At 39.7% G+C, this 288,358-nt stretch overlaps 3 protein-coding genes across 4 annotated transcripts; 2 read left to right on the top strand and 1 right to left on the bottom strand.

Moving 5' to 3' along the window:
* The first annotated feature begins 59,291 nt into the window (after window positions 1-59,291).
* Window positions 59,292-202,195, top strand: clybl (citrate lyase beta like). Of its 2 annotated transcripts, XM_057852769.1 has the most exons (8): window positions 59,292-59,341; window positions 116,876-117,056; window positions 141,219-141,407; window positions 165,735-165,836; window positions 177,020-177,113; window positions 178,993-179,160; window positions 195,019-195,143; window positions 201,378-202,194. In XM_057852769.1, exons 1-8 carry the CDS (start codon window positions 59,298-59,300, stop codon window positions 201,471-201,473), a joined length of 999 nt encoding a protein of 332 aa, XP_057708752.1. In that variant the 5' UTR covers window positions 59,292-59,297; the 3' UTR covers window positions 201,474-202,194. The 2 variants fall into 2 exon arrangements, with proteins under 2 accessions (XP_057708752.1, XP_057708753.1); XM_057852770.1 differs by lacking the exon at window positions 165,735-165,836 and having other exon boundaries at window positions 201,378-202,195.
* Window positions 202,196-247,657: 45,462 nt separating this feature from the next.
* zic5 (zic family member 5 (odd-paired homolog, Drosophila)) lies at window positions 247,658-250,409 on the bottom strand. Its single transcript, XM_057852697.1, has 2 exons — window positions 249,224-250,409; window positions 247,658-248,561 (listed from the first exon to the last, which is right to left on the bottom strand). Exons 1-2 carry the CDS (start codon window positions 250,296-250,298, stop codon window positions 248,110-248,112), a joined length of 1,527 nt encoding a protein of 508 aa, XP_057708680.1. The 5' UTR covers window positions 250,299-250,409; the 3' UTR covers window positions 247,658-248,109.
* Window positions 250,410-260,827: 10,418 nt separating this feature from the next.
* On the top strand, window positions 260,828-267,513 carry zic2a (zic family member 2 (odd-paired homolog, Drosophila), a). Its single transcript, XM_057852475.1, has 3 exons — window positions 260,828-262,863; window positions 263,882-264,045; window positions 266,286-267,513. The coding sequence occupies exons 1-3, from the start codon at window positions 261,876-261,878 to the stop codon at window positions 266,478-266,480; spliced, it is 1,347 nt and encodes a 448-aa protein (XP_057708458.1). The 5' UTR covers window positions 260,828-261,875; the 3' UTR covers window positions 266,481-267,513.
* The last annotated feature ends 20,845 nt before the right edge of the window (window positions 267,514-288,358 follow it).

Here is a 288,358-nt window from a genome sequence, read left to right as displayed (position 1 = left end):
TGCTTGCGAGAGGAAAACGTTAGATCTCCCACGTTTACAGTCAGAGATGGAGAATGGAACAGAGGTTTTTTTGTTTCTTCAAAGAACTTCTATACTTCTATCTGGAGCAGTCACCCTGTGGTTTACCGCATTATAGTAGCGACACATGAATATAGCGCTCAACCTCAAATTTCGGCGAAAGATTCAAATGATGCTGATGTAAACTGTGATATCGTTGAGGAATCCTAGTTTGCTGCAGCGAACCAAACTGCACTCCAGCAAAATTTCATGAGCGGCATTTGTTGAGTTTACTGCTTATCCTTGAGAAAAGAACAGAACATCATTTAGTCTTATTTTCATCAGATTTCTTACTCTAACTTCCCAACCGACTAACCTGACCATATTTACACTAGCTAACTAACTTAACTTACCCAAACAAAAGACATTACCAACAAATTTGAACCAACTAGCCAACAACTTTGAACAATAAATCCCATAAATAATGAAGAAGGAAAATCTAACTTTGAACTAAATCTAACAACCAATTTAAGCAACATACTGATAATTTTGACGATTGTTGATGATGATGAATGTTAATGCTAACAATTGGCAATTAGTTAAGATAAACTTCAATAAGTTAACATAGACATACCGTGGTATGAAAAAGTATCTGAACCTTTTGGAATTTCTCACATTTCTGTATAAAATCACCATCAAATGTGATATGATCTTTTTAAAAATCACACAGATGAAAAAACAGTGTCTGCTTTATCTAAAACCACTCAAACTCTTATAGGTTTCCATATTTTAATGGGAATAGCATGAATAACGGGTACACGCAGATCCGCGTGTGTGAGCGGTGCGTGGCAAACCTTCCCTCCGATGCTTTCATGTGGGAGCGCTGGTGGCTAGGCCGTTAGCTCAAGCTTATGGCCTAGCGGTTAATGTCTCTGCCTGCCGAGTGGATGCGTCGTGCGGCGCGGGTTCGAGTCGGTGCAGACACACCGGTTACACATGCAAACAATGGCAGAAGGGGGAACAATAAGTAAGTGAACCCTCTGCCTAAGGAGAGTTAAAGAACATTTTTTTACCAAAGAACAAATAAATACCAAAGAATTTGAGTCAGGCGTGTGCCCAATCACTGATGAGTTGTTTAAAGCTGCCCTGCCCACTATAAAACACACACCTGGCAAAAAAAAAAAAAAAAAGTCCTGATGAGCATTGTCTGATGTGCATCATGCCTCGGTCAAAAGAGCTGTCTGAAGACCAGATTGTTGATTTGTCTAAAGCTGGGAAAGGATACAAAAAACGTCTCTAAAAGTCTGGATGTTAATCAGTCGACTGTCAGAGAAGTTGTTTGCAAATGGAGAGAGTTTGGCACTGTTGCTTCACTCCCAAGGAGTGGCCATCCACCAAAGATGACGCCAAGAGTTCAGCACAGAATACTCAGAGAGGTAAAAAAAGAACCCTAGAGTGTCTGCTAAAGACTTAGAGAAATCTCGGGCACGGTCCAATATCTCTGTGCACGCATCAACTATATTTAGAACTATAGCCAAGAATTGTGTTCATGGGAGGACTCCACGGAGGAAGCCACTGCTGCCTTAAAAAAAAACATTGCTGCTCGTTTAATGTTCGCAAAAAGGCACTTAGACATTCCACAGGAGTTTTGGCAAAATATTTTGTTGAGTGACAAAACCTAAGTTGAATTTTTGGGGAGTAACACACAACTTCATGTGTGGAGGAAAAATGGAACAGCTCACCAACATCAACACCTCATCCCCACCGTGAAGCATGGTGGAGGGAGCATCATGATTTGGGGCTGTTTTGCTTCCTTAGGGCCTGGACCATTTGCAATCATGAATGGAAGAATGAATTCAAAAGTTTATCAGGATGTTTTGCAGAAAAACCTTTTGGTGGCTACCACTACCACCACAATTTAGTGTTTCAAGATTTAGTTAATTATTTATGTGATATTTTTTTGGACATGTATTTTCTATTGGGTGCACACTTTAGTTAATATTTGTCTCAATGCCTATTAGATTTTATTTGCCAATTTGAGTTAATGACCACAGCTGTGTAAGATCTGGCACCTACCATACTGAAGGGGGGTTATTTAAGTTGATTTAATGTTGATTGTTTGGAGTAAAGTTTTCACTGTTTGTTTAAATGCACATTAGTTAATTATTGTTTGAATATATGTATATTTTCCATCTGTTGTTGTTCAGTAAGTTGAAAATGTTTGTCATACCTCCTTCAGGTGGTCATTAGTAGAGTCCGCCCTGATTTAAACAGCCACAGAGATGTGTCTGGAGGTCAGGTCAGTTTGGTTGAAGCCTTTTGTTATGTTGGCCTCTTTTATGTTGGGCCCAAGTTTTGTGTTAAACTGTTTATTTTGTGACTTTATCAAATGGAATTTTTACCTAAGTTGAAACACCAGTGTCCGCGTGTATGTCAGTCCACTACAAACCTAAAGGCCGTCTGTCAGACAGTTGAAGCTAAAAAGAGGGTGGCTGCTGCAACAAGACAATGATACAAAACACAGAAGTCAATCATCTTCAGAATGGTTTCAGAAGAACAAAATACACGTTCTGGAGTGGCCAAGTCAAAGTCCAGACCTGAACCCCATTGAGATGCTGTGGCATGACCTAAAGACAACGATTCATGCTAGATATCCCAGTAATCTGACTGAACTACAGTAGTTTTGTTGAGAAGAATGGGCCAAGTTTAGTCCTGATCGATGTGCCAGACTGATCTGCAGCTACAGGAAGTGTCTGGTTGAAGTTATTGCTGCCAGGCGGGGCCAATAAAATATTCAATATGCTGGTTCACTTACAGTGGGGCAAATAAGTATTTAGTCAACCACTAATTGTGCAAGTTCTCCCAATTGAAAATATTAGAGAGACCTGTAATTGTCAACATGGGTAAACCTCAACCATGAGAGACAGAATGCGGGGGAAAAAAACATAAAATCACATTGTTTGATTTTTAAAGAATTTATTTCACAATTATGGTTTGTTATGTACCCTTTGTTGGCAATAACGGAGGCCAAACATTTTCTGTAACACAATCACAATCTTTTCACACACTGTTGCTGGTATTTTGGCCCATTCCTCCATGCAGATCTCCTCTAGAGTAGTGATGTTTAGGGGCTGTCGTTGGGCAACACGGACTTTCAACTCCCTCCACAGATTTTCTATGGGGTTGAGATCTGGAGACTGGCTAAGCCACTGCAGGACCCTGAAATGCTTCTTATGAAGCCACTCCTTTGTTGCCCTGGCTGTGTGTTTGGGATCATTGTCATGCTAAAAGACCCAGCCACGTCTCATCTTCAATACCTGTGCTGATGGAAGGAGATTTTCACTCAAAATCTCTCCATACATGGCTCCATTCATTCTTTTCTTTGCACAGATCAGCCGTCCTGGTCCCTTTGCAGAAAAACAGCCCCAAAGCATGATGTTTTCACCCCCATGCGTCACAGTGGGTATGGTGTTCTTCGAATGCAATTCAGTATTCTTTCTCCTCCAAACACGAGAACCTGTGTTTCTACCAAAAAGTTCTATTTTGGTTTCATTTGACCATAACATTCTCCCAGTCCTCTTCTGGATCATCCAAATGCTCTCTAGCGAAACGCAGACTTTCTTCAGCAGGTGGACACGTCTGGCAGTGCAGGATTTGAGTCCCTGGCGGCGCATTGTGTTACTAATAGTAGCCTTTGTTACTGTGGTCCCAGCTCTCTGTAGGTCATTCACTAGGTCTCCCTGTGTGGTTCTGAGATTTTTGCTCACTGTTCTTGTTATCATTTTGGCGCCACGGGGAGAGATCTTGCATGGAGCCCCAGATCGAGGGAGATTATCAGTGGTCTTGTAAGTCTTCCATTTTCTAATAATTGCTCCCACAGTTGATTTCTTTATACCAAGCGTTTTACCTATTGCAGATTCAGTCTTCTCAGCCTGGTGCAGGTGTACAATTTTGTCTCTGGTGTCCTTCGACAGCTCTTTGGTCTTGGCCATAGTGGAGTTTGGAGTGTGACTGACTGAAGTTGTGGACAAGTGTCTTTTATAGTGATAATGAGTTAAAACAGGTGCCATTAATACAGGTAACGAGTGGAGCCTCATTAGACCTCTTTGACAGCCAGAAATCTTGCTCGTTTGTAGGTGACCAAATACTTATTTTCCACTCTAATTTGGAAATAAATTCTTTAAAAATCAAACAATGTGATTTTTAAATTTTTTTTTCCACATTCTGTCTCTCATGGTTGAGGTTTACCCATGTTGACATTTACAGGCCTCTCTAATCTTTTCAAGTAGGAGACCTTGCACAATTGGTGGTTGACTAAATTATTTGCCCCACTGTACTCATTTCCCCCCCGTTCTGTCATTGTTTGCATACTATCCTCATTGAAATATGGAAATCAATAAATGTTTGGGGTGTTTTAGTTAAAGCAGACACTGTTTTTTCATCTGTGTGATTTTGACAAAGGTCAGATCACATTTGATGGTCATTTTATGCTGAAATGTGAGAAATTCCGAAAGGTTCAGATACTTTTTCATGCCACTGTATAGGCTACACAAATTAATTTGTACATTTTTTGCTGTGCGCCTTTTTTTTAATGAAAAAAAGTGTTTTGCGGTTCAAAAAAGGTTGAAAAACACTGATATAGAACAACGTAGGTGACGACCTCCACTAAGTTTACTTGAGGTCAATCCAAATGTACGCCCGTGGTTTCTGTACTTTTTATTCGTAGCCCTGCTGACAAGCAAACAAACACGACCATTCTAGCTACCCAATGTGATTACTGTTCTTCAGCTTGAATGAGTAAAGAGACCATAAATAGCAAGTGTGATGTAGTATCACATCTAGTGCTGTTGCGTCTAGTGTAATTGAAATAGATGGCCTCCGGATCGGCAAAAGGTCACACGCATTGTCAACAGTCAAGTGTGGTTACTGCCCAATTTATTTAGGCTAGGTCATAATGATGGCATGATATCATGCGCAAAGTTACTTGAAGCATTTCATGTACGCATTGACATTTTTCATGAACAAAGTTACACTTTCTCTAATATATGATTGAAATCAGGTCATATGAAGTACAAAGTGTGCCGCAATGTGTGTGCGCTCGTCTTTCTAGGCTGATGAGAGCGTGACGTGAAAGGTCTCAGGAAATTGAAAGTGACGACCCAGCGTGGAACTAGAATGGAAGTCACTTCTCAGAAATGTGACCTTTCTCTGCTGGCTAAGTCAGGGGTGGGCTTCCAGAGCGGGGGTGAGGTCAAAAGGGTGATTTGAAGAGAATTATACAATAATAGTCAATGGTGCAACAGTGGCCGTAGAAAGAACATCTCCCCAGAGGGTGTATCGTTTTAAAGACACCCTCATAGTGGAGCTGCAACGGTCTGCTGTGCTCCTGACCCAAACTGGGATTGACTTGTGGTGACTGCAACATGTGTGTAGACGCCAGCATGGTTCCATATAGCCCGCCTCAGCAAATTTGGGATGATTTTTTTTTTTTCATACTACATCGCGTGCGAGCAACTTTCTCTGGTGCCATGTTAAAACAATGTCAGTTTAGTGGCTGTGAAGGTTTAAATGTCTTGACGTTAACGCTGAAGTTAAAGATTGAACTTACAACCCCTAGCAAAAAAGTATGGAATCACCAGTTTCGGCAGAGCACTCGCTCAGACATTTTATCATGTAGAACAAAATGGGATAAAAAGCTTGAAAAATGAATGAATTGGTTCAAAAGTGCAACTCTTTGGCATTCAGAAACACTAAAATAAATGAATAAAAAACATTGTGGTGGTCAGTAAATGTTAATTTTTATAGAACAAGTACAGGGAAATATATATGGAATCACTCCATTCTGAGGAAAAAAAATATGGAATCATTAGAAACAAACAAAGAAATACAACCAAAACACATCTCTAGTGTTTAGTAGCACCACCTCTGGCTTTTATGACAGCTTGCAGTCTTAGAAAAACAGTGTTCTTCATCAATTTGGTGCCAACTCTCTTTGATCGCAGTTGCCAGATCTTCCTTGCAGGTCGGAGCCTTGCTGTGGACCATTTTTTTCAGTTTCCACCACAGGTCTTCAATAGGGTTGAGATCTGGGTTATTTGCAGGCCATGACATTGACTGGATGAGTCTTTCTCCAAGGAATGCTTTAAGAGTTTTAGCTCTGTGGCATGATGCATTGTCATCTTGGAAAATGACAAACATATTTTCAATTGAAGGGATAAGAAAGCGGTCTAAAATTTCAATATAAACTTGTGCATTTATTGAAGATTTAAACACAGCCGTCTCCCCAGTGACATGCAGCCCCATATCATCAAGGACTGAAGGAATTTTGATGTTTTCTTCAGGCAGTCATCTTTGTAAATCTCACTGGAACAGCACCAAACCAAAGTTCCAGCATCATCACCTTGTCCAATGCCGATTCTTGACTCTTGACACCTTGCTGCATGTCAGGCAAAGGCACTGGGGAGATGGCTCTGATTAATGCTAACATTTTTAAGATATTTAAAATTCTGTTATAGGTCTATCTGAGGTCAACCAGCTCCCCATTTTCATTAAAAATAGCTAAAAAAAAAAAAAAAGATTTCAATTGTTTATGCTTATTTATGCATTTGTTGTTTATGCATTTGTGATGCCATCGTTTTTTGGGATAGTGCCTGGCTTACGAACCAGTTCCATTCCTACGCTGGAGACGTAACCCAAATTTCCGCATAAATCGGATTGTCTTGAATTATTGTCTGTTGGACATAAAAATCTTGGCGTTACTTTTTGTTAGGGCAACGAGAGTTAAGGATTTTGCCATCTTCGGCGCCACGTAAGGGCTGAGTGTTCACTTCTCGGTCGCGGATTCCTCCGCATCAGATGTGCCTTGCGGCAAGACAAGATGTCCCGCCATTTGTTCTGGACTGTCTAGAAGAGCTGATCGCGGAATTTGGTGGTGCAGACGTCCGCTTGTAAATGTCTTAGCTATCACCTGCTTGTCAGCATCAATCTTGCTCAGTCAGCTGAATGAAGCGCGCATTGGGCTTCCGTGGTGAGAAGGCGTCCTGTATCTGTTCTGCTCTTATCTGTCCGCTGTCTTAGTGTTGCAAATTCGAATAGTTTCAAGTCCAACTGTTCATAATACCAAATTTATTCTGCTTGTTTTTCTTAAAGTATGATATAAATGCTATTTATTTTATATTGGTTGTGTTAGAGAAGTACAAACAGTCAAACAGTAAATACGAGAAAAGATACTATTCCCTTCAATCACAAACCAAAAGTTGACAGTTTAAAAAAAATAAATAAATAAACAGACTCCGGCATCGTAAAGTCGAAATCATGTAAGTTGAGTACATCGCAACCCGGGGACTGCCCTTTATTGAGATATTTATTTCGAAGGGTGACGTCATGTAGCCCACAAATTATTGCAAAATTGACCCGAAATGGTGGCATTCTTTTGTGCTACGGTTGTGCTGTAATAATGTTCGATTGTGCTGCTATCGTGTTATAGATATTGATCTCCGATCACTGCAAAAGGGAAAACCACATCATGGACTGGGAAGAGGCTAGAGTCATCCGCACCGAAAAAACAAACATCAGCACTGGATCAGGGAAGCCATTGAGATCTGTAAGCGGGGCCCGAGGACCATCAACAGGGACCTGGACCAGCATCCTGGAAGAGTGATTGGTCAGCAGAGGGAGTGACTCGCCTGTCAATCTGACAGTCACACCTTCATTCATCAGCTGATAAAGATGCGTCACACCAAGACCAGTGACCCTCTGACGAAGGCCAAAGTGTTCGCCGAAACATGTCAGGTAATTAAATCACCTCCTATTGTCTGGGATGAAAGAAAAATTTGACTAATTGAAAAAATTACGTCATTATCTATCGAGCCTCTTCTGTCCACAGGTAGTTTTGGCTAAGTAAAGCAAAGACTGTCTCTAAGGTGCTAGTCACATGATCTGTTCGAAAATTTATTTTGACCCATTATAAAAAAAAATTTGGGTTCATCTCATTCATTTTTGTTGTTTGTTTTATTGGTTTTATCTGCAAAGTCTTAATTTTAAATTCAGATACACTGTATAATATCTCACCCCCCCATAATTAACATAATTATAAATTAACGCCTAAGGTTCTGAGCCTTTATCTGTGGTGCGGGCGGTGATTGTGTGTGTGTTTTTGGCCGTTTTTCAAAAAGAACTTTTTAAAACGTGCAAAAAAACTCTGAGGTTGTTGTTGTTGTTGTTTTTTTTCCGTACAGAAAGGCTCAGGACTTTAAGGGTTAAATTATATATACAGTTTTAAATTTAGCGTGACATATGTTAATTTTATTATATTATTTTCTCTATTAAAATACATTGCTGAAGATTATTGTTTTTCGTGTGCTTATATCACTCAAATATTTACATAATTCAGTTTCGAGTAAATTATACTAATTTTACAATTGTAAAAAAAAAAAAAAAAAATCTAATCCCACACACAAAAAAAAAAAAAAAAAAGGTGTGACAGTTATCAGGCCGGCCAGCTCTACCAGTGAGGTGTCCCTTTTTTTTCCCCAGGGAGTTGGCAACCCTAACTAAGGCAGATAGTGTTTTTGAAGAGTTCTGATTGGCTTAGGAGAAAAGCAGTAAGGCAGGATGGTGCAGCAGTGGTAGGAGAGTAACATTAAGCATAAATCTCAATTGGGCAAAATTATGATTTAGGCAATTATGCTGTTACCAGTACTTCTCAAATCGGAGCGATGCTGGGGGTGGCGCATGTGACCTTGGGGAACATACCTTTTTGCCGTATAAGAATAAAGGGTAGTTGCACATCCACTGAGTGGGTGACAGTGGCGCTCTCATTTTCAGCATAAACGCAGTATTTTTCTATCAAACAAGAGAACACAGCAAAGAGCACTGGAGATATGAAAAGTTAAGATGAAGAAATATGATGACGCGTATGTAGCATTTGGCTTTTGGCTTTGACTTTTAGTACAGTGTGAGACGAGGAAAGACCAGTCTGTTTACTTTGTCTGAAAATGTTCCCAGTTCCCCAGTGAAAACGTGCCAGATATTGCAAACAATCGTCCCACTTTGTCATTGTTACATCAATAAACCAGCGAGCACTGTCAGCATCACAAAAGGAGGCATACCAATTTGCTCAATCCAAAATAACCAAACACCACAGCAATGGAGCTGATACTGCGTGCAGCAAAAATAAAAACTGTCTCTCCGTCCAATGACACTGTTGTTTTTGTTCTATTATTTTTTGTTTTTTCAGTCTAATAGTTTGGCATATTCTCCTCTCATGTTAACGTTGCTAATCAATTTGAATTTATGATTATTGATTTGATTTTTTTCAGTGTCAAATGGTCAAAAAATGTATCTTGAGTCTATTTTTACAGTATTTTTTTAATGATTATTTTTTACTTTTTTTCTTCTTTAATATTAAAAAGGACACAATGTTATGCAGATGTGCACTTATAATAGTAAGAATTTTATAGACTGATGATACTATAGTATATTTACAGTGGCAGCAGAGAGTTGGGGGGGGGGGGGGGGGGCGCAGAACGTTTACGTCTTCCTGGAGGGGACATAACACAAAATAATTGAGAAGCACTGTGTTAGGCTGACGATTTTAGACCTACATCCCACATAAAAGATGCGAAATATGCAATTACATTTGATACCACTAGAGGGTAGGCAAACACAATAAATTGACGAGGATAGCATTACAGCTGAAAACATACATTTCATTCAGCGACAAGGAAATTTAATTGCAATATTGACGTACTTACTTAATTCAGAACTAAAATTTAGAATATTACCAAGTAGTTCAGTTGTTCACAGTAGCGATGGGAGGTGGATGTAAAAACGGACCTGGGGGGCCTCATGCGGCTCTTGTCTGGTCTTATCATAACCACACCAGCACTCCCACTTCACAATACCAAACAACCCATTTCGACGTCAGTACCAGCTAATGTCGACGTTGTGTTCACACTTTTCTTGTCATCTTCATTGCTCAGCAGCTTTTTGTTGTTGTTGCTGCGGCTCAGCTAGGATTTTGGACATTTTTGGCTTTTGTATTTTAAAAGTGGACTTCATGAAGTTTTGGCTGAGTTGTCTGCTTTTCTATACCTCTTAACATTGCGATACACAGTTAAATCAATGCTTTTCAACCGTTGTGCCAAAATCATATACTTTCACGTAATTAACATAAGCGGATTTTAGGGGGGGGCAGCCCCCCCCAGGTGGACGAAAAGTGTCATTGCATGTAACTGACTTTCCTATTAGTTGTAAAGCAATAAAACTGCAACAAAGATGAATGAAATGAACAAAAAATATATTTTTATAATGGGTCAAAATTATTTTTTCAAACATATCATGAGTTTAGCAACTTAGACGTATATATCTATTTTTTTTTCCAGATTATTTTTTTTCTTTGATTGAAAATATATACATTTTTTTGATTGAAGCAACTTTTTAGGGGATTAAATGATTTAGACACAAATGTCCTACCTGTAATATGGCCCAAACACAAAAAGGATTGGTTCAATCAAAGAAAACGTTTTCAATGAAAAATTAAGTGTTCAAACGCAAATTGTTCAATCACAAATATTTTTTCGCATTCAAAAAATTTTACCATCATCAAATTTTTTCTTTTTTTGACTGAAGTGATTTTTCTTTTTGAAAATTTTTTGAAGCAACTTATTTTTTGATTGAATAATGACAAAAATGTCCTAGCAAAAATGTGGCCCAAACACAAATCAACATTACTTCAATCAAAAAAAAAAAACAAAAAAAAAACTTGACTTCAATCCAAAAAAATAAAATAAAATAAAATAAAAAAAACAAAACAATGAAAAATAGCTTTCGCATGCATCTTTTTTATTATTTCAAATTTATTTTTGCATTCAAACACTTTTTTTTTTTGATTGAAGTGACTTTTTTTGGGTTGAAAACTTATATTTTGATTGAAGCAACTTTTTTTTGTTTGAATAATAAAGAGACAAATCTACTTTCATATGGCTCCGCCCAGGGGATACAATTTTTGACTGGGGTAACTACATTGGCACGACACCGGCGGGCGTACCATATTCAATGGATGACGATCTTGGCAAAAAGGATTGCCTAAGCAGTCTGATTTAGAATTCCCCTCAAGAATGAAGGGAAGAAAAAAAAACACTCATTGTCAACTAATTATTATAAATATTCTTGTAAGTTAATTTTATTGCTGACACTGCGTTTTGGGGTCATCAACATGTTGTGCCCCCCCCCCACCCCCCGCCCCAAAAGTCATACTCTGTCTATGCTAATTAATGTTGAAAAAAAAAAACAATGAGGGTGGGGAATGAATGCGCAAATGTGCCATTGCTGAGTGTCTGCAGAGTAGTGTTACTTCAAAATAATATTACTCAAGTAAGAGTAAAAGTAGTGATCCAAAAAAATGTACTCAAGTACAAGTAAAAAAAATTTTGGTGAAAAGAATACTCAAGTAATGAGTAACATTGTGAGTAACTGCGTACGATGTATGATTTTTTTTTTTTTTTCAAACGCTGGTATTTTGTTTTTTTCTCAGCAAAAGTTATCTATATGTACTATTATCATTATAATGCACTATAACGTAATACATAACCACATTAAGCCAAAGAAATACAAAATAATAATAAATAAATAAAATATTGAATTCCGGCAAGACAAAAAAAATCTGCAGAACTGAAGCAATCATTCGTCCAAAGAGCTTGAGTGTCCTCTAGTGGAGAAAATAGTTCCCAGTTTGAATAGTTGAATCGTGAATAGTTCCTTCATAGGAATTAAAAGGAACATATCTCCGGTTTTCCGTGGTATGTCGGTGCCAATTAAAAACAGGGAGAGAGGTTTAAATCAGCGCTTTCGAGTCGTGTTGAGGGCAGCGCTCTATGTCACATACTTAAATTTTTAAGGTGCTTTAACGTGCGTGTGACACCAAAAGGCATGTTTATTTCATATTTCACATGCTCCTAAATGGAATGGACAGCTTGGATGTGTGTGGAAGCGATCGTTTTATATATTCAATTTTTGAATACCGCGCCATGAAAATGAGTGACTTTCGGCATTGCTTTATACAGTGGGGCAAATAAGTATTTAGTCAACCACTAATTGTGCAAGTTCTCCCACTTGAAAATATTAGAGAGGCCTGTAATTGTCAACATGGGTAAACCTCAACCATGAGAGACAGAATGTGGAAAAAAAAAAAAAGAAAATCACATTGTTTGAGTTTTAAAGAATTTATTTGCAAATCATGGTGGATAATAAGTATTTGGTCAATACCAAAAGTTCATCGCAATACTTTGTTTTGTACCCTTTGTTGGCAATAATGGAGGCCAAACGTTTTTCTGTAACCCTTCACAAGCTTTTCACACACTGTTGCTGGTATTTTGGCCCATTCCTCCATGCAGATCTCCTCTAGAGCAGTGATGTTTTGTGGCTGTCGTTGGGCAACACAGACTTTCAACTCCCTCCACAGATTTTCTATAGGGTTGAGATCTGGAGACTGGCTAGGCCACTCCAGGACCTGGAAATGGTTTTTACGAAGCCACTCCTTTGTTGCTCTGGCTGTGTGTTTGGGATCATTGCCATGCTGAAAGACCCAGCCAGGTCTCATCTTCAATGCCCTTGCTGACGGAAGGAGATTTTCACTCAAAATCTCTCGATACATGGCCCCATTCATTCTTTCCTTTACACGGATCAGTCGTCCTGGTCCCTTTGCAGAAAAACAGCCCCAAAGCATTATGTTTCCACCCCCATGCTTCACAGTTGGTATGGTGCAATTCAGTATCCGTTTTCCTCCAAATACAAGAACCTGTGTTTCTACCAAAAAGTTCTATTTTGGTTTCATCTGACCATAACACATTCTCCCAGTCCTTTTCTGGATCATCCAAATGCTCTCTAGCGAACGGGCCTGGACGTGTACTTTCTTCAGCAGGGGGACACGTCTGGCAGTGCGGGATTTGAGTCCCTGGCGGCGCATTGTGTTACTGATAGTAGCCTTTGTTACTGTGGTCCCAGCTCTCTGTAGGTCATTCACTAGGTCCCCCCGTGTGGTTCTGGGATTTTTGCTCACCGTTCTTGTTATCATTTTGACGTTACGGGGTGAGGAGGGAGTTGAAAGTCCGCGTTGCCCAACGACAGCCCCAAAATATCCTTGCTGTAGAGGAGATCTGCATGGAGGAATGGGCCAAAATACCAGCAACAGTGTGTGAAAAGCTTGTGAAGAGTTACTGAAAACGTTTGGCCTCTGTTATTGCCAACAAAGGGTACATAACAAAGTATTGAGATGAACTTTTGGTATTGACCAAATACTTATTTTCCAATGATTTGCAAATACATTCTTTAAAAATCAAACAATGTGATTTTCTGTTTTTTTTTCCCACATTCTGTCTCTCATGGTTGAGGTTTAGCAATGTTGACAATTACAGGCCTCTCTAATATTTTCAAGTGTGAGAACTTGCACAATTAGTGGTTGACTAAATACTTATTTGCCCCACTGTAGTATGCAGTAAATGAAAAAATATCTCACTCAGTTACTGGCAGCATCCATTATAACGCTGTGCGTGCGTCCGTTAAAGTTGTCCGGGCGGCAGACGTGTCTTGAATTTCGTTCCGCTACGAGCGGCTGTCATAAAAGTTATGTGGGAAAATCATCGTTTTTTAAACTTTATGAATCGTAAACGAATCGTCACGTGTCGAATCGTGATGCATGTTATAATTGATTTTTTTGGAACTCCTCCACAAATTTGGTGGGTGGCGGCTTATAGTTAGATGCGCTGTATAGTCCGAAAAATACGTACGCAAAATTGAAAGGAGCATAAAATTAGGCAGAATTTGGCCAAAGAATGACTTAGGCACTTATGATATGAGGCTAGCGATATTATTTGTGTATAATTTGAAGAGGAAATAAAAATTTTAATAGAGCTCGATCGATTGTTGACTCCCAAATTTTAAGCTTCACATGCAGGCCCGTCCGTGGCAACTTTTCAGGTCATCTGAAGGCGGCGTGCATATTTTGGACGTCATCTTGACTGTTGTATTATTGTTATATTCACAGGGCATAGACTAATTATTCCAACAGCTTCTTCTCTTTGGTGGGAGGCAGACTGACAGTTGCTGTCATTGGAGTGATCAGCGTGTTTCTCGGACTGGGCTGAGGCCGTTTGATTTGATTAAGAATAATTGGTGCCACCGCCACAATGATGTTTGGTAAACCTTTGTGCTATTTTCCACGAGGATGCCCACGAGGAATTTTTCGAGCCCGTCTAAAACAGATGGGCGGACCCGCCGTCGCCGTGCCGCTCACGTCACATCGCAGACATGATGAGCGGGATCGTTGTTATCACCTTATAGGGCGTACAGTCTCGCTCATTGTCTTGTTGTCGCCTTACATTAGCACGTGACTAGCTTCGAGATGGTAACCTTTCGGTGACCGATTGAGCCATAGGCTCCTCAAGGACGTGGCACTTGTTGTCAGAAGTCAATGGAGGATACTGTATAAAGGTTACTGTAATTTACCTGTCAAGCATATGAGTCAGTTGTGTTCCGTAACAGCTTTATTAATTCTGTACCTGTTGGTTGGTTACGTTATGGTTAGAATGGTCTGTTTCGCCTTTCTACACTTAGCCACAAAGAAAGAAAGAAAGAAATCCTCATAAGAAAAGTTATTTTATGTATACATTAGGGCTGTCAAACGATTAAATTTTTTAATCGAGTTAATTACAGCTTAAAAATTAATTAATCGTAATTAATCGCAATTCAAACCATCTATAAAATATGCCATATTTTTCTGTAAATTATTGTTGGAATGGAAAAATAAGACATAAGACGGATATATACATTCAACATACTGTACATAAGTACTGTATTTGTTTATTATAACAATAAATCAACAAGATGGCATTAACATTAACATTCTGTTAAAGCGATCCTTGGATAGAAAGACTTGTAGTTCTTAAAAGATAAATGTTAGTACAAGTTATAGAAATTTTATATTAAAACCCCTCAAGGTTTTCGTTTTATTAAAATTTGTAAAATTTTCTATCAAAAAATAATCTAGTAGCTCACCACTGTTGATGTCAATAATTACACAATTCTCATGGTGCTTGAACCCATAAAATCAGTCGCACCAAAGCGCCAGCAGAGGGAGACAAAAAACACAAGTAACAAGTGGCCATGACACTGCTGTCATTTTAAGCTGAGCGGGGCATTTGCGTTAATTGCGTCAAATATTTTAACGTGATTAATTTAAAGAATTAATTACCGCCCGTAACACGATAATTTTGACAGCCCGAGTATACATAAATTGATATATGCGGGGTGTCCAGGGAAGTTGTATGCATCCTTTTGCAGCTGAAAATTGAAAACTGTTTGGCAGTGGCTGCCACTGGCCTCCTGTCGGTTGTCGACGGGGCCCGCGGGGCCCGCGGGGCCTTGGGTGGGGTTTGCTGTCCCTTGCTGTTGGGGTGGACGTCCCCTGGTCTCCGGCGCTTGGCGTAGCGCCTGCTCGGTGCGGGGTGGGTTCTCAGGACGGGTGGGCGGTTGTGGGTGCGCCGTGGGTGGTCTGGGGCGGGGGTTGATCGTGGCCCTGGCGCTTCTCCCACTGGTGGTTCCGGTGGACGGGGCCACGCCCGCGGGACCCTGCCTCTTAACTCACGCACTTCTCACTTCAGGACTGTAAATATCTTTACCCTGGGACTTACATCCTCATACATTTCTCCAGGGAGAGTTCGGACGGGGCCATACAGTCCCGGCCCGGCTCCCCCCTGTTTTTATTGCATCACACACCAAGGTTGTGGGATGGTTGGGACCTGCTGGGGGGGGGGGGGGGGGGGGGGGGCCTCATGGTTACTTCCTCACGACAGGTCTCGCCATCCCTGCACTTTTTATAACGCACCACACACATTATACTCCACAGGAGATTTCCGGCAAAGGGCGGTGGGACGAGGGGCTGGGTAAATTCCATGGTGCGGTCCCAATGCCCCAAGCCAAGCTCTCCTATTTTAATGCATACATTGCACTACCTTCCCCTTACAATCCCATCACGGTGCTGGGTAATGGCTGCCAGCCGGGAACCTTGCAGCAACAGTAATAGGGTGGTAGTTGGGTCCCACACTTTTTCCCTATGGCGTGGCTCCCGGGGCATGGCCTCCCCTCTGCCTGGGCTTCCGGCCGCGGGAGTGGGGGGAGGTCGGGTCTCCGATCTTGCGTCGCCCCTTGGCGTCTCCTCGGCGTTCTCCTGCCTCCACCTTCTCCTCTCTTCTCTGACTGGGTATCCGCCTTTGTTGCGGGTCGCCGGCTGGGCGCCGGTGTATCGGCTGGGTGTTGCCTGCTCCGGTGGGGGACCCTGCCCTGCCCTGGGCTTGGTGGGCCACTGGGGGTCCCGTGGCGTGCCGTGCCAGTTGGGGGGCTACGGCTGTGGCTCATGGGCCGGGTGGGCGGGCGGAAGTGGGGGGGGGGGATGGCGTGGGGTTGTTGGTGCGTCTCTTCTTGCCATCCCTGAAGGCCGGTTGATGGGTGCGTGGGTGGCCCGTGGAACCACCCTGGATCCCGGGCCCAATTTCAGATCACGGAATCAGGACATCCCTAATCATAATACTTCTGGAATTTTTGTGGCATGAAACTCTTAACTCATTCACTGCCATTGACAGCGAATTTATTGGAACTGGGAAGGCTGGCATTGAGTGATCATTTTTCACTGTTATTCATGATCGAAACATTGCTGCCTTCCCTCTGAAGGAATTTGGCCCCACAGCCAAGCCGCCGGAACCGCGACAGCCGAACCGGTAGGCGTCCCGCTGGCGCAGCCCCAGCAAGTCCGCGCGTTCATGTTTCTCACCATCAATGGCAGCCAATGAGTTAATACTTCAAATTCAAAATAAATTAATACATTTCAAAAACCCTTTCTTTTTCATCCGATTCCAATCCTCAGCATTGCATCTTTGGTTTTTGCAGAGGATGTGGTGCTGTTGACCTCATCAAGCCGTGCCCTACAACTCTCACCGGAGTGGTTCGCAGCCGAGTGTGAAGATCAGCACCTCCAACTCCGAGACCATGGTCCTCAGGGTGGTGTGCCCTCTCAGGGTCAGGGATGACATATTGCCCTAAGTGGAGGAGGTCAAGTATCTTGGGGTTTTGTTCACGAGTGAGGGTAGGAGTGAGCGGGAGATTGACTGGTGGATCGGTGCAGCGTCTGCAGTGATGCGGATTCTGCACCGGTCCGTAGTGGTGAAGAAGGAGCTGAGCCAAAAGGCGAAGCTCTCGATTTACCAGTCGATCTACGTTCCTACCCTCGCCTATGGTCACGAGCTGTGGGTTGTAACTGATAGAACAAGATTCCTGATACAATTGGCCGAAATGAGTTTCCTCCACAGGGTGTCCAGGCTCTCCCTTAGACATAGGGTGAGGAACTCGGTCATCCTGGAGGAACTCGGTGTAGAGCCGCTACTCCTCTGCGTTAAGAGGAGCCAGTTGAGGAGGCTCGGGCATCTGGTTCGGATGCCTCCTGGACTCCTCCCTGGAGCTCTATTTGGCTTGTTGCTTATATTAATTTGTAAAAGGAAAACATTATTCAGATGTTTGGGATATAAACTAAAGATAAAAATAGCTGTGTTCAAGTCAAAGTTATGTTTGAAATGTATGCTTTCACAAAAAGCTCAATTTTTTCATCAGAAATTGGAAAATTGCTCAAACTAAGCTATTTTCTAATGCTGATTTCTAAAGAATGGAAAAAGATATGAACTTACTTTTTTTTCCTGCTGAAAGAGTCTACTCTTTCTTTTGGTGGGTTCCATGTTTGTATAGCAATAGAACAGAATTTTCTGTGGGCCTTGCAAAATCAGTCAAAATCCAGTAAAACGGCCGGGAGCCAAGGGGGTTGCACCGGGAGTGAATGAGTTAAATATCTGCAGAAATGCGAGGGGTGTACTCACTTTTGTGATACACTGTATTAGCTGAAACAACTTACAGCCTTATGTGACCAGAGCGCAGCTGTCCTCTATCCATGACTGATGAGAATCTGCTCCTCAGTCATAAGGCGACAGTCCAGCCAGATCAAAGGCGACCACCAGAGGGTAGTGTATCCTCTATAATTGAATAAAATACAATACTTTTGGACTGTTTGGAGAGCTTTCTTGAGATTTAAAGGGTTAATTCTGACTCACGCCGAAATTCAGGTTACGTCTCTAGCATGGGAACGGAACTCACTCATAATCCGGGGACTTTAGTTTCAATATTCATGCTAATATACAGTGGGGCAAATAAGTATTTGGTCAATCACCAATTGTTCAAGCTCTCCTACTTGAAAAGATTAGAGAGGCTTGTAATTGTCAACATGGGTAAACCTCAACCATGAGAGACAGAATGTGGGGAAAAAAATCACAGTTTGATTTTTAAAGAATTTATTTACAAATTAGAGTGGAAAATAAATATTTGGTCACCTACAAACAAGCAAGATTTCTGTCTGTCAAAGAAGTCTCTTCTTCTAACGAGGTCTAACAAGGCTCTACTCGTTACCACTATCAATGGCATTTGTTTTAACTCATTATCGGTATAAAAGACACCTGTCTACAACTGCAGTCAGACACACTCCAAACTCCACTATGGCCAAGACCAAAGAGCTGTCAAAGGACACCAGAGACAAAATTGTAGACCTGCACCATGCTGGGAAGACTGAATCTGCAATAGGTAAAACGCTTGGTGTAAAGAAATCAACTGTGGACATACAAGACCACTGATAATCTCCCTCGAGCTGGGGCTCCATGCAAGATCTCACCCCGTGGCGTCAGAATGATAACAAGAACGGCGGGCAAAAGGCAAGGCAAGGCAAATTTATTTATATAGCACAATTCAACACAAGGCAATTCAAAGTGCTTTACATCACCCGAAGATCATAAAAATCACATTTAAATCAATACAACGTAAAAACCAAGACAATCAAAATCGGGAAAAAAATTATACATAAAGATCGCATTTAATCACAAATAGAATAAAAATAAATAAAATAAAACAAAAACTACTACTACTAATAATAATTGAAATCAGCAATGGAGATAAGCACAACAGGAATAGAAAGCAAGTAGATTGAAATATGTAGACAGTTATGGATATGCAGTGCTAAACAAAAGCGTTTTTAGCCCTAGTTTAAAAGAGCTAACAGTTTGAGCATACTTCAGAGGTTCAGGTAACTTGTTCCAGAGGTGAGGAGCATAATAACTAAATGCTGCCTCACCCTGCTTGGTTCTTGTTCTTGGAATATGCAGAAAACCCGTTCCAGACGACCTTAGGGGTCTAGATGTCTTATAGGAATCTAACAAGTCAAGCATGTATTTTGGTCCAAGGCCATTAAGTGTTTTGTAGACGAGCAGTAGTATTTTATAGTCTATCCTTTGACTCACTGGAAGCCAGTGTAGCGATTTCAATACCGGTGTAATGTGGTCCAGCTTCCTTGTATTTGTGAGGACTCTGGCTGCAGCATTCTGTACTAGCTGCAGCTTCCTGACGGATTTTTTTATCAAGACCCGTAAATATACCGTTGCAATAGTCCAATCTGCTGAAAATGAATGCATCCATAAGTTTTTCCATGTCTTGTTGAGTCAGAAGCCCCTTAATTCCGGTTATATTTTTAGGTGGTAATAAGCGGATTTAGTGACGGACTTTAGATGGCTATCCAATTTTAGGTCTGAGTCAATAATTACGCCAAGGTTTCTGACTTGATTTGTAGCTGTAAGTGACATTGTGGTAAGTTGCCTGATTATCTTTGACCTTTTTACTTTTTTTGGCCCAAAAATGATCACCTCTGTCTTCTCCACATTTAACTGGAGAAAATTCTGGCACATCCATTCATTGATTTGATGAATGCATATACTCAGGGAGACTAATGGACTATAATCATGTGGGGACACAGAAATGTACAGTTGTGTGTCATCTGCGTAGGCGTGATAGGAGATGTCATACTGTTCCATTATCTGAGCTAACGGAAGCATATAGATGTTAAATAAGAGTGGTCCAAGAATTGACCCTTGAGGGACTCCACACGTGAATTTGGTTCGTTCTGACTGATGGTTTCCGATTGACACAAAGAAATCCCTATCATGTAGATAGGATGTGAACCACTGAAGAATAGTGTCAGTAAGCCCTACCCACTGTTCCAATCTGCTGAGTAGTATGTTGTGATCGACCGTGTCGAATGCGGCGCTGAGATCCCAGAACCACACGGGGGGACCTAGTGAATGACCTTCAGAGAGCTGTGACAACAGTAACAAAGGTTACTATCAGTAACACAATGCACCGCCAGGGACTCAAATCCTGCATTGCCAGACGTGTCCCCCTGCTGAAGCCAGTACACGTTCAGGCCCGTCTGCGGTTCGCTAGAGAGCATTTGCATGATTCAGAGGAGGACTGGGAGAATGTGATATGGTCAGAGGAAACCAAAATCGAACTTTTTGGTAGAAACGCAGGTCCTCGTGTTTGGTGGAGAAGGAATACTCAATTGCATCCAAAGAACACCATACCCACTGTGAAGCATGGGGGTGGAAACATCATGCTTGGGGCTGTTTTTCTGCAAAAGGACCAGGACTGTCATATCTGTATGCCTTCTCAGTTCTTTTTTCATTCCAGCATCTGATTGAGCTGGATGGGCGGGGCCGTTGCAACACACCTGTGGCGCATTTGGAGCGCTCATTATTTAAGGACTCCGGCCACAGTCTGCGAGTGTCGGACTATTGCTTGTTTGCTTGCTACTTGCCTTGCTTACCGCCTGTGTGTTCATCGTCAGCCTTCGAGTTTCCCGACGTTCTACGGTCGTATTTTGGTTTGGTCATCTTTACACTAGTGCTCTTTTGGGCTTGGTAGTTAGATTCTTGTACTGTTATATTCATGCATTTTTCGCGTGCTCCCTTTGTTGTACTGTATTATTATACTCGCGTTTATTGGCGTGCTCTCTCAGTTTGTTATATCCGCATTTTTCGCGTGCTCCCTTTGTTGTACTTTATTATTACACTCGCGTTTATTGGCGTGCTCTCTCAGTTTGTTAAACCCGCATTTTTGGCGTGCTCCTTTTGTTGTACTTATTAAATTTGGGTCATCGTCTAAAAGAGCGTGAGAGAGAGAGAGCTGCGGAGCATCGGGAACGTCGCGGGTCAACGCCGCATAGCAGCCCGACGGCGGCCGGTCCGGACGGCTTCATCAAACCACCGTTGGTCTCTACGTCGACACGTAGGCCGGTACCGACGGGGAAGGAGCCAATGCAACTCGGCGGCGGACATCTTTCTGCGGCGGAGCGACGAAGACGGATGATGGCAGGCTTGTGTCTGTTTTGTGGCTTGCCGGGGCACCGTGTCGCCGCTTGTGACGCCGCCCCTTCGCATCGACTGGAATCTTCGTTGCCTGGGGCTCCCCTCGCCCGAGGGGGTACTGGTACGAGGTTCGTACAAGACAGCAATCCCTCAAGTGAGTTGCCTTTGGACGAGTTGAAGGAACAAAGAGACTCCCAAGGTGTGGTGAGACTGCAATTGCCGGGAGAAGTGTCGCACGGTGGGGTTCACTTTAGTTTTACTGCTCTAATTGATTCAGGGGCAGATGACTGTTTTATAGACCAGAGTGTTGTTGACGCGCTTAAATGTCCTTTAATAAGACTCGCTAGGCCCAAAAGGGTTTTAGACCTCAATGGGCGCCCTCTGGCGGACGTGAAGTTTATTACGCCCCCGCTCAAATTAAAGTTGTCTGGGAATCATTTTGAGGCCCGTAGCTTCTGGGTTATGCCGTGCAAATCGGCTCCGGTCGTGCTGGGACTCTCCTGGTTGAAAGTGCATAATCCTAATATTGACTGGGCGAAGACTCAAATAGTTGCTTGGAGTACGTTCTGTTATGCGCACTGTTTACGTTCGGCGTGTCTACTTCCCGGTCAAGAAAAAACGGCTACCGAGCCTGCTAATTTGAAAAATGTTCCCGCCGAGTATCATGATCTCCAGCGTGTATTCAGTAAAGAGCAGGCTGGTACCCTGCCCCCGCACCGTCCTTACGACTGTGCCATTGATCTGCTGCCCAATGCACCGTTGCCCAGTTCGCGATTATACAAGGTCTCTAGACCGGAGCAGGAAGCTATGAGGGAATACATCTCCTCTTCCTTGGCTTCGGGCCTTATTCGCCCTTCGTCCTCTCCTTTGGGGGCGGGGTTTTTCTTCATTGGCAAAAAAGATGGGGGACTTAGACCGTGCATCGACTACCGGGGTCTCAACGAGATTACTGTTAAAAATAAATACCCGTTACCGTTGTTGGATTCGGCTTTCGCGCCGCTAAAATCTGCCACCATTTTCACCAAATTAGACTTGCGCAGCGCTTACCACTTGGTCAGGATTCGTGAAGGAGACGAGTGGAAAACCGCATTTAAAACCCCGCTTGGGCATTTTGAATACTTGGTCATGCCTTTCGGTCTGACAAATGCGCCCGCAGTGTTTCAGAGCCTCATTAATGACGTATTGCGGGACATGCTAAATGTGTTCTGTTTTGTTTATTTGGATGACATCTTAATTTTCTCCAGAAGCTTGCAAGAACATCGCCAACATGTCCGGATAGTTCTGCGAAGACTGTTGGAAAACCGGTTGTTTGTTAAGGCCGAGAAGTGTGAGTTTCACCGTGAGTCAATGCAGTTTCTCGGTTTTGTTGTGGAAAAAGGGCAGCTAAGGCCTGATCCAGCAAAAATTCAGGCGGTGGCAGAGTGGCCCACCCCCACCTCACGTAAACAATTACAACGTTTCCTCGGGTTTGCTAACTTTTACAGGCGTTTTATCCGCAATTATAGTATGAGGGCCGAGCCCCTTACCAGGTTGACCTCTAACAAGCGACCATTTGTGTGGTCCTCTGTGGCAGAGGCTGCATTTGTAAGCCTTAAACGAGCGTTCACAAACTCACCTGTCCTTGTTCATGCTGACTCAGATCTCCCTTTTGTGGTCGAGGTTGACGCATCGAGTTCCGGAGTGGGGGCCATCCTTTCCCAGAGGTCTGCAGTCGACCAGAGGCTGCACCCCTGTGCATTCTACTCCCGCCGCCTCAGCCCGGCCGAGGCGAATTATGATGTTGGCAACAGGGAGCTGCTCGCTATAGTCCAGGCATTGCAGGAATGGAGACACTGGTTGGAGGGCACTGAGGTACCGTTCCAGATATACACAGACCATAAGAACTTGGAATACCTTCGTGCAGCCAAGCGCCTCAACTCTCGCCAGGCCCGCTGGGCATTGTTCCTGACCCGTTTCAACTTCCAGATTACCTACCGTCCAGGGTCAAGGAACGGGAAGCCCGATGCGCTGTCAAGGCTCCATGAGGCAGCGGAGGAGGGGTCTTCAGAGGAGTCTATTGTTCCCGAGAATCTGATCGTTGGCGCCCTACGTTGGGAAGTAGAGCGTCTTGTGGAAGAAGCCTTACGAGGGGTTAGGGTACCTGGGGGCTGCCCTGCCGGCAAGTTGTTCGTCCCAGTTGCTCAGCGCGCAGGAGTGCTGAAGTGGGGCCACTCCTCGAAGTTTGCCTGCCACCCGGGTGTGTCCCGCACATTCTTCCTCGTTTCCCAGCGGTTTTGGTGGCCAGGCATGCGCAAGGACGTCACTGACTATGTCTCTGCTTGTTCCGTCTGTGCTCGGGGCAAGCCAGTCCATCGTGCTCCAGCGGGCTTACTCCATCCGTTACCTGTTCCAACTCGCCCCTGGTCACATGTTGCGCTCGATTTCGTCACTGGTCTTCCACGATCCAGGGGTTGTTCGGTCATCTTGACGGTGGTGGACCGGTTTTCCAAGATGGCGCATTTCGTCGCACTTCCCAAGTTGCCTTCAGCCCTGGAGACCGCTGACCTGCTGGTGACACATGTTTTTCGGGCTCATGGCATCCCGTGCGACCTAGTCTCTGATAGAGGGCCCCAGTTTGTCTCACAGGTCTGGGGAGCGTTCTGCAAGGCTTTGGGGGCCACCTCAAGCAAATCTTCGGGTTACCACCCACAATCCAATGGGCAGACGGAACGGGTCAACCAGGAGCTAGAGGCCGCCCTCCGTTGTGTTTGTGAACTGCATCCGGCCTCCTGGTCATCGCACCTCCCATGGGTGGAGTATGCGCGCAACACCCTTGTTTCCTCTGCTACTGGGAGGTCACCTTTCATGACCGCATATGGGTACCAGCCTCCACTGTTTCCTTCCCAAGAAGCCGAAGTCATCGTGCCATCTGTCCAGGTGCACCTGCGGAGGGCCCATAGGGTCTGGAGGGACGCAAGGGCTGCACTAGTCCGCACGGCGGCCCGCAACCGGCAGATAGCTGATCGCCACCGACGGCCCGCTCCAGTCTATCGCCCAGGCCAGATGGTCTGGCTGTCAACGCGGGATTTACACCTGGCTGGGACTTCTAAGAAACTGGGCCCTCGGTTCGTGGGTCCTTTTGCTGTTGATGCTGTGGTGAACCCTGTGACTGTAAGGCTGAAGCTTCCCAGCTCGATGAAGGTTCACCCAGTTTTCCACGTCTCTCTGCTCAAGCCAGTCTCCACCTGTCCCCTGAACCCTCCGCCAGTGCCTCCTCCTGCTCCTCGCGTAATCGACGGTGGGCCGGTGTACACGGTACGTGCCATTCTCGACTCAAGGAGGAGGGGTAGGGGGGTGCAGTACCTGGTCGACTGGGAAGGTTATGGCCCTGAGGAACGCCAATGGGTTCCCCGCTCCTGGATCCTCGATCCGTCGCTGCTGCGGGATTTCCACTCTCGTCATCCCACGAAACCAGGTGGTCCGCCAGGGGGCGTCCGTTGAGGGGGGGGTTCTGTCATATCTGTATGCCTTCTCAGTTCTTTTTTCATTCCAGCATCTGATTGAGCTGGATGGGCGGGGCCGTTGCAACACACCTGTGGCGCATTTGGAGCGCTCATTATTTAAGGACTCCGGCCACAGTCTGCGAGTGTCGGACTATTGCTTGTTTGCTTGCTACTTGCCTTGCTTACCGCCTGTGTGTTCATCGTCAGCCTTCGAGTTTCCCGACGTTCTACGGTCGTATTTTGGTTTGGTCATCTTTACACTAGTGCTCTTTTGGGCTTGGTAGTTAGATTCTTGTACTGTTATATTCATGCATTTTTCGCGTGCTCCCTTTGTTGTACTGTATTATTATACTCGCGTTTATTGGCGTGCTCTCTCAGTTTGTTATATCCGCATTTTTCGCGTGCTCCCTTTGTTGTACTTTATTATTACACTCGCGTTTATTGGCGTGCTCTCTCAGTTTGTTAAACCCGCATTTTTGGCGTGCTCCTTTTGTTGTACTTATTAAATACAAACGTTCTCTATTTCTGTTTCTTGGTCTGTGATTTGGATCCGCCTCAACGGCTTGCCGTTCACAACAAGGACGACTGATCTGTGTAAAGGAAAGAATGAATGGGGCCATGTATGGAGAGATTTTGAGTGAAAATCTCTTTCCATCAGCAAGGGCATTGAAGATGAGACGTGGCTGGGTCTTTCAGCATGACAATGATCCCAAACACACAGCCAGGGCAACAAAGGAGTGGCTTTGTAAGAAGCATTTCAAGGTCCTCGAGTGGCCTAGCCAGTCTTCAGATCTCGACCACATAGAAAATCTGTGGAGGGAGTTGAAAGTCCGTGTTGCCCAACGACAGCCACAAAACATCACTGCTCTAGAGGAGATCTGCATGGTGGAATGGGTCCAAAATACCAGCAACAGTGTGTGAAAAGCTTGTGAAGAGTTACAGAAAACGTTTGGCCTCAGTTATTGCCAACAAAGGGTACATAACAAAGTATTGAGAGGAACTTTTGGTATTGACCAAATACCGTAATTTTCGCACTACAAGGCGCACCTGACTATAAGCCGCCATCCACCAAATGTCACACGATAACGGCATTTGTTCATAGATAAGCCGCACTGGACTATAAGCTGCAGCTGTTCTCACTGTATTATAGGATATTTACACCAAAGATATCAACTGGTACCACTTTATGAACCACCATGAGGCTTTGAATCAATTGGCTGCAAAGCTTCATTGCTTCAATAAGCTTCATTTGGCCATTACTGCTCCCTTGGGGGAGACATTCAACCTCTGCTGCCACCTGCTGTCAACCCGATGCTGTCCAACATGCCTCCTAGCATGTATTGCAGTGCTCCAGATGAAAATAACAATCAAATTTCATGTTATGTGCTAATTATTTACAACTGTTACTGTTCCAGTTGTTTCATTTATTCCTAGTTATGCTATTTGGTGACACACTATTTGACAGCGGTGCCATAAAACTGTCATTACACAATCATAATCATGACATGACACTGTCATGAGCATTAGTGAATGTTTATAACAGATGTCATTCGTGTTATCCAGCAAATTGTCTCACTTTTGAATGGATGCAAAATATCCGAGCTGGATATAAATGGCGTTATTAACATGTCGAATGACACTTAATGACATCTGTTACAGGCATTGATTAATGCCCATGATAGTGTCATGTCAGAATTATGACAGTCTTATGTTGCTGCTGTTAAATGAAGTGTTACCAAATACCATAACTAGCTATTAAAGAGCATACGACAGGACAAAAAAAGTCTTAAATGGCATTATTATGTGAATTACAATCATATTTTGAGACGATTCGACTACATACAACAATTTAGCAAAGCGCAGATGACGAGAAATTAGTCTTTTAATCTGCCGGTTAGCCACGCCTACCATTATGGGGCTTTAGCATCCCCAACAGGTGGATGACGTCAGTGGTAGACTGGGCTCATCGGTTTTACTGTTCAACCCGTTGAGGTGGAATTATTCACAACGAGGAAAACGGGACGAAGAGAGCTGCAAAATGTCATTATTTCTGTCTCTTTACTTCAATATGTTTACAGTATATTCTTTTTATCCAAGTATTTTCCCCAATTGCTAAATAAATGGCATGGTCATGACAAATAACAGTCTTGTGCTAAATGGAATATGAAATAATAAAAATGCATTTATTCAGGACGACATGGCAAAATTACTCCATAATGGTCAAAACTGTCGACTTCACCTTTACTGTCGCACCTCCCGAACGATATTTTATGACACCTAAATCGGACATATGTCATTTCCCATCCCCGGCTTCGGAGAATGTAAACAAACCAAAAGGCGTGACAGCTAGCCGACATGCTAACCCAAACAGAGTGATGTTTCAAAGTCTTCGAAGCGGAAAATCACACATAACTAGCCCGAATTATTTGACATGATGACTGGGTTGTCGATTGTCTTCGCCGATCGGCAAACCGCCCGGCGGAGAGCAATTTACAATTCGTTCCCCGGAGGAGGGCGGCTGCAGTTGTTGTGCAGCTAACGTGCTGCTAATGTGCATGAGGAGAGCTTTTTACATGCCTATCAATGATCAAATGTAAGTAGTCCTTTATTTAAAGAAAGTTTGTAGTGTTTACTTTGTAATAGCTGTATTAATATTTGACATAATACTTATTTACTCACTTCCTCGTAAGTCCAATGGTCCCACAGTAGTCGGGCTTGTTTTGGCCAAAATCCACGGTGAATGGGAACCTTTTGAAACTCCAAAAAGGCGCATACTCCTCTCCCTCATACAGAATGATTTTTCTGCAGCCGTTTGGCTGGCGTGATGTGAAAAATAAACGTATTAATCCGCAAAATCAGCTGAATCTTTCGTCCTCATACACAACAGTACGCTGTATAGTGAAGAGGACGCCTTCTACCGTACACGTCACAGCGCCCTCCTCCTCAATGCAAGACCGAAGCCGGAAGTCACTCATTTTCATGGCGCGGGATTCAAAAAACTAAATAAATATAGCGATCGCTTCCACACACATCCAAGCGGTCCATATCATTCAGGAGGATAAAATACCGCGTGTATTATGAAATAAACATGCTTTTTCGTGTCACATGCACTTTAATGAAACAACTGGAACAGTAACAATAAAAAAATAGCATAGAACATGAATTTTGATTGGTGTTTACATTGTTGGTGCTGCAATGCATGCTAGGAGGCAAATGTTACCTATTAACCCGAATAAATCAACAAATAAGCCGCACTGGACTATAAGCCGCAGGATTCAAAATGAAGGAAAAAAGTATAGGCTTATAGTCTGAAAATTACGGTACTTATTTTCCACCATGATTTGCAAATAAATTCTTTAAAAATCAAACAATGCGATTTTCTGTTTTTTTCCACATTCTGTCTCTCATGGTTGAGGTTTACCCATGTTGACAATTACAGGCCTCTCTAATATGTTCAAGTGGGAGAACTTGCACAATTAGTGGTTGACTAAATATTTATTCGCCCCACTGTATGATGATAACATTTTATAATACAGCTTCTTTTTCATACAAAGAGTTAACATTTCCAGGTCTTTATTCCCTTCATGCTGAGAATAAAGTTGAGAAAACGCCAACAGCTCTTGTCAAGTGTGGGAAAGCTGTCATTGCGTCTCACTGTAGATGGATACCGATGCATGACCAAAGCTTGTTTATGTGTGGCTTCTTTTGAATTTTAGTTGAAGTTGGCTTGTCGGATGTTCCCTGGCAAACTGTGTCGGACTCGCCGAGACGTTGGCCGTTGCGGGTTCCAGCATCTAGCAGCAGGTTTTTTTCGGACTCTGCCAGATTCTACAAGTGAGTGCGAGGCAGATGTGCGGTGACAGCTCAACGCTCATTAGGCTGAATCAGTGTCACACTGTGACAAGCGGCCAACTTGAGGCTTCTCCTGTCATTTGCTGTGCTTATCCATCCGGCCGAGACCAACTTGGACTCTGCCGGAGCCAGTTTGACACCTTCGGGTTCTCTATTTCTTTTTTTTTTGTAGTGACTTGAACAGAGCATTTGGGATTAAATGCTACTAAACTCATTCCCTGTAGTCTTTTGCAGAAACAAACAATGTCATCTTCTATTTTCCTTTAGATCGCCCAACACTATCCCAGCTGTTGAGTCATCGCCAACCCCTCAGGACAATTCGTCCATTGGACTGAAGTTGTGATATCTATTTCAGTCCGCTGGAGAGCATAGACACGCCACCGCGGCTCCAGAGAATTCCCTGCCCTGCGATTACCGACGCTAACACTCGGCTCATATGCTTCAGCATCAGCCGTGTCCAAACGGCTCAGTGTCCGATGGTTCGCTCAGAGCCATTAAGGTCCGGTTCGCAATTAGAGATGTGCAACTGGCCGGATAGCCAAACAGATGTGCTTTGATCTATTTACGGTAGGTTGGATGTCGAGAGGAAGGGGGGGTTTGCGGCCACAGCTTATTTCCACGCGTGGGTCAGATCACACACCTCTGACATCGCTCGTCTTACAGTTCACTTGACATTCACTGGTGTTTTTCAGTAATGAACGGACTTTCAGGATGGCAGCTGCTATAGTATGTACTGTATGGGTATGAATGTCCAACCGCAGAGTCCCATCTGTTCGTGCTTCAGACTTTACCAAAAGGTGAAACACTTGTTTTAACGCCTTGTCACCGCCGAGCAATCCCCATCGCCCTTCGGCTTTAAGTGCACTGGGTGGTGAAAAATGGAAAACAAACGTTCTATTGACAGCTTTCTTATGCCCTGGGTGGGTGAGTATTTATATCAAAAAGGTGTCAACTAGCAGTGTCACCGTTAATGGATTAAGCGTGAACTGATAGGTTGTTAAATTAACTCAAAATAATTTCGATAATCATCATCGATTTGTCCGAATCCTCTAATTTGACCCTTTCAACAGTAAATCCTGTCAGATTTTTGAAGTCATTTGTACAAGTCCTTTCATTATTACAGGCCAAGCCAATAACTGAATCTTACAATATGGAATGGAATTTCCCACATTTCTGCATGAAATCACTAGGGCTGTCAAAATTAACGCGTTAACGGGCGGTAAGTAATTTTTTAAATTAATCACGTTAAAATATTTAACGCATGCGCGGAACGGCCCACTCAAGCATTGCCGCGAACAGACTACAATGGCGCCTTTTGAAGTATACTGAGTAGGGTTGTTCCGATCATGTTTTTTTGCTCCCGATCCGATCGTTTTAGTTTGAGTATCTGCCGATCCCGATATTTCCCAATCCGATTGCTTTTTTTTGCTCCCGATTATATTCCAATAATTCCCGATAATTTTTCCCGATCATATACATTTTGGCAATGCATTAAGAAAAAAATGAATAAAACTCGGACGAATATATACATTCAACATACAGTACATAAGTACTGTATTTGTTTATTATGACAATAAATCCTCAAGATGGCATTTACATTATTAACATTCTTTCTGTGAGAAGGATCCAAGGATAGAAAGACTTGTGAGTTTGTATATTGTGACTAAATATTGCCATCTAGTGTATTTGTTGAGCTTTCAGTAAATGATACTGAAGGGCATGCCCAAATGCATGATGGGAAGTGGAACCATGACAAGTGGAACCATGACTCTGCGTAGTGCTACCAATTCATATATCTTCTCTGCGATGGGCTGTAATATAAGGTGTTAAGAAAAAGATCAATTGCTACCTTCCTTCCCCATATTGCTTCCCATGATATTTCTAATCGTAGGGAGAGGGTTTGTAAGGCTTTAGCCAATTAAAATAATGCTTCAAAGGCTGCTAAAATTCACTCAACTCATTTTACGCTGCCTTTTAGCTCCCTGTGTAGGCAAAACGGAGCCATTACAGATGGAGCGCGACAATGCGTGAGTGGGTCGTGCAGCGCATGCATTAATTGCGTTAAATATTTTAACGTGATACATTTTTTAAAAAATTAATTACCGCTGTTATTGGGATAAATTTGATAACCCTACATTAAGCCTAAACAAAACACTCTGGATAAGTGTAACATTATGTCTGTAACGTTAAATACAATTAGAAAACGGCATGGCCGATATTTTTTTACCGATTCCGATACTTTAAAAAATGATGTGATCCCAGTCGATCGGGACATCTCTACAATTAACGCATGCGCGGAATGACCCACTCAAGCATTGCCACGCACAGACTACAATGGCGCTGTTTGAAGTATATTGAGAGCTAAGGGCAGAGACAAGCAAGTGGAGTGGACGCAGGTGTTACCGGCACCCACCAAGGGGGCCGCTGTTATTTTCAATGTGACCGGCATTGTCAGATTGAGCAGTGAGGAAGAAAGTGGTCGAGCGAGAGAGTAAAGAAAGTGCGCAGTTAGCGCAGGCTCAAGTGCTGCGTCCACCACATGCTTTTGTTTTATTAAAAAAAATGCCCACAAAAAGCCATCCAACGCCTCTTGATGTGTATAAGTACGCCGCCGTCTTCCTCTGGAGGAAATCGGACGAACCGAGCCAACCGACGACAACGAGCCAACATGAATCGCCGGTCCATAGCACCGCCAATTACCAAGAAGGGCGAATTGGTTACGCAGGCATTTATTGGAGCCGCGCTATTTAATGGAATAAGCGGTGGCATCTCTTCCACAACTATTTAACTATTGTGGCAAGTGACATGGGAAAGAATAACTGGAGATTATCTTTTTCTTAACACCATGTATTGGGCTCAACGCAGAGAAGACATACCATTTGCAGCAACCACTGTGACTCATGGTTGCTCAACTTCCCATCATGCATTTGGGCAGTTAAGAACATTTAAGTCACTACAGTATCATTTAGTGAAAGCACAACAAAAATAATATTCCTATCTCTCAAGATAATGTTCACAAAAAGAAAAGCGCTCAATGCAAAGAGATCTGGCATTCCCAATCAAAATAGCTATGCAAAATAATACTCTATTCAAACATTAAGTTTAGCTCAACAAATACAGTAGATGGCAATATTTACTCACGATATACAAACTATCAAAATTACTATAACTTGTACTCACATTTATCTTTTAAGAATTACAAGTCTTTCTATCCGTGGATCCCTTTCACAGAAAGAATGTTAATGTTAATGCCGTCTTGTGGATTTATTGTTATAATAAACAAATACAGTACTTATGTACAGTATGTTGAATGTATATATCCGTCTTATCTTTCCATTCCAACAATAATTTACAGAAAAATATGGCATATTTTAGAGATGCCTTGAATTGTGATTAATTGCGATGAATTACGATTAATTAATTTTTAAGCTGTGACTAACTCGATTAAAAATTTTGATTGTTTGACAGCCCTAGAAATCACCATAAAATGTGATCTGATCTTTGTCAAAAACACAGATGTAAAAATAGTTTCTGCTTTAACTAAGGGGATGTTTACATGGTGACTCTCCGAAATTATGAAAAATTTCAAATTTGCAATTATATGGGCCCGTCTCCATTTGAACAATATCGCAATTCCTCATGAAAACGATGACGTAATCATGCCAGGCCCGAGGGGGCAGTGCAGATTTACAAGGCGACAGCGAAAGATGCACTTTGACCCCACCAAGCTCCTCAGCCCGGGAAAAAAAATATGCCCGCCCACTCGAAACAATGGCATTTTTCTTTTGTTAAAAAAGGCACAAAAATCGAAATATTCAACATATTTAATTAAAAAATATTATTAAAACAGTAAATTAAAGCCGGCATTCCGTCATATTTGCTGTTTTTAATGTTTAGTAGCACCGCTGTGCATGCCCAATGTGACGTGTACGAGTGCTGACGTTATTGGCGCGGTCTCGCGCCGCGGGAGCCTTTGATATGCATGCGGAGCAAGCCCCCCTCAAATCCCCCATATTCGAATTCTTCCACTTTGGAGGCAGGATTCAGAATTTTTCGTCTTCGCCGACACCATATGCACACGAGGCCATTCCGCTACACAGTCATTGCGTCTTTGTGTCACAGAGTCGCCATGTAAACTGCCCCTAAAACCACCCAAACATTTATAGGTTTTTCATATTTTAATGAGGATAGCATGCAAACAATGACAGAAGAGGGGAAAATAAGTAAGTGAGCCCTCTGTCTAAAGGGACTTAAAGAGCCATTGAAACCATTTCCTTCCAACAATTTAAGTCAGGTGTGTGCCCAATCACTGATGGGTGGTTTAAAGCTGCCCTGCCCACTATAAAACACACACCTGGTAAGAATTGTCTTGATGAGAAGCATTGTCTGATTTGCATCATGGCTCAGTCAAAAGAGCTGTCTGTAGACCCGCGATCAAGGATTGTTGATTTGTATAAAGCTGGGAAAGGATACAAAACCATCTCTAAAGGTCTGGATGTACATGAATCGGCAGTCGGAGAAGTTGTCTACCAATGGAGGGAGTTTGCCACTGTTGCTTCTCTTCCAAGGAGTGGCCGTCCACCCAAAATGACGCCGTGTTCAGCGCAGAATACTAATAAAAAAAGAACCCTAGAGTGTCTGCTAAAGACTTACAGAAATCACTGGCACAGTCAAATATCTCTGTGCACACAACAACTATATGTAAAACTCTAACCAAGAATGGTGTTCATGGAAGGACTCCACGGAGGAAGTCACTGCTGTCTTAAAAAAAAAAAAACAACAACAACAATAAAAAACATTGTTGCTCATTTAATGTTCGCAAAAACACACTTGGACACTCCACAGACGTTTTGGCAAAATATTTGGTGGACTCTAAGGGAGTGTCCAGACACCTTGTGGAGGAAACTCATTTCAGCCGCTTGTATCTGGGATCTTGTTTTTTCGATCACGACTCTCAGCTCGTGACCATAGGTGAGGGCAGGAACATAGATCGACTGGTAAATCCAGAGCTTCGCCTTTTGGCTCAGCTCCTTCTTCACTTCAACGGACCGGTGCAGAGTCGACATCACTGTAGACACTGCACACATCTGCCTGTCGATCGACCGTTCCCTCGTGCCCTCACTCGTAAACAAGACCCCAAGATACTTGAACTCCTCCACTTGGGGCAGGATCTCATCCCCGACCCGGAGAGGACACGCCACCCTTTTCCAACTGAAGACCATGCTCTAGGATTAGGGGGGCGGATCTTCATCCCAACCACTTCACACTCGGCTGCGAACCGCTCCAGTGAGAGTTGGACATCGCGGCTTGATGAAGCCAACAGCACCACATCATCTGCAAAAAGCAGATGTGCAATGCTGAGGCCACCAAACCGGCCCCCTCAACGCTTCGGCTGCGCCTAGAAATTCTGTTCATAAAAGTTATGAACCAAAACGGTGACTGTCAGGAAATAAAACACAATCAAAGTATTATATTCTAAAGACAGTCACAAGGAGAAGGAAATCTCACATCCGTATCAGAAGTCACTCGCGTCTCATAGTTTAACGTGCTGCACGGGGAGTGTCCCAAATTTTTTGCCTCTCGTGCACCCTTTTATTTTCCAAAGTCACATGGTTATGCATGTCATAACAGTGGCTATGTGGTTCGCTATAATTGGCTAGTTCAGAGTGAGTCAGCTCTAACTGCTTTTCCTTATTTGGTATTGTTTCTCAAAACTGGATGCTTACTGTGAAACGATACCTATGAAAACGAAAGTGAAACTTAAGTATCAACTGGTGGTTTTCCACAGAAAAACATTGTGACTTACGACGACCTTGAGACCCTGGCCATGGCTGGCACCAAAAGGGAGTTAATATCTGATAAGACGGTCAGCAGAACCTCTTTGTATTTTGTTCAAAGAAATACGACACACAAACCTGGATGAATAGTCTAACAAATGAATATAGTATCACACCAGTTATGTGTTTTATAAGCATGAATAAAATATATTCTTTCACAGTGACAAAGGGCAACCTTGGAAGAGTCACTTGAAGATCCATGTAAGTTAATATTACAACGAGACTGTGTTGTTTGTTAAACAGCGTTTGTTACACTTTCCAGTCCACTTGCAGTGGTATGAAAATTATCTTTTGGAATTTCTCAGATTTCTGCATAAAATCACCATCGAATGTGATCTGATCTTTGTCAAAATCACACAGATGAAAAAACAATGTCTGCTTGAACTAAAACCACCCAAACATTTATAGTTTTTCATATTTTAATGAGGATAGTATGCAAACAATGACAGAAGGGGAAGAATAAGTAAGTGAACCATCACATTTAAGATTTTATGTCCCCAACCCCCCTCCGCCTAGCAATAACTTCAAGATCATTGTTCTCTATAAAACTGCTGTAGTTCAGTCAGATTCCTGGGATTTCTGGCATGAATCACTGTCTTTAGGTCATGCCGCAGAATCTCAATGGGGTTCAAGTCTGGACTTTGACTTGGCCACTCCAGAATGTGTATTTTGTTCTTCTGAAACCATTCTGAAGTTGATTTACTTCTGTGTTTTGGATCATTGTCTTGTTGCAGCATTCATTTTTGGCTTCAACGGTCTGACAGACGGCCTCAGGTTTTCCTGCAAAACATCCTGATAAACTTTTGAATTCATTCTTCGATTAATGATTGCAAGTTGTCCAGGCCCTGAGGCACCAAAACAGCCCCAAATCATGATGCTCCGTCCACCATGCTTCACAGTGAGGATGAGGTGTTGATGTTGGTCAGCTGTTCCATTTTCCTCCACACATGATGTTGTGTTTTACTCCCAAACAATTCAACTTTGGTTTCATCAGTCCACAAAATATTTTGCCATAACTTCTGTGGAGTGTCCATGTGCCTTTTTGCGAATATTAAACGAGCAACAATGTTTTTTTTAGACAGCAGTGGCTTCCTCCATGGAGTCCGCTCATGAACACCATTCTTGACCATAGTTTTACATATAGTTGATGTGTGCTCAGAGATATTGGACTGCGCCAGTGATTTCTGTAAGTCTTTAGCAGACGCTCTAGGGTTCTTTTTTACCTCTCTGAGTATTCTGCGCGGAACTCTTGCTGTCATCTTTGGTGGACGGCCACTTATTGGGAGAGAAGCACAAGTGTCACACTCTCTCCATTTGTAGATAACCTCTCTGACAGTCGATAGGTGAACATCCAGACTTTTGGAGATGGTTCTGTATCCTTTCCCAGCTTTATACAAATCATCTCTTTCGACCGAGCCATTATGCACATCAGACAATGCTTCTCATCAAGACAATCCTTACCGGGTGTGTTTTTTACAGTGGGCAGGGCAGCTTTAAACCACCCATCAGTGATTGGGCACACACCGGACTTATGTTGTTTGATAAAAATTGGTTTCAATTGCTCTTTAAGTCTCCTTAGGCAGAGAGTTCATTTACTTATCCAGCCCCCCCCCCTCCCCCTGTCATTTTTTCCTGGCTAGATCCTGGCGTCCACATATGTGGACATCACATTTTGGTTGTCAAGACTACAATTCGGTTGTCAAGACCACAATGTCAAGACTACAATGTTAAATTTTGTACTACAAGGGCCTGGCGTCCACTAATGAGGATGTTAAACTGCATTCCTAATTAATAAAATTATTAAGTAGTAGTTAGTAATGACTTATTCCTATTTAATAACTACTACTTAATTAATTAATTATCTAATTAATTATTTGTTTTTACACTCATCAGGTCCCAATTAGCCTAAATATCAAAGAGAAAAAGTGCCTTGCGAGAGTTCGGGTCTTAGGAGGAGTCTGTCACTAAATCATACTATCCTCATTAAAATATGAAAACCTATAAATGTTCGGGTGGTTTTAGTTAAAGCAGACACTGTTTTAACATCTGTGTGATTTTGACAAAGATCAGATAATATTAGATGGTGATTTTAAGCAGAAATTTGAGAAATTCCAAAAGGTTCAGATACTTTTTCATACCACTGTATCAAGTGTGAGGAGTGTTAAGTCCCGCAGTAATTTCTTCTCCCTTGTCACTTTTCCAATTCATCTCACTTGCGTCTATTAAAAATTTATGTGTCACTTGAACGGCATTTAACACTCATGTCCCACGTGCCGCGACGCAACCACTAACTAGCCACTGGTGACCACTTTTCACAGCGGCTGCGATGTGTTAAGCAAACTGGGGTTTCATTGCCTTTCTGGTGTTGGTGGTGTGCCTCAAGGGAGAAAGGCCAATAACGCCATTGCCATTATGAATTATGAATGAACGCAGCAGCACACAGCATTTTAAACTCAATTTAACTCGATATGCTTATCTGTTTGTTGGTAGCTTTAAGTATTCATGAGACTACTGAAGGCTGCATCCTCAGTGTAAACTCACAGAGGGGGTCTTGTATTGACACTCCACTTGGAGCACAATTGTCCCGAAGTGAACCTTGCATACAGAGCTTAAAGTGCATGTGACACGAAAAAGCATGTTTATTTCAAAATACACGTGGTATTTTATGCTCCTGAATGATATGGACCGCTTGGATGTGTGTGGAAGCGATTGCTATATTTATTTAGTTTTTTGAAAATGAGTGACTTCCGACTTCGGTCTTGCATTGAGGAGGAGGGAGCTGTGACGTGTGCTAAAGATGCACCGATACCGATACTAGTATCGGCAGGGGGCGCCGATCCGGCCCGAAATGGTGGTATCTGTATCGGCGAGTACCAACAAAGATGCCGCCAATACCATTTACCGGTCCATTATTATAACATTTGACCACAGCCTTTTTCTCCTCCTGGCGTTCACTACACTCTGTCTCTGTGTTGTGTGATGACACGTGAACACCAAGCAGCTATCGCTATTGGCCTGGTCCAGACCAATGAGAGCGGGCCAATAGCCACTCCTGACCAATCAAAAGGGGGCTTTTTAATATGGACGAAAAACAAACCAGGAAATATGGCGGCGCCGCGGCGGTCGGGAAATATTTCCAAATAGAAATCCCATCGATTAAAATCAATGGCTGCATTCAAGATTTACGGCCTGAAAGTTTGGAGATGTGGAGTTAAATCGGCCAGTTTCAATACCTCGAACTTGATAAAACATTTAAAGACGAAACGTGAACGAACACAACGAGTTTGAGCCTGCAAGAGCAGGACTGCTATCCAGAGGAAGAAGGCCGCTGGACCGGAGCAACAATCTCTGGTCAGTTCACTTCGTCTACTTTACTTTTATTGTCTTTTACTGAAAGAAATGCTGCAGTAATTTGGGAAGTGTTTCCAAAGTATTGTTGCCACCTTTCAGAAATAGAAATAAGGGACTCCCATCTCCCGAAAAAAAGGAGAGACGGGATGCTGTGGTCAATTATTATTACTTATAATTGTTAGCGTCCGCAAATGCGGAAATAAGGTTGAACCTCGAAGCAGACAACAAGCGGGGGATACATAAAAGGGTTTAATGATTGCAAAAAAAAAATAACACGCGATCGCGGGATAGTAGAAATAACAAAAGGAGTCCGTGACAGCAGGTCGACGGACAAACTAAGACGATAGGCAGCGGTTACAAACGAGAGCAGCACACTAACAGAAAAACCCAATGCAGGGGCATAACAAGCAAATGTAGCGAGATTATTGTGCCAGATGTCAAATAGCGATCAGCAAGGCAAATATCTCGGCAGCCTTCTCTGAGATCACCCGTGCTTAAATGCTGCGTTGATGAGCCTGCATTAGATTCAAGTGCGATGTCAGGAACGCCCCCACTACCAGCCCAGCAACAAAACACAATCTAACCAGCAGCAGAATGTGACAATAATTTCATGAAAGTTGCACTGTTTGGACTTTGAGAGGTTTAAAAAAGTTTATTCAGTTCATTCAGAGTTTATTATTATGAATTTATTTTTACTTTCTTACTGTTGGGCTAGTATTATACATGTTTTATTAATTTCACAAATTTAGCACTATTTTGGCCATTGAGAGCCAAAGGTTTATTCAACTATTGTCTACTAGGGTTTAGTGTACTTTTTCCTATTTTGCAAAGGTAAGCAACAGCCTGACAAAGCCTTGATAGCAATGATTTCACATCCAATTATGTAGCTCTTTGGAAATTTTTTTTTTCTAAATTAAGGAAAAAAAAAAAATATATATATATATATATATATATATATAGACGGGGTGGTATCGGTATGGTATCGGTATCAGCCGATACTGCACAGCCAGGTATCAGTATCGGGGCCAAAAAATGGTATCGGTGCAACACAAACGTGCACTATACAGCCGTACTGTTGTATGAGAAAAACTAAGGATTCAGCTGATTTTGCGGATTAATACATTTATTTTTCGCATCACGCCAGCCAAACGGCTGCAGAAAAATCTTGCTGAATGAGGGAGAGGCGTGTGCGCCTTTTTGGAGTTTCAAAAGGTTCCCATTCACCGTGGATATTGGCCAAAACAAGCCCTACTACTGTGGGACATTAGGACTTAAGAGGAAGTGAGTAAACATCTTGTTTTGTATTATGTCAAATACTGGTATCATTTTAATACGGAGGTGGCTTGCATTTTGTGGCTGACATGCTCCTTGTCGCAAATCCCCCCGCCGGGCGAGCACTATACCCGGCTTTTGCACTCTTGGTGTGCCCGATGTTCTGTCAAATTTTCCACCCGATCAGAAATTGCAACTTTGTGTTAAAAACAGCCGCAAATACAGCGATTACAAAGTAAACGCTACAAACTTTCTTTAAATAAAGGACTACTTACGTTTGATCATTGATAGGTGTTTTACGAAAAAGTCAAGGTTCGCAGTGAGTCAGCAACAGGCACACTTTTGCTTAATAGACAATGTTTATTGATTAGAAATTGCAAATAAATGAATAAATGAAGTTTTATTGATTACAATCCCACAAAAGCAAGCAAAAAACAAGCATAACTCAGAATAACAAACATAACTCAGAATAACTACAACGCTAGGTCCAGATTGTCCGTCAAAAAACCCCTACGATGCAGTTAAAACACACAAGCACAAGAAACAATGACGCTAGATAAATTAGTTGTCGAAGCTCAATACCCCCACGCCGCAGTTTAAGACACAATGAGTTCCATGATAATGAATCAAACTCCTACCTGTCGACAATGAACGGAGGGCCACATACACGTTCCTGGTCTGAGCAATCAAGGAACTCCGGCCGAGCGACTGACGCGTAAAATCCTACGACCGGCCCGGAAATGTCCGCTCTTTGTAGGCATATGTCACATGAGAACAGTGGTGGCCTGCCCCTGCTCCCAGGAGACACACTGCTTGCCCAAACATGGTATTTTTAACATGTTTTGCTCAACCTCTTAAGGAAATGAGTCTCGTGTCCAAATATGATTGGTTCACTCGTTGCTAAAACTCGTGTCAGAGTGGCGAGCATAACCTGATAAGAAGTTGCATTATCAGAACAAAAGAATGTGTGCATCTAGAGCACACAGTTAGTTACTCTTCTCAAAGGCAGTTATGGCGCAGTTAAAAACAGTTATGACGCAGTTATGTTTATATGTGTGTAGTTATTCATATATGGATCAATTCGGGTCACAAAAAAAGGTCACAAGATCACAAGAAAGGTCATAAAAAGGTTACAGGTGTTTTTCCCCATTCAATAGGCATGTAAAAAGCTCTTCTCATGCACATTAGCTGCACAACAACTGCAGCCGCCCTCCTCTGGGGAACGAACTGTATAATGCTCTCCGCCGGGCAGTTTGCCGATCAGCGAAGACAATCGACAACCCAGTCGTCATGTCAAAAGTTCCGGGCTAGTTATGTGTGATTTTCCACTTTGAAACATCACTCGGTTCGGGTTAGCATGTCGGCTAGCTGTCACGCCTCTTGGTTTATTTACATTCTCCGAAGCCGGGGAAGTAAAACTTGGATAAAAATAATATCCTATAAAAATATTGAAGTAGAGAGACAGAAACAATGACATTTTGCGTCTCTCTTCATCACGTTTTCCTCGTTCTGAATAATTTCTCTCAATGGGCTGAATAGTAAAACCGATGAGCCCATTCTCCCGCTGACGTCATCCACCTGTTGGGTACGCTAGAGCCCTATAATGGTAGGCGTGGCTAACCGGCAGATTAAAAGACAAATTTCTCGTCATCTGCGCTTTGATACATTGGAGTATATAGTCGAATCGTTTCAAAATATGATTCTAATTCACATAATAATGCTATTTAAGACTTTTTTTTCTCATGTCGTATGCTCTTTAAAGGTGCTGAAGTAGGGAATGTACAACTAAAAATGGCTTTTAAAACAGAACTTTCAGATGATATTTTCAACACAGTCCTCGTAATGGCAAAATAGCAGAAACCAATAGTGCATTTATCACGACGTCCAGTCGGACCTGCTCATTATTCCAATGAAATGAAGTGAGAGTGAGATTTTAAAAGCGTTTCCTGTCATTCAGGGGGGAAGGCGGAACGTCAGTCTTCCTGATCATTTCCCTCAAAGTGAATATTCACATATGCGTCTTGTTTTTCTACCCAAATCTGTCACTCTCCTTCTCATCGCTCTGTGTTTTGCTCATGATTGCTGGGTCAGTAGCTTTGTGGTGGGACGGGTCAGGGAGTGCAGACTGGTTCTGTCCACCAGCTTCGGGCCGTGGGGGCTAATGCCTCATGACACTCTCAGCCCCATCAGTCCGGGCTGTATCATTCCAGTAATGTCGAAATTATCAAGGGCTGGGAATTGCACGAAGTCTCTCATCTGGAAAGCTTCAACAGCACTTGGTGAATTCCTGTGGAATCATTTGTAAAATAGGGGTATTGCCTAATATTTTCTTTGGTAATTCTGCATCAAATTAAATGTTTATGATGAATGAAATTTAACTGATTCAAAGCAGGCAAACCTGTTGGTCCAAGGAAAATCATACTGATGGTAATTCTTATAGTATAGCTTGTAAAACTGACGTTTTTCAGCAAATCCAAGGAAGAGTACAGAGATTATTAGATCTGGTAGGTTGACCAAAAGAGTTCTGGAAAGAGACTAGGAGCAGTTTGTCACTCATGATGTATTTGTAAGCAGACAACTAGAAGGTTGTAGAGCAAGATTGTTTTCTAATTACATTACAAGTAAAGATGTCCGATCACATCATTTTCAAAGTATCGGAATCGGCAAAAAAATATCGGACATGCCTTTTTTAAATATATATATTTTTTAATTAAATCGTTTTCTAGTTGTATTAACGTTACAGACAAAATGTCTTCAAATTTATCGCGTTAACGGCGGTAATTGATTTTTTAAAAAATTAATCACGTTAAAGTATTTTACGCAACCAACGCATGCGCTGCACGACCCACTCACGCATTGTCACGTTCAATCTATAATGGCGCCGTTTTACCTATATATTGAGCTAAAAGGCAGCGCATAATGAGTAGAGTGAATTTTGGCAGCTTTTAGAGCCTTTTTTAAATTGGCTAAAGCCTTACTATCCCTCTCAACAATTAGAAATATCATGGGAAGCAATGTGAGGAAGAAAGGTAGGAGTTGATTTTTTTCTTAACACCCTGTACTATTTACCAACGCAGAGAAGATATATCAATTGGTGCCACTTTGCACAGTCATGGTTGCACTTTCCATCATGCATTTGGGCAGGACAGTTACATGGCTACAGTATCATTTACTGAAAGCTCAACAAATACACTAGATGGCAATATTTAGTCACAATATACAAAGTCACATTTATCCTTTAAGAATTACAAGTCTTTCTATCCGTGGATCCCTCTCACAGAAAGAATGTTAATAATGTAAATGCCATCTTGAGGATTTATTGTCATAATAAACAAATACAGTACTTATGTACTGTATGTTGAATTTATATATTCGTCCGAGTTGTATTCATTTTTTTCTTAATGCATTGCCAAAATGTATATGATCGGGGAAAATTATCGGGAATGATTGGAATTGAATCGGGAGCAAAAAAAAAAGCAATTGGATCGGGAAATATCGGGATCGGCAGATACTCAAACTAAAACGATCGGGATCGGATCGGGAGCAAAAAAACATGATCGGAACAACCCTAACTACAAGTAGTAGTGTCAGATAGTGTCAGAGTACAATTGTTTCGGAAGTAGATGTTGAGAAGCCAGGAGTAGAGGTGTGACGATACAGTGGCAAATAAGTATTTAGTCAACCATAATTGTGCAAGTTCTCCCACTTGAAAATATTAGAGAGGCCTGTAATTGTCAACATGGGTAAACCTCAACCATGAGAGACAGAATGTGTGAAAAAAAAAACTGAAAATCACATTGTTTGATTTTTAAAGAATGTATTTGTTGGCAATAACGGCGACCAAACATTTTCTGTAACTGAAACTTTCTGTAACTTTTCACAAGCTTTTCACACACTGTTGCTGGTATTTTGGCCTATTCCTCCATGCAGATCTCCTCTAGAGCAGTGATATTTTGGGGCTGTCGTTGGGCAACATGGAATTTCAACTCCCTCCACAGATTTTTTATGGGGTTGAGATCTGGAGACTGACTAGGCCACTCCAGGACCTTGAAATGCTTCTTACGAAGCCATTCCTTTGTTGCCCTGGCTGTGTGTTTGGGATCATTGTGATGCTGAAAGACCCAGCCACGTCTCATCTTCAATGCCCTTGCTGACAGAAGGAGATTTTCACTCAAAATCTCTCGATACATGGCCGCATTCATTCTTTCCTTTACACAGATCAGTCGTCCTTGTTCCTTTGCAGAAAAACAGCCCCAAAGCATGATGTTTCCACCCCCATGCTTCACAGTGGGTATGGTGTTCTTCGGATGCAATTCAGTATTCTTTCTCCTCCAAATACGAGAACCTGTTTCTACCAAAAAGTTCTATTTTGGTTTCATGTGACCATAACACATTCTCCCAGTTCTCTTCTGGATCATCCAAATGCTCTCTATGTTTATCCACCACAACTAGGTCAGGCTGGTTGGCCATCACCAGTTTGTCTGTCTGGATCTGGAAGTCCCACAGGATCTTGACTCAGTTGTTCTCAACCACCTTTGGAGGTGTCGCCCACCTTGACTACGGGGTCTCCAGTCCATACTCGGCACAGATGTTCCTGTACACTATGCCTGCTACCTGGTTATGTCGTTCCATGTATGCCTTGCCTGCCAGCATCTTACACCCTGCTGTGATGTGCTGGACTGTCTCAGAGGCCTCTTTGCATAACCTGCACCTGAGGTCCTGTCTGGTGTGATAGACCCCGGCCTCTATTGATCTTGTGTTTAGGGCCTGTTCTTGTGCTGCCATGATCAGTGCCTCTGTGCTGTCTTTCAGTCTGGCCTTTTCCAGCCACTGGTATGTTTTTCCCATGTCAGCTACCCCCTCAATTTGTCATTGGTACATAAATGCAGGGGCTTGTCTTTCTATGATATCTCCTCAGGGTCCTCCTCCTTACTGGGCTTCAGTGGCCTGAGGCACTCACCGAGCAGGTCATCACTGGGGGCCGTTTTCATGATGTACTCTTGGAGGGATGTAGTTTCCTCCTGGATAGAGATAGTCGATGTTTTTTTGTTTTTGTTTTTTCAAAATCTTAATACAGTGTTATTAATTTCAAGGGCATCCATATTAGATATCTAGAAATAACTGATGTTCGAGTAACATGTAACACCAAAACAGAAGTAGCAGGAGACAACCTAGATGTAAATAATAATAATAATAATAAAATAAATAAATAAATAAATGAGAAAAAACAAACATAATGTTAAATGTTACGTATAATTTTAGACAAATTCTGTACCCTGCACGTTGCCAATCATTTTGTGATTTTAGTTTTATGCACTTTGCTGTATGTCTTTTTGCTGACTTGTTTGGTTAAATGTGTTTGTTTCGAATGTCGGCAACACCTGGTTTTCATAAAACCGATTTTCCAGGATTAGTCATGTTGGCAGATAACCAATTCTTGTACACATTTTTAACTAGAGATGTCCGATCACGTCATTTTCAAAGTATCAGAATCGACAAAAAAATATCGGACATGCCTTTTTTTAATATATATGTTTTTTTTATTAAAGCATTTTCTAATTGTATTTAACGTTACAGACAAAATGTCCTACACTCATCCAGAGTAGTTTTGGCTTAAAGTAGGGCTATCAAGTTTATTGCGTTAACGGTAGTAATATTCACGCATTGTCGCATTCAATCTATAAAAACGCCGTTTTACCTATAGATAGCGCTAAAAGGCAGTGTATAATGAGTAGAGAGAATTTTGACAGCATTTGGAGCCATTTTTAATGTTTTTAATTTTAAATTTTAATTTTTTCTTAATGCATTTCCAAAATGTATATGATCAGGAAAAATTATCGGGAATGATTGGAATTGAATCGGGAGCAAAAAAAAAAAAAAAAGCAATCCGATCGGGAAATATCGGGATCGGCAGATACTCAAACTAAAACGATCGGAATCGGATCGGGAGCAAAAAAACATGATCGGAACAACCCTATTTTTAACCATATACCATCAATTTTATTTATCTGAACTAAATCACATCTGAGAAAAGCATCACTCGTGTCACTTGAACTGTGTAGTGTCCCAGTAGCTTTGTTTAAGATTGTATCTTGGCAAAACAGTGAATATTACGAAAGCTTCTTACTTCCTGCTTTAATTAATAGACATACGGATGTTGCGCTATGCTAATGTGGTGACCGAAAATTAATCTGCACTGTGTGCTCTCTTGCTGGTGTGTTGATCTTTTCCAAGTGCATTGCACTTTCTTTACACTCAAATGAATCGTTGCTTAACCTGCGCAGTGACCCTGCCACTTGTCATATGCGTCCGTGTACCCCAGATCTTCCACCACGCTACTTACTCCCCCTCCGGCGTACATGGTTTCGCCTGGCATCAGGCACCATCGCCGACTCGCCAAGTGGATCAATAACCCTTATACGGGAAAGCATGAGTCAAAAGTGCTGCTTAGTCATCTGTTAAAAGCGGAGTGATCTCCAAAGTTTGTACGAGAAGCTTTTTGACGGTGCCCTGCTGCTTTGTCAGTGCAGCACATGCTGCAGGCGCTAGCATTCCCTATTGCCTTCCAGGTCATTGGCCAGGCCCAGCGGGAGGCGAGCCTCTCGCCCATGACACGTCACTGATTCACAGCTGGATCCGTAACAAGGTATCATAGCAAATGAGTCGGTAAAACATCACTCGGCCGAAGAGCGTGAAAAATTGTCATGATATCATTTCTATTTTGTGGTTCGGCAAGGAGAATAAGATCAGGTGATGGAGCGCTCACCATAGCAATCCGGGCCATTTCTCGCATACACCGCCTCCCCCCCAGATATGCCAACACCCCAAACTGGCGCCGGAGGCATCGGTCGAGATAAGTCAAACTAATGTAAGGGGGCAATATTTAAACATATCGTGACGCACGGCCAAGTGATTCCTAGGTGTTGCGATAGTTACATGAGGCCGCTTTGACATACTGTCCCATCCTTAAAGATAGACATCCACTATATGCTAGACTAGCGAACGGTCAGGCTGCGTCACATCTAGCTTGTTTCGCTACATTGCGTTAATAGCCCTGATCAGAAAGGATGTACTACAGCTGCTGTGTGTGTGCTGTTTGGAAAATGTCTGCGAATGGGTCACTCAGCTGAAAATAAAGGGAGGATTTAAGTGACCAGTTCTGATATAGTGCTCATACAGTCCCTGACAAAAGTCTTGTCGCTTATCCATTTTGTAGAAACAATTGCTAATAACTAGGGTTGTTTCGATCATGCTTTTCATTTTGCTCCCGATTCAATTCCAATCATTCCCGATAATTTTTCCCGATCATATACATTTTGGCAATGCATTAAGAAAAAAATGAATAAAACTCGGACGAATATATACATTCAACATACAGTACATAAGTACTGTATTTGTTTATTATGACAATAAATCCTCAAGATGGCATTTACATTATCAACATTCTTTCTGTGAGAGGGATCCACGGATAGAAAGACTTGTAATTCTTTAATGATAAATGTGACTTTGTAAATTGTGACTAAATATTGCCATCTAGTGTATTTGTTGAGCTTTCAGTAAATGATACTGTAGCCATTTAACTGTTCTGGCCAAATGCATGATGGGAAGTGCAACCATGACTGTGTGTAGTGGCACCAATTGATATATCTTCTTTGCGTGAGGAAATAACATAAGATGTTAAGAAAAAGATCAATTGCTACCTTGCTTCCCCACATTGCCCCACGATATTTCTAATTGTTTAGAGAGGGATTTGAAGGCTTTAGGCAATTAAAACGCGGCTCCAAAGACTGCCAAAATTCTCTCTACTCATTTTACGCTGCCTGTTAGCTCTATGTATAGGCAAAACGGCGCCATTATAGATTGAGCGCTACAATGCGTGAGTGGGTCGTGCAGCGCATGCGTTAATTGCATTAAACATTTTATCGTGATTAATTTTTTAAAAATTAATTACCGCCGTTTACGTGATAAATTTGATAGCCCTACTTTAAGCCAAAACTAAAGACTCTGGATGAATGTAAGACATTTTGTCTGTAACGTTAAATACAATTAGAAAACGATTTAATTGAAAAATATATATATATTTAAAAAAGGCATGTCCGATATTTTTTTGCCGATTCCGATACTTTGAAAATGACGTGATCGGACCCGATCGATCGGGACATCTTTACTAATAACCCGACTTTTAATTATTCAATTGGTTTCAGAAATGGCTCATATGAAAGCTAAGACCCTCCCAAATGATGTTGAATGTAGAAAAATATATTTGTTTCACTGAAAAAAGATTTATCATTTAATGAAGACATAAAGGTCAAATTTCGGCAAGACGAAAGTTTTGTCGCCTACAGAAAGTAGTGTGAAAATTGAACAAAAACTGTACTTCAAATACAAAAATATGTTACATAACATAAGCAAATTAAGTAGTGGTGCTGTGGGATCCAAATTTAATATTTTGTATGACTTCCATTGGCTTCGGCAAGGATACATACAATTTATTGATGAAGTCATCAGGAACATCAAAGAAAGCAGTCTTGCATGCCTCCCAGATTTTATCAACATTCTTGGGTTTCGTCTTCCATGCTTCCTCTTTCATCCTACCCATGTCTGGTGACTGGGCTGGCCCGCCCTGGAGGATCTTGATCTTCTTTGCCTTTAGGAACTTTGAGGTAGAGATTGAAATATGTGATGGAGCACCATCCTGCTGCAGAATTTGTTCCTCTTTATGGTTAGGAATATAAGAGGCAGCTAAGATTTGTTGATATTTCAGACTATTTATGTTGCCTTCCACCCTCCAGATCTCTCGCACACCCCATACTGGGTGTAACCCCAGACCATGATTTTGCCCCCACCAAACGTCACTGTTTTCTGAGTGAATCTCAGATCCATGCGGGCTCCAGTAGGTCTCCTGCAATTTAAGCGGCGACTGTGGTGTAATTCAATGGAAGATTCATCTGAAAAATCCACCTTTTGCCACTTTTCCAGCGTCCATTCTTTCGACAGGCTGCGGGCCTTGGCAAAAGCAACACAGTTTTTTAATTGTCTGCACCCTGAGGGATAAATAGCCTGAAATATCAACAAATCTTAGCCGCCTATCACATTCCTAACCATAAAAAGGGACAAATTCTGCAGCAGGATGGTACTCCATCGCATACTTCAATCTCCACCTCAAAGTTCCTAAAGGCAAAGAAGATCAAGATCCTCCGGGACTGGCCAACCCAGTCACCAGACATGAACATCATTGAGCATGTCTGGGGTAGGATGAAAGAGGAAGCATGGAAGACGAAAGCCAAGAATGTTGATGAACTCTGGGAGGCATGAAAGACTGCTTTCTTTGATGTTCCTGATGACTTCATCAGTAAATTGTATGAATCCTTGCCGAAGTCCATGAAAGTCATGCAAAATATTAAATTTGGATCTCACAGCACCACTACTTAATTTGCTTATTGTTGGTTTTTTTTGGCCATAATGGGGCATGTTTAGGCACCATGATGAGCAAGGACCCATCTGGCCAATGACCTGACCCATTATGGTTGTTTTTGAGCATGTTTGGATGAAATAATGAACCTACCGGTGTTAGGTTTTGTGTTGGTTTTCTCCTAGTGTGACTTGTCCCTGTGATTGCCCATTGATTTCACCTGTTGCGCCTCCTCCCAGTGTATCCTCCAATTGCATCCTCCTGTGCTTACCTGTTCCTCGTTGTGTCGTTACCCTTTGTCTAGTGATAATTTTCATGTTTTTTTATTTTTTATTTTTCTAAAAAATAATTTTTATTTTTATTTTTTTTTTTAAAAAGAAAAAATGTGAAGTTCAAAGGGTTTTTGGGACAATTGGCCCTAGCCCAATTCTTTACCCTCCACTTAACTAGACACAAGGGTATTGCGATAACTAGATAGTAACCTTTGCTATGTGTGGAAGTCATTTAAAGTTGTGAATCACCCGTTAAAGTTGTTAAAATTGCTCCCGCTATTGCCGATTTAGGACCATTTTAGATTAAAAAAAAAAAAGAAAAATAGGTTCACTAGGAAGGATCTCTACAACAGAGCCTTCCCGAGAGGTCTACTGCTTTAAGATGGCGGCTGTTTACTAACGCATGTAGTCCTTAAAACATGTTGCCAATGCAGCCGTGTCTATCTTTGGCATCTAGTTCTATAATATGTGATATCTACCGTATCATGTGGGCGTAGTTTGTAGGCTACAGTCAGGTATTATTGGAGCCACCTATCATCGCGTTTGCAACGGCGTCTTCCCCACTCCTGCTCTGCTGTCTCGTCTCCGTGAGTCCGTCTCTCTGACATTTTTTTAGTCAACCAACTTAGTAACGCATAGTAACGCACGCCTTTCCCGCCTCAGTAACAGTAACGGCGTTGCCAAGATGAGAAAAGTAATTAATTAGATTACTCACTACTGAAAAAAATTAATCGCAATTCAAACCATCTATAAAATATGCCATATTGTTCTGTAAATTATTGTTGGAATTGAAAGATAAGACACAAGACGGATACATACATTCAACATACGGTACATAAGTACTGTATTTGTTTATTATAACAATTAATCAACAAGATGGCATTAACATTATTAACATTCTCTTAAAGTGATCCATGGACAGAAAGACTTGTAGTTCTTAAAAGATAAATGTTAGTACAAGTTATAGAAATTTTATATTAAAACCCCTCTGATTAATGTTTTCGTTTTATTAAAATTTGTAAAATTTTTAATCAAAAAAATAAACTAGTAGCTCGCCATTGTTGATGTCAATAATTACACCATGCTCACTCATTGTGCTGAAACCCATAAAATCATTTGGACCCAAGCGCCAGCAGAGGGCGCCAAACACCAAAAACAAGTAACAAGCGGGCATTACACTGCTGTCATTTTAATCTGTTTGAGCGGGGCATGTGCGTTAATTGCGTCAAATATTTTAACGTTATTAATTTTAAAAATTAACGCCCGTTAACGCGCTAATTTTGACAGCCCTATTTATTAGCAATTTTTTCTACAAAATGGATAAGTGACAAGACTTTTGTCAGGGACTGTAGTTTTACCAAGTAAAAAAAGGTGAGTACTTCATCCACCACTGGTTAAAATAATGATCTTTCACTGTATTTCTCATCTTAAAAACATTATTACCCACTTTCAACATTTTTATTCCTGAAAAAGAAGCACATAAATAAACTACTCAATGTATTATCCAATAAAATGCACTGCGCTATGGTCTCAAACCTTTACGGTACATCCAGCGCAAGTCATGTGACAGATGCAAACCAGAATGGACAAACACTATTTCGCCTGTTTATAAAGAACCACAATGGAGACCTTGGATCTAAATGTCATGGTTTCATAACGGATACACTGACATTTGTGTGATGGGATTTAGCCATGGGTTAATACAGCCATCATTGATGTCCATCTTACACTCTTGGCCTGTGAAGTCTATCGCACCATTTTTTTCTTCTTTTTTTAGGTGGCCTCACAGAAGTTTCTTTCAAAGGCGCGAATTGAAAGCCAATTATTTTATCGGTGGAGGACGAGAGAAAAAAAAATCAGGTCTGATATGCCGCTTTGTTTTATATGATGTTAATAACGTGCCTCAGGAGCTTCTTTTTAACTAAGTGGCTAAACCTCAAATTCAAATCAGAAGCATGTAAATCTAATCAATTATACTGGTTTTTTTTGGGTTGAGGGGTGTTTTTTTATTTAATGAAAACACATTTGGCAAAAGTCACAGTATAATGAGGAATTTAAATTGGAAAATGAAAAGCTTTTGTTTATGATTATAAATGCCAAGGCGAGGCGGCGACTCGCCATCCGTGAATTATCCTTTCATATTTATTTATTTTTTATTTAATCGACGAATACAGCTTTGGCACGGCTTATAATGAAGGCAGACATCTGAGCTGTGCCACCCCCCCACTACAAAAAAAAAAACTGCTTCCTTTGACATTGTTTTATATTTTACTGCCTTTACAGGGGATCATTAGGCCAAGGTAACATTTAAAAAACACGGGTCTTCAATAAGCTTTCCTGTGTACGTGTGCAGGTGCAAAAGCTATTACTTGACTCCAAAAAAGATGATTTTCTTCTCAGTTTTTTTCCGAGGGACAACACAAGAGAAAGCAACTAGCCCCGCCCCTCCCAGATGCAGCGGCGCGACACAGTGTCGGCTGTTTTCTTGGGCTCAGGAGGTTTCTTGGGGGTGAGCAGAATGGAAGTTGAGCATCTTGCTGTGATCCAAAGAAAGTGTGCCAAATTGTATCAACGCTGGATTAGCACACAACATTTGTGTTCGATCAGCGGAAGAAACAGAAGAAGAAAAAGGTGAGGGGTGTGTGTAGGGGGGACGGGATAAAGAAGCTGTTTCCAAGGAACACAAAAATGGAATTTTTAAAAAGCATAGATGCTATCCCATGCGAACGGATGCACACATGGCCCCTTTTTTTGAGCAGGGAAAATCAATGTGTTTTATGGCACAAATCATGCACACAAGCAACAATTGAGGACCACAAAATGTATTGAAGAGCATAGTATCTTTCCTCATATATACTGTTTAACACACCCAATATAGAATAAATAGCATTTACAGTGGGGCAAATAAGTATTTAGTCAACCAATAATTATGCAAGTTCTCCCACTTGAAAATAATAGAGAGGCCTGTAATTGTCAACACGGGTAAACCTCAACCATGAGAGACAGAATGTGGAAAAAAAAAACAGAAAATCACATTGTTTGATTTTTAAAGAATTTATTTGCAAATCATGGTGGAAAATAAGTATTTGGTCAACACCAAAAGTTCATCTCAATACTTTGTTATGTACCCTTTGTTGGCAATAACGGAGGCCAAACGTTTTCTGTAACTCTTCACAAGCTTTTCACACACTGTTGCTGGTATTTAGGCCCATTCCTCCATGCAGATCTCCTCTAGAGCAGTGATGTTTTGGGGCTGTCGTTGGGCAACACGGACTTTCAACTCCCTCCACGGATTTTCTATGGGGTTGAGATCTGGAGACTGGCTAGGCCACTCCAGGACCTTGAAACGCTTCTTACGAAAGTCACTCCTTTGTTGCCCTGGCTGTGTGTTTGGGATCATTATCATGCTGAAAGACCCAGCCACATCTCATCTTCAATGCCCTTGCTGATGGAAGGAGATTTTCACTCAAAATCTCTCGATACATGGCCGCATTCATTCTTTCCTTTACACAGATCAGTCGTCCTGGTCCCTTTGCAGAAAAACAGTCCTAAAGCATGATGTTTCCACCCCCATGCTTCACAGTAGGTATGGTGTTCTTCAGATGCAATTGAGTATCCTTTCTCCTCCAAACACGAGAACGTGTGTTTCTACCAAAAAGTTCTATTTTGGTTTCATCTGACCATAACACATTCTTCCAGTCCTCTTCTGGATCATCCAAATGCTCTCTAGTGAACCGCAGACGGGCCTGGACGTGTACTTTTGTCAGCAGGGGGACACGTCTGCCAGTGCAGAATTTGAGTCCCTGGAGGCGCATTGTGTTACTGATAGTAGCCTTTGTTGCTGTGGTCCCAGCTCTCTGTAGGTCATTCACTAGGTCCCCCAGTGTGGTTCTGGGATTTTTGCTCACCGCTCTTGTTATCATTTTGACGCCACGGGTTCTTGCATGAAGCCCCAGCTCGAGGGAGATTATCATTGGTCTTGCATGTCTTCCATTTTCTAATAATTGCTCCCACAGTTGATTTCTTTACTCCAAGTGTTTTACCTAGTGCAGATTCAGTCTTCCCAGCCTGGTGCAGGTCTACAATTTTGTCTCTGGTGTCCTTCGACAGCTCTTTGATCTTGGCCATAGTGGAGTTTGGAGTGTGACTGACTGAGTTGTGGACAGGTGTCTTTTATACTGATAATGAGTTAAAACAGGTGCCATTAATACAGGTAACGAGTGGAGCCTCGTTAGACCTCGTTAGAAGAAGCTAGACCTCTTTTACTGCCAGAAATCTTGCTTGTTTGTAGGTGACCAAATACTTATTTTCCACTCTAATTTGGAAAAAAATTCTTTAAAAATCAAACAATGTGATTTTCTGTTTTTTTCCCCACATTCTGTGGACAATTACAGGTCTCGCTAATCTTTTCAAGTTGAAGAACTTGCACAATTGGTGGTTGACTAAATACTTATTTGCCCCACTGTATATCATCATTTAAGATGAAGGAATCTGACCTTTCAGCCAACTGCCGGATCCACGCTGGCGCAGCTGCAACGACCCGGGCCGGCGGGATACCAATATCCCTTCCAAAAGGCAAAACTATGCACGTGCACCATAGTCTTAACCCGTTGTACTGACTCCATTTTGAAAAGTTTAAAGAATCCTCACCAAAAACAAGTTGACGATTTATTCAGGTCAACAGCGATCAAAACGGCAAGGTGAAACAGAAACACTCAAGCGGGGAGGCAAGGTCACCTTATGACACATCAACAAAAGGTTCCCGAGAAAAAAATGACGATTAGTGAAGGCAAGGCAAGGCAAGGCAAGGCAAGGCAAGGCAAGGCAAGGCAAGGCAAGGCAAGGCAAGGCAAGGCAAGGCAAATTCATTAATATAGCACAATTCAATGCAAGGCAATTCAAAGTGCTGTACATCACATGAAGATAATAAAAATCACACTAAATCAATAGAACGTAAAAACATTAAACTTTAATTAAACATTAAGTCTTATAAAGACTCTCGCGGGGCGGGCTGTGGGCAGGAAGAAGGGTGTGTTTAGGATTATTGTCTTTTTATGGATTGGACAGGAGGATTCGGGAGTTACTGTTGTCTGGGCAATGAGGGTTGTGCATTTTTTCCACCTCAGTGGCAATCAGCTCTTCTGGACAGAACAAATGGCGGGACATCTTGTCTTGCCTCAAGGAACATCTGATATGGAGGAACCCGCGACCAAGAAATTAACACTGAAGGGAATAGTATCTTTTCTCGTATTTACCGATTGAGTGTTTGTATTACTCTAACACACTTAATATAGTCAATCAGGGAATAGTATCTATTGTCATATTTACTGTTTGACTGTTTGTATTACTGTAACACACCCAATATAGAATAAATAGCACTTATACCAAAGTTTAAGGAAAACAAGCAGAATATAGGGCATAAGAGATACATGACGCCTTCTTATCATGGAAGCCCAACGTGCGCGTCATGCAGCTGACTGAGCAAGATTGACGCTGACTACCAGGTGATAGGCAAGACATCTACAAGCCCACGTCTCCATGTCAGTTCTTCCGGACAGTCCAGAACAAAGGGCAGGATGTCCTGTCCCAACACAAGGAACACCGGAGAACGCCCGATATCCAACTGATAACACGACTGATAAGACTCCAAGAGCCCCTTTGACGCTGAGGTGGGCAAAATCTCCCACTGCGGTTGCCCCAGTAACGGTGACGCACGAACTAAACGGCCCAGACTGCGATAGATGATCATCTTAAACACACCCTTCTTCCTGCCTACGGCCGGCCCCTTCGAGAGCCTTCAAAAGACTGAATTTTTAACTCAGCATTGTCATTTTTTTTCTTTGGAACCTTTTGTTGACTTGTGATATGGTGACCTTGGATCCTCGCCTGGGTCCCTCTGTGCCGTTTGATCGCTGTCGACCTGAATAAATTGTCAGCTTGTGCTTCGAAGCCTTTTTCCAGCTTTCAAAATGGAGTCTGTACAAGGAGGTAAGACTAAGGTGAACGCGCGTAGTTTGGCCTTTTGGCCGGGTCGCTAGAGCTGCGCCAGCGCGGGTCCAGCGTTTCGGCTGGCGTGATTCTGGCAATTTGGCTAAAAGATCAGATTCGTTCAACACTCATGTGGGGCTGAGGATGGCAAAATCCTTAACTCTCGTTGCCGTGAGACAACAGTAACGCCCGAATCCTCTAGTCCAATCCACAACAGTCAATAATCCTTAACTACGCCCAAACACACCCTTCTTCTGGACCAGAGCCCGCCTCACCAGAGCCTTTAAAAGACTGAATGTTTAACTAATCATTGTCATTTTTCTCGGGAACCTTTTGTTGACTTGTGATATAGTGACCCTGGATCCAGTATGCCTCCTCGCCTGGTTCTTTGTATGATTGCTGCCGATATGGAATAAATTGTCAACTTCTGTTTTGAAGCCTTTTCCAGCTTTTAAAATGGAGTCGGTAGTGTTTTTTTGTGTGCCCTGCGACTCTTTCGTAAAAATTTTGCGAAAATGAATGCATGAATGTTGAACATTTAACTAACGTAATCAGTAAATCTCACCGATTCTGGTACTCAGTGCGGTACGCGTTCATTTTCCAAATCTCCCAATGGCTGTTCGGCCATTGTTGACATTTGGAGCAAACTCCCTGCTGACTTAATCACGGCAGATATTGCGTGTCATTTTGTGCGCCTCGCTCGGACCCTGGCTGATGGCAGGCCTCGTAATTCACTACCACTGTGGGGTGGGACTCCTGGGGGGGTCGTGCGTCTCCTTGCTTTTTCTTGAGGTCACAAGCTTCATTCTGTCTCTGTGCCTTTCCGACCTGCTGAGCCAGCCAGTGTAAATACAAACAGTGACGCAAAGAGTTTTTGAATGCACCAGAGCCACTCGGCAAACAAGCCAACTACTTAATCATTATGTCAGTCATTAGGATGTTTGTGTGTCACACAAATCTGACATAATGCAATCTCCAACCACTGTTACATGATAATGGTTGACTTCCCAAATTGTTGTCATTTCACTAATTCATGAGTTTATAATTCCTTATTTTTCCATCATTTATTGTTCTTTTTTTTGCGCCATGAATGCAAATGGTCTGCTCACACAATAAATCCCAAGCATTTTTGTTTGGAGACATCTAATGGTCAATACGCATAACTGTGGAGACAAGCAGTGACCAGCCCTCCTACAAAGGCAGCAGGTTTCTACATTCACTTTGAGGGCAACATGCATATTGGCCTAACACTGATAATGAAAAACCGATGCTGACATCCTTTTATAATGCTTTTATCGGCCAATATTACAGCAGGGCCGACAACCAAAAGTGGTATTTGCCATGTGGCATTTTTTTCCATGTGTAAAATGCATTTTGACATGTGGCAAAATGGATTTTGGTTTGTGGCATTTTTTTTTTGTCTGTGGCATTTTTGGGGGATATATGGCATTTTTGCAAGCCATGCACGTCCATGCCATTGATGGCTATGCACGTCCAATTTTCCATTCATAATAAATGGCAGAAAAACATGTGTGGCCGGGATTGTCCAACACGTTCCCATACCCAGTTCACTTGACTTTCGAGAAAAAAAATTATAATAATTAGATTGTTATTCATGGCATGGACATTCATAGCCGTCAATGGCATAGCCTTATTTGGGTGCCAGTTTAATGTCAATGCGCTGTAATGCTAGGTGTATGGTCAAATATCAAAGCCATACGTTTTTCTGCCATTTAATATGAATGGTAATTTGGACGTGCATAGCCATCAATGGCATAGCCTGACTTGGGTGCCAGTTGAATATCAGTGTGATGTAATAGTAAGTGGATGGTCAAAAATCACAGCCACACATGTTTTTCTGCCATTTAAAATGAATTGAACATTTGGGCATGCATGGCCGTCAATGGCATGGATGTGCATGGCCTGCAACAAAAAATGCCACATACCAAAAAAAAAAAAAAAAAAAAAGGTCACAAACCAAAATCAATTTTGCCACATACCAAAAATAATTGCCACATGTCAAATTCCAGTTTTCCACATGGCAAAAAAAAAGGAAAAAAAAAAAAAAAAAAAAAAGCCACATGGCAAAATCAATTTTGCCACGTGGCAAAAAAAATGCAACATCGCAAAATCCATTGTGCCACATGGCAAAATGGATTTTGCCACGTGGCAAAAAAAATGCCACATTGCAAAATCCATTGTGCCACATGCCAAAATCCATTGTGCCACATGGCAAAATCCATTTTGCCACATGGCAAAAAAATGCCACATTGCTAAGAAAACAATGCCACATGGCAAAATCCATTTTGCCACATGGCAAATACCACTTTTGGTTCTCGCTGTCTCTCCAATATTATCGACTACCCAATAATATCGGACAACACTAAAATGAATGAATCGCCACATATATTTCAATACAAATATTATGCACATTTTTGGAATATTAATTGAGTCTACTTATCATCTACATAACACATAATTCTTTTGAATACTGCACAGAAACATGTTATTAGCATGTGGTGTGTATCCACATTTTGAAATAATCCGAGACACTGTATGTGTGATTTTCTGGATGCTGCTGTTTTTGTTTGTTTTTGACTTTCTATTCCTACATAACGTCAGCTCATTATTTGATCATTTGTTTGTGTTACAGTTTCCCACCTGTTTTCATGGCTCACCTTGGCAAGCGTTGAAAAATATTTTCACTGAAAAAGAAACATATATCAAAGGATTAGGTTATTTTGTCACACTTGCATTTTTGCCTGTGTACATTGAAGTTTCTGTTTTTTTTTTTTTTTTTCAAACTAACATGCATACAAACATCTGCTTCACAAAATATGCAATCAACATGATTACATTATCATTGCAAAATGAAAGACAATAATCAAAATAAACATATATGTGGCGGAAAACACTCAGGTCACTTGAAGTTGCGCTCTGAGACCCCCAATTTGGCCAAACTCAAAATTGTCCTATATGAATGTGTGATACATCATTGGAAAGTTTAAAATCTCAATTTTCTGGGGGAAGCAAGAATTTTGAACAGGAGAGCATTTAAAAAAAAATTACAGCAAAACCCTAACTGGAGGTTAGAGCATGAGAGAGCATCATTAAAGACGTCACGATTTTATCGCATTATCGCATACTATATTATATTATTATTACATATTATTGCTTTTCGATCCAAAAACTCCATGTAGCATGTATCATGTGTGAAGACACAGCTGTGAATGGCCACAGATGGATTTTTGGGGGATTTAATGGGTGAAATATAACAAGGGTCGTGATGCAGAAATCGCGGACATCGAGGAGTGGTCGAGATTTTCTTTTTCATGTATTTACCCTTTCAAACGTTTTTTTTTTTTCCTTCCCATTTTTCTTTGTTTGGATCGATTATTTATCATCTAAAATATTGGGGGAAATGCGACGGTAACAAAAAAACAAAAACAAAACAAAAGCAATTAAGCGATAGTTATGAGGTAGATATCCGTGACTTATTTACAGACACCATTTTTTTTTTCATTGTGACGTAATTTGTTTAAGGTTTAAAATATGTGAGTAAATAATTTTTTAAAGTTTTTTTTCTTTTCAAAACGAAATATTAGACATCGATTAATGATTTAATGCTAAAAATGACAGACATTTTGAATAATAAATATAATTACCATGTTTTTATGTCTGGGTAGAAAGAAAAGCAGTTGCGCGATGTCTGAAAATGGGGGTTTTCAGGGTAAAATGGCCAAATTAAAAATAGTTTGGGGGCTTAATGCGCCATGAATCTGCTATGGCAGCATATAAACATATTGTTCTATCAAACACAACAGTTCTTTTTTGCTTAAAATACAGCAGTTTATTTTAAAGAGGGGTGCAAGCGCAGAAACTACTTTTTCAGTCTTGTCTGTTTTTTCCGCATATATATTTAGGGAAGGGCAATTTTAGCTTTGCAAATGATTTTTTCTTTGATTGAAAATAGTTTTTTTTCCCAGTTTCAATGAAAAAATGTGTTCAAATGCAAAATTCTGAGTCTCAAATATTTTTTCGCAATCAAAAACTTTTTTTCGATGATTAAAATGTTTTCATTTTTGTTTGAGGTGATTTTTCTTTTGAAAATATTTTTTTTGTTTGAAGCAACTAATTTTTTGATCGAATAAGAAAGACACTAAAGTCGTAGCCAAAATGTGGCCCAAACACAAAACTACATTATTCATTCATTCATTTTCCATGCCGCTTTTTCCTCACGAGGGTCGCGGAGGTACTGGAGCCTATCCCAGCTAACTACATTACTTGACAGGAAAAAAAAAATCACAGAATTTTTTTGAGTTTCAATTTTTTTTTTTAATTTAATAATAAATACACAATCTACCACCATAATTTAAGTGTATAATCTATTTTGGAAAATACAAATATTGGAGGTTTCTTTGCGAACAAGAACTGTGTTCAACAAGGAGAGTGAGCTCACGCTGATGCCCCCGCTCCAACCAATCATACAGGAAGATGAATCACTTCAACCAGCCAATAAACGCCCGCTTTAATCTTATGTCGTCAAAAGAAAAATGGCGGCGCCCTTCCGATGGACTGTCAAACGACTTTTGCAACAGTAAGTCCGATTATAATGCTTTTCATAAGCTTTTTTTGTCCTTGACGTATGAAAATGGCGAACGATGAAGCTAGTTCATCTTAGCTTGGGTCATGTTTTGCTAGTATTGCAGCTGGAAAGGAGTTGGCTTCAATGTTGCTTGGTTAGTTTTGTTTATTTCCCTTAAAAGAACGTAGCTTCGCCGCTTTAAAGCTATTTCGTAACGATGTCACACCTGTAGAATGTCGAGGACAACTACGGCAACTTATCGTCAAAATATCGTGGCTGGAGTTGATTCCTCGACAAATTTATAGACAAAAACAGCGCTGCAAGATGTGATTCAAGATGTTAGGGACAGCCTACAAATGGCATAACGCAAACAAAATGTATTCTTTAAAAATTAATGGAAAAGCCTCATTCTGATCCCTGTAGTAGCTCGCTAGGACGTGACATGGAAAAAGGCACATAAAAATAACCGAGTGAATTTCCACAGTTCAGCATTGAACTATTTTAGGATTGCCTATAGCTATTGTTTCACTTATTTTGATGAGGGGAAAAAAAATCAATACGGACCTCATCACTTGGACTCTGAAAATGGTTGGCATAAATTCTTAGATCTGAAATAAATATGCATTTAATTTATATCTTTGGTCAACAACAGACAGAGTATAAATATTTTTAATAGCAATTTTGTAATTGTCCAGCCAATACACTTAGGACTGCAGCTATTGATTAATTTAATAGTTGATTAATCGATTATTTGAGCTAACTAGTTAATAGATTAGGAACATTTAATGAGCTAAGATTGCACTTTCCAAACAGCAGTAAATGTGAATGCAAAATCAAAATCCCGAGTGTTTTTCTTTCCAAACTGTGGAGAATTGCACTTTTATTTCACAAGAGCAATAATTAAAATACCTTAAATTAAAGCTATTAAATCAAATATCCTGCAATACAATCAGGTGGACATTCGAGAGCAGTGTTGTTTGTATATGAAAAAAATTGTTTTCTTGTCAAATATGGTGGGTGTGACTTAGTGCTGTACAATACGACTATATGCAGTATAGTTCTGTTCCAATGCTCGCGACGTTACGCCAATTTCTGCGTAAGTCGCAATTAACCCTTTAACGACCCCAAAATAAATATCCAAAAAGTCCAAAAGTACTGTATTTTGTTTAATGATGGAGGACACACTGCCCTCTGGTGGCAGCGTTGGGTCTGGCTGGACCGTAACCTTGTATGACAGATGCAGACTCAGACGTCTGACATGGTTCAAGGGTAGCTGCGCTCTGGTTTGGCCCGCGTAAGCCTGTAAGTTGTTTCAGCTAATATATGTTTTTGTATGCATTTGTAATTATGTTTAGAGCTACAGTTTGTGGAATTATGTGTGAGCGATTTGCTATGAGATTTGTAAATACGTTAGCATTTATAGCATTTAAGAAAGCGGACTTTCGTTAGGCAAATTAGGCTAATTTAATTGCTTTGTGTCAAGTGTTTTATTGTTATAATGCGTGTCGTTTTGAAAGTGTGCATATATGTGGTACAGCTTTACAAATTGTCAAACGTGAATAAAGTAAAAAGCTTCAAAAAGCACAATTGCCTTGTTGAGTGTCTGCCAAGGTGAAAACCTTCACGTTTTGTGAGGACCGAACACGTTATAACAATAAAGTAAAAAATAAGATAATGAGGTACAATAAGGTACTCTTTATTCATTCATTTTCCATGCCTCTTTTCCTCACGAGGGTCGTGGTGGTGGTGGAGCCTATCCCAGCTAACTACAGGCAGTAGGCAGGGTACACCCTGAACTGGTTGCCAATCGCAGGGCACAAGGAGACATACGACCATTCACGCACACACTCATACCTACAGACAATTTAGAGTACTCTTTATTCGACTTAAAAAAACCCGACTGGAGACAAAATGGCGGACAAGACTCCGGCGTCGTTAAGTCGAGTACAATGTCACCCAGGGTCTATCCGTCATAGACTTCATAATATATTGCCACGACACATTACCCATTCACTGCGTCACGCCTTCCCGAAGGGGGCCATCCCACACTCCGCTACATTTATTAGCAGTCGGTCACATGCAGCCATCTAGCGCCGGATTTAGGTTTAAAAAGTACGAAAGCTGTACTGCATACAAACAGGAAGGATTGTCTCAGGAGTGATTTGTGCGAGGATTCAAGGTAATTATTGTATTTTTTTGTACCATTCATGCATTTTGAAACGTTGGAAGAAATTAGCCGCTACAGCATTGGCATTGTACTTCGCAATATTTTAGGGTTGCAGCTATCGAATATTTTAGTAATCGAGTAATCGGCTAAAACAGATATATTTTTGGGTGAAGAGCAATTATAAATATACATGAGAAAACAAGACATTTCATCTAATCTTGAACCATTTTCAGTCAATGTCTTTATTTTCGATGTATATTGTTGAAAACAGCTAACAATTGCATCTCAGATGTAACTAGAATAAAAAAGACTAATTCAATGCTTTCACTCAAAAAACCTTTAGATCTTGCTAAAAAAAACCTAATATATATATATATATATATATATATATGAAATGCCGTTACGCTTGATAACACACATCACTTAAAAGTTGGGATTTTTTTCCCACGTGTTTCAATTGAATTTCTATTTGTGAAAAGCCATTTTTAAGTTCTAGTCAAGTTTTAAGTTAGTCTAAACTGTAAGTCCTGATAGGATTTTGAGTTTTTGCGGTGTTCAAAATAAAAGTATGATACAGGCTGTATTGGAGCACATTAGGGACCAGTGCTACTTGGCGTTTTATCCAGCAATGACTACTGAGCAAAAATTGATAGTTAGCATTATTGAGTTTTTATTTTACACCCTCATCACTCCACAACGCTACGTTACGTTAAAGCCTGTATGTAAGACACGTTAGCCACGCATCGAAAGTGGTCATAATTAATCAAAACCTAGCCCTCCGCAGGGCTAACGTTACTTGAGCTAGTGACAGTAATGTTAATCTTATTTAATGGCGCTTAGCGTTCTTTATTAGCGCTGTACTGCTTTGAGATGGCGGCTGTTTACTAACGTTGCCCAGACGCGGCCAAGTCTGTCATTTCACATCTAGTTCAACATACATGTGATCTCTATGAGACTCATCAGACGCTACCTGCTACCAATGTAGCATCATGCGGGCTAGTATTTAGCAACGGCGGCGTCGTTTGTAGCGGCTGCCGGCTGCAGTAATTTTATTTTATTTTATTTTATTTTTTTTTGCTTTTAACCAAGAATAAACTTTTTTTACGTCCATATCTATAAAGAATTCAGAGATTTATGCATTTATTCACAAGAATTTTCAACAGAAAAAGCTTTTTGTCTGTTTCCACTCGATCAGCTTTGACAGAGATAGGCCCCTATGAATCGTTCCCGTCAATACATTATGAAGTCTATGCTACCTGTATATGCCACTGGGCTATAGACCCTACCCACGTGACGTCACAACTCCGCCCTCCTGACTGGTGCCGCCCAATTGTCCGTCAACACATCGTGTTTACCTGTTACGGCTATGTACATTCCTCCAATTTACGGTGTGTTTTTCTGCTCGTTAACATTAATAATCAAAATGGTGAAGGCGTGTGTGGCGGTCGGTTGCAATAACAGAGAAGATAGACGGAGAGACTTGAAGTTCTACCGGATTCCGAGAGACCCGGAGAGGAGAGAGCGAGATGGGCTGCTGCAATTCGACGAGAAATCTGGGCTCCAAACGATTACCACAGATTATGTAGTAGTCATTTTATATCTAGTAAGATGCATTTAATATATATTTAGAGGGTTTTGGGCTGACAACCACAATTAAGATCATTGCTAGGCTAATCGCCGACAACATACACGTGTGTATGTAGTGAGAGTGCTATCGCTAAACCATATAAACATTAAAAGCCCTAGCTCTATTGACAAATGACATGAAATACATTAGACTTGACAGTGGATGTTAGCAAGAACAAAAGATTTTGAATTGAAAATTTCGTAACTCACCTTTCCAAGCACAAGATAGATTCCTGCCGAATTTTTGTGGACGAGGACCTGTTTCACCCAACCAGCAACAAAGTATTTATAAGCCTCCAAGCTCTTAAAGTTTTTCAAACTTTCGTGAGAATAGGCTGATTTTGTGTGGACAAGATAGTTGTAAATATCAGGGTTGCTAGCAGATGTCAGGCAAAGACGGCGCAGACAGCAGGTCGAAAAACATCGATTTAGGCATCAAATATGGATCTGGCGAATGGATAAACTGAAGCTTTTCCACATAACGCCTTTTATGCAACGCATCCAGTGAGTTTACGGCATCCGAAAGCACCGGGTCGTCCATGAAATGCATTATAAATTGCTCGATCAATTGAGACCATTGATAATACAGACACAAAATGACGGACAAGGGGGCGGAACAATACAGCGATCACGTGATTTTGTGACGTCGGTGGGTAGGGTCTATTTCTGTTTACGCTGGATAGTTTACCTTGCGGCCCAAGTTGATTCATTTTACATTACCATTTGTCAGGTCAGTTTAAAGCAATACTTTGTAACTTTTCAGTTTTGGTCGATTTTAGTGACGCCGGTTGACAAAAGTGGTAGTGTTTTGCCTAATACCCGCACAATGTGGTAAAATCATTATCTCCAGGTTGCCTGCAGATGGATTAAACACATTTCTGTATCCAGCAGCTGTGTGAAGGATGAATAGTAATAAGGTAATGAATCCTGTTGTGCCCAAACGGTAGCATATTAGCAACTAGCAAATAGCAAATAGCACGAGTATGCATAGACATTATATTATATGCATAATCCTGTTTACTAACAACCCATAGAATCTCTTTCGCACTTGCCTTTAACAGTTGGCGGAGGTAATAAATGTAATAGGTAGAGTTGAAAGCATCAACAAAGGGTCATGTCTTTCTAATTGGATCCGTTGTGACTTGAGGGAAGCGGCGTCTGCAAGGTTAAATGCTCAGACGCCCGAGACCACGAAGAGGAATGTGCGCGCTTGTTGTTTTGTTTTATGGACAGCCTAGAGCCGCCCTCACTTAGCCTCAACACTGACGGCAGACTGCTCTATGTCAGCAACACCCTCACGTCAAAGATGCAACGGCATCCTGGGAGGAAGCGTTGGCTGCCGTTACGGAGTCGACAAGTGATGAAATTAGCCTCGAGCTTGTCAATTAAGAGAGCCAAGGCCTGGACCTTATAAGTTAATGGGCAGTTTCCCCTCTAGGGGCCTGCTAGGGCTTTATAGCGATGCTTATAAAAAACCTAAGTGTAATGCGTCCCAATAACATATTCAATTAAGAGACGTGAAGCAGTGCTAGCACTGGCTAGAATTTGTTACATGACTCATTTTGGCATTAATACGGATAGCAGTTTAAGCCACGATTATGCGGATCGTATTGTGAGGTACCCCTAAACCCATATTTTTGCTTAGCAGCGGTAAATTTCTCAGATTGCTTCCATATACTGTACCTCAAGTGGCTGTCAACGGTACTTTTGCGTAGGGTTGCGCATCCAATCTGGAAAGGGTATGTTGGGTCAACAATTTGAGGACAATGCAGGCATATGGAGCAGGTCATTTGTTCATCTTCATATTGCAACCATGGATGCTCTTTTCCATGATGGCTGGAAAGTTTGAACCCTTATGTGTTCTTCATAGTCTTTAATTCAGGGAAGGTTTTTGAGATTGAAAGTCAGGCTGTTGCTTTACCACAAAGAGGAAAAACAAATAATTAGCCACTCTAATTTCCCAAGGAAAGCTGTTCCATAGTTCTGAAATGTGAATCCTAGTGGGCATGTGCCGGTATGATATTCTGATGGTATGATAACCTGATGTCAAAATGTCACGGTTTCACTGTATCATGTCAGTTACAGCTCTAAAATGTGTTACTTTTAGATATCTGGGTTTAAAAAAAAATCCATTGAACAGGATTTTTATTTTTCAAAACATTCTAGTGCTGTCAAATTTATCGCGTTAACGGGCGGTAATTAATTTTTTAAATTAATCCCGTTAAAGTATTTGACGCATTTAACCATGCATGGAATGACCCATTCATGCGTTGGCTCAAACAGTTTGCAATGACGCCGTTTTAGCACATTGAGAGCGAAAAGGCAGAGAAATGCGAGTGGCGTTCATTGGACCGCGCCTTTTATTGGCTAAAGCTTTGGCAACTCTTTCACAACAAATGTAAGAATTGTGGCGAACGACGTGGGGAAGAATGACAGGAGACTATCTTTATCTTCACACGCTTGATTGAATACAACGCAGAACATACTGTATACCACTTGCAGCCCACACTGACAGTCATGGTTGCCCAACTTCCCATCATGCATTTGGGTGGAACAGTTAAGTCGCTACAGTATCATTTAGTAAAAGCACATCAAAACTAATAGTCTCCTGTGAGAGATAGGAATATCTTTTTCTTAACACGCTTGATTGAACACAACGCAGAACATACTGTATACCATTTGCAGCCCCCACGGACAGTCATGGTTGCCCAACAAGGGCTTTAGCGTCCCCAACAGGTGGGTGACGTCAGCGGTAGACTGGGCTCATCGGTTTTACTATTCAGCCCATTGAGGGGGAATTATTCAGAACGAGGAAAACGCGACGAAGAGAGCCGCAAAATGTCATTGTTCTAGTCTCCCTACTCCAACATTTTTACAGGATATTCTTTTTATCCGAGTATTTTTCCCCAATAGCTATATAAATGGCTTGAGAAGGACCAGTCAGCCCGTCGAGGGGGAACTATTCACAACGAGGAAAACGCGACGAAGAGAGCTGCAAAATGTCATTGTTTCTGTCTATTTACTTCAATATTTTTACAGGATATTCTTTTTATCCAAGTATTTTTCCCAATTGCTAAATAAATGGCATGGTCATGACAAATAACAGTCATGTGCTAAATGGAATATGAAATAATAAAAATGCATTTATTCAGGACGACATAGCAAAATGACTCCATAATGGTCAAAACTGTCGACTTCACCTTTACTGTCGCACCTCCCGAACGATATTTTATGACACCTAACTCGGACATATGTCATTTCCCTTCCCCGGCTTCGGAGAATGTAAACAAACCGAAAGGCGTGACAGCTAGCCGACATGCTAACCCGAACCGAGTGATGTTTCAAAGTTTTCGAAGCGGAAAATCACACATAACTAGCCTGGATTTATTGACATGACGACTGGGTTGTCGATCTTTGCGGATCGGGAAACCGCCCGGCGGAGAGCAATTTACAGTTCGTTCCCAGGAGGAGGGTGGCTGCAGTTGTTGTGCAGCTAACGTGCTGCTAATGTGCATGAGGAGAGCTTTTTACATGCCTATCAATGATCAAACGTAAGTAGTCCTTTATTTAAAGAAAGTTTGTAGTGTTCACTTTGTAATCGCTGTATTTGTATTTGACATAATACAAAACAAGATGTTTACTCACTTCCTCGTAAGTCCAATGGTCCCACAGTAAATATCCACGGTGAATGGGAACCTTTTGAAACTCCAAAAAGGCGCATACGCCTCTCCCTCATACAGAATGATTTTTCTGCAGCCGTTTGGCTGGCGTGATGCGAAAAATAAACATATAAATCCACAAAATCAGCTGAATCCTTCGTCCTCATACACAACAGTACGCTGTATAGTGAAGAGGACGTCTTCTACCGTACACGTCACAGCGCCCTCCTCCTCAATGCAATGCAAGTCACTCATTTTCATGGCGCGGGATTAAAAAAACTAAATAAATATAGCGATCGCTTCCACACACATCCAAGCGGTCCATATCATTCAGGAGCATAAAATACCGCGTGTATTATGAAATAAACATGCTTTTTCGTGTCACATGCACTTTAAGTCGCTACAGTATCATTTAGTGAAAGCACAACAAAAATAATATTCCTATCTCAAAAAAAAAAAAAAAAAAAAAAATGTTCACAAAAAGAAAAGTGCTCAATGCAAAGAGAACTGGCATTCCCAATCAAAATAGCTATACAAAATACACATAAAACTTACTCAGACTTTGCCTTGGCTAGATCTCTAATTATTTAAAACTCACCATTGACACCTTTTGGTGTATTTCAATCACTACCTTACGTAGTTACTTACACTGTGGAAGAACGGCAGGGAGCTCGATGATTGAAAATTTTACAACTGTTATTTAAACGAAAACATTAAGAGGGGTTTTAATATAAAATGACTATAAGTTGTACTCATATTTATCTTTTAAGAACAACAAGTCTTTCTATCCGTGGATTCCTTTAACAGAAAGAATGTTAATAATGTTAATGCCATCTTGTGGATTTATTGTTATAATAAACAAATACAGTCCTTTTGTACAGTATCTTGAATGTTTATGTCCGTCTTGTGTCTTATCTTTCCATTCCAACAATAATTTACAGAAAAATATAGCATATTTTAGAGATGGTTTAAATTGCGATTAATTACGATTAATTAATGTTTAAGCTGTTATAACCTCGATTAAAAAAATTTAATCGTTTGACAGCCCTAATACTGTATTAGCAAATTGGAACATAAAAGTATAAGTTGAAAAAAATATTCTAAATAAAATTAAAATAAATGCAGTCCTTTAGGTAAGCCCAAAGCCACAGCTCAACATTATTACCATCGTAGCAAAAATAACTGAATTATTTTCCATAAAAAGCTCATGTGTATGACTCGTATCATGTTTACATTATACACACACTCTCTTTTTCAACACAGACAGTTGACAGAGAAAAAACACATGTTTTACCACAGCTAGACACACTAAACACACCGGACTTAACTCTCGTAGCTGGTGGGAAACGTTCATGACAGTGTTTACAAACATTTGTTTTGTATAAATGCGAAATCATATTGGAGGTTCTGCCTCCTCGGCAGCCACCCTCCGCAAACATTAGAGCTGGGAATCTTTGGGCACCTAACGATTCGATTACGATTCAGAGGCTCCGATTCGATTATAAAACGATTATTGATGCACACCCCTCCTTTTCTTTTTTTTTCTTTTTTTTTCTTTTTAAATGTTTTGTACATTAGTTCCACAATTGTTAAAAAATACTCTGAGGCTAAACCACACTAGTTCAGTATCAAGATAACATATAGCAGTAAACAAATATACAAAAATAACATTAAATAAAAAACTCCAGTCCCCATTCTGTATCAGCTGCTTTAAACTACATTCAATTAATTTAATGTTGTGAATCAACCGTTAAATTTGTTAAAATTGCTCCCGTTATTCCATAATTTCCCTTTTGTCTACTTTCGACATGTGAAAGTTTTAAAACTATTTTAAAGATAGATTCAAGTCAATATTTTACTGATTTAGGAGTATTTTAGATAAAAAGTTAATTAGGTTTGCTTGGAAGGTTCGCTACAACAGCCTTGCAGGGAAGTGTACTGCTTTAAGATGGCGGCCGTTTATAACGCCCGCATCTAGCTTTTTGTAGATGTGCTGCTAACACTACCAAATTTATATTGCATCTAGTCCTATATAAATGATATCCACCGTAACATTATATGGATGGACTTAGTAGCAGCTTTTTGGCAGCAGTCAGGTATGTTGTTGTGTTTTTTTATCTCGTTGCATGAGTTGAGCTAGAGCCGTGAGTTGAGCATTGGCATTACCCGAGGTGCCGGGTAATAGGAAGCATGATGTTTAGCTACTCTCGCTCCGTTCTGTCCCGAAGACCGCGCGGCGTGCTGAGTGTTGTGTACTTCCGCTTTACTTGGCATATTTCAATAATCGGAATTTGGATGTTTGTGAATCGTTCTCGAATCTTCCATGGCCGAATCGCGAATAATCTAAGAATCGGAAATTTTGCACACCTCTAGCAAACATGTTTTAAATGTCGGTTGGCCATCCTCCTCTAAGCCGCTGCCGTCTGTAACTTTTCTGTAGCTGAAGTATTCCCATACAAGCGATTTCGTTTTCTACGATGGGGGAAAAAGTTTAGGAGTTTCACCTAAAGTGACCTGTAAATTCCCCGAATATCTGAAAGAGTGACTGTGAATGGTTACGAACGAACATGCGTTCATTCGCCCTTCCCGGACTTAATGGATTGGGTGTCAATCGCCGTCAATGGCAGCCATTGAGTTAACTGAGACTATTATGATGGAAGATTCCTCTTTTTTTTTTTTTTTTCAAAATGTTTTTTTTAAACATTGACACTAAAGATTAAGAGTGTGACAATATCTCGATACAGTGATATATCGCGATATTTTGCAACCCGATGGGTTATCGATATGCTCCCGCCAAGAATCGATACTTTTATTTAACATATTGGCCATACAATGGAGTATGGATGCTGTAAACTGCTCAATGTTTGTTGAACAATTCCTTGGCGGTCCACTAGGGGCGCTCGGGAGTGGCGGTGAGGGTAAAGTGCGCACAAGTTGTCTCGAGAAGAAGAGAGGAAGCTCCAAGTGGGTTGAAAAAAAAAAGCTCCGTGAGAACGGTGGAGGAAAATTTGAGAAAAATATTGCTACAAATCACACATGGGGACACACTTTAGATTTTACACCAACAAGAAAGGAAGTAAGGTGAACAAGGACTTTGCTGTATGCAAGAATTGTCTAAGAAAAATAAGTTTCACTGGGAGCTGGTGACGTAGTGGACACGGGAGTTTGTGTGCTTCGCTTTCATCACTTGAGGTAAGAAAGTTTTGCAATGTAATTGACTTTTTAATTTACATGTATTATTTTGATGACATTTGGTGTTGAATGATATAAAATAAACCAGGACCTTAAACTGGATGAAAATGAATATCGAACAAGCCCACATGAATTTACAGATTTATTTGAGAACCAATTTCCATCTAGTTTACAACACAAACTGTTATTACTGTCATTTTGATACAATAAGCTATAAAAATGGTTCGAATAGGTTCCAAGATTTATAAAGTGATGTGCATGATAATTAATGTAGCCTACATATTAAAAATAGGTAATTATTGAATTTTTAATTTCTATACATTCAATTCATATTTTTTTTAATTCAATACTTCCAACACACACAAAAAATCAGGATTTCAACTCAAACGCTATGAAGTAGCTAATATTTTTTGTTTTATTTTGTTGTTTTTAAGGTGAGGAAGACTGTGACTGAGCAAGTCTGACATCTTAAATGCTGAAGCAGAAGATAGCGGAAGTGCTCAAACCAATCAACAAAGGTCATATACGAAGAAAAGACCCACCAATTTTATCATTGCCCCACTCCAAGCTCAACTGCTGACACCTACGACACTTTTTATTTATTTATTTTTTTAAAGATTTAAAACTTTAAAGAAATTAAGGGTGCCATTCATCATGATCTCTCCAAGCGATATCAGTGGTCGTGGTTGGTTTCCTCTATATGTGCAGGGGCACAATTTGCAGTAGATTAATATTTCACAGCAATGTTGCACAGAAAAGGTGTCACTGCTTAATAAATGACTTAAACAGTATTTTTTCTATTTTTAAATATCTTTTTTTTTTTTTTTTCCGTTTCAACAGTTGTATCGTAGAATGTCATGTATCCAATTTCTGACCAATATATCGAGAATCGCTGTATCGTGATATAATCGTTATCATGAGCCTTGTATCGCGAATCGTATCGTATCGTGAGGTGCCCTGAGGCTCCCACTCCTACTAAAGATATACGATAATATCGGTCACCGATAATTATCGGCCGATAATGGCACTTATGACGTCACACAGATAATCCAGATAATAAAAAAATTCAACCGATAATGCAATCCGATAATCATATACTTGATTTAGTCTCCAAATGTGCGCAACCAAAGAATTCAGCACGCCGCCTCCTCAACCCCTCCCCTCTCTGAAGCCCCTGAGGGAGGAGTGGTTGAGGAGGCGGAGTTACACGACAAGAAGTAGGTGAATATTATGGCGGCTGTTACTAAAAAAAAACGACGCTCTCGCCATCTGCGAAACATGTACCATAGAAGTTCCACGAGGCAGAAAGAAAGCGTCCTCATTCAAAACCACTAACCCAGCAGCCATTTAAAACTGCATCACAAAGATTTTTGGAACGAATACGAGGCTGCCTCTAGCGGGAATGCTAAAGCTATTGTAAATACTAAGTTAAACTACAGGGCTTGTGACGATACAGAGTCGGGCTGTTTGGGAATGCAGCCCAAGGCGGGTGGTAAATTCGCATCTAAGGCTAAACACTGGCACGACTGGAGACCGTTAGTCGGCAAGTAGCCGTCTTCCGACGGAGCCCGCCGCTCCGGCACTGGCAGGCCACCGCCGCCTCGCCATGGGCGGGCCGAGCCTGGTTCCCCGGCCTCGGGACCTCCGGCGAACACCCCGGTTTCTCGAGCGTTCCCCCACGGCGTGCGAGCAGAGCCAGGACCCGAATACGCCGCGGCGAACCGGCCGGGGCGGGTGGATTATCTGGTATTAACGTAGCTGCCGCCGAGACGAGACACTTTTTTTTTTTTTACCTAAATGACCCGAGAACCAAAGCCCTGGATAAAAAAATAATGCAGTTTATACGACCACCATTCTTCATGAAAAAGTGATGTCCAGTAAGCAAGCTTATCATGACGGCACAGTGGTTGGATGATAATTTAAACATGGAGAAAACAAAGTCAGCCAGTCAATAATGCATGCAGTATGTAAAATGACGAGCGGTCAGATGACTTTGTAACGCTGCCTTTATTTTCGGCTTAACAAAACTCAGGCACAAAACAACACGCACACGGATGCGAGCTCCAAGTCCGTCCAAATAGTACTGCCGTGTAGCAGTTTAGCTGCTGTAAAGCAAATGTCGTGAAAGTCGCAAATGTAAACAAAGCGCTGCAGAATGGGTACATGACATCTCGATCTTTTGAGTTAATCATTTTCACAGTGTGCAACAAAGCATATAACATTAGCAATCACTTTTCAAATTATTTAACTTATTTCTCTGCTCACTTACAGTCACAGTAGATAATCAAATTCTTAAATCAATATTCTGTAGCCACAAATATTATTCAAAATCTTTCCTTCTTCCAAGTTTTTTAAGGATTAAGTATAATAATGTATTGCTTAAAACAAGGCTGTTAAGATTATTTTCAGCTAGCTATTTTTCTTCCAAGTTTTTTTTTTTTTTTTTTTTGGGATTAAGTATAATAATGTATTGCTTGAAACAAGGCTGTTAAGATTATTTTCAGCTAGCTATTTTTCTTCCAAGAAATCTGAGAGAAATACACTTGAAGCGATGGCAGATAATTTCACTTATTGCCAATAGATTTACACTTAAAACTGACTAGTTTTAAGGAGGTGTGTTTTGCAGTGTGTTAATGTTATATATGTTAGGAATGGCTTACTTTTAAAGGCATTTTTGTGCAACTTAGGTATTTACTCTGTAAGTAATTGTTGCCAAAGGTTTACCATTACACAATGTCAGACAATCTGTCATTATTTAGATGTTTGAATTGACTTGTTCATATTTTATGTTGAAAAAAAGAGCAATAAATTATATTTTTGCACAGTAATATTTTCTTTTGTGTATACTTTAAAATTTCACATAAATCTTCTAATAGAATTATCGGCTTGACATTATCGGTTATCGGTTGGAATGAGAAGGAAATTATCGGTTATTGGTATCGGTTGAAAAATGTATTATCGTGCATCACTAATTGACACCTATATCTTGATTCTATAACCTTTTGGGATGCAAAGTATCACGATATATGACCATTTCGATATTTTGTCACACCCCCATCAAGAAAGTATTTTTGCCCAGCGGAGGCTCATTGAAACAATGCTGATGACACTGTCTATTGAAGGGAGAGGAAAAATATGGATTTCTGGCCTCGTCTCAGTTAAAATGTCAGCGATCTGTAGTCTGTGTACTCATCATGGCATTGGTGGAGCATGCATGGAGTAGAAACGTATTTTAAATTAACACTAAAAGTTCCGTATAGTACCTTTTTAAGGAGTTCGACTTTGGAGGTTCCAATGTACTACCAAGAGTGTAATGATATAAAGCATGATTGTCTTACTTCTTCCATAGCATTACTGTTTGCACTTGAATACTCCTAATACTACGATCAAATACATTTGCCGGTGATTTGTTTGTATAGCGCAAGGGGGAAATCTCCGATGAAAATCCCCTCACTCATCTGGTGTCGTCTGTGCTTGAGCTGGCTTTGGCTTCCGGTAGAAAAATAAATGAGTGTTTGAATAAACACCCGCATGTTGACACCTCATTTCCTCATTGATTGGCACTGGAAACTGAGAAGTCTTGAGTGTGTGTGTGCGTGCGTGCGTGTGTGTGTGTGGCCATAATCCAGTTAAGTGGGAAAACAACCGGAGGAACTTTGTAACCAACTTCTTTAGCTACTTTATATAGATTATAATGGGTTATGACAGTATTCTTTCCCTTTAAAATTGAAATGTTAAATAATATTTTGTGAATACACTGCTGTTTAGAGCAAAACTAGGTAACTTTTCAACCTTTATAAAATATGTTCATAACATTTGTGATATGTTGACTCACAACTAGTTGAATGACAACTCTTTTATATCTTGTAGGGGTCTCGCTTTCACTAGCACTAACTTTGATGAGGGTGGCAGGAACCCTGCCACACTAAAAAAGCACTACAAATGTGCTGGTTGGTTTACGGCATACATCACATGCCCCTTTTCCCATTTATGATTGTAGCTGTCCCTTGGTCCTAAAAAGACAAAGTAGTCCAGACTGATGCTCCATATTCTTTTATTTTTCGCTCCACTCTCGTGAGCACCATAAGCACCTGGTGCACCGTGAAAACTAGTCAATTTTACATACAAAATTATTATGAGCAAACAAAATGAAACGTACATTCACAAACAAAACAACATAAAATATTCAATTATAATTCACTATCTAATCACCTTATTCCGCCGAATTATTCGAGTAATTGTTTCACCTCTAGAACGAGTTTATATAACACTCATAATATAGCATAACATTATTTTACATTTTCGGATGTTACTCCTACTTCAATAAAATTAATTGAACATTAAAACACACCTACAGTGGTATGAAAAAGTATCAGAACCTTTTAGAATTTCTCACATTTCTGCATAAATCCCCATCAAATGTGATCTGATCTTTGTCAAAATCACACAGATGAAAAAACGGTGTCTGCTTTGACTAAAACCACCCAAACATTTGTAGGTTTTCATATTTTAATGAGGATAGTATGAGAACAATGACAGAAGGGAGGAAAAATAAGTAAGTGAACACTCACATTTAATATTTTGTGCCCCCCCTTTGGCAGCAATAACTTCAACCAGACGCTTCCTGTAGCTGCAGATCAGTGTGGCACATCGATCAGGACTGACTTTGGCACATTCTTCTCAACAAAACTTCTGTATTTGAGTATGATACCTGGGATGTCTGGCATGAATCAATGTCTTTAGGTCATGCCACAGCATCTCAATGGGGTTCAAGTCTGGACATCGACTTGACCACTCCAGAACGTGTATTTTGTTGTTCTAAAACCATTATGAAGTCAATTTACTTCTGTGTTTTGGATCGTTGTCTTTTTGCAGCATGCAGCCTCTTTTTAGCTTCAACTGTCGGACTGACGGCCTCAGGTTTTCCTGCAAAACATCCTGATAACCTTTTGAATTCATTCGTCCATTAATGATTGCAAGTTGTCCAGGCCCTGAGGCAACAAAACAGCCCCAAATCATGATGCTATCTCCACCATGCTTCACGGGGGGGATGAGGCAACAGTGCCAAACTCGCTCCATTCGTAGACGACTTCTGTGACTGTCGATTGATGATGTTGGTGAGCTGTTCCATTTTTCCTCCACACATGACGTCGTGTGTTACTCCCAAACAATTCAACTTGCGTTTCATCAATCCAAAAAATATTTTGCCAAAACTTCCCTGGAGTGTCCAAGTGCCTATTTGCGAACATTAAACGAGTAACAATGTTTTTTTTTTTTGTTTGTTTTTTTTTTTTTTTTGTTTTTTTTTTTGTTTTTTTTTTTGTGGAGTCCTCCCATGAACACTATTCTTGGCCATAGTTTTACATATAGTTGATGTGTGCACAGAGATATTTGACTGTGCCAGTGATTTCTGCAAGTCTTTATCAGACACTTTAGGGTTGTTTTTTACCTCTCTGAGTATTCTGCGCTGAACTCTTGGCATCATATTTGGTGGATAGCCACTCCTTGGGAGAGAAGCAACAGTGCCGAACTCTCTCCATTTGTAGACAACTTCTCTGACTGTCGATTGATGAACATCGACATTTAGACATGTTTATTTTCTATCCTTTCTGAGCTTTATACAAATCAACAATCCTTGATCACAGGTTTTCCAACAGCTCTTTTGACTGAGCCATGACACACATCAGACAATGCTTCTCATCAAGACAATTCTTACCAGGTGTTTTTTTTTATAGTGGGCTGGACAGCTTTAAAACACTCATCAGTGATTGGGCACACACCTGACTTAAATTGTTTGGTAAAAATTGGTTTCAATTGCTCTTTAGGCAGGGGGTTTACTTACTTATTTTTCCCCCTTCTGTCATTGTTTGCATGCCATCCTCTAGGGCTGCAGCTATCGATTATTTTAGTAGTCGATTAATCGATGAACTACTTAGTTCGAATAATCGAGTAATCGGATAAGAAACATAGAAATTCAAAATACTTGACCTGAGCCTCAAACGGTATGAAAAAATAAATAAATGAGGATCTATGTACAACAAAAGAACAATTTGCTAACTTGCATAGTAAAAGTCCGCTAGCTTAAATGCTATAAAATGCTAACGTTTTTGTTCTTACCATGCTTTTAACAAATGGATCAAACACATATGCCCACAAAAAACTGCTAAATATACCTATAAACCAGTGGTCTCAAACCGGTCCTCAAAGGGCCGCAGGGGGTACTGGATTTCATTCCAACCAAACGAGACAAATACCTTTTCACCAATCTGGTTTCTTACAAGTGTAATCAGTTGATTGCAATCAGGTGCTGCTTATGTTAGTAGAAACCTCATTGGTTGAACTGTTTGTGCTGGATCTGTTGGAACAAAAACCAGGACCCACTGCGGCCCTTTGTGGAGTCGGTTTGAGACCGCTGCTATAAACTAAATTACAAGTGCATTTAAAAAAAAAAAAAAAACATTAGCTCAAACAAAAATTTAGCTTATGTTGGTTTTAACTGGGAGCAGCTGGATTCAGCCACGTAAAATGAGGCAGACTAGAGGGCAGTATATCCACCGAAATCAATACAACTATGAATGCAAAGACTTTCAAAACAAACCATTACAACGCCACATTAATTAAACGAATACTCGAAGCAGCAAAATTTAATTTGAATATTTTTTTCTAATCGAATACTCGTATTAATCGATTATTCGTTGCAGCACTACTATCCTCATTAACATATGAAACCTATAAATGTTTGGGTTGTTTTAGGTAACGCAGACACCGTTTTTTCATCTGTTTGATTTTGACAAAGATCAGATCACATTTGATGGTGATTTTATGCAGAAATGTGAGAAATTCCAAAAGGTTCAGACACTTTTTCATACCACTGTAGTTGTGTGTTTAATGTTCAATTTTGTTTTTTTTTTTATTGAAGAGGGAGTAAAATCATAATATGTAAAAAAATATATATATATAATGCTCTATTATGAGTGTTACATATATCCACAGGAAAAAACATATAATGTATTAAATATGTAGATGAATGGCGTAGTCAAACGTAGCCATTCATTCATCTTCCATACATAGATTCCTCACAAGGGTCGTGGGGATGCCTATCCCAGGTGGCTACGCTGTGTTGGTGTAAAGGTTGTCAAATGTAGCCATTTTTAATAATGAATATACACAGATCACCCACCAAGTCCCTTTTAAAACGCCACCATTTTCAAGGCAATACATCAATAAATGGCCTTATTACCTGTTGTTGACCCAGCCAAGCTTGCCTTTGAAATGTGTTACAGAGCATTAAGTTAACACATGTTGCTATGCAAAAACAAACTCTGGCGACTGGTGTCGGGGGCCAGCTGAATAAACGTGCCGGGTAGAGGGGAGGAGTCGCCGAGAGGGAAGAGGCCCCCACGCTACACTTGTCCCGGCGAAAGGTGGATCCATGCGGCCAACAGATGGATCTTTTAGCCTGTATCCCTGCGAGGCAAAGAAAACAACCAACGCAAGTGTCTTAGCTCCAGCACAGAAGCCTTTGATCAACAGCACATCTTCAGTCGCCGAGGATTTTTCGGACCCTGGTTGTGCACATCTGTATAAACAGAAACCAGGACGGAATGTGTGAACAATGCCGCAAAAGAATTTTGTTCTTGGCTAATAGGTCATATATATTTTGGAGTTTGGTATTTTAAATTGCTGTTCTTTGTTTTTAAGGATAACACAAACTGAGAATGTATTTTTGCTCTTGACAGATGTGAGGTGAAGTGTGTAGAAATTTCGACGGAAGATGTATTTTGGCAGAAGTAACCACTCCGAAAAATTGTGCTAGCTCTCACAAAGAGTTTTTTGCTAGAACTGAGCGATTTAGCACTCAATTTTTCTCAGCCAATGCACGTTTTCAGCACTTTCTCACGTATTTAGAAACAAATCAGCAAAATGACTGAAATGTCCCTTAAATGTGTAATAGGTTTTACTTTCTATAGAGCAGTAGAAATGTCCCTTAAACGTGTAATAGGTTTTACTTTCTATAGAGCAGTATTTGTTAGATGAACGTGGTTCTCTAATTTAAGCCATTCCACCTGAATAGTTGTTTGAACCTTTATTGCAATTGAAATGCCGAGGCCAGACAGTTGCTGTTCTTGGTGTGGCCCATTGGAGGTCAGTGTTGACAGTGGCCAGTGTAATGAGGTTTTTAAACAAGCGTGTTAGATGGTACTGGTAGAGTGACTGTTCAAGTTCCATAGAACTATTAATAGGTTTGTATGGCGAGGCAAATTTATTTGTATAGCACAATTCAACACAAGGCAATTCAAAGTGCTTAACATCACACGAAGGTCCTAAAAATCACATTAAATTGAAAGAAAGTTAAAACAAAGGCAATCGAAACAGGAAATAAAATTATTCATGAAAATCACGTTAAATTGAAATGGGAATAAAGCAGAAAAAGTTTCAATTCAATTTTATTTGGATAGCCCTATATCACAACAGAGGGCTTTACAGAGTCATTTTGATACACAGTCAGATACAGTAGATGAATGAGATGAGTCCAAGTCCTGGGCATCCCCCATCCTTAGACACTCCATGGCGGCAAGGAAAAACTAAAAAAAAAACCATGAGGATAAAAGAAAAACCTTGGGGAGAACCACAATAAGGAGAGATCCACTTCCAGGACGGACAGGCTATAGATGCACCAGGACTGATGATGGGTAGTAGCAGAAGGAGTTCCAGTTTGTAGAGATGCAGTGGAGTAACGGAACATGAGGAGGTCCATCTAGCCAGGTGGGACGGCTAGATTGGACATTGATTAACTGTTCCTTTTTGGTTCGAATGTGTCTCTTTTGATTAAGAGCAGGTGAACACTATTTTGAAACTGTAGCTTTTGCTTTGACTGACTATCATAGATCCACCGTTCTAATTCTGAAACATATTTCCTGATGTGATGACCAAAACAAGATAATAATTGCATAGCATTCGCTACATTGCCTTTGATATTTTGTTGTCCGTCCCGTCACAACATTGGCACGAGTAAGATAGGTGACCTCCTGTGAGCTCTACACTTCATTAGAAACAGGTTGCAGTTCTACCACACACGTTCAAAACAGCAGGGTCATCTCCTCTGCATCAGGCTTTTTTCCTCCTTCCACAAAGCCGTGCCTTTATGTCTGCCCATCATTGTCCGCTAATGATGCAGGACTCTTTACACCATCCTCACCCCGTCAGTCATTTGGACTCTCCATCTTTGGATCGCTCCTCCTTTCCATGGTGTTTGTTTGGATGCAAGTTTTTGTTTGTTTATTGTTTCCAGATGGCAGACGCAGACTTCATTTGTGTGGCTTTCAAGTTTCCCAGAGAGCTTTTTACTGCCTTGGCTCAAGTGTTTATCCTGTTTCCTCTATCCGGGCTTTATGATGGGCCTTTTATACTGGAAACAACTGTCACTACCGCACACTAGCAGTCAATGGAGATCAAGTTGAACATCTTCATCTGAGTCGATTTCTTAGACCCGGACGGAGTATACTCGTATCCGTTGCTAGAGTATTGAGAATATGCGAAGAACCGGCACTGTTGACTGTTTTGCTCCCCTCGCTAGACCCTGCTGAGCCTCGTCTGGGCATCATTAAGCTCTGTGGCGTCACTTATTTACAGGAACCCAGGAGGCAGACTCACCCAGTAAATGCGGGGGAGGACCGAGCACTTGTCTTTACTCATCGGATGCGGTTTTTAAGACTCTGCAGTAATCAAAGCTCTCAGCTATATAAAACCCACCCCTTCTTCGCCTGAAAGAGGGCTTCTCTACTGGCCGGCGCTCAATGAGTGATTACCCAGGCATTCCGAGTTGCCTAATCCCATTTTTAGCTGTGGTTTAACACTGACTGGTCACGGGAGCGGACTTCTGACTCCCCCCCCCCCCCCCCCAAACCCTTCTGAAATCATCAGCCCCAAAGCAAGCGAGTTTAGTCTTTAATTTCCCACCTCCCGCGGTGAACGATCTAGTTGAGTTGTCACCTTCGTCTCCTGGTTGTCGCGGTTTGGATCCATTCGAGCCAAAGGTACAAGCTAACGCGCGAAGCCGAGTCGAAGTGCAAGGGGCACCGACGACAGTATTCGCGTAATCAGTGGTGTTTTTTGCCTTACAACTGCTGAGCCTCCTGGCTGGCCAAGCTAATCTCATCAGGGTTTGGGCTCGACCGCCGGGGTGAGGGAGAGGACAGCCTAGCATGACCCATATCTCTGTGCCAGGACGTCTACACAACTCTGTTGCGACTGTGCAGTCACATCAGTTTACTACGAGGACGAGGCCCTCTGCCAGGGTGTTTACTACGGGACTGTCTGGCACAACAAGATAATGCCTGTGCTAATGCCCTCTAAGGACACAGCCACTCGCATTAATGAGGGCCTGAACTTTCTCTTCATACTCAGACTCTTCATTTTTACCGGAAATACAGAATTTCTCCAGTCTTGGTAGCATTTGTAATCCCGTTTGTGTGATTTATTTATTCACGTGAGCGATTTACAAATAAGTTCACCGTCTTGTAATCATTAGAATAAATAAGGATGAAAATAATAATTGATTTCATTGCCAATTACGAATTAATTTTAAATGCATAGACTTCATAATATATTTACGGGGCACGGGGCCTATCTCTGTAAAAGCTGACTGAGTGGAAACACAAAGAGCTTTTTCCGTTGAAAATTCTTTTGAATAAATGCTTAAATCCCTGAATTCTTTATAGATAATGACGTAAAATGGTCTTGATTCTTGGTTAAAAGCAAAAAAAACGGACAGTTAGCATTTATTTTACGTAAATATGTCGAATATGATGCTAGTCTTTAAGCCACTCCGGCGGCGCCTTATCACCACAAAGAGCTTTTTACGTTAAAAATGAATGTGAATAAATGCTTAAATCCCTGAATTCTTTAGCGATATGGACGTAAAACGGTCTTGATTCATGGTTAAAAGCAAAAAAAAACCGGACAGTTAGCATTTATTTTACGTAAATATGTCGAATGTCATGCTAGTCTTTTAGCCAATGTGGCGCCGCCTTATCACCACAAGGAGCTTTTTACAATGAAAATTCTTGTGAATAAATGTGTAAATCCCTGAATTCTTTACTGATATGGATGTAAAACAGTCTCGATTCTTTGTTAAAAGAGCAAAGAACCGGGCAGTTAGCATTTATTTTACGTAAATATGTCAAATGTGCTGCTAGTCTTTAAGCCACTCCGGCGCCACCTTATCACCACAAAGAGGTTTTTACGTTGAAAATTCTTTTGAATAAATGCTTAAATCCCTGAATTCTTTATAGATAATGATGTAAAACGGTCTTGATTCTTGGTTAGAAGCAAAAAAAAAAAATGGGCAGTTAGCGTTTATTTTACGTAAATATGTCAAATGTGCTGTTAGTCTTTAAGCCACTCCGGCGCCGCCTTATCACCACAAAGAGCTTTTTATGTTGAAAATTATTGTGAATAAATGCTTAAATCCCTGAATTCTTTAGAGATATGGACGTAAAACGGTCTCAATTCTTCGTTAAAAGCAAAAAAAAAAAAAAACCAAAAAAAAAAAAAAAAAACGGGCAATTAGCATTTATTTTATGTAAATACTAGGGCTGTCAAATGATTAAAATTTTTAATCGAGTTAATTACAGCTTAAAAATTAATTAATCGTAATTAATCGCAATTAATCGCAATTCAAACGGTCTATAAACTATGCCATATTTTTCTGTAAATTATTGTTGGAATGAAAAGATAAGACACAAGAGGGATATATACATTCAACATACAGTACATAAGGACTGTATTTGTTTATTATAACAATAAATCAACAAGATGGCATTAACATTATTAACATTCTGTTAAAGCGATCCATGGATAGAGGGACTTGTAGTTCTTAAAAGAAAAATGTTACTACAAGTTATAGAACGTATAATGTTTTCGTTTTAATAAAATTTGTAACATTTTCAATCAAAAAATAAACTAGTAGCCCGCCATTGTTGATGTCAATAATTACTTACACAATGCTCATGGGTGCTGAAGCCTATAAAATCAGTCGCACCCAAGCGCCAGCAGAAGGCGGCAAAACTCCATAAAACACAACAAGTGAGCGTTTCACTGTACTGTCATTTAAATCTGTCTGAGCGGGGCATCTGCGTTAATTGCGTCAAGTATTTTAACTTGATAAATTAAAAAAATTAATTACCGCCCGTTAACGCGATAATTTTGACAGCCCTAGTAAATACGTATGTCGAATATGCTGCTAGTCTTTAAGCCACTGTGGCACCGCCTTATCACCACAAAGAGCTTTTTACGTTGAAAATTCTTGTGAATAAATGCGTAAATCCCTGAATTCTTTATAGATATGGACTTAAAACAGTCTTGATTCTTGGTTAAAAGCAAAAAAAACGGGCAGCGTTTATTTTACGTAAATATGTTAAATGTGCTGCTATTCTTTAAGCCACTGCGGCGCCGCCTTATCACCACAAAGATATTTTTATGTTGAAAATTATTGTGAATAAATGCTTAAATCCCTGAATTCTTTATAGATAATGACGTAAAACGGTCTCGATTCTTGGTTAAATGCAAAAAAAAAAAAAAACAAACAAACAAACAGGCAGTTAGCTTTTATTTTACGTAAATATGTATGTCGAATATGCTGCTAGTCTTTAAGCCACTGCGGCACTGCCTTATCACCACAAGAGTATTTTTCAAACACCGGGAGAACACTCTGGGACCCAGCTCCTAATTGGCCGCTTGAGCCCGAATGAAAGTAACCGTGCAATCAGATTGGTCCACTCCGCTGTCTGTTTGCTGTGGCGTTCTCCACCCTGGGAATTTGTACATACAGTACATACAGTCCATTAGTCCAAATTAGAATTGATAAGAGAATCGATAAAGAATTGAATCGTTACGCAATATTGATAATGGAATCGCAATCGTAAAAATCTTATCAATTCCCATCCCTAACGCTGAGGGTGATGACGCGTTTGGGCTGGACTGGGAGAATAGCTGTGCTAGCTAGCAAGCGACGCTAGTATGACGACTGGCATGATTTTGTCACATTCTGCTGCTGGTCAGATTGTTTTGTTACAGAGCTATGGGATGAGTTCCTAATGTTGTACCTGCATCCAATTCTAGCTCATCGGCAGTGTTTTTAAAACTATCCTAGGCGGCTTGCCGAGATATTGACTTGCTGCCATTTGACAGTTTATATATCCCTTCGTTGCTAGTTGCATCATTGCATTGTTTTTTTTGTTTTTTTTTTCGTTTGTCTGCCTCTCACCGGAGTTTTCCCTCGGGTTTCTTTTTTTTTTTTTTTAATTGATCCCGACCCACTGTCACGGACTTTTATGGGTCTCCCTTTTCGTGATCGCGTGGTTTTTTTTGTGTGTTTCTTGGCCCCTGTTTCAGAAAAATCCTTGAACCGCCACTGCATGTTTCAATACTCCGCTATTCCTCTACAGGTGAATGTTAAGCAAGAGCCATACCAAAGGGCTATATCAATAACAGTTAAGTTACTCAGCTCTTCACTTGCAGCTGTGGACGAAATGGAACAATATACAAGCAAAGAGGCTGTACAAATATACACGCACACAGCAGAAACGCCACACACATTGACAGGATAACAAATCAGCAGCTGTCTGTTTGATGCTGGCCTATTGAACAGGCTGATACTTTCAAAACCAAGTTCAATCTTTTGGTGGGTGTGTTGATATTGGACCTTTTTCTTCACTTTGAGGGTTGAAACTAGGGATGTCCCGATCCAGGTTTTTGCACTTCCGATCCGATACCGATATAGTTTTGCACTTCCGATCCGATACCGCTACTGGCCGATACCGATACCGGCCTCTCTGAGCATGTATTAAAGTTTAAAGTTATTTAGCCACCTTACTTAGTTGTCAGACTCATGTTGAAAAGGGTTTTAGTATTCTTGATAACAACTTGCCAGCTGAATTAGGTGAGTTGGAATAACACATAATGGTTGGTAACAAGAAACTGACCTGTTTATTAAATGATAAACACAAAACATTATAAATAACAAACAGAAATGACATATTCAGACAGCAAAACATGCTAATAATATCGTAAACCGTCTTAAAAAGCAAAACACACAAACAACCTCAAACTATTAACTATTACACACTCCCTTTGATTTGCTTGCCCAGCCCGAAAAAACTCAAAATTTTATGTTTTATTTGTAGGCACGAGCCCGAAAAAAACAAAATTTTATGCTATATTTGTGAGGACTCAGGAGCGATGCGTGGTTATGTTTTGTGTGATCACGTTTGGTGACGCCAGTGCATATATGCATAATGATAACAAATTATAGCCTGTCTTTTGGAACAAATTCTCCCAGTTAAACAAGACTGTAAGATGGATATTCAATAAACATTTAAATATTTTATATTTGCATGTGTGTTCTAACAGGTGGATAGTGGATTTGACATTTATTTTAATCTCCTCGAGTTGGCAGAAAAAAAATGCAAGTTTTCGCAATGTTTAAATACTCTACATATTTTTATCATTATAAATGCATTTACACAGCGAAATAACGCTGGAAAAGTACATACATACATACATACATACATCGTTTTAGTATAAATATATGAATATATATTTTTTGAAAAAAGTCTGCCCGATGCGTCTAAATCCCACTTTACTCACGAGCGATAATGGCTCGTCATCCAGAATGATTCCTTCGTCAATGACTCTTCACTGGGCTTTGGGACTGTCAAGTGTCAGTTTGTCACGCATAGCAAAAGTTTCTGCCAGTGTTCGTTGCGTATGACCTTTCTTTCTGTCTTCGGTTTTCTCCTTATACTCCTCATATACTCCTCATACTCCTTGTATTGTTTGTGGTGGTATTTCGATAAATGCTTAATTAGTTTGGTTGTAGTAACACTTCTTACAGCTTTACCACCACGCTTGACTTTATTGTGGCATATGTTGCACTCTGCCTCTTCGTCTTTGTCATCCTTTAAAGTGAAATAATCCCACACAGCTGACATTTTTATCGATAGTCTCTCAGTCAATTGGAAGACGGTAATGTAGTGTGTTGAAGGTGTGCATAAAATGCGGACCGGATTTTAGGGAAACCGAAGCAAAAACTGGAATCGATTATGTATGTTGGTGCACTGGAAATCCCGGACTGGATTTTCAAAAAAACTGGATCGGAAGTCTGGATCGGAATTTTTCCTTGTCGGCCGATCCGATACAGATACGCATTTTTTTGCCCATATCGGCGTCCGATCCGATCCAGATATTGGATCGGGACATCTCTAGTTGAAACAAGTTAGGAGGTTAGGCTGATTAGAATGTTAGAACGAAAAGTTAACGATTAGTGTTAACCAAATTCAAATGTTAGGGTATCATAAAAATGTACAACCATTTTTACAAAAAGAATATTCATATTTGAAATAGCCCTTAACAAATTACAAAATGTATTTTTACTTGAGATGTTTTCTTTATTCTTATTTATGACTCCATTATCCCAATCAGACTCAAACTTAGCCTGTTCAATCAAGTGACGTCTTTAAAGCACCGTAAAAAATTAAGTATTTGACACAGAGCACTGCCGTCAACATGACTCAAAAGCACAGATTTTAACCCCACTCCCAGTTTTTATTTGGCACCGATTGGGAACTGAAAAACTGAGATATTATCCTTTTAATTTAATGATTGGAAATGTTTTCTCCACTACGGGACACTCATGCTCTTTGGACGAATGATGCTTCATTTCTGTCTTTTTCTTCCTCTCGCCAATGATATTTTTGGTAATTATTTAGCTTAAAGGGCAACTGAAGAGCTTATCGGATTTCACTCTTGAGTGTTTTACTCAGTTGAATTGTATTAAATGCATCATTCACTGTCTCAAAAGGTCACATTAAAAAAAAAAAATAAATAAATAATTGACTGCGTAGTTTTTGAGTTATGGCCATAGCAACGAGGGACGCGCCGCCCTGCCGACTGCTACCTGATGACGTAACTTCCAGGGAGCCTCGCCACCACTCTGAACAAGGAAATATAGCACCATGCTATCCTTGCCATATATTGCAAACATTTTCTGGGTTTTACTCGCGAGATTTGTCACGCCATCTCGATGTGTAGCGATGAATTGCTCACAGGAAGACTCGAGACTCTATGAGTGGTCTAAAAAAACTTATTTTCATCATTTCAGCGACGACAGCTTTGAAAACCTACAACAATGCAACCTTGGTTTTACAAAGACGTAAGTAGACCCTCTGAAACGAGGGGGGACTTCTACTGCCTGTTTGTTGAAGCGTGACATTTTTTGTTGTTGCTGTTGCCCTGTCATAAGTAGATAGGTTTGCTGACAGGTCTACTCATGTGATTTTATTACTATATCAATAGGTATTATGTAAATTCAAATGTCCCCAGCATCAAATAGGTCCTTGGCTCGCTGTTTTTTGGCCTATCACAGGGTAAATATGAAGCCTATATAGTAGTTGTAGTAGTAGTAGTATAATTAAGATTCATCCAATATTTTCATGCTGCTGTGATTTTTTTTTTTTTTTCTCCAGGAAGCCAAACATAAAAAATTAAGCGGCGGAAACCCTCAACACGATGAAAAAAAGCGTTGCAAGACAGTCGCCACCCAGTTTCCCAAACTCAAGAGAGAGTGGGTGGAGTCATATGATGACCAGTGTTGTTAATCTTACTGAAAAAAAGTAATTAATTATAGTTACAAATTACTTCTCCCAAAAAGTAATTGCGTTAGTAACTCAATTACCTGAATGTAAGAGTAATTAATTACTTGGCAAAGTAATTGGTGATAATTACTTTTTTTTTTTTTTTTTCCTCAAAAAAACATTGGCCACACTATGTGAAGTTTTTTCTGAAGGTTTTTGGTACAATTGGCCCGAGCCCAATTCTTTACCCTAATTTACCCTTTACCTTGAATCAACTGTTAAAAGTTGTTAAAATTGCTCCCATTATTGCATTAGTTCCCTTCTCTCTACTTTCGACATATGAAAATTTTAAAACTGTGTCATCATTTAAAGATAGATTCAAGTCAAGAGTTTGCCGATTTAGAAGTATTTTAGATAAAAAGTTACTTAGGTTCGCTAGGAAGGTTCTCTACAACAGAGCCGTAATAAAAGGTCTACTGCTTTAAGATGGCGGCTGTTTACTAACGCATCTAGTGCCGTGTCTGTCATTTTGCATCTAGTTATATCTATATACAGTACATGTGATATCTACCATGTCTACCATATCTACCATAACATGCGGGCGTAGTTTGTATGCTATCGGCTACAACAGGTATTATTGGAGCTACCTAGCATCGCGTTTGCTCGGCGTCACAACTTTCTTGCCTCCTCCCCACTCCTGCTCTGCTCTGTCGTCTCGGTGAGTCCGTCTCCCTCAGACTTATCGACCAATATAGTAACGCATGCCTTTCCGTCCTCAGTAACGGTGACGGCGTTGCCAAGATGAGAAAAGTAATTAATTAGATTACCCACTACTGAAAAAAATAACGCCGTTAGTAACGCCGTTATATTGTAACGCCGTTATTAACAACACCGATGATGACACAAGTGATGCGGTGTCCAGCGATGACGACTGAAGAGATCCTATGAGGCCTGCCAGATGCTGAATTTCTTCCGTCCGCGACATCAGATGACGATGACTTAGGAGAAATAAATGTAGCAAATTTTGATGACATGAAATCATAAACTAGTCATATATACAGTACACATTTTTTAATAGAAAAACCTAGTTACCTTCATATTTTAATGATAATGATTCATCTTTGTATAGAGAACACTTAATGCTACAGAAAAGAGTAAATACTTATTTCCCACTGCCATGATCATTTTTCAATGATGCGCTAGTCCGTTGCTATCCTAACTTTGTATTGCTTACTAACTTAGTATTGCTTACTAAATTTATGTTCTTTGATGTGTGCTATTGTGTGCTTGGTATAACTTAGCATTCTATGTTGTGTCACAATCTGACAGCGAAAGCTGATGCTGATTCAACATCAGGGTACCCGCGGGTTATTAAAAGTATTTAAAAAAAGCATTGAATTTAGTTTTCCATTATTAAAAGTATTAAAAGTATTAAATTAGCTGTCGTAAGTGGAATTTTTTCACCGTGGTTTTAATCTTGAAGAACATCTCAGTGCAACCTAAAGTATATCCGTGACATTTTTTTTTTTTTTTTAATCCATAACGAAGATGACGCGTAGAATTTTTACGATGCACTGCACTACAAATCATAATGCACCTCGTGCGTGCGCGCTGTTAGCATCATTAGCATCAACATCACAACAGCAGGCAATCGCACAGTACTGTGTGCTAACATAAGGAACTGCTCAGATGCCTTAGTTGTCATGTTCAACGAAAGCCTCAACAACACAACCAAGTTCAAACAGTTGGACCAGCATGTGAGGTATTGGATCGGCGACCAAGTCGCATCCAGATACTTTGGGTCGCAGTTTATGGGTAATGCGAAGGCAGTGGACCTGCTTAACATTTCAAAGTAAGTTGCCAATTTCTCCAATTAAAATGTGTTAGATGCAATAATGTATTTCTGCACGGTTTGCCTTTTGAATGAATGTGAATTTCGTAGTTTTAACTCAAGAGTTAGCCATGTTCAATGGGGTATTGGCAGGTGCACTAGCCTTAGCACGGATAAACCGGAGTCGTAGATATGGCATTAAAAAAGGTCTTAAAAGTCTTGAATTTAGATTTATCAATCCTGGGGGGACCCTGAACATATATCTGGTATCATTTATTATTGTGGCCTATTGAATATTTTTTCAGAATGTAATATAATTACAAATCATGTTATATCACCATTTAGATATTTTGTTACACCCCTAATGAACAGCATGTTTTTCATAGTTTATAGTTTTTATTTTTTTAGTACTCCAAAGTTCGATGACGTTGTATTTCCTTTTTGGCTATTGTCTGTAGTCAGGGCCACAGCTGTCGGGGTCCTCAGTACACCCCTTGCCAAAAAGAAAAACCTCAACCACGCGCCACTGAACCCCCAAACATTAAATAGGAGCATTAGACACACCTTGTTAAGGGCTGCTGGTGTTTGAGCTGTGGCTGTGGGTGCACGTTTCATCCCATGATGAACTGCACAAGTCGTCCGTGTACCCCCTTTAAAAATAAAATGGCAGATGTATTCTCTTATTGTCATTCACTGACACCTTACACATGTCTGTGTTGGTCAGAAGTACTCACAAGAATAATTATTACCTTTTTATTGTGCAGCTTTTCTGGATTTAGGCACCTCTGGTAGTTCATCAGCAGGGTTGATACAATTTACAACGAAATGATGCTCTCTGCAACCTGAGAGGAGAAATAAAAAATCAAATGTTTGGTGTAAAGTGTGAGAGCCTAAAGGCAGGCAGAGTTCATTAACACAGTGGTCATTTCAATGGAGCAACCCCATCCCACCCCAGTTCATTGATGGGAATATCGATCGGCATAAGAAACTGCCTTTAACGAAGCAGATGTAAAATATTCACTGATTAAAAATCATGTTATTGCGCAGGAAGAATAAATAAGCATATGGAGAAACTGTAGACATGGTAGGCCTCTCTAAGGAGAGTCATATTCATCAGGCTGGCTGCAGAGAAAGTTTTTAAGCCTATATAGTTTGTCAACTTAATTGAGCTCTTTATTACTAGGAATGTGTGCGACAAGTCGTTTAATCATTTTAACCACCCACTCATAATTAAACGTTTCGTATTTTACTAGTCGGTTAAACACAGCATCACATGGTTGGGCTTGACTGGGAGAACAACTGTGCTAGCTAGCAAGCAAAGCTAGTATGACGACTGGCATCAGTTTGTCACATTCTGCTGCTAGTCAGATTGTTTTGTTACACAGCTGTGGGATGAGTTCCCAACATCATACCTGCATCCAATTCCAACTCAACAGCAGTGTCTTTAAACCGATCCTAGGCGGCTTGCCAAGATATTTTCTTGCTACCATTTGGCAGTTTATATTCTTGACCCCTTAGTTGTGAGTTGCATCTTTGCCTTTCCGTTTGTCTGCCTTTCACTGCGTTTTTTTTTTTTTTTTAATTATTGTTCCTACTGTCACCGACCCTTTTTTGTCTCCCTTTTCGCAATTGCGTGTGTTTTTTTTTTTTTTTGGTATGTTTAATGAACACTTTTACGCAATTTTATTTTTGTCTGCTTGCTTCCGTGGACAGATTTGTTGGTTTTAATGTGACGCCTTGTTACTGATTGTAGCCAATAGATCGAATAGATCTTTATAAGGAAAATCATGACTCCAATGACACATTAAAGTATTGTCCTGTGGTCTACACGCTCGTCTGTCAAATTGGAAGGGCAGAACCGACGCCATTTTTATGTAGCTAAAGAGTGACATGACACTGTGGAAGCCCGGCAGCGCAGCCCAGTGACGTCACCACTCAGAGTGCAGTGTGTGTCCAACAACAATGGCGACCTACGAGTTAAACTAATTTTACAAATTTTATTAAAACGAAAACATTAAGTGGGGTTTTAATATAAAATTATTATAACTCATACTAACATTTATCTTTTAAGAATTACATGTCTTTCTATTCGTGAAAGTCCTGGGATTTAAACGGGTAGCCCTTATGTCTGGAAGCAATTTCCTGGGTTGACTGACATGGACATTAACTGAGTCTCGTCCTAGTTTAATATCTAGGACTTCACGAGGAGCGGTAAATTTTATGGCAGGCCGATTGTCATTTCCTCTTTCTTTGCAGTAAGACAAAAAGCGGTAAACAAACATCACAATTATCAACATGGCAAAACTGAAAAGATAAAAAAATTAAACTAGTGCTGCAACGATTAATCGATTTAAGTCGGGTAATTTGATTACGAAAAAGCTTCAAATCAAATTTTGCTGCTTCGAGGATTTGTTTAATTAGAATGGGGTTGTAATGGTTTGTTTTGAAAGTGTTTGCATTACGTTTTATTGATCTAGTGGGTGCACAAAAATGAATATGACATTACTTATCTAATCTAGCTGGATCCAGCTGCTCCCTGTTAAGACCAACATAAGGTTGTAATCGAAGTAAAAATGCTTCATATTGGAGATGCACCATAATATCGGTCACCGATAATTATCGGCCGATAATGGCAATTATGACGTCACACAGATAATCTAGATAAAATGAAATTCAACCGATAATGCAATCCGATAATTATATACTTGATTTAGCCTCCAAATGTGCGCAATCAACAGTTTTGTCCAATTCTGCTAGTTTTAAGGAGGTGTTTTTTGCAGTGTAGTAATGTGATATATGTTAGGAATGGCTTACTTTTATAGACATTTTTGTGCAACTTGTGTGTTTACTCTCTAAGTAATTGTTGCCAAAAGCTTACCATTACACAACGTCATTGCCATTGTTTAGTTGTTGGAATTTACTACTTGTTCACATTTGATGTGGAAAAAAATAGCACTAAATTACATTTTTGCACAGTGACATTTGATCTTTGTATACTTTAAAATTTTACATACATATTTGAATAGAATTATCGGCGTGACATTATCGGGTGGAAGGGGCAGGAAATTATCGGTTATCGATATCTGTTGAAAAATGTATTATCGTGCATCACTACTTCATATACTCACCCATTTGTAAAATATTGACCCGATTAAGCCCATTCCGATGAAGATTTCATTCAGAATGTGAGGGCTGGTTTATGTCGATTTACAATCTGGTCGGCATGCATGTAAACCTTTCAAAAATTAGTTTCAAAGCTTCCTCTTCTACTTGCTAACCTGAGCATACCCATGGTTTAAGCCTTTGCAAGAATGTAACAATGACAGTCTCGGACAGAATCAAATACCTGAAAATAGCCCCCATAAAAACATGACTGTAAAAAAAGCGACATTAACAGATATTTTTGTGCCTTACACAATTTCCTTCAGTTTATTTTCAAAACCCCTGTCACGTTCCAGTCCAAACAGTCGTTGGCCCGTGTCAATCAGCAGAGGTTTCCAGCCGCACTATGCTAACACCCATAATACACCCATTCTCAGGAAATTTATTACTGACTCCAAATGGAATCTTCTTGATGATTTCCTGAACATCACACCTATGTCTTTTTCCCCCATCAGAGTTGGTCACCATTGGTTTCCTGAATCGTTTTATGAACGTTACGTTGGTAAAAATAAATGCTATTGCCAACTTCAACAAACTGCTGTGTGTTAGGAATAGCTGGCACCATAGATTATGGTGGAAGATTTTGGTAGCAACTTGATGGTTCCTTTTTTTTTTTTTTTTTTTTTTCCCTTAAACATTGACACCTTTTTAAAGGGAACCACGGACAGAAAGACTTGCAGTTCTTAAAAGATAAATGTTAGTATAAGTAACAATGATAATTAGGGTTGTTCCGATCATGTTTTTTTGCTCCCGATCGTTTTAGTTTGAGTATCTGCCGATCCCGATATTTCCCGATCCGATTGCTTTTTTTTTTTTTGTGCTCCCAATTCAATTCCAATCATTCCCGATAATTTTTCCCGATCATATACATTTTGGCAATGCATTAAGAAAAAAATGAATACAACTCGGACGAATATATACATTCAACATACAGTACATAAGTAATGTCTTTGTTTATTATGACAATAAATCCTCAAGATGGCATTTACATTATTAACATTCTTTCTGTGAGAGGGATCCACGGATAGAAAGACTTGTGACTTTGTATATTGTGACTAAATATTGCCATCTAGTGTATTTGTTGAGCTTTCAGTAAATGATACTGTAGCCATGCTCAAATGCATGATGGGAAGTGGAACAATGACTGTGCGTAGTGCTACCAATTGATATATCATCTCTGCGTTGGGAAATAACATGGTGTTAAGAAAAGATCAATTGCTACCTTGCTTCCTCACATTGCTTCCCATGATATTTCGAATCATAGGGAGAGGGATTGTAAGGCTTTAGCCAATTAAAGTAAGGCTCCTAAGGCTGCTAAAATTCACTCTACTCATTTTACGCTGCCTTTAAGCTCTCCATATAGGTAAAACGACGCCATTATAGATTCTGCGCGGCAATGCGTGGGTGGGTCGTGCAGCGCATGCATTAATTGCATTAAATATTTTAACGTGATACATTTTTTAAAAAGTTAATTACCGCCGTTATCGGGATAAATTTGACAACCCTATCTTAAGCCTAAACTAAAGACTCTGGATGATGTAACATATTATGTCTGTAACGTTAAATACAATTAGAAAATTTAATTAAAAAAAATATATATATATTATCTTTATATATTATATTAAAAAAAGGCATGTCCGATATTTCTTTGCCGTTTCCGATACTTTGAAAATGACGTGATCGGACGGATGCCGATCGGGACATCTCTAATGATAATAACTAACCCCTCTTAAAGTGCCTGTGACAGCATAAAAATATCTTAAATAGCATTATTATGTGAATTAGAATCATATTTTGAGACGATTCGACTGTATACAACAATTTGGCAAAGCGTAGATGACGAGAAATTAGTCTTTTAATCTGCTGTTTAGCCACACCTGTCATTATAGCGCTCTAGCGTCCCCAGCTGGATGATGATGTCGGCAGGGTCACAATTTCATCTGATTTAGATTTAAGCCCATTGAGGGGGAAGATTCAGAACGAGGAAAATACGACAAACAGAGAAGCAAAATGTCATTGTTTCAATCTCTCCAATATTTTTACAGGATATTCTTTTTATCTTCGTATTTTTCCCCAATTGCTAAATAAATGGTATAGTTATAACAAATAACAGTCTTGTGCTAAAGGAAATATGATTTATTAAATATGCATTTATTCAGTACGACAGGGCTAAATTACTGCATAATGGTCAAAACTGTGGACTTCTTAAACCTCCCGAACTGTATTTTATGCCACCAGCGTTAGTCCGGCTTTTGTCATTTCCCTGTCCCGGCTTCAGCTTCTATTTTTCATGGACTGAAACTTTAGATTTTTTTAGATGAAAAAATTTTGAGTAATTGTTGACTAAAAGTAGACGAAGACCGTGGAAATGACTAAAATAAGACTAAGACTAATAATTATTTTCATCCAAACGGCTGACACTAAGACACAAATTAAAAGAGCTGCCGTAAACAACACTAGTTCCAATGATGTTGGTATATATTTTAAACCTCAAGGAGGAAAAAAAAAAACTGATGCTGGAAAGTGTCAGCGAACAGGATCCTACCACGGCCCATCAGTCCATAAAGGGTGTGGATCGGACAGAAGTGGGCATGAACCAAGTGCCCCGCTTCCTTCCTTTACTGGGTGGGCCATGGAAACACATTGTCTGCATTTCAACTTGACACCATAACAGGTTCGGACTAGAGCTAAACAATATTGGAAAAAACTGAGATTGTGACTTTTTGGGGGATTGCGATATATTGCAATGTACTAGTCCTTCTCTAAAAATTAGCGTATTGTAATAAAGTTCATTATTTTCTGTAGTGTACTGATAACCATAAGACTTTCATATATTTTGGATTCATTACACACAACTGAAGTAGTTCAAGCATTTTATTGTTTTAATATTGATGATTTTGGTAAAAAAGTCAAGAAATAACAAAAATCCTTATCTCAAAAAATTAGCATATTTCATCTGACCAATTAAAAAAAAAAAAAAAAAAAGTCAACCTTCAATTAATTATATCAGCTATGCAGTCAATACTTGGTCGGGAATCCTTTTGCAGAAATGACTGCTTCAATGCGGCGTGGCGTGGAGGCAATCAGCCTGTGGCACTGCTGAGGTCTTATGGAGGCCCAGGATGCTTCGATAGCGGCCTTAAGATCATCCACAGTGTTGGGTCTGGTGTCTCTCAACTTCCTCTTCAGAATATCCCACAGATTCTCTATGGGGTTCAGGTCAGGAGAGTTGGCAGTCCAATTGAGCACTGTAATGCCATGGTCAGGAAACCATTTACCTGTGGTTTTGGCACTGTGAGGAGGTGCCAGGTCATACTGGAAAAATGAAATCCTCATTTCCATAAAGCTTTTCAGCAGTTGGAAGCATGAAGTGCTCCAAAATCTCCTGATAGCTAGCTGCATTGACCCTGCCCTTGATAAAACACAGTAGACCAAAACCAGCAGCTGACATGTGAAGGGAAAAGGTACCGTTCTCTCACACACACACCATATAGTTGTTTGCATTAGTCTAACACATTAATTTAACTATAGTTTAGGCATAATTCACTCAGTGGCCTTGACACTGTAAACTTAATCACCTTATCGGGGCTCCTGAGGGGGAAATGGAAAAATTGTACCGTTTCTTGTGGGCACCGTCTGTTTGCATTACCCGAACACAAGGAATACAAGTAATCAGGGAATAGTATCATTTATCATATTTACTGTGGGACTGTACTGCTCTGACACACGTAGTGTAGGATAGATAGCACACCATAGTTTAAAAGAAGCAGAATAAATACACAACGCCAACTTATCATAGAAGCCCAACGTGTGCGCCACGAGCAAGATTGACGCACCAAAACTTGCAAATCAGTTCTGCAAGGACAAAGCGCTCTTTGTCCGACAACAAGTTGAGCCAGCCCGGATAACAAAGTTGATAGCAGGCGCTTGGGACGTCAAGACCAGCATCGGTCGCTGTGGCAACCACATCCCATCCACGAACAAACCTAAACAGCCCGAAACCGGCCAGAGAGGGATGATCGCAAAGCAACGCCCGGACACACCTTCAGCCGGCCCACTACATCAAGGACTTAAAAACACTGGACACTGAGATAACACAGATTTTGCTGCTCAGAAACATGTAGCCTTGTTTTGGATCCAGAATTGTCCCACCGTCGTCTGTTTTTGCCTTGTTTTTGACCATTGTCGACGAATAAATTGTCAACCTGCTTTCGGCGAGTCTTTTTCAAACTTTTGGAACATGGAGTCAGTACAAAGGGTTAACATCAGAGATGAACACGCGAAATTCCACCTTCCCGGTTGGCGCGTGCGGAGGCAGCATCGGCAGAGCGGCACTTTGTTCGGCTTTCGCTGTTTCCGTGCGGCTTGTCTGGGGAGGCAAATTTCAACACATGGCACCTTGATTTCCAAATGACATGCAAAATTTGCTTTCATCTGAAAAAAGTACTTTGGACCACTGAGCAACAGTCCAGTGCTGCTTCTCTGTAGCCCAGGTCAGGCGCTTCTGCTGCTGTTTCAGGTTCAAAAATGGCTTGATCTGGGGAATGCGGCACCTGTAGCCCATTTCCAGCACATGCCTGTGCATGGTGGCTCTGGATGTTTCTACTCCAGACTCAGTCCACTGTTTCTGCAGGTGCCCCAAGGTCTGGAATCGGCCCTTCTCCACAATCTTTCTCAGGGTGCGGTCACCTCTTCTGGTTGTGCAGCGTTTCCTGCCACACTTTTTCCTTCCCAGATGCCTTGATACAGCACTCTGGGAACAGCCTATTTCCTCAGAAATTTCTTTCTGTGTCTTAGCCTCTTGCTCGAGGGTGTCAATGATGAGGCCATCATTGACACCTGGACAGCAGTCAGGTCGGCAGTCTTGCCCATGATTGCGGTTTTGAGTAAGGAACCAGGCTGGGAGTTTTTAAAAGCCTCAGGAATCTTTCGCAAGGGTTTGAGTTAATTCGTTGATTCAGATGATTAGGTTAGTAGCTTCTTTAGAGTACCTTTTCATGATATGCTAATTTTTTTAAGGTAGGGATTTTTGTTTTTTCTAGACTTTTTTGCCAAAATCATCAATATTAAAACAATAAAAAGCTTGAACTACGTCAGTTGTGTGTAATGAATCTAAAATATATGAAAGTCTTATGTTTATCAGTAAATTACAGAAAATAATGAACATTATCACAATATGCTAATTTTTTGAGAAGGACTAGTATATAGCGATTTATCGTTGAAACGAAATTTCGTACAGACCTAGTGCAGACTAAAAATAAGTTAACCATATTCCAGTAAACTATGGTCGTGAAAATCTTCGAGAAAGAAATTATTGTGGCCCTCGAATAAAGACACAAAATCAATGTAGCACTCTATACTAAAAATTGACTGGATACTTCAGTGGAAAAATACCCACTGCTGTTGCTGTCCAATCATGCCTGATCTTGTGCTCGCAGGGAAAAAATCAAGAATAGCCATCAAGGGCCCAATCTATTATTCTTTGGTCTTGCAATGTGGTCAATGTCAAATCAGCTTTAAAGTGTCAACAACTATTAAAGGAAAATAGTCAGGTAAGTGTTGATCCAAAAACTGATGATAGAAAACAATAGGGGTGTGACAAGAAATCAAAATGGTTATGTATCGTGATACTTCGTATGCCAAAAAGTTATTGAAACGCTTCAGCCAAGAATCGAGCTTTCGTTTTAAAGGGAACAGACTTGTAGGCTCTAATAAGCCACAATTGTTCTCTTTTACTGAAATACAGTGGTATGAAAAAGTATCTGAACCTTTTGGAATTTCTCACATTTCTGCATAAAATCACCATCAAATGTAATCTGATCTTTGTCAAAATCACACAGATGAAAAAACTGCTTTCAACTAAAACCACCCAAACATTTACAGGTTTCATATTATAATGAGGGTAGTATGCAAACAATGGCAGAAGCGGGAAAATAAGTAAGTGAAGCATCACATTTCAAATTTTGTGACCCCGCCTGGCAGCAAAAACTTTAACCAGACGCTTCCTGTAGCTGCAGATCAGCCTGGCACATCGATCAGGACTAATCTTGGGTCATTCTTCTCGATAAAACTGCTTTAGTTCTGTCAGATTCCTGGGATGTCTGGCAAGAATCGTTGTCTTTAGGTCATGCCACAGCATCTCAATGGGGTTCAAGTCCTGACTTTGTGTATTTTCTTCTTCTGAAACCATTCTGAAGTTGATTTACCGTATTTTTTGGACTACAAGTCGTTTTTTTTTTTCATAGTTTGGCTGAGGGTGCGACTTATGTGTGAAATTATTAACACATTATTATATATTTCATATGTTATTATTTGTTTTGGAGTTACACTGATGGTTCGGTAAACTTGTTAGAGCAATACAGCTTTAATCTGGTTGTGTGTGTGGGGGGGGTGCATGTATTAAAAAATGTTTTGGAAAACGAAAAAAACTGAAACCTTGACGTAAACACTTGTGTTGAATAATTATGTCACAGCAGCCATTACCAATAAGTTGTCTGAAGTCAAGAATGACATGTTTGCACAGTCGTCATATTGATTTTTATAATGTTGTACATTTTTCAAGTCATACAAGCTGTTATAAATGTTAACACTAGAATTCTTATTGTTTACAAGACTTGTTTTAGTACTTAATGTGTAGACTGCATGTGCAATTGTTAAATTGAAAGCTGGTTAAATAAATTTAACGAGAAACGGTTAATTTGTATTCCATGCATTCATTCAAATTTTCAAATTATATAACAGTCCGCTTGGGCGAATTTATCGTCATTTATCGTTATCGAGGTAAATCTGCTCAATTTATCGTGATACGTACTTAAGGCCATATCGCCCAGCCCTAGTCTGAAGTGAGCCGCGATAAATCATGACTAATGTCACGTGAAAGTATAGTCCTGTGGTCTACACGGGAAACGTGGGTTCGAATCCTGCTAGACACCTTCAGTTGATTACTTTTGCTGCTCGATTTGTGAAATATCGACAGTGTTGTCCAACTCATCAGTTTTCCGCAAGGGTTCAAATTGGAAGTGCAGAAATGACGACATGTTTACGTAGCTGACAACTGGCAACGCCCCCAGTTGACGTCACTGCCCACAGTGCATTGCGGCGTCAACAACAATGGCGACCCACTAGGTAAGGGCTGCTTCGAGTATTCGTTTAATTAAAGCAGCGTTATAATAGTTTGTTTTGAAAGTGTTTGAATTTAGCTTTATTGATTTGGATGGATACACTGCCCTCTCGTCTGCCATATTTCACATGGCTGAATCCAGCTGCTCCTTGTTAAGACCAACCTAAGCTAAATATCTGTTTGCGGTCGTTTTTTAATTCGTAGTTTATAGGTATATTTAGTCGTTTTTTGTGGTAATATGTGTCAGAACCATTTGTTAAGAGCATTGTTTAAAAAAATTATAGCACTTAAAGTGCATGTGACACGAAAAAGCATGTTTATTTCATAATACACACGGTATGTTATGCTCCTGAATGATATGGACCGCTTGGATGTGTGTGGAAGCGATCGCTATATTTATTTAGTTTTTTGAATCCCGCGCCATGAAAATGAGTGACTTCCGGCTTCGGTCTTGCATTGAGGAGGAGGGCGCTGTGACGTGTACGGATGAAGGTGTCCTCTTCACTATACAGCCGTACTGTTGTGTATGAGGACTAAGGATTCAGCTGATTTTTCGGATTAATACGTTTATTTTTCGCATCACGCCAGCCAAACGGCTGCAGAAAAATCTTGCTGTATGAAGGAGAGGCGTGTGCGCATTTTTAGAGTTTCAAAAGGTTCCTATTCACCGTGGATATTTGCCGAAACAAGCCCTACTACTGTGGGACCATTGGACTTACGAGGAAGTGAGTAAACATCTTGTTTTGTATTATGTCAAATACGAATACAGCGATTACAAAGTAAACACTACAAACTTTCTTCAAATAAAGGACTACTTACGTTTGATCATTGATAGGCATGTAAAAAGCTCTCCTCATGCACATTAGCTGCACAATGGCTGCACAACAACTGCAGCCGCCCTCCTCCGGGGAACGAGCTGTAAATTGCTCTCCGCCGGGCGGTTTGCCGATCCGCAAAGACAATCGACAACCGGGTCGTCATGTCAAATAATCCAGGCTAATTATGTGTGATTTTCCGCTTCGAAGACTTTGAAACATCACTCGGTCCGGGTTAGCATGTCGGCTAGCTGTCACGCCTTCTGGTTTGTTTACATTCTCCGAAGCCAGGGAAGGGAAATGACATATGTCCGATTTAGCTGTCATAAAATATCGTTCGGGAGGTGCGACAGTAAAGGTGAAGTCGACAGTTTTGACCATTATGGAGTAATTTTGCCATGTCGTCCTGAATAAATGCATTTTTATTATTTCATATTCCATTCAGCACAAGACTGTTATTTGTCATGACCATGCCATTTATTTAGCAATTGGGGAAAATACTTGGATAAAAAGAATATCCTGTAAAAATATTGAAGTGAAGAGACAGAAACAATGACATTTTGTCACTCTCTTCATCGCGTTTTCCTCGTTGTGAATAGTTCCCCCTTGACGGTCTGACTGGTCCTTCTCAAGCCATTTATATAGCTATTGGGGGAAAATACTTGGATAAAAAGAATATCCTGTAAAAATATTGGAGTAGAGAGACTGAAACATTGACATTTTGCAGCTCTCTTCGTCGCATTTTCCTCGTTCTGAATAATTCCCCCTCAATGGGCTGAATAGTAAAACCGATGAGCCCAGTCTACCGCTGACGTCATCCACCTGTTGGGGACGCTAAAGCCCTATAATGGTAGGCGTGGCTAACCGGCAGATTAAAAGACTAATTTCTCGTCATCTGTGCTTTGCTAAATTGTTGTATATAGTCGAATCATCTCAAAATATGATTCAAATTCACATAATAATGCCATTTAAGACTTTTTTTTTCGTGTCGTATGCTCTTTAAAATCTCGATTTTCTGGGGGAAGAAAAATTTTGAACAGGAGGGCATTTAAAAAAAAATAAAATAAAAAATTAACCCTAACTCGAGGTAAGAGCATGCGAGAGCAGAATTAAAGACGCCATGACTTTAACGAGATATAATCACGTACTTACCTTGCTTCGATCCAAACACTCCATGTAGCATGTATCACTGAGTGTTAAGACACAGCTGTGAATGGCCACAGCCGGATTTTGGGGAGATTTTATGGGTGAAACATGGTCATATAACAAGGTTCGCGATGCAGAAATCAAATAATCCGGGCTAGTTATGTGATTTTCCGCTTCGAAGACTTTGAAATATCACTCGGTTCGGGTTAGCATGTCGGCTAGCTGTCACGCCGCTTGGTTTGTTTACATTCTGTGAAGCCGGGGAAGGGAAATGACATATGTCATAAAATATCGTTCGGGAGGTGCGACAGTAAAGGTGAAGTCGACAGTTTTGACCATTATGGAGTAATTTTGCCATGTCGTCCTGAATAAGTGCATTTTTATTATTTCATATTCCATTTAGAACAAAACTGTTATTTGTCATGACCATGCCATTTATTTAGCAGTTGGTGAAAATACTTGGATAAAAAGAATATCCTGTAAAAATATTGAAGTAAAGAGACAGAAACAATGACATTTTGCAGATCTCTTCGTCGCGTTTTCCTCGTCGTGAATAGTTCCCCCTCGACGGGCTGACTGGTCCTTCTCAAGCCATTTATTTAGCTATTGGGGAAAAATACTTGGATAAAAAGAATATCCGGTAAAAATATTGGAGTAGAGAGACTGAAACAATGACATTTTGCAGCTCTCTTCATCGCGTTTTCCTCGTTTTGAATAATTCCCCCTCAATGGGCTGAATAGTAAAACCGATGAGCCCAGTCTCCCGCTGACGTCATCCACCTTTTGGGGACGCTTGAGCCCTATAATGGTAGGCGTGGCTAACCGGCAGATTAAAAGACAAATTTCTTGTCATCTGCGCTTTGCTTAATTGTTGTATATAGTCGAATCGTCTCAAAATATGATTCTAATTCACATAGTAATTCCATTTAAGACTTTTTTTTCTCCTGTCGTAAGCTCTTTAAGCTAGCAGACTTTTGCTATGTAAGTTAGCCAATTGTTTTTTAGTTGTACATAGATCGTCATTATTTTTTAAAATTTTTAATTTTTTTTTAATACCGTTTGAGGCTCAGCTCAGGTATTTTAATTCTTTATGTTCCTCTTCCGATTACTCGATTATTCGAACTAAATCGTTTAGCGATGAATCGACGACTAAAAGATTCGATAGCTGCAGCCCTAACTGTAAATATCTCAAAAACGATAGCAGCACAAAGGATTTACATCATTTTTAATATAAATTAGAGTCTGATGTGGGGCCAACCTCAGTGAGGTGGTAGCTAAGGGTTAATTCTAATGGCATACCACAAAAATGAGACTTTCAGCTAAGAATGTTTTTACGTGGGGTGCCAGGAAGGGCTATGAGGGGGGTTTGTGGCCTATATAATACTTTCATGGTTTTGGCAGTCAGATTTTCAAGAAACTTCCTGGTGTGTCAGGATCAATCAGGCCTAAGCCAGTCTTAATTAAAGGCTCCAGGCCGGGCAGAAGTCGAGGGCAAGCGGCATCCCCGTTGGTCAAAAGAATGAAGTGTCTGTCATTACAACACTATGGGGAGCATCAGCTTTATGACTCAAATTCCTTTTAAACATTCTTCCTGGGCAGTAGTGACATGCCCAAATTGACAATATCTTAGGGATTTGACTTATATTTTCGAACTAATTAAAAACATTTTTTGGTCACCTTATTTTAAATTACAGTGGTCGTTTTCCTATGTGACCACTTGGGGGCGCAGGCAACATACAAGGGAGATTGTGCAGCAATGAGCTGGGGGGTGTCGGTGTCTGTGATGGTGGTCCATTCAATTAAAAAGACCATGATCCAAAAAAACTCAGTCATAACACATTATTGCTCACAAGGGATAAAGTAAGAGCAAAAAAAAATGAAAAGACACAGATGTCCCTCTTTTTCCTATCTTGTTTTTCTCTAGTTGGAGTTCCAAAAATGGACATCAGATATATCGCGCCTTTAATAAGTTTCGGTCTCCCGAGTGGATCTTTAGAGACACCCATCTGCCTGACTTTTCCCAGGGTCCGGGTCAGGGGTGTGAGGGCATGTTTTGGTTGGGATGGGAGGAAAAGCTATCAGACACACAGTACCCATCACATCGCAGGCCAAATTTTCTGACTGTCTGATCTACCATCTGACCGAGTGTTTTAGCTGCAGCCACAGCCAAGCGCATCGCTTCACTTATGACATTTCTTTTCACTGCTGCAAATATTGTTTCTTAGTCATTTTCTCGTCAGTAGCAAGCTTTTTGCGGTACAATCAGACATGTGCCGGTATGCTCATGGTATGATAACCTTAAGCAAAAATATCACGGTATTGCAATTACAGCTCTAAAATGTGTTATTTTGAGATGTTATTTGGAGACAACAACATATTAGCAAATTGGAACATAAGTACAGCAAAATGCTAACGTTTACAACAATTGGCTAACTTATATAGCAAAAGTCTACTATCTTAAATGCTATATGCTAACGTTTACAACAATTGGCTAACTTGAATAACAAATGCCCGCTAGATTAAATGCTATATAATGGTAATGTTTACAACAATTGGCTAACTTACATAGCAAAAGTCCACGAGCTTAAATGCTAATGTTTACAACAATTGGCTAACTTGAATAAAGAAATGCCCGCTAGATTAAATGCTGTATAATGGTAATGTTTACAACAATTGGCTAATTTACATAGCAAACGTCCACTAGCTTAAATGCTAATGTTTACAACAATTGGCTAACTTGAATAAAGAAATGCCCGCTAGATTAAATGCTGTATAATGGTAATGTTTACAACAATTGGCTAACTTACATAGCAAAAGTCCACTAGCTTAAATGCTAATGTTTACAACAATTGGCTAACTTGAATAAAGAAATGCCCGCTAGATTAAATGCTGTATAATGGTAATGTTTAGGGTGACCAAACGTCCTCTTTTGCCCGGACAAGTCCTACTTTCACGTAGTATCCTCGTCGTCCGGGCGGGTTTTATAAATTCATAAAAATGTCCGGTTTTTATGATTTTTTTAATGATTTTTCATGGGACCAATCTGAAGAGAATCCCTCCGGCCGCTGGGTGGCAGCAGTTGACATGGCTCCTAATAGGAGGGAGTAGTTCTTCTTGTTTTTGTTGGCAGTTTACCCCTATCATGAGGCATTACTGCCCTCTACTGGGTTGACGATTTGGCCACAATGCCTGCCGAGTTGTTAAGTTTTTTACGATAAATACGTATATAATGGCAACTGTGGACTTCTGTCGTAGCTTTGACTGTAAAATCCCGTTTGGTGTCGCATCGTTACGCTGCCGATGATTGTAAACTTTAATAGCAAAGTTTGATTTTTGCCTCAGCTAACTCGGTAAGCTTAACCACGCTAGGCATTATGGGAAACGTAGTTTTGAACTGCAACGTTTGGAAACATACTGTTTGAATAGTTTGTCAGTTTTTTTCAGTTATTCCTTGTGTGCAATCTAGAACATTGAATGAGAATATCAATTGAAAGGGAATAACAATTTGTCAAGGACAATTGTCGCTATAGTAATTTATGAAAATGTTTAGTTGGCACATAGCCTACTGTGTGTATATATTAGGCTCGAGCGTTTACGTCACAGCAGCACGGGATCGTGCGAGATTTGCGACAACGCAGCCATTTCGGAAGCACGTCTGCATCACGGGACATTTAAACTTAACGGCAATTACAATTCAACTACGAGTGCCAAAGATGGAAAAATGTAGGGAAAACTTGCCAGTTCGATACAGAGACCAACTTGTTACCACGGCGAAGGACAGATATGAAAGCAATTTTAAGGATGTGAACAATGTTGACCCTCACGAGCAAGCCGAACACAAATGGAATAAAGATGTCGACAAGCTTCCACCACTACGCGAAATGGACATCATGCTGTATTTAGTGTTTGGTGTATGTTACTACACTCATCAGCAATTCCGAAACTACAAATCGCTACAAAGCTACGAACAGTTTTGCTGTGGATGGGTGCAGGATCTGCACATTATGACCATAGCAAACGGCAACACCATCTTTCTAGCAAAGGTAGGCAATGTGTGTTTACATTAGTCTGTGACCACGGATGTACAAATTTTTTGTTGCAGAAAATGTAGCCTGTGTACAAATTCTTTGCCACTCTCTCACGTCAAAATATTACAGCTTTTTCATTTAGCAACGACAGGAATTATGTCTTATTAAGACAATGCACATGTCTGCATGCTAGTTGTTTAGCTGTAGCTATAGCTAACAACAGGCCGACTTAGGGCATAAAGTTACTGAAATTTGCGTAAACAAACTAAATTAAGTTACTGGAGTGGAAGTGCATAGAGCAAACTCTGTGTGTAACTGGAGTATCAAACGTCATGCCCTTCCTTCTGATCGAGGCCACCCATGCCATTCTTCGACGTTTGGTAAGTTCAGATATGACCTTTCCCTCGCCTTTTCTCCATGTAGGGATCCGGAAGAAACTCAATGGTGTTCCGTCGAGCTGTACATTCTCCTTTCTATTCGATCGGTTGTTGCAATTCTTTACCGCACAATAATTTCCAACCATTTTTAAAGAGCGACCTGTGTTGAAATGCCTCACTGTTTATGTTTCTTGCTTCCAAAATGGCGATAGCGGCGGAAACATCGCGAGTGCCACGTCATACGCTCGAGCCTAATATATATATATATATATATATATATATGTATATATATTTTTTTCCCCCCGAAAATGCATTTTATCATCCAGAGTGAGGGGGCACACTTTAAATATATTAAAGTGATATAGGTATCTTGAGTGAACTTCAAGTAAAATTCAAGTATCTTAAGGCCGGGCTGAGTGTCCTCTTTTTTGAAAATCAAAATAACGTTTACAACAATTGGCTAACTTGTATAGCAAAAGTCCGCTAGCTTAAATGCTATATAATACTAATGTTTACAAATCAATCGCATACGGAACATAAAAAATTAAAATATCTCAAAAATATATCAAACGGTATAAAAAAAAATAAATAAATGAGGATCAAAGTACAACAAAAGAACAATTGGCTAACTTACACGGCAAACGTAAGCTAGCTCAAATGCTATAAAATGCTAACATTTTTTTTTTTTACAATGCTCTTAACAAATGGTTCAAACATATTCCCACATAACAGCAAAATATACTTCTAAACTATATTACAGATGCATAAAACAAACATTTTAGCTCAAACAAAAACTTACCTTATGTTGGTCTTAACAGTGAGCAGCTGGATTTTTGCCACTAGAGGGCAGTGTATCCACCTAAATCAGTAAAACTAAACAGCACTAGGTAACTTTTCAGTTTTGGTTGATTTTAGTGACGTATGTGGACAAAAGCGGTAGTGTTTTGCCTTAAGGAAGGCAACGTTTCCCATGAGGCCCAGTTGTTTCTATATTGCACCTTACCTTATTGTTTTATTTTATTGTATTTTGTCTTGTTGTTTTCATTTTTCTTGTCGTTTTCATTTTTTCTTCTTATGTTGCTGTTTTAGAAACTGACAGAAGGGCTTTTGCAATTTCATTGTACTTGTTGCAATTCTATTTTAGGTTTAGAAATTGGTCCAACAACACTACTTTTCATATTTAGTTGCACAAGCAAATGCCCTACAGGTACGGGGGAAAAAACTGTAATTGGAATTATTGGTGACTCACGGAATCACTCCCACTCTTGGCCGTACCACTCTACGCTATTTGTCCTGCTCGGGATTTGAGGAAGTGGCAGGGATAAAGAGAAGGTCAAGTAGTCTTCTATCTTGAGCAAACACAAACACGGCGACAGTATTTGCGACAACAAGTGTTCCACGAGAACCAGGCTGTTCTTCCTGTCAACAGTCACGACCACAGTGAACCCCCTCACCCCTCCGGCCCTCGGGCTGTGAACCTGCGAAGGCAGCATAATGAAGCCGTATAAGCCCGTTATTTGCTGCTTTACGGCTTGTTTTATGAAGGTGAGTGGACAAGCAGCTCCAAGAATGGTTCCTGTCACTTTACAGACAGCATTACCAAGAGAAAAGGAGAGTTGGGGAGAATGGGCCGGGGCCTTTATTTCAGTTCTGCCGTGGCTTTGATGGGCAGTGGCCTGGCTGCAGGCTATCACTGCTACTTTTTATGTCTTCCCCCTTTTGTTTGTGGGGTGTATGACCTGTGTACTTATTCCCACCTCTTCGTCACTAATCAATTACCTCATTGATCCATTAATCAGACAGGGGGGTTGGCCAGTGAAAGGCCCCATGGGTAAATCTGAAGTGTGGGATTGGCCTTGGGCTAACATGGAGGAGCAATTGGCTTAGCTCTATGTAGAGTACAACACCGAGCTAACCGTGCACAATGTTCATGATTGTAAATAAGGCATTGAATCTGTAACTAAATATTTGGGTCTGCCATATTTTTTGTATGTGTATATGGCGGAAAACACAGACAAAACTGAAAAAGCAGTTTCTGCTCTTGCAACCCTCTTTAAAATAAATTGCTGTATTTTAAGCCAAAAGAATTGTTGTGTTTGAAAGAACAAAATGTATCTATGTTGCCATAGAAGATTCATGGCACATTTAAGCCCCCGAACTATTTTTAATTTGTCCGTTTTACCCTCAAAACCCCCGTTTACAGACGTCGCGCAACCGCTTTTGTTTCAACCCATCCATAAAACGTAGATAATTAATTTTATTTATTGTTCAAAATGTCTGTCATTTTTAGCTTTGAATCATTAATTGATGTCTAATAGTTCGTTTAAAAAAAAAAAAAAAGTAAATTATTCACTAGTATATTTTAGGTCACAATGAAAAAAATGGTGCCTGTAAAAAAGTCACGGATATCTATCTCATAACTATCGTTTATTGTATTTTTTTTGTTACTGTCACATTTTCTCCAAAATGTTAGATGATAAATAATCGATCCAAACAAATGGGGTTATGGGTAAATGGGGTTATACTTATATAGCGCTTTTCCACCTTTCAAGGCGCTCAAAACGCTTTACACTACATCGCCATCTACCTACTGGTGACGCAGCACCAGGAGCAATGTGGGGTTCAGTATCTTGCTCAAGGATACTTAGGCGAGTTCATCAGGGCAGAGAATTGAACCCACAACCTCTGGGTTGGGGGACAACTACTCGACCACTGAGCCACACCATCCCCGTAAACAAAGAAAAATTTAGAAACAACATTTAAAAGGGTAAATATATGAAAAAGAACATCTCAACCACTCCTTTATGTGTGCGATGTCTGCATTGCGACCCTTGTTATATTACCATATTTCACCCATAAAATCCCACCAAAAATCCTGCAGGAACTTTTGTCTTTCCAAAATACTTCAAAATACTCATCTAAAATTACAACGAGAATCTGTGGAGGGAGTTGAAAGTCCGTGTTTTCCAACGACAGCCCCAAAACATCACTGCTCTAGAGGAGATCTGCATTACTACTTTACTACCGTAATTTCCAGGATATAATGCGCACCCCAAATTTACTTGTAAAATCTAGGGAAAATTATTGTACCCGTTTATAACGCGCACCCTAATTTTAGCACCAATAAATAGAAGAATACAAGAAAACAGAGCTCGTGTACAGATACACAAGATCATTTTACTGACTGGTGAAACACAGCTCAAGCATAGCACATTGGTAGTTCAAAACATTACCATAAACTGACAATATTTACGGTAATAATATGATTTGACAACTTCTCCAACTTACCAGAATCCAGGAGAAAACAAAACAGATGTGACTTTTCTTTTAAAGGCTGCTGTATAATTTGCTCGTTTCATCATGATGAATAAATGTTTCTTCCATGGATAGATACGGTAAAATAAAAGTGAGGCTAGAAGTCGGAAAACCGAAAGCACGCATTGCTGTCAACACGACAGTAACAATAGGAAATATTGTTATTTGGGTTTGAGTTTCTCGAGGGACCGATATAGTTGACGGACACAGGAAGTGTGTGTGCTTACGTTTGTTATGGTCTGAGTTGCGGAGCTGCAATAAACGTCGATTCAAATGAGTTCAAGAAACTAAATTCTGTGCTTTATGAAGAGTGAAAAAAAGCAGAATTTAGCATAGACAGAATCATTGGGCCGATTAGAGTGAAGCATTACCGAAACAAAATGGTGACGTCACGTACCGTAATGGTCGGCAACGGTTCGCCACATACGTTTCTTCAACACAACGTGGCCGTGTCGATAAAAAAAAAAAAAATTGGTTTATATAATATATATTTCTGTCTCCATCCATGTACCCGTTTATAATGCGCACCATGATTTTACAAGTTGATTTTGGGGTAAAAAGTGCGCGTTATATTCGGGAAATTACGGTATTCAAAATGTCTTATTTTTAGCTTAGAATCATTAAATGATGTTTAATATTTCGTTTAAAAAAAAAAAAAAAAAAAATTATTCACTCACATATTTTAAACTTTTAAACAAATTAAGTCACAATGAAAAAAATGGTGTCTGTAAAAATCAGGAATATCTACCTCATAACTATTGCTTAATCATATTATTTTATTACTGTCACATTTTCTCCGATATGTTAGATGATAAATAATCGATCCAAACAAAGAAAAATTGAAGAAAAACGTTTAAAAGGGTAAATATATGAAAAAGAAAATCTCGACCACTCCTTGATGTCTGCGATTTCTGATCGCGACCCTTGTTATATTACCATGTTTAACCCATAAAATCTCCCAAAAATCCGACTGTGACCATTCACAGCTGTGTCTTGACACTCAGTGATACATGCTACATGGAGTGTTTGGATCGAAGCAAGGTAAGTACGCGATTATGTCTCGTTAAAGTCATGGCGTCTTCAATTCTGCTCTCGCATGCTCTTACCTCGAGTTAGGGTTAATTTTTTTTTTTTTAAAATGTCCTTCTGTTCAAAATTTTTCTTCCCCCAGAAAATCGAGATTTTAAAGAGCATACGACATGAGAAAAAAAGTCTTAAATGGCATTATTATGTGAATTAGAATCATATTTTGAGATGATTCGACTATATACAACAATTTAGCAAAGCACAGATGACGAGAAATTAGTCTTTTAATCTGCCGGTTCGCCACGCCTACCATTATAGGGCTTTAGCGTCCCCAACAGGTGGATGACGTCAGCGGTAGACTGGGCTCATCGGTTTTACTATTCAGCCCATTGAGGGGGAATTATTCAGAACGAGGAAAATGAGACGAAGAGAGCCGCAAAATGTCAATGTTTCAGTCTCTCTGCTCCAATATTTTTACAGGATATTCTTTTTATCCAAGTATTTTCCCCCAATAGCTATATCAATGGCTTGAGAAGGACCACTCAGCCCGTCAAGGGGGAACTATTCACAACGAGGAAAACGCGATGAAGAGAGCGACAAAATGTCATTGTTTCGGTCTCTTCACTTCAATATTTTTACAGGATATTCTTTTTATTTTCTCCTATTGCTAAAAAAATGGCATGGTCATGACAAATAACAGTCTTGTGCTGAATGGAATATGAAATAATAAAAATGCATTTATTCAGGACGCCATGGCAAAATGACTCCATAATGGTCAAAACTGTCGACTTCACCTTTACTGTCGCACCTCCCGAACGATATTTTATGACACCTAAATCGGACATATGTCATTTCCCTTCCCCGGCTTCGGAGAATGTAAACAAACCAGAACGCGTGACAGCTAGCCGACATGCTAACCCGGACCGAGTGATGGTTTAAAGTCTTCGAAGCGGAAAATCACACATAACTAGCCTGGATTATTTGACATGACGACTGGGTTGTCGATTGTCTTTTGATCGGCAAACCGCCCGGCGGAGAGCATTTTACCGTTCGTTCCCCGGAGGAGGGTGGCTGGAGTTGTTGTGCAGCTAACGTGCTGCTGCTAATGAGCATTAAGAGAGCTTTTTACATGCCTATCAATGATCAAACGTAAGAAGTCCTTTATTTAAAGGAAGTTTGTAGTGTTTACTTTGTAATCGCTGTATTCGTATTTGACATAATACAAAACAAGATGTTTACTCACTTCCTCGTAAGTCCAATGGTCCCACAGTAAATATCCACGGTGAATGGGAACCTTTTGAAACTCCAAAAAGGCGCATACGCCTCTCCCTCATACAGAATGATTTTTCTGCAGCCGTTTGGCTGGCGTGATGCGAAAAATAAACGTATTAATCCGCAAAATCAGCTGAATCCTTCGTCCTCATACACAACAGTACACTGTAGCGTGAAGAGGACGTCTTCTACCGCACACGTCACAGCGCCCTCCTCCTCAATGCAAGACCGAAGCCGGAAGTCACTCATTTTCATGGCGCGGGATTCAAAAAACTAAATAAAAATAGCGATCGCTTCCACACACATCCAAGTGGTCCGTATCATTCAGGGGCATAAAATACCGCGTGTATTATGAAATAAACATGCTTTTTCGTGTCACAGGCACTTTAAGCTTTCCAATGATTTATCACACATGCATATCAGACAAGTTTTAAAGTTGGCCAAATTGGGGGTCTCAGAGCGGAATTTCAAGTCACCTGAGTGTTTTCCACCATATATATTCTGCCTCCGTGGCAACCTTTGTCAGGGAGTTCCGGCAATTATAGCCACTTTCACCCTGGTTATCATACATACAAACTTTTTTTTCAAGTCTAAGTCTAAGGCCTTTTGGATGTTCACCCCATGGGAAAATAAAAAGCTTGAATTATTTTTCTAAAACCCGACATGAAGGCGTGTTTAGTGAGAGCAAACATGTTTTTGTTTGCCCGACAGTTACCATGGTGTCTTGGCAGTAGCATATTTAGCGACTGGCCACAAACAGAAACGGATCTGACGGTCAACAAAAGACGAAGCCGCGGGATCGGAAGTCGCCGCATTTCGATTTACTTTTGCCCCGTCCTTACTAAAGTCGTCGCCCCAGAGCGCCTTTGCCATCGCCAAGTGATTTGACGGACAATTTTTGGGATAAGAAGCGAAAGAGAAAAGGCCGTTTTGTTCTAGCCCACCCTCCTTTCATTGTGACCACGGTCCAGCCGCCGCTACACCAGCGCTTGTGGGTTTAGTGAATTGAAAAGACACTTGTGTGGATTTTTCAATTCTTCAACATGTCATTGGCCAGGAGTGCTATTGTCCCACCTCTCTTTTTCTGGGCTCCTTCTGCTGAGACAAGTCGTGTCATCCCCTCGTGATCAGCACTTTTGTTGCCTTTGTTTTTGCTGCTACCTCAGAAGTCCATCTTGTCTTTTATACGGCTGCCTTTCATGCATAAGGGAACAGTTGTGGCCTGTTGTGGGGCTGTTCCACTGCATTTCCACCAGTGGGGTTTCCTTTCATTGCCTTCAAAGTAGTACAATGGGCCTCAGAAGGCCTGAATGACCAATGCAGAGGGCACAATCCTACAGAGGCCGCTCATTTTGTTTTGCCAGAGTCAATAAAAATGCTAAGTTAAAAGCTAACCCCCTTATGTCCTCCTTAAATGGAACGACTTATTTGACCTCTTTTAAGCCTCCCTCTCAATTGACTTTTAATGATAAATTCATTAAAACTGTCAAAAGAAACTGTTTTACTTTGGTCATGAATCTAATTTCTGTACTATTACCTCATTCACTCCCAGCCATTTTCACCATAGCAAGGCCCTTCGCTCCCGGCCATTTTACTGGATTTTGACCGATTTTGCAAGGCCCACAGAAAATTCTCTTCTATTGCTATATACACATGGAACCCACCAAAAGAAAGATTACTCTCTTCTTTTAGCAGGAAAAAAAAGTTCATATCTTTTTCCATTCTTTAGAAATCAGCATTAGAAAACAGCTTATCTTGAGCAATTTTCCAATTTCTGATGAAAAAAGGGAAATTGAGCTTCTTGTGAAAGCATACATTTCAAACATAACTTTGAATTTAAGTTATTTTTTCCTTTTGTTATATCCCAAACATCTGAATAAAGTTTCCTTTAACAAAATAACATAAACAACAAGACAAAAAGAGCAAAGTAGCAAAGTAACAATTTATTTACACATAACTAAGAGATGACGCTGTTGGGGCCGCGACAATCTTTCTGCTGCTTCGGAGAGCGTAAACAAACCAGGAGGCGTGACACTGCATACCTGTCAACCCGAGGCCGTTGGCAATCTTAGGACGGCCATGGACGTCCAAATTTCCAATTCATTTTCAATGTCATAAAACAAATGTCCCCATATCAAGAGGAAATGACCAGATATGACTAAGACATACCTCCCAAATGTCCCCAAATGACCAGATATGACTAAGACATGCCCCCAAATGTCCTCAAATGACCAAATATGACTAAGACACGCCCCCCAAATGTCCCCAAATGACCAGATATGACTAAGACACGCCCCCTAAATGTCCCCAAATGACCTGATATGACCAGGACATGCCCCCCAAATGACCGGATATGACCAGGACACGCCCCCCAAATGTCCCCATATGACCGGATATGACCAGGACACGCCCCCCAAATGTCCCCAAATGACCGGATATGATCAGGACATGCCCCCCAAATGACCCGATATGACCAGGACACGCCCCCCAAATGTCCCCAAATGACCTGATTTGACCAGGATACGCCCCCCAGATGACCTGATATGTCCATGACACGCCCCCCAAATGTCCCCAAATGACCTGATATGTCCATGACACGCCCCCCAAATGTCCCCAAATGACCAGATATGACTAAGACACGCCCCCCAAATGTCCCCAAATGACCAGATATGACTAAGACACGCCCCCCAAATGTCCCCAAATGACCTGATATGACCTGGACACGCCCCTCAAATGTCCCCAAATGACCTGATATGACCAGGACATGCCCCCCAAATGACCGGATATGACCAGGACACGCCCCCCAAATGTCCCCAAATGACCGGATATGACCAGGACACGCCCCCCAAATGACCCGATATGACCAGGACACGCCCCCCAAATGTCCCCAAATGACCTGATTTGACCAGGACACGCCCCCCAGATGACCTGATTTGACCATGACACGCCCCCCAAATGTCCCCAAATGACCTGATATGACCAGGACACGCCCCTCAAATGTCCCCAAATGACCAGATATGACCAGGCCACGCCCCTCAAATGTCCCCAAATGACCTTATATGACCAGGACGTGATATTTTCCCCGAAATGTCCCCAAACCAACGCGGGGCTAAGATCTGTACCTCCGCACAGCAAAGACCCAGAGTAATTTCTCCAGAAATTTCAGTTTCTAATTTGATTTTATTTTTCTTGGTAAGCATTCCTGTATTCTGTTTAGACCTGTGAGTGTATGGATTGTGTGTCCTGCTGAGAGCAATTCTCAACTGAATTTGTTTATTTAACACAGTCAAAAGTGCTAAACAGGTTGACACAAAACTAGGAATATACTAATGACATACTTCAGAATTTTTGTTGTAGTTGTTTTTTATTTTAATTTTTTTTGTTCCCCACCAACTGTGAACATTTTTCTGCATCTGGATGCCATGATTATTCTCTGCACACAATGATTTCCTCTCTCCGAAATTGATTCTGCAGTCCTTTGAACCGACAAGGTTAAAATGTAGTTTGCATATGCGTCGCTTGACGATTATTGTTGGGGGTAGAAATCCAAATCTTTAATTTTGTACATTTACCACACAGCGGCTGCTCGTACTTCCTTGCTGGAAGTAATTGTGTAAATCTACATATTGAGTGTGTGCCTGTTATCATCTGTTTTGGAGTGGGTCCTCTTGTTATCTGCCATCATTCATGTAGTACAATGAATGTTACCACCTGAATTAGGCCATTTAGCTAGCAGTTGGAGACCTGTAGAGTGCAGGAAAGTGCTTATCATTACATTGTGAAAATGAAACTACTGCTACAGGCTGATTAATTCAACACAAGGGGAAAAAGGAAAAGCAATCTAAAATAGTATGTTGTTAGAGTATGTCCAACTCACATTTAAACAGACACAATCTGTTGTTTTTGCAAGCCCTTTTGATTTTCGTCTTAGTCTTTTTGGACGAAGATACTTATTAGTCATGTTTTAGTGTAGTTCTGCTCGATTAACTCGAGTAATCGGAATAGACAAAAGCTTCGAATCAAATTTTGCTGCTTCGAGTTTTCGTTTAATTAGAGTGCCGTTGTAATAGTTTGTCTACATTTAGTTTTATTAATTTGGATGGATACACTGCCCACTTGTGGCAACAGTGAATATGACTTAACTCATTGAACATGGCTGAATCCAACTACTCCCTGTTAAGACAAACATAAGGTAAGTTTTTGTTTGAGCTAATGTTTTTTTTTTACACATTTGTAATCTGTTTTCTGGGTAAATTTTTGGGTGGAATAAGTGTTTGAATGATTTGTTAAGAGCATTGTAAAAAAAAAAAATTTGCATTTTATAGCATTTAAGCTAGCTGACGTTTGTTATGCAAGTTAGCCAATTCTTTTGTTGTATTTCGATCCTCATTTATTTATGTATTTTAATACCGTTTGAGGCTAAGCTCAGGTATTTAAATTTATTTTTAAATCAAAGTGCAAATCTGCATAGTTTGAAGAAAATTGATTCTGCAACGCATAAGTGTTCCTAATCCGATTAATCGATTATTTGAACCAATTAGTTGATAATAGTCGACTCCTAAAATAATTCACAGTTGCAGCCCTATTTTAGTCATTTCAAAACGTGTTTGTCTTTGTCTTGTTTTAGTTGACAGTTCCTCAAAATGTTTTCGTCTGTAAAATTCCAAAACTTTAGGTTTCCTAAAATTTGGAGTGAACATTGACAGAAGAAGAGCACAAATTGTAGTGTCTACAAGGACAACGCCAACCTCGTGATAATACACACTCAGCAGGAAAACGGTACATTTTCACGTAATTAAACCCACCTGGACGCACCACGAACTGTATGTGAAGTTGTCTGAGAGTTTACGACGACGCTCGCTATGCTAAAGCTAACGCGAACGCTATGCTTACATTACGCGTTACATGTAGTGTGTGATGATCACTCAGCACGGACCTTTAATGACTAAAGCAACATTGCATATTCTCTCATGCCAAGATAAGAAAACAAATTTTACCACGTGTTTCAAAACAAAAAAGATGGAGCACAGCCTAGCTTGAAGCAAATTCTAACGCCGGTGATGGTGTTGTGGTGCAGCACATCTAATGAAGGCCGACGTACTCCACATACAATATGAAAATGTCATGCATTGTGAACATATGAGAGAACCTACGCCGCAGTTTCGTCTTGTTGTCGCATCGTCAGACGAAAACTGGCATTCGTCTCGTGATATTTTCGTCTCCCAAGACACATTTTTAGCCTGTCACATCATCGTCATGAAAAAATTGTTTGTCGAGGAAATCGTTTCATTATCGTCATCAATGACGAAAACAACATTGGTTACAGCTACGCACAATTCAGGGTGTCCAATCAGCGTACCACACAAAAAGGGACCGTCACAGTTGGTTGGGATCATAAAAATAAATAAATAAATGACTGACGGATAACCGCAGTGAGAGGCAGACAAATGGAAAAAAAACAAGCCAATGATGCAACGAGCAACGAAGGGATATACTAACAGTCAAATGGAGCAAGTCAATATCTTGGCAAGCCGCCTAGGATCGGTTTAAAGACACTGCTGATGAACTACAATTGGATGCAGGTACGACCAATCAATCTGACCAGCAGCACAAATCATGCCAGTCGTCATACTAGCTTTGCTTGCTAGCTAGCACAGCTATTCTCCCAGTCCAGCCCAGCGTGTTATGTGTGCGTAAAACATGGCACCCTCCATAGGTCAAAACATGTACTAAATATTATAGATTTTTTAAATCAATGACAATAATATACGTGTTTCTAATAACATATTTTAGTAAAAGAGAACAATTGTGGCTTGTTAGAGCCTACAAGTCTTCTGAGGTTCCCTTTCATTTTTTTGTCTTCAACAAATGAAAGCCCAGGTAATCTATATGTTCCCTACCACTTTAATGAGTAGTTGAAGGGCAAAGCGACCCAAAACAAACTTTTGCACACTTTCACATTTGTGGCCATGTCTTGCATTAAAGCGGTTTATATTATGAAAATGAATAATAACAATAACCTTTAATTATTCATTGCCCTTAACCCTGCATTCATTCTGTATAAGGTCTTCTAATTCATGCGACAAATGCAATATGTGAATTGCTGTGTATTGGTGTGCTTATGTACTGCATGAAATATACATTATTTGTGCTTAAAGCTTGTGTGTTTTTCTCAGGATGTGTACCAAGGGGCGGCGTCACCACCATGACACCGCAGGTGCCTCGCTGCCCTACGTACCCCGCAGAGCAGTGCTGTACTGCCCCGGCAATGATGAGCGGAAGTTGAGGAAACTGAGCACTCTGGATGTCGACTGTGCCGTCCTGGACTGTGAGGATGGCGTTGCCCTTAACAAAAAGGTAAACAAATGTTGTCATCGTGCCAGCATCACATGGATTATTTCCCGTGTTGTCACAGATTACTTAAAAAAGTAATTACCGATTACTGATTACACCTCAAAAAAGTAATCTAGTTACTTTACTGATTACTTTTAGTTAGATTTTGATTGAAAATTTTACAAATTTGAATAAAACGAAAACATTAAGAGGGGTTTTAATTCGGGCTGTCAAACGATTAAAATTTTTAATCGAGTTAATTACAGCTTAAAAATTAATTAATCGTAATTAATCGCAATTCAAACCATCTATAAAATATGCCATATTTTTCTGTAAATTATTTATATATTCTGTAAAATAAATTGTTGGAATGGAAAGATAAGACACAGGATGGATATATACATTCAACATACGGTACATAAGGACTGTAGTGGGCTTTTCACTCTACTGTCATTTAAATCTGTCTGTGCTGTCCTCACTCCGAAGCGTCTACTTTTTCCAAAGCTAGACAGCTAGTGAACGACGCCTTAATTATCAGACTTATTCCTTTTTCATCTGATTTATTAATAAAATGGCCTCAAACCATTGTCCTCTTTAGACCGTCGTAAAACTACAAAAAAAAGTACACAAGCATTGCATTAGCAACAACGTTAGCTTAGCACGCTATACAGGTTCACTAAACATAAACAAAAAGCGTCTCATACAAAAAATATAACATTTCGCTTACTAACATAATATGTACATTCTTTACAACAACCATACTTACGGACAAATCTGGTCCAAGGATCATATAAGCACAACATTACAACGTAGGCGTCAGCCCGAGACGTCGTGCAGCCATATTGAACTGGCAAGAAAACAATAAACCATGTCGCAACGCGACCGCAAGAGTTCGCTGTTAGACAGCACAAAAAGCCTTGCTTTAAAACTTACCAAAAGGCAGAATACTGTCTGAGCGGGACATGTGCGTTAATTGCGTCAAATATTTTAACGTGATTAATTTAAAAAATTAATTATCGCCCGTTAACGCGATAATTTTGACAGCCCTAGTTTTAATATAAAATTTCTATAACTTGTACTAACATTTATCTTTTAAGAACTACAAGTCTTTCTATCCGTGGATCCCTTTAACAGAAAGAATGTTAATAATGTTAATGCCATCTTGTTGATTTATTGTTATAATAAACAAATAGAGGAATTCTGTACCGTATTTTGAATGTGTGTATCCATCTTATCTTTCCATTCCGACAATAATTTACAGAAAAATATGGCATATTTTATGATGGTTTGAAATGCGATTAATTACGATTAATTCATTTTTAAGCTGTAATTAACTCAATCAAAATTTTTAATCGTTTGACAGCCCTAATTTCTGGTGCTGATTTAATGGACCAAAAGCTTGTTGCTTTATGTCCCTGCTCGTACAAGCAGCCGCAGCTTGCGTGAGCTGCAGTTACGCTTTAGGTCGGAGGTGGCAGTCACGAGTGGAAAAAGTGACAAACGCCATACAGTCCCTTTAAGCCTTCTGTCATGACTATGTCAGGCGAGTAAATCTAATAAAAGCTGTTACTGATTTGCCTGCCTCTTTTTCGACATGGTCAATGAAGTATTTATTTAACTCTCGCAAATTTGTTGTTTTATAAGTTTAAGTGCTTCAAGGCATCTTTTGAGATATATCTCGTTAGATGCAAACTTTATCACAAGAATAATTAAGTTCCAGAAAGAAAATCAGTCATGTACTTTACACCGGTTAGGTTTCCATTAAGGTGTTCAATTCTCGTTTTGACTTTAAAGTGATCCTCTAACTTAAATAAATGTAGGCTCTAATAAATCACAATTGTTCTCTTGCACTAAAATATGTTGTTAGAAACACATAAAATGTTAAATCAATGGCAATATTTTATAATATTTAGTCCATATTTTGACCGTTACTTGGCGCCATGGTTTGCGGGCTCGCAATGATGACGTCATTGGTATCTTGCATGTTCAACAATTGCTTATTGCTGCCTAAACTCGCCAAGTAAAATGCCACGATGTGCTGCTTTTGGATGCAATTTCCAGTCAAATGGAAACAAGGGGAGTGAAGTGAGTGGTCAAGGTGGAATTATTATTTTTAGTGAATAAATATGCATAAGTGGAAGCTTCTCCCCCTTTTTGGTTCCTGTATGCACATATCCTACGCACCACGCGTTACAACTAGCGCCCGAACAATTTTTACTGGATCCTCAGTCAAGTAAGGGATCCGTCTATTTTCTGGATTTTCTGTCCATTTTTTTAATTCGTCGGTCCCACAGTGGCTTTTCGAAGCAGTCTATTTTGTGGAATCGACCTAACCCTGATCGCGGCTGCGACATTGCCATGGGATCGGTCTAATTCCTGGATCTACGAGTGAGTAAAAAACGCAGATTTGGATGACTATTGCTATCTTTTTTGTTGACTATTCTTCGTGGGAGTTTTCCCCAAATCATACTAAATAATTAAAGCACTATGGCATGCTACAGTGACGACAGTGACTCTGACGTGGACCTTACAACAATGGAGTTCGTCAGGGAACGCGTGTTTGCGTACTGCTGAGCTCCCGAGTGAAGAGTGGTCAAGGTGGAAATATTATATTTTGTGAATAAATGTGCATAAGTGGAAGCTTCTCCCCTGGTACGTTTATACACGTATCCTACCTACCATGCGCTACAATGTACAAGACATGGATTACACAAGGTGTGCTCTTTGGCCTGTACTGTATGTAAAGCACACAACAGCTCTGGATGCTAACAATCTACATAATTATATTGGGATAAGTTTGAAAACGCAATATGCTTACCTTGAATATCTGCTAATAAAACCGGACAGCATACACTCTCGCTCCCAACCGCACTTCCCAACAGGACTCTCTCGCATCACCAGTTTTGCCCAACTTTTGTCTTATCAGGTATTTGCTGCACGCATTATTCCCTGATGCTCGTCTTGTGAACGACCGACAGTGCTGTCCTGCTCTTCACTTTTCAGATCTGGTTCAAATAGGAAGGGTAGAACCGACGACATGTTGGGAAAGCTAACGAGTGACACGCTGGAATTTCAGCAACGGGACCAGTGACGTCACACACTGCGACGTAACAAGAATGGCGACCTATCACTTAAAATAATTTTACAAACTTTATTAAAACAAAAACATTAAGAGAGGTTTTAATATCAAATTATTATAACTCATACTAACATTTATCTTTTAAGAATTACTTGTCTTAAAACTAGAGGATCCCTTTAACTTATATTCTTTGGCCGACAGGTGCTTCCAGGCTTAATCCCTTAAAGGCGACTGACTACCCAAGTAAGATGTTTAAAACAAGCAAATTTTTCCCCATTATAGTTGTATAATGGCTTCGGTGCCCCATACCAAGCTTTCTTTAAAACAAGGTGACTGTCTCCCACTGGGCTAACAGCGGGAAAGCAGCAGATGCAGCAGGTTAAAAGCATTCTCCTCCTGCCCACGCCACCTTCCCATTGGCCCTCCTGACTGTCCGTGAAATTGTGATTGGTGATCGGAATAAAGAGCGAGCAAGAAAAAAGTGAGCTCACAAAGGTTTTTAAATCACGATAATAAAGAAAATTGATATAGCTGTAGGCCGTTCCTGTAGTTAGACAAAGACAATAGGATGACGGCCCGTGTAACTGACTGCTCTGAGCTGTGACCCGTGTTGTCACTGCTTTGGTCTTGAGGAATGCAGCCATTCAATCTTGAGTAGGAATTCTGACACTTCAGCTTTTACTTATTCAACCATTCAAATGATTCCTTAAATAATAATGCTGGGCATTACAATTTTTACTGTTTTAGGTCTGAAACCGATTTTTAAAGAAAAATTGAAAACTGATCTCCTCCATCGTAATGTTCTTACTGTAGTATTGTTTTATTAACATTTTAAAATATTGAAATAAAATCATACTATCAGTTCACGGGAAACTGGGCGCAGGGCTGCTCCGTAGGGGGCCTATTTAAAATATTTTCAAAACCAAAGCCGCTAGTAACCTAAAACCATAACAGGCACCTCCCTTAGACATATATGAGTCTCCAAGAGCAGCAGCATCAAAAATTTCAAAGTCGTTCCCGAAGAAAATCCAGATATTTTTTTTTTTTTTTTTAAGTATAACAAAACTTAAAATGGCTGTAACTAGGGTTGTTCCGATCATGTTTTTTTGCTCCCGATCCGATCCCGATTGTTTTAGTTTGAGTATTTCCCGATCTGATTGCTTTTTTTTTTTTTTTTTTTTTTTTTTTGCTCCCGATTCAATTCCAATCATTCCCTATAATTTTTCCCGATCATATACATTTTGGCAATTCATTAAGAAAAAAATGAATAAAACTCGGACGAATATATACATTCAACATACAGTACGTAAGTACTGTATTTGTTTATTATGAGAATAAATCCTCAAGATGGCATTTACATTATTAACATTCTTTCTGTGAGAGGGATCCACAGATAGAAAGACTTGTAATTCTTAAAGGATAAATGTGACTTTGTAGATTGTGACTAAATATTGCCATCTAGTGTATTTGTTGAGCTTTCAGTAAATGATCCTGTAGCCATTTAACTGTTCTGCCCAAATGCATGATGGGAAGTGCACCCATGACTGTGTAGTGGTACCAATTGATATATCTTCTCTGCGTTGGGAAATAACATAGGGTGTTAAGAAAAAGATCAATTACTACCTTTCTTCCCCACATTGCTTCTCACGATGTTTTTAATCGTAGGGAGGGGGATTGTAAGGCTTGAACCAATTAAAAAAAGGCTCCAAAGACTGCCAAAATTCACTCTACTCATTTTACGCTGCCTTTTAGCTCTATATATAGGTAAAACGGCGCCAATACAGATTGAACGCAACAATGCGTGAGTGGGCCGTGCAGCGCATGCGTTAATTGCGTTAAATATTTTAACATGATAATTTTTTTTTAAAAATTACCGCCGTTAACGGGATAAATTTGATAACCCTACCTTAAGCCTAAACTAAAGACTCTGGATGAGTGTAACATATTATGTCTGTAACGTTAAATACAATTAGAAAACTATTTATTTAAAAAATATATATATATTAAAAAAAAGCATGTCCGATATTTTTTTGCCAATTCCGAAACTTTGAAAATGACGTGATCGGACCAGATCGATCTGATCGATCGGAACATCTCTAGCTATAACATTCTCAGATTTTACGCTAGATGCACAGAAATTTTTTTACATCTTTTATACATCAATTTATAAATCTTTTGCGTTTTTTTTTTTTTTTTTTTTTTTTTAGAAGAAGAATTTATAGCTTGCGATCTATCTGGGAGACAAAACACAAGGCTCCAAACCCATTTCAAAGCAATAAAACTGGCCACTGGAGGGCAGTAGCGCATTTTGTAAATACCCGCAACCCGATTCAACAGCAATGAAAGGCCGGGCAGGACGGTTGGAGCGCTGGCGGCAGTATGCCATGCGGCGGACGACCGAACAAAACACCCGAGAGGCGTTGGACAATGAAGCAAAACGACTGAGACCACTGTGCAGCGGGCTCGCCAAGCAGACCCCGCAGAGATTTTAAAAAATAATCCGTCTTTGTGAGACAGACAACGATGAGGGAAAAGTTTACACGGCAGACACGGCGACAACAGGTGTCATCCCTCAGTAGTCATGTGCAAAAAAATGGTTACTTTGCTATCAAAAGCTCTATTTGTCTTGTTCATTATGATATTTTGTAAAAGGAAAACGTTATTCAGATGTTTGGGATGTAACTAATGCAAAAAATAGCTGTGTTAAAGTCAAAAGTTATGTTTGAAATGTATGTGTTTTAGGGCTATCAAAATTATCGCGTTAACGGGCGGTAATTAATTTTTAAAATTAATTATTTGACGCAATTAACGCACATGCCCCGCTCAGACAGATTTAAATGACAGTAGAGTGAAATGCCCACTTGTTAATTGTGTTTTATGGAGTTTTGCCGCCCTCTGCTGGTGCTTGGGTGCGACTGATTTTATAGGCTTCAGCACCCATGAGCATTGTGTAAGTAATTATTGACATCAACAATGGCGGGCTACTAGTTTATTTTTGATTGAAAATTTTACAAATTTTATTCAAACGAAAACATTAAGAGGGGTTTTAATATAAAATTTCTATAACTTGTACTAATATTTATCTTTTAAGAACTACAAGTCTTTCTATCCATGGATCGCTTTAACAGGATGTATGCAATAGAACAGAATTTTCTGTGGGCCTTGCAAAATCAGTCAAAATCCAGAAAAACGGCCGGGAGCGAAGAGCCTTGCTCTGGTGAAAATGGCTGGGAGTGAATAAGTTAATGTATTCTTTTCATGATCTGCCACAATCACCTTTAAAACTTACTGCACCTACATTAATTGCTTCCTAATTTGACTCCCAAAATGTCTGCCCTCCATCTTGGCAGTGGTGTGCTGGCTGCTTAGAAAGCGACAATGAGAGATCTGGACCAAAGGGTCAAAGCCGCAAGAGCTTGCTAGATCAGGCTGAATGCTCCAACACTCTTACACATATCATCATATCTTTATGATTAGTTCGGTGGCGAAAGAGAAACCCTGGAGCGGAACTGACAGCTACACCTGTCCTCTTTTCTTTGCCCCCCTCTTGTACTCATCCCTCTGCTGTAGGCACCTCGGGGTTAAGATAGTTTCCTCCTGGTCTCTCCGTTGCCCCAAGGTCCACTTTTCCCCTCCCTGGAGTGCGTCTCTCTGTCTCCTTTCCCCACATGGGTCCCTCCATCCTCCACCCCCTGCCCTCTCAGCCCTCCCTGCCTTAGAGATTCTCCCCTAATCCTTGGAAATTTGGAACTAATGAACTAACTGCTGAGCCACTGCTACGGAGCTTGCTCCCAAACTATACTGTACTTCACACTCGATTTCCTCTCCAGATGGCATGGTAGCTCAGCCGACACGGCGGGTAGAGGGGGGCACCTCGCTCACTCTGATGAGCCTGCTGAGACACGCGCACACTCACACACGCGTAGACACATTGACCAGACAAAGTACACAAACGCCGGGTGCGTTGACGTGCACAAAATGATCGACTTTCCGGGTGAGATCAATGCAAATTTTAATAGCCCTCGAATCGGACAAGGCATATTTATGGTTCATTTGGGGATCAATCGAGGAGTACGTGAAATGATGAAAAATCTGTTTTTCTTTTGTTTTGTTGGTGGATTAGTTGTCAGGTCACATGACCAGGAGATGTATTAGCTTGCGCTTTTGCTTTGTTTTTATTCATAAGCAGTGTTGTTAATCTTACTGAAAAAAAGTAATTAATTATAGTTACAAATTACTTCTCCCAAAAAGTAATTGCGTTAGTAACTCAATTACCTGAATGTAAGAGTAATTAGTTACTTGGCAAAGTAATTGGTGATAATTACTTTTTTTTTTCAGCCTCCAAAAAAAAAAAAAAAAAACACTGGCCACACTATGTGAAGTTTTTTTGTGGAGGTTTTTGGTACAATTGGCCCGAGCCCAATTCTTTACCCTAATTTACCCTTTACCCTGAATCAACTGTTAAAAGTTGTTAAAATTGCTCCCATTATGCATTAGTTCCCTTCTCTCTACTTTCAACATATGAAAGTTTTGAAAACTGTTGAATCATTTAAAGATAGATTCAAGTCAAGATTTTGCCGATTTAGAAGTATTTTAGATAAAAAGTTACTTAGGTTCGCTAGGAAGGTTCTCTACAACAGAGTCGTCCTAAAAAGCCTACTGCTTTAAGCTGGCGGCTGTCTACTAACGCATTTAGAGCCATGTCCGTCATTTGCATCTAGTTATATCTATATACAGTACATGTGATATCTACCATGTCTACCATATCTACCAGAACAAGCGGGCGTAGTTTGTCGGCTATCGGCTACAACATGTATTATTGGAGCTACCTAGCATCGCGTTTGCTTGGCGTCATAATTTTATTGCCTCCTCCCCGCTCCTGCTCTGCTCTGTCGTCTCGGTGAGTCCGTCTCCCTCAGACTTTTCGACCAATATAGTGACGGATAGTAACGCATGCCTTTCCGTCCTCAGTAACGGTAACGGCGTTCCCAAGATGAGAAAAATAATTAATTAGATTACCCACTACTGAAAAAAATAACGCCGTTAGTAACGCCGTTATTAACAACACTGTTCATAAGTGTCAATACATTGTAAGGCTGCAACAACTACAGTGATCCCTCGCTACTTTGCACTTCAAACTTCAAACGCGTATTTCTTTCCTAAAAAATAAATAAATACAGATGAGCTGTCCCGATCCGATCATGTAGTCTCACTCTCCCTCCAGCTGCTTTTCTTCGTCAGGCAGTGCACTGTAGTTGCTTTTTAGAGTTAACGATGATTGACAGACGTTAAGGTTTGAGCTTGCCAGAGATGCTTAGAAGCCAAAACTTCAAAGTGGCGCATGTGTCAATCATTGTTTAGCTTGTCAAACAGTTACTGTGGCAACTCATCGTGTGTAAGTGAGCAGCTTGAGGAGATTTGAACGGACTCACTCAATGAAGCATTTAATAAAGACAAGCATTTTTGTACTTTATTATTGTTTAAAAATAATTCGGACTGTGACGTGTTTAAAACATAAAAATTTTAACATTTGAAGCGCTTAAAAACCATTTGTTAAAATATGGCTGAAAACACAGACAAGGCTGAAAAAACAGTTTCTGCTCTTGCACCCCTCTTTAAAGTAAACTGCTGTATTTTATGCCAAAAAGAACTGTTGTTTGATAAAACAATATGTCTATATGCTGCCATAGCAGATTCATGGCGCATTAAGCCCCCAAACTATTTTTAATTTGTGTTTTACCCTGGAAACTCCCGTTTACAGACGTCGCACAACTGCTTTTGTTTCAACCTAGCCATAAAAAGAAGGTAAGTAATCATATTTATTATTCGAAATGTCTGTGATTTTTAGCTTAGAATCATTAATTGATGTAATATTTCGTTAAGAAAAAGAAGAAAAAAAAAGACTTTAAAAAAATTATTCACTTGCATATTTAAAACTTTTGAACAAATTACGTTACAATGAAAACAATGGCGTCTGTAATTTTGTTACTGTCGCATTTTCCACAATATGTTAGATAATAAATAATCGATCCAAACAAAGAAAAATTGGGAAAAGAAAAAAAATATTTAAAAGGGTAAATATATGAAAATCTCGACTACTCCTTGATGTCTGCGATTTCTGCATCACGACCCTTGTTGTATGACCATGTTTCACCCATAAAATCCCCCAAAAATCCGACTGTGGCCGTTCACAGCTGTGTCTTGACACTCAATGATACATGCTATGGAGTTTTTGGATCGAAACAAGGTACCGTATTGGCCCGAATATAAGACGGCCCTGATTATAAGACGACCCCCTCTTTTTCAAGACTCAAGCTTGAAAAAGGACTTTTCAACACCAAATTAAATTTTATACAGAAAATAATTACAGTACATCTGAAAAAAATAATTATAACAATAGATTTCAGAGAAAAAGAATTATTTTGCCTCATTCAAATCTTAATATCTGAACATTTAAATATGTAAACTAAAGTGCAATCCCATTCGTAAATGAATAATAACTGCATTAACCATCAAAGTGAAGTCTAACTGTAACTGTAGTCTTGAAACAAATCTGAATAAGGAAAAACATTGCAATAAAAAATGCAAACTGGTTAAACTAGTAGCTGAGATCTGTCATGACAGAACATCGCTTCAATGATATCTGGCTCCATCTAGCGTCCTGAATGGGGAGAGTAGCTGAGATCTGTCATAACAGAACATCGCTTCAATAATATCTGGCGTCGTGAATGGATATAATGGCTAGACCGCGAATATAAGACGACCCCCTCTTTTTCGATCTTATTTCAATGCAAAAAACACAGTCTTATATTCGGGCCAATACGGTAAGTACGCGATAATATCTCGTTAAAATCATGGCGTCTTTAATTATGCTCTTTCACACTTTCACCTCCAGCTAGGATTTTGCTGTTTAAAGAAAGTTTATTTTTAAAATGCCCTCCTGTTTAAATTTTTTCTTCCCCCAGAAGATTGGGATTATAAGCTTTCAAATGGTGTATCACACGTGCATATCGGACAGTTTTGAAATTTGGCCAAATTGGGGGTCTTTTTTTTTTTTTTTTTTTTTTTTTAAATACCGTAGTTTTTTGACTAAAAGCCTCTAATTTTTCCCCCTTCATTTTGAATCTTATTAATAGGTAACACTTTATGTGACAGCAGTGTCATTGGACAGTCATAATTATGACATGACACTATCATGAGCATTATTATTATTGTTATTGCATTATTGTTTCATTTCCTTTCTGTCTTTCAACATGTGAAAGATTTAAAACTGTTTCTTCATTTAAAGATAGATTCAAGTCAAGATTTTGCTGATTTAGGAGTATTTAAAAAAATATATATATATATATACAGTACATATAATCCCCTTTGGTTCGCCACAACAGAGCCTTTCTAAGAAGTGTACTGCTTTAAGATGGCGGCTGTTTACTAACGCTGTCGAGTCTGTCATTTCGCATCTGGTTCTATATACATGTGATGTCTATAAGAAACATCAGATGCTACCACCGTACCATCATGTGGGCGTAGATTGTAGCAACCTAGCATCATGTGGGCGTAGTTTGTAGCGGCTGTCGGCTGCAGTCGCAGTTTTATGATTATACACACTCAGCAAGAAAAGTACATCATCTTCAAATAATTAAACCCGTCAGGGCGTCACGACGAGATGTAAACAAGTAAGAGTTTAAGAGGATGCGCACAATGCCAAAGCTAATGCTAACGCGGATGCTACGCTAACGCTACAAGTTACATTTAGAGTGTAAGGATTACTCAAGTCAACACCTTAAAAGGCTGAAGCAACACTGCATATTCTCTCTTGACAGATCAAAAATAATTTGAATCAGCCTGCCTTCAAGCTGCTGCAGGGTCCTTTCAGGGACCTACGGTCAGTCAGCGGCGGCCTCAGTTGCCCACTCAGATGCCTGATCAAAATATTTTTTTTGCGGTTTATTCTTTGTAAATCGGCCAATGGCCGATGTTGGAAAAAAGTCAATATACAGAATATCGGCCGGCCGATATAGTATACTGTATATACAAAGTAGAGCTATATACAGTATCACCTTTTCGATATATTGTCACACCCCGAGTGGAAACTAAAGGATTTTCCTTCTGCTGGTCTTATGAGCTAGCGAGGCAGAGAATGACCAGTTTCATTGTGGTGCGAGCAGCTGAGGGCAGATTAGCTGCTCAGTGCATGACATTATGATGTGCTATTACCTTCTTGCTGTTGGCAGTGCAGTCGCTATATGACATATGGCCTATGCATGAACTAGTGTCCGACACCAGAGATTTTCAGTTTTACATAAATTATGTTGCCAACTGTCAACTGCAAAAAGACCTCAGTTTAGTCTCGGTGTGTTATTCTTGAGGACACTGAGAAATTTGCCCTGCCTTGAAGTGGTCTCGAATGACTACCCTTGAGAAAGCTCTTGTAAAATATCCATTTACTCAGTCGGCTTATGAATACTGAATATTTGTTATTGAGGGTTTTAAGTATGTTGGTGTGTTTATGTCTACGTTTAAATGTGTGCTTGACACCAATAAGGCCCAGCAGGATTGAGGGAAAGTGCCAAGACTCATAAATGTGAAGTGAGTCTCTTATCTTGTAAATAGATCCATTACTAATGTAGCTTGATTAAAAGACCCATTAGTTTGAACGTATACTTTCTGAGTTTAGTTGCAGAAATGGGTAACATTGTTGTTTTAGGTAGCCCTTTTAATTTTCGTCTTAGGCTAGGTTCATACCGCAGGTCTTAACGCACAAGCACTCTTAAAGCTCTTATGAAAGTGCAGTCTTAGTAGGCCTTTGTTTTACATCCTCTAAAATTTATCCTGCAACACATTAAATGTTCCTACTCCGATTACTCGAACTAACTAATTAATAGTTTAATCGATTCATTTAATTATCGATAGTTGAAGCCCTACTGGGAAACAACAAAATTAATTTGCTACTGAATCTTATAGCCGAGGAAGAGACAGCCCATCGTCCATCTTTAGAAATATGTGGTTTATTTTGTTGCCGATGCCGACATGTGTATTAAATTGCGAGTTTTCTTGCTCATAGACTACTGTAATTTTTGGACTATAAGCCGCTACTTTTTTCCCGCAGTTTGAATCCTGCGGCTTAGTCCAGTGCGGCTTATTTGTTCATTTATTTGGGTTAATAGGTAATAGTTTATTGTTTGACAGCGGCGTCATAGGACTGCCATAAGACAGTCATAATTATGACATGACATTATCATGGGCATTAATGAATGTTTATGACAGATGTCATTAAGTGTCATCTGGTAAATTATGTCTCTTAACTCCATCTATGTCCACCTCGGATCTTTAACATCCATTCCAAAGGGAGATAATTTGCCTGATGACACAAAATGACATCTGTCATAAGCATTCATTTATTCTCATGGCAGTGTCATGTCATACAGTGGGGCAAATAAGTATTTAGTCAACGACTAATTGTGCAAGTTCTCCCACTTGAAAATATTAGAGAGGCCTGTAATTGTCAACGTGGGTAAACTTCAATCATGAGAGACAGAATGTGGGGGGAAAAAAAAAACAAACAGAAAATCACATTGTTTGATTTTTAAAGAATTTATTTGCAAATCATGGTGGAAAATAAGTATCTGGTCAATACCAAAAGTTCATCTCAATACTTTATTAGGTACCCTTTGTTGGCAATAACGGAGATCAAACGTTTTCTGTAACTCTTCACAAGCTTTTCACTTGCTTGGTATTTTGGCCCATTCTTCCATGCAGATCTCCTCTAGAGCAGTGATGTTTTGGGGCTGTCGTTGGGCAACACGGACTTTCAACACCTTCCACAGATTTTCTATGGGGTTGAGATCTGGAGACTGGCTAGGCCACTCCAGGACCTTGAAATGCTTCTTCCGAAGCCACTCCTTTGTTGCCCTGGCAGTGTGTTTGGGATCATTGTCCTGCTGAAAGACCCAACCACGTCTCATCTTCAATGCCTTTGCTGACGGAAGGAGATTTTCACTCAAAATCTCTCGATACATGGCCCCATTCATTCTTTCCTTTATACAGATCAGTCGTCCTGGTCCCTTTGCAGAAAAACAGCCCCAAAGCATGATGTTTCCACCCCCATGCTTCACAGTGGGTATGTTGTTCTTCGGATGCAATTCAGGATTCTTTCTCCTCCAAACACGAGAACCTGTGTTTCTACCAAAAAGTTCTATTTTGCTTTCATCTGACCATAACACATTCTCCCAGTCCTCTTCTGGATCATCCAAATGCTCTCTAGCGAACCGCAGACTGGCATGGACGTGTACTTTCTTCAGCAGGGGGACACGTCTGGCAGTGCAGGATTTGAGTCCCTGGCGGCGCATTGTGTTACTGATAGTAGCCTTTGTTACTGTGGTCCCAGCTCTCTGTAGGTCATTCACTAGGTCCCCCCGTGTGGTTCTGGGATTTGTGCTCACCGTTCTTGTTATCATTTTGACGCCACGGAGTGAAATCTTGCATGGAGCCCCAGATCGAGGGAGATTATTAGAAAAGCGCTATATAAGTATAACACCATTTACCATTGTATGTCTTCCATTTTGTAATAATTGCTACCACAGTTGATTTCTTTACACCAAGTGTTTTACCTATTGCAGATTCAGTCTTCCCAGCCTGGTGCGGGTCTAAAATTTTGTCTCTGGTGTCCTTCGACCACTCTTTGGTCTTAGCGATAGTGGAGTTTGGAGTGTGACTGACTGAGGTTGTGGACAGGTGTCTTTTATACCGATAATGAGTTAAAACAGGTGCCATTAATGCAGGTAACGAGTGGAGCCTCGTTAGACCTCGTTAGAAAAACTTAGACCCCTTTGACAACCAGAAATCTTGCTTGTTTGTAGGTGACCAAATACTTATTTTCCACTCCAATCTGGAAATAAATTCTTTAAAAATGAAACAATGTGATTTTCTGTTTTTATTTCCCACATTCTGTCTCTCATGGTTGAGGTTTACCCATGTTGACCACTACAGGCCTCTCTAATCTTTTCAAGTAGAACTTGCACAATTGGTGGTTGACTAAATACTTATTTGCCCCACTGTAATTATGATGGTCTTATGACAGTCTGATGGCGTCACTGTCAAATAGTGTTAGCAAATTCCATAACTAGCATTTAGTGAAGCAACTACAACAGTAACTGAAGAAATGATTAGCACAGAACATGAATTTTGATTTGTTATTTACATCTGTAGCGCTGCAATGCATGCTAGGAGGAATGTTGGATGACAACAGTGTTGATAGCAGGTGGCAGCAGCGGTTGTCTGTCTCCACCAAGGAAACAGTGATGGCCAAATAAAGCTTCTTGCAGCAATGATGATTTATGGTAGTTCATTTGGTCTAATGACAGTCTTATGATGCTGCTGTCAAATAAAGTGTTAGCGGTTGATATCTTTTGGTGTAAATATCCCATAATACAATGAAGACAGCTGTGGCTTTTAGTCCAGTGCAGCTAAATGGATTTTTATGTTTCAAAAGATAGCATATTGAAACAGCAGTATAATGTACAAAATTCAATGATTTTTGTTCATTTATTTTCCATAAAAACAGTGCGTATGATTCGTATCATGTTTACATTATACAAACATTCGTTCTCAACACAGACAGTTGCCAGAGAGAGAAAAAAAAAACACCTTTTACCACCGCTAAACATGTTGGAGTTAACTCTCGTAGCTGGTGGGAAACGTTCATGACAGTGTTTACTCACCTTTAATTTTGTATAAATGCAAAATCATCCTGGAGGTATTGTCTCCTTGGCAGCCAACCACTGCAAACATTTTATACATGTTGGTTGGCCGTCCTCCTCTAAGCTGCGACCATCTGTAACTTTTCTGTAGCTGAAGTAGTCCCATACCACCGATTTCGTATTTCTTCGATGGGGGGAAAAAGTTCAGGAGTTTCACCTCCTTCAGCCATCATGTAGCACAGTTGACTCTCTGCAAAAACCGGCTGGGGGAGGGTTGAGCCTTGCAGCTGAAGCGAGGGATTTCTCCCTGAATTTTTGGGGACATGAAAAATAGCTAATATCGTAGAGACGGATGGAACATTTTTTCGGTTTTCAAACCTTGACGTTTTCATACCACGGTATACCTTGAAACAGGTAATTAGCACATATCTACTTGCTTGGCACCATGGCGCTGTTGGATAGCTACTCGTGTCGCGTTCAAGAACTGCTTGGATTTCTAGTAGGGTTTGGAATCTCTGGCATGAAGCCGAATCGAAATGTATCTAGATACAGCGGTTACGATTTGATTAAAAAAACGATACATTTTTAAGGCCGAGCGATTCGATACAGTGTAAGAACGATACAGTTCGATAGAGTGAAAACGATACGATAGTAAATATTTGTTGTGTGTGTTTGTACAGTATTTTAAACATATAAAAAGACCACATTTCTAATATAGCAAAACTAAACATCAAAATTTCATACCAATGTTATGTTTTGTTTTCTTATGAAAAAAAAAAAATAAGGCGTACTAAATGACTGTCATTTTGTTGTATGGGATTGATAATAAAATAAAACTCCAGTGACAGACAACAATAAAGTGCAGTAATTCAATTAATGTATTTCCTGGTGTTTTTAACACGAGAGGTAAGTAATTTATAGGGGTGCACGATATCCATTTTTTGAAACCGATATCGATAAATTCCTGCTCCTTAAGGCCGATACCGATACGATAACCGATAATATATTTATATATAATTTTTCCATGTAAATTCACCTGAGTTTTTGAACACCTGTAGGTCAAAAATACTAGTGGTGGCCTTTGACCTAACCAGAATTTTTATGATAACATAAACAGGAGTTACGTGATTATTATCATCTAAAAATGTGATACATATCATGTAATAACGGGACATCTATGATGTAAAAAACATGATTGCCATCATGTAAAAACGTGATATCTATGATGTACAAATTATTATGACGTCATCCCAATAAATCCAATAACATTATATATGTAAACAGGAGTGGAAACAAACGCACACATCCCAATCCACCGACACCGTCCCATAATTAATATTAATAGGCCCGAAATGGGCCGCCCGATAATATACAGTGTTATTGGATTTATTGGGATGACATCATAATTCCTATTATCGGACCGATAATTATCGTGCACCTCTCGTAATTTAAGTGCAAACTTTCAACGTAAACATCTTACAAACAAAAAATATTAATTATATGCAGCAGCTCTAGTAAAAAAAAGAATTAAACCTGCTAGTGTTATCATAAATAAATAATAAATTATGCTTTACGACTGGTATAATTGGGGGAATAAAACATGGCATTTTAGACAGACAGGTCAATAATCATTACTTTAACCTAATACACAGCAAAGTCATTCACTCATGCCTGTGCTTCCTCATTTTTTTACTCCTCATAACTGTCCATATCTTTTTGAAGGGCAGATTTTTCTTGAGGAAGATCAACTAATCCACATCTTCATGTTTAAGTAGACTGCGTTTCGTGGAAACAATATGCCGCCCTTCCATTATTGTAGTGGGTTATTTTTCAGGGTTAAAAACTCACGATCTCTGTACCGCTCCACACTTCACACAAGCTCTGTCCCATGCGAACAGATCTGCCTGCCTTCGTCACTTCAAAGTCCGACTTTTGTTTTCCTGGGTGCGTTGAAAATCAATCGTTGCACGTCGCTGGCGTCGGTGATCACACTGTCCATTGTTTTAGCATGTTGCTTCGTTGCCACTACTAGTTTCGTTTTGGGCTGTGAAGAAAATGCTACAGAGCGTGCGTTACAGTGGTTTCTTTAGCTCTCGCGTTGTTATGACATGCCCGTGACGATAGGGTAATGACGGCGACTAGTAGCGGTTCTGCCGAAATGCATGGGAAGTTGAGGCAACCACGACTGTGAGTAGTGCTCGTCCATATTATATCATGTGTGCGGTCTCGATCTAAGTGCGCTGTGTGGTGAATGACACAAGCGCAGCATGTGAAGTAAAAGCTAAATTATTATCATATTAAGCAATGCGTTGAACTAGGCATTAGAAGCCAATTCTTGTGCTCGCGATAGCCGAATTCTATCTCTACTCTCGGTTCATTGAATATTTAATGGCTAATTACTGTCGAATGGTAACTTTACTATCGATACATCTGTATCTCTCACCTGTAAAACCGGATATCCGGTCGTAACGGTTTATCGTTCTCAAGCTTAATTTCTAGCCATCAGCCCCCTTGCTGTCCTCGACAATGTGATGGAATAAAACACTGGGAGAGGAATGATATTCGTCACTTATTGATAAAATGGAAAGGACACTTTCGTGTATAAGCACTTAACGAGTCTAATCAAATGATGTACGGTAGACGTGCGGGGGTCCACCTTCTACCTACTCCTTGCTACTGCAACTCTGCCCGGGTTGCACACCGGTTGAAAAACACTGGACTAGTTGACTCTTTGTAAATAAAATTTGAGACTAGTCGGCAGGGAAATTAGTCGAAATTCCCATCCCAAATTGTCACACCTAGAATGTCGTTTTCCGAAATTTCCAGGTTTGCGGTGAATCAGTAACAGGCACACTTTTGCTCAATAGACGATGTTTATTAATTAGAAAATGCAGAATAAATGAGATTTATTGATTAGAATCCCACAAGAGCAAGCAAAGAGATATCAAAAACAAGCAAACAAATGGTAACGTCATGCTAGATTTGAGTTTGTCAATCTCAGAATCCCAGCGTTACGTTACAGCACAACTATTTGTCCCTTAGAAATGAAAATCGCTTACCGTGACAAATGAGTGGGAAGCCAACAACACTCCAGTAAAGCAGCAAAGGGACAAAGCCAGGCGATCCGCACGTGACCCGCTGGCGGACCTCACGGGTCGCCCGGAAATGTTCGTTTTTTGTAGGGACTCGCCCCGCGGAGGCGGAGAGGCGAACCTTTGTCCCCGAGTGGCGCGGCCCTCACCAATGACAAACATTAAAGCTACTTTTTGTTCAGCCCCCTTGAAAAAGGGCTTTTCACATGGGAAAAATGAGCTGTGCTGCAACAGATGCAACAAATGGTAAATATTATGGGTGCAAAACAAGTTATCTCTATGGGACCCAGGCGTGTAACTATGGGACCCAGGCGTGTAGTAAAACAATACTATGGTGCAAACAAGTTATCTCGTGAGATTCTCAAGCGCGTCTCCTAACTATGGGAACAAGGTGAAAAACAATAGAAGTTGTTACAATCTATGTCACAGAAGCAATCATACATCACAAAAGCATTATGTAATATTTTCCCCTATCAAATGTCCAGTGGAAACCACCGGTTGGGGTGAACATTTAGATCCCATATAAATAACTTATTGTGTGTGGCTTTCATGTACACGGGGTTTAGAAGTGAGCAAATACAATAGACAGAAACAACGGGGGTTTCTGAACCCCCCTTAAGACCACAAATAATTAAATGTGCTTTCAAATTGTGATGCCCATTGAAAACTAGACCAAGTGAGCAAATGAACTGTAATGAACATGCTATCTAGATGATCAGCTAATTGCTTGTTTGGAAATGAGCACACCTGCCTTACAGGGCGAACAGCTTGCATGGCTGAACGTGCAGGTGCAGTGTTACGGTCCTCAGGCCATGAACCGTGAACATATTATTGCCATATGGAAACACTGAAATACAAATCTCATTTGATTTATGGTTTAGAAATGAATTGCGAGCTAATGGCTGAAATTCATGAAGGCATTAGCATTGGCTATTCCATTTTAGGTTTTGTTACTGTGTGGAAAAACATGCTGGCGAGAGACGGTTGAAGACAGGAATTCCTAGTAGAATTAATAGAAAGGGAGAAGAGGTTCCTTCTTGAACTTTCACTCCATGTTCATCATCCAGTCAGATGTGATGTCAACAAGGCGGTAGCCACGCTGTGTCAAGTGTACACTTGACTCGACGGGATCCAGGATGCGCGTTAAGGAGCTGCTCATTCTCCCGCGTTCAGAGGCCCTGCCTTGTCTTGCCTACCTGTCTTCCCTGCATGTCAGCTTCTAATGATGGAGATGATGGAGGGAATCAAAGAGGAGATGGAGCTAATGTTGGGGAGAGCGCTCCGTGGGGCACCAGGTGAAACGGGGAGGGAGCTTTGAAGCAACTTGTCGGACGGCTGTCTATTAATGTAAAAACCCGTATTTTCAAAGTGCGTTATTCAAGCGCTGAGTAGCACGACCCGTAGGGGTCAATGTGTCTTGTAGAGTAGTATTACCTAACAAATTCAAAAAGAATTCTCAGTGAGCTGACAGTCTTATGTTCTTAGCAATGGCATCATGGTTTCAGGATCACCACAACTCTAGTTACAGTGAAAAAACATCAACTCTCTTTCTACCATTTGATCCGAATGTTTAAGGCCATTTGATTTGTGGATGACATATTTTTGGGTTCAGGTGATCAATGTCAGACAGTAAGTTCATAGGAATCAATCTTCCACAGTCACCAAAAACGGCAGACATCCTGGCAGGTTTATGAAACGTGATTTAGGGCTTCGTAAATAACCATTTGTTTTAGATTACAAAGATGAACTTGCAGCCATGGATTTTCTCGTGAATGTGATGGTAAGACTCTGCCATGACAGGTTTTTAAAGTAACCAAGGACAGAAGGCTTGTAGTTCTTAACCCTTTAACAGCGAACGTGTCGGCAGCGACGCATTTACGCATATCATCTTTGAAGCTTCGTCACACTGTAAAGGGGTACCCCATGGGGTAGCCCATCTGCCTCAAAGATCGACAAACTGTGCGTTCAGAGATGCTCTTCTGCCTACTTTGGTTGTAACGGGTGGTTATTTGAGTCACTGTTGCCTTTCTATCAGCTCGAACCAGTCTGGCCATTCTCCTCTGACCTCTGGCATCAATAAGGCATTTCCACCCACAGAACTGCCGCTCACTGGATATTTTTTCTTTTTCGGACCATTCTCTGTAAACCCTAGAGATGGTTGTGCGTGAAAATCCCAGTAGATCAGCAGTTTCTGAAATACTCAGACCAGCCCTTCTGGCACCAACAACCACACCACGTTCAAAGTCACTTAAATCACCTTTCTTCCCCATACTGATGCTCTGTTTGAACTGCAGGAGATTGTCTTAAACCATGTCTACATGCCTAAATGCACTAAGTTGTAGCCATGTGATTGGCCGATTAGAAATTAAGTGTTCATGAGCAGTTAGACAGGTGTACCTAATAAAGTGGCCGGTGAGTGTATATCGTAATGTTAATTTTCTTCTAATATTGTTCAGGCCTATGCCAAACAGAGCTATTCAAGTTATCTGGTGAAAATCCTTCTAGTATTAATATTGCAAGATAATATCTCAATTAGGCATGTGCCGGTATGAGATTTTGACGGTACGATAACCGTGAGCAAAAATACCGCGGTTTCACGGTATCACGGTATTGCAATTATAGCTCCCAAAAATTTTGAGATGTATGGGTTACAAAAAACAACTTTTTTCCATTGAACAGGATTTGTTTTTTCAGACCATAGTTGCAAATTGGAACATGAATATATTGTTAAAATAAATAAATTATCAATAAAAAAAATATGAAATAAAATTAAAATAAATATAACTTATAGACTATACTCACAGCCGCAGCTCAAGTTGCACAAGATTACAGCAAGAAAAAAATCAATTCTATAAAGTAAAAACACTTCTGAATAAAATTTTTAAAAATTTATACTGCCTGACTTTTTTTTGAGGGTGGAAAAGCTTAAGTGAAGTTTCGCCATTTTCAGCCACTGTGTCAACTCTGGTCTACATGATGTCATGGCTTTGTGTTAAAAAGAACATAAGGAATTCATAAGTTAGGTAAAAATGTATAAGTTAGTTAAAATGTCAATATTGTTGTGGAAAGGTTTCATCTAAAAAAAAAAAAAAAACACATTGGGAGTGAGACCTCACCTTGATCCAGCGAACGTGGATTTGTGCTTAGGGCAAGATCATCGTTCGCAATTAGCGATCTTTGATGCTATCACTTTTTCCCCATTCATTCAAGCGAATCAAGCTTGTTTTCTTACTCTGCGGCTGTAACACTCAACGAAGTTGCTCTCCCAGCTGAGCCTAGGCTAACATTCATCTTTGTAAGCTTTTACTTAGTTTGTATATTGAATTTGAAAGGAAAATGTGTGTTTTGTTTTTGGCGAACTTTTTCCATGGTGCTAATCTGTGGAAGCTACTCACATGGAAAAATCTAATTGTCCAACATTTTAAATGTATTCATTTTGTATATTAAACTTACCACGATTTGAGAGCTCAATAAATTGAAGAACGGTACGCCTCATGTTTGGAGTAATTGTTTTTGGGTTAGCTGGCTGTGTAGCCGATAGCGTCACTCTCACACTCAGCAACAAACGGGAGGGGGTGAGCGCTGCTGCGCCAAGCCGCTTCTGGCTGCATTTTTGACACAAGAAAAATAGCGAATACCGTCCTACGGTCTGCCGGAAAATTTTAGTGGTTTTGAAACCGCGACGTTTTCACACCACGGTAAACCGTGAAACCGGTAACCGGCACATGCCTAATCTCAATATATCGCAAACTCACCAAAAATTGCAATGATAGTTTTTAACAATATTGTTCAGGCCTAAAGATTTCCACTACAAATACTCTGTTGACTTAGACGATGTATGTTTTATATAAAAAATAATAATAAGGGAAACGTCTTATTTAGAACAGGAAGTTATCATCCGGACTGTTTTTTTATTGAACTGGAAGGGTTTCCGGTATGATTTGGCAGGAGACGGTCTTATCAACTTGGCAACCCTGCATATTTTGGCTCTGTACCTGCCAGTGTAACAACAGGGAGGTGAGCTTATAGTATCCCATAATGCAGCCTTGCATTCTCACCGGCTGCCATTTGCACCTGCGCAGTGTAGCGTAAGGGAGGTATGCAATGGTGTGGTATCCCTGAGCATCCAATTCCGATATGTGTTGATCAAAGCAACATATCCAGGAAGATTCTCCATGAAAACTCATCTTTACAATTTGACTTAAACTTTCAATATCTGTGAGGCAATCCTACTCATTTTCAACTCCTTTCCCTTGTACCGTCAACTGCATGATTTGAAACCCAAAATAGTCCATCAACAGCTCCAATGTCTAATCAATCCTGACAATTTATAAGCTTCCGTTTCCGCATGTCGTTTAACTCGGACCACATTGCTCCCAGAAAGATCGCTCGCTCCTGTCAGTAACAGGACTTCATTCCCTTCATTCCGACACCTTTTTTTCATTCCCTGGCATCTGTTTCAAATATAGTAGCATAAGGTATGCTTTTTTTTAACTGCAGGCCCTGGCTTTGATTTTATTTTCCTTCCATGTATCGTCCTCAACTCTCTTCCTGTTCTGTTTTTCCACAATGTTAACTTTAGAAGAGCAAACAATGTGTTTTATTATTGTGTGCCTAAATTTGCGCTTGTTGCTAGTCTTCATGATACAGTGGGGCAAATAAGTATTTAGTCAACCACCAATTGTGCAAGTTCACCTACTTGAAAAGATTAGAGAGGCCTGTAATTGTCAACATGGGTAAACCTCAACCGTGAGAGACAGAATGTGGGGGGAAAAAAAAAAATCACATTGCTTGATTTTGAAAGAATTTCTTTCCAAATTTTACTGGAAAATAAATATTTGGTCACCTTCAAACAAGCAAGATTTCTGGCTGTCTAAGAGGTCTAACTTCTTCTAACGAGGCTCCACTCGTTACCTGTATTAATGGCACCTGTTTTAACTCATTATCGGTATAAAAGACACCTGTCCACAACCTCAGTCAGTCACACTCCAAAGTCCACTATGGCCAAGACCAAAGAGCAGTCGAAGGACACCAGAGACAAAATTGTAGACCTGCCCCAGGCTGGGAAGACTGAATCTGCAATAGGTAAAACGCTTGATGTAAAGAAATCAACTGTGGGAGCAATTATTAGAAAATGGAAGACATACAAGACCACTGATAATCTCCCTCGATCTGGGGCTCCATGTAAGATCTCACCCCGTGGCGTCAAAATGATAACGATAACGGTGGGCAAAAATCCCACAACCACACGGGGGGACCTAGTGAATGACCTACAGAGAGCTGGGACCACAGTAACAAAGACTACTATCAGTAACACAATGCGCCGCCAAGGACTCAAATCCTGCACTGCCAGACGTGTCCCCCCTGCTGAAGAAAGTACACATCCAGGCCCGTTTGTGATTCGCTAGAGAGCATTTGGATGATCCAGAAGAGGACTGGGAGAATGTGTTATGGTCAGATGAAACCAAAATATAACCTTTTGGTAGAAACACATGTTCTCGTGTTTGGAGGAGAAAGAATACTGAATTGCATCTGAAGAACACCATACCCACTGTGAAGCATGGGGGTGGAAACATCATGCTTTGGGGCTGTTTTTCTGCAAACGGACCAGGACGACTGATCTGTCTAAAGGAAAGAATGAATGCGGCCATGTATCAAGAGATTTTGAGTGAAAATCTCCTTCCATCAACAAGGGCATTGAAGATGAGACATGGCTGGGTCTTTCAGCATGACAATGATCCCAAACACACAGCCAGGGCAATAAAATAGTGGCTTCGTAAGAAGCATTTCAAGGTCCTGGAGTGGCCTAGCCAGTCTCCAGATCTCAACCCCATAGAAAATCTGTGGAGGGAGTTGAAAGTCCGTGTTGCCCAACGACAGCCCCAAAACATCCCTGCTCTAGAGAAGATCTGTATGGATGAATGGGCCAAAATACCAGCAACACTGTGAAAAGCTTGTGAAGAGTTACAGAAAACATTTGGCCTCCGTTATTGCCAACAAAGGGTACATAACAAAGTATTGAGATGAACTTTTGGTATTGACCAACTACTTATTTTCCACCATGATTTGCAAATAAATTCTTTAAAATTCAAACAATGTGACTTTCTGTTTTTTTTTTTTTACACATTCTGTCTTTCATGGTTGAGGTTTATCAATGTTGACAATCACAGGCCTCTCTAATATTTTCAAGTGGGAGAACTTGCACAATTAGTGGTTGACTAAATACTTATTTGCCCTACTGTATATCAATTTGGGGTGTGACAATATATTGCAAAGTTGATATAGGTGAAGTAATTCTAACTTTTCCCTGCTGTTATAGACAGAAGCCAGAGAAACCATTTCCAGGATGATGGCCGAACTGAACCTTGGCAGAACAGAGAAGTGTGTGAGGGTTAACTCTGTGTCCAGTGGTTTTGCTGAGGCTGACCTACAAGTTGTCCTACAGGCTGAGATTCTCCCACCTGCTCTTATGTTGCCCAAAGTGGAAGACACACAAGAGGTTCAATGGGTAAGTCTTTATTCTCTCACTGCAACACAAATCTACGTATTGTCAATCTTCCCCACTCAAACAGGGAAATTTGATCAAAGTATAAATAATGTTTTCTTTGTGAAACAACCATATATGCAAAACATTCCAACCAAGCAAAACTCAATAGTTTCAGTGTATACAGAGAACATAAGTTCAAAAATCCTGTGACATTTCTCCCCATGTCCCCCGGGTCTATGAAACGTAGTAGTATCCTTACACAAACTCAAGAAGTAAGACGAAACCACAGGAATCTTCAAAGCAATCATAACATGCTTTTCCATTTCATAGTAAAAGTGGGAATTGATCCCTGTGGCAAGTCGGGGATGGGGCAAAGTGTTTTTCTTGGCTTCTGCTCAAAAGGCGGACATTTGTGTGGATTTGCTTCATAAGCCTAATTGAGCTCACAATTGTGCCTTTGCCGAGTTTGGTAGGTGCTTGTTCACTGTGAGATAATCTAAAAAATATATCCAGAAATCACAGTGTATGATTTGTTAAAATTTATTAGATGGGCTTTACAAGGCAAAGGCCTATATAGTAAAATTCTTTTTTTTTTTCTTTTGAATGGCGTTTCTTCTGCACGCTGCACAGCCCGACGTTTGACTGATCGGCACCGTTCGAATATCAATATGACCGGAATGTTCATGCGATGCAGGGAATTTTTCGAATGACCTCCCCAATTTTTTCCGTTCGCCCGTGAACGCAGGTTATTTGAAAAGGAAAAAAAATTCTAAACGTTACTGGTCCAACAATTTTTCACCAAATCACAAAATGTATACATAAAAAATTCCAGGACAATAAGGGGTAGAGACGCCGATCGATCGGGTCCGATCACGTCATTTTCAAAGTATCGGAATCGGCAAAAAAATATCGGCCATGCCTTTTTTTAATATTAATATTTTTTTTAATTAAATCCTTTTCTAATTGTATTTAACGTTACAGACATAATATGTTACACTCATCCAGAGTCTTTAGTTTAGGCTTAAGGTAGGGTTATCAAATTTATCCCGATAACGGCGGTAATTATTTTTTTTTGAAAATGTATCACGTTAAAATATTTAACGCAATTAATGCATGCACTGCACGACCCACTCACGCATTATCGCGCTCAATCTGTAATGGCGCTGTTTTACCTATATAGAGAGATAAAAGGCAGCGTAAAATGAGTAGAGTGAATTTTGGAAGCCTTTGGAGCCTTTTTTTAATTGGCTAAAGCCTTACAATCCCTCTCCCTACAATTAGAAATCAATCAATCAATCAATCAAATTTATTTATATAGCCCTTTACAAAAACCCGAAAGGCCCTCAAAGTGCTTTACAACAAAACATGGCTCAAGATAAATAAAAGGCAGGAAAATATTATACAATGACATTTAAAAAATAAAGTAAAACAAAGAGCGCATCACAATAAAAGTCCAGCAAGTAAAACAATAAAACCGATAAAATCGAAAAACATTAAAAAAAAAAAAAAAGTCCTTAAGCTAATAAAACCAGGCTATCCTAATCTTTGTAAAAGGCGAGTCTAAAAAGGTGCGTTTTTAGCCGAGACTTAAAAAGACCTACATCCGTGGTGGTGCGGATTTCGGAGGGAAGGCTGTTCCACAGCCTGGGGGCAGCAACCGCAAAGGATCGGTCTCCCCACTGTTTAAGTTTTGACCTCGGAACATCTAAAAAAAGCTGGCCGGTCGAGCGAAGAAATATCATGGGAAGCAATGTGGGGAAGCAAGGTAGCAATTGATCTTTTTCTTAACGCCTTATTTTATTTCCCAATGCAGAGGAGATATATCAATTGGTAGCACTACGGACGTCATGGTTCCACTTCCCATCATGCATTTTGGCATGGCGACAGTATCATTTACTGAAAGCTCAACAAATACACTAGATGGCAATATTTAGTCACAATATACAAAGTCACAAGTCTTTCTATCCGTGGATCCCTCTCACAGAAAGAATGTTAATAATGTAAATGCCAACTTGAGGATTTATTGTCATAATAAACAAATACAGTACTTACAGTATGTACTGTATGTTGAATGTATATATTCGTCCGAGTTTTATTCATTTTTTTCTTAATGCTTTTCCAAAATGTATATGATCGGGAACAATTATCGGGAATGATTGGAACTGAATCGGGAGCAACAAAAAAAAAAGCAATCGGATCGGGAAATATCGGGATTAGCAGATACTCAAACTAAAATGATCGGATCGGGAGCAAAAAAACATGATCGGAACAACCCTAGTAATGCACAGACACCAAGGAAACTAACTTTAATCAGATTACTGTTTTGAAAAAATGAACGCGTTAGATTTCTCGTTACTGAAAGAAAGTGGTCCGATTACATTTAAGCTTTACTTAGGCTGGGTTTAGAAAGCAGGTCTTAATGCACGAATCTGATTTTTTCGTGTTTTTCCGACTCGAGTAAAGCATTAATTTGACGGTCTGAACGGGACAAGTCGCATAGAAGTGTACCATTTCAAACCCGATCTGGGTCACTTTCAGATGTGGTTTAAATCCGATCCGGGCCACATTTTTCCAGAATTTGGCGGCTAGAGGTGTGCGAGACTTCTGATTCTTAGATTATTCACGATTCGGCCGTGGAAGATTCGAGAACGATTCACAAACATCCAAATTCCGATTATTGAAATATGCCAAATAAAACGGAACTAGAACACAGTCAGCGCGCCCTTCGGGACACAATGAGGAATGGACAGAGAGTAAACATCATGCTGAACTCATGAGGCTAGATAAAAAAAACAATAATTCCTAACTGCGGCTGACAGGCGCTACAAACTCGGCCCACATAATACTCCAGTAGATATCACATGTACAGTATAAGCTGCACAGACTACTTTTCATTGTGTCAAAGTATCATTTTGTCAGTGTAGTCCCATGAAAAGATGAAGAGAAAAATGCGAGGGGTGTACTCACTTTTGGTATACACTGTACAATAAGAAAATGTAAGACATTATGAACTTATGACGAAACTAAGGCGAATTTTCATCTCGTTCTCGTCAGACGACAACTAGCATCCATCTAGTCATATTTTAGTCTCCCAAAATATGTTTTTAGTGCATCATCGTGACGTCATCGTCATGAAAAAAATTGTTCGTTGACGAAATATTTTCGTTAACGTCATCGTTGACGAAAACAACACTGCTCAAAGAGTGTCGGACTGCGAATTAGGGCGCATGCATAATACTTGAACGGGCTCAATGGATAAAGGCAGTCTGAACGGGCACGCCAAAAAAACATATGACCAAAAAAATCGGAATTGTACATCAAGACTTGCGGTATGAACCTAGCCTAAGTAACGCGTTAGTGACAACACTGCCCGTAAGTGCCAATATTTGTTGCATTTTTAGGCCTGTTAAGAGAACAGCATTGATTGGATGTTGGGTTTATTTACATGACATGTGTTTAATATGTTAATACATCACCCCGTGCACACGTGTGTTGTTAGGAAATGATTCCTATTTTATCACCTAACCTCTTCTCCTCCTCCCCCCATTATGGGTTTCTTAGCCTTTTCAGCTGCTTTTGCATGCGTATTGAGGCATCTTGTGTTTCAAGCATGTGTCTGATTCTCTCCACTCTTGTAGGACAGGCGCAGTAAATCCCCTCCCTTCTCATGTCTCCCCTCCCTGACTTGTTTATTTATCTCCTCTTTTTTATTGATATTAGCCTAGGAGCCTCCAGACTGATTTGTCGCTAAAAGATGGACTCGCTTGTTTCCTTTTGTGTGGAAAATCTTTAGCGGGGGCTTTCCTCCTCTCAGCCAAAACCCAAAGCCCCTTTTGTGACTGACGGGCCTTATTGGGCTGTAACAGGCGTAACCCCCCTCCCCTCGAAGCAACCCCCTTTTTTGTCTGCGGGACAATTCTCACAGATTCGGAGCTGTGCGGCATTCTTTGCCCCGCCGTACTATTTGGTGTAGCCAAAAGAATGGTGCCCCCGTCCCGCTCCTCCTCCTCCTCCTCCTATAACCTCCCCCTTATCCTTTTCTCCACTTCCCCTCTGTGAAATGAACACTTCAGCAGGCAGGAAACATTTAATCTGGCCTCCTTTTGAAGCAAAATTAATTGAAACTTGTCCCGCTATCGTTTCCTTTCTCTTGCTCTTTGCTGTATTGTCCGAGAGCCTGCTCGGAATCGGTGTTATTATTCCTTTTTTATTCAAGAAATTACCATATTTTTCTAACTATAAATCGCACCTGAGTAGAAGTCCTATTTTTTGATTGATTGTTAGAATTTTGTCCACGAACGAGCAACAAAGTGGGAAAAAAAACAAACACACAGCACAGAAAATCCCGGTGCCTCATCTACGTCTTTCTGAACCCATTTTTGGCGATTCCGTGGGTTCCTCTGGTTTGATTTAACGATATTTTTCTTATTTAATTACCTTATTGGAGGAGATCAATGCCATTGTTGATCAAATCATCTTCCTCCGGACCCATGTCCCCCTTCTTTCTGGGGGCTCATCTTCAGACTCTGCAAAATTCACTGCTTCTACTCGCCTGCTAATGACCGGATGCTCTTCTTACTGGTGTTCTACACCTCTTCTACCCCTGCCTTGTTGTTGCGATGCCATTAGGTTGATGTAATTGTAAGGGAAAAACGGAGTATTCCAGCAGAGACGTGATATGAAACATCATAGATGCAAGTTGGCGGCCACTGACGCCAACTTTAACTTGCTAACTTCAGGTCAGCTCAGGAAAACTCATTTAGTTAATATGAGACAGTCCTGTCACCTGGTTTTGAATGAGCTACTATTCCTTTATATGCTGGCCAAAAATGCATATTTCTATAATGAGTACAACAGACATTATGGCCCACAGAAATCAAGTTGGCGCTGGTGTCTTTGTCATCTTTGTCAAAATCACACAGATGAAAAAAGTGTCTGCTTTAACTAAAACCACACAAACATTTATAGGTTTTCATATTTTAATGAGGATGGTATACAAACATAACAGAAGGGGGGAAAATAAGTAAGTGAACCATCACAGTTCATGTTTTGTGGCCTCCCCTTTGGCAGCAATAACTTCAACCAGACACTTCCTGTAGCTGCAGATCAGTCCAACACATTAATCAGGACTAATCATGGCCCATTCTTTTCCACAAAACTGCTGTAGTTCAGTCAGATTCCTGGGATGTCTGGCATGGATCGCTGTCTTTAGGTCATGCCACAGTATCTCAATGGGGTTGAAATCTCACTCCAGAACGTGTATTTTGTTCTTCCGAAACCATTCAATTAATTTACTGCTGTGTTTTGGATCATTGTCTTGTTGCCGCATCCATCCTCTTTTTAGCTTCAACTTTCTGACAGACGGCCTTAGGTTTTCCTATAAAACATCCTGATAAACTTTTGAATTCATTCTTCCATTAATGATTGCAAGTTGACCAGGCTCTGAAGTGGCAAAACAGCCCCAAATCATGATGCTCCCTCCATAATGCTTCACGGTGGGGATGAGGTGTTGATGTTGGTGAGCTGTTCCATTGTGTGTTACTCCCAAACAAGTCATCCTTGGTTTCATCATTTTTGCCAAAACTTCTGTGGAGTCTCCAAGTGTCTTTTTGCAAACATTAAACGAGCAACAATGTTTTTTTTAGACAGTAGTGGCTTCCTCCATGGAGTCCTCCTATGAACACCATTCTTGGCCATAATTTTAAATATTGTTGATGTGTGCACAGAGATATTGGACTGTGCCAGTAATTTCTGTAAGTCTTTAGCAGACACTCTGGGGTTCTTTTTTTACCTCTCTCGGTATTCTGCGCTGAACTTTTGGCGGCATCTTTGGTGGACGGCCACTCCTTGGGAGAGAAGTAACAGTGCCAAATAGGGATGTCCCGATCCAGGTTTTTGCACTTCCGATCCGATACTGATATTGTTTTGCACTTCCGATCCGAAACCGATACTGGCTGATACTGATACCGGCCTATCTGAGCATGTGTTAAAGTTATTTAGCCTCCTAACGTAGTTGTCAGACTCAAGTTGAAAAGGGTTTTAGTACTCTTGATAACAACTAGCCAGCTGGATTAGGTGAGTTTGAATACCACACAATGGTTTGTAACAAGAAACTGACCTGTTTATTCAGTGATAAACACAAATATTATAAATAACAAACAAAAATGGCATATTCAGTCAGTCAAACGTGCAAATAATATTGTAAATTGTCTTAAAAAAGCAAAACACACAAACAACCTCAGTGGAAAATAAACTATTAACTAGGCCTGCAAGCAGGACTGAACGGGCCCTCGCAATCTAGCGCAACTCGGACGTCACGCAACTCGGACTGTGTGCAGGTCAGGGTGGTGGCAGATCCTCCTCTCTAATCATCTCATTAGAACCTAACATGCTCGAAAGTCGCCTATTTACATTCCCACACCCAAGAGATAAAAACCCCTATTGGAGAGAGTACTACAAAAAAGGAGCTACTACTGAGCTGTGCAGCCAAGCCCTTATTAAAAACCAAAATTAATCTTCTAACTGGGCCAATTCGACCAAGCGTGCCAAATATTGTGGCTCTATAAACTGCCTGAGTCTCTGAAAAAAAATATTTCCTTTAAATGGCGAACAAAGGGTCGTCACGGCAACAGACAGAGACACGTGGACATGGGCCGTAAATACGTATTTTAATAGGTCTTGAAACTACAATGACCAACCTGAAGAGAACTGGACATGTATTGGAAAAACGAGTGACTTTCTATTGCCACTAGTTGGCGCTGTAGGGTTGATGCAAATGACACCTACAAGGCCCTTCAGGGTATGACTCTCAACAAGCACGGGAAGTTTGGCGCAGATATGTTGTATATCTGCCGTGTTATGACTGTTCAAAGTTTTTGGAGAGAAAAATTGTTGACGGTCATTTTCACTTTCCTTTTTGGACCCCTCCGCTTCAGCGAACCTTCAATATTTTTCATCAGGCACCTGAAGACAGGTCTTAAGGCTTCCCTTAAGCATGTTTGAGGTAGATTGATTTTTTCCCTTTAGAGGAGGAGTGTGTCCCGTAAAAAAGGGCATTTCCTGTTCCCACTAGGAGGCGCCAGGCACAAATGGTAAATTTTCAATCCAGTCCTGCTCAAGCTGGTATACCTCACACACATGCCAGATTTAAAATAGATTGAACGTTGTATGAGGGAGTTATCAGTAATTTTCCAAATTCGGTGTTTTGGCAAAAAAATGGCTGACTTTGGCACCCCGCCTAGGTCAGGCCCGTGAATGAAAACACACCATTTTGATAACTTAAGATTTCATATGCCTCATGAACAGTCTCACCAATTTTGAGAATGATCAAACTAATTCCCTAGGTGCCAAGGTGTAAAATGTGCACACTGTAAATCGATAAAAAGTTCACATTCAATCCAAAATACCCGATTTCCTGTTGGGTTTGGAATACGCATGCAAGAGACTTTTTGGAGCAGTTTTGTACAAGGTATCGACTCTCCGAATTTCATCCCTCTACGTTGAAAAAACCTAAATGGAGAGGCCTTTTTGAAAATTTCAAGGGGGCGCCACTGAGCCATTTTGTTAAATTGTTTCGTAACGTTGCAAGATTATCGAACGTTATCCAAAGCCGCATGTATGTGCAAATTTTGGTGAGTTTTTATGCATATTCAAGCCTCCAAATGTAAACTCTTACTGTGAACCCATGAAAATTTCACATTCGATCCAAAATACCCGATTTCCTGTTGGATTTGGAATATGGGTGCAAGAGACTTTTTGGAGCAGTTTTGCATAAGGTATCTACTCCCCAAATTTCCTTGCTCTATGTTGAAAAAACCCAATAGGAAAGGCCTTTTTTAAAACTTCTTTCTGTCGCCACTAGTTGGCACTGTAGAGTTGATGCAAATGACCCCTACAAGAACCTTCAGGGTATGACTCTCAACAAACACGGAAAGTTTGGCGCAGATATGTTGCATATCTGCCGAGTTATGACTGTTCAAAGTTTTTGGCGAGACAAATTGTTGACGGTCATTTTCACTTCCAGTTTGGACCTCTCCGCTTCAACGAAACCTCAATATTTTTCATCAGGGACCTGAACACATGTCTTGAGGCTCCCCTGAAACAGGTTTGAGGTCAATAGATTTTTTTCCCTTGGAGGAGGAGCCTGTCTCGTAAAGAAGGCCATTTCCTGTTCCCACTAGGGGGCGCCAGGCCTAATGGGTAATATTTCAATGCAGTCGTGTTCAGGCTGGGATATCTCATATACATGCTAGAAATGAAAAAGATTGAACGTTGTATCACGGAGTTTTTAATCATTTTCTGAATTTGGTATTTTGCCCAAAAATGGCCGACTTTGGGACGACGCCCAGGCCAGACCCTTGAATGAAAACACACCATTTTGAAAACTTAAGATCTCATAGGTCTCCTGAATAGTCTGACCAATTTTGAAGACGATCCAACTTTATCCTTCAGCGACAAGGTCTCAAATGTAAATTGATAAAATTTCGCATTTGACCCAAAATTTCCGGCTTCCTGTTGGGTTTGGAATATGGGTGCAAGAGACTTTTTGGAGCAGTTTTGTACAATGTATCAACTCACTAAATTTCATTGTTCTACGTTGAAAAAACCTAATAGGAGAGGCCTTTTTGAAAATTTCAAGGGGGCGCCACTGAGCCATTTTGTTAATTTTTTTTATAGATTATCAAAATTTACGCAAAGTTGAATGTATGTGCAAATTTTGGTGAGTTTTCATGCATATTCAAGCCTCCAAACGTAAACTCCAACTGTGAACCGAAAAAATTTCACATTCGATCCAAAATACCCGATTTCCTGTTGGATTTGGAATATGGGTGCAAGAGGCTTTTTTGAACAGTTAGGCATAAGGTATCTACTCCCCAAATTTCATTGCTCTACGTTGAAAACCTGAGAGGAGAGGCCTTTTTGAAAATTTTAAGGGTCAAGGGGGCGCCACTGAGCCATTTTTTGACATTTTTTCAAAACGACGCAAGATTATCGAAATTTACGCGAATCTGCACGTACGTGCAAATTTTGGTGACTTTTCGTGCATGTTCAGGCCTCCAAATTGGCCATTTTCATTTGCCCTGAAAAAAGAATAATAATAATAATAATAATAATAATAACTAGGCCTGCAAGCAGGACTGAACGGGCCCTCGCAATCTAGCGCAACTCGGACGTCACGCAACTCGGACTGTGTGCAGGTCAGGGTGGTGGCAGATCCTCCTCTCTAATCATCTCATTAGAACCTAACATGCTCGAAAGTCGCCTATTTACATTCCCACACCCAAGAGATAAAAACCCCTATTGGAGAGAGTACTACAAAAAAGGAGCCACTACTGAGCTGTGCAGCCAAGCCCTTATTCAAAACCAAAATTAATCTTCTAACTGGGCCAATTCGACCAAGTGTGCCAACTATTGTGGCTCTATAAGCTCCCTGAGTCTCTGAAAAAAAATATTTCCTTTAAATGGCGAACAAAGGGTCGTCACGGCAACAGACAGAGACACGTGGACATGGGCCGTAAAAAAGTATTTTAATAGGTCTTGAAACTACAATGACCAACATGAAAAGAACTGGACATGTTTTGGAAAAACGAGTGACTTTCTATCGCCACTAGTTGGCGCTGTAGGGTTGATGCAAATGACCCCTACAAGGCCCTTCAGGGTATGACTCTCAACAAGCACGGGAAGTTTGGCGCAGATATCTTGTATATCTGCCGAGTTATGACTGTTCAAAGTTTTTGGAGAGAAAAATTGTTGACAGTCATTTTCACTTTCCTGTTTGGACCCCTCCGCTTCAACGAAACTTCAATATTTTTCATCAGGCACCTGAAGACAGGTCTTAAGGTTTCCCTTTTACAGGTTTGAGGTAGATTGATTTTTTCCCTTTAGAGGAGGAGTGTGTCCCGTAAAAAAGGGCATTTCCTGTTCCCACTAGGAGGCGCCAGGCACAAATGGTAAATTTTCAATCCAGTCCTGCTCAGGCTGTTATACCTCACACACATGCCAGATTTAAAATAGTTTGAAGGTTGTATGAGGGAGTTATCAGTCATTTTCCGAATTCGGTGTTTTGGCGAAAAAATGGAAGAATTTGGCGCCCCGCCCAGGTCAGGCCCGTGAATGAAAACACACCATTTTTATAACTTAAGATTTCATATGCCTCATGAACAGTCTCACCAATTTTGAGAATGATCAAACTAATTCCCTAGGTGCCAAGGTGTAAAATGTGCACACTGTAAATCGATAAAAAGTTCACATTCAATCCAAAATACCCGATTTCCTGTAGGATTTGGAATGTGTGTGCAAGAGACTTTTTGGAGCAGTTTTGCACAAAGTTTTGACTCTCCAAATTTCATCACTCTATGTTAGAAAAACCTAAATGGAGAGGCCTTTTTGAAAATGTCAAGGGGGCGCCACTGAGCCATTTTGTTAAATTGTTTCGTAACGTTGCAAGATTATCGAACGTTATCCAAAGCCGCATGTATGTGCAAATTTTGGTGAGTTTTTATGCATATTCAAGCCTCCAAATGTAAACTCTTACTGTGAACCCATGAAAATTTCATATTCGATCCAAAATACCCGATTTCCTGTTGGATTTGGAATATGGGTGCAAGAGACTTTTTGGAGCAGTTTTGCATAAGGTATCTACTCCCCAAATTTCCTTGCTCTATGTTGAAAAAACCCAATAGGAAAGGCCTTTTTTAAAACTTCTTTCTGTCGCCACTAGTTGGCACTGTAGAGTTGATGCAAATGACCCCTACAAGAACCTTCAGGGTATGACTCTCAACAAACACGGAAAGTTTGGCGCACATATGTTGCATATCTGCCGAGTTATGACTGTTCAAAATTTTTGGCGAGACAAATTGTTGACGGTCATTTTCACTTCCAGTTTGGACCTCTCCGCTTCAACGAAACCTCAATATTTTTCATCAGGGACCTGAACACATGTCTTGAGGCTCCCCTGAAACAGGTTTGAGGTCAATAGATTTTTTTCCCTTGGAGGAGGAGCCTGTCTCGTAAAGAAGGCCATTTCCTGTTCCCACCAGGGGGCGCCAGGCCCAATGGGTAATATTTCAATGCAGTCGTGTTCAGGCTGGGATATCTCATATACATGCTAGAAATGAAAAAGATTGAACGTTCTATCACGGAGTTTTTAATCATTTTCTGAATTTGGTATTTTGCCCAAAAATGGCCGACTTTGGGACCACGCCCAGGTCAGACCCTTGAGTGAAAACTCACCATTTTGAAAACTTAAGATCTCATATGTCTCCTGAATAGTCTGACCAATTTTAAAGACGATCCAACTATTTTCTTCAGCGACAAGGTCTCAAATGTAAATCGATAAAATTTCACATTTGATCCAAAATTTCCGGCTTCCTGTTGGGTTTGGAATATGGGTGCAAGAGACTTTTTGGAGCAGTTTTACGCAATGTATCGACTCGCCAAATTTCATTGTTCTACGTTGAAAAAACCTAATAGGAAAGGCCTTTTTGAAAATTTCAAGGGGGCGCCACTGAGCCATTTTGTTAAATTTTTTTGTAGATTATCAAAATTTACGCAAAGTTGCATGTATGTGCAAATTTTGGTGAGTTTTCGTGCATATTCCGGCCTCCAAATGTAAACTCCAACTGTGAACCGATAAAAATTTCACATTTGATCCAAAATATCCGATTTCCTGTTGGATTTGGAATATGGGTGCAAGAGGCTTTTTTGAACAGTTAGGCATAAGGTATCTACTCCCCAAATTTCATTGCTCTACGTTGAAAACCTGAGAGGAGAGGCCTTTTTGAAAATTTTAAGGGTCAAGGGGGCGCCACTAAGCCATTTTTTGACATTTTTTCAAAACGACACAAGATTATCGAATTTTACGCAAAGCCGCACGTATGTGCAAATTTTGGTGACTTTTCGTGCATGTTCAGGCCCCCAAATTGGCCATTTTCATTTGCCCTGAAAAAAGAAGAATAATAATAATAACTAGGCCTGCAAGCAGGACTGAACGGGCCCTCGCAAACTAGCGCAACTCGGACGTCACGCAACTCGGACTGTGTGCAGGTCAGGGTGGTGGCAGATCCTCCTCTCTAATCATCTCATTAGAACCTAACATGCTCGAAAGTCGCCTATTTACATTCCCACACCCAAGAGATAAAAACCCCTATTGGAGAGAGTACTACAAAAAAGGAGCCACTACTGAGCTGTGCAGCCAAACCCTTATTCAAAACCAAAATTAATCTTCTAACTTGGCCAATTCGACCAAGTGTGCCAAATATTGTGGCTCTATAAGCTGCCTGAGTCTCTGAAAAAAAATATTTCCTTTAAATGGCGAACAAAGGGTCGTCACGGCAACAGACAGAGACACGTGGACATGGGCCGTAAAAAAGTATTTTAATAGGTCTTGAAACTACAATGACCAACATGAAAAGAACTGGACATGTTTTGGAAAAACGAGTGACTTCCTATCGCCACTAGTTGGCGCTGTAGGGTTGATGCAAATGACCCCTACAAGTTCCTTCAGGGTATGACTCTCAACAAGCACGGGAAGTTTGGCGCAGATATGTTCTATATCTGCCGAGTTATGATTGTTCAAAGTTTTTGGAGAGAAAAATTGTTGACAGTCATTTTCACTTTCCTGTTTGGACCCCTCCGCTTCAACGAAACTTCAATATTTTTCATCAGGCACCTGAAGACAGGTCTTAAGGCTTCCCTTATGCAGGTTTGAGGTAGATTGGTTTTTTCCCTTTAGAGGAGGAGTGTGTCCCGTAAAAAAGGGCATTTCCTGTTTCCACTAGGAGGCGCCAGGCACAAATGGTAAATTTTCAATCCAGTCCTGCTCAGGCTGGTATACCTCACACACATGCCAGATTTAAAATAGATTTAACATTGTATGAGGGTGTTATCAGTCATTTTCCGAATTTGGTGTTTTGGCGAAAAAATGGAAGAATTTGGCGCCCCGCCCAGGTCAGGCCCGTGAATGAAAACACACCATTTTTATAACTTAAGATTTCATATGCCTCATGAACAGTCTCGCCAATTTTGAGAATGATCAAACTAATTCCCTAGGTGCCAAGGTGTAAAATGTGCACACTGTAAATCGATAAAAAGTTCACATTCAATCCAAAATACCCGATTTCCTGTAGGATTTGGAATGTGTGTGCAAGAGACTTTTTGGAGCAGTTTTGCACAAAGTTTTGACTCTCCAAATTTCATCACTCTATGTTAGAAAAACCTAAATGGAGAGGCCTTTTTGAAAATTTCAAGGGGGCGCCACTGAGCCATTTTCTTAAATTGTTTCGTAACGTTGCAAGATTATCGAACGTTATCCAAAGCCGCATGTATGTGCAAATTTTGGTGAGTTTTTATGCATATTCAAGCCTCCAAATGTAAACTCTTACTGTGAACCCATGAAAATTTCACATTCGATCCAAAATACCCGATTTCCTGTTGGATTTGGAATATGGGTGCAAGAGACTTTTTGGAGCAGTTTTGCATAAGGTATCTACTCCCCAAATTTCCTTGCTCTATGTTGAAAAAACCCAATAGGAAAGGCCTTTTTTAAAACTTCTTTCTGTCGCCACTAGTTGGCACTGTAGAGTTGATGCAAATGACCCCTACAAGAACCTTCAGGGTATGACTCTCAACAAACACGGAAAGTTTGGCGCAGATATGTTGCATATCTGCCGAGTTATGACTGTTCAAAATTTTTGGCGAGACAAATTGTTGACGGTCATTTTCACTTCCAGTTTGGACCTCTCCGCTTCAACGAAACCTCAATATTTTTCATCAGGGACCTGAACACATGTCTTGAGGCTCCCCTGAAACAGGTTTGAGGTCAATAGATTTTTTTCCCTTGGAGGAGGAGCCTGTCTCGTAAAGAAGGCCATTTCCTGTTCCCACTAGGGGGCGCCAGGCCTAATGGGTAATATTTCAATGCAGTCGTGTTCAGGCTGGGATATCTCATATACATGCTAGAAATGAAAAAGATTGAACGTTGTATCACGGAGTTTTTAATCATTTTCTGAATTTGGTATTTTGCCCAAAAATGGCCGACTTTGGGACCACGCCCAGGTCAGACCCTTGAGTGAAAACTCACCATTTTGAAAACTTAAGATCTCATATGTCTCCTGAATAGTCTGACCAATTTTGAAGACTATCCAACTATTTTCTTCAGCGACAAGGTCTCAAATGTAAATCGATAAAATTTCACATTTGATCCAAAATTTCCGGCTTCCTGTTGGGTTTGGAATATGGGTGCAAGAGACTTTTTGGAGCAGTTTTGCACAATGTATCGACTTGCCAAATTTCATCGTTCTACGTTGAAAAAACCTAATAGGAAAGGCCTTTTTGAAAATTTCAAGGGGGCGCCACTGAGCCATTTTGTTAAATTTTTTTGTAGATTATCAAAATTTACGCAAAGTTGCATGTATGTGCAAATTTTGGTGAGTTTTCGTGCATGTTCAGGCCTCCAAATGTAAACTCAAACTGTGAACCGATAAAAATTTCACATTTGATCCAAAATATCCGATTTCCTGTTGGATTTGGAATATGGGTGCAAGAGGCTTTTTTGAACAGTTAGGCATAAGGTATCTACTCCCCAAATTTCATTGCTCTACGTTGAAAACCTGAGAGGAGAGGCCTTTTTGAAAATTTTAAGGGTCAAGGGGGCGCCACTGAGCCATTTTTTGACATTTTTTCAAAACGACACAAGATTATCGAAATTTACGCAAAGCCGCACGTTTGTGCAAATTTTGGTGACTTTTCGTGCATGTTCAGGCCTCCAAATTGGCCATTTTCATTTGCCCTGAAAAAAGAATAATAATAATAATAATAATAATAATAATAATAATAATAATAATAATAATAATAATCCTTTGCAAAACAATAGGGCCTTCGCACGCTTAGTGCTCGGGCCCTAATAATAATAATAATCCTTTGCAAAACAATAGGGCCTTCGCACGCTCAGTGCTCGGGCCCTAATAATCCTTTGCAAAACAATAGGGCCTTCGCACGTCTAGTGCTCGGGCCCTAACTAGGCATCAGTTCTCTGCTCTTGAACAACTGTACCAAGGCTTTAAGAAAATCAGTGCAAATAATACTATTTTAAACCAAAAATGGCTTCTACTCCCCTATCTACTCCACACTTTGTTGCTCCATCTCCATTTATTCTACACACTCCCTTCAGCTGTTTGCCCTGGATGGAGTTCCAGCATGATGGTGAGATTTTTTTGTTGTTGACAAAGACAAGCATTTCAAGATGCTGAGGTAACAGCTTACATTTTTACCGATTGACTTTAAAGTTACATTGCAGTCACAATGTAAGAGATGCCACCGAAGTAAATTGGGAGACGGTAATGCTAGTGTGCTGAAGGTGTGCCGTAAAATGCGGACTGGATTTTAAGGAAACCAAGTCAAAAACTGGAATGGATTATGTAAATCGGTGCGCTGGAAAACCTGGACCGGATTTTCAAAAAAAAATACGGGATCGGAAGTCTGGATCGGAATTTTTCCGTGTTGGCCGATCCGATACCGATGCGCATTTTTTTGCGCATATCGGCGGTCGATCTGATCCAGATATCGGATCGGGACAACCCTAGTTCCAAACTCTCTCCATTTGTAGACAACTTCTCTGAATTTCCATTGATGAACATCCAGACTTTTACAGATGGTTTTGTATCCTTTTCCAGCTTTATTCAAATCAACAATCCTTGATCGCAGGTATTCAGACAGCTCTTTTGACCGAGCCATGATGCACATCAGACAATGCTTCTCATCAAGACCTCTCTTACCAGGTGTGTTTTTTATAGTGGGCAGGGCAGCTTTAAACCACTCATCAGTGATTGGGCACACACTTGACTTAAAAGGTGTGGTAAAATTTGGTTTCAATTGCTCTTTAAGTCTCCTTAGGCAGAGGGTTAACTTATTTTTCCCCTTTCTGTCATTGTTTGCATGCTGTGCTCAATAAAATATGAAAACCTATAAATGTTTGGGTGGTTTTAGTTAAAGCCGACACTGTTTTTTCATCTGTGGGATTTTGACAAAGATCCGATCACATTTGATGGTGATTTTATGCAGAAATGTGAGAAATTCCTAAATGTTCAGATACTTCTTCATACCACTGTATTTGTACCTGTGATTGCTTTGTGGTGGCACTGTCTTGGTTCCACATCTGCATTTTTCAGGTCCCTGATTTTGTTTCCATCCACTGCCATTCAATCAATAAAATACAAAACTATTTGGTTGTGGCGACTAAGCCATTTCTTCATGTTGTCCTCCCATGTCGCGATGATGGCAGATGAATGCGGCATTTCCAAATTGTCTTTTTGGAGGGATTTTGATGACCCCTACTTTTTCAGTATTATTTCTAGGGTTGTTCCGATCATGTTTTTTTGCTCCCGATCCGATCCCGATCATTTTAGTTTGAGTATCTGCCGTTCCCGATATTTCCCGATCCGATTGCTTTTTTTTTTTGCTCCCGATTCAATTCCAATCAATCCCGATAACTTTTCCCGATCATATACATTTTGGCAATGCATTAAGAAAAAAATGAATAAAACTCGGACGAATATATATATTCAACATACAATACATAAGTACTGTATTTGTTTATTATGACAATAAATCCTCTTTGAGAGGGATCCACGCATAAAGACTTGTGACTTTGTATATTGTGACTAAATATTGCCATCTATTTGTTGAACTTTCATTAAATGATACTGTAGCCATGTCCAAATGCATGATGGGAAGTGGAACCATGACTGTGCGTAGTGCTACCAATTGATATATCTTCTCTGCGTTGGGAAACAACTAGGGCTGTCAAAATTATCGTGTTAACGCACGGTAATTAATTTTTTAAATTAATCACGTTAAAATATTTGACGCAATTAACGCATATGTCCCGCTCAGACAGTATTCTGCCTTTTGGTAAGTTTTACAGCAAGGCTTTTTGTGCTGTCTAACAGCGAACTCTTGTGGTCGCACGACGTCTCAGGCTGACGCCTACGTTGTAATATTGTGCTTATCTGATCCTTGGACTAGATTTGTCCGTAAGTATGGTTGTTGTAAAGAATGTACATATTATGTTAGTAAGCGAAATGTTATATTTTTTGTATGAGACGCTTTTTGTTTGTTTAGTGAACCTGTATAGCGTGCTAAGCTAACGTTGTTGCTAATGCAATGCTTGTGTACTTTTTTTTTGTAGTTTTACGACAGTCTAAAGAGGACAATGGTTTAGGCTATTTTATTAATAAATCAGATGAAAAAGGAAGAAGTCTGATTATTAAGGTGTCGTTCACTAGCTGTCTAGCTTTGGAAAAAGTAGACGCTTCGGAGTGAGGACAGCATAGACAGATTTAAATGACAGTAGAGTGAAATGCCCACTACAGTCCTTATGTATATTGTAATAATAATGCCATTTAAGACTTTTTTTCTCGTGTCGTATGCTCTTTAAGCCTAAACTAAAGACTCTGGATGAGTGTAACATATTATGTCTGTAACGTTAAATATAATTAGAAAACAATTTAATTAAAACATATATATATTAAAAAAAGGCATGGCCGATATTTTTTTGCCGATTCCGATACTTTGAAAATGACCGATCGATCGGGACCAGGGCCGGCCCAGGCCATTTGGGGGCCCTAAGCAAAATAATGCAAAGGCGCCCATATTTTTGGCCCACCATTTTGTAACAGTGTACTGTGAAACCCAAACATGCAATCCAACCCATACGTCCATACTTTGTATAATAATCAGATTTTGTTGTACTGCGTATTTCAAACTTCTCCCCTCAAATGATTGTCAGTACTTACAGTAGATAGCGCCAAACCTTTTTCTAAAAGAGGAAAGAAAGAAGTTAAGAACTTTTATTTTTTTAAGCTTGTAATCAAGGATCAAAACTCACATAAGTCAAATAAAGCAAACTAAAATAGAATATAAATAAAACACTTGCCAGATTGGGGCCCCCCTAGTGGTCAGGGGCCCTAAGCAGCTGCATAGTCTGCGTATAGTCTGGGCCGGCCCTGATCGAGACATCTCTAATTATTTCAATGCACAAAAGTCTTATATTTGGGCCAATACGGTACCTCGGAAACCAGTCTACAAAAGAATTGTCAATATCTAAACAATAGCAGCATCAATGAAATTTTTTTCAGCTGATACGTATTTCATAATTTTGCATCTGATGTGGGGCCAAGTTGTTTTTTTCTTACTCACCCCAATTGTGTCTCAATTAAAGTGAGAGCCATTGAAATCAAATGGCTGCTGTACATAGAGAAGCACAATGAAAGCACCTCTTATAGCCTCTCCAAGTGCATAATAGCCAAAGAAGAGAATACGGGGACGGAAACATGTAATCAGAAATGCTTGCAAGCTCTTAAAAGATTTTTTTTTTTTTCTACTCTTGGACAATGTCCGTTGTCATGTGCGATATCAGCGCTATCGCCCCACAATGGCCTGCTGTCTATCTATCTTGTTTCTTCTGTCACAAAAATAGATTTATCTTACACCCTCTTTTCACACTCTCAGACGCAAACCCCCCCACTTCCCCTCCGCCCGCGCCGTACCCAACTAAAACCCCCAGCGTTCACGTTGCCATGGCAGCCAGGCTCCCACCGGGTTGTGACCTCAGATGATTACAGTACAAAGCCTGTTGGGGTCTTGGAAAGGGAAAAAAAGAGCCTTTTGAAGATGAAAAGTCTTTGATGGGTTTGTATTTATGCAAATCTCTTCAGATATGATTTATCCTAGCTGTGATTGAATGGAGAGATGATTAAAATTGGCCCTATTTTGGAAATCCTTCAATGGAGGCCTCGTTCTTTCAGACCAGCGAGTATGGGGGACGTTATGGGTCGCGTACCTGAGATTATTGTGGAAAAAGGCGAAGGGACACAAAGTTTTTGCCTCTGGTTTGCCGAGTACAAGGGGGGTATCGGCTTTGAAAGGAAATATCTGATGGCGGGAGGGGGGCTTTTGTGTGTTTCCAGATGATAGATTTTGGAATTTGGGCTATCCCACCGGCAGTCCCAAGGCTTGCTGTGAACTGGTCTATTGGAAAAAAATTGGAACGCTTTGGTCTTTAAAAGAATTTAACTCCAGTTTTAAGAACTGCCTAGGTGAGTTGGCATATTAGACAACCCGCTAGTGTGCGTGTGAGACAAAAGACTCCAAATCTTGTTTCTTCTCACCTTGATGTGTATGCAAACACTGGGTGTATTTACATGAGCATGGAAAATAATGTCCCCGCGTAGAGCGTCTGAAGACTTGACATGAAATGAAGAAATATTCCCTGGTGATCTTACAAAGTGTTTTATCCTGTCTCGATGTATTTTTTTTTGTTTATAATGGCTGCTAAGGGAGCAGTTAGCTGCGGATCCAGTTTAGCGGTGGGAATCTCTGGGAAGCTCACGATGCGATTTGCGATACAAGTAGGGCAAGTTGACTTTTGGGCCAGGGGGGACACAACATGTTGATGACCCCAAAACGCAGTGTCAGCAATAAAATTAACATAAAGGGATCCCCTATTTTTAAGACAAGTAATTCTTAAAAGATAAATGTTAGTATGAGTTATAGTAATTTGATATTAAAACCCCTCTGAATGTTTTTGTTTTAATAAAGTTTGTAAAATTATTTTAAGTGATAGGTCGCCATTCTTGTTACGTCGCAGTGCGTGACGTCACCCGGCTCGTTGCCGAAATTCCAGCGTGTCACTCGCTAGCTTTCCCAACATGTCGTGGGTTCTACCCTTCCTATTTTAACCAGATCTGAAAAGTGAGGAGCAGGACAGCACTGTCGGTCGTTCACAAGACGAGCTTCAGGGAAAAATGCTTGCAGCAAATACCTGATAAGACAAGAGTTGAGCAAAAGTCTCAATGACAACAGAGCGAGAGAGCGTATGCTATTGGGAACTCCGGTTGGGAGCGAGAGTTTATTCTGTTCGGAACTCCGGTTTTATTAGCAGATATTCAAGGTAAGCATATTGCGTTTTCAAACTCATCCCAATATAATTATGTAGATTGTTAACATCCAGAGCTGTCGTGTGCTTTACATACAGTACAGGCCAAAGAGCACACCTTGTGTAATCCATGTCTTGTACATTGTAACACGTGGTAGGTAGGATACGTGTATAAAAGTACCAAAAAGGGTGCAGCGTCCACCTATGCATATTTTATTCACAAAAAAATCATATTTCCACCTTGACCACTCTTCGCTCGGGAGCTCAGCAGTACGCAAACACGCGTTCCCTGACGAACTCCAACATTGTTGTAAGGTCCATGTCAGAGTCACTGTAGCGTACCATAGTGCTTTGATTATTTGGTATGATTTGGGAAAAACTCCCACGAAGAATAGCAATATTAATCCAAATCAGCGTTTTTTACTCATTCGAAGATCCAGGAATTAGACCGATCCCATGGCAATGTTGCAGCCGCGATCTGGCCGTCGATTCCACTATATAGACTAGTCCGAAAAGCCGCTGTGGGACCGACAAATGAAAAAAATAGACAGATGCGAAACCAATATTGCAGACGCGGGGGGACCGTTGGATCCAGAAAATAGACGGATCCCTTACTTGACTGAGTATCCAGGAAAAATGTTCGGGCGCCAGTTGTACGTGCATACAGGGACCGAAAAGGGGGAGAAGCTTCCACTTATGCACATTTATTCACTAAAAATAATAATTCCACCTTGACCACTCACTTCACTCCCCTTGTTTCCATTTGACTGGAAATTGCATCCAAAAGCAGCACATCGTGGCATTTTACTTCGCGGGTTTAGGCAGCAATAAGCAATTGTTGAGCACGAAAGATCCCAATGACGTCATGACTGCGAGCCCGCAAACCATGGCGCCAACTAACGGTCAAAATATGGACTAAATATTATAAAATATTGCCATTGATTTAACATTTTATGTGTTTCTAAAAACATATTTTAGTACAAGAGAAGAATTGTGGTTTATTAGAGCCTACATGTATTTAAGTTAGAGGATCACTTTAAGACTCTAGAATATTTATATAATAATTAGTTGAAAATGAGTGTTTTTTTGTTTCCCATCATTCTCGAGGGGAATTCTAAATCAGGTTGCTTAGGACAGCTATACTGTTCACCAAGATCGTCATTCATTGAATATGGTACGCCCGCCGGTGTCATGCCAATTTAGTTACCCCAGTCAAAAATTGCATCCCCTGGGCGGAGCTATATGGAGGTAGATGTGTCTTCATTATTCAATTAAAAAAATGTGTTGGAATGCAAAAATAAATTTGAAACTTTAAAAAAAAACGCATTTGAAAGCTTTTTTTTTTTTTTTTTTTTTGATTGAAGCAACTTTTTTGATTGATGTAATGTTTTGCGTTTGGACCACATTTTGGCTAGGACATTTGTGTCTTTATTATTTAATGAAAAAATAAGTTGCTTCAAACAAAAAATATATATTTTCAAACAAAAAATGACTTCAAAAGAAGAAAAATTTTAATATAGAAAAAGTTTTTGAATGCGAAAAAATATTTGAGACTCAAATATTTGCATTTGAACACTTAATTTTTTATTTTAAAAAATCTTTGATTTTAGCAATCCTTTTTGTGTTTGGGCTATATAATGGGTAAGACATTTGTGTCTAAATCATTGAATCCAGTCCTCTTCTGGATCATCCAAATGCTCTCTAGCGAACCGCAGACTGGCCTGGACGTGTACTTTCTTCAGTAGGGGGACACGTCTAGCAGTGCAGGATTTGAGTCCCTGGTGGCAAATTGTGTTAATGATAGTAGCCTTTTTTACTGTGGTCCCAGCTCTCTGTAGGTCTTTCACTAGCTGTGGTTCCGGGATTTTTACTCACCGTTCTTGTTGTCATTTTGACGCCACGGGGTGAGATCTTGCATAGAGCCCCAGATCGAGGGAGATTATCAGTGGTCTTGCATGTCTTCCATTTTCTACCAATTGCTCCCACAGTTGATCTATTTACACCAAGCGTTTTACCTATTGCAGATTCAGTCTTCCCAGCCTGGTGCAGGTCTACAATTTTGTCTCTGGTGTCCTTCGACAGCTCTTTGGTCTTGGCCATAGTGGAGTTTGGAGTGTGACTGACTGAGGTTGTGGCCAGGTGTCTTTTATACCGATGAGTTAAAACAGGTGATGAGCGTTAGACCTCGTTAGGAGTTAGATCTCTTTGACAGCCAGAAATCTTGCTTGTTTGTAGGTTACCAAATACTTATTTTCCACTCTAATTTGGAAAAAAAATCTTTAAAAATCAATCAGTGTGATTTTCTGTTTTTATTTTTTCCACATTCTGTCTCTCATGGTTGAGGTTTACCCATGTTGACAATTACAGGCCTCTCTAATCTTTTCAAGTAGGAGAACTTGCACAATTGGTGGTTGACTATATACTTATTTGGCCCACTGCACGTAAAGAGCAATGATAAATATACTAGGGCTGTCAAAATTATCGCGTTAACGGGCGGTAATTAATTTTTTAAATTAATCACGTTAAAATATTTGACGCAATTAACGCACATGGCCTGCTCAGATTGAAATGACAGAAGTGTAATGTCCGCTTGTTACTTGTTTTTTGTTATTTGGCGCTCTCTGCTGGCGCTTGGGTCCAAATGATTTTATGGGTTTGGGGAGTGAGCATGGTGTAATGACATCAACAATGGCGAGCTTCTAGTTTATTTTTTGATTGAAAATTAAACAAATTTTAATCAAACGAAAACATTAAGAGGGGTTTTAATATAAAATTTCTATAACTTGTACTAACATTTATCCTTTAAGAAATACAACTCTTTCTATTCATGGATCGCTTTAAGAAAATTTTAATAATGTTAATGCCATCTTGTTGATTTATGGTTACAATAAACAAATACAGTACTTATGTACCGTATGTTGAATGTATATATCCGTCTTGTGTCTTATCTTTTCATTCCAACAATAATTTACAGAAAAATATGGCGTATTTTATAGATGCTTTGAATTGCGATTAATTAATTTTTAAGCTGTAATTAACTCGATTAAAAACTTTTAATCATTTGACAGCCCTAAAATATACATAAGAAAACAAGACATTTCACCTAATATTGAACCTTTTTTAGACAATCAATGTCTTTATTTTAGATTTAGTATATTGTTGAAAATGGCCAACAATTGCATCTTTGTGCCTAGAAAAACCCAAAAGATGTGCATTTGCAAAGCATGTGCTAACCCTAACCCTAATAAAATTTTGAGTTATTTTCAAATGGGGATGGAGTGGCTCAGTGGTAGAGTAGTTGCCCACCAACCCAGAGGTTGTGGGTTCAAGTCCTGATGAACTTGTCTAAGTGTCCTTGAGCAAGACACTGAACCCCACATTGCTCCTGGTGCTGCGTCACCAGTAGATGGATGGCGAGATAGTGTAAAGCGCCTTGAAAGGTGGAAAAGTGCCATATAAGTATAACACCATTTACCAAATAGTGAAATATAAATTTGCTATTTATTCTGGAAGTTTTCAAACTGCTTCTTTAGTAGTTTTTGAAAACAAAGGTTTGAATGGAACGGTGTATCACCTAAACCAATAAATATGAAAGTATAAGTCAATACACATGTATTTTGCATTGATCATTTAGCCTACCAATGAATTAGGTTCATATTTGTGAGAAATGTAGCCCTGACCCCCATTCACCCAAATTGTTTGGTCTTATTAATGTCCCGTCCCCAGCAAAAAGTGTACAAGCAGGTTATGCTGTTATATCGTCCCTACCATTTTTGAGACCAAACCTACGCCCTTGCGTCAAAGGCAGCCGTTGAGTTATCAGAGACACTAGTCTCATGGAAAATTTTGGTAGCAACATTCACACATTTTTAAAACGATAAATCGATTCTCGGCAGGAGCCTAATGATAACTTTTTGGTGTACAAAGTTTCACGATATATTTTGATATTTTGTCACGCCCCTATTCGTATCAAAATATTCCACTTTGTTTCGCCTCTTTTGACGGACTGTCATATCGCTTACCGGTATCCGTAACATTTCATTCCGTTTTATTTTAACATCTTGAATTAATTCTCCCACAATAGCGCAGTGTGAGCTCTTTGGAGTGGGCTAATAATGCAGCGGTAAGAGCACTTAGGGTGGCAGCTGCACAGTGTGGAGCGGCAACTTTACAGTCCCTTGGAGCATGATGCATCTTTTAATTTATTCATTTAAACATCTATTACAAATGAATTTGGGATTCATCAAAGGGCGGCGACGGGTCGTTATTACCGCTAAACTCTGCTGAGGATACAAAATGTCTGATGTACGTCTGCCGTACAAACAAAATTAATTTATTGTAATCTCGCCGCGCCGTGTTGTTTTGCCGTTCGTGCAAACAGCCATCTAATGAGTCGCGCCGCCTGTGTTCTTTAGTTCGTTGACAGGTTTCAGCGCAGCTTGAAAGGACGGCCGCTGACGGAACCTGTTCGCCTGGTGACCTTTGTTGAAACTGCTGTGGGCCTGCTCAACTTAAAGGTAAATTAAAAATGACTACCAAGCCATCCCCCATCCTCCCAAATTTCTATATGACACTTTTTTTTTTTTTTGTCAGTTAACCCTTTAACACCTAGGCCTATTTTGTCCGAATTTGCATGCCTTTTAGTGCTGCAACGATTAATTGATTAACTCGAGTATTCGATAAGAAAAAATATTCGAATTAAATTTTGTTGCTTCGAGTATTCGTTTAGTAATGGTTTATTTTGAAAGTGTTACCATTAAGTTTTATTGATTAGTGCGGATTCACTGCCCTCTGGTCTGCCTCATTTCGCATGGCTGAATCCAACTGCTCCCTGTTAAGACCAACATAAGCTAAGTTTTTGTTTCAGTTAATGTTTTTCATAGGGCTGTCAAACAATTAAAAATTTTAATCGAGTTAATTACAGCTTAAAAATTAATTAATTGTAATTAATCGCAATTAATCGCAATTCAAACCATCTATAAAATATGCCATATTTTTCTGTAAATTATTGTTGGAATGGAAAGATAAGACACAAGATGGATATATACATTCAACATACGGTACATAGAAACTGTATTTGTTTATTATAACAATAAATCAACAAGGTGGCATTAACATTATTAACATTCTGTTAAAGTGATCCATGGATAGAAAGACTTGTACAAACATTTATCTATTAAGAACTACAAGTTATAGAAATTTTATATTAACCCTTGAGAGTCGAAGGACGCGCCGGCGCGTCCTCAGCGCACGTCGTCTTTGAAGCGACCTCACGTTTTAATTACGTCACCCACATGCCGTTGGTTGGTCTCGTTTTAAAGTGCGGAAGTTGCGGTTTACTCTCGTTATTATTTGAAGTCAATCGACCAACTAAAACGTGAGATATTGTCATTTAAGTTTTATAGTTTTATTGTCCTCTCAAAAAAACATTAAAACGCTGCATAGATCATTTGTTTATGTCTATATTTCCATCATTTCTTGTCCTTTTTCAAAACGGAAGCTCCATGAAAAAAACACAAATCAAACGAACCCTTTCGAAGTCACAGTGGAAGCACAAAATGCGTTTTTTTTTTTTTTTTTTATAAATATAACTGCCGTGCGAGGTTCCACCGAACGAGAGGGAGGAGTGTTCTGAAGCAGCGAGGTGGCGAGCGACGGCCGTGTGGCTCGAGCAGCGACTTTGTGTGACTTTGAGAATGAACGGAAAACTAAATTTAGCGCAGGCAATTGTGCTTTTTGATCAACTTGAGGAAGAGGATGGTCCAAATTCGTCATCATCGTCTTCTTCGGAAGAGTCCTCGAGTGAAGATAGTGACGGATTTGAACACGTGGGTGACGCCATCGACGAGCAGAGGTAAGCAAACTCACTTTTTTTTTTTGATGCTGAAAAAGTTTCTTTTGAAAGTTTCTTTTGATATTGCAAGACAAAGTTAATTTTGATGCAATATAAGTGTGTGTTTGTGTATATAATAATAAAATGTGCATATCAGATCAAAGTCGTACGTGCACTGTGTGTATCCAAGGCAGGAATTTATAATTGTGGTGTTCTTCTTTCTATATGAAGATTAGGGATGTAGCACATATTCAGCTATGGTATTCTTTCTATTGTCATATATATAGATTTCCATTATTATTTATTGCTGTATATATATATATTTTTTATACTTTATTATTTTCATAAATACTGACTTTTTTTCATGTACATTTATAGTGACAATGAAAGTAAAGTGAAATGAAAATGGAAGGGCGGAAGGGTGGAAAGAGGACCGACACCCCATGGAAGTGTGGGCTGTGTGATGTCGCCCTGTGTCTAATTCCAGGACGAAACTGCTTTTCGGAGTGGCATGCCTGAAAAAAAATTAACTTGTTTATTGTAAATATTTTTGAAAATACTTTTTTTCCCAATGTTATATCTATATTTTTTTTTCCCACAATCAGTCTTCTCAATTTGTGTATATAAATGTGTGTTCAGGAAGCTTGATTGTGTGTACATAGTTTTCATCAGGTGATGGGCCGCAATACCTAAACTCATAAAGAGATGGCCTCTAAACACTTTTTGTGTTAGATGGTATATATTTTTTCACTGTTCGGTCTGCTGCATATAACCTGTTTTGACTAGAGCATGTATAAAGGCAAAAAACGCCTATGGCTATACCTGTTGTTTATGTTGAATTGTCAAATATAAGACTATTTATTCTAAATTTTTTTGGTTGAATGTTCATCCTAACATGTTGAATAAATATTACAAAGTTTCAAAACGGTTCGTTACGCATGTTTGGTTGTCAATTGGACATCAATATTAAAAATTTTGACAAAACGATTTTGGAATTTTTGGTCTTTTTGGGCCCAAAATGATGATTTATAATTGGTCAGTGAAGGAAACAACAGTTTGGACATGAAGTTCAAGGTGTCACAAAAAAAGGGACCAAACCAGGCCATCGTAAACAATTCTTTCTTTGAAATATAAAGGCAACTTCAAAGGCATGCAAAATCAGACAAAATAGGCCCAGACCTTAAAGGGTTAAAACCCCTCTTAATGATTTCGTTTTAATAACATTTGTAAAATTTTCAATCAAAAAATAAACTGGTAGCCCACCATTGTTGATGTCAATAATTACTTACACAATGCTCATGGGTGCTGAAGCCTATAGACCCTACCCACCGATGTCACAAAATCACGTGCTCGCTGTATGGTTCCGCCCCCTTGTCCGTCATTTTGTGTCTGTATTATCAATGGTCTCAATTGATCGAGCAATTTATAATGCATTTCATGTAAGACCCGGTGCTTTCGGATGCCGTAAACTCACTTGATGCGTTGCATAAAAGGCGTTATGTGGAAAAGCTTCAGTTTATCCATTCGCCAGATCCATATTTGATGCCTAAATCGATGTTTTTCGACCCGCTGTCTCCGCCGTATTTGCCTGATATCTGCTAGCTAGCCTGATATGTACAACTATCTTGTCCACACAAAATCAGCCTATTCTCACGAAAGTTTGAAAAACTTTAAGAGCTTGGAGGCTTATTAATACTTCGTTGCTGGTTGGGTGAAACAGGTCCTCGTCCACGAAAATTCGGCAGGAATCTATCTTGTGCTTGGAAAGGTGAGTTACGAAATTTTCAATTCAAAATCTTTTGTTATTGCTAACATCCACCGTCAAGTCTAATGTATTTCATGTCGTTTGTCAATGGAGTTAGGGCTTTTAATGTTTATATGGTTTAGCGATAGCACTCTCACTACATACATACGTGTATGTTGTCAGCGATTAGCCTAGCAATGATCTTAATTGTGGTTGTCAGCCCAAAACCCTCTAAATATATATTAAATGCATCTTACCAGATATAAAATGACTACTACATAATCTGTGGTAATCGTTTGGAGCCCAGTTTTCTCCTCGAATTGCAGCAGCCCATCTCGCTCTCTTCTCTCCGGGTCTCTCGGAATCCGGTAGAACTTCAAGTCTCTCAGTCTTCTCCGTCTATCTTCTCTGTTATTGCAACCGACCGCCACACACGCCTTCACCATTTTGATTATTAATGTTAACGAGCAGAAAAACACGTCGTAAATAGGAGGAATGTACGTAGCCGTAACATGTAAACATGATGTGTTGACGGACAATTGGGCGGCACCAGTCAGGAGGAAGGAGTTGTGACGTCACGTGGGTAGGGTCTATAAAATCAGTCGCACCTAAGCACCAGCAGAGGGCGGCAAAACTCCGAAAAACACAACAACTACACCTTTGACTGTGCTGTCATTTTAATCTGTTTGAGCGGGGCATCTGTGCGTTAATTGCAACAAATATTTTAACGGGATTAATTTAAAAAATTATTTACAGCTGGTTAACGCGATAATTTTGACAGCCCTTGTTTTTTAATGCATTCGTAATTTAGTTCATAGGTATATTTGGCCGTTTTTGTGGGAATATGTGTCTGAACCATTTGTTAAGAGCATTGTAAAAAAAAAAATTTTTTTTTAAAACGTCCGCATTTTATAGCATTTAAACTAGCGGGCTTTTGTTATGTAAGTTAGCCAATTACTATTTTGTTGCATTTAGATCCTCATTTATGTTTTTATACCATTTGAGGCTCAGCTAAGGTATTTTAATTTTTCATGTTCCTTATCCGATTACTCGATTATTCGAACTAACTAGTTCATCGATTAATCGACTAGTAAAATAATCGATAGCTGCAGCCCTAATGCCTTTGATATTGCCTTCATATTTCAAAGAAAAAACTTCACAATGGCCTGGTTGGGTCCCTTTTTTCAGGACACCATAACCTTCATGTCCAAACTGTTCTTTTCTTCACTGACCAATTTAATCCACATTTTTGACCCCAAAACAAGAAAAAGAATCCCAATAGATTTTGTCAAAATTTGTTATATTGATGTCCCATTGACAAACAAACATGGTCAACGAAACATTTTCACGCTTGATCACGCAGTAGACCAACAGTGTAAAATAGTGAATATATAGTATATAAAGTGGAATGAAAAAGTATCTAAACCTTTTGGAATTTCTCACATTCTGCACAAAATCACCATCAAATGTGATCTTATCTTTGTCGAAATCACACAGATGTAAAAACAGTGTCTGCTTTAACTAAAACCACTCAAAAATTTTTAGGTTTTCATATTTTAACTCATTCACTCCCAGCCATTTTCACCGGTGCAAGGCCCTCAGAAAATTCTGTTATATTGCTTTAAACCACTCATCAGTGTTTGGGCACACACCTGACTTAAATTGTTTGGTAAAAACTGGTTTCAATTAGGGCTGGGCGATATGGCCTTAAGTACGTATCACGATAAATTGAGCAGATTTACCTCGATAACGATAAATGACGATAAATTTGCACAAGCGGACTGTTATATAATTGGAAAATTTGAATCAATGCATGGAATACAAATTAACTGTTTCTCGTTACATTTTTTACCAGCTTTCAATTTAACAATTGCACATGCAGTCTAAACATTAAGTATTAAAAAAAAGTCTTGTAAACAATAAGAATTCTAGTGTGAACATTTATAACAGCTTGTATGACTTGAAAAATGTACAACATTATAAAAATCAATATGACAACTGTGCAGACATGCCATTCTAACACAAATGACTTGCAGCTTTAACAGTGCACTCCAGATAACTTATTGGTAATGGCTCGGGTGACATAATTATTCAACACAACTGTTTACGTCAAGGTTTCAGGGTTTTTTTTTTTCAGAACATTTTTGCACCCCCCACACAGACACAACCACATTAAAGCTGTATTGCTCTGATGCCAACGAAACATTTAAGATTTTATGATGGCAGAATAAAGCAAACACATACAAAAAATAGCTGTGTCCATTAAACTGTCATATTATATATAGGCTTCACTGTTGGATTATACTTTATGCTGAGTGCTTTACCATCATAAAAGCTTTTAGAGAAATCACACAGAGATGCCAGATAACGCGACATAATGATTGCTACATGAAGTCCGTGCCCAGTCCACTCATTAATTTCAGCCGTTCCGACAAGGTTAGAGCCGCTATCAGACTCCATCACGTTCATTTGTAGCCGCTGTTAGCCGCTAGCATTAGCCTGTGGCTTGGCTACCAGAAGAAAGCACTGAAAGCATCCTCTCCTGAAATCGTGAGAACAAGGGAGGACAGCAGGCGAAAGCCCGTCTGGAACTCGCCAAGAGTTTACTTAATGTCGGGTGAAAGTTTGGCGGAGCTAACTTAAGCCTACCGGGCTTCTGTTTGTTTGGCTTTCTGAAAACCACATAGGACGTAAACCACCATACGTAAGCACACTGTCTGCTTTCTTAAAGGGGAATGAACATAGCTGAACAACACAGACTTAAAGAGGGATGAAAAGACTATATTTTCTTGTTTTATTAAATTACCGAATTTACTGACATGGTCAAAATTACGTCAGTCATCGTGAAGAATTTCGATAACGGTAAATTTTCGGTTTACCGCCCTGCTCTAGTTTCAATTGCTCCTCAATTGCAAGTCTCCTTAGGCAGAGGGTTCACTTACTTATTTTTCCCCCGTCATTGTTTGCATGCTATCCTCATTAACTCATTTGCTCCCAAAAACGTATAAATATGTTCTATTTTTAATTGTTTGAGTGTCACAAAGACGTATTTATACGACTTTTATGTTTTTTTTCATAAGAGACCTCTCTCGGTTCTGATTCAACCTAGCTCCAAACCGCAATGCTGAAAATCCATTTTAAAGCAATAAAAATGGCCAATGGAGGGCAGTAGCGCATTTGGTAAGACCCCCAACCCGATTCAACAGAACGAACAGCGGGGCGCCGGCGGAAGACGAACGAATGGACGTCCAGGAGGTGGACAACCGAGCAGAACAACCGGGAGGATGCCCGGGATGCCAGGCACAGCAGAACGACCGGCACCACCAGTGCAGCGGACGATGCCGTTGAGTCTGTGCTGCTCACCAAGCCGAGCACGGCGGCATGGGATCGGCTCGCATCCCCCGCACCTTCCAGTGTCCGTCCCACGACAGCCGGAAACACGCACTGCCAAACCAGTTCCCCCCAGGCGAACTCCGCCACGAGGCAGTGGTCACCACAAAAGAAATACTCCAAAAAATCCATCTTCACGAGACAGGCGGCAATGAGGGAAAAGTTTACCCCGGCTGTCACGGCCTCAACAGCGTCATCTCTCATTTAGTTATGTGTAAATAAATGGTTACTTTTCTATCAAAAGCTCTCTTTGTCTTGTTGTTTGTTATTTTGTAAAAGGAAAAAACATTATTCAGATGTTTGGGATGTAACTAAAGCATAAAATACCTGTGTTAAAGTGCCTGTGACACGAAAACGCATGTTTATTTCATAATACATGCGGTATTTTATGCCCCTGAATGATATGGGCCGCTTGGATGTGTGTGGAAGCGATCGCTATTTTTATTTAGTTTTTTGAATCCCGCGCCATGAAAATGAGTGACTTCCGGCTTCGGTCTTGCATTGAGGAGGAGGGCGCTGTGACGTGTACGGTAGAAGACGTCCTCTTCACGCTACAGTGTACTGTTGTGTATGAGGACGAAGGATTCAGCTGATTTTGCGGATTAATACGTTTATTTTTCGCATCACGCCAACCAAACGGCTGCAGAAAAATTATTCTGTATGAGGGAGATGCGTATGCGCCTTTTTGGACTTTCAAAAGGTTCCCATTCACCGTGGATATTTACTGTGGGACCATTGGACTTATGAGGAAGTGAGTAAACATCTTGTTTTGTATTATGTCAAATACGAATACAGCGATTACAAAGTAAACACTACAAACTTCCTTTAAATGAAGGACTACTTACGTTTGATCATTGATAGGCATGTAAAAAGCTCTCCTAATGCTTATTAGCAGCAGCACGTTAGCTGCACAACAAATCCAGCCACCCTCCTCCGGGGAACTAACTGTAAATTGCTCTCCGCCGGGCGGTTTGCCGATCCACTAAGACAATCGACAACCGGGTCGTCATGTCAAATAATCCAGGATAGTTATGTGTGATTTTCCACTTCGAAGACTTTGAAACATCACTCGGTTCGGGTTAGCATGTCGGCTAGCTGTCACGGCTTCTTGTTTGTTTACATTCTCCGAAGCCGGGGAAGGGAAATGACATATGTCCGATTTAGGTGTCATAAAATATCGTTCGGGAGGTGCGACAGTAAAGGTGAAGTCGACATTTTTTACCATTATGGAGTAATTTGGCCATGTCGTCCTGAATAAATGCATTTTTATTATTTCATATTCCATTCAACACAAGACTGTTATTTGTCATGAACATGCCATTTATTTAGCAATTGGGGAAAATACTTGGATAAAAAGAATATCCTGTAAAAATATTGAAGTAAAGAGACAGAAACAATGACATTTTGCCGCTGTCTTCGTCACGTTTTCCTCGTTGTGAATAGTTCTCCCTCGACGGGCTGACTGGTCCTTCTCAAGCCATTTATATAGCTATTGGGGAAAATACTTGGATAAAAAGATTATCCTGTAAAAATATTGGAGTAGAGAGACTGAAACAATAGCCACGTTTACATGCTGACTTTTATTCATACCGATTCAAATCATTCCGAATGGAAATTTCACATCAGCTGTTTACATGTCACTTCATCTATTCCGATCCAGCGTTTACATGTGACTGCCTTTATTCCGAAAGGACGTTTGACAACTGCCGTCTGACATGCGCAGATTAATCAAAACAAAGCGTCACGTTGCAAAACATGGAGATCGATCGTCAGATCAGCTGCTGTTTTAACTTTTCGAGTGGAAACAAAACTTCAGAATGATACGCCGTTCATTTAAAAAGTTGTGTGGGTGCCTGTGCGTGTGCTTGGAAGCCATGTTGCAAGTGACGTTACTTACGTCACCAAGTGACGTCACCACGTCAGTACGGAGCATGCGCAGAAAGAACGCAACCAGACACCATTCCGCTTCCCTGTTTACATGATATAATTTTACTTCTAATCGTTTTGGGAAAAGGAATATTCCACCCCTGTGAATCGGAATGAAATTCCATTCGGTTTGGGCCTGTTCATTCCGAATGAGGTGTTTATATGGAACACATTTATTCGGTTTGAACAAATATTCCGATTGTAATTGGAATATTTGGCTCCATGTAAACGTGGCAAATGACATTTTGCGGCTCTCTTCGTCGCGTTTTCCTCGTTCTGAATAATTCCCCCTCAATGGGCTGAATAGTAAAACCGATGAGCCCAGTCTACCGCTGACGTCATCCACCTGTTGGGGACGCTAAAGCCCTATAATGGCAGGCGTGGCTAACCGGCAGATTAAAAGACTAATTTCTCGTCATCTGTGCTTTTCTAAATTGTTGTATATAGTCGAATCGTCTCAAAATATGATTCTAATTCACATAATAATGCCATTAAGACTTTTTTTCTCGTGTCATATGCTCTTTAAAGTCAAAGTTATGTTTGAAATGTATGCTTTCACAAAAAGCTCAATTTCTCTTTTTTCATCAGAAATTGGAAAATTGCTCAAGCTAAGCTATTTTCTAATGCTGATTTCTAAACAATGGAAAAAAAAATTTTCCTGCTGAAAGAAGAGAGGGTTCCATGTTTATATAGCAAAGAACAATTTTCTGTGGGCCTTGCAAAATCAGTCAAAATCCAGTAAAACGGCCGGGACCGAAGGAGGTTGCACCGTTGAAAATTGCTGGGAGTGAATGAGTCAATAGGTCGATATTTTGGGTAGTCCATATATCAGCCCGATATATCGGTCGACCTCTAATTTTAATGACGGCATCTTAAGTGTGCAACAAATCTGTTTAATAAGTCCACCCCTTTATCTGCTGTTAAACACCATTAAGTAGAAGTGGATGAATCGGACAAAACAATCCGATATGAAGGCTTGTCCATCAACATTTCAATGAATCACGATTTTTCTAAACTTCAAAGGGAAACGTCACGGCACTGACCCTTCATGTGTGTGCCCACTGGTGGCTTACCGTGTTGTCTAGTATTTTAATTCCCACCGTCGATAGAGAGTAAAGATTTGCGTTCATTATCATATTTGATAAGGGGAATATACTTTTGTAATGAGTGCTTTTTTGTTGCGTTCCTTCTGAAGGCAAATCAAAGCGCTCCACTGTTTGATGTTGGAACACTGGGGGTGTAATATAATTAGATTTAAAGTGCCTCTGACAGCGTGAAAAATTCTTAAATGGCGTTATTATGTGAATTAGAATCATATTTTGAAGACGATTCGACTATATACAACAATTTGGCAAAGCGCAGATGACGAAAAATTTGTCTTTTAATCTACCATTTAGCCCCGCCTGTCATTATAGCGCTCTAGCGTCCCCAGCTGGAGGATGACGTCAGCAGGGTCACAATTTCATCTGATTTAGAATCCGGCCCATTGAGGGGGAATTACTCAGAACGAGGAAAAGGCGATGAATAGAGCAGCAAAAATGTTATTGTTTCAATCTCTCTACTCCAATATTTTTACAGGATATTTTTATCTTTGTGTTTTCCCCCATTTGCTAAATAAATGGTATGGTCATGACAAATAAGTCTTTTGCTAAATGGAATAAGAAATATTCAAAATGCATTTATTCAGTATGACATGGAAAAATTACTCCTTAACGGTCAAAACTGTCCACTTCCTGCAACTCCCAAACGATACTTTATGCCACCGGAGTTATTCCGGCTTTTGTCATTTCTCTGGCTTCGGAGAGCGTAAACAAACCGGGAGGCGTGACATGCTAACCGAACCGAGCGGCGTTCCAAAGTCTTATTCTAGCCTTTCGAAAAATCATACGAAACTACCTCGGAGCATGTCACACGGCGGCGGGGTTGTCGATTGTCTTCACCGATCGGTAACCCCCCGGCAGCGAGCAAGTTACAGCTCGTCATTCCCCTGCTGCAGGCTGGAGGGCTTGTTTGCCGGGGAAGCAGCTGGAGAATGACCGCCGGACCAACCGGCCCAATCCGAGGATAGTGGTCTATTGCCGGGCACACGAAGAGGGCAGAGGGGGCTGGAAGCCTGGACGATATGGAGAACTGCATGAGCATAATCCGAGTATAGCCCTTTCCCGGTGGGCACACGAAGAGGACCGAGGGGGGTGTTTGACAATTCATCGGTCGTCGGCCGAGTGGCATTCTCGGTGGCATTGTCACCCACAAAATGCAAGCCACCTCCTTATTAAAACGTGTCCCGTGATCCCAGTATTTGACGTAATACATAACACAATGTTTACCCACTTCCTCGTAATTCCAATGGTCCCAGTTGTCAGACTTGTTTTGTCCAATTTTGGGGTGAACGGGAACTGTTTCAAACCCAAAAAGGCTCACAAACCTCTCCCTGGTGCAGCAACAAAACCCTGCAGCACATTTGGCTGTGATGCGTAAAATTAACGAATTAATCCGCAAAATCAGCTGAATCCGCAGTCCATCTGCATGCTATAAAGCAATGCAGTATTCTGAGATGCTGACCTGGGTGACGTCACATGCGCATTCCTTCTCAATCCAGGAAGTCACTCATTTTCATGGCATGGGATTAAAAAAATTTGACTCTATAATTTAATCGCTTCCACACACATCCAAGCGGTCCATGTCATTCAGTAGCATAAAATACCGCGTGAAATATGAAATAAACATGCTTTATGATTTCATAGGCATTTTAAGTCTGGTGCGTTTACGGTGGAGTTTCACTTATCAACTGCTTTTCTTCTCTCCAGATGGTGTGCGAGGAAATCAGGCGACTCGCGCCCGAGGTTGGCCTCCATCATGACGGCATCGTGTTTGGCTCAGATGACTTCTGCGCCAGTATAGGTACTATTATGCCAGTTTCCTGTTTTAATTTTCTTTCCGTTGTGAAGTGATTGCAGTGGAAAGATGAAGGCATGTGATGGTTAAATAAATAGTTGGACCTAGTAATCATATTGTTTCACATTGTCAAGCTTAAATACCTACTATATACTGCTAATTATAAACTGTTTCCATTGTTTAAAGCAGTGTTTCTTAAACTTACTAAAGGTACCAAACCCCACGAGTTTAAATGTGCGGTGACCGAACCCTTTGAAATTGGATAATAAGCCAATTATGAGCCAAGCTAGCAAGCTAATATCTCAGGGAATTTGCCCCCTATTGTCATTTTGACAGCATGTTTTCAAACAGGTTAAAGTTTGATTCCACACTGCCCATAGGTCTGCTTTACTTCCTCAGATCAAGTGCGAGTCAACCTTCCACTGGGCAAACTAGTTTCTCCTCCCATCAGATAGAGCAAGGGTGTCAAACTCGTTTTGGTTTTGCACGGGAAGGGAATAGTATTTTTTATCATATTTACCAATCGACTGTTTGTATTATTCTAACACACTTAATATAATCAATCGGAATAGTATCGTTTCTTGTATTTAGTGTTTGACTGTTTGTATTAGTCTAACACACCCAATATAAAATAAATAGCCCTTGTACCAAAGTTCAAGGACAACAAGCAGAATATAGGGCATAAGAGATACATGACGCCTTCATAACAACTAGCACGAACAGAGCACAAAAAAATTCGGGTCTATTTTGCGGTATATTGGGGGGCTTGAGATACTAATTTGGAGGGATGACGTCCCTCTAAGCTCCTCATTTACTGCAAAATGGTTCCGAATCAGTGCCATTCGTTTGTGCTAGTTGTTAGGAGACCCCTCTGTTATTGAGAGAGTTGGTACGCTCTATTAGCTGCGGGAGCTAAGCTAAGAAAAAGCTACGAGTGACGTCCCCACTCGAAATTAATATCTCAATAAAAGCATAATACTGTATCCTACAAAACCGTTGCAGCACAAACGATTAACATCATTTTTATATAAATTTGCATCTGATGGGGGTGGGGGAACTTTACGGAGGCCCGTAGAGATAGTCACAAAGCACATATAGGAATATACAAAGTGATGTGTTTTTTATTATTATTATTATTATTTTATTTATTTATTTTTTTTTTTAGCTTCTAGGTCATCGCCTTTGCAATTGTCTTGTGAGCCTTTTGCGGTCGTGCCATTTGCTGTCGTGTTGTGGCAATTGGGGTTCGTGCTTTTGCCAATTTGTAATCGCGCTTTAGGAATTGGGGATCGTGTTGTGGCAGTTTGCATTCGTGCTTTTTTTCTTTTGCAAAGAGTTTGCAATTGGGGTTCATGCTTTTTCTATTTGCAAAGTGTTTGGACTTTGCATTTCGCCTGACACCTCTCGGCCACCGTAGCGAAGGGGGTTGCACCGGTCAAAATGGCTGAGAGTGAATGAGTTAAGAACCACTGGTTTAAAGGAATAGACAACACCAAGTATAAATGACCTTCATTTATACTAACCCAAATATTAAAATCACATTTTTTTAGAACTATGATTGGGAAAGGTGTTTAACCTCAAAGTCTGTATGCCACAGTGTTCGGGTTTTCAGCTGTACTCACTTTTTAATGTCCGGAATCTGTAAAAAACATTCTCAAGATACTTTATTACGACATCATGAAATCAATGCATTGACTTTTCTGTAATGCTCCTCTACTTAAGAGCAGCATTTGTTAACAGGGATACTGTATATGTTCCAGACTTCCTCACTCATTGCCCCTCGCTGTCCTTACTTCCTGTGCACCCCTTGGCTTTCTTTCACATGAGCTCAGCTCCTTTTCACACCTTGACACGTGACCGGCGTGCTGTTTGTGTTTACCCAAAGGCGCCACGCGGACCCAGGATGCCAAGGAGCTGCTGTATGCCAGGCAGAAAGTGGTCACCACCGCCAAGGCTTTCGGGCTGCAGGCTATCGACCTGGTGTACATAGACTACAAAGACGTGGAGGGGCTGAGGCAACAGGCAAGAGAGGGAGCGTTCATGGGTTTCACAGGTAAAACTTGTGAGCAATCAATTTACATTCTTGTAAATGATGCTTCATTTGTATAGATTTTTTTTTTTTTTTTTTGATCTCGCCAGAATTCAATGATTTTTTTTTGTATTTGTTTGGCTTAAAGTGGTTATGTAATAGGTTACAGTACAGTATAATAATAATAATAACAGTTCATATGGATAACTTTGTGCTGAGAAAAAATACCATTGTTTAAAAAAAAAAAAAATATATATATATATATATATATATATATATATATATATATATATATAATTAGGGCTGTCAAACGATTAAAATTTTTAATCGAGTTAATTACAGCTTAAAAATTAATTAATCGTAATTAATCGCAATTAATCGCAATTCAAACCATCTATAAAATATGCCATATTTTTCTGTAAATTATATATATATTCTGTAAAATAAATTGTTGGAAGGAAAGATAAGACACAAGATGGATATATACATTCAACATACGGTACATAAGGACTGTAGTGGGCATTTCACTCTACTGTCATTTAAATCTGTCTATGCTGTCCTCACTCCGAAGCGTCTACTTTTTCCAAAGCTAGACAGCTAGTGAACGACGCCATAATAATCTGACTTCTTCCTTTTTCATCTGATTTATTAATAAAATGGCCTCAAACCATTGTCGTCTTTAGACCGTCGTAAAACTACAAAAAAAAAGTACACAAACATTGCATTAGTAACAACGTTAGCTGAGCACGCTATACAGGTTCACTAAACATAAACAAAAAGTGTCTCATACAAAAAATATAACATTTCGCTTACTAACATAATATGTACATTATTTACAACAACCATACTTACGGACAAATCTTGTCCAAGGATCATATAAGCACAACATTACAACGTAGGCATCAGCCCGAGACATCGTGCAGCCATATTGAACTGGCAAGAAAACAATAAACCATGTCATAAAGCGACCACAAGAGTTCGCACAGCACAAAAAGCCTTGCTGTAAAACTTACCAAAAGACAGAATACTGTCTGAGCGGGACATGTGCGTTAATTGCGTCAAATATTTTAACGTGATTAATTTTAAAAATTAATTACCACGCGTTAACGCGATAATTTTGACAGTATGTATATCAAACAGCATAAGCGGTTACTCCCAATGTTACTCATTACTTGAATATTCTTCTGAAAAAGCTCTGCCACCTCTGTATACTGTATATATATATATAAATATAATGTATATATATATATATGTATATATACGTAATATATATGTATATGTATATATGTGTATATATATATATATATATATATATATATATATATATATATACGTGTATATATATATATATATATATGTATATAGATATGTGTGTGTATATATATATATATATATATATATATATATATATAATATACAGTGCCTTGCAAAAGTATTCGGCCCCCTTGAACCTTGCAACCTTTCGCCACATTTCAGGCTTCAAACATAAAGATATATAATTTTAATTTTTTGTTAAGAATCAACAACAAGTGGGACACAATCGTGAAGTGGAACAAAATTTATTGGATAATTTAAACTTTTTTAACAAATAAAAAACTGAAAAGTGGGGCGTGCAATATTATTCAGCCCCCTTGCGTTAATACTTTGTAGCGCCACCTTTTGCTCCAATTACAGCTGCAAGTCGCTTGGGGTATGTTTCTATCAGTTTTGCACATCGAGAGACTGACATTCTTGCCCATTCTTCCTTGCAAAACAGCTCGAGCTCAGTGAGGTTGGATGGAGAGTGTTTGTGAACAGCAGTCTTCAGCTCTTTCCACAGATTCTCGATTGGATTCAGGTCTGGACTTTGACTTGGCCATTCTAACACCTGGATACGTTTATTTTTTGAACCATTCCATTGTAGATTTGGCTTTATGTTTCGGATCATTGTCCTGTTGGAAGATAAATCTCCGTCCTAGTCTCAGGTCTTGTGCAGATACCAACAGGTTTTCTTCCAGAATGTTCCTGTATTTGGCGGCATCCATCTTCCCGTCAATTTTAACCATCTTCCCTGTCCCGGCTGAAGAAAAGCAGGCCCAAACCATGATGCTGCCACCACCATGTTTGACAGTGGGGATGGTGTGTTCAGGGTGATGAGCTGTGTTGCTTTTACGCCAAACATATCGTTTTGCATTGTGGCCAAAAAGTTCCATTTTGGTTTCATCTGACCAGAGCACCTTCTTCCACATGTTTGGTGTGTCTCCCAGGTGGCTTGTGGCAAACTTTAAACGAGACTTTTTATGGATATCTTTGAGAAATGGCTTTCTCCTTGCCAATCTTCCATAAAGGCCAGATTTGTGCCGTGTACGACTGATTGTTGTCCTAATCCGGCTTTAAACTTCTCCACAACAGTATCTCGGACCTGCCTGGTGTGTTCCTTGGTTTTCATAATGCCCTCTGCACTTTAAACAGAACCTTGAGACTATCACAGAGCAGGTGCATTTATACGGAGACTTGATTACACACAGGTGGATTCTATTTATCATCATCGGTCATTTAGGACAACATTGGATCATTCAGAGATCCTCACTGAACTTCTGGAGTGAGTTTGCTGCACTGAAAGTAAAGGGGCCGAATAATATTGCACGCTCCACTTTTCAGTTTTTTATTTGTTAAAAAAGTTTAAATCATCCAATAAATGTTGTTCCACTTCACGATTGTGTCCCACTTGTTGTTGATTCTTGACAAAAAAATTAAATTTCATATCTTTATGTTTTAAGCCTGAAATTTGGCGAAAGGTTGCAAGATTCAAGGGGGCCGAATACTTTTGCAAGGCACTTGCACAACACTGTCAAACATGGTGGTGGCAGCATCATGGTTTGGGCCTGCTTTTCTTCAGCAGGGACAGGGAAGATGGTTAAAATTGACGGGAAGATGGATGCAGCCAAATACAGCAACATTCTGGAAGAAAACCTGTTGGTATCTGCACAAGACCTGAGACTGGGACGGAGATTTATCTTCCAACAGGACAATGATCCGAAACATAAAGCCAAATCTACAATGGAATGGTTCAAAAATAAACGTATCCAGGTGTTAGAATGGCCAAGTCAAAGTCCAGACCTGAATCCAATCGAGAATCTGTGGAAAGAGCTGAAGACTGCTGTTCACAAACACTCTCCATCCAACCTCACTGAGCTCGAGCTGTTTTGCAAGGAAGAATGGGCAAGAATGTCAGTCTCTCCATGTGCAAAACTGATAGAAACATACCCCAAGTGACTTGCAGCTGTAACTGGAGCAAAAGGTGGCGCTACAAAGTATTAACGCAAGGGGGCCGAATAATATTGCACGCCCCACTTTTCAGTTTTTTATTTGTTAAAAAAGTTTAAATTATCCAATAAATTTTGTTCCACTTCACGATCGTGTCCCACTTGTTGTTGATTCTTGACAAAAAATTTAAATTTTATATCTTTATGTTTGAAGCCTGAAACGTGGCGAAAGGTTGCAAGGTTCAAGGGGGCCGAATACTTTTGCAAGGCACTGTAAGTAATTGTATTTCATTCAAAATGTCTGTCATATTTAGCTTAGAATCATTAATTGATGTCTAATATTTAGTAGGGCTGTCAAAATTATTGCGTTAACGGGCGGTAATTAATTTTTTTAATTAACTTTAAAATATTTGACGCAATTAACGCACATGCCCTGCTCAAACAGATTAAAATGACAGCACAGTGCAATGTTATTTGTTACTTGTGTTTTTGGGAGTTTTGTCGCCATCTGCTGGTGCTTGGGTGCGACTGATTTTATGGGCTTAAGCACCCATGAGCATTGTGTAATTATTGACATGAACAATAGCGGGTGGCTAGTTTATTTTTTGATTGAAAATTTTACACATTTTATTAAAACGAAAACAAAGGGGAGTTTTAATTTAAAATTTCTACAACTTGTACTAACATTTATCTTTTAAGAACTACAAGTCTTTCTATCCAGGGATCGTTTTAACAGAATGTTAATCATGTCATCTTGTTGATTTATTGTTATAATAAACAAATACAGTACTTATGTACCGTATGTTGAATGTATATATCCATCTTGTGTCTTCTTTCCATTCCAACAATAATTTACAGAAAAATATAGCATATTTTATAGATGGTTTGAATTGTGATTAATTACAATTAATTAATTTTTAAGCTGTAATTAACTCGATTAAAAATTGTAATCTTTTGACAGCTCTAATATTTAGTTTTTAAAATATAATGAAATGACTTTAAAAAATTATTCACTTGCATATTTTACTTTTAGACAAATTATGTCCCAATGAAAAATTTGGCGTCTGTAAAAAAGTCACGGATATCTACCTCATAATTTCGCTATATTGTTTTTTTTTTTTTTTTTTGTTACTGTCGCATGATAAATAATCGATCCCAAAAATAGAAAAATAACGTTTAAAAGGGTAACTATATGAAAAAGAAAATCTCAAACACTCCTTGTTGTCTGCAATTTCTGCATCGCGACCCTTGTTATATGACCATGTTTCACCCATAAAATCCCCCAAAAATCCGGCTGTGGCCATTCACAGCTGTGTCTTGACACTCTGTGATACATGCTACATGGAGTTTTTGGATCGAAACATGGTATGTACGCGATAATATCTCGTTGAAATCGTGGCGTCTTTAATTCTGCTCTCGCCTCCAGTTAGGGTTTCGCGTGTTTTATTTTTTTTTTTTTTTATTAAATGCCCTCCTGTTCAAAAATTTCATCTCCCAGAAAATTGAGATTTTAAGCTTTCCAATGATGTATCACACATGCATATCGGAAAATTTTGAAAGTCTGTCTCAGAGCGGAACTTCAAGTCACCTGAGTATTTTCCGCCATATATAGTCTACCCCAGTCACTTCCACTGTCAGTGGTCCAAAACTTTTCCATTGATAAATAGTAAGCATGTCTAATCCTTTTGTGCAAATGGGCATTCATTGCCCATTTTTTCCCCTCTTTATGCAAAATTAAGCCGCACGGTTGTTAAATGCTCTGACATTTCATTGCAAGTGTTAGAGAAAACTGCAGTTGTGATTAAAGTGAGCCATCAGCCGAGAGTGGAAACGACTCTAACAGGGCATTCTACATTTTGGTCGCCAGGCAACCACCTTGAGTGCGTGCGAACTGGAGCAACACATGCGGGCAGGACAGGCAAACTCCAGGGATATTCCAATTAGGGCTGCAGCTATCAAATATTTTAGTAATCGAGTATTTTACTGAAAATTCCATTGATTAATCAGAGTAAAACATTTTTTCTAGGTAAAGAGCGATTTTAAATACACATGATACAGCAAGACATTTCACCTCATATTAAAGCACTTTTAGGCAATGCCTTTATTTTAGATTGTTGAAAACAGCCAACAATTGCATCTCAGATGTGACGAGAAAAAAAAAAAAAAACATTCACTGCTTTCATTAAAAAAAAAAACTGCTGCAAATAAGTATTTGACAGGCACGAAAATCACTCACCTTTCGGCGAAATTCGCCATTTTAAAGTCAAAAAGGGTGACTTACAATGGGGCAAATAAGTCAAGTATTTAGTATTTAAGTATTTAATAAGTATTTAGTCAACCACCAATTGTGCAAGTTTTCCTACTTGAAAAGATTAGAGAGGCCTGTAATTGTCAACGTGGGTAAACCTCAACCATGAGAGACAGAATGTGGGAAAAAAACTGAAAATCACATTGTTTGATTTTTAAAGAATTTATTTCCAAATTAGAGTGGAAAATAAGTATTTGGTCACCTACAAACAAGATTTCTGTCTGTCAAAGAGGTCTAACTTCTTCAAACGAGGTCTAACGAGGCTCCACTCGTTACCTGTATTAATGGCACCTGTTTTAACTCATTATCGGTATAAAGGACACTTGTCCACAATCTCAGTCAGTCACACTCCAAACTCAACTATGGCCAAGACCAAAGAGCGGTCGAAGGACACCAGAGACAAAATTGTAGACCTGCACCAGGCTGGGAAGACTGAATTTGCAATCGATAAAACGCTTGGCGTCAAGAAATCAACTGTGGGAGCAATTATTAGAAACTGGAAGACATACAAGACCACTGATAATCTCCCTCGATGTGGGGCTCCATGCAAAATCTCACCCCGTGGCGTCAAAATGATAACAAGAACGGTGAGCAAAAATCCCACAACCACACTGGGGGACCTAGTGAATGACCTACAGAGAGCTGGGACCACAGTAACAAAGGCTATTATCAGTAACACAATGCGCCGCCAGGGACTCAAATCCAGCACTGCCAGACGTGTCCCCCTGCTGAAGAAAGTACACATCCAGGCCGGTCTGCGGTTCGCTAGAGAGCATTTGGATGATCCAGAAGAGGACTGGGAGGATGTGTTATGGTCAGATGAAACCAAAATAGAACTTTTTGGTAGAAACACGGGTTCTCGTGTTTGGAGAAGAAAGAATACTGAATTGCATCCGAAGAACACCATACCCACTGTGAAGCATGGGGTGGAAACATCATGCTTTGGGGCTGTTTTTCTGCAAAGGGACCAGGACGACTGATCTGTGTAAAAGCAGCCATGTCCAAAGCCCGGCCCGGGGGCCAAATGCAGCCCGTGGTCAAATTTCATCTGGCCCCCCAGCCTGTCATAAAATCAATAACATCCGGCCCGCACACAGACTTAATAAATTGGTCAGCAGTACTGCATTTACCCACTAAAAGGCAGCAGCACTCTAAGCAACATTATCCCATGTGACCCTTTACTTCCAATTTTCTAAAATGCCGACAATCAGCAGAAAAAGAAAGTTGACTGCGACGGCCGACGCTTCAAGGATAGGTGGAAATTGGACTGTTTCTTCTCTAAAATACGCAACAACTGTGTCTGCCTCATTTGCAAAGAGACACTCGCTGTTTTTAAAGAGTTCAATGTGAGGCGATATTACCAAACAAGACTCGCTGACATGTACGACAAGATTACAGGGAAGATACGCAGCGAGAAATTGAAGCAACTTGAAGCCAGTTCAATTTCGCAGCTGCAGTATTTCTCAAGAGCCCGAGAGTCGAAAGAGAACGCCAGAAAGGCTAGTTGCGAGATTGCAAAATGTGACACACAGAATGGCTTGCTAAAATTTGCTTAAATATATTGTTCTACGCAAAGGACGTCAACCAAGGTCGACCCCCCACATTTCTACCACACCAAATCTGGCCCCCTTTGCAAAAAGTTTGGACACCCCTGGTGTAAAGGAAAGAATGAATGGGGCTATGTATCAAGAGATTTTGAGTGAAAATCTCCTTCCATCAGCAAGGGCATTGAAGATGAGACATGGCTGGGTCTTTCAGCATGACAATGATCCCAAACACACAGCCAGGGCAACAAAGGAGTGGCTTCGTGAGAAGCATTTCAAGGTCCTGGAGTGGCCTAGCCAGTCTCCAGATCTCAACCCCATAGAAAATCTGTGGAGGGAGTTGAAAGTCCGTGTTGCCCAACGACAGCCCCAAAACATCACTGCTCTAGAGAAGATCTGCATGGAGGAATGGGCCAAAATACCAGCAACAGTGTGTGAAAAGCTTGGGAAGGGTTACAAAAAACGTTTGGCCTCCGTTATTGCCAACATAGGGTACATAACAAAGTATTTAGATGAACTTTTGGTATTGACCAAATACTTATTTTCCACTATAATTTGCAAATAAATTCTTTAAAATCAAACAATGTGACTTTGTTTTTTTTTTTCCACATTCTGTCTCTCATGGTTGAGGTTTACCCATGTTGACATATCTATAATATTTTCAAGTAGGAGACTGACTGGTTGACTAAATACTTATTTGCCCCACTTTATGTGTGCTCACTGTAACTTGCCTGCCTGCAACTGCTCTATCGTTTCTGAAGAAGAGAGAGATACAGTGGCTGGCGGCGCAGTTCATCTGCAGCGGCTCGATGCTCACTCATCGAACGTAATTTTGTTGTCGTGTTTGTGTGTCAATGACTATTAAAGCTCTGTCTGTCTGTGCTAGTGTGAAAGCGCCCTAAATCATTTTGTGGCTCACAAAAAAATATGGGTTCTGAGCTAATATTGTCGCTTCCTTTTGGCGGGGGGAAAAAAAAATCCCTTTTTTGTGGTTCTAGTTCTTTTTCACATTAAGAACTCCTTGGTTAGCCAACAAGTGTGTGTATGTGGTCAACTGAACAAATGCGCGCACACGCAGAGGCTTTAATGCACTTGTCCACACATCCATGCAAACGTGAAATGAGTGTTTTTAAAATAAATGTCTGGCAGAGCACAAAAGCGTTGACGGGTTGCAGCCTAATTAACAATGTCAGGAGACGTTCAACAGCCTGTAACCCCTGTGTGTTCGTGAGAGTGTGTGTATACAGTACAAGTGTGTATTAGTGGGGGTTAACTGGGGTGAGAGCAGACTGAATAGAGGGAGTGGGTCCCTCTTCTCCCCCCTTTTTTGCACCACTCGCTCCTGTTTGGTTTGCTTCCTCTGGTTTGTCCCACCTTTTTTTTTAAGGATTTGCCATCCGCCAGCAGACGTTTCATAACCAGCGTAACTTATCAAGACAAGTCTGATCTGCAAATGTACACAGGATTATGTCTGTGGCGTTTGCCATATTTGACTGGGAGGTGGTTTTCGGGCGGGAGGGGCCGCAGAACGTGGTAAATACAGAGAGAGGATTGTGTCGGAGTCGCTTTCAGCCGGAGTTGTAATTTGTGATCTTATGAATGATTTAAATGTGGTGGCAACTTTTAAACTCATTAATCGGGAAAATTGTAGCTGTAAAATTGAAGTCGTTTAGTATTGTACGTGAAGGATTGAAAAAAAAAATTACTGCGAAAAACGAGGGATCACTGTATTTACGTCTTTTAGATTCGTGTAAATAGATGTTCGTTCATGTGCAATGTCCCAATCAAATAAATTAATATTAATTGATTTAAAAATAAATTAATGAAAATTCTGACATATAGTAAGTTATCGTTAATTTCACCGGAATGTTTTGTTTTATGGCTTAACGTTTGAATTTTGAGGGTTAAATTGTGCATTGAGAAATAAAACTGCACTTTGAAAAGAATCAAATATTGCATTTTATTTAAATAAAGTTGTCATTTTAATAAGTCAATTAAAAATAACCTGATACTTACAGTATTTCCTAAAACGCAATTTTACAAGATAAATCATTTTAGAAGAAAAATTGGTAACACTATCTGTTATAACTAGTTAATACATAATTACTAAACTGTTAATAAATGATTTATTGTTGACTTGTTTAGTGTTTTTTTTTTAACAGTTTGCTGTTATATATGGACGTTAATTGTCCCTCTTAAATTCAGTTTATCCTGTGTTTGGGACAAAAAGTGTCACAAACTCATGGGTTTGTGCTTGTATTTTGTTGTTCTATCTTGAAATGCCTCAGTGCGTGTGTTTCTATGCATAAAAAAAATGTTTACCATTTCAGATTAGGTGTTTGGAACAATCTTGAGGTACAAAAATGTAATCTTTTAAAGATCACATTAAATTTTTGTAGCTAGTTCAACGTATTTGCTGTTCTGTAGACGGTGAGCAAACTATTAACAACGAGTTGATATATTAAATATTGTTATAAGCATACACTGCTGGCCAAAAGTATTGGCACCCCTTCTTCTGCCGGATCATGCTCGATTTCTCCCAAAAAATTACAAAATTACAAATGCTTTGGTAGTAATATTTTCATTTATTTTGCTTGCAATGAAAAAACAAAAGAGAATGGGAAAGAAATAATAATAATTTAGGGCTGCAGCTATCGAATATTTTAGTAGTCGATTAATCGATGGACTAGTTAGTTCGAATAATCGAGTAATCGGATAAGGAACATGAAAAATTAAAATACCAGAGCTAAGCCTCAAACGGTATATATACATATATATATATATATATATATATATATATATATATATATATATATATATATATTTAATGAGGATTTATGTACAACAAAACAATTGGCTAACTTGCATAGAAAAAGTCCGCTAGCTTAAATGCTATAAAATGCTACTTTTTTTGTTTGTTTTTTTTTACAATGCTCTTAACAAATGGTTCAGACACATATTCCCGCAAAAAAACTGCTAAATATCCCAATAAACTAATTTATGAATGCATTAAAAAAACATTAGCTCAAACAAAAACTTATGTTGATCTTAACAGGGAGCAGTTGGATTTAGCGTTGTGAAAAGAGGCAGACCAGAGGGCAGTGTATCTGCCCTAATCAATAAAACTAAATGCAAACACTTCCAAACCATTACGACGCCACTTTAATTAAACGAATACTCAAAGCAACAAAATTCAATTCGAATATTTTTTTTCAAATCGAATACTCGAGGTAATCGATTAATCGTTGCAGCACTAAAGTCATTATCATTTTACACGAAACTCCAAAAATGAGCCGGACAAAAGTATTGGCACCCTCAGCCTAATACATGGTACCACAACCTTGGAACGATAACTACGAACAACCACTTCGGTATCCATCAATGAGTTTCTTACAATGCTCTGCTGGAATTTGACCATTCTTGTTTGGCCAACTGCTCCAGGTCTCTGAGATTTTGAAGGGTGCCCTCTCCAAACTGCCATTTTCAGATCTCTCCTCCGGTGTTCTATGGGATTCAGGTCTTGACTTATTGCTGGCCACTTTAGAAGTCTCCAGTACTTTCTCTCAAACCATTGTGTGTGTTTTGTGTCATTGTCCTGCTGGAAGATCAATGGCCTCTGAGGGAGACCCAGCTTTCTCACACTGGGCCCTACATTATGCTGCAAAATTTGTTGGTAGTCTTCAGACTTCATAATGCTATGCACACGGTCAAGCAGTCCCGTGCCAGAGGAAGCAAAGCAACCCCAAAACATGTGGGAACATCTGCCATGTTTGACTGTGGGGACCGTGTTCTTTTCTTTGAAGGCCTTGGGGATTTTTTTCCTGTAAACTATGTTGATGCCTTTTCCCATAAAGTTCTACTTTTGTCTCATCTGAAAAAGAAAATTCTTCCAAAATGTTTTTGGCTCTCTCAGGTAAGTTTTAGCAAACTCCAGCCTGGCGTTTTTATGTATCTGGGTCCGAAGTGGGGTCTTCCTTGGGTATCTTATCATAGAGTCCCTTTTCATTCAGATGCCGACGGATAGTACGGGGTGACACTGTTGTACCCTCGGACTGCAGGACAGCTTAAACTTGTTTGGATGTTAGTCGAGGTTCTTTATCCACCATCCGCACAATCTTTCGTTGAAATCTCTCGTCAAGTTTTCTTTTCCGTCCACATCTAGTGAGGCTAGCCACAGTGCCATCGAATCAGTGTTGTTTTCATCATCGATGACTATAATGAAAATATTTTGTCGACGAACATTTTTTTTCCTGACGATGACGAGATAATAACGAGCTAAAACGTACCTTGGGAGACTAAAACTTAACAACACAATAACAGTTTTCGTCTGACAAGACGAGAACAAGATGAAAATGCGCCATAGTTTCCGTCGCATGTTAACAACGTGTGACTTTTATGTGTAGTTAACCTGCCTGGTTGTATCACTCATGTGACGTGCTGCAACCCCCCCAACTCACCCACTAGTCTTGTGTCCTCTCCAGTCACCCCATTGCTTGTTTTGAGACACACACGGTATTGTCTTCTTATCTCGGCAAGAGAGAATATGCGATGTTGTAGCATTAGCATAGCATTCACGTTCACGTTAGCATTAGGTTATTGCTAAAGGCGAGCGTCCTCCTAAACTCTGGGACAACTTTTTTTACATACAGTTCGTGGCGTCTAGCCGGGTATAACTAATTAAAAATAATGTAGCCTACTGTTTTTCTGCTGAGTGTACATTATCACGTGACAGATTTGTGTATGCTACAATATTTGCTCGTCTGCTAATGTTCATTGGAAACCTTTTCTTATTTTTAGAGTGAAACTTTCAATTTTTACAGACGAAAATATTGAGTAAACATTGATTAAATCTAGATAAAATTAGGTTCGAGTTTTCGTCAAAAACTAGACGAATACAAACACATTTTGAAATGACTAAAATATGACTAAGACTAATAATTATTATCGTTCAAATGACGAAAACTATGACGAAAATTAAAATGGCTGCCTAAAACAACACCGCATGGAATTTACACGTATTGATGACACAGCGCTCGGTAGACACAGGAACATTCAGGTCTTTGGAGATGGAAATGTAGCCTTGAGATTGCCCATGCTTCCTCACAATTTTGCTTCTCAGGTCCTTAGACAGTTATTTGGTCTTCTTTCTTTTCTCCATGCTCAATGCGGTACACACAAAGACACAGGACAGAGGTTGGGTCAACTTTAATCCATTTTAACTGGCTGCAGTTGTGATTTAGTTATCGCCACCACCTGTTACATGCGACAGGTAAGTAACAAGTACTGTTAATAACACAAATTACAGAAGCAACACTTGAGTTTTCAAAGGGTTTTTTTACGGGTTGTCTTAAGTTAAATAGGACAAAGACCTCCTTCCTACCCAGTGCAATTTGGTTGCTAAATTTGCACAATTCTTGCACTTAGATGCAAAACTGTCGATGGCATTTTAAATTTGTAGTCTGTGTTATTTTATTGTATGTGTATGAGTTGTTGTGTTATCTGTTACCTGCTGTAAGACAAGTTTCCCCTTCTTAGGGGACAATAAACTTAAACTGACGGTGCCAATACTTTTATCCGGCCCATATTCGGAGTTTTGCGTAAAATGATAATGATTTTTTTTTTTCCATTGTCTTTTGTGTTTTTTCGTTGCAAGCAAAATAAATGAAGATATTACTACCAAAGCATTTGTAACTGCAATCATTTTCTGGGAGAAATTGAGCATTAACTGACAGAATTGAGGTGTGCCAATACTTTTGTCTAGCAGTGCATGTGTAAAATACTCTTGCATCTGATTTTATTCTATTATGCAGGTGCAACTCTTGTGAGTAGAATTTGCATTTTATGACTCTCATCTAACTCATATTTAAACATCACAATCATTGTTGTCCTATTTCTCCTTCCTCATTGCTTTAATACAACCATTATTTCCTCCGCTCTATTTTGAAGACAAATGATTTCAAATGACAACAAATTTACATGCACGTGAACAAAATGAGCGGAGCGAGCGTGTAATATATATTGTCATCCGGCAGTATCGCGAAAGGGGAAATGATGTGCGAATTAATGCGACACCCCGTCGTACGCGGCGTTCACACGTGCAGTATACACTCTCAAATATATGACAATGAAGCTCGTTTAGCAGTGAAAGAGATACACTCCATTTTCTGCTGCCTCTGTTATTTTAAATGCAAGCGATGTGCTTCTGTTAAGTGTTTGGCTGGAAGCTTCGGGCGGTGGGGTGCACTCGTTAATGATGCGAACAGTCCTCCGGGGTCTGGGGCCGGGCCCTCCTCAGACGCCTCAAATATAAACACACACAATTAACTTTCTCTCTTCCGGCCAAATTATTCTCACCGTGTGTTGTCTCTTTTATTTATTTTTTATTTGTTTTCTCCATGCGACTAAGCTTCCACCCTCCCGAACTTGTCTGCCCACCCATTTGCTTTAAATATAAATGTCAGTTTTGTGAAGTTTTCAAAATAAAGCTATCTTTTTTTCCTATTTTGATGAGGGTAAGACTTTCAGACTTATCCTGTGTTGGCGACTCAATGCTCTCTGTGGCTGGAAGTCGGGGTCCGGGATTTTATAACCCGGACTTTACGTCATTTTTGGTTTGGCAATAAAACAAACCACACATTTCCAAAAATGGACGATGGACTGTCTCTTCCTCGGCTCTAAGATCCAGTAGCAATTTAATTCCGTTATGTTTCTAGTAGAGATGTCCGATCACGTCATTTTCAAAGTATCGGAATCGGCAAAAAAATATCGGCCATGCCTTTTTTTAATACATATATATTTTTTAATTAAATCGTTTTCTAATTGTATTTAACGTTACAAACATAATATGTTACACTCATCCAGAGTCTTTAGTTTAGGCTTAAGGTAGGGTTATCAAATTTATCTCAATAACGGCGGTAATTAATTTTTCAAAAATGTATCACGTTGAAATATTTAACGCAATTAATGCATGTGCTGTACGACCCACCCACGCATGGTCGTGCTCAATCTGTAATTGCGCCGTTTTACCTATATAGAGGGATAAAAGGCAGCGTAAAATGAGTACGGTGAATTTTGGCAGCCTTTGGAACCTTTTTTAATAGGCTAAAACCTTACAATCCCTCTCCCTACGAATGGAAATATCATGGGAAGCAAGTTTTTTGAACTAAATAATAGACACCAATTAATTATTCTAAGCTAAAAATGATAGACATTTCAAATAAAAAATATAATTTTCTACTTTTTTTTTTAATGGCTGGATTGAAACAAAAGCGGTTGCGCAATGTCCGTAAACGAGGGTTTCCAGGGTAAAACGGGCAAATTAGAAATAGTTCGGGGGCTTAATGCGCCATGAAACTGCTATAGTGGCATATAGACGCATTGTTCTATCAAACACAACAGTTCTTTTGGCTTAAAATACAGCAGTTTATTTCAAAGAGGGGTGCAAGAGCAGAAACTGCTTTTACAGCCTTGTCTGTGTTTTTCGCCATACAGTGGGGAGAACAAGTATTTGATACACCGACAATGGGAAAACCCATTGGCAGTGTATCAAATACTTGTTCTCCCCACTGTATATACAGTGCCCTCCATAATTATTGGCACCGCTGAAAAAGATGTTTTTTAGCTTCTAATATTTTTTTTTCCAAATAATATGGGACCTTAATGGAAAAAAAAAAGAAAAATCCAACCTTCAATACAAGTGCATTCATTCAGTGGGGAAAAAAATCCCACATAAAGAAAAAATGATTTGATATCAAATAATGTGTGTCACAATTATGAGCACCCCTGGTGTTAATACTTTGTACAACCCCCTTTTGCCAACAAAACAAGGTCTGGGGACTGAGATGGCCATGAGAGGAGCTTGATTTTGTGTCTGGTGAACCATTTCTGTGTAGATTTGGCCATATGTTTAGGGTCATTGTCTTGCTGAAAGACCCAGTGACGACCCATCTTCAGCTTTCGAGCAGAAGGCAACAGATTTTGATTTAAAATGTCCTGGTATTTCAAAGCAATCATGATGCCATGCACCCTAACAAGGTTCCCAGGGCCTTTGGAAGCGAAACAGCCCCACAGCATCACTGGCCCACCCCCATACTTCACAGTGGGTATGAGGTCCTGTCTACACGCCAACAAGCTGTTTGGGAGGCATGCACGGAGGTTTGCTATACCTAGGACCTTTGTTATATGACCGTGTTTCACCCATAAAATCCCCAAAAGTCCTGCTGTGGCCATTCCCAGCTGTGTCTTGAGTTTTTGGATCGAAAAGAGGTAAGTACGCGATAATATATCGTTAAAATCATGGCATCTTTAATTCTTCTCTCACGTGCTCTCACCTCTAGTTGGGTTTCTGCTGTTTAAATTTTTTTTTTTTTTTTTTTAAATGCCCTCCTGTTTGAAATTTTTCTTCCCCCAGAAAATTCTTATATCTTCGTGAAATATCTTCATGAGGTTAGGTATTCCACCTGCACCTTATCAAAACTATATACATACAATCAAGCTTGTCAAGCACACACATTATATACAGATTGAAAAGATTGATTGTAGAAAAAAAATAATTAAAATACAACTTTGAAAAAAAGTCCTAACATTTTAAAATATTTACCATTATCCAGCTCAGTTCAATATTGTTACCAAAAAATGTGTAAAAATGTATATAATTCAAGGCAGACGACTTATTGTAATTTAGGGCAAAATTAAGAATTTTAAAAAAGAATACATAAATATGAAAATATTTACACTACAATTGTAATTATTGATGTTTTTGCGTGTTCTTTCTGTGCTTTTTTAGGGAAGCAGGTCATCCACCCCGGTCAGGTCGGAGCCGTGCAGGAAGAATTCTCTCCCAGTCAGCAGAGAGTCCAGTGGGCTCAAGAACTCATTGCTGCATTCGAGCAACACCAAAAAGAAGGAAAGGTAACACTTTTAACTGCACTTTTTACCAGATAAATTTCTAATCAATGTAACAATTAGCATGTTTGTTCACTTTTAAAATGTAATCAAAAAGTAGCAATATCGATCCTGCTTCTCTTGCGCATTTTTAAGGGGCTTAGATTGGGGGGCGTCCATCGAGTCACGGAGGCTGCAACCTCATTTAAAGCTCAGTTGAATTCCTAATAACCTCTCCAAAGCGGTGCCAAACTGGCACAAATTAAGCATTTGTAAATTAATGACAGAAAAATACAAAAGTGTGACACAAGCGTACTCTTGTGTGTCCCCCTTCGCGCACCTCTGGAGCTCGCTATAATGCGTACTGTACACCCTTGGGTGATTCTAAGAGGCCGCATAGGAAGAGGAGGGGGTCCTCAGGCCAATTAAGTGTACAATATTATTGTTCCTAATTTAGTGCATGGTTGGATCCTATGTGTCGAGCTCGGTGGGCTATCTGCTGAGGTAATACGCAATCTGCCCACAACTCTCTCTCTCTCTCTCTCTCACTCGCTGCGCACCAGGACGGCTCTTAGCCCCGCATGGCCCGAGGGATTCATATAGGCTTGCCCATCCGTTTGTGTGTGCGTGTAAGTCTTAAGACGTTTGAAAAAACTTAGTTGCTTTTGTCCAACAGCATGACAGGTGTTTCCAGCTATTGATTTTGTTGTTTTTTTTCACCAAGCAACCTCCGTAAAGTATGTGACGTCTTCATTCCTAGCAAGTTGTCATGAGATTTTAGTAGGAAAACAACATATACGATTGAAACATGTGAAATGTTTATCCCAAATATGAATGGTTCCCTTGTGATTTGAACGAACGCGTTTTCTCAAATGTGTTCACACCAGTGTTGTTTTCGTCAGCAATAACGAAAATTATTTCGTCAACAATTTTTTTTTTTTTTCATGACGATGACGAGGCTGTAACAAGCTAACAACGTGTTATGGGCAGTGCTTAATTTGTAAATCATAAGGTGCCGGAACGCAAAGTACATATGACAGCGCAGGGTTGACGAGAAGGACGCAGGTACCGGAATATAAGCAGAAATGGTGCTGAAACAACATGCAAATGCCCACTTGCCATGCTGTGGGACTTATGAGCCTCAATTTCAGATAATAATAATAATAATAATAATGAGAGCTGGGAATCTTTGGGCACCTAACGATTCGATTACGATTATGATTCAGAGGCTCCGCTTTGATTATAAAACGATTATTGATGCACCCCCCTCCTTTTTTTTTTTTTTTTTTTTTTTTTTTTTTTTTTTTTTTTTTTTGATGTTTTGTACATTAGTTCCAAAATTGTTCAAAAATACTCTCAGGCTAAACCAAACTACTATTTCAGTATCAAGTTAACATATAGCAGTAAAAAAAATATACAAAAATAACAGTTAATAAAAAACTCCAGTCCCCATTCTGTATCAGCAGCTTTAAACTACATTCAATTAATTTAATGTTGTGAATCAACCGTTAAAGTTGTTAAAATTGCTCCCGTTATTCCATCATTTTCCTGGTGTCTACTTTCGACATGTGAGAGTTTTAAAACTATTTTAAAGATAGATTCAAGTCAATATTTTACCGATTTAGGAGTATTTTAGATAAAAAGTTAATTAGTTTTGCTTGGAAGGTTCGCTACAACAGCCTTGCAGGGAAGTGTACTGCTTTAAGATGGCGGCCGTTTACTAACGGCCGCATCTAGCTTTTTGTAGCTGTGCTGCTAATGCTACCGAATCTATATTACATCTAATCCTAATAAATGATATCTACCGTAACATTATGTGGATGTACTTTGTAGCAGCTTTTCGGCAACAGTCTGATATGTTGTTGTGTTTTTTTATCTCGTGGCATGAGTTGAGCTAGAGCCGTGAGTTGAGCATTGGCATTACCCGAGGGGCCGGGTAATGAGAAGCATGATGTTTAGCTACTCTCGCTCCGTTCCTCATTGTCCCGAAGACCGCGCGGCACGATGAGTGTGTTGTACTTCCGCTTTACATGGCATATTTCAATAATCGGTATTTGGATGGTTGTGAATCGTTCTCGAATCTTCCACGGCCGAATCGCGAATAATCTAAGAATCGGAAATTTTGCACACCTCTAATAATAATAATACATTGTATTTCTAGAGAGCTTTTCAAGCCACACAAAGACGCTTCACAAGAGACATGGAATCATAGTGCCAGCAAAACAATCATGAAAAAATTAAAAGCATAATATCCATGGTATGAATGTTATGACAAGAATTTAAAATTATTTAGGCTATAGCACGGGCAATTGTCCACATAACCACAGGTGGGACTTACAGTCAGCAATTAGTTTCTCAACAGGTCTAACTTGTAAAACATAAAAAAAGATTGGCACGGCAGCCTATTTAGCTTACGCCAAAACATTCCTTGTTGTCATTGTCTCGTTTGTCTGTCTTTTAGGCATGTTGAAATAAATAAGTTTGGTAACACTTTACTATAAGGGTCCCTTAATTAACATTAGTTAATGCATTTTTAGACAATAACTAATGTTTAAGTAACATTACAATAATTAATATAATTGCTTATCACATTTATCAATATATTAATTAACATGAGTTAATGCATTAGCTAATGCATTAGTGAAGGCATTAAGTAATGCATTAGTTAATGCATAACCAGACACTAACTAATGGTTTGGTAATATTATAAAAATACATAGGCCTATATAGGGTTAGGGTTTGTTAACTTAGCATTTATAATTTCTTAGTTAAGAATTACTTAACCTTAATTAACCATTACTGAATGTTTTTTGGACCCTTAATGTAAAGTGTAGCACGTGTCCCTTAACTAAGAAATTATAAATGCTTAAGTTACCCCCCCTTAACCTTTATTAACCATTACTGAATGCTTTTTGGACCCTTATTGTAAAGTATAGCACATGTCCCTTAACTAAGAAATTATAAATGCTTAAATTAACAAACCCTAACCCTATATAGGCCTATATATATTTTTAATTTTACCAAACTATTAGTTACTGTCTGGTTATGCATTAACTAATGCATTAACTCATGTCAGTTAATGTATTAATAAATGTTAGATAAGCAATTAAATTAATTGTTGTAATGTTACTTAAACATTAGTTATTGTCTTAAAATGTATTAACTCATGCATTAACTCATGTTAATTAATACAGTATATTCATAAATGTTAGATAAGGGATTAAATGAATTATTGTCATGTTACTTAAACATGAGTTACTGTCTAAAAATGCATTAACTAATGTTAATTAAGGGACCCTTATTGTAAAGTGTTACCATAAGTTTTTTCTAATTTATGTCTGGGGCTGATTTGTTGTTGCAGCTTTTGAACGTATCAACAAATCTCTGACTCTTTCAAATGATGTAACATTTTTATAAACAACATTGTTACCAGCATCTCCAAGGGGCCGCTGTCCCATTTCAGCGTGACCGGCATTGCCAATTTGGCGTAGAAGAAGAAGTGGGTGAGTGTATGGGGGAGAGAAAGGAAGCGCGGTGTTGACTTTTACTATGGTTCGGAGTTGAAAGCACCGCTAACCAAAAGTGCAGATTGGAAACAACATGCAATTCTTGTGATATGTTCTGTAAATGTATCTATGCATCTTATTATTTTATTCCTGCGACGCTTCCCCGGAGCAAGCGGACGATGATGGATGGACGGACATTTTTTAAAAACGTTTTTATATTGTAGCATCATCGGGGCTTTCATCAGCACGGTAATATATGCGTCAACGCGGGGCTCCTATAGACCCCACTCACATGACGTCACAACCACGCCTCCGCACCATATTGTCCGTCAGCTCGTCGTGTTTACGCATTACCGCTACATAAATTCCTCCTATTATGGCATGTTTTTCTGCTCGTTAACATTAATAATCAAAATGGTGAAAGCGTGTGTGGCGGTTGGTTGCAGTAACAGAGAAGATAGACGGAGAGACTAAGTTCGACCATATTCCGAGAGACCCGGAGAGGAGAGCGAGATGGACTGCTGCAATTCGACGAGAAAACTGGGCACCAAACGATCACCACAGATTATGTAGTGGTCATTTTATATCTGGTAAGATGCATTTAATATATATTTAGAGGGTTTTTGCCTGACAACCACAATTAAGATCATTGCGAGGCTAATCGCCGACAACATACAGTTTCAAATTCAAGATGCTTATTTCTTCCACCATCATTATTTTTTAAATTAATCACGTTAAAATATTTGACGCAATTAACGCACATGTCCCGCTCAGACAGTATTCTGCCTTTTGGTAAGTTTTACAGCAAGGTTTTTTGTGCTGTCTAACAGCGAACTCTTGTGGTCGCTTTGTGACATGGTTTATTGCTTTCTTGCCAGTTCAATATGGCTGCACGACGTCTCGGGCTGACGCCTACGTTGTAATGTTGTGCTTATATGATCCTTGGACAAGATTTGTCCGTAAGTATGGTTGTTGTAAAGAATGTACATATTATGTTAGTAAGCGAAATGTTATATTTTTTGTATGAGACGCTTTTTGTTTATGTTTAGTGAACCTGTATAGCGTGCTAAGCTAACGTTGTTGCTAATGCAATGCTTGTGTACTTTTTTTTGTAGTTTCACTACGGTCTAAAGAGGACAATGGTTTGAGGCCATTTTATTAATAAATCAGATGAAAAAGGAAGAAGTCTGATTATTAAGGCGTCGTTCACTAGCTGTCTAGCTTTGGAAAAAGTAGACGCTTCGGAGTGAGGACAGCATAGACAGATTTAAATGACAGTAGAGTGAAATGCCCACTACAGTCATTATGTACTGTATGTTAAATGTATATATCCATCTTGTGTCTTATCTTTCCATTCCAACAAATTATTTTACAGAATATATATATAATTTACATAAAAATATGGCATATTTTATAGATGGTTTGAATTGCGATTAATTACGATTAATTAATTTTTAAGCTGTAATTAACTCGATTAAAAATTTTAATCGTTTGACAGCCCTATTATTTTTTGAATAATATTTAGCTGGTAACAAGTGAAAGAAGCTGGCCTCGTCTGCGGATCATCAGTTAAACAGGGGTGTCCAAACTTTTTGCAACGGGGGCCAGATTTGGTGTGGTAAAAATGTGGGGGCTACCTGGGCTGATTTACGTCGAACAATACATTTAAAGAAATTTTAGCAAGCCCTTCTGTGTGTCACATTTGCTTTATTATTTTTTTTTTTAATTCATAATTTCAACAATCTCGCCTTTGTGGCGTTCTCTTTTGACCCTCGGGCTCTTGCGAAATACTGTTGCTGTGAAATTAAACTAGCTTCAAGTTGCTTTCATTTCTCGCTGCGTATCTTCCCTGTAATGTTGTCGTACATGTCAGCGTGTCTTGTTTGGTAATATCGCGTCACATCGAACTCTTTGAAAACAGCGACTGTCTCTTTGCAAATGAGGCAGACACAGTTGTTGCGTATTTTATTGAAGAAATAGTCCAATATCCACCTATCCTTGACGCGTCGGCCATCGCAGTCAACTTTTTTTTTTTATTGACTGTCGCCATTTTAGAAAATAGGAAGTAAAGGGTCACACGGGGTAATATTGCTTAGAGTGCTGCTCTTAAAGTTTTTCAAACTTTCGTGAGAATAGGCTGATTTTGTGTGGACAAGATAGTTGTAGATATCAGGGTAGCAGATGTCAGGCAGAGAGGGCGAAGACAGCGGGTCGAAAAATATCGATTTAGGCATCAAATATGAATCTGGCGAATGGATAAACTGAAGCTTTTCCACATAACGCCTTTTATGCAACGCATCCAATGAGTTTACAGTGTCTGAAAGCACCGGGGCTTCCATGAATTGCACTATAAATTGCACGACAAATTGAAACCATGGAGAATACGGATAAACAATGACGGACAATACGGTGGCCGGATACGGCGACACGTCATTGTGTGACGTTGGTGAGTGGGGTCTATTGGTGCGCCAGCGCGATGCTCCGATTGGTGGACTGCATAGCCGCCCGCCAATGACCAACACACCTGAATCAAAATAATCAGGATCATTATCAGGCTTCTGGAGAGGTTGCTGATGACATAATCATTTGATTCAGGTGTTTTAGGGGAGATAGACGTGGAAAACACGACAGGAAAAGTGGCACCGAGGTCCGGATTTAGTGAACCCTGCTCTATCCTCTAATCAAGTTTTATATGCATTTTAAGTTTATCTAAATGTACCTCTTTTTTTTTTTCTTTTTTTTTTAACCTTCCCAGGGTGCGTTCACGTTCAACGGTAGCATGATTGACATGCCCTCTCTCAAGCAAGCACAGAACATCGTCACACTCTCTGCTGCCATGCCACAGAAATAATATGTCCTGGTGGACAAATAAGAGATGGTGTTGCTTGGAACTGTCGTTTGCCTTACCCCAAGAGTTTTTTTCATGCCCTCCCAAAAAGGTATGACTTATAATAGATTGGACAAACTCTTCTCCCAGGAGGGGCGCCATCATTCCGTCATCACACCGCCTCTCTCCTTGAGGTCACCATGAAAGCATCTTGATGGTCAGAGCTGCTGAGCGAACGGGGTAAACAAACACTATTTTGATTTGCGGGAGATCCATTCAGCGGCTACCCGACCTATTCAGGGGCCCGTCTCATAAACGCAGAACGACGTGAACTCGCTATTTAGCGTCTTTGTGTGGGTCACTTTAGCAAAAGTCATGCGGCTCCTCGTGCGAGCCTAACTGTGGACGAATATAATAAAAGCTACCTGATCTATCGTTTAAGGTGAAGCCACTTTATTCCAACCGGGTGCCTTTCGCAGTACTCGGGCCCAAGCGCGTCCCCTACTATCACACTACAATACATCCTCGTGGAATTGCGCTCCGTCAAACTACAGCGGCCGAAAAGTGCTGTTGCCCCAGCAGAGCCGATCCTAGCTTTTGTCTTCTCCCGAGGATAATTGAAGGGGGGTGTCGCGAGTGCTTCACGGTGCCATTGGTGACCATGGCAATGAAAAGCTCCCTTTACACCCCACCTCATCCACTCATCTTGCCCTCGCTTTCTTGCCACTGTATGATGTATTGTGTCTGCAGACGGACCCGGGTCTGCGCCAGGACCGGACCAGACAAAAAAAAAAAAAAAAACGGCGCCCAAGCCAAAAGCCCTAACAGTAAGCTGTCTCTCTGGCATTCGGCCACATTATTCCTCCCACTAGTGCTCCACTCTACGCTGTCGTCTATTCACCAGCATTTGTGTTTGTTTGTTTTCACAAGTGATGCAGAGGTCGGCGAAAAAACTATAGCTTTCATTAAATGAATACGTGCACACGTTGGAAAAGTACAAGTCAATTTTGTACACAAAAAAAAGTTAATTTTCTAGTTTCTATTATACCTTAAAGATACACTGATATGTATATCGCGGAAAACACAGACAAGGCTCAAAAAGCAGTTTCTGCTCTTGCACCCGTCTTTAGAATAAACTGCTGTATTTTAAGCCAAAGAAGTGTTGTGTTTGATAGAACAAAATGTCTATATGCTGCCATAGCAGATTCATGGCGCATTAAGCCCCCGAACTATTTTTAATTTGTCCGTTTTACCCTGGAAACCTCCGTTTACAGATGTCGCGCAACTACTTTTGTTTCAACCCAGCTATAAAAAGAAGGTAAGTAATTATATTTATTATTCAAATTGTCATTTTTATCTTAGAATCAGTAATTAATGTCTCATATTTCGTTTAAAAAAAAAAAAAAAAGACCAAAAATTATTCACTCGCATATTGTAAACTTTTAAACTAGGGCTGTCAAAATGATCGCGTTAACGGGCGGCAATTAATTTTTTAAATTAATCACGTTAAAATATTTGACGCAATTAATTCACATGCCCCGCTCAAACAGATTAAAATGACAGCACAGTACAATGTCCACTTGTTACTTGTGTTTTTTGGACTTTTGTCGCCTTCTGCTGGTGCTTGGGTGCGACTGATTTTATGGGCATTGTGTAATTATTGACATCAACAATGGCGGGCTACTAGTTTATTTTTTTGATTGAAAATTTTACAAATGTTATTAAAACGAAAACATTAAGAGGGGTTTTAATATAAAATTTCTATAACTTGTACTAACATTTATCTTTTAAGAACTACAAGTCTTTCTATCCATGGTCGCTTTAACAGAATGTAAATAATGTTAATGCCATCTTGTTGATTTATTGTTATAATAATCAAATACAGTATTTATGTACCGTATGTTGAATGTGTATATCCATCTTGTGTCTATCTTTCCATTCCATATCTATTATGTTACGAGGTAGTTATATCTACCTCATAACTATTGCTTACCGTATTTTTCGTTCTACAAGTCGCAGTTTTTTTATAGTTTGACTGGGCGTGCGACTTATACTCTGGAGCGACATGTGTGAAATTATTGACACATTATTATATCATTTCGCATGTTATTTTGGTGTTTTGGAGTGACACTGATGATTTGTTAAACTTGTTAGCATGTTCTTTATGCCTTAGTTACATGAATAACTCTTAATAGCTATGTTACATTATCATACCAGCTACGTTCGCATTTCGTTGTTCATGCATCATGTAACATTATCATACGTGCACTTATTCAGCATGTTGTTCTCTATTGTATTTTCATTTTAAATTACCTTTCAAGATGACATATGTGTTCTATGTGTTGGATTTTATCAAGTAAATCTCCCCCAAAAATCCGACTTATACTCCAGTGCGACTTATATATGAGTTTTTCCCTCTTTTTTTGGGCATTTTATGGCTGGTGCGACTTAGACTCAGGTGCGACTTATAGTCCGAAAAATACGGTAATTATATATATGTTTTTGTTACTGTCGAATTTTTCCCCGATATGTTAGGTGATAAATAATCGATCCAAACAAAGAAAAACTGGGGGGAAAAAAAGGTTGAAAGGGTAAATATATGAATATATATCTCGATCACTCCTTGATGTCTGCGATTTCTGCATCGCAACCTTTGTTATATTACCGTGTTTCACCCATAAAATCCCCCCAAAATCTGGCAAAATGTGTGTCTTGACACTCGGTGATACATGCTACATGGAGTTTTTGGATCGAAACGAGGTGTGTACGCGATAATATCTCGTTAAAACCATGGCGTCTTAAATCATGCTCTCATATGCTCTCACCTACAGTTAGGGTCTCGCTGTTTAATTTTTGTTTTTTAAATGCCCTCCTGTTCATAATTTGTTTTCCCCTAGAAAATTGAGATTTTAGGCTTTCCAATGATTTTTCACATGTGCATGTCGGACAATTATGAAATTTGGCCAAATTGGGGTTGTTTTCTGCATTATGATATATATACATAGATATGTGTAGTGAATTCCTGAGGGAAGACCACTAATACAATAGAATTGAATATTGACGGTTAAACTTGGGTATGATTTTTAGCTAATTTATTTGATTAGCATAATGTTGACAAATAGATTTGAATATTTACGGTTGCAAAATGTCATTTTAGCACAATACAAAACGGCTGTGCTTTCCACTGGGCGTCCACCCATGTTTAGGCAATATATAGTAGTGTTATAGTATTTATTTTGTTTATTTGATAGGGAAAGTGTTCATTAATGAACAACTATTTAGACACAGCCAAAAGATGTAAGTATGCCGGATTATTGCAAAAATGCTAATTTACTTCTGCAGTCCCTAGGCAGGTAATGGAACAGAAAGACACATGAAGACATAAGAACAAGAGGTTACGATAAAAAACACATATTATGTATAGTAGTAGTATAGTAGAAGGAACACTGCCCTTTCCATTTCACGTGGGTGTTCAATTTCCTGTCAAGGGTTAAATTTGGTGTTGTTTTAAGCAAATTTATTTGATTAGCGTTAGGCAGTCAATTTTGAGGGTATTTAGGGTTGCTACTTTTCCAGGCAAAATGTCATTTTAGTACAATACAAAACGGTTTACTTTGCACTGCACATCCACCTGTTATACACTGTGAATTTATGGCATCTTAATGACATTATTTTTCTCAAATCTAGTCAAATAATTTTCTCCATCTTGTATTGAGTATTATTTCCTGTTAACAGATGAATGTGTTACATTGTTCCACTTACTTTAAGTAAATATTGCTATTTGTTCTTATTAAGCCCTCTAAAATTTGGTAGTTTTTCACCTAAATCAAAAAGAAATTGCCTTCAAACAATGTTTTGAACAATACCTATTCTTGAATTCAAAACATGTTGACATTTCAAAGCTTTTTTGAGAATAAATATGCAAATTTATTGCTTAAAATACATCTGTTCATCTTATTTTCAGCTATTTTTCTAATCCGAGTAAAAAATACTTGAAGTACTGGCAGATAATTTCACTTGTTTCTTGTAGATTTGCACTGAAAACAATTGAATTTCACTAGTTTTAAGGAGGTGTGTTTTTGCAGTGTGTGTCGGATTATGGTAAACTGGAAAGTACCAATTCATTTTCACGTGGGTGTTCAAATTAATGTCGAGGGTTAAATATGGATGTGATTTTTAGCTATTTTTTTAATGAGGTTTATGCTGACAATTTTAATTGTATTTAGAGTTGCTACTTTTCCCTACAAAATGAGTACAAAACAAAGTAGTACTTTCCATTGCACGACCGCCTATGTTTATGCATTATATAGTCGTATTATAGTATACTGGAAAGCGCCAATTCAATTTCATGGAGGTGTTCAATTTAATGTCAAGGGTTAAATTTGGTCGTAAATTTGAGCTAAGTTATTTGATGAACATTACTTTAACAAACAATTTTAAGAGTTTTTAGAGTTGTATTGAGTTCATTTTGTCTACACATAGATTAGTTGATTTTTTCTTTTGTCCCAGACAATAGTTATAGGTTGTTTTCATTAGCTGACATGTTTGGGCGAACACTTCCACCTTTATCATAGAGTCTGACGTATTTCGAGTTGCTTACAATATATCGTTTTAGAAGAGTACAAAACAGGTGTACTTTCCACTCCATGTCCACACATCTTTATGCAATATACTGTATAGAATTATTGTAAAAGTATTATAGTATACTGGAAAGTGCCAATTCAATTTCACGTGTGTTCAAGTTACTGTCAAGGGTTAAATTTGGATATGATTTTTAGGTCATTTAGTTCATGAGCATTATGTTGACAAGCAATTTTATGAGTATTTAGAGTTGCTACATTTCCCTACAAAATGTCGTTTTAGTAGAGTACAAAACAGAGTGGTACTTTCCACTGCATGTCCACACATTTTTATGCAATATATACTAGTATTATAATCGTATACTGGAAAAGACCAATTCAGTTTCACATGGGTGTTCAATTTAACCCCCCTGTTGCCCTCATTTTCTGTATATATTCTTTGTCCTCTGGTTTAAATTGACCCGTCTTTGCTAAACCCCAATTTATGCAGTTTAATTGAACTTTAAACACCAAATTTCACATTGCTTGAAACAACCTCTTGCCCTTCGTCACAATATGTATAAATAAACAAAACATAGTGGCGGGACCTGAGGACAACTTAAGGGTTAAATTTGCGCCTGATTTTCAGGTAATTTATTTGATGAGCATTATGGTGACCACTGCACGTCCACCCATGGTTATGCAATATATAGTTGTATTATGGTATACTGGACAGTACCAATTCAATTTCACGCAGGTGTTCAATTTAATCTCAAGGGTTAAATTTGGGTGTGATTTTTATCTTATTCATTTGATTAACATTATGTTGACCAACAATTTTAAAGATTTTGGGTCGATACCTTTCCCTACAAAATGTCATTTCAGTACAGTACAAAACAGTCGTACTTTTACCTACACGACCACCCATGTTTATGTATTATATAGTAGTATTATGGTATACTGGGAAGTGCCAATTGAATTTCATGTGGGTGTTCAATTTACTGTTGAGGGTTAAATTTGAGTGTGATTTTTAGCTAAAATATTTGATTAGCGTTATGGTACCAACAATTTTAAGAGGATTTAGGGTTGCTAAGAGAGCGTGAACAAAAAGTGGAATTTGGTATGTGGCAAAATTGATTTTGGCATGTGGCATTTTTTGCCATGTGGCAAAATGGATTTTGGCATGTGGCATTTTTTTTGCCGTGTGGCATTTTTTTAGGTATGTGGAAAAATGGATTATGGCATTTTGGCATCTTTTAGCCATATTGGATGTTTTTGCCATGTGGCAAAATGGATTTTTGCATGTGGCTTTTTTTGTTGCCGTGTGGCATTTTTTAGGGGTGTGACAAAATGGATTTTAGCATGTGGCATTTTTTTGGGGTACGTGGCATTCTTTAGGTATGTGGCAAAATGGATTTTGGCATGTGGCATTTTTTTGTAGTGTGTGGCATTTTATAGGTATGTGGCAAAATGGATTTTGGCATGTTGCATTTTTTTGGTGTACGTGGCATTTTTTAGGTATGTGGCAAAATGGATTTTGGCATGTGGCATGTTTTTTGCCATGTGGTGAAATGGATTTTGGCCTGTGGCATTTTTTTTTTTGTTTGTTTGTTTTTTTTTTTTTTGTTTGTTTTTTTTGGTACGTGGCAAAATGGATTTTGGCATCTGGCATTTTTTTGCCATGTGGGATGTTTTTGCCATGTGGCAAAATGGATTTTGGCATGTGGCATTTTTTTGCCGTAGCGCATTTTTTTAGGTATGTGGAAAATGGATTTTGGCATGTGGCATTTTTTTTTGCCATGTGGCAAAATGTATTTTGGCATGTGGCATTTTTTGCCATGTGGCGAAATGGATTTTGGCATGTGGCATTTTTTGGGGGGGGGTATGTGGCAAAATGTATTTTGGCATGTAGCATTTTTTTCTTTTTGCCATGTGAAATGTTTTTACCATGTGGCAAAATGGATTTTGGCATGTGGCATTTTTTTGCCGTAGGGCATTTTTTTAGGTATGTGTAAAATAGTTTTTGGCTTGTGGCATTTTTTTTTTTTTTTTTTTTTTTTTTTTTTGCCATTTGGCAAAATGGATTTCAGTATGATTTCGTGCAAATGGCATTTTTTAAATATGCTGCTCCCTAAATAGTAATAATTTCTAATTATTATGACAAGAAATTAGGTGATTGTTGCAGAACACACGTTTTGCACATTAAATATAGAAGTACGCGTTCTGTTTGATTTCATGTTCTAAAGAGTGTTTTTTAAAGTGCAAAATGTCAATATTTGTGGAAAGATTTTTTGCCAACGTCTGAATTTATCATAGAGAAGCAGGTTGAGTGTGTGTTGCACAAGTTTTCTTTCTTACAACTTCTACCTTAAGAAAATTATTAAGCATCTTATTATTATGTTGCTTTTTGTGTACTTGTGAATTGATGGGATTAAAGAAGCACTCAGGTCTTTGTGGCAAAAATGTCGGCTCCGAATATCCGTCACGGATGAGGAATGTTTTGCACCAGTTTGGGCATTTTTTCCCCACACCTCCTGTGGAGTTCGTCACTATGTGTGGTTAAGGCTGATGGGAGGTAGACGATGGGCAGAAAATATACATAAAAAATAAAATATGCAGAGCTTCACTGCTTTAGTATGATTTCCTCCTAAAAAAATTCCCAAAGTTTGAGGAAATATGTTTCATTATTTGGGTTATCTTCGTGAATTTTACTTATAATAGCATATGATATTAAATTTGCCCCTATTTAGAAAACCTTGTGCTAAATTTTGATACGTTTCGCATGTTTTGCACAATATTTTTCTTCCTTTTATTACTACTTTTTTTACATTCTTGAAAAAGTTCTGACCCACACCTCCCATTGAGTTCATTCTCGAGGAGTTGAACTGTTAGGAATTGACACATGTGGTGACATTCAACATTGTAGTGGGATTTTATATACTCCTTAGAGGAAAACTGACATTTATATTTTTGCAGGATATATGGGTTTGTTCATTATACTGCAAATTTTGAATGGTGTACAATCTGCTTTTTTTTTTTCTTTTTTAATGCAGAGTGGAATTATTTTGTTTCATTGTATTGCTTGAATTTCTTTCCCACTTTGAGCAAGACTAGGCCTATTTTGTGTAATTTCCCACGAAATACGTGTGCACTTTGGAATTTCAACAGGACGCCCCATGCATGAAATGCAGACATTCAGGTACAGCATGATTCAAGTTTATTTTCTTATTTAAATAGATGAAATAGTCAACAAAAAATGTGTGATTAATTTTAAGAAGTGGAGAAAATAAAAGTTTGTTCAACTATTAATTGTCAATTGAGAGTAATGACATTTTTGCTACAGATTTTCGCAATAACACTATTTTTAAGATTTATTTTCTTGCACTCCACATTCAAAATTGTATTTTCGATGCTCCAATGTCAACAGGTGTCCATGCATAATACTGGAAGGAAATAAATCATGTGCTGGAAAGGTAAGAAATATTGAGTATTTGTAAAATAGTAAAAAAAAAAAATTAATACAACATCACCCGACCTGAACTATTATGAAATGTCTTTTTTTTTTTTTTTGCGACATTCTCGCAGATCCGACGCATCACCGCGTGTGTCCCTGCACTGTGTAATGCTACGTGACGTGTCTATTATGCGTGGAACTGATATGATCTCCCTATCCCGCTCGGCTTCTTTATTTAAACGCGTGTCTTGAGCGTTTTCCCCCGAGAGACAGACTGAGAGTAAATTACAATTAACACGATTAGAAGCTCGTCTAAATTGCGGCGGGAATCAATTAGGCTGCGAGCAGCGTTCGGTGATGTGTTTCCTCAGATTGCTTTCATAAATGACGAGGGGGCGGCGTGCAGTAAGTGCATGCATGTATGCAAAACACCGTCGGAGGAGAATTAAAACGTCGCGTTTTACATATTTCTCCATTAATCTTAATGGGGCCCGTGTGTGTGCTTTTATTCTAATCTCCCCTACCCGCCCGGGGATGCTCCCCAAATAATGACTTGATGTTTTAATAGACTTCTAATGACAATATATGAGCAGCTAATTGCGGTTGAACGTCGTAGGAATTATGATAGATTATTATTTAATTGATAGTGGACAACATATTCAAAAGTTGACTTTTTTTTAGTCATTATGTTTTTAAATGATTTAAAATACAGTTATGAAAAAGAATGTCCCCGATCCGATTGGAAATCAGGCCATTTTTTTTTAGAGAATCTGAATCGGTTAGGATCGGGTTTTAATTTTTTTTTGTAAGAGCTAAAGCTGTCTTGACCATGACTGATAATAGCTTATGATAGATGTCAGTAAGGGGTTATCTGGCAATTTACAGTACAGAACTGGCAGCTGTGTACTCAGAAAAAAAAAAAACATCAGGGTCGAGAACCAAAAGTGGTTTTTGCCATGTGGCATTTTTTGCCATGTGGCATTTTTTTTGCCATGTGGAAAAATTGATTTTGCCAGGTGGCATTTTTTTTCTGCCATGTGGCAAAATGGATTTTACCATGTGACATTTTTTCTTTTACATGTGTCAAAATTGATTTTGCCATGTGGCTTTTTTATTTATTTTATTTTTTATTTTTTTTGCCATGTGGCAAAATGGATTTTGTTTCGTTTGTTTTTCTGCCATTTTATATGAATGGAAAATTTGGACGTATATAGCTGTCGATGGCATTGCTTGACGTGGGTGCCAGTTGTATGTCAATGTGCTGTAATGTAAAGTGTATGGTCATAAATCACAGCCACAAATGTTCTCTGCAATTTAATATGAATAGAAAATTTGGACGTGCATAGCCGTCAATGGCATCACCTGACTTGGGTGCCATTTCAATATCAATGCGCTGCAATGTAAAGAGTATGGTGAAAAATCACAGCCACACATGTTTTTCTGCAATTCAATATGAATAGAAAATTTGGACGTGCATAGCTGTCAATTCCATAGCCTGACTTGGGTGCCAGTTGAATGTCAATGTGCTGTAATGTAAAGAGTATGGTCAAAAATCACATGCAGCCGCACGTTTTTCTTCAATTTAATATAAATAGAAAATTTGGACGTGCATAGCTGTCAATGGCATCGCCTGACTTAGGTGCCAGTTGAATGTCAGTGTGCTGTAATGTAAAGTCTATGTATGGTCAAAAATCCCAGCCACACATTTTTCTGCCATTTAAAATGAATAGAAAATTTGGGCGTGCATTGCCGTCAATAGCATCGCCTGACTTGGGTGCCAGTTGAATGTCAGTGCGCTGTAATGTTAAGTGGATGGTCAAAAATCACAGCCACATGCTTTTCTGCAATTTAATATGAATGGAAAATTTGGACGTGCATAGTCGTCAAGGTCATGGTAATGCATGGCTTGCAAAAATGCCATATACCCCCTCCCCTCCACAGCCCCCCCAAAAAATGCCACATACCAAAAAAAATAAAATAAATGCCACGTGGCAAAATCAATTTTGCAACATGGCTAAAAAATGCCACATGGCAAAAAAAAAGCCACGTGACAAAATCCATTTTGCCACATGGCATATACAACTTTTGATTCTCGCTCTCGCTCCAAAAAATTCACATACACTATTTTAACTTTTAAATAGGTGTTTTTCATTCACAAAATTTGCTAGAATGATATAAGCATTCATTAATGCTCATGACAGTGTCATGACATAATTATGACATATAACATATGATATGTAATTATGTCTTTTGAAAAAAAAAATGTTTTTCATTCTGCAGCACTCCTCGAAAAAGCAGAAGAGGAAGTACTGAGTACTGCAGTACTGTAACATGTTTAGAACTTTTGTTAAGAAAAAAAAATCGGTAATGGATCGTGACTCGGTATCGGCAGATTTTCAAAATCAGGTGACTCTGACTCAAGTGCAAAAATATGCCATCGGGACATCCCTAGTTATGAATATAATACAATGGTACAGCGGCAGAACAAATGTGACAGGGCCCGGGTGCGATAAGCATAAACTGGAGCCCCAAGTGGATCTTCCAACAATAAGGCGGTTCTAGTGGACAATTATTCGTGGGCCCCTCCACACTTTCGCAAGCCCCTCAAGACAATCGTTCGGTGTGTGTGTGTGGGGGGGGGCGAGGAGGAGCAACAGGAATTTTTTGGGCGGGACCCTCCAGACAACCAGCGAAGCAGCTGGTGGAGATGCGCCTAACATTTTGTCACCATAATCTTTGAGCATAATTGTTAAAAAATGGCATGCGGAACATTCTAATGAAGTTGAGCATCTCGTATGGCCGGCGTAAACCCCAGACTTCAACATAATAGAACATTTAAAGTCGGTTTTAGAGATTCAATTAAGACGTCGATTTCCACCGCCATTCTCTCTAAAAGAGAAGGTATTCTAACTGAAGAATGGCTTAAAATTCCTTTGGAAAAAAATTCACATGTTGTTTGAATCAATACATTGGAAAATTGAGGCTGTAATTGCTGCAAAAGGCCGACCAACATCATATTAACTTAGTTTTTGTTTATTTTTAAGGTGTTACTATTATTTTGTCCAACCCCTGTATTTTAACACATAAACCAGGGGTCCCCAACCACCAGGCCAGGGACTGTTACTGGTCCATGGCATATTTGCTACCGGGCCGTACAGAAATAAGAATTCCCAGTAACACAGAAATAAGAAATGATTAATTAACGACTGCATTCTGGCGTATGCCTCTTGACACACCAATCTTCATATCTACTCCATGGATACACTGTGGTATGAGAAAGTATCTGAAATTTTTGGATTTTCTCACATTTCCGCATAAAATCCCCATCAAATGTGATCCGTTCTTTGTCAAAATCACACAGATGAAGAAACAGTGCCTACTTTAAAACCACCCCAGACATTTATAGGTTTTCATATTTTAATGATGATAGTATGCAAGCAATGACAGAAGGGTGAAAAGTAAGTGAACCATCACATTTATTATTTTGTGCCTCCCCCCCTTTAGCATCAATAACTTCAACCAGACGCATCATGTAGCTGCAGATCAGTCTGGCACATCGATCAGGACTAATCTTGGCCCATTCTTCTCTACAAAACTGCTGTAGTTCAGTCAGATTCCTGGGATGTCTGGCATGAATCGCTGTCTTTAGATCATGCCACAGCATCTCAACAGGGTTCAAGTCTTGGCCACTCCAGAACGTGTATTTTGTTCTTCTGAAACCATTCTGAAGTTGATTTACTTCTGTGTTTTGGATCATTGTCTTGTTGGAGCATTTTAGCTTCAACTGTCTGACAGAAGGCCTCAGATTTTCCTGCAAAATATCCTGATAAACATTTGAATTCATTCTTCCATTAATGATTGCAAGTTGTCCAGGCCCTGAGGTAGCAAAACAGCCCTAAATCATGATGCTCCATCCACCATGCTTCAAGGTGTGGATGAGGTGTTGATGTGTGCGAGCTGTTCCATTTTTCCTCCACACGTGACGTTGTGTGTTACTCCTAAAAAATTCAACTTTGGTTTTATCAGTCCACAAAATATTTTGCCAAACCTTGTGCGGAGTGTCCAAGTGCCTTTTTGCGAACATTAAACAGGCAACAATGTTTTTTTTAGACAGCTGTGGCTTCCTCCGTGGAGTCCTCCAATGAACACCATTTTTGGGCATAGTTTTACATATAGTTGATGTGTGCACAGAGATATTGGACTGTGCCAGTGAGTTCTGTAAGTCTTTAGCAGACACTTTTGGGTTCTTTTTTACCTCTCTGAGTATTCTGCGCTGAACTCGTGGCGTCATCTTTAGTGAACGGCCACTCCTTGGGAAAGAAGTAACAGTGCCAAACTCTCTCCATTTGTAGACAACTGTCGATTGATTAACATCCTGATTAACATCCAGATTTTAGGGATGGTTTTGTACCCTTTCCCAGCTTTATACAAATCAACAATCCTTGAGACAGCTATTTTGACCGAGCCATGATGCACATTGGACAATGCTTCTCATCAAGACAATTCTTACCACGCGTGTTTTATAGTGGGCAGGGTGCCTTTAAACCATTCACCCGTGACACACACCTGACCTAAATTGCTTGGCAAAACTTGGTTTCAGTTGCTCTTCGCAATTGTATTAGTCTTGGTCTAGTTTTAGTTGACGGCTACTCAAAATATTTACGTCTACAAACTTCAAAATCCCATAACTAATAAATAAATAAAGGGTTCCAACAACTGCAACTGAGCATTGACAGACGAGCACATATTTTTAGAGTGTAAGGACATCACCATCTTCGTGATGATAATGCACACTCTGCAGAAAAACAGCACAATATTTTCAATTATTTAAACTCACCTGGACGCCACAAACTCGATGTAAGAAGTTTTCCAATGCTAATGCTAATGCGACTTTTATGCTAATGCTACAAGTTACATAGTGTGTGATGATCACTCAAAACAAAGCCTTTAAATGCTAATGCAACATGGCATACTAAGCCAAGAAGAAAACAAAACTTATGAAGCAGCACCTGACACGTGTTTCACAAAGGGGGCCTGGACGTGTGTGTGGGGTGGGCGGAAGGCGCAGCACATCACATCAGGGACACGACCAAACACTGCTAAGTTGCGTGCTAACTACACATACAATAAGAAAACGTCACACATTGTGAACTTATGACGGAAACTATGGCAAATTTTCATCTCGTTTTTGTCTCTGTCAGACGACAACTGGCATCCTTTTCGTTATGTTTTAGTCTCCCAAGACATGTTTTGGCCCGTCATCATCATTGAAAAATTGTTTGTCAACGAAATATCATTATCATCATCGTTGACGTAAACAAAACTGCTTCATGGATATTTATGTAGTTAGATTAGCATGGCTCCCCGTCGATGTTACGTTGGAATTTAAATGTTTTGTAGTCCAGTGTAATGCAATTTTATCAGGCTGCCATGACTATTTCGCTGATATAAGTGCTGAAAATCAATGTCGGTTGTCATCACTGAAACCTCTTTCAATGAGGGAAAGCTCAAAGTGTGTCCGCCTGGGAGTGCTTTGTGACGGGGGAGGGGTTCAGCAATGTGGCAAAATGGATTTTGCCATGTGCCATTTTTTTGCCATGTGACAAAATGGATTTTGACATGTGTTTTTTTTTTTTTGCCATGTGCCATTTCTTTGCCACGTGGCAAAATAGATTTTGCCATGTGATTTTTTTTTTTTTTTTGCCATGTGGCAAAAAGGATTTTGCCATGTGGCATTGTTTCTCCATGTGGCAAAATGGATCTTGCCATGTGGCATTTTTTTTGCCATGTGGCAAAATGGATTTTGCCATGCGGCATTGTTTCTCTATGTGGCAAAATGGATTTTTCATGTGGCTTTTTTGCCATGTGGCATTTTTTTTGCCATGTGGCAAAATGGATTTTGCCATGTGGCATTGTATCTCCGTGTGGCAAAATTGATTTTGACATGTAGCATTTTTTGCCATGTGGCATTTTTTTGCCATGTGACAAAATGGATTTTACCATGTGGCTTTTTTTGCCATGTGGCATTTCTTTGCCATGTGGCAAAATGGATTTTGCCATGTGGCATTGTATCTCCGTGTGGCAAAATTGATTTTGCCATGTAGCATTTTTTGCCATGTGGCATTTTTTTGCCATATGGCAAAATGGATTTTTCCATGTGGCTTTTTTTTGCCAAATGGCAAAACGGATTTTGCCGTGTGGCATTGTTTCTCCATGTAGCAAAATGGATTTTGCCATTTTTTTTTTTTTTTGCCATGTGGCATTTTTTTTCCATGTAGCAAGATGGATTTTGGTTTGTGGCATTGTTTTTTTTTCGGCCATGTGGCCACATGGCAAAATCCATTTTACCACATGGCAAAAAAAAAAAAAAAAGCCGCATGGCAAAATTTTGCCATGTGGCAAATATCACTTGTGGTCCCAGCTGTCTCTCAATTTTAGAGTTTTTGATTCATTACGCACGTTTCACGTTTCGCGACCTCGCCTCCCTCTCCTTGTGTGGCGCCTCGCTCAGCAATTTATTAAGAATGTTCACATTACGTCCGTCCTTCGTGACCTCAAGATGGCTCCTGGGATATGTAGTTTTTCGTGGTGCTTTCGGATTTGAAAAAAAGACAAGAAATGGTGGCAATATGGACATAAACACATGATCCATGCAGCATTTTAATTTTTAATTATGAGGACAATAAAACTATAAAACTCAAATGACATTATCTCCTGTTTTGCTCTGTTGATTGACTTCAAGTAAAAACCGGCATGGACCTCAACTTCACTATCTTCAAATGAGACCAACCAGTGGCACGTGGGTGACGTAATTACAGCGTGACGAAGTTTCAAAGATGATATGCGTAAACGTGTCGCCGCCGACACTTCCGCTGTTAAAGGGATAAAATGTTGGTAGGGGGACCATTCTTAGCAATATTATGTAAAAACGTTGATTTTTGTTTAGTTAAAATGCTCCCACGAGCCGCAGCTGGCCCTCGAGCCTCACCTTGTCGACCCCTGGTTTAACTTTGGCGTATCAGAGGAAGACAGAATCGACGGCGGCATGTTGGTCACGCTCGGGACTCAAACACGACACCCTGTTAATCCAATTAAAAAGACGATAACCCCGCACTCGGGTATTCTTCTCCTCTTTCTTCGCTCGAGTCGCTGACAAGCACTCTTTTGCTCCGGCGTGAAAGGAAGGAGTCAAGAGCTCTCTCTCTTAATCCTAGCCACGAACCACCAGTGAAAGGAAAGCCCTCATTGGTCCTCGAGCTTTGTATGGATCATGCCCTCAACACCCCTCCTCTCTTTTTTCCAGGGGTGCTCATCTCAGTGCAAGACAGCCTGTTAATTTGGTTCTTCAACTAAATAGGAGGTGGGGGGAGTTTATTCAAAGGTGGTGACAGTTATTAGTTTGTTTGAATGAGGAACACTAAAAAATCACTTGGTATTCAGTGTTCTCTTAAGTGGCTCAAACATTTGTTGGTTTAGAAGATAATTCATACAGTTTTGGATAAAAGTAGTTGGACAATTGCCTTGATTTGAGCAATTTTGTGAAGATATTTAACATCCAGAGCAGTGATTTTTAACCTTGCTAAAGGATAAATTGCTATGGCAATTTTGTTTTCAAATTCAAAAATAGTATCTAAGCTAGCAAGCTAATATCTAAGCAAATTCCTGTTAATTTTTTTTTTACAGTGGTATAACAAAGTATCTGAACCTTTTGGAATTTCTCACATTTCTGCATAAAATCAGCATCAAATATGATCTAATCTTTGTCAAAATCACACAGATGAAAATGCAGTTTCTGCTTTTACTAAAACCACCTAAACATTTATAGATTTATTTTAATGAGGATAGCATGCAAACAATGACACAAGGGGAAAAATAAGTGAACCCTCTGCCAAAGGTGACTTAAAGAGCAATTGAAACCAATTTTTACCAAAAATTTTAAGTCAGGTGTGTGCCCAATCACTGATGAGTGGTTTAAAGCTGTCCTGCCCACTATAAAACACACACCTGGTAAGAATGGTCTTGATGAGAAGCGTTGTCTGATGTGCGTCATGGCTCGGTCAAAAGAGCCCTCTCAAGGATTGTTGATTTGTATAAAGCTGGGAAAGTATACAAAACCATCTCTAAAAGCCTGGATGTTCATCAATCGACAGTCAGAGAAGTCTTCTTCAAATGGAGAGAGTTTGGCTCTGTTGCTTCTGTCCTAAGGAGTGGCCGTCCACCAAAGATGACGCCAAGAGTTCAGCACAGAATACTCAGATTTAAAAAAAAAAAAAAGAAAAAAGAACCCTAGAGTGTCTGCTGAAGACTTACAGAAATCACTGGCAGAGTGCAATATCTCTGTGTACACATCAACTATATGTAAAACTAGTGCCAAGGAGGAATCCACTGCTGTCTAAAAAAAACCATTGTTGCTCGTTTAAGGTTCACACAAAGGCACTTGGCCACTCCACAGACATTTTGGCAAAATATTTTGTGGACTGATGAAACCAAAGTTGAATTGTTTGAGAGTAACACACAACGTCGTGTGGAGGAAACATGGATCAGCTCACCAACATCAACATCTAGTACCCACCATGAAGCATGGTTGAGGGAGCATCATGATTTGGGGCTGTTTTGCTGCCTCTGGGCCTGGACAACTTGCAATCATTAATGGAAGAAAGAATTCAAAAGTTTATCAGGATGTTTTGCAGGAAAACCTGAGGCCGCTGTCAGACAGTTGACGAGGATGGAAGCTGCAACAAGACAATGATCCAAAATACTGAAGTAAATCAACTTCAGAATGGTTTCAGAAGAACAAAATACACCTTCTGGAGTGGTCAAGTCAAAGTCCAGACTTGAACCCCATTGAGATACTGTGGCATGACCTAAAGACAGCGATTCATGCCAAACATCCCAGGAATCTATCTGAACTACAGCAGTTTTGTAGAGAAGAATGGGCCAAGATTAGTCCTGATTGATGTGAGGAAGCGTCTGGTTGAAGTTATTGCTGCCAAAGGGGGGGGGCACGAAATATTAAATCTGATGGTTCACTTACTTATTTTTCCCCTTTCTGTCATTGTTTGTGTACTTTCCTCATTGTAGTATGAAAACCTATGAATTTTTGTGTGGTTTTAGTTAAAGCAGGTTACGGTTAGGGTGTTTTTTCATCTGTGTAATTTTGACAAAGATCAGATTATATTTGATGGTGATTTTATCCAGAAATGTGAGGAATTCCAACAGGTTCAAATACTTTTTTTCATACCACTGTATATCCATCTTCAACACCACGAGCGTTGCACGGTGATGGAGCCGATCCCAGCTAACTTTGGGCAAAAGGCGTACCGAATGTTGAACTGCAGTCAGTTGATGTCCCAAATTGGATTTTGAATACTGATGGTGAAAAACAAAACAAAAAAAAAATCACTTTTTGCAGAAACTTTTGGTATTTTGGTTCGATTGTACAGTATATCACTTAAAGCGCCATTTTATGACAGATAAGTGCTAAAAAATATATATATATTTTTTTTTTTAATTTCTCGCCATTGACATGCATTCAACTTGTGATAAGAACTCCACATTTTAAATATTGCAAAGTGACATTAATCCTTTCTATAGGAGAAAGTGGAGGAAGGGTTGTAGTTTAGAGGGTCTCCAGTAAAAGGAGGGGCGTTGGGGTTAATGAAGTGCCACTTGACCCTTTTGGGTCACGTTCACACTGTGCAGCATGACAAGTTTCACTTTTTATTTGTTTTGATCACTTTCTCAGCGGGGACATGATGGATTTTTAATTTGGCTATAGCATAAAGCACAGTCTAAGGCGTTCAAATAGTCGAGATATTTCAGCCTATGGTTGCAGCTGTAAGTAAAGCCCTTCTTTTCTTGGTGTTGATGTTCTTTGTCGATGAAAATACCGTGGAATTGTTCTGTTCGGTCTACCAGGCAATTTTCCACCTTCTGTTGTTGACAGAACTTCTGATCTTCTCTCACTCTTCCTTTCACGGGCTTTTTAAAGACTTTTTATCTGTAGTACAACCTAAATGGATGGGACAAAATCTACTAGGTATTTTTTCTTCTTTTTTGAGGAGATCCAATCCGTACCAGAAGTCCGTTTTTAAACAGCTTTTAAAAGTCATTGTTTTCACGGATTTTGTGTGTGGGAAAGATAAGGCAAGGCAAGGAAAATTCATTTGTATAGCACAATTCAACACAAGGTAATTCAGAAATCCAAAAACACAAAAGATGCTTAAAAATCGCATTAAATCATCGAGACAGTTAAAACTAGAGGTGTGACTAAATATCGAAATTGTGATATACAGTGAAGAAAAAAGTATTTGAACACATTTTGCAAGTTCTCCCACTTAGAAATGATGGGCGGGTTTGAAATGTTCATGGCAGGTCCTTGTCTACTGTGAGACACAATCTAAAGAAAAAAATATCCAGAAACCATCACAGTGTGTGATGTTTTTTTTAAAACAAAATATTTGAATTATGTAAGTATTTAACACTTGTCTATTAGCTAGAATTGTGAGACTCAAAGACCTGTTAGTAACATATTTACGCTGCTGGCCAAAAGTATTGGCACCCCCAGCAATTCTGTCAGATAATGCTCAATTTCTCCCAGAAAATGATTGCAATTACAAATGCTTTGGTAGTAATATCTTCATTTATTTTGCTTGCAATGAAAAAGCACAAAAGAGAATGGAAAAAATATATATATATCATTGTCATTTTACACAAAACTCCAAAAATGGCCCGGACAAAAGTATTGTCACCCTTTGAAAAATCATGTAATGCGTCTCTTATTTGTGCAATTAACAGCACCTGTTAATTACCTGTGGCACATAACAGGTGGTAGCAATAACTAAATCGCACTTGCAGCCAGTTAAAATGGATCAAAGTTGAGTCAACCTCTGTCCTGTGTACCACATTGAGCATGGAGAAAAGAAAGAAGACCAAAGAACTGTCTGAGGACTTGAGAAGCAAAATTGTAAAGAAGCATGGGCAATCTCAAGGCTACAAGTCCATCTCCAAAGACCTAAATGTTCCTGTGTCTACCATGCGCAGTGTCATCAATAAGTGAAAAGCCCATGACACTGTGGCTAACCTCCCTAGATGTGGACGGACAAGAAAAATTGACGAGAGATTTCAATGAAAGATTGTGCGGATATTAGATAACCTCGACTAACATACAAACAAGTTCAAGCTGTCCTGCAGTCCGAGGGTACAACAGTGTCAACCCGTACTATCCGTTGGCGTCAGAATGTAAATGGACTCCAAGGAAGACCCCACTTCTGACCCAGAGACATACAGTTGTGGTCAAAAGTACATACACTTGTGAAGAACATAATGTCATGGCTCTCTTGAGTTTCCAGTTATTTCTACAACTCTGATTTTTCTCCGATAGAGTGATTGGAACAGATACTTCTTTGTCACAAAAAAATTCATGAAGTTTGGTTCTTTTATGACTTTATTATCGGATAACAGAAAAAGTGATCAAATCTGCTGGTTCAAAAATATACATACAGCAACACGAATTAGCAATTTCTTGTGAGTGATTATTGACTTGAACAGTCACTTGGAGCCATTTCAAAGCAGCTGCAGGTCCCAAGAGCAACAGTGCAAACAATTGTTTGTAAATATAAAGTGCATGGCACTGTTTTGTCACTGCCACGATCAGGTCAGATGAGACAGAAAGTAGGGCTTTTTTGGGAAAAGGCATCAACATAGAGTTCACAGGAATAAAAACTGGGCCATCAAAGAAAAGAACATGGTCCCCACAGTCAAACATGGCCGAGGTTCCCTGTTGTTTTGGGGTTGCTTTGCTGCCTCTGGCACTGAACTGCTTGACTGTGTGCATGGCATTACGAATTCTGAAGACTACCAACAAATTTTGCAGCATAATGTAGGGAAAGCTGGGTCTCTCTCAGAGGTCATGGGTCTTCCAGCAGGACAATGACCCAAAAAACACTTCAAAAAGCACAATCACTGTGGAGAGATCTGAAAATGGCAGTTTGGAGAAGATATCGTTCAAATCTAAGAGACCTGGAGCACTTGGCCAAAGAAGAATGGTGTAAAATTCCAGCAGAGCATTGTAAGAAACTCACTGATGGATACCGGAAGCCATTGTTCGCAGTTATTTTGTCTCAAGGTTTTGCTACCAAGTATTAGGCTGAGGGTGCCAATATTTTTTTCCGCCCCTTTTTTGGATTTTTTTTTTGTAAAATGATAATGATTTTTTTTTTTTCTTTCTCTTTTGTGTTTTTTCATTGCAAGCAAAATAAATGAAGATGCGACTACCAAAGCATTTGTAATTGCAATCATTTTCTGAAATCGAGCATTATCTGATAGAATTGCAGGGGTGCCAATACTTTTGGCCAACAGTGTATCTTTTCATGCGAAAACAATGACGGGAGTAAATTCCGCGTCACTTTACACGGGAATTTACCGGGATACGTGTGTGAAAGGGGCCTAAGACTAAAACGTTTTCACGCCCAAAAGACTAAGACAAAAATTAAATGGTCAAAATACTGGTAGTTTAACTTTTTATATAAAATTGCCATTATCAAAAAAAATAGGGACCTTAAAAAAAATTCTGTTATGATCAATGGTCTAATCACGCCATATAAAATAATTCAATTTTATTTTATTTTTTTATATATACATACAGCATAGTTAGCTTTGCTATTATCATAGCACAGCTGTTACTGTCCATAGAAGGCACCCCCAATGATTCAATGGTCTAATTATGTCATATGAAATATTCCAATTATATATATATATATATATATATATATATATATATATATATATATATATATATATATAGACACTACCCACGTGACGTCACAACTCCTTCCTCCTGTCTGGTGCCGCCCAATTGTCCGTCAACACATCATGTTTACCTGTTACGGCTACGTACATTCCTCCTATTTAAGACGTGTTTTTCTGCTCGTTAACATTAATAATCAAAATGGTGAAGGCGTGCGTGGCGGTCGGTTGCAATAACAGAGAAGATAGACGGAGAAGACGGAGAGACTTGAAGTTCTACCGGATTCCGAGAGACCCGGAGAGAAGAGAGCGAGATGGGCTGCTGCAATTCGACGAGAAAACTGGGCTCCAAACGATTACCACAGATTATGTAGTAGTTATTTTATATCTGGTAAGATGCATTTAATATATATTTAGAGGGTTTTGGGCTGACAACCACAATTAAGATCATTGCTAGGCTAATCGCCGACAACATACACGTATGTATGTAGTGAGAGTGCTATCGCTAAACCATATAAACATTAAAAAGCCCTAACTCCATTGACAAACGACATGAAATACATTACACTTGACAGTGGATGTTAGCAATAACAAAAGATTTTGAATTGAAAATTTCGTAACTCACCTTTCCAAGCACAAGATAGATTCCTGGCGAATTTTCGTGGACGAGGACCTGTTTCACCCAACCAGCAACGAAGTATTTATAAGCCTTCAAGCTCTTAAAAGTTTTTCAAACTTTCGTGAGAATAGGCTGATTTTGTGTGGACAAGATAGTTGTACATATCAGGGTAGCTGGCAGATGTCAGGCAAATACGGCGGAGACAGCAGGTCGAAAAACATCGATTTAGGCATCAAATATGGATCTGGCGAATGGATAAACTGAAGCTTTTCCACATAACGCCTTTTATGCAACGCATCAAGTGAGTTCATGGCATCCGAAAGCACCGGGTCTTCCATGAAATGCATTATAAATTGCTTGATCAATTGAGACCATTGATAATACAGACTCAAAATGACGGACAAGGGGGCGGAACCATACAGCGAGCACGTGATTTTGTGACGTCGGTGGGTAGGGTCTATACACACACAGCATAGTTAGCTTTGCTATTATCATAGCACAGCTGTTACTGTCCATAGAGGGCATAAAAATAAATAAATAAAGCATATATGTACGCGTAGCTAAGGTCTCCCTGAAAGTTGTGAGTCATTGGAAGTAAAAAAAATAAAAAAATTAGAAATGACAAAGTTATAACACTGCAAAGGTGTGGACATTAAATGATCAAAATACCTCAAGTGTAATTTTTTATATAAAATTGCCATTCTCAAAAAATAGGGAGCTTCCAAAAAATAATTTTGTTATGACTCATTGACTTATTCAAAGCTCTAATTAGGCCATATGAAATATTCCACTTTGATTTTTTTTTTTTTTATGACATATACAGCATAGTTAATTTTGCTATTAGCATTTATACGGAGACTTGATTACACACAGGTGGATTCTATTTATCACCATCGGTCATTTAGGACAACATTGGATCATTCAGAGATCCTCACTGAACTTCTGGAGTGAGTTTGCTGCACTGAAAGTAAAGGGGCCGAATAATATTGCACGCCCCACTTTTCAGTTTTTTATTTGTTAAAAAAGTTGAAATTATCCAATAAATGTTGTTCCACTTCACGATTGTGTCCCACTTGTTGTTGATTCTTGACAAAAAAATTAAATTTCATATCTTTATGTTTGAAGCCTGAAATGTGGCGAAAGGTTGCAAGATTCAAGGGGGCCGAATACTTTTGCAAGGCACTGTACGTGACATGGTTAGTGCTGATTGGGATTGATAACAGAATCGTTAGATAATCTGCCAAATGATTCCATAGTATTGAAACACTCCCTACACTTGTCGCCGCGACAGTGCAGTAAAGCTGCGTGTGCTAAATCTGTTGGCCCTCTGAGGGCCCTAGTCAATTGCCTGATTTGCCTAATGGGACACGACGCCTCTGCTTGTCGGATAATTCCGAGCTTTTCAAGCCTAACCGTTATAAAAAATAAAAACAGAGACAGAGCTGTTGAAGATTCCTGCCAGGATATCTGCTTTGTGTTCATCTAAACAGGTTCAAGTTTCACACTGAGTAAGTATACATGCTGAGAAATGATTTTATAATTAATCATACTGTAGAGAAAGTAATTTTGGAACATTTTTGGTTTGTTGAGTCTTTTCCAATGTAAAAACGTGTTTTTTAATTGGTCAATATGTTGTTCACCTGCCTAATCTTGCTCGAACATGACGTACCCGACTTGCGTGATTTCAACTTTATGCCGCCAACACATCCGGTGTTAAAGGGTTAAACAGTGAAAATTAAAGGAAAACTTTGCATGTCGATTTACAGTGTGTGTGCATCCCTGAATCTTCTGCCTGCACCATTAAAATGTTAAGTTAGGGGCCACTGTGCTCCCCGTAAAAAATGTTAGTCTGGAGCCCTGCAGAACCACCCCATGGACCAAAATGGACCTCCTGGTGGGCCGCACCTGGCCCGCACGTTTGACACCAATGCTTTACAGGGAGCAGAGTTGTAGGGACAGAAACATAACATTTTTACCATTTTAACAGGTCAGAGTTGCTTTAAAAATATGATTTTAAATCAAAGGTTATATTTTTGATGAGTATTATTGGCAAGAGAGCCCCCTTCTTTTTTTGTAAGGACAAAGGGGGAATGAATGGCAAAACTTTCATCAAGGTAGATCTGAAAACAACAAGAAGTCATTTTTCAAGGGATAGTCTTCGAAATTCATTCTGTTTAGGTACTTTGCTTTCGGGGGGTGTGAGTGAGAACATTTAAGGTGTTCACGCTGGTCTCTTGGTGTACGTTTGGGCCAGCTCTGAGCAGCTGTGAGTTCACCTTGGAGGGCGAGGGAGTTGAAACACGTGACAATATGTACTCTCAGGGGGGTCACTGGACTGACCTGGACCTTTCTCGGCTTTTCATTGCAACTTCATTAAATCAATTACTGAGTGAACACATCAGGATTTTTTTTTTTTTTTTGGTGGGGGTTAGCTTGAGGAAGGAAGACATGAAATAGGATTAGACTCGAGCCATATTTGGTTCACTCAAAAAAATTACAGTGGTATGAAAACATATCTGAACCTACTGGAATTTCTCACATTTCTGCATAAAATTACCATCATATGTGATCTTATCTGTGCCAAAATCACATAGATGAAAATACAGTGTCTGCTTTAACTAAAACCACCCAAACATCTACTGTATAGGTTTTCATATTCCAATAAGGATAGCATGCAACAATGACAAAAGAGGGGAAAATAAGTAAGAGAACCATCTCCCTAAGACTTAAAGAGCAATTGAAACCAATTTTTACCAAACAATTTAAGTCAGGTGTGTGCCCAATCACTCATGAGTGGTTTAGAGCTGCCCTGCCCACCATAAAACACACACCTGGTAAAAAATGTCTTGATGAGAAGCATTGTCTGATGTGCATCATGGCTCAGACAAAACAGCTGTCTCAAGACCTCCGATCAAGGATTGTTTATTTGTATAAAGTTGGGAAAGGAAACAAAACCATCTCTAAAGGTCTGGGTGTTCATCAATCGACAGTCAGAGAGGGTGTCTACAATTGGAGAGTTTGGCACTGTTGCTTCTCTTCCCAAGGAGTCGCCGTCCATCAAAGATGAGGCCAAGAGTTCAGCGCGGAATACTCAGAGGTAAAAAAGAACCTTAGTGTGTCTGCTAAAGACTTACAGAAATCACTGGCAGAGTCTAATATCTCTGTGCACACATCAACTATATGTAAAACTATGGGCAAGAATGGTGTTTGTGGGAGGACTCCACGGAGGAACCCACTGCTGTCTAAAAAAAAACAAAAAAAAAACCATTGTTGCCCGTTTAACGTTCGCAAAAAGGCACTTGGACACTTCACAGAAGTTTTGGCAAAATATTTTGTGGACTGATGAAACCAAAGTTGAATTGTTTGGGAATAACACAAAACGTCACGTGTGGAGGAAAAATGAACAGTTCACCAACAAGAACAATACCTCATCCTCACAGTGAAGCATGCTGGAGGGAGCGTCATGATTCTGGGGCTGTTTTACTGCCTCAAGGCCTGGACAACTTGCAATTATAATTGGAAGAATGCATTCAAAAGTTTATCAGGATGTTTTGCAAGAAAACATGAGGCTGTCCGTCAGACAGTTGAAGCTAAAAGGAGGATGGATGCTTCAAAAAGACAATGATCCAAAACACAGAAGTAAATCAACTTTAGAATGGTTTCAGAAGAACAAAATACACGTTCTGGAGTGGTCAAGTCAAAGTTCAGACTTGAACCCCATTGAGATGCTGTGGCATGACCTAAAGACAGCGATTCATGCCAGAGATCCCAGGAATCTGACTGAATTACAGCAGTTTTGTAGAGAAGAATGGGCCAAGATTAGTCTAATCGATGTGCCAGACTGATCTGCAGAGACAGAATGCGTCTGGCTGAAGTTATTGCTGACAAAGGAGGGGGAGGGGGCACACAAAATAATAAATGTGATGGTTCACTTACTCATTCCCCCCCTTCTGTCATTGTTTGCCTATTCTCCTCATTTAAATATGAAAACCTATAAATGTTTGTGTGGTTTTAGTTTGAACACTGTTTTTTCATCTGTGTGATTTTGACAAAGATCTGATCACGTTTGATGGTGATTTCATGCAGAAATGTGAGGAATTCCAAAAAGTTCAGATACTTTTTCATACCACTCTATGTTCATGTGGATAAAGACATTCATACGGCGCCCCTAAAGGGACATTGACAGAAATAGAATAAAATATAAGCTATATGGCATTCACCAGATAGATTCTGATACGCACGAGAAACAATCTGGGAAACATTAGCATTATATAGCATTCAAGCTAGCAGACGTTTTCTATGCAAGTTAGCCAATTTTTGCATTGTTGCAACTGACTAACTTGCATAGCAAAAGTCCGCTAGCCTAAATGCTATATAATGCTAATATTTACAACAATTGGCTAACTTGCATTGAAAAAGTCAGCTAGCTTAAATGCTATATAATGCTAATGTTTACCAAACAGTTTCTGGTGCGCACTAGAAACAATCTGGCGTGCACCAGATTGCTTAAATTTATTTTATTTCTGTCGATGTCTCCTTAGGGGTTCCGTAAATTCCATTTTCATAACATCCAACCCAAAAAAGGAAATTCCATGAACGCTATCGCACAATTGATCATCCCATGAGGGACATATTGCACGTCTACCAACATGTAGTCATTTTGTCAAAAAACAAAAACAAAAAATGCTTTACAGAGAAATATACAGTAACAACTAGGGTTGTTCCGATCAAGTTTTTTTGCTCCCGATCCGATCCCGATCGTTTTACTTTGAGTATCTGCTGATCCCGATATTTCCCGATCCGATTGCTTTTTTTTTTGCTCACGATTCAATTCCAATCATTCCCGATAAGTTTTCCCAATCATACACATTTTGGCAATGCATTAGGAAAAAAATGAATAAAACTCGGACGAATATATACATTCAATATACGGTACATAAGTACTGTATTTGTTTATTATGACAATAAATCCTCAAGATGGCATTTACATTATAAACATTCTTTCTGTGATAGGGATCCACGGATAGAAAGACTTGTAATTCTTAAAGGAAAAATGTGACTTTGTATATTGTGACTAAATATAGCCATCTAGTGTATTTGTCGAGCTTTCAGTAAATGATACTGTCGCCATGCCCAAATGCATGATAGGAAGTGCAACCATGACTGCGTAGTGCTACCAATTGATATATCTTCTCTGCGTTGGGAAATAACATAAGGTGTTAAGAAAAAGATCAATTGCTACCTTGCTTCCCCACATTGCTTCCCATAATATTTTAATTGTAGGGAGAGGGATTGTAAGGCTTTAGCCAATTAAAAACAGGCTCCATAGACTGCCAAAATTCACTCTACTCATTTTGCGTTGCCTTTTATCTCTTTATATAGGTAAAACGGCGCCATTACAGATTGAGTGTGACAATGCGTGAGTGGGTCGTGCAGCGCATGCATTAATTGCGTTAAATATTTTAACGTGATACTTTTTAAAAAAAAAATTTTAATTACCGCCGTTATCGGGATAAAGTTGATAACCCTACCTTAAGCCTAAACTAAAGACTCTGGATGATTGTAACGTATTATGTCTGTAATGTTAAGTACAATTAGAAAAGGATTTAATAAAAAAATATATATATGTTAAAAAAAAAGGCATGGCCAATATTTTTTTGCCGATTCCGATACTTTGAAAATGACGTGATCGGGATGCCGATCGATCGGGACATCTCTAGTTAAAAGCAAACAAAATGTGCAGTTAGCATTTATTTTACGTAAATATGTCGAAGAATGACACTAGTTTGTTAAGGGTGTTAAGATCTATTTCTACCTTGCTTCCCCACATTGCTTCCCACAATATTTCTAATCGTAGGGAGAGGGATTGTAAGGCTTTAGCCATTTAAAAAAGGCTTCAAAGGCTGCCAGAATTCACTCTACTCATTTTACGCTGCCTTTTAGCTCTCTATATAGGTGAAACGGAGCCATTACAGATTGACCGAGACAATGCTTGAGTGGGTCGTGCAGCGCATGCATTAATTGCATTACCGCCGTTATCGGGATAAATTTGATAACCCTACCTTAAGCCCAAACTACTCTGGATGAGTGTAATATATTATGTCTGTAACGTTAAATACAATTAGAAAACGATTTAATTAAAAAATATGTATATATTAAAAACAAGGCATGTCCGATATTTTTTTGCCGATTCCGATACTTTGAAAATGACATGATCGGATCCGATCGATCGGCATCGATCGGGACATCTCTAGTAACAACACCCAAAAAAATTTAGCTATAGTTTCCATAAGGGATTATGCTGCATTGTAACAACAAAAGAGTGCTGCCATTGTCTTAATCATAAGAAAAATGATGTTAATGTAGAGTCGGCAATTAGTTGCTTGTTGGCGACTGGCCGATTATGAATCAGTCCAAATGCCTTGAACAATAAACGTGCAATAAGTTGGTAAAAAATCCCTTCTCAGGTCTGCTTTGGCAGTCCTGCGCTATTCCCCGTACGAAGACAATATATCATATCTTGTGGTCGGCTAGCGTAACATCTGCGAGGGTAGAGGACTTGGGGCCGGTCCAACAGGCCCCATCCTGAGGACTGGGAGCCACTCCAAGCCAGTAGGTGAACAGAGAGCAAGGTCGTCCACGGACGAGCCACTTCCTGCTAGCCGCTCCTTCTGTAGCCCGCCGCCGGCCACAAAGTCGATAGTAAAGTGCAGATAGGCGTGAGTGAGCTAAGCCCAGTGGCCTGTCGCTGAATGACCAGCTTCCCCTAAAAGCCTCTAAATGCAGGATGTAGGCTTCAGCATACTTGGAAAGAAACAGTTCACGGACAGGTGGAGAAAGACGGAGGTGGGGGAGGACAGAAGGAAAGAGAAGCAGATGGACTTCTTACGGGACGGACACTCTTGATTTGTGCCCAGGGATGAGAGTGGACAGTACAAGGAGCCGCTTAATCGCTGGAGTGTGAACAATATCCTGTGGTGGCCCTTTCAAAATAAGCCTCTTCACATGAAGCCGAATACATTGCAACCCATTTAAACTGTATATATTAAAAAGAAGAACATCGGTATACTCAATGAAACTCTCAAGATGCTCTTTAGTAGGAAATTGTGAATGCTAGGTTATCTCCCACAGAGATGCATACACGAAAACTCCAGTCCATCAACATGGTAGAGACAATGATACGCTTAGAAATCGACATGCTGCCATAACCTTGGAGAGGTTGATGGTAAATATGTTATATTAAAACATTAGGTCATTTATTCTATTCATAAAAAAGGAAGGTATACACTGCTGGCCAAAAGTATTGGCACCCCTGCAATTATGTCAGTTAATGCTCAATTTCTCCCAGAAAATGATTAAAATTACAAATGCTTTGGAAATTATATCTTCATTTATTTTGCTTGCAATGAAAAAACACCATTCTTCTTTGGCCAACTGCTCCAGGTCTCTTGAGATTTGACGGGTGCCATTTTCAGATCTCTCCACAGGTGTTCTATGGGATTCAGGTCTGGACTCATTGCTGACCACTTCTCCAGTGCTTTCTCTCAAAACATTTTCTAGTGCGTTTTGGGTTATTGTCCTGCTGGTCTGTCAATTTTGAAGGACACTAAGCATTGATAGCAGCACGTGGACGTCGTCGGCCGGAGTTTTAGTAGGAAGGAAGCAGTAGGTGGAAGGTTCTGCGTCGTGTGCAGGTGAGCGTCGAGGTATTGTTCGTGTCGCGTTCATGAACTGCTCGGTTTTGAGATGAAACCTACTCCATAATGTTTCACGTTCTATCAAATATCACACTGAATAAGTGTTAATATTGAGAAATTGTCTTATAATTATATGGGGCTTTTCATTGCAAAGGCCGAGATAGAAGAAGAAGAAAGTTGAGGAATTTCACTAATTCAATATAGTCTCAGCGCTGCACAGCCTGAACTGTTCAAATATTCAAAACGACTGGAATTAAAGACAGCAAGAACCAAAAGTGGTATTTGCCATGTGGCAAAATAGATTTTGCCATGTGGAATTTTTTTCTTTGCTATGTGGCAATTTTTTTTGCCATGTGGAAAAATTGATTTTGCCATGTGGCATTTTTTTGCCTCGTGGCAAAATTTGTTTTGCCATGTGGCATTTTTTTTTTTTTGCTATGTGGAAAATGTATTTTGCCATGTGGCAGTTTTTGGGTGTATGAAATTGATTTTGGTTTGTGGCATTTTTTTTTTTGTTTTGTATGTGGCATTTTTGTGGGGAAATATGGCATTTTTGCAGGCCATGCATGTCCATGCCAAATTTTCCATTCATTTTAAATTGCAGAAAAAACATATGTGGCTGTGCTTTTGACTATACACATACCATTAGAGTGTATTGACATTTAACTGGCTTCCAAGTAAGGCTATGCCATTGACAGCTATGCATGTCCAAATTTTCCATTCATTTTAAATGGCAGACAAACGTGTTTGTGTTGACTATACACTTACCATTAGTGCATATTTTGGTTCCTGTAAAATTCACCAAAACTGTCCCATTCCTTTCTAATGGTATGCCATTGACGGCCATGTACGTCCAAATTTCCCATTCATTTCCAATGGCATTGACGCCCATCTAAACAGATGCCTATGAGGGCTATGCACGTCGATGCCATGTGTCCCCCAAATGTCCGCAAATTAACAGGAAGTGTCCCCGAAAGGGCCCCGAATGAAGCTGGTAGGTCTTAGATCTGTATCCACCACAGCCCTATGTTAATTTCTGCAGAAACTGCGGTTTCTAGTTAAATATACATTACCTAAAGTCATTTTTGAACATTTTTAGTTTGTGGTGTGCCGCAAGATTTTTTCCAACGTAAAAGCGTACCGTGACTGAGGAAAAGGTTGAAAAACACTGATCTACTTCATTACGTGTATTAACGGTTAGGTTTAGGGTTAGGTTAGGTTTAGGTTAGGTAAAGGGAATGATTCAAATGTGTTTGACTGTTGTTTTATTCCGGTTTTACCCCAATTATATAATTTAAGGTGGTGTGTCAGTCATGCTTGGAATATAGGGCTGCAGCTATCGAATATTTTAGTAATCGAGTAATCGACTGAAAATTCTATCGATTAATCGAGTAATCGGATAAAACAAATATATTTTCAGGTGAAGAGCAATTATAGATATACATGAGAAAACAAGACATTTTATCATTTTCAGTCAATCAATGTCTTTATTTTTTATGTATATTGTTGAAAACAGCCAACAATTGCATCTCAGATGTAACTAGAATTTTAAAAAATGACTAATTCACTGCTTTCACTCAAAAAACCTTTAGATCTTATTTTAAAAAAGTATATACATATATATATTATATATATATATAAACACACCTAAAAATGCCTTTACGCTTGATAACACACATCACTTAAAAGTTAGGATTTTTTCCCACGTTTTTCAATTGAATTTCTATTTGTGTCAAGCCATTTTTAAGTTCTAGTTAAGTTTTAAGTTGGTCTAAACTGTAAGTCCTGATAGGATTTAGAGTTTTTCACTGTTCAAAATGCATGTATGATACAGGCTGTATTGGAGCACATTAGGGACCAGTGCTACTTGGTGTTTTATCCAGCAATGACTACTGAGCTAAAATTGATAGTTAGCATTATTGAGTTTTTATTTGACTCCCTCATCACTCCACAACGCTATGTTATGTTAAAGCCTGTATGTAAGACACGTTAGCCACGCATCGAAAGTGGTCTTAATTAATTGAAACCTAGCCCTCCGCAGGGCTAACGCAAGGTGAGCTAGTAGTGACAGTAACGTTAATCTTATATATTAGCGCTTAGCGCTCTTTATTAGCGCTTAGCGCTCTACTGCTTTAAGATGGCGGCTGTTTGCTAACGCAGCCCAGACGCGGCCTAGTCTGTCATTGTGCATCTAGTTCAACATACATGTGATCTCTATGAGACTCATTGGACACTACCTGCAACTAACGTAGCATGTGCGGGCTAGTATTTAGCAACGTCGGCGTCGTTTGTAGCGGTTGTCGGCTGCAGTAAGTTTTTTTTTTTTTTTGCTTCTTCCTCTACGCACGTGACATCAGCGCATTGTCCCGCATTAAAAGTAGTCCGAGCAAAACGTGATGCTTAGAGCTGTCAAAATAAACGATTACTCGAGGTGAATAAAATTACTTGGATCAGTTTTTAAACTCAAGTTACTCGAGTTGCTCGAGTATTCGTTTCAGCTCTAGTTAGGGTATTTACATTTAAAACACATCGCTATGGGGCCACGCCCACGGGAGCCTGCCTCTTAACTCACGCCTGCCTCTTAACTCACGCACTTCTCACTTCGGCACTGTAAATATTTTTCACCCTGGCACTTACATACTCATACATTTCTCCGGGGAGAGTTGGGACGGGGCTTTCCAGTCCCAGCCCGACTTCCCCCTGTTTTTAATGCACCACACACCAAGGTTGTGGGATGGTTGGGACCTGTTGGGGGGGGGGGGGGCCTCACGGCTGCCTCCTCACCACAGGCCCCGCCATCCCTGCACCTTTTTTAAATGCACCACACACATCATACTCCACAGGAGAGCTCCGGCAAAGGGCGGTGGGACGGGCGGCTGGACAGAAACTCCATGCTGCGGTCCCACTGCCCCAAGCCAAGCTCTCCTATTTTAATGCATACATTGCACTACCCTCCCCTCACACCCCCATCACGGTGCTGGGTGATGGCTGCCAGTCGGGAACCTGGCAGCCACAGTAATAGGGTGGTAGGTGGGTCCCACACTTTTTCTATATGGCGTGGCTCCCGGGGTGTGGCCTCCCCTCTGCCTCGGCTGCCGGCCGCGGGAGTGGGTTGGGGGGTCGGGTCTCCGATCTTGCATCACCCCGTGGCAGTTCCTGGGCGTTCTCCTGCCTCCGCCTTCCCCTCTCTTCTCTGGCTGGGCATCCACCCTGCGCTCCGTCGCGGGTCGCTGGCTGGGCGCCGGTGTATCAGCGGGGTATCGCCTGCACCGGCGGGGGACCCTGCCTTGCCTGGGGCTTGGTGGGCCGCTGGGGGTCCCGTGGCGTGCCGTGCTGGTTGGGGGGCTGTGGCTGTGGCTCGTGGCCCGGGTGGGCGGGCGGGGGTGGGTGCAGGCGTGGGGTTGGTGATGCGTCCCCTCCTGCCATCCCGGAAGGCCGGTTGATGGGCGCGCGTGTGGCCCGGCGGACCACCCTGGGTCCCGGGGGGGGGACGGTGGCTCCTTTGCTGGGCGGCGGGAGGAGGGATGGGCTGCGCATGGCCCATGCCCTCCCTCCCCGGGCTGGCTGGGTGGGGGCCGTGGCCCTGGGTTGGCGCCCGCGCGGTTTCTCCGCCCGTCTGCGTGGCTGTCGCGCGCCCGGTGGGGCTTGCGTGCTGCTGGATGTGGTAGGGCATGCTCGGGTTGGGGGTTCCGGTGCCGGGATTGGCGATGCGGCGGCGTAGGGTTGGTCGCCAACGGGCTTACACTCATAAGAGATTCACACGATTACTGGGTTCTAGATCACAGAACTGATTTGTGTACACTCTACCCCTTTCAATCACTTAGCTTATAGTCTTATAGACACCCCCACCCCCATTCTCCTCTTTCACTGGCCAATTGGCCCCCACATGGTGTAAACCGGAAATACATCTCGCTGACGATAGCACCAGCATATTAGTAACTAGTTTAGATGTTCAGTGTATTTCTTGTTGTTGTTTATGTGTTTCTTTTCTTTCTTCTCTTGTATTTCTTTTCTTCTGTCCCCCCATAATCCCTTCCTGTTCGCTGCTTTGTCATAATAAAAAGGTATTTTGAAGGATCACAATGGGAGTATGTCAGACCCTCCATGTGAAACATTAAAACTGTTCAGAATCCGGGCACTTAGACTTCCATTCTCTGTGTCAAACAGCTGAACAGGACAGGTTTAAAAAAAAAATAAAATAAAATAAAAAAATAAATAAATAAAACACATCGCTATTTATGAAATTTCGGGTTTCAGAACCAATTAATGTCGTACGTAGAGGTACAACTGTATTTTTGTATTCATTTAGTTTTTTTAACCAATTATATAGCATTCAATTTTGTATTAACTCTATTGAATTTTCTTCAGTGCAGGCTCGAGGGCCACCTATTCCTTCTTACTTTGCTTTTTCATGTGACCATCACTCCGTTCTATTATACTGCAAGTACAGATTTATATCACATGGGGGGAGCTATCTTCAGAAGGGAGCCCTTGAATGCAACTCCTTTGCCTACGTGAAAAGGTCAGCGTTCAGACATGACGGGAAGGATGGAGGAAGCTGATGTCCATGATCACAGAGGAGAGAAGCTCTGATAAAGCCGCTATGCGTATTAACATTTCACTGGACCTTCACCATGGACCGACTCCACCAAGCCGCTCACCAATCGTCTCACTCTAGGTGCTCTAATCCATCACGATAAACCGGCAAAAACACCTTCAGCATGGGTGCATCGCGTGACCCCTCAACCACGCGGTGACGGGGGACCTCCCTTGGACTTTGGTGGATCCAGAAACATCACAGGCAGCACAAACCCAAATGGCTTGGCTTTGGCAATGACTGATATGGGCCTAGTCGGACAGAAGAAAATGCTGTCTTGATGTTTAGAGCCTACCCAGGATAAGCCAGAAAGGAAGCGCAAATGGCTGGAAAGGCAATGAGATTGAGATATGGGAGTCTCCATTTAACCCACGGCTTCAAAGAAACTGAATGAGGCCTCGAAAGAGGCTTAGGACAAAAATGATTGAATGCCAAGATGACCTATGGTGTCCACTAAAAAGCATCTATGCTTCCCTTGCTAAAAAATACAAACCTTCAAGTCCGTAGAGAGCACTTTTACAATGTCTCTAATTTGTCTCACAGGAGACTTTGCAACGGTCTGACCTGATAAAAAGACTAATTGTGTCATTAGGACGGCTCGAGCTGGGGATGACCACCTTTTGGCCTTCTGCTGACATATTAGCTAGTAAATGACAGCATCCCCGGCTGACGACATCATAACAGATCCGTCTTAGTGACAAGTAGAATGGCACTCAAGGCCGAGCTATTCTCCAATTTGGATCGGCACCAAAATGTACGCTTGCTGATTGCTGGTGTAGCAGTAGCTTTCACGACAACAGGGCAGGGGGAAAATATATCTAGTGTAAATCTGCACAAGTCCCTGAACAGTGCTGTTTTGACAGCCATTTTAACCCTTGGAGTTAGAAATAATTTTATCTACACTCGAGGTATTTTGACCATTTAATGTCCACGCCTTGGCGGTGTTTTAACTTAGTCATTTCTGATTTTTTTTTTTTTTTTTTTTTACTTTCAATGACTCAAAATGTTCAGGGGGACCTTAGCTACGCATACATACCGTAATTTTCGCACTATAAGGCGCACCTGACCATAAGCTGCCACCCACCAAATTTGACACGAAAACGGTATGAAAACCAAGGAACACTCCAGGCAGGTCCGAGATACTGTTGTGGAGAAGTTTAAAGCCGGATTTGGATACAAAAAGATTTCCCAAGCTTTAAACATCTCAAGCAGCACTGTGCAAGCCATCATATTGAAATGGAAGGAGCATCAGACCACTGCAAATCTACCAAGACCCGGCCGTCCTTCCAAACTTTCTTCTCAAACAAGGAGAAAACTGATCAGAGATGCAGCCAAGAGGCCCATGATCACTCTGGATGAATTGCAAAGATCTACAGCTGAGGTGGGAGAGTCTGTCCATAGGACAACAATCAGTCATACACTGCACAAATCTGGCCTTTATGGAAGAGTGGCAAGAAGGAAGCCATTTCTCAAAGATATCCATAAAAAGTCTCGTTTAAAGTTTGCCACGAGCCACCTGGGAGACACACCAAACATGTGGAAGAAGGTGCTCTGGTCAGATGAAACCAAAATTGAACTTTTTGGCCACAATGCAAAACGATATGTTTGGCGTAAAAGCAACACAGCTCATCACCCTGAACACACCATCCCTACTGTCAAACATGGTGGTGGCAGCATCATGGTTTGGGCCTGCTTTTCTTCAGCAGGGACAGGGAAGATGGTTAAAATTGACGGGATGATGGATGCAGCCAAATACAGGAATATTCTGGAAGAAAACCTGTTGGTATCTGCACAAGACCTGAGACTGGGACGGAGATTTATCTTCCAACAGGACAATGATCCAAAACATAAAGCCAAATCTACAATGGAATGGTTCAAAAATAAACGTATCCAGGTGTTAGAATTGCCAAGTCAAAGTCCAGACCTGAATCCAATCGAGAATCTGTGGACAGAGCTGAAGACTGCTGTTCACAAACACTCTCCATCCAACCTCACTGAGCTCGAGCTGTTTTGCAAGGAAGAATGGGCAAGAATGTCAGTCTCTCGATGTGCAAAACTGATAGAAACATACCCCAAGCGACTTGCAGCTGTAATTGGAGCAAAAGGTGGCGCTACAAAGTATTAACGCAAGGGGGCCGAATAATATTGCACGCCCCACTTTTCAGTTTTTTATATGTTAAAAAAGTTTAAATTATCCAATAAATTTTGTTCCACTTCACAATTGTGTCCCACTTGTTGTTGATTCTTGACAAAAAATTGCGCGTAACGGTAAACATAGCCGCAAAATGCGCCAATGCAGCGGTTCCAAAGTAAACACTACAAACTTTCTTGAAAGAAAGGAATATTGACTTACGTTTGATCATGGAAGGACTTGTAGAAAAGTTCTCCTCAGATTCATCCTGCCATGTAAGCTGCACACAACAGCTACACACCGCGCTCACCATTAACGACTTCGCCTTGTCGTTAAACATTAATTAAGAAGCCCGCTTCACAAAGCTACAATGTTGGAAATTGTAGCAAGGTTTTATATGCTCTTGTCGCGATGTCAGGATATTCCAGAATGTCTTTAATCCAGAACCTCGGTAGAGTTGTTGTCTCAAATGTACGTTTAATAAGGTCGCCATCATTTGCGATCTCTGTTTATTCACAAACGTGTCACGAATCCACTCCTTCGCAGTTCGTGGGTCTTCGAGGTTGTAGGCTCGTCAGGTTCCCTTTTCGCCGAAAAAATATCAGCAAAGACGTTTGGTTTCCAGTTATCTTCGCTCGTGTGGGGGCTAATTATTTCCGGGAACAAATGTGCTGCGCCCGCGGCCTAGTAATACGCTATTATCGAGGACAAGCACACATAGATATATTATATACACAAACAAGATGTACTGCTAGCAGTCCAATCAATGGGCTTCTATGACAACATTGTAATCTATATATCTAGAGTAGACAGATATATTGGTGCGTTAAGCAGGGGCACAGTGTTAATTCGGCCAGAATGCGGTCGTTATTAAATTATTATTTCTGTGGGCCCCGGTAGCAAATGCGCCACAAACCAGTACCGGTCCGCGGCCCGGCAGATGGGGACCCCTGTGCTAGATTGTCAGGGACATGACAAAGCCATAACCTTGTACGCCCTGAACTTCAGACCACAAATCTTGTGTAAGAGACTGCTGTGTCAACAACCGCAATCGAGCTGCTTGACTGGACGCTGAGTTATTGTAAACCCAGATTGTTGATAGTGTTATTGTACAGTTTGTGCCATATGATGTATGTAACTGTACCATGTCCGATTGTGCGTCTTTAGGTGTATGGGGGGACGGGAAACTGATAAGCATATGCTTCCTCCCGTCTGCCTTTGTCTTCTTCTTCGGTTCCTTCCTTTGGGCAAATCATATGACATTTGTAATTGTCAATGATAGTCAATGACACCGATGATGATGACAATAAATATTTCATTCATTCATTCACATGTCAGCGTGTCTTGTTGGTAATATCGCCTCACATTGAACTCTCTAAAAACAGCGACTATCTCTTTGCAAATGAGGCAGACACAAATGTTGCGTATTTTAGTGAAAAAATAGTCCAATTTCCACCTATCCTTGAAGCGTTGGCCGTCGCAGTCAACTTTCATTTTTTTGTTGTTGATTGTCGCCATTTTAGAAAATTGGAAGTCAAGGGTCACACGGGGTAATGTTGCTTAGAGTACTGCTGCCTTTTAGTGGGTAAATGAGGAGCAGCATTTAGTATGTAAGATACTTCATTTTTTGGTAGCAGTACTGCTGACCAATTTATTAAGTCTGTGTGCGGGCCAGATCTTATGACAGAGGCTGGGGGCCGGATGAAATTTGACCACGGGCCGCATTTGGCCACCTGGCTGCACTTTGGACATGTCTGCTGTAAATGCTTAACAAACTGTTAACAGATACTTCACAAATCAACAACAAATCATTTATCAACAGTTTAGTAATAGAAGTCCAAGAGAATTCTGGTACTCCTACTAGTCCCAAACAATGGCCAATATGGCCTCTCCCCCGGAAAACCCAGAGGTGGCAAAAATGACCCAAGTGCTTTTGAATTGGCAAGTCGTTGTCGGACAGACAACAGCCGTTCATATGGAAATGCAACCACGAGACGTACATTAAAATGCATGTGACACGAAAAAGCATGTTTATTTCATAATACGCGCTGTATTTTATGCTCCTGAATGATATGGACCGCTTGGATGTGTGTGGAAGCGATCGCTATTTATTTAGTTTTTTTAATCCCGCGCCATGTAAATGAGTGACTTCCGGCAACAGTCTCGAGTTGAGAAAGAGGGCGCTGTGGCGTGTATGGTAGAAGGAGTCCTCTTCACTATACAGCCGTACAGTTGTGTACGAGGACTAAGGATTCAGCTGATTTTGCGGATTAATACGTTTATTTTTCGCATCATGCCAGCCAAACGGCTGCAGAAAAATCTTGCTTTATGAGGGAGAGGCGTGTGCGCCTTTTTGGAGTTTCAAAAGGTTCCCATTCACCATGGATATTGGCCAAAACAAGCCCTACTACTGTGGGACCGTTGGACTTACGAGGAAGTGTGTTGTTTTGTATGATGTCAAATACGAATACAGCGACAACAAAGTAAACACTACAAACTTTCTTTAAATAAAGGACTACTTACGTTTGATCATTGATAGGCATATAAAAAGCTCTCCTCATGCACATTAGCTGCACGTTAGCTGCACAACAACTGCAGCCGCCCTCCTCTGGGGAACGAAGTGTAAATTGCTCTCCGCCGGGCGGTTTGCCGATCCGCAAAGACAATCGACAATCCAGTCGTCATGTCAAATAATCCGGGCTAGTTACAGTGCCTTGCAAAAGTATTCGGCCCCCTTGAATCTTGCAACCTTTCGCCACATTTCAGGCTTCAAACATAAAGATATGAAATTTAATTTTTTGGTCAAGAATCAACAACAAGTGGGACACAATCGTGAAGTGGAACAACATTTATTGGATAATTTAAACTTTTTTAACAAATAAAAAACTGAAAAGTGGGGCGTGCAATATTATTCGGCCCCTTTACTTTCCGTGCAGCAAACTCACTCCAGACGTTCAGTGAGGATCTCTGAATAATCCAATGTTGTCCTAAATGACCGATGATGATAAATAGAATCCACCTGTGTGTAATCAAGTCTCCGTATAAATGCACCTGCCCTGTGATAGTCTCAGGGTTCTGTTTAAAGTGCAGAGAGCATTATGAAAACCAAGGAACACACCAGGCAGGTCCGAGATACTGTTGTGGAGAAGTTTAAAGCCAGATTTGGATACAAAAAGATTTCCCAAGCTTTAAACATCTCAAGGAGCACTGTGCAAGCCATCATGTTGAAATGGAAGGAGCATCAGACCACTGCAAATCTACCAAGACCCGGCCGTCCTTCCAAACTTTCTTCTCAAACAAGGAGAAAACTGATCAGAGATGCAGCCAAGAGGCCCATGATCACTCTGGATGAACTGCAGAGATCTACAGCTGAGGTGGGAGAGTCTGTCCGTAGGACAACAATCAGTCGTACACGGCACAAATCTGGCCTTTATGGAAGAGCGGCAAGAAGAAAGCCATTTCTCAAAGATATCCATAAAAAGTCTCGTTTAAAGTTTGCCACAAGCCACCTGGGAGACACACCAAACATGTGGAAGAAGGTGCTCTGGTCAGATGAAACCAAAATTGAATTTTTTGGCCACAATGCAAAACGATATGTTTGGCGTAAAAGCGACACAGCTCATCACCCTGAACACACCATCCCCACTGTCAAACATGGTGGTGGCAGCATCATGGTTTGAGCCTGCTTTTCTTCAGCAGGGACAGGGAAGATGGTTAAAATTGACGGGAGGATGGATGCAGCCAAATACAGGAACATTCTGGAAGAAAACCTGTTGGTATCTGCACGAGACCTGAGACTGGGACGGAGATTTATCTTCCAACAGGACAATGATCCAAAACATAAAGCCAAATCTACAATGGAATGGTTCAAAAATAAACGTATCCAGGTGTTAGAATGGCCAAGTCAAAGTCCAGACCTGAATCCAATGGAGAATCTGTGGAAAGAGCTGAAGACTGCTGTTCACAAACACTCTCCATCCAACCTCACTGAGCTCGAGCTGTTTTGCAAGGAAGAATGGGCAAGAATGTCAGTCTCTCGATGTGCAAAACTGATAGAAACATACCCCAAGCGACTTACAGCTGTAATTGGAGCAAAAGGTGGCGCTACAAAGTATTAACGCAACGGGGCCGAATAATATTGCACGCCCCACTTTTCAGTTTTTTATTTGTTTAAAAAGTTTAAATTATCCAATAAATTTTGTTCCACTTCACGATTGTGTCCCACGTGTTGTTGATTCTTGACAAAAAAATTAAACTTTTATATCTTTATGTTTGAAGCCTGAAATGTGGCGAAAGGTTGCAAGGTTCAAAGGTGGCGAAAGGTTGCAAGGTTCAAGGGGGCCGAATACTTTTGCAAGGCACTGTATGTGTGATTTTCCGCTTCGAAGACTTTGAAACATCACTCAGTTCGGGTTAGCATGTCGGCTAGCTGTCACGCCTCTTGGTATGGTTACATTCTCCGAAGCCAGGGAAGAGAAATGACATATGTCCGATTTAGGTGTCATAAAATATCGTTCGGGAGGTGCGACAGTAAAGGTGAAGTCGACAGTTTTGACCATTATGGAGTAATTTTGCCATGTCGTACTGAATAAATGCATTTTTATTATTTCATATTCCAATTAGCACAAGACTGTTATTTGTCACGACCTTGCCATTTATTTAGCAATTGGGGAAAATACTTGGATAAAAAGAATATCCTGTAAAAATATTGAAGTAAAGAGACAGAAACAATGACATCTTGCAGCTCTCTTCGTCGCGTTTTCCTTGTTGTGAATAGTTCCACCTCGACGGGCTGACTGTTCCTTCTCAAGCCATTTATTTAGCTATTGGGGAAAAATACTTGGATAAAAAGAATATCCTGTAAAAATATTGGAGTAGAGAGACTGAAACAATGACATTTTGCGGCTCTCTTCATCGCATTTTCCTCATTCTGAATAATTCACCCTCAATGGGCTGAATAGTAAAACCGATGAGCCCAGTCACCCGCTGACGTCATCCACCTGTTGGGGATGCTAGAGCCCTATAATGGTAGGCGTGGCTAACCGGCAGATTAAAACACTAATTTCTCGTCATCTGCGCTTTGCTAAATTGTTGTATATATTCGAATCGTCTCAAAATATGATTCTAATTCACATAATAATGCAATTTAAGTCTTTTTTTTCTCCCATCGTATGCTCTTTAACTTCAGACACAATGACCACAATCCATACTCCATGCCCCTGATTCAGTCCTTCTAAACTATAGACACAATTACTGCTTTACACTCAAATTGATTCGAGAACGGTTCACAAATATCCAAATTCCGATTATTGAATTATACCAGGGAAAGCGGAAGTAAAACACATTCAGCGCGGTCTTTAGGACGCAATGAGGAACGGACCGAGAGTAAATATCATGTTCAACTCATGCCGCTAGATAAAAAAACAATCATACCTGACTGCGGCTGACAGCTGCTACAAACAACGCCCAGTTGCTAGTTGCTACAAACATATGGCTACAGTAGATATCATATATATATGTAGAACTAGATGCGAAATGATAGACGACGTCAGTGTTAGAACATATATTATTGAACAGAGATGAGAAATGACAGATTTTCCGGCGTAAGTAAACAGCTGCCATCATAAAGCAGTAGACCTCTCTAGAAGGCTCTGTTGTGGCGAACCTAATTAACTTTTTATCTAAAATACTTCTAAATCGGCAGAATCTTGTCTTGAATCTATCTTTACATGATGAAATAGTGTTAAAACTTTGACAAAAGTAGACAGAAGGCAAATTATGGAATAACGGGAGCAATTTTTCACAACTGTAACAGTTGATTCACAACATTAAATTAATTGAATGTAGTTTAAAGCTGCTGATACAGAATGGGGACTGGAGTTTTTTATTTACTGTTATTTTTATATATTTGTTTACTGTTATATGTTAACTTGATACTGAAATAGTAGTTTGGTTTAGCCTGAGAGGATTTTTGAACAGTTTTGGAACTATTGTACAAAACATTAAAAAAAAAAAAAAAAAATCAATCAATAATCGTTTTATAATCAAATCGGAGCCTCTGAATCGTAATCGTAATCCAATCGTTAGGTGCCCAAAGATTCCCAGGTCTAGTCACTAGCCTATCAATTAATTAGGTTCATATTTGTGAGAAATGTAGTCCTGTTCACCAAATCTGTTTGGTCCTATTAATGTCCCGTCCCTAGCAAAAAGTGTACATGCAGGTTATGCTGATATATCATCCCTACCATTATTGAAATCAAACCTTCGCCTTTGGCAAAGCCCCATCATAATTTCTCCAGAAATTGCTGCTTCTAGTTTTAAATAATTTTTCAAAACTGGCACATTCCTTGGGTCAAACTGACCCTCTGGTAACAGGAGGGTTTTACCATAACAGTTGATTTTGTTTCTGTATGCCCCCCCCCCCCCTTTTTTTTTTTTTACCCCGCCCCCTCCCTCCTTGAAAGATTCCCTGCAGAGCGCGCAGGTGCTAAGACCCTCACTTTTTTTTTTTTTTTTTTAAAGGTGGGATCAAATTGAAAACTTGAAAGAAAAATCATCCGAAAACGCATTTTTGCGTTTGTTTCTGCACATGTCCAACCTATTGTCATCGCGCCCCTTTCTCTCTTTTTCTTCAAAGGGCGTCCTTTTTTTTCTCGTCGCTTTTGTCCCTCCGTCCAAATAGTGGCGTCTGCATGTCTGACTCCGCCGGTTACTGATTTGCAGGCGGCGTGTTAAGGTGGCCCGTGTAAGTACATTTCCACGGGCGTCCCACTAAAGGAGAACAAATCGCTGACAAAGGAGCGCCTTCTCCCATTCAGCTGCGTCGTTGGGACAACCCCAAAAGTATTCCCGGGATAATAAGTTCCACTTCAAAGCCTTTCCCACTCGAGGGTGACTGCCGCCTCGCTCTTTTTTCCCCTTTTTGTACATTTGATGAACTCTTCTTTTCTTCACGGTATATAAGAACAACTATTTGTTTATTTTCGTCGAGAAAAACGAGGAAGAGACTTTAAAAAGGCAACTTGAAGCCACCTTTAAAGAAAAAAAGTGGCATTTGCGTGGGTGTCAGCATCAGTTATCACACTATTAAAGAACAAGTATATTAAATACTGTAATATGTCTTTGGATGTGGAATTTACAGCTGTAAAAACGTATTATTATTTTATTTTATAACAAAGAGATTACAATTATCTTGCAACGACTAAAAACCTTTAAACATGCAAATACAAGAAAAATACATTTTACATTTAATATATTCCCAAATAACAAACCAACATTGAATAAACGTTGAATTTCCATTAAAATCATCAGTATGGTTAACGTCGAAATTTTTTGACGTCAAGTGACGTTGAAACAACGTTGTTCTACAGTATGTCAGGCGATGGTTGGGTTAACATTGTTTTATAGCTGATGTTGACATATAGTTGATTTATGATTGACCGGGAAATATGATTGAAAGGTCATTGAATTATGGATGTTTTGGTCGAAAACCTTACATTGATTAGGTATTGTTCCAATATTATTAGTAATAGAAATGACGTTTAGGGTTGGTGAGGATTTCAACGTTGAAACAACATTAATTGAGGGTGCAAAAGTGACGCTGATTCAACACAAGATCGACAGCGGAATGTTGATCCAACATCTTTTGAACGGTTGGGGTTTTTACATACAGCTTTGTTTCTAAATGGTATTGATTAGATAATTGATTAGAATTATGAATTAAGCACATAGAATAGGCTCTATATAGTTTTTTGTTTGTTTTGTTTTCTATCAGCTATGATTGTAATAAACCTTTTTTTTATTATTATTAATGATGCATGGTGGTATATGCCTTTTTTTTTTTTTTTTAACTGAAATGTGCTCGTTTATTTATTTATTTACTATGGTGATTGTTTTTTTTCTCATGATCCCATCAAAATAGCAGAGAACGACTGTAAAATATGCAATTTAGTGCAAAATACTGTACATTTATTCACTTTAATGCTGCATTTTATTCACTCTGATGAGAATTTGCACGTCTTTTGTGCATTTTTAAAATTGACAATATGGAAAAAATTGCAATCTCAATCACCTTTGAGTGTATTGTTTTTTTAACTTCACCCACCCAAGCTATTATTAAAACCTTTTCTTGTGTCTTGGTAAGTGATGTTGCTGTTTCAGCTTTGCGTCAATTTCATTCTCAGCGACTTAAAATTGCACGCGTATTAACAGCAAGTGCCCTTTTCCGTCGGAGTGGCTTTGTTGCCGAGCGTGCATGGGCCCCACGCATGCACAGGCCGCTCCATAGAGGGCCACATTGGGCCTTTTTTTTTAGTTTTACGGGGAATAACAGAGCTTTAATTTTAGGTTTTGCACAACTATTCCGTATATAGATTAGAATTACACATAATAATCAATTCGTTTTGAATGAAAATGTCACTTAGAAAATCAAATCCAGACATGGAATTTGAAAGAAAGTAAAGCATATGTTCCATAATGATGTGACAAATAGCATTTATTACCTTTCGTACTGGTGTTTATTCATCTTTTTATATTGTTAATTAAATTTGGAACATCAAAGATTTCCCATGTATCTTTTTTTTTTTAAATATCCGTGTACAAATGGCACCATGCACCTCAACAAAATAGACACATCACTATTTTTCTTTAAATAAAAAAGGCATGCGAGAGATTTCTTTTCAAAAAAAAACACACACACAAAAAAACGAAAACAGTGTAAATGTTAACATTACACAGCCTATTCAAGTCAATATTTTACAAGACGAAAACGTAGTTCAATATAGAAAACCTTCCAAATTCCAAATTAAAAAAATATATAACAAAAATTTACAAAAATATCAGCAGGGTACTACCACAAAAACGGGTATTATTCATATTTCTTTGGTACTTCTGTAATTTCAATACAACATTCAGCAAATAAATTACAATATACCAACAAAAAAAGTCCAATCATTTTTTTTCTTGTGTGTCATTAAAAACTACAACATTCACAAACATGAATACACTCACATATGTACAAGTCCAACCAAGCGTGTCAGCATATTTTAGGGTCTCCAGGGACTTTTGCTGTTGTTGCATAAAATATATACTTAAATACCTCTTAAATATTAATGGAAAAAATCCGAAGTGAAACCCTTGAGACTTTAAAACAAAATGTGTACCTCATTTTTTTTTTTAGTACTTAACAATGTAAAAATCTAGTCCCTGTCTCCAAAATCAGTGGTAAGAAATATATGGCTGATGGGCTGCTCTGTTTGTTTTTTAAATCACACTTTCTTGACAACAGAGCCGAGAACGAATTGTGGTATTTGGAATGTGGCAAAATTGATTTTGCCACATACCTAAAAGTTATGCCACATGGGAAAAAATTGCTACATGGCAAAAAAACGCCACATGCCAAAATGCATGTTGCCACTTACCATAAAAAAAATGCCACATGGAAAAAAATATGTTACGTACCAAAATCCATTTTGCCACTTACCATAAAAAATGCCACATGGCAAAATGCATTTTGCCACATTCCAAAAAAATGTCACGTGGCAAAAAAATGCCACATGCCAAAATCCGTATGCCACATTACAAAAAAAAAAAATGCCAAAAGCAATTTAGCCACATACCAAAAAATGCCACGTGCCAGAAAATGCCACATGCCAAAATACATTTTGCCACATGGCAAAATAAATGCCACATGCCAAAATCCATTTCGTCACATACCCCCCCAAAAAAAAAAAAAAAAAAAAAAACACGGGCAAAAAAAAATGCCACATGCCAAAATACATTTTGCCTCATAACAGAACAATGTAACATACCAAAATCCATTTTGCCACATGGCAAAAAAAAAAGTGCCTCATACCAAAATCAATTTTGCCACATACCAATAATAATTAAATAAATACCACACGGGCAAAAAAAAAAGCCAAAATACATTTTGCCACATGGCAGAAGAATGCCACATGCCAAAATCCATTTTGCCACGTACCAAAAGTTTTTTTTTTTTTTTAAATGGCACACAGGCAAAAAAGATGCCACATGCCAAAATCCATTTTGCCATATGGCAAAAAAAATGCCACGTGTCAAAATCAATTTAGCCACATACCATAAAAATGCCATATGGCAAAAAAAAAAAAAAAAAAAAAATGCTGTACATGCCAAAATCCACTTTGCCACACACCAAAAAAAAAAAAAAAAAAAAAAAAAAAACACACGGGCAAAAAAAAAATGGCACATGCCAAAATCCGTTTTGCCACATGGCAAAAAAATGCTACATGCCAAAATCCATTTTCCCACATATACCATAGAAAAAAGAAAAAAAAATGCGACATGGTAAAAAAAAAATGCTGCATGCCAAAATCCATTTTGCCACATGACAAAAAATGCCACATGCCAAAATCCATTTCGCCACATACCAAAAAAAAAAAAAAAGCCACATGGCAAAAAAATGCCACATGCCAAAATCCATTTTGCCACGCACCAAAAAAATGCCACATGCCAAAATCTATTTCACCACATACAAAAAAAAAAAAAAAATGCCACATGCCAAAATCCATTTTGCCACATACCAAATACCACTTAGTTCTCGCTGTCTCTCTGCATTTAGCATGATTCTGTTACTTTATTATGATTTGTATGATTATGTTTGTTTTTAAGACCCTGTTAGTTAAATATTAGCCCACCCCTGCACAAAATGGACAAGAGGACACTTAAATGTGATGGAATTTGAATATTGCTCTCATTTTTACATCAAATTTTAACGTAAAAACTGTTCATATGAACAGAGCTGGTTCTCGAACTGCATCCACTTTGATTGAGTGCATTAATATTTGAAGTGTTTGTTTTTTCCCCTCCGTAGATGTCAATCATAGCATCGTCCTGGGGTCCGAGTCTCTAAACGTTTCGTCATCTTCAGACTCTGAGGTGGGCACGTCACTGGAGGGGGAGTGCAGGTCGTGCTGCGGCTGTTGATGATGCACCCCACCTCCGCTGCCTTGACACACGTACCACTCGTTCAGGTTGGTCACCTGCGGGGACAGGCTCGCCGAGCGGTTCCGCTGCGGGGAGAGGGGGACCCCGAGCGGGTTGCTGGAGGTGATGTAGGCGGTGGTGTTGTTGCCGGTCGGCGGGGGACTCTTGCAGTGCACCTTCATGTGTTTACGTAGGGAACTCGGGTGCGTGTAGGACTTGTCGCAGCCGCGCACCTTGCAGTAGTAGGGTTTATCGGACGTGTGCACGTGGGAGTGCTTCTTCCGGTCGCTGCTGTTGGCGAACTTCCGGTCACAGCCTTCAAACTCGCACTTGAAGGGCTTCTCGCCTTAATCACAAGAGACGTACAGTCAGAGGACTTTTAAAAACATCTTGAACGCATGAATGCACCCACTCCTCGCCCCCTCCTGCTCACATATGCAACGCATGTTTTACAGTGTGAACACGTGTAACGTGCCTTAAGGCCGCATGCTTCCATGTGTGAGAAGGAGGAGTAACAGGAAGAGGGTAGGCCACTGCGAGTTTTATGTATACCTTGGAGTGTAGTGGATTATTTAGAACGGAGCGTGCTTGTAAACATTGCGCCGTTATGCACATGCGCATTAACACGTGAAAGTTTTTTTTTAAACTTGTTAGGCAGATCGAAACAATTTTGTATACTTTTAAGGTTAATGCACACCTATATTTTTCAATTAACTGTATTTTGTGTGATAACCGGATCTATATGTTATTTTTTGTAGGTTTACGATAACTTTTACAAATATATATACACTTTCAAGTCTTTTTAAACTCTCATGCATGCACGCGAAATTGAAACGCATTGTAAATCTCATACAAGCGTGAAAAAAACTGTAAAATAAAAGTGCATCTAAAATAAAAGATGCGCAAATTGGTGTTTTTTCCTCTTTGAATTTATTAGTCCTATTAGTTTAGTTTGTATTTCACCTCCAGATTAATTTCTACCACCTCTTACAGAGTGCGGCTACTGACCTGTGTGTGTCCTCTTGTGGATTTTCAAGTTCTCAGAGCGGGCAAACACTTTCCCACAGCCCGGGAAGGGACACGGGAAGGGTTTCTCCCCGGTGTGCACTCGGATGTGGTTGATAAGTTTATACTTGGCCTTGAACGCTTTGCCTTCCCGTGGGCATTCCTCCCAGAAGCAGACGTGGGAGCTCTGCTCGGGCCCGCCGACGTGCTCCACCGTGACGTGGTTGACCAGCTCGTGCATGGTGCTGTAGGTCTTGGAGCAAGGCTTTTTAGGACTCTGCAGCTCCGGCTCGATCCACTTGCAGATGAGCTCCTGTTTGATAGGCTGCCGCATGTAGCGCAAGAAGGCCCCCGCGGGTCCGTGGGCAGCGTTGACGTTGTTGTAGCCGTGCAGCGTGGAGGCTCCGTAGTGATCCGGCCGGGCCCCGAAGTGCTCCGAGCGACCGTAGAGGTCCCCGGGTAGACCCAGGCGCATCTGCCCGTTGAGGGCGTGGTGGTGCGTGTGCGCGCCCGGGGAGGCTTGCTCGTGAAGCCCCGGAAAGAGAGAGTGGGCCCCGCTTTCCGCGTGGCCGTACGCACCTGTTGGCGAGATGAACACGCCGTGGTGGTGATGGTGGTGGTGATGGGGGGAGGCGGCGGATTGGTCGCCGAGCGCGTGCATGGCGGAGGCTGAGAGTTCTCTCCTGAGGATCAAGTCCCTGCTGCTCGAGTAGCCCGGGTGGGAGTGGTGGGCCACGGGGAAACTCTGAGTCGGAGCGAAGGAGGCAGCGCTCGCCGCCGCAGCCGCAGCAGCCGCCGCCGCCGCCGCCGCGGTCTGCGCTTCGTGGTGACTCTGGATGTGTTGCGAGGGGCTAAGTTTGAGAGCACTGGTCTGTGCCATGTGCTCGGGTCCGAAAGGAGTGAGAGCTACGCCGGGGTCGTTGGCCAGCTCCCCAGGGTGGAGGTGGGCATGGTGGGAGAGCGGGTGATGCCCCCCTAGCCCCGGGAAGCCTGTCATGTTCTGGTGAGGAAGGACTTGAGTCGCTGCCAAATCCGCTAATCTTAACGCGGGGTTCCTCTTGCTCAAAGGGGCTTCCATGACTACTCCATGCGCGCGCCCTCATGCACCACGCATGGAAATATGGATATAAGGGGCTCTATAAGTTCTTTTGTCCGGCGTCTAACTCTGCTTTTCCCCCTTCACTCTGTCCTCGAGCGATGGGCAGAACACACAACAGTTGGAGCACGCAGTGGGGGGACCCGCTTTAGAAATGCCACCGCGGGTATTGGACGGATTTGGGTGAGTGGCAGCTCGCCGGACGATTCCATTGGCTGACGTTCAGCCGAGGGGCCCAGCGGGGGTCCGCCCCCGACCCCTCTCCTCCTCCTCCGAACGCCGTCCGCGCCGCACTACAAAAAGTTCGCAAAGTTGCAGGTTGCACTCCAGTCGGCGTGGCTACAGGGAGCGCTTCGAGAACGCATATAGTCTAATATCACTTATATCTTACTATTGAACATTTTCAATCATCAATTTGCACAATACGAAATTTCACGTTTTTCCCTTCCGAACATTGTACGCGTCTTTGAGTTTGTCCCATCAGGGGTCGCCACAGCGAGTCACTCGCATGATTTGTTTGGCACAGTTTTACGCCGGATGCCCTTTCTGACACAACCCTCCCATTTTTTTCCTTCAACCCTTGCTTGAGAGCGTCTGTGACGGGTTTGGGACATTGGCCAGAATCAAACCCCTGTCGTCTGCACGAAACGTAGCAGAATGTACTATTGCATTATACGGAAAATATACAATTGTAATAAAAACCAAACACATAAAAAAAAAAAAAAACTCCCAATGGATTGGTATTTTCCATATAGTCCCTATGTCGTCACTTAGATTGATTAAAAAAAAAAAAAAGCAAAAATAATTTTAACTGCTTGTCCCCTTTTGTCATTTCATTGTGTTCAGTATATACTAAAAAAAACACTTGAGCATATTCCACAATCGATCATTTAACTGCATGTTTCCCTGCATGTCAACTGTTAATTACCATCCCCTTTAGGATAGACGTTTACACGCCCGCCCGCACACGCACGAACGCACGCAAATTGCGCATACCAGTCTGCTTTCTTTTGGGTGTAACTGAGCTGAGGTTCACAGACGGATCATTCGCACACACGCATATGCACACACACTGTGATGTGTTCACGTTTGACAGACGGACTGGGACCTGTCACTCAAATATATCATCTTTGTCACATGAGTTGTATAGTGAATTGAATAGTCACAATTCACCAAGGTAGATATCTTAACATGAGTGTGAAATTCCCCTAGATGGAATTATGAAAAATGTACTTAGTCAGAAAAACAGGAATTTCATATTATACAAAATGCAACCTCGTTTCACTGTTTTATAAACTTGGATTTGGCACAAAAGATTTTTAGAAATTTGTCGGATGTGCAACAATTAATCAACAACAATTTTGGATAACCGATGAATCGTCTAGGACCTTCTTCAACTTAAACAACTTTTTAAAAATTAATAAATCATGTCCCTTACGATAAAAATTCACATGTCGCAAAATGAAGGCTGCACTGTTATTACGCACGTTTGGTGATTTTGTTAGTTTTCAAGAGAACTGAAGCTATGAGAGCATATATTATCAAGAGCTCCATCAGAATGTATATTTTGTACTGAACAAAAAAAAAAGAGATTATGCACTCATTGGCTATTACACATTTATTACACATTTATACCATGTAATTACGGCAAATGCATTTCATTGACTGGGTCACCATTGACAATTCAATGGTTTCTATACAATGGAATGCAGAATATATGTGATATAAAAGTAGAAGTGCAACAATTATTCGATTAATCAACAACTCAGTGATTAGCAAATCAATTGACAACTATTTAGATAACCGATGAATCCTTTAGGACCTTCTTCAACTTAGACAACTTAAAAAATAAATAAATAAATCATGTCCCTTCCGACTAAGATTCACATCTTGGAAAATGCCCTGTTATTACACACGTTTGGTGATTTTGTTGTTTTGAAAGGGAACTGAAATTATGAATGCATATTTTATTAAGCGCTCCATCAGAATGAATATTTTATTACAAGTTTATGCACTCAGTGGCTATTACACATTTATTACATGGTAATTACAGCTAATGCATTTCATTGACTGGTTTCGCCATGATAATTCAGCACCTTCTGAATGCAGATTATATGTCATATAAAAGTGGAAGTGCAACAATTATTCGATTAATCAACAACTAATCGATTAGCAAATTAATCAACAGCTATTTGGATAACCGATGAATCGTTTAGGAACCTTCTTCAACTTAAACAACTTTAAAAAATAAATAAATTAATAAATCATGTCCCTTACGACTACGAATCACATGTTGAAAAATGAAGGATGCGCTGTTATTACACACGTTTGGGGATTATTATTTTGAAAGGGAACTGAAACTATGAGTGCATATTTTGTTAAGCGCTCCACTGGAATGTATATTTTGTACTGAAAAAAAAAAGTTTATGCACCCAGCGGCTATTACATATTTACTAGACATTTATTACAAGGTAATTACAGCTATTGCATGTCATTGACTGGGTCGCCATGATAATTCAATTGTTTCTATACAAGGGAATGCAGACTATATCATATAAAACTAGAGGTGCAACTATTATCGATTAGAAAATTAATTGACAACTATTTTGATAACCGATGAATCGTTTAGGACCTTCAACTTAAACTTGTCAAATTTTTTTGAAATTAGGACATATATATATATATAACTTCTCAGTTGTAAATATTATCAGATTTCTTCATTATATTTTTTGTTAAAGTAGGACATGAACCAAAAAATCTGCTTTTACTTTGGAAAACAACAGTTCACATTTTCTGCCAATTTACATATGTCTTACTGTCTAAACTAGCTTCTTGATGAGGCTGCAACGACTAATCAATTAAATCGATTAATAAATTGGTTGCCTACAAACTTGATTATCCATACATCTGAAGGAAATTGTCATCCATTTTGTCATCATTGCTACCCACATCGTGCCAAAAACAACTTCAAGTTAAATTGTATAGGTAATTGAAAGAAGTGACGTTCATCCGAATAATTGTTTTAATCAATCGTCCGATTAATCAATTATGAAAATAATCATTATTTGCAGCCCTATTGAAAACGGTGTTATCGCTTTGAGGGAACACAGATTTGTTTTGATTTAGTTTTGAGCATTTTTGTGGGCTAAATAGATTATGTATCTGTTTCACTCTCAAATTACATATGATTTTGCACAGATATGGCTTATGTTATGTTGCAAACATTGAATAGAAATTGTAGTCTTTAAGATACAATGGTGGGATTTTTGTTTCAACTCACTCCTAATATAGCATACATACCGTAATTAAAGTTTTGGGCCACAAAAATGTCTAAACATTTGCGATAAAAAGCCAAACGTCTCCTTAACCCCCTCACTCACGGCAGAACAATGCGTGCAGCAGCTTTTCAGAAAATCGCAGTGCACTGAGGGGAAAAAAATGCTTCTTCTAAAAGAGTAAAGACTTGTTTAAAATAAGATTTGCTTATAACAGGTAACAAAAATTCAATCAATGGAAAAAGCTATTTTTGTCCTGGTAACATTTCTTAAAATAAGACATCCATTTAATATGAAACAAGTTATATTTAACTAGTTTAAGGAAGTCTTTGGTCTTATAAGCCTAACAGGTCATAGTACCTGCTCATTTCAAGCCCTATAACAAGCCAACAATGCTTAAAACTAGTATTGCATGGCTTATTATGAGACTCATAATAAGATTATGATACGTATTTTTGGAGTTACAAGCTTATTATGTGCCTCATAACAAGCATTTAAGCTTTGCAGACCTAAATTTGGACACATAATAGTCATATAACAAGTTGTTAATACTACTTTTAATTCTACAAGTTTCATGTACTATACATATTTAAGATGTATAGTCCAAAAAGTAGGACAATTATAACAATTATAATTAAAACAATATTATATATGAACGTGTTTGCACAAATTGAGTGACTTTTGTCCCTTTGAGGTTGCCGCACCTGCTACTATATAGCTGCATACTAAAAGTGGCCTCGTCACTTACACAATGAATGAGTTGCCACAGAACTTCGAACTGGGCCATCGCTAGTGTGTAACAAGCTAATGATAATTAACACATTTGATCGCAGAGCTACTATGGCCAGATCAAAGCAACAAACCTGCCAATCATCATTAACTTTACATACCAAACGCCAGCTACACTTGTGACACACACACAAAAAAAAGTTTGGTCGCACTGCTTCGCAGGAGGGAGCTGCGAGAGGACGATTGGACTCACTCAATGAAGCATTTATAGCAACTCTTGGTAACTTTTAAAGTTTTGGTTGATTTTAGCGACGCCGGTGGACAAATGCGGTAGTGTTTTACTTTAAGGAAGACTGCGTTTCCCATGAGGACCAGCGCACACCCGCACAGTGTCGTAAAATCATCACTCAAAAATCAATCTCGCAATCACCTGCAGATGGATTAAACAACATTTCTGTTTCCAACGGTTGTGTGAAGGATGAATAGTAATAAGGTAATGAATCCAGTTGTGGGTAAACAATAGCATATGACGATTAGCAACCATGTGGCTTAGTGTGGCTAAGGGAGTGGTGACGTATACCGTAAAGCAGTATAGCACATTGGTATGTTTTTTTGTTTGTTTGTTTGTTTGTTTTTTTGTGGCAGGGTTCCTGCCACTTTCCTCAAAGTTAATTAGGTGTCATTCAGCTAGTTGTCAGTCGACATAAAACATTTTATGAAAATATTTTATAAAGGTTGAAAAGTTACCTACTGTTGCATGAATATAGACAAGCATTTTAGTGATTGTTTAAAATTAGTTCACATGAGGAAGGTGGCACAGTGGTTAGTATGTCCACCTCGCAGTCCTGGGGTCATGGGTTCAATCTAGGTTCGAATAGGCATTGCTTCTTCAAGTGGTTTATTAAGTCTTACTTCAATCAATTTTGGATTTAACTACACATTTAATAGTTGCTTAAAGCAGTTGTGTGTAACCACTTGATAAAAGATTCTTGCATAAATGCTAGGGCTGCAGCTATCGATTAATTTCGTAGTTGATTAATCGATGAACGAGTTAGTTCCAGTAATCGGCTAAGGAACAGAAGAAAAAATATCTGAGCTGAGCCTCAAACGGTACAAAAATATATGAGGATCTAAGTACAACAAAAGAACAATTGGCTAACTTACATAGCAAAAGTCCGCTAGCGTAAAAATGCTAACACTGTTTACAATGTGAACCATTTGTTAAGATAACAAATGGTTCAAACACATATTCCCACAGAAAATGGCTAAATATACCTATAAACTAAATTACAAATGTATTAAAATAGCTCAAACAAAAACTTAACTTATGTTGGTCTTACGGGGAGCAGCTGGATTCAACCATTTGAAATGAGTTATGTCATATTCACTGTTGCCACTAGAGATCAATGTGTCCACCCAAATCAATAAAACTAAATGCGCACACTTTCAAAACAAACCATCACAATGCCACTTTAAACGAATACTCGAAGCAGCAAAATTGAATTCAAATGTTTTTTTCGAATCAAATTACTCGAGTTAATCGATTAATCGTTGCAGCACTGATAAATACTCAGTTTCATTTTTTTGAGTGTAGTGAAACGGTTAAATATCTTACAGATTGGTCCATAAAAATAGGAGTCGTCAAGGGTTTGTATAGAAACCACTGAATTGTCATGGTGACCCAGTCAATTAAATGCATTATCTGTAATTACCATGTAATAAATGTGTAATAAATGTTTAATAGCCACTAGTTGCATAGTTTTTTTTTTTTTGCAGTACGAAATCTATGTTCTGATTGAACACTTAATAAATTATGCACTCATAGTTTCAGCTAAGAAAAACCATGTAACAATAGTCTAATGAATTAGACATGTGTTATATGACACGTAGTCTGCATTCTGTTGTATAGAAACCATTGATTTGTCATGGTGACCCAGTCAATGAAATGCATTATCTGTAAATACCATCTAATAAATGTGTAATAAATGCTTAACAGCCATTGGATGCATAAACTTTTTTTTTTTTTTTTTTTTTTTTTTTTTGGAGTAAGAAATATACGTTGTGATGGAACTCTTAATAAAATATGCACTCATAGTTTCAGCTAAGAAAAATCATGTAACAATAGTCTAATCAATTAGACATGTGTTATATGACACATAGTCTGCATTATGTTGTATAGACACCATTGAATTGTCATGGTTACCCAGTCAATGAAATGCATTATCTGTAATTACCATGTAATAAATGTGTAATAATTTTTTAACAGCCACTGGATGCATATAGTTTTCTTACCAGTACAAAATACACGTTTTGATGGCACTCTTGGTAAAATATGGACTTATAGTTTCAGCTAAGAAAAATCATGTTACAATAGTCTAATGAATTAGACATGTGTTATATAACACATAGTCTGCATTCCGTTGTATAAAAACCATTGAATTGTAGTGGTGACCCAGTCAATGAAATGCATTATCTGTAATTACCATGTAATAAATGTGTAATAAAAAAATTTAACAGCCACTGGGTGCGTATACTTTTCTTACCAGTACAAAATACACGCTCTGATGGAACTCTTGGTAAAATATGGACTTATAGTTTCAGCTAAGAAAAATCATGTTACAATAGTCTAATGAATTAGACATGTGTTATATGACACATAGTCTGCATTCCGTTGTATAGAAACCACTGAATTGTCATGCTCAATTGTCAATGAAATGCATGATCTGTAATTGCCACATAATAAATGTCTAATAAATATGTAATAAATTTTTAACAGCCCCTGGGCGCATGTACTGTTATTTTTTTCAGTACAAGAAGGAAATCTTTTTTCAGCGAAGTTCTTAACAATTTAGCTTTAATTGCCCATAACGCAATTTGTCAGCCATCATTTGCGCATTAATGTAATAAATATTCACATACATCATCTCAGATGGGGCACCTGCGTGAGGAGATGGTTTGCCGGGAAACACTCATCTGTGTGTCAAGAATTTTTTTTTTAAAGACCCCCCCCCCCCCCACACACACACACACACAGAAAAAAACAGCATCTTTATGACAAACAGGCTCATTTTACCACAACCAGTTAAGAGGGCAGCACATGTGGTCTTAAGGGGGTCAGAGTTCAAACATCCATGAAACCACAAGGTCACATAGAGCACATCAGTCACCTACCCGGCGTGTCAACATATTGATATTGTCACAAGTATTAGAAGACCCTGGGGAGCAAAGAGGAGGGCTCTTTCATAATGACATTTATCATTTTCAAACCTGTTGGAATGCCACGTTCCTAACTAACGCTCGAAAAATTCTCTCTGCCTCTTTAAGTAAGAATTTTCTCCTTTTTTTCCCTCCCCCACCCAAGCAGCCCGCGCAAAGGAAAGAATGAAGTTCTTCAATATGGGGTCGACAGTCCTGACTTTGAACTTGGATCAGCTCCTCCGTTTCCCGCCGTGCCGCCTGAAATGGACTCAAGAAGAAGAAGAAGAATGCCCCAAACACAGCCTGCCGTGCGGCGGGAGAGACCACACAACAAATTCTCCCAAGTTTATTCAACAGCGATTGAGCGGAGCGGTCTAAAGCGTGAAAACTGTAAGTTAACTTTTTCCCTAAACTTTGAAAATGGTATGGAAAAAAGGCCGGTTTGTATGCTGGAGATGGCAAAAAAGCATTTTTAAAAAATTGTTTTCCATGTGTGTATTTTGCTGGAAAGTCAAAAAGTGCACATATTTGTCACACTTGTAGTTTTACATTAGTACTGCAACGATTAATCGATTAATTCGATTAAAAAACAGCTTCGAATCCTGGTTTGTTTTGAAAGTGTCTGCGTTTAGTTTTATTGATTTGATGATTTGAGAGGAAACACTGCTCTAGTGGCAACAATGAATGTGACATAACTCATGTAAAATGATTGAATCCAGCTGCTCCCTGTTAAGACCGACAAAAGTAAGTTGTTTGAGCTAATATGTTTTTATGCATTCGTAATTTAGTTTATTGGTACAGTATATATTTAGCCTTTTTTTGGTTGGAATATGTGTTTGAACGAAAAAGTTAGCATTTTATAGCATTTAAGCTAGCGTACTCTTGCTATGCAAGTTATCCAATTGTTCTTTTGTTGTATTTTTTTTTTTATACCATTTGAGGCTAAACTCAGGTATTTTAATTTATTTTTAAATGAAAGTGCTATTCTGCATAGGTTGAAGAAACACTCGGGAATTTGATTTTGTATTCGCATTAATCCAATACCTTGATTTTTCAGACTAACAAACTGATAGAGGATTCAACTGCAAAAATAATCGATAGCTGCAGTCCTATTTTACATTCTTGTGTGGGTTTTGCAAGCTATTTTTGCTTTATGAAATTATTTTGAAAAAAAAGGTATAAAAACAGATGTTAATCAATGAAGATTTGACTGTCGAATGTTTCAAGTTTTATTTACTTCAGAAATGGATTAAGGCAGGTCTTATATAGCCCGCAAACTGTACTTTGTCAACCATTAATCGATAAGTTTTCTACACCCCAAATATGGTGTTTGACCTCACTGGTGGGTTTGTTTTTAAGGGTCGTACAGAGCATCCACCATGTCGACACCTTTATTGTGTGTGTGTGTTTGTTGGGTTGGGGGGGTTTCAATGTGAGAACCACATAGTGGTACGTTTGTGGGTTTAAAAAAAAAAAAAAGAGCAAGCAAACAAACTGTAGCAGGTCATGTGGCGAATGCGGTGGTTTCGCAACCACTGGAATTCTCACATTTTATTTCAATTTATGTTCTCAAGGCAACTGGATGCCAAAGGAGTTATAGTGCATAATTATCAGCGCGCATGCAAAACCAACAAACTGGTTGAGCATATGGTGAGAGGAGGGGGTCTTATTCAATGATTTAAAAAAAAACAGTAAATAAATTAATAAGTAAAATAAAATTGTTTGGCTTTGTCTCAATAATTCCTTGTAAGGTAATTTTCCAAAACGTCCAAGTATTTTTGCCTACTCTCAATGATTGTATTGTTATTGTATTTCTTTTACACTGTACAGTGTTGTCTTTCAGTCATTGTCTCAATGCATTTTTATATTATTACTGATACTAGTATGGATTGCACATCTATTTCTATGTAAGTTTTATTTCCGGTAAAGTCAAAATGCATCAGAATTGGAAGCTGTATCCTTAGTGTTGCGATTATTTTTACACTCTGGCCTCAATGGCACTGTATTGTTATACGATCCTTATACCTGAACTGTAATTTAACTGTATTTGCAGAATGACCTCACAGTGATATAGTGCCCCCAATCCTCATGCCATTGCGATATTTTGTTATTATTTGATTCATTTTAAACATAGTTTACTTGTGAGAATCATTTAAACAAGTCTTTCAAACATCCCAACTTCCAATTAAAAGTCAAAGAAAAATCATGTAACAATTGAGTAATAAATTAGATGTTTTAAATGACATTTAGTCTGCATTCCCAGTGAATTGTCATAGTGACCTAGTCATTGAAATGCATTATCTGTAATTACCATTTAATAAATGTGTAATAAATGTGTAATAGCCTCAGAGTGTATACAGTATACTATTTCCCCCCCCAGTATAATATAAGTTCTGATGGAACCCTGAATAAAATATGCACTCATAGTTTCAGTTCCCTTTCAAAATAACACTCACCAAACGTATGTAATAACAGTCTTAGTCAGGGACATAATGTATTTATTTATTGATATCATTGCTGCCTTCCCCCTTGCTTTCTACCATTCCCTAGCATACACCTAACAATAACCATTGAATTGTCATGGTCGAGTAACTTCAATATCTGTAATTACAATGTAATAAATGTGTAATAAATGTTTAACAGCCACTGGGCGCATTACTATTTTTTTTCAGTTCAAAATTTGTTCTGGTGGAACTGGTAATAAAATATGCCCTCATAGTTTCAGCTAAGAAAAATCATGTTACAACAATGTAATGAATTAGACATGTGTTACATGACATATAGTCTGCATTCCTTTGTATAGAAACCATTGAATTGTCATGGTGACCCAGTCAATGGAATGCATTAGCTGTAATTACCATGTAAAAAATGTGTAATAAATGTTTAACAGCCACTGGGCGCATACACTATTCTTTTTGAGTACAACATTTGTTCTGGTGGAACTAGTAATAAAATATACACTCATCGTTTCAGCTGAGAAAAATCATGTTACAATACTGTAATGAATTAGACATGTGTTACATGACATATAGTCGTCATTCCGTTGTATAGAAACCATTGAATTGTCATGGTGACACAGTCAATGGAATGCATTAGCTGTAATTACAATGTAAAAAATGTGTAATAAATGTTTAACAGCCACTGGGAGCATATACTATTCTTTTTCAGTACAAAATTTGTTCTGGTGGAACTAGTAATAAATTATGCACTCATAGTTTCAGATAAGAAAAATCATGTTACAATACTGTAATCAATTAGACACGTGTTACATGACATATAGTCTGCATTCCGTTGTATAGAAACCATTGAATTGTCATGGTGACCCAGTCGATGAAACGCATTATCTGTAATTACCATTTAATAAATGTGTAGTAAATATGTAATAAATGTTTAACAGCCCCTAATACATACACTATTTTTTTCCAGTACAAAATGTACTTTCTGGTGGAACTATTAATAAAATTAGCACTCAGTTTCAGTTCCCTTTCAAAATAACAAAATCACCAAACATGTGTAATAACAGTCTTGGTAAGGGCCATGATTTATTTATTTATTGTTATCATTGCTGCTTTCCCCCCTTGTTTTCTACCATTCCCTACAATTCCGTACCGTTTTTTGTAATACAATCCTTATGTCACGCATGTGCACAGCGTGTAATCATTGCTCATTTGCAGCGTGTGTACCATAAACTGCAAAAACGAGTGGCAAACTCAACTAGGTGCCGTAAAAACATGCCGATGCAAACGTATAAAATCACGCATCCCCTCTCTCTTTTACCCTGACTGCCTTCTTTGCAAAAGCTTCTTCTAAAAAAGTAGGCGGTAATTATTTAGGGGAACAACGCCGCGTTACCTGCCATTGGAGGGCCACCTGGGATTGATGAGACGCGGCGGCCAATGAGAAGGCGAGGAGCCCGTCAAGTGGCCCCAGTTAAAGGGGGCGTTAGAGGAGGAAGGGCCAGTCCGCGGAGGAGCTTTTGGGACCCTCTGCGCGAGAAGCGACCCCGAGAGCGAGAGAGACGCAGCGCACAAGCGAGCCGAGCGTGCGTGCGAGCAAGAAGGAGAGAAAGAGAGTGAAAAAAAGCTTAAATTATGTTCAAACAACTTTGAGGATAAGGAAGAATTTGGACGGACAAGAGAAGACTGTGACATTTTGGATTTTCGTTTCAATTAAACTTAACCAGAAGTGAGTGTTTCGTTTGTTTAGTCGTTTGTTTTTTGTTGCGCGGAGCACATCAGTCAGCTATGTTGTTTCCCACGCCGAGCGCGTGACAGCATCTACCCCTGCGTCGCTCACTTGCCAACAATTCCGCGCGTAGTTTCCAAAGAGTGAGTTTAGCGAGGCGAGGCCGGGCGCCATGCTGCTGGACGCAGGCCACCAGTTCCCGGGTCTGGGTTCGTTCGCCCGCCACCACCCGGCGACCGGAGACATGCAGGAGCGAGATCTGAGCCTGGCCCAGAACACGTTCGTGGACTCGGCCCACATGGGCGCCTTCAAGCTCAACCACGAGCTCTCCCCGCCCGGCCAGAGCTCCGCCTTCAGCAGCCAGGCGCCGGGCTACCCGGCGGCGGCTCTGGGCGCGCACGCCGCTCACGTCACCTCGTACGCGGGCTCTCCCTTCAACTCCACCCGGGACTTTCTGTTTCGCAGCCGCGGCTTCGGTGAGAGCTCCCCGGCTGGAGGCCAGCACGCGCTGTTCGGCCCCGCCGCGGGCTCTCTGCACCCCACGCACCACCACACGGACACGCCGCAGGGCCACATCTTGTTCCCGGGCATCCATGAGCAACACGGCTCCCACGCGTCCGGCAACGTGCTCAACGGGCAGATGAGACTCGGCCTGGCGGGGGAGGTGTTCGGTCGATCCGAGCAGTACCACCAGGTGTCCAGCCCGCGGGCCGACGCGTACTCGGCGGCGCAGCTGCACAACCAGTACGGCTCCATGAACGTCAACATGGCTGCGCACCACCATCACCATCATCACCACCACCCGGGCGCCTTCTTCCGATACATGCGGCAGCAGTGCATCAAGCAGGAGCTCATCTGTAAGTGGATCGAACCCGAGCAGCTCAGCAACCCCAAGAAGTGCTGCAACAAGACGTTCAGCACCATGCACGAGTTGGTCACGCACGTCTCCGTGGAGCACGTCGGCGGGCCGGAGCAGACCAACCACATCTGCTTCTGGGAAGAGTGCCCGCGGGAGAGCAAGCCCTTCAAGGCCAAGTATAAGTTGGTCAACCACATCAGGGTGCACACGGGAGAGAAGCCATTCCCGTGCCCCTTCCCCGGCTGCGGCAAAGTCTTCGCGCGCTCGGAGAATCTCAAAATCCACAAGCGCACGCACACAGGTAACGTGGATTTTTATTACCGTTACGCGTGCAAGATTTAATCCGGTTCAAGTAGCGATCTTGGAATTTCGTTACTTGCAGCGTTTGCCTTACTTAGTACAAGATTTTTTTAATTGTTGACTTTGTGTATTTGATTCCAGTAAAATATTAAGCGTGTATAGTTAAGCAACTTTAAAATAAAAAAGTGAATTCCTGACACTTTTACACCTAAATTAAATCTGCCGTAATATGAAATAGTGTGAACAGCTACAACGTACTACTATTTACGATTTCGTTTGTGTTGCATATCTGAAATTATTTAAGTTTTACCACACGGTACTTTTTTCCCTCTCTATACCTAATGTTCAGAAACATTTCATTTAAAGGTTTTAAACAACTTTTTCGTTCATGTTTCTCAAATTTACTATCTCAAACATGTTATTCTAATCACCTAAAACAAACTTTCAACATTTTTGTAATCCTCCGAATTAGTCTGTATGTAATATTTTACATTTACTCGTTTCTTGCAAAAATTTTGCAAAGTTTATTCAAATGCATGCAAAATTCAGTTAGTTTTCGATTTTTTTTTCTGATAAAATGTGTTTAGATAGCATTTTTTTTCTTGCCTGCTTTGCCTGCTTACGTGCGTTATTGTTGTAGTGTACATATGTGTGTTTGTGTTAATGTGCTAGACAGGCCGTTTTGCAGCCTTTTCACATGTGTACCTATCTTCTTGGGAGATGCATGATGGGTCCCGTGAAAAAGGCCAGGTGCTAATTAGATTTTTATTGTCTCCCAAGCAAATGGTGCGCCTTCTGTGGGCCTAGTGACGATGGCCCTGCACCCCCAACCACTTTAAACAACCCTTCCCTAAATCAATATGCGCATATAGGCTAAGCAAGCTAACCCCCCATTCAGCTTTGCATATGCAGGAAGGTTGATGTGTTATTTTTGCTATTGCTGCGCCCCCTTTCCCCCCTTTGAAATCGTTCTACAGATTTGTGCATGTTACTGACTGCATTTTATGTTTTGCAAATAGGAGAGAAACCTTTCCAGTGCGAGTTTGAAGGCTGCGACCGGAGGTTCGCCAACAGTAGCGACAGAAAGAAGCACATGCATGTCCATACATCGGATAAGCCCTACCTGTGCAAGATGTGTGATAAGTCCTACACGCACCCAAGCTCCTTACGAAAACACATGAAGGTACTAGAAGAAAAAAAAAAAGCAATTAATTTTAGTAAATTGGTAACTTTTCCTATTGTGTATAAAGTGCTTAAACAATTCTTAAGGATAAAAAATAAAAATAAAAAATACACAGTGGGCATTCAGATTCAGCCTCAATTGTAAATAAAATGAGAAATGTGTACTAAATGGATTATAATCGACCTTTAATTTTGCATTAAAAATAGTACTCCCACAAAATTTTAAAATTCAAATACGTAATGGTCAATGCTTCTTAATTTATCAAAACACATTATACAGTATGTACATTGCAAAAACACACCTCCTTAAAACTAGTTAAATTCCCTTCTTTTCAGTGCAAATCCAATAGAAATAAGTGGAATTATCTGCCAGTGCTTCAAGCCAATTTTACTCACTTACACTGTAAAAAAACAACTTATAGAATTTACTCAACAAAATTGAGGTAACAATTTACACTCAGTTTGATGGTGTAAATTTTACCAATTTACTTAAAAAATTGGGTAAAATTTACACTGAGCATCCTGAAAAGTTGCAAGTGTTATGTCCTTACCATCCCTATGCAAACATACGCCTTTGAAATACAGTACGTTGCAAGTCAAAAAATGCAAAAATAAACAAACAAATAAATAAATGTCTGTGCTGTGACACTATCTCAAACAATAAAACATTTGAATCCATATAAATATAATAAAATGAAAGTGTTGTAAGTGCCAATTTACTTAAAAAATTGGGTAAAATTGGATAAAATTTACACTATCAAACTGAGTGTAAATTGTTACCTCAATTTTATTGAGTAAATTCTATAGGTTGTTTTTTTACAGTGTAGATTTCTTGAAAAAGGAAAAATAGCCGTAGCTGAAAACAAGCTTAGCAGATTTATTTGAAGCAAAAAAATTAGTATATTTCATCTTTAAAAAGCTTTGAAAGGTCACAATTGTTCTTAATTCAAGAAGAGATGTTGTTCAAAACATGATTTGGAAGCGAATTTTTCGTGATTTAGCTGAAAAATAACCAACTTTTAGATGTATGATCTTAATACGAACAAATTGTATAGTGGAATAATCTGACACATTAAACTGTAAACTTGTTTTTAACACTCAAAACAAGATGGTGAAAATTATTTGACTAGATTTAAGGAAAATTAAGATGTTATAAATTTGCAGTTCAAGATAAACATGATAAAAGTGCAATGAATCGTAACTCCCACTGTACAGTGAAAAAGTTGTTTTACTTGATAAAATCATTGTAACTATTTGCACATACTTCGATTAAGTAAATTTTACTCCTTGCAGTATTAAGTGCAGTTCACACGCAGTTAAAGTTTACTTAATAAAAGTAAGTGCAAACTGATACAATGGTTTTATCAAGTAAACTTGCAATATTAAGTTCAGTTCACAAGCAGTAAAATGTACTTAATAAAAGTAAGTGAAAATTGTTACAATGATTTTATCAAGTAAATTTTACTCCTTGCAATATTACGTTGAGCTCACAAGCAGTAAAGTTTACTTAATAAAACTAAGTGCAGGTTGGTGCAAGGACTTTATCAAGTAAACTTGCAATATTAAGTTAACTCCTTGCAATATTAAGTTCGGTTCAAAAGTAGTAAAATATACTTAATACAAGTAAGTGCAAATTGTTACAATTTTATCAAGTGAATCCACCAGTTTTTCAGTGTATAGTTAATTTTCATCGGTGTAAAAAAAAAAATTGCATGGTGTCCTGTTGTCAGCAATCAAAATTTCAAACAAAATCTATAGAATTCTCATTTAAAAAACCAGTAGAGTGTTTCTTACTGCAAATTTATAACATCTTAATCAGATTATTTGTTTTAAATTTTTCAAATAATTTCCTCCGTCTTGTTTCGAGTGTTAAAGACTAGTTAACTGATTAATACGTAAGATTATTCCATTTATTTTTTAGTAAATATTACTATTTATTCTTATGAAATCAAGCCAAAAATGCTTGCAAATAATGTTTTGAACAACATCTATTCGTGAAGCTGTTTTGGGATTAAATATACTCAATTATTGCTTAAAATAAGTCTGTTAAGATCATTTTCAGCTAGCTATTTTGACTTATTTCAAGAAATCTGAGTAAAATTGACTTCAAGCAATAATAATTAAGAAGATTTACACTGAAACAATGAAATTTCACTAGTTTTTAAGAGGTGTGTTTTTGCAGTTTCAAGGTTTCTTAACAATCACTATTGAATTATTACTAATGTCCCTCCTCCTACGCAGGTGCACGAGTCGTCCCCATCGGCATCCGACTCGTCGCCGGCGGCCAGCTCGGGCTACGAGTCGTCCACGCCGCCAGGCCTGGTATCGCCTACCACCGAGACGCAAAGCAACACCACGCTATCGCCGGCCTCCATCGTACACAGCAGCACCAGCCACAGCGGCCTCACGTCCAATTTCAGTGAATGGTATGTGTAGGACTCCCCTCCACCCAAATGAAGACACACACACTCATTTCACAGCACTGGAGCCCCCCTCCCCCCTACAAAAAGGCGATTTGGAAACACATTACCATTTTTTTCCACTACCTTCCACCACAACGTGTATAATATATTCATATTGTAAATAGTGGCTCACTTTGATTGTGGTAGATATGTCTTTTTCGGTGTCTAGATGTTTCTTCGATGGTAGCTATCACTCTAACTGGACTCTTAGTGCGCATAACCCAATAACAATTGTACACCATCCGAAACTGGCGAACTGATTGTACTATACTATAAACTTATAAACGCCTAAACTGGAAAGCGTGCCAAAGTCGAACACACGGACACACCACGTTAATCTTCTCGTGAATGTACATTTTTTTCGTTTTGTTTGGATTTTTAAGAAGAAAAAAACTTTGCCGGGCGTAACTTGTGCCATTTTCTTGTGCTCTGCAAATTGTGATAATGTGGAAGGACTGTTGAAGGGGAAAAAAATGAAATTTTGTGCTGTTATTTTTCACCTGTAACTCCTTCCTGTTTTGTGTGTGTGTGTGTGTGTGTGTGTAAATAGCCGACTGCCATATTTATCCGTTTGTAATTAAATTATGGTATTTACTTGCTACAGATGAAACAGTATTTATAAAAAGAATGTTTCTTTTTGTTTTGGATTATAAATATGTACAAATCGAAGAGGTTAAAAACTCACCCGGCAGTTGTTTTTCGTCGTGATTTTTTGTTTCGGGAAAGAAAAAAAAAAGTTTTAAAGAGGTGTTTTCATCCTGACTGTGATAAAACATTTGAAACCATATAAATATAATAAAAGAAAGTGTTGTAAGTGCTAATTTGTGGTGATGTGCGTGCTTTTTATGTGGAGTTGAAGCGGTTTCGAGGGCGAAGTAAACTTTAGAAACGAAAGAAAATACTCAAATCTTGTAAGTGTTTAGATGGTTTTATGTGTTTTTTAATTGCTATGTTACAAAATATAACATATTACTATTGTACTCATGAGTTCTTTTTGAGCGTCACTCATTAGTGCTGATTTGGGGCTGCGCTGCATTTTTGTCGGGTCGATTTATGAATACAAAATATGTACTTTAAGTCAAAATAGAAAGAGACTTCTGAAGCCTTTAAGTCAATTTTGCCCATACGCAAAGGCTACTGCTGTGTTAGTCCGGGTCAGTGTTCTGAATATTTACGTACGTAGTCTTGAACTTGACTCGTAGGGTTTAAGTTTGGGGCGAGAAAAGCTTGTCACAGCACAGATTTTTTTTGTGTGTGCATTTTTGACTTGCAACGTACTGTATTTCAAGGGCAGAGGTTTGCATAATATGCAATGCATTAAGGACATAACACTAGCAACTTTTCAGGATGCTCAGATTGTCTCCACCAACTTTTAAGCAACCTTTTTTGCATTATATAATGACTAGGGTTGTTCCGATCCAGTTTTCTTGCTCCCGATCGTTTTAGTTTGAGTATCTGCCGATCCCGATATTTCCTGATCCGATTGCTTTTTTTTTGCTCCCGATTCAATTCCAATCATTTCCGATAATTTTTCCCGATCATATACATTTTGGCAATGCATTAAGAAAAAAATGAATAAAACTCGGACGAATATATACATTCAACATACAGTACATAAGTACTGTATTCGTTTATTATGACAATGAATCCTCAAGATGGCATTTAACATTATTAACATTCTTTCTGTGAGAGGGATCCACGGATAGAAAGACTTGTGACTTTGTATATTGTGACTAAATATTGCCATCTTGTGTATTTGTTGAGCTTTCAGTAAATGATACTGTAGCCATGCCCAAATGCATGATGGGAAGTGGAACCATGACTGTGCGTAGTGCTACCAATTGATATATCTTCTCTGCGCTGGAAAATAACATAGGGTGTTATGAAGAAGATCAATTACTACCTTGTTTCCCCACACTGCTTCCCACGATATTTATAATCGTGGGGAGAGGGATTGTAAGGCTTTAGCCAATTAAAAAAAGGCTCCAAAGACTTCCAAATTTCACTCTACTCATTTTACGCTGCCTTTCAGTGCTCTATATAGGTAAAACGGCGCCATTACAGATTGAGCGCGACAATACGTGAGTGGGTCGTGCAGCGCATGCATTAATTGCATTATATATTTTAACATGATACATTTTTAAAAAAATTAAATACCGTCATTATCTCGATAAATTTGATAACCCTACCTTAAGCCAAAACTAAAGACTCTGGATGAGTGTAACATACTATGTCTGTAACGTTAAATACAATTAAAAAACGATTTAATTTAAAAATATATTTAAAAAAGGCATGTCCGATATTTTTTTGCCGATTCCGATACTTTGAAATTGACGTGATCGTACCCAATCGATCGGACATCTCTAATAATGAATTTAGTTTGATAGGTAATTTAGATTGTCTTCCCATACAGTGGTTTGAAAAAATATCTAAACCTTTTGAAATTAATCACATTTCTGCATAAAACCACCAATAAATGTGATCTGATCTTTGTCAAAATCACACAGATGAAAAAACAGTGTCTGCTTTAACTAAAACCACCAAAACATTTATAGGTTTTCATATTTTAATGAGGATAGTATGCAAACAATGACAAGGGGGAAAAACAAGTAAGCGAAACATCACTATTATTTTGCAGCCCCCTATTTGGCAGCAATAACTTCAACCAGACACATTCTGTAACTAGCTGCAGATCAGTCTGGCACATCGATCTGGACTAATCTTGACCCATTCTTCTCCACAAAACTGATGTAGTTGAGTCAGATTCCTGGGATGTCTGGCATGAACCACTGTCTTTAGGTGAGGCCACAGCATCTCAATGGGGTTCAAGTCGGGACTTTGACTTGGCCACTCCAGAACCTGTATTTTGTTCTTCTGAAGTTGATTTACTTCTGCGTTTTGGATCACTGTCTTGTTGCAGCATCCTTCCTCTTTTTAGCTTCAGCTGTCTGACAGACGGCCTCAGGTTTTCCTGCAAAACATCCTGATAAAATTTTGAATTCATTTTTCCATTAATGATTCCAAGTTGTCCAGGCCCTGAGGCAGCAAAACAGCCCCAAATTATGATGCTCCCTCCACCATGCTTCACGTTGGGGATGAGGTGTTGATGTTGGTGAGCTGTTCCATTTTTCCTCCACACATGTTACTCCCAAACAATTCAACCTTGGTTTCATCAGTCCACAAAGTGTTTTGCCAAGGCTTCTGTGGAGTGTCCAAGTATCTTTTTGCGAACATTAAACGAGCAACAATGTTCTTTTAGACAACAGTGGCTTCCTCCATGGAGTCCTCCCATGCACACCATTCTTGGGCATAGTTCTACTTATACTGATGTGTCCACAGAGATATTGGGTTTTGTCAGTGATTTCTGTAAGTATTTAGCAGACAAGTATTTAGCAAGGGTTCTTTTTTTTACCTCTCTTAGTATTCTGCGCTGAACTCTTGGCATCATCTTTGGTGGATGGCCACTCCTTGGGAGATAAAGCAACAGTGCCAAACTCTCTCAATTTTTAGACAACTTCTATGACTGTCGACTGATGAATATCCAGGCTTTTAAAGATGGTTTTGTATCCTTTCCAAGCTGTATACAAATCAACATTGCTTGATCGCAGATCTTCAGACAGCTTTTGACCGAGCCATGATGCACATCAGACAATGCTTCTCATCAAGACAATTCTTACCAGCTGTGTGTTTTATAGTGGGCATGGCAGCTTTAATCCACTCATCAGTGATTGGGCACACACCTGACTTAAATTGTTTGGTAAAAATTTGTTTCAATTGCTCTTTAAGTCTCCTTAGGCATAGGGTTCACTTATTTACTCCCCCCCACTTCTGTCATTGTTTGCTTGCTATCTTCAAAAAAATTATACTGTAAATGTTTGGGTGGTTTTAGTAAAAACACTGTTTATACATCTGTGTGATTTTGACAAAGATTAGATCACATTTGATGGTGATTTTATGCAGAAATGTGAGAAATTCCAAAAGGTTCAGATACTTTTTCATACCACTGTATGTTGTAAGGATAGAAATTTAGTTTGAGTATCTGCCGATCCAGATATTTCCCGATCCGATTGCTTTTTTTTTGCTCCCGATTAGATTCCAATCATTCCCGATAATTTTTCCCGATCATATACATTTTGGCAATGCATTAAGGAAAAAAATGAATAAAACTCGGACAAATATATACATTCAACATAGAGTACATAAGTACTGTATTTGTTTATTATGACAATAAATCCTCAAGATGGCATTTACATTATTAACCTTCTTTCTGTGAGAGGGATCCACGGATAGAAAGATTTGTAATTCTTAAAGGATAAATTTGACATTGTATATTGTGACTAAATATTGCCATCTAATGTATTTGTTAAGCTTTCAGTAAATTATACTGCAGCCATTTAACTGTTCTGCCCAAATGCATGATGGGAAGTGCAACCATGACTGTGCGTAGTGGCACCAATTGATATATCTTCTCTGCGTTGGAAAATAACATAGGGTGTTAAGAAAATGATCAACTGCTACCTTTCTTCCCCACATTGCTTCCCACGATATTTCTAATTGTTGAGAGAGGGATTGTAAGGCTTTAGCCGATTAAAAAAAGGCTCCAAGGGGGCTGCCAAAATTCACTCTACTCATTTTACGCTGCCTTTTAGCTCATTTTACGCTGGCTTTTAGCTCTACATATAGGTAAATCGGCGCCATTATAGATTGAACGCGACAATGCGTGAGTAGGTCGTGCAGCGCATGCGTTAATTGCGTTAAATATTTTAACGTGATTAATTAAAAAAAAACTAATTACCGCCGTTAATGCGATAAATTTGATAACCCTACTTTAAGCCAAAACTAAAGACTCTAAATGAGTGTAAGAAATTTTGTCTCTAACATTAAATACAATTAGAAAACGATTTAATCAAAAAAAAATTGTTTTTAAAAAGGCATGTCTGATATTTTTTTTTGCCGATTCCGATACTTTGAAAATGACGTGATCGGTCCCCATTTATTATGTATTTTCCGAGTAGTTATGAGCTTTATTAAAGCTACTTGTTGTTTGCATTCGGTCCTGATCCTGAAGTTTGAATGCGTTTGCTGCTGTGTGCTACGGCCTGTCTAACAACCCAGTATTTGTTTTTTTTTTTTTACACCCTATTAAATGTTTGACTCATTGAATATCATCTTAAACTTGTGCTACTCTTCTCAAAGTGACTTCTTTTTCTAAAGTGGAGCTAGGCTTGAAGCTTTGTCGGTTATGTGGTGATGAGTTCTGAGACAGTTTGTTGGCCTGTGCTCGAGCGGATATTTGGACAAACTCTGATTTCAAGGGAGAAAAAGCGAGTATACGTGAAGAGCGGATGTGGACGCAAACGCAAGCAGCATTGCTCTGGGTTTCTATATAATAAGCAAGTGGCCCAGTGACCTCCGAGGAGGAAGGAGCCACGAGCAACGGGGAGGGAAACGGCGAAAGGTCATTTATGCTCAGTGGGTCCACATGCCGCTCGGTTCCTGTTCTGCCCCTGCTGGGCTCGTATCGATCCACACTTGAAGGGAAGAGATGCTTCTTCTCTCCTCTTCCTTCCATTACAGATATACAGTGTATGTACTGACATTTTTGGGGTGGGTGTTAGGAAGTGATCAATTTATATGATTTTATCTGGATTGATTATCACTGGTCTACAAAAAATGGGGGGAAAAGTTGTATGTGTTTGTTCAACTGAATTGGGGACAATTAGTACCACCGAATCAAAAAATGACAATGGTTTCTCTCAATCAGGTCTGATTTTGTACGCTAATTGTCCACCAATTGTCCACACAACAATGAGGTGGACCCAATCGCAGGGAGAGCAAAAGGTACCAAAAAGGGGTGAAAGCGGCAAGAATTTCTTGCCGGAACTCCCGACGTGAAGGTCGCCACAGAACCAGAATTGTTATTTATTTATTGTATTCTTTCTTTTTTTGGTGGGGGGTCAAACCTCTTAAACTACAGAAATGCAAAGAAAACTGTTTTAGCAATGTTATTTCTATAACACATGCAAAAACTGATTTTCATTCAAAATAGAATTTTTTTTCAATGATTAGCAAAATACCGTAATTTTCGGACTATAAGCCGCTACTTTATTCCTTCATTTTGAATCCTGCTGCTTATAGTCCAGTGCGGCTTATTTGTTGATTTATTTGGGTTATTAGGTTATTAGGTATTGCAGGACAGATGGAACTTGTTTGGATGTTAGTCGAGGTTCTTTATTCACCATCCGCACAATCTTCGTTCAAATCTCTCATCAAGTTTTCTTTTCCGTCCACATCTAGGGAGGTTAGCCACAGTGCTGTGGGCTTTACACTTATTGATGACACTGCGCACGGTAGACACAGGAACATTCAGGTCTTTGGAGATGGACTTGTAGCCTTGAGATTGCCCATGCTTCCTCACATTTTTACTTTTCAGACAAATCTTTGTTCTTCTTTCTTTTCTACATGCTCAATGTGGTACACACAAGGACACAGGACAGAGGTTGAGTCAACTTTAATCCATTTTAACTGGCTGCAAGTGTGATTTAGTTATTGCCACCACCTGTTATGTGCCCCAGGTGGGTAACAGTTGCTGTTAATTACACAAATTAAAGAAGCATCACATGATTTTTCAAAGGGTGCCAATACTTTTGTCCGGACCATTTATGAGGTCTTGTGTAAAATGATAACGATTTCAATTTTTTTCCATTCTCTTTTGTGTTTTTTCATTGCAAGCAAAATAAATGAAGATATTAATACCAAAGAATTTGTCGTTTCAATCAGACCCCTAAACCCTAACCCAGGCCATTTGGGGGCCCTAAGCAAAATAATGCCAAGCGGCCCATACTTATCATCACTGTGTACTGTGAAACCCATACATGCAATCCAACCCATACGTCCATATTTTGTATATTAATCAGATTTTTCGTTTCTCCGCTCCAGAAGGATAAATTCTCTTCGACATATTCGTGTATCTATTTTCCAAGCAAGTTTGATCACCAATCATTGCAAAACAGGTTCAACTAGGTTGCCAGATTATAATGACAAGAAAATGGATGTTTGCACCGATAAACGGCAATGCGCGACACATTATTCACGATGCTCTATGAACAACGTATAAAATGAGGTTGCCAGATTGGGGGCTCTTAGTGGTCAGGGGCCCTAAGCAGTTGCATAGTTTGCGTATGGGCTTGCCCTAACCCAATACTTTTGGCCAGATGTGTACAAGGACAACGCCAACTTGGTGATAACACACATTCAGCAAGAAAACAGTACAATATTTTCAATGAATTTTACCAACCTGGACGCAAGTTAGCATTAGCCTAATGCTAACGCAAATGTGAATGTTCTGCTCATGCTACGAGTTACATTTAGTGTGTGATGATCACACAGCACAGACATTTAAAGGCTAAAGCAACATTGAGTATTCTCTCTTGCCAAGATAAGGAAACAAATCTTACTGCGTGTTTCAAAACAAGCAAGCCTGGAGAGGACACTGATGAGTTGGGAGGGCCGCAGCACATCATGAGTGAAACAACCAGACATTAGTCCAATGCAGGCTAACTACATATAAAAATGTTACAATTGTAAACATGTGACGGATACTATGACATGTGAAGGACACAGGTTAAGTCAACTTTAATCCATTTTAAACTGGCTGCAAGTGTGATTTAGTTATAGCCACCTCCTGTTATGTGCAACAGGTAAGTAACAGGTGATGTTAATTGCACAAATTAGAGAAGCATCACGTGATTTTTCAAAGGGTGCCAATACTTTTTTTTGGGCCGATTTTTGGGGTTTTGTGTACAATGATAGTGATTTATTTTTTTTCCCATTCTCTTTTGTGTTCTTTCATTGCAAGCAAAATAAATGAAGATATTACTACCAAAGCATTTGAAATTGCAATCATTTGTTGAGAAATTGAGCATTATCTGACAGAATTGCAGGTGTGCCAATACTTTTGGCCAGCACTCTATGCTATTGTTTAGCCACAACTGAATTAATTACGTAATTACTTTTCATTTTTCACACAGCTGCTGGAAACAGAAATGTTGTTTAATCCATCTACAGGCGACCGTCACGATTTTACGACACTATGCGGGTCTGCGCTGGTCTTCATGGGAAAGGCAGTCATCCTAAACCCTATATTGCCAAATGTATCACATTTGATACACCTAAAATTTCATGATTTTGAGACTAATTCAGAATTTTGACATTTCTTTTTGGAAAAAAAAAAGATGGATGCAAGTCAACACATGCATCTGCAGGTTCCATGAGAAAACAAACAGGATTTAGCAAGGGTTATAGATATCTGAGTTCTTATTGCACATATTCATTTTGACTTTTCTTTTTACAAATTTGAGAAAAAGATTTCATTTGGACTGCCGAACGATCGGGCCCGATCACGTCATTTTCAAAGTATCGGAATCGGCAAAAAAATATCAGCCATGCCTTTTTTTAAAATATATACTTATATTTTAATTAAATCGTTTTCTAATAGTATTTAACGTCACAGACATAATATGTTACACTCATCCAGAGTTTTTAGTTTAGGCTTAAGGTAGGGTTACCAAATTTATCCCGATAAGGTCGGCAATTAATTTTTAAAAAAATGTGTCACGTTATAATATTTAACGCAATTAATGGATGCGCTGCATGACCCTTTCACTCATTGTCGCGCTCAATCTGTAATGACACCATTTTACCCACATAGAGCGATAAAAAGCAGCGCAAATTGAGTAGAGTGAACTTTGGCAGCCTTTGGAGCCTTTTATTAATTGGCTAAAGCCTTGCAATCCCTCTCCCTATAATTAGAAATATCATGGGAAGCAATGTGGGTAAGCAAGGTGGCAATTGATCATTGTCTTAACACCTTATGTTATTTCCCAACACAGAGAAGATATAGCAATTGGTAGCACTACGCACAGTCATGCTTCCACTTCCCATCATGCATTTGGGTTTGAATGGCTGCAGTATCATTTACTGAAAGCTCAACAAATACACTAGACGGCAATATTTAGTCACAATATACAAAGTCACAAGTCTTTCTATCCGTTGATCCCTCTCACAGAAAGAATGTTAATAATGTCAATGCCATCTTGAGGATTTATTGTCATAATAAAAAAATACAGTACTTATGTACTGTATGTTGAATGTATACAGTATATTCGTCCGAGTTGTATTCATTTTTTTCTTAATGCATTGCCAAAATGTATATGATCGGGAAAAATTATCGGGAATGATTGGAATTGAATCGGGAGCACAAAAAAGCAATCGGATCGGGAAATATCGGGATCGGCAGATACTCAAACTAAAACGATCGGGATCGGATCGGGAGCAAAAAAACATGATCGGAAAAACCCTAATCAGGACCTTATTTTTCAAATTTTGGGATTCTCTGATAATTCAGGGTGTCCCCTGCCTACTGCCCGAAGTTAGCTGGGATAGGCTCCAGCACCTCCGCGACCCTCGTGAGGAATAAGCGGCATGGAAAATGAATGAATGAATGAATGCTGGCATTAAAGGGTTAAGGGAAAACACTACCGCTTTTGTCCACTGGCGTCGCTAAAATCGACCAAAACTGAAAAGTTACCTATTGTTGTTTAAATCAATAAAATACTATAAAATATTTCGGTTGTGGCGACTCTTAGCCAATTCTTCATGTTGTCTTCCCATGTCGTGGTGATGGCAGATGGATGCAACATTTCCAAATTGTCTTTTTTTAGGGATTTTGATGAGTAATGCCACTCCAGCTCCATTGTTGTTTTGGTTAGAGAACGTGTAAAACAGAAGTCATTAGCAGAAATGCCTTGGAAACGATCATATATTGGTATAAGTGCAGGTGACTTTTTTCAATCACTCTTTGACCTTTGCACCCATTTGTCACAACTTTATTTAAATGGTCAAATTTTGTACGCGTGTGTCAGATCCAGTATATTTGGCCGAATGTTCCACTCAGTAGTTTTTCATTCGACCTGCCACTCCCTCCCCGTCAAAATTCATTAGTGCACATATTTATCTTCAGCACTCGTGCTTTGCAGCATGCACCTTTGCGTTGCGAGGAAAACAAAATGATATCTTCTGAAATAATTCAGCTAACCTACTCGTACACGCACGTATACGTGAAAACGTGTCGGAATGAAATATAACCGTTTTATCAGTGTAATTTAATTACTAAATTGGTCCTCAATCTCCGAAGAAGGCTCACTACAATGACATGTTTATTCATAAAAATCAGTTGGCATGGTAACGGCACGTGAACTTATCAACAATACCAAACATAAGAGTAAAAATTGACGTGAAGGGACATCTGGTGTGACTTTATTGTGAAAGGCGCATTTGATTAAATACTCCGACAGTCATGACTCACAATTGAAGCAACACTTGCTTGCATGGATAAACAATTGGATGTATTAGTAGGACAGTCACAATACCTTATACCTTAAAAATCTATTTTTGTATATGGGGTTTTAACTCAAAGAGCCTGAAAATATGATTTCAACCACAGACATGGAGTAAAAATGCAGCTAATACATTTAAATATGGTTAAGATGCGTTTATACAAGTGCAATGATCTTACAGTAATCTCCTGGGAGCCAAGCTCTTGTTTGGGCTGTGTAGATAAAGTCCCTCTGCTATTTGGGATTACCCCTTAATCTTCATGCAAGTAACTAAAAAAAAAAAATGGGTAGAGGTCGAACGAAATGGGATTTTCAAATGCCGATTCCGATATTTAAAAAATTTTCGGCCGACTGCCGATATCCAAAGCCAATTTTATAAGCCGATATTTGAGGCTGATATACATTTTTTATTAAGGCACGTAGACAATAAAGACAATTTTTGAAAAAAAAATGCTTCCAACAACTTCAAATTTACACAATTCGCTTCAGTTATTCGCATTTGGTAGCAGCGACACATGCAATCAGGGCCGGCCCAGGCCATTTGGGGGCCCGAAGCAAAATAATGCAAAGGGGCCCATATTTTTGGCCCACCATTTCGTCACAGTGTACTGTGAAACCCATACATGCAATCTAACCCATACGTCCATATTTTGTATATCAATCAGATTTTGTTGCACTGCATACTTCAAACTTCTCACCCCAAATGATTATCAGTACTTACAGTAGATAGCGCAGAACCTTTTTCTAAAAGAGGAAAGAAAGAAGTTAAGGAAGAACTTTTATTTTTTTTAAGCTTGTAATCAAGTATCAAAACTCATAAAACTCAAATAAAGCAAACTGTAGTAAACAAAATAGAATATAGATTAAACAATTGCCAGCTTGGGGGCCCCCTAGTGGTCAGGAGCCCTAAGCAGCTGCGTTGTCTGCTTATAGGCTGGGCAGGCCCTGCATGCAATGATCCAACACCGGATTTATGTTGAAAAAGTATGAAAGCTGTACCACAAACAAACAGGAAGGATTGTCTAAGGAGTGATTTGTTCAAGGATTCAAGGTAATTATTATATTTTTTCGTTTTTTTCACAAGAATTTTCAACATATAAAGCTCTTTGTTGTAAGGCTGCCGCCGCATTGTCTAACAAACTAGCGTCATCCTTCGACATATTTACGTAAAATAAATGCTACCTGCACATTTTGTTTGCTTTTAACTAGAGATGTCCCGATCGATCGGCATCCCGATCACGTCATTTTCAAAGTATCGGAATCGGCAAAAAAATATTGGCCATGCCTTTTTTTAACATATATATTTTTTTTTAATTAAATTGTTTTCTAATTGTACTTAACATTACAGACATAATACGTTACACTCATCCAGAGTCTTTAGTTTAGGCTTAAGGTAGGGTTATCAACTTTATCCCGATAACGGCGGTAATTAAAAAAAAAAAAAAAAGTATCACGTTCAAATATTTAACGCAATTAATGCATGCGCTGCACGACCCACTCACGCATTGTCGCGCTCAATCTGTAATAGCGCCGTTTTACCTATATAAAGAGATAAAAAGCAACGCAAAATGAGTAGAGTGAATTTTGGCAGTCTATGGAGCCGTTTTTTAATTGGCTAAAGCCTTACAGTCCCTCTCCCTACGATTAAAATATCATGGGAAGCAATGTGGGGAAGCAAGGTAGCAATTGATCTTTTTCTTAACACCTTATGTTACTTCCCAACACAGAGAAGATATATCAATTGGTAGCACTACGCACAGTCATGGTTGCACTTCCCATCATGCATTTGGGCATGGCTACAGTATCATTTACTGAAAGCTCAACAAATACACTAGATGTCAATATTTAGTCACAATTTACAAAGTCACAAGTCTTTCTACCCGTGGATCCCTCTCACAGAAAGAATGTTAATGTAAATGCCATCTTGAGGATTTATCGTCATAATAAACAAATACAGTACTTATGTACTGTAAGTTGAATGTATATATTCGTCCAAGTTTTATTCATTTTTTTTTTTAATGCGTTGCCAAAATGTATATGATCGGGGAAAAATTATCGGGAATGATTGGAATTGAATCGGGAGCAAAAAAAAAAGCAATCGGCTCGGGAAATATCGGGATCGGCAGATACTCAAACTAAAACGATCGGGATCGGATCGGGAGCAAAAAAACATGATCGGAACAACCCTACTTTTAACCAAGAATCGAGATTGTTATACATCCATATCTCTAAAGAATTCAGGGATTTAAGCATTTATTGAAAAGAATTTTCACTGGAAAAGCTCTCTGTTTATAAATGGTAGCCGGCACATTGACTGACAGACTAGCATCGTACTTTGATATATTTACGTAAATGAAATGCTAACGGTACAATTTTTTGCTTTTAATCAAGAATCGAGACTGTTTTACGTCCATATCTATAAAGAACTCAATGATTTAAGCATTTATTGAAAATAATTTTCACCGGAAAAGCTCTGTTGACATATGGCGGCCGCTACATTGACTGACAGACCAGCATTGTACTTCGACATATTAACGTATAATAAAAGCTAACTTATTTTTTTGCTCTTAACCAAGAATCAAGACTGTTTTACATCCATATTTATAAAGAATTCAGGGATTTAAGCATGTACTCTCAAGAATTTTCAACAAAAAAAAGCTCTTTGTCTGTGATTCCACTCAGTCAGCTTTGATGGCCACGCCAACAATGCAGGCCTCCTATTAATCGGCCCCGAGCCCCATGTCCCATCAGTATCATTATGATGACTCGGCAAGAACGGTACAATATTTCCAAATAATTAAAACCACCAGGACGTCACGACGAGACGCAAACAAGTGAGAGTTGAAAAGGACGCTCGCCATACTAAAGCTAATGCTACCGCGAATCCTATGAATTACATTTAGAGTATGAGGATCACTCAGTAAATACCTTAAAGGCCCAAAGCAACATTGCTTATTCGCTCATGCAAGATTAAAAAAAAATCTTCAGCCAGCCTTCAAGCTGCTGTGGGGTCCTACCAGGGTCCTACAGTCAGCCAGTGGCGGCTACAGTTGCCCACACAGATGCCTGATTAAAATCCTTTTATTATTGTCTTATATTTTTGTTTGTTAATCGGACGATTTTCTTTTTTTTTTTTTTTTTTTTTTTTTGTTAATCGGCCTAAGGCTGATGTTGGAAAAAAGACCTCAAAAATTGAGAATCAGACACTATGTATGTCACACAGTTTTCCTGTTTGGCACTAAAATGTATGTTTTATGACATCATAGCTATACAGTACTGGCCAAAAGTATTGGCACCCCTACAATTCTGTCAGATAATGCTCAATTTCTTCCGGAAAATGCAATTACAAATGCTTCGGTAGTAATATCTTCATTGATTTTGCTTGTAATTAAAAAACACAAAAGAGAATGAAAAAAAAAATCATTATCATTTCACACAAAACTCCAAAAATGGGCCGGACGAAAGTATTGGCACCCTTTGAAAAATCATGTGATGCTTGTCTAATTTGTGTAATTAACAGCACCTGTTACTTACCTGTCCACATAACAGGTGGTGGCAATAACTAAATTACACTTGCTGCCAGTTAAAATGGATTAAAGTTGACTCAACCACTGTCCTGTGTCCTTGTGTTTACCACTTTGAGCATGAAGAAAACAAAGAAGACCAAAGAGCTGTCTGAGGACTTGAGAAGCAAAATTGTGAGGAAGCATAGGCAATGTCAAGTCCATCTCCAAAGACCTGAATGTTCCTGTGTCTACTGCGCTCAGTGTCATCAATAAGTGTAAAGCCCATGGCAACTGTGGCTAACCTTCCTGGATGTGGATGGAAAAGAAAAATTGACGAGAGATTTCAATGAAAGATTGTGCAGATGGTGGATAAAGAACCTCGACTAACATCCAGACAAGTTGAAGCTGTCCTGCAGTCCGAGGGTACAACAGTGTCAACCCGTACTCACCGTCGGCGTTTGAGTGAAAAGGGACTCTATGGTGTGATACCCAGGAAGACCCCACTTCTGACCCGGACACATAAAAAGCCATGCTTGAGTTTGGCAAAACTTACCTAAGAATGCCAAAAACGTTTTGGAAGAATGTTCTCTGGTCAGATGAGACAAGAGTAGCGCTTTTTGGGAAAAGGCTTCAACATAGAGTTTACAGGGAAAAAATAGGCCTTCAAAGAAAAGAACACAGTCTCCACAGTCAAACATGTTTTGGGGTTGCTTTGCTACCTCTAGCACTGGACTATTTGACCGTGTACATTTAAATCTTAAGTCTGAAGACTACCAACAAATTTATCAGCATAATGTAGGGCCCAGTGTGAGAAAGCTGGGTCTCCCTCAGAGGTCATGGGTCACCCAGCAGGACAATGACCCAAAACATACTTGAAAAGCACTAGAAAAATGTTTGAGGGAAAGCACTGGAGACTTCTAAAGTGGCCAGCAATGAGTCCAGACCTGAATCCCATAGAACACCTGTGGAGAGATCTGAAAATGGCAGTTTGAAGAAGGCACCCTTCAAATCTCAGAGAGCTAGAGCAATTGGTCAAAAAAGAATTATCTAAAATTCCAGCAGAGCATTGTAAGAAACTCATTGATGGATACCGGAAGCGGTTGTTCGCAGTTGTTTCGTCTAAAGGTTGTGCCTCCAATTATTAGGCTGAGGGTGCCAATACTTTTGCCGTTCCCATTTTTTTTTTTAGTTTTGCGTCAATTGATAATGATTGAATCTTTGTTTTTATTCTCTTTTGTGTTTTTTCATTGCAAGCAAAATAAATGAAGAAGCTTTTGTAACTGCAATCATTTTCTGTGAGAAACTGAACATTATCTGACAGAATCGTGGGGGTGCCAATACTTTTGGCCAGCACTGTAAAAAACTAAATATTAAAGTATTTTCTGTCGCACTTTTTCACAGTTTGTTTGGGCCTGCGATTTATACTCAGAGGCAACTTATATGTTTTTATTTTTACTCTGACATTTACAAGATTATGTTGTTTAGGCCAGGGATCCCCAACCACCAGGGCACACCGTCATATAAAGCTTCACAGCCTTCCTGTGCAAAAGCCGCCATCCCCCTTTCTCCGACTTTCATCCTGTGATCTGCGGCTGCCTTTCTCACACACACGAATGCGGAGCTGCAACGGAGGCTGTCACTTCTCCTGGCACACAGTAGAAACAAACAACTCCCCCCACCTAACCCCCACTTCTGCTGTTTTACTCATTTTAAGGAAGCGCCTCCCATTTGTAGAACATAAACATTCTCCTCCAATCTTTGACTGGGGGGAACTAAAAAAAAAAAAAAAAGGGGGGGGGGTGCAAAGTACATGACATGGCTGTGCAATCCACTTTAAAAGACCTCATAGCTCGGTATTAAGACTATATTTCAGTGTGTTTTGTTAGTTCTTATTTTTCAAAATTTCTTTCGGATCATTTTGTATGAAAATTAGAAAGGTTGCATTAAACCGAGGAATCCAGATTCCTACCTAACACCGCTGCATCATTAGTCAGAGAGGACCCATGAATTAGCTGCTTGAGCATTGCCTGCTTGAAAACATTTTTAAAACATGTTTTTTGTAGCATGGATAACTGAGTGTCAGGACACAGCTGTGGATGGCCACAGCTGCATTTTTTGGGGATTTTATGGGTAAAACATGGTAATATAGCAAGGGTCACGATGCAGAAATCGCAGACATCAAGGAGTGGTCGAGATTTTCTTTTTCATATATTTATCCCTTTAAACGTTTTTTTTTTTTTTTTTCTTTGTTTGGATCGATTATTCATCTTTGTTTGGATTGATTATTCATCATCCAACATCTCGGAGAAAATGCGACAGTAACAAAAAAAAAACAAAAAAAAAACAATTAGGCGATCGTTACGACGTAGATATCCGTGACGTTTTTACAGACATTTTTTTTCATTGTGTCGTCATTTGTTTAAAAGTTTAAAATATGCGAGTGAATAATTTTTGAAAGTCGTTGTTTTTTTAAACGAAATATTAGATATTAATTAACGATTCTAACTAAAAAAGACAGACATTTTGAATAATAAATATAATTACCTTCGTTTTATGGCTGGGTTGAAACAAAAGCGGTTGTGAAACGTCTGTAAATGGGGGTTTCCAGGCTAAAACAGACAAATTAAAAATAGTTCGGGGGCTTAATGTGCCATGAATCTGCTACTGCAACAAATAGACATTTTGTTCTATCATACACAACAGTTGTTTTGGCTTAAAACACAGCAGTTTCTTTTAAAGAGGAGTGCAAGAGCAAAAACTGCTTTTTCAGTCTTGTCTGTGTTTTCCGCCATAGATAGATAGATAGATTTCGATCGATAGATAGATATGTATCGATATACAGTATAGGGCTGCAGCTATTGATTATTTTATTGGTTGATTAATCTATGAACTAGTTACCTTAATTTTCGCACTATAAGAGGCACCTGACTATAAGCCGCTACCCACCAAATTTGGCACGAAAACAGCATTTGTTAATAGATAAGCCGCACTGGACTGTAAACCGCGGCTGTCCTTACTGTATTATGGGACATATACTCGAAAATATATTAACTGGTAACACTTTATTTGACAACGGCATCATACAACTGTCAGAAGACCAAATGAACCACCATCACTGCTTCAAGAAGTTTCATTTGGTCATCACTGCGCCTTTGGGGGAAGAGAGAAAACCTCTGCTGCCACCCGCTGTCAACACTGTTGTTGTCCAACATGCTTCCTAGCATGCATTGCAGCGCTACAGATCTAAATAACAATCAAAATTTATGTTCTGTGCTAATTATCTCACTTTTGAATGGATGTAAAAGATCCAAGATAGACATAAATGGAGTTAGTGACATAATTTGTCGGATGACACTTAATGACATAAGCATTCAGTATTGCCCATGATAGTGTCATGTCATAATTATGTCGGTCTTATGACAGTGTTATGAAGCCGCTGTCAAATAAAGTGTTACCTATTAACCCAAATAAATTAACAAATAAGCCACACTGGACTATAAGCCGCAGGATTCAAAATGAAGGAAAAAAGTAGCGGCTAATAGTCCTAAAATTACGGTAGTTCGAATAATCGAGTAATCGGATTAGGAACATAAAAAATTAAAATACCTGAGTTCAGCCTCAAACGGTATAGAAAAATAAATAAATGAGGATATATGAATGAATGGTATCAATAAATATTTCTTTCATTCATTCATTCATTCATCACAAATCATGAATATGACTAAATCTTTTCCATATACTGTATCTATGGATCGATATACTGTATTAGTGCTGCAACGATTGACCGATTAACTAGAGTAATTTGATTAGAAAAAAGCTTGGGAATAAATTTTGCTGCTTCGAGTATTCAATTAATTAAAGTGCCGTTGTAATGGTTTGTTTTGAAAGTGTTTGCATTTATTTTTATTGATTCCAGTGGATTTGAATGCATTCGTAATTTAGTTTATAAGTATATTTAGCTGCTTTTCGTTGAAATATGTGTTAGAACAATTTTTTGAGAGCATTGTAAAAAAAAAAAAAAGCTGAGCATTTTATAGAATTTAAGCTGGCGGACATTTGCTACACAGGTTAGCCAATTTTTTTGTTGTACTTAGATTGAATGAACGAACGAACGAACGAACGAACTATTTATTGATACCGATGATGATGACAATAAATATTTATTGATACTGATGATGATAATAAATATTTCATTCATTCATTCATTCATTCATTCATTCATTCATTCATTCAATCTAAGTACAACAAAAAAAATTGGCTAACCTGCGTAGCAAATGTCTGCTAGCTTAAATTCTTTAAAATGCTGTTTTTTTTTTTTTTTTTTTTTTTTACAATGCTCTTAAAAAATCGTTCTAACACATATTTCAACGAAAAACAGCTAAATATACTCATAAACTAAATTACAAATGCAATAAAATCCACTGGAATCAATAAAAATAAATGCAAACACTTTCAAAACAAACCATTACAACGCCACTTTAATTAATTGAATACTCGCAGCAGCAAAATTTATTTCCAAGCTTTTTTCTAATCAAATTGCTCTACTTAATCGATCATTGCAGCACTAATACAGTATATCGATCCATAGATACAGTATATGGAAAAGATTTAGAGCCATTTTCATGATTTGTTTATAAATACATGAAATGTATAAATGTATAGAAAACTGGTGGCAGAGGAAAGGGACCTTGAATTTCTTACGTCTTGTGATGTAGAAAAGTTACCGAAGTACAAAACCGCTCGTTTCTCGATCTGTTTTTGGAAAAAATGTCCAAACAACAACATCAATGGACCATTTTCTTCACATTTTTATTTTTGCCTTACCCGGGAATGCCATTATTTAGGTTAAATAAGATAAAAAACCATAATAAGAAAGGTTTTACAATGATAAAAGTTTGACTCTGGAGCAAATTATAATGTTTTTCTAATGGGAGCAATCTTTTCAAAGCATGTATAAATGAGAAAACGGAGCAACAGACTGACTGGGACTTTGAGGCATCCATTATGTTGGAGCTTGTATGTGACTGTTCGAGAGAAGCCAGACTCCACACAAGGTACCTGCAGAAACTTCCTTCTCCATTCAGCACGACACTCTGCCAAGGAAATTTTCAATTTCCCCAACACCTGTAAACATGCTGCTTATACTTTGCCGCCTTTCATCTTCAAACACACCAGAGACGTGCCCTGAGGGACCCCGTGAAGGACGGTGACTGGGTGGTGCGTTTTTTTGTTGTTGTTGTTTTATAGGGAAGGCTGGCAGGTAATGGAACAAACCTTGTGGCTATTTTGTATCACATTTTTCAGTGAGGGGAGTAGAGTGAGGAGCAGGGTGTTCCTGGGAAAGTTTTACTGTGAAAGGACACCTCGGAGGACGCGAGCGGGATTTGTACAGCTCAATTCAACAGATTATTCCGTTTAATGAAACCAAAAAAAATATTATAGATGTAATAAAGTCTGCTTTGTCAGTTGTTCCCAACTTGGAGGTTACAAAAAAAGGATTAGATGATGTTTGAATAATCAATTTAATATACTGAAGAGCCGTCACCCAATTGTAATTTTGGAAGAAGACAGGAGACAACAAGCTGGCAGATGGTAAGTTCATATAAGCAGTGTCAATAATGGCGTTAATTAATTACTTTTCCCATCTTTGCAACGCCATTACCGTTACTGAGGATGAAGTGTCTGCCTTCGTCAGAGGGTCCGAAGGTGGAAGTGTTCGCCGAAACATGTCAGGTAAATAAAAGCTAACGTCGCTAGCTTCTACTGTTCATTCCACAACATGATCGGGGGATTCGTCAAAACCTTTCTTTTATCCCAGGCAATAGTAGGTGGTTTATTTACCTGACATGCTTCAAATCATAAAAATAATAACAGCCTAATCTTACCGATCTTGTAATCTCGATGGGTCTTGTCTCCATTCCATGTCAGGTAGTCTGGGCACATTTTTTGCATCCTGATTAGCGTCTGGCTAATACATGTACGGTCCAACATAAAATTCCAACCTCCTCCTCTTCCTCCAACTCTTCAAAAACTTGGATCTCCTCACTTGCGCTCGATCTATCGCTTATATCGCTGTTTGAATCATTGTTTGAAGGGCTTTGTATTGCGGCCATATGCAGCGCTGCCCATCGCTGTTCTCGGTGTGACGTATCACTTCCAGGTTCGTCCCCTTTCAGGCTCGAACTTCGGAAACGCGATTATTTTGTCAAATATACAACATATAAATTATTTTTTCATGCTTTATTTGTTGGACAATGTTTAATTACTTTAATTGTGACCCTATTAGGCATTTTATGAAATTACTTCACATTTGGTCATTAAACTCTCAGGCAACTTTTTTTAATTTTATTTTTTATTTTTATTATTATTTTTTTTTTTACATACAATTCAATACAATTGAAAATAATGGATTGCTTTCCTGAGTATGGCATTATCCTCACCAAGTGGGCATTGTCTTTGTACAGTGGTATGAAAAAGTATCTGAACCTTTTCGAATGTCTCACATGTCTACACAAAATCACTATCAAATCAATGTCAAAATCACACAGACGAAAAAACAGTGTCTGCTTTAACTAAAACCGCCCAAACCTTTATAGGTTTTCATATTTTAATGAGGATAGCATGCAAACAATGACAGGATGGGGAAAAAGAAGTAAGTGAACCCTTTGCCTATGGAGACAAAGAGCATTTGAAACCAATTTTTTCCAAACAATTTAAGTCAAGTGTGTGCCCAATCACTAACGAGTGGTTTAAAGCTGCCCTGCCCACTATAAAACACACACCTGGTAAGAACTGTCTTGATGAGAAGCACTGTCTGATGTGCATCGTGGTTCGGTCAAAGAGCTGTCCGAAGACCTGCGATCAAGGATTGTTGATTTGTATAAAGCTGGGAAAGGATGCAAAACCATCTCTAAAAGTCTGGATGTTCACCAACTGACAGTCAGAGAAGTTGTCTACAAATGGAGAGAGTTTTTCACTGTTGCTTCTCTCCCAAAAAGTGGCCGTCCACCAAAGATGACGCCAAGAGTTCAGCGCAGAATACTCAGAGAGGTAAAAAAGAACCCTGGAGTGTCTGCTAAACACTTACAGAAATCACTAGCACAGTCAAATATCTCTGTGCGAACATCGACCGTATGTAAAAATATGGCCATGAATGACTCCCCAGAAGAAACCACTGTCTACAAAAAACATTGTTGCTTGTCTAATGTTCGCAAAAAAACACGTAGACACTCCACAGAAGTTTTGGTAAAATATTTTGTGGACTGATGAAGCCAAAGAATTGTTTGGGAGTAATACACAACATCATGGGTGGAGGAAAATGGAACAGCCACCAACATCAACACCTCACCCCCACCGTGAAGCATGGTGGACGGAGCATCATGATTTGGGTCTGTTTTGCTGCCTCAGCGCCTGGACCACTTGCAATCATTAATGGGAGAGTGAATTCAAAAGTTTATCAGGATGTTTTGCTGGAAAACCTCAGGCCGTCAGACAGTTGAAGCTAAAAAGAGGATGGATGCCACAACAAGACGATGATCCAAAACACAAAAGTACACATTCTGGAGTGGCAAAGTCAAAGTCCAGACTTGAACCCCATTGAGATGCTGTGGCATGACCTAAGGACAGTGATTCATGTCAGACATCCCAGGATTCTGACTGAACTACAGCAGTTTTGCAGAGAAGAATGGGCTAAGATTAGTCCTGATCGATGTGCCTTACTGGTCTGCGGCTACAAGAAGCGTCTAGTTGAAGATATTGCTGCCAAAGGGGGCCCAGAAAATATTAAATGTGATGGTTCACTTACTTATTTTTCCCCCTTCTGTCATTATTAGCCTATGAATGTTTGGGTGGTTTTAGTTAAAGTAGACATTGTTTTTTTTTTTTTATCTGTGTAATTTTGACAAAGATCGGATCACATTTAATGGTGATTTTATACAGAAATGTGAGGA

Source organism: Corythoichthys intestinalis, chromosome 12 (genome assembly GCF_030265065.1).
Source record: "Corythoichthys intestinalis isolate RoL2023-P3 chromosome 12, ASM3026506v1, whole genome shotgun sequence".
Lineage (NCBI taxonomy): Eukaryota > Metazoa > Chordata > Actinopteri > Syngnathiformes > Syngnathidae > Corythoichthys > Corythoichthys intestinalis.
The sequence above is the reverse complement of the archived record's forward strand: the minus strand, read 5'-3'. Positions and strand labels throughout refer to the sequence as shown.

Bases quoted from the DNA above. Each gene is read 5' to 3' on its own strand.
- zic2a (XM_057852475.1), top strand. From the start codon at position 261,876: ATGCTGCTGGACGCAGGCCACCAGTTCCCGGGTCTGGGTTCGTTCGCC. The intron at 262,864-263,881 runs GTAACGTGGATT...TTTTGCAAATAG, and splicing joins CCACAAGCGCACGCACACAG to GAGAGAAACCTTTCCAGTGC. The intron at 264,046-266,285 runs GTACTAGAAGAA...CCTCCTACGCAG, and splicing joins CCTTACGAAAACACATGAAG to GTGCACGAGTCGTCCCCATC.
- zic5 (XM_057852697.1), bottom strand. From the start codon at position 250,298: ATGGAAGCCCCTTTGAGCAAGAGGAACCCCGCGTTAAGATTAGCGGAT. The intron at 248,562-249,223 runs GTCAGTAGCCGC...CTTGTGATTAAG, and splicing joins CCACAAGAGGACACACACAG to GCGAGAAGCCCTTCAAGTGC.
- clybl (XM_057852769.1), top strand. From the start codon at position 59,298: ATGGCGGCGCCCTTCCGATGGACTGTCAAACGACTTTTGCAACA. The intron at 59,342-116,875 runs GTAAGTCCGATT...TGTTTTTCTCAG, and splicing joins GTCAAACGACTTTTGCAACA to GATGTGTACCAAGGGGCGGC. The intron at 141,408-165,734 runs GTAAGTCTTTAT...TGTGTTCTTTAG, and splicing joins ACACACAAGAGGTTCAATGG to TTCGTTGACAGGTTTCAGCG.